At 34.7% G+C, this 288358-nt stretch overlaps 1 long non-coding RNA gene across 2 annotated transcripts; it reads left to right on the forward strand.

Annotated features, from left to right (window-relative positions):
- Nucleotides 1-38169: 38169 nt before the first annotated feature.
- LOC141563002 (uncharacterized) lies at nt 38170-206923 on the forward strand. Of its 2 annotated transcripts, XR_012488297.1 has the most exons (5): nt 38170-38371; nt 38480-38718; nt 143388-143516; nt 184906-185475; nt 203742-206923. It is a non-coding gene; the product is annotated as an uncharacterized LOC141563002 (long non-coding RNA). The 2 variants fall into 2 exon arrangements; XR_012488296.1 differs by lacking the exon at nt 38170-38371 and having other exon boundaries at nt 38396-38718.
- The last annotated feature ends 81435 nt before the right edge of the window (nt 206924-288358 follow it).

The following is a 288358-nucleotide window of genomic DNA, read 5'->3' on the forward strand; positions in this document are numbered from 1 at the left end:
TTCTTCATTTCCTTTTTAACTTCTTTTTGTAATTGTCAAATTGAATTTTAAAATGAGTTGTTTTGTTCTATGGAATTTTTTTCTATTTCACTGAATGAGATGAGGTGAGATCTTTCAAGACAGTTGTGAAAATCGAGTTTGAGTAGGCCTGAAAGACTCTAAACAGTCAAGGGCATAATTGCGTTCCCCTCCCATGATATCATCTCCTCCCTATTTCAGCCAAATATGGGCAACTATGTATTTATTGGTCAAGTTCAATTTCATGGGCAGATCTCGCGTTTAGAATGTAAGACTCTCAGCCAATGAGGATGAGGGTCAGTGGTGGGAGGGGATGTTTTGCGTTAGGGATTAAAGGGGCTGTCCTGCCCACAGAAGGTACTTCCTCTCTTCGATTGTCTGCTCGAAGGGTGGGACACCCTTCTCGAGAGAATGTACAATAAACTTTGCTTTTCTCTAGAGCTCTCTCCAGCTTTTTTATTAAATGGTGACCCCTCACCATTTCCGTACAACACATCACAAATTATGTTTTTTAAAGAGTTATTTTCTTTTTCCATTTCACAAATTCTGTTTTTTAAGGAATTATTTTCGTTTTTTGTTTCACAAATTCTGTTTTTTGGAGAATTGTTTTCTTTTTCCATTTTACCAAATATATCTTTTAATGAGTTTTATACATATATATGTATATATATGTGTGTGTGTGTGCATATGTATATATATATATATATATATATATATATATATATATATATATATATATATATATATATATATATATATGCAAAGCTTTCATTTCCTTTCCCCATTTTTCTTCTAGTTTTCTTTTAAGATCCTTTTTATTTTCTTCTAGGAGAGCCTTGTGTGATGGGGACCAGGTTATATCACCTTTTAGGGCTTTATCTGGAGATCTGCCTTTAATCTCCTCAGGGTTGGTTATCTGTTCTTTTCTTTCACCATAAAAGCTGTCTATCATCAGAGTTCTCTTTACTTTTTTTGCTCAATTTTTTTAAATGTCTGCTTTTAGGACAGGAGAAGTTTTCCAAGCTTCCTCTGCAAGCAGTGCCTTCAAGGAAGCCGCTGTGATTGTGCTGGGGTAGTGCTGACTCACTCTTGGTGCTGGGTGGGCTTGACCATTTTCCTTGAGATTCTGGCGTTTTGGGGTTTACTATTTACCTTTGTGTTTGTGTTGGATGTTTTATAACTTCTCTGCTGATCTACTCTTGCAACCAGGGCAGAGTGGCCAACACGGCTGCTGTAGATTCCTCCCCATAGGTTCTCTGCCCCATGGAGTCTGCACTACCTGTGGAGCCCTGGATTTTGTCACTGTCTGAGATGGCATTTGTGCCCAGCTGCTTGTGCTTGACAGTTTCTCTCCCATTTCCAATTGAAACAGACTTTTTCAGTCTGTTTCCTTCCTGTAGATTCTCTGCCACTCTGAGGCTTCATATCTTCCCCTCTTCCCCCCCCCTCCAACCCTACCCCCACTTTGTGCTATTTGTGCTCAGCTATTTGTGCTGGCTGTCTCCCTTCTGTTTCCAATTGAAACAGGAGATCTTCAAAATTATTTTCTGCTAATAATTTGCTGCACTCCCAATATCAGTGGGTTCTGCAGGTTCAGAGCTAATTTTAGAGGCTGGATTTGCTAATTAAACTGAGGGTTATAGGAGAAGGTCAGAGAGAAATGCATGTCATCTCTGCCATCTTGGCTCCATCCCTGGAAGTGAAGAAGGCTGAATGTTAGCTGAGACTTGAAGGAAGTCAGAGATATCAAGATGCAGACATAGGAGGAAGCACATCCCATTTGTGGGAGACAGCCAGGAAAATACCCAGAGCCAGTAGATGGAATGTTTTGTTTGAGGAGCAGAAAAGAAGCCAGTGTCATTAGATCAAAGTATGTGTGTATGTGTGTATAAAACTGCCTTCAGATTCTTTTCTGAAAGAGTACCTTTAACACATCTTACCTAAGTTCAGAAAAGTTCATTACCCAAAAGTTAAGATCTGCTTATAATTAATTTATGTGATGAACCAAAAATTCTAGACTGTCTGCAACATTGTGTGGCTGATTTTTCTTCTTTGGTGATAGAAGAGAGATGGGAGGGTTTTAAACATCAAAATTCTTAGTCCATCAAAAATCATTACTTTCATAAGTTTCAGTTCCCTCACCTATAATAGGAGGAAGTTGGACAGACAACTTCTAAATACAATGAACAGTTAGTAACAAATGAATTGATACTTTACAAACTTATCTAATTCATAATGAGATTCTCATGAAAAATTAATCCAAAAGACCAAAGGAAGTTGCAACCAAATATGAAGACTAGAAAATTCAGAGGAACAGTTTTTACCTCCTTTTGTTACTCCCTTTAAATCTAGGGCAGTAGTTTCTATTTGGTGCTTCACCAATATTAAGGGATTCATGCTAACAATTCTTCAATGGAAGTGTAAGCAGTAGATAATTATAAAGGTTATTATGAGTAATGTATTAAATTATCTTGGAAATTCACAATAATTTATTGTTGGTGTTGTGTAAAGCAGTTTATAAAAAAAAAAAAGAAAATACTTGGAATTCACTGGGCTTGAATATGAACTCGTAGACTTCAGACTGCAAATGTACCCAAATCTTTCCCTGAAACACAGATTTATGTAAAAATCAGACAAAAGAAGATCATAGATTTAAAGCTGGAAGAGACCTTTAGAAGTCATCTAGCTCAATGTTGTCATTTTATAGATGAAAAAACTGAGTTCTAAAGAGGTTAAATGATTTGATCAGGATCAAACAGATAGAAGATCGAAGTCAGGATTTGAAACCAGGTTCATTGATTCCAAATTAAGTCCCCTTCCCTGAAAGAAAGTTGATAGTACAGTGGATAGAGAACTGAGTTTGAAGTCAAGAATACCTGAGTTCAAATTTAGCCTCTGTTATTTATTAGCTGTGTGACCCTGGGCAAGATGAGGACATCAGCAAAATGCGGATAATCTTAACACCTACCTCTGAGGTTTGTTGTGAAGTTAAATAAGTTAAATAATGATTGTAAAGCACTTATAACAGTGCCTGCAATATAATGTGATGTCTAAATGTTACCTATTAAAATGAATATTTATATAAATCACTTAGTACATAGTGGATGCTATATAAGTACTGATTTCCTTCTATCATCTTCCCAGTATAACTAAATGAAAAGAAAGAAATATTGCCCCTCTACCTCATTATCAATCTTTTTGACCAGTATTCAAGAGGCCTGTGTAATTTACAACATATATATGTTGGGTTTTTTTGTTGTTGTTGTTTTAGTTTTTTCCTGAATTGTTCAAATAACTGTCTTCATGTCCTTATTTGCGTACTCTTAAGATCACATTGAGCAAGAAACCTATGATAAAAGGGTTAAGGGGAGAGACAATTTGTCATTCAAGGTAATAAAATGCATCATAGGGGCTTCTATTTAATTTGTTAAGCACATAATGTTCCATGCTGAAGTAAACACACACACACACACACACACACACACACACACACACACACACACACACACACATACAGAGCAAAATTCACTAAGGGCAAAGCATAATGAAAATCTTCATTTACTGCAACCAAACTAGGTGTTGCCAGTAACTTATGGCATAAAAACAGTGTCTATATACCAAAACTTAGTGGATTCAACCACACACACACACACACACACACACACACACCTTCCTGCCACCTTCCTTATAGTTGCTTGTCTGTCCCAATAGTCTCCCTGCTGCTAGTTTGTACTCCTCCACCTTCTGGGGAATCAGATGCTGGCTGCCAATTATGATTGTCCACATTCCCCCCAAGGAACTCCTGCTGTTCTATTAAAGACTAATTGGTGGGTTGTTGGCAGCAGTTTCAGGGCAACCTGGGGCATGGTTTTAATACCTTGTTTGGCAGGCATTATGCAGAATTGCCTACCTGGTTGCAAATATAGAATCATATCACAGAAATAAATATGGTGTGACCAACGTGAATCAGATAGCTTTCACAGCTCTAGTGCCTTGGCTTCAAGATGATTCAAGCTTTGGCTTCTGTCCAGTATAGCATAGTAAATTCCTAAAGAGCTAAGAGAAACAACAGAAGGAGAGGAAAGGGTGGAGATGATTCAGATTTTACCACTAATTAATGTAGAAATGTCTATTCTGCATCTTGATTAGAAGAATGCATCTTGATTAGAAGAAGAGTGGCAATGTCTTTTGTTGTATTGACCATAAAACAGTTTGTCCTCATTTAATTTTTTTTTCCGCTTAAAATTGTTAAATAAAAAGAAATCTTTTTGCTTTGGCTGGCTTCATGTTTTAATTTATGAATTCTCTATCATTATAGTATAATAAAAATTTTGAATGTATCTTTTGAGATTTGACCCCCTCAATGCACTTCCCCTCTCTTCTACAAATCTGGGACAATTCTGTTTTTTGAATTTTCTTCTTGTCTTGGGAAGGGAAAAAGATCAAATTATGATTTATGAGAGGAAGAAGAAAATGGTTATTTGAAATGAAGATAAATTAGGGAGGCTTAGTACTACCCTGAAAGTATTTAAATAACTGATACTTTAGAACCAGTTAGGCCTCAGTTTCCCACCTTTTTCCTTTCCCTAAACTTCCTTTTTTAATCTGGAAAAATCCTTGTCCTTTAGAAAGTGAAATAGTTGACATTTTTGTGTTTTGCTAGAAATTCGGTATCATAGAGCTTAGGATCAAATACCATCTCTTTTTTTTTTTTATTTTTTAAAAAAAAAGATACATGTGCACAGCAGAACATAAGAGAGGATTCAAAATATAAAGCAATAAATTTCCATTTTAAGAAAGCCTGTGTATATATTACACTTTGTGTTCAGAGCTGTCCAGGTTATTTTTTGTTCTCTGGTATGCACTTTTTACTTTATTCTCCTTTCCTTACTTCCCTCTTCCCCCAAGAAAATTACAATTGAGTCCAGATATGTACACAACACACACACATACATATACACACACACATTTATACATATACACATTGATACAATACTTATACATAGATATCTATAATCATACACATATATGAACATATTCATTCATATACATCTATGTAAGATCATACTATGCTGGTTTCTATGATGGCGAATAACATGTTTCTTCATAAGTCCAAGTTTTTCTAACTTTTTCTAAATGCAATTCATCATTTCTGATACCACAACAATATTCTAATCTTATATTGTCTTTTTTTTTTTTTTAATTTGCTGAGGCAATTGAGGTTAAGTGACTTGTCCAGTCTAAGGTGTGTGTGAGGTTGAGATTTATGTCTGAGGTGAGATTTGAACTTGGTCCTCCTGACTTCAGGGCTGATGCTCCTTATTGTCATTATTTCAAATAGTTATTTTAAATACCTCCTTTCCTGTGTGATCTTGAACACTTTATCTTTCTGGATATCTTTCTAGTCTACAAAGTGAGGGGTTGGACTTGCTGATCTCTAAGATAACTACTAGCCTTGAACCCAGAATCCTATGAATTCCTTACTTAAATTCTTCCCTGAACCAAAATATGATCTCAGTTCTCAGAAAGAGGAAGGGAGGAATTGGAAGAGCATGGAATGACTACTTTGACATGTTCCTCAAAGAGTCTCTTTCACTATCAATAAGATATCATCCCAATTAAATAGTCAAAAAATAATTTTGCTGAATTAGAAAAAAATAACAAAATTCATTTGGAAGAACAAAAAAAGTCATGCATAATTTTAAAAAATGTAAAAGAAGGAAGTTTAGCAGTAATTATCAAAACAAACTGGTGCTGGTTAAGTAATAGAAAGGTAGACTAGTGGAATAAAGTAGAAATACAATTTATAGCAGCAAAAATTATAATAATCTTGTATTTAACAAGTATAAGGGCTTAAGTTTTGGGGCTAAGAATTCATTATTTGATAAAAATTGTTGAGAAAACTGGAAAGCAGTCTGGCAGAAATTCAGCATACACCAATATCTTACATCATTAACCAATATAAGATCAAAATGGATATATGACCTAGATATAAAAGGATATGTTATAAGATAATTGGAAGAACATGGAACCTGTTACTTATCAGACTTATGGATAGGAGGACAATAAACAAGAGATGAAGGACAATAAACACAAAATAAAGAACAGTATGAAATATAAAATGGATAATTTAGAAGACATTAAATTTAAAAGGGTTTGAACAAATATAGCAAAGATCAGAAGGAAAGCAGAAAGTATGGAGAAATCATTTTATAGCCAGTTTCTCAGGTAAAAGGTTTTATATCTCAAATATATAAAGAATTTTGCTAAATCTATAAGAACATGTCATTCTGTAATTGATAAATGGTCAAAAGATGAAAACAGGCAGTTTTCCAGTGAAGAATTTATAACAATTTATAATCATATGAAAAATATTCTAAATCATTATTGATTTGAGAAATTCAAATTAAAGCAATCAAGATATGTTTATCATATTGGCTACAGGAGAAAGTGATAAATGTTAGAGAGGATGTAGAAAATTGGGATGCTAATTCATGGTTTGTGAAACTGAACTGATCAAACCATTTTGGAGAGCAGTCTGGAATTATGCCCAAATAATTATTAAACTGACTATACCTTTTCAAAATTTTCAGAATAGATGCAAAGACAGTTTTCAACATTCACTCCTGTAAAACCTTGTGTTCCAAATTTTTCTCCCTCCCCTCCCCGTCCCCTTCCCCAGACAGCAAATAATCCAATATATTTGTTAAACATGTACAATTCTTCTATACATATTTTCACATTTATCTTTCTGCACAAGAAAAGCAGATCAAAAAAGAAAAAAAGAGAAAAAAACAAAAAACAAGAAAATAACAACAAAAAAAGGTGAAAAACTATATTGTGATTTATATTCACTGACTATACTTTTTGACCCATCAGTACCACTATTAAATCTATTTCCAAAGAGGATTATGGAAAAAGGAAATGTTCCAGAATATTTATAGCAGCTCTCTTTATAGTGGTATAGAACTGAAAATTGCAGTGATGTTCATCAATTGGAAAATGGCTGAAGAAATTTTGGTACATGATTGGCCTAAGATGAAATGACCATCAGATGAATTAGAAGAATTGATAAAGACAGATTAGAGTGCTTCTCTGAGCAGAAGCAATTTGTTGCTAACTTGGATAGAAAGTTGAATCAACACATGTTTAGCAACAATGGAACAGAAAAAGAGTGAACAGCTTTCAGAGATTTGATGTACAGAACTGCATTTGGTCATCTGGATCAGAATGTTTACAAAACATCAAGACTGCATAGACAAAAATATTGGGGAAATTCAGTAGCTGCTAAATGAAAAATGAGAACTCCACAGGATGTGGAGGATAGTTCATCCATCTGTGAGAAGGCAGCATTTAATTCCATAAAAAGCAAAAGAAGCTTAGAGAAAAGAAGGATTCATGTCTCAGTAAAACACAGATGAGGAGGGATGGAGCTAAGATGGCAGAGAGGACACATGTTTCTTTCTGATCTTGTCCTACTACCCTCACACTAATTATAAAATCCAGCCTCTGAATTACCTTTGGACTGACAGAATCCATGAATTCTGGGAGTGCAGCAAATTACCAGCTGAAGATAATTTTGAAGATTGCCAGAAAAGGTCTGTTTCGGTTGAGCACAGAAGAAGATAACTAGGTGCAAGGCACTAGTGCATGCTATGCAGAATAGAGTGGGTGCAAGGTCTCTGTGGGGCAGTGTAGAACTATGTATGGCAGAGCATCTGTGGGGAGGAATCTACACCTGTGTTGGCTACTCTGCCCTGGCTGCAAGCCAGTAGATCCACAGAGAAGTTATAAAACATTCAACACAAACACTAAAGGTAAAGACAAAAAGGAAAAAAAGAGAGAAACCTGAATCAGGGGACTCTCATGGGATGTGGCCATGCCCATCAAGCACTGGGAGTCAGCAGAGTTCAGTGAGACCAAGGCTGTTTTGCTGCCACCTGTTAAGGAGCCTTGGAAAACCTCTCTTGCCCTAAAAGCAGATCCTAACTTAAAAAAAATGAGTAAAAAAGCAAAGAGCACTCTTAACTATAGATAATTTCTATGGTGAAAGGGGAGAACAGATTTCAAACCATGAGGAGAATAAAAGCAGATTGTCTCAAGATGAAGCCCCAAAAGGTAATATAATCTGGTCCCCATCACACAAGGCTCTCCTAGAAGAAATTTAAAAGGATCTTAAAATAGAGCAAGAAGAAAAACAGGGAAAGGAAAGGAAAACTTTGCAAGAGGATTTGGAAAAGGCATATAACTCATTAAAAGATAGATTTGACAAAATTGAAAAAGAAAAGAACTCCCTGAAAAACAGAATTTGTGAAATGAAAAAAGAAAATAACTCCTTAAAAAACAAAATTTGTGTAATGGAAAAAAAAATCCATAGAAGAAAACAACTCATTTAAAAACTCAATTGGAAAAATACAAAAAAGAAGTAAAAAAAAAGGAAATGAAGAAAATAATTCACTAAAAATCAGAACTAAACAAATGAAAATGAAAGACTTCATGACATATCAAGAATCAATCAAGCAAAACCAAAAAAATTGAAAAATATGAAAAATGTAAAATATCTACTTGGGAAAACAACCAACCTGGAAAATAGATTTAGAAGAGACAATCTAAGGATTATTGGACTCTTTGAAAACCATGATGAAAAAAAGAGCCTAAACATGATTTTTCAGGAAATCATCAACGAGAACTGTCCTGATGTCATAGAATCAGAAGGTAAAGTAGCCATTGAAAGAATTCACTGAACACCACCTAAAAGAGACCCTAAAATTAAAACTCCAAGGAATATCATGGCTAAATTTCAGAACTATCACACCAAGGGGAAAATATTACAAGCAGCTAGAAAGAAATAATTCAAATACAAAGGAGCCACAATTACTCAAGACCTAGCAGCTTCCCCCTTAAAGAATCAAAGGGCCTGAGTTCTGATATTCCCAAAAGGCAAAGGAACTTGTAATGCAGCCAAGAATAAATTACCTGAGGATTTTCTTTCAGAGAAGAAGATGGGCATTCAATGAAACAAGTAAATTCCATTTTTTATTTCTGATGAAAAGACCAGAGCTAAACAAAAATTTTGACCTCTAAATATAGGATTCAAGGGAAGCATAAAATGGTAAAAATAATTCTTGAGAACTGTATTTCTGTTATGGGTATACATAGAGAGTGCATGTATAATGTGATTTTACTGTTATAATATAAAATATTAGACATATTTGGTTTACAGAGAACCTTCTCTCACCTTATTGAAAAGTGGGAAGGGAAAGGCAAAAAAGGGAAGGAGTAGGCTAAATAGAAGGGAAATCAGAAATGGTAGGGGAAAGACATAAGAAAGGGCAGGGAGAGACTCTAAAAGGAGGGATTCTAAAGTGGGAGGGCTGCTTGAGCCAAGGGGTGCTCATAAGTTAAGTACTGGGGAGGGGGAAAGGGGAAAAGGAAAGAAAAAAGTATAATTTGGGGATAATAAGATGGCAGGAAATACAGAATTAGAAGTTTTAACCATAAATGTGAATGGGGTGAACTCTCCCTTAAAGGGGAGGGGGTAGCAGACTGTATTAAAAGCCAGAATCCCACAATATGCTATTTACAGGAAACACATTTAAAGCAGGGTGATACATACAAAGTACTGGTAAAAGACTGGACCAGAATCTATTATGCTTCAGGTGAAGTAAAAAAAAAAAAAAAAAAAAAAAAGCCATCCTGATCTCAGATAAAGCAAAAGCAAAAATTGATCTAATTAAAAGAGATAAGGAAGGAAACCACATCTTGCTAAAGAGTACCATAGATAATGAAGCAATATCAATACTAAACATATATGCATCAAGTGATATAGCATGTAAATTCCTAAAAAAGTTAAGAGAGCTGCAAGAAGAAATAGACAGCAAAACTATAATAGTGGGAGATCTCAACTTTGCAGTCTCAGAACAAGATAAATCAAACTACAAAATAAATAAGAAAGAAGTTAAAGAGGTAAATAGAATACTAGAAAAGTTAGATATGATAGATGTTTGGAGAAAACCAAATGGAGACAGAAAGGAGTACATTTTCTTCTCAGCAGTCCATTGAACCTATACAAAAATTGAATATATATTAGGACATAAAGGCCTCAAAATCAAATTCAGAAAGACAGAAATAGTAAATGCATTTTTTTTCAGATCATGATTCAATAAAAATTACATTCATTAAAAAGCCAGGGAGAAATAGACACAAAAGTAATTGGAAACTAAATAAACACATCCTAAAGAATGAATGGGTGAAACAGCAAATCGTAGACATAATTAATAATTTCATCCAAGAGAATGACAATAATGAGACAAAATACCAAAATTTGTGGGATGCAGCCAAAGTGGTAATAAGGAGAAATTTTGTATCTCTATAGTTTTGCTTGCATAAAATAGAGAAAGAGAAGATCAATGAATTGGGCTTGCAACTAAAAAAGCTAGGAAAAGAGAAGATTAAAATCCCCCAACTACCAAACTTTAAATTCTAAAAACAAAAAGAGAGATTAATAAATTTTAAAGTAAAAAACAACTTGAATTAATAAATAAAACTAAGGGTTGGTTTATGAAAAAAACAACAAGATAGATAAACCTTTAGTAAATTTGATTAGAAAAAGGAAAGAATATCAAATTGTTAGTTTTAAAAATGAAAAGGGAGAACTTTCCACTAATGAAGAGGAAATTAGAGCAATAATTAGGAGTTATTTTGCCCAACTTTATGCCAATTGATCTGATAGCCTAAGTGAAATGGAGGAATACCTACAAAAATTATAAGTTGCCCAGATTAACAGAGGAGAAAGTAAATTGCTTAAATTGTCCCATTTTAGGAAAAGAAATAGAACAATCTATTAATCAACTCCCTAAGAAAAAATCCCCAGGACCGGATGGATTTACATATGAATTCTACCAAACATTAAAGAATAATTAACCCCAATATTATATAAATTATGTGAAAAAATAGGGAATGGAGGAGTCCTACCAAATTCCTTTTATGACACAGACATGGTACTGATACCTAAACCAGGTAGGATGAAAACAGAGAAAGAAAATTATAGACCAATCTCCCTAATGAATATTGATGCAAAAATCTTAAATAAAATATTAACAAAGAGATTAAAGAAAATTATCCCCCACATAATATACCATGACCAAATAGGATTTATACCAGGAATGCAGGGCTGGTTCTATATTAGAAAGACTATTAGCATAATTGACTGTATCAGTAAACAAATTAACGACAACCATATGATCATCTCAATAGATGCAGAAAAAAACATTTGATAAAATCCAATACTCATTTCTATTAAAAACACTAGAAAGTATAGAAATAAATGGACTTTTCCTTAAAGCAGTCAGTAGCATCTGTTTAAAACCATTACCAAGCATCATATATAATGGGGATAAACTGGAAGCATTCCCAATAAGATCAGGGATGAAACAAGGTTGCCCACCATCACCATTATTAGTTAACATTGTATTAATAATGCTAGCTTTGGCAAAAAGAAAAAGAAAAAGAGAGTAGGTAATGAGGAAACCAAATTATCACTCTTTGCAGATGATGGTATACTTAGAGAGCTCTAGAGAATCAACTAAAAAACCATCAGAAGTAATCCACAACTTTAGCAAAGTTGCAGGATATAAAATAAATCCACATAAATCATCAGTGTTTTTATATATCACTAATAAAATCAATAGCAAGAGGTGCAAAGAGAAATTCCATTTAAAATAATTGTTGATAGGATAAAATATTTGGGAAGGGAAAGTCAAGAACTATATGAGCAAAACTACAAAACTTTTCCCACACAAATAAAGTCAGATCTAAGCAATTGGAAAAATATCAAGTGGTCTTGGATAGGTCAAGGAAATATAATAAAGATGACAATACTACCTAAACTAATCTATTTATTTAGTGCTATACCAATCAATCTCCCAAGAAACTATTTTACTGACCTAGAACAAATAACAACAAAATTCATCTGGAAGAACAAAAGGTCAAGCATTTCAGGGGAACTAATCAAATGAAAGTGGATAAGTTGTACCAGATCTAAAACATTAAATGGTTTTGATAACCACTACTTTATTTATAGTTTATTTATATATTTATATATATAAATAAACTATAAATAAAGTAGTGGTTATCAAAACCATTTAATACTGACTAAGAAATAGAGTAGTCGATTAGTGGAATAGGTTAGGTTGACAGGACAAAAATAGTCAATAACTATAGCAATCTAATGTTTGACAAACCCAAAGACCCCAGCTTTTGGGATAAGTATAATGTTCTCTTTTTCAGTTTTCTTGGGGTCTTTGAGAGCAGCCTTTGTTTCAGTTCAGTAATTACCACAAGTACAGTGAGGTGTTAAAGTCCAAATTCTTTATTATCTCTTTCAAAGTCTTATCTCTTTTCCTGGAGTCTGGTTAGCTTTCTTAGAGATCTATCTCTCATCTTGGTTCCAAGAGCTTGAGCTCCTGCCACTAGTCCTTTGCCTCTGCCAACTTCTTGACGTCCTCCTGAAGGTGTCTTGGTTTCTGTGGGGGAGGCAGGAGGACTACCACCAAGTTCTCTGTCTTCCAGTTCTGATTCTGTCTGAGTTTGTCTGAGCTTATATGCTCTCTTACCATAGGTGTGAATCTTGTGGAATTATAGTAAGTACTAAGTACATATATTGAACTAGAGAACTGTTAAGCACCATGCTAAACAACCATTGTCTCTATCAATTCCACTGAGTTAGCACCTTGTAAGAATTCTTGTTTGAGTTCTGGCCTATAACAGATAAGAATTCACTATTTGACAAAAATTGCTGGGAAAATTGGAAACTAGTATGGCAGAAACTAGGCACTGACCCAAACTTAACACCATACACCAAGATAAGATCAAAATGACATAAAGATCTAGACATAAAGAATGATATGATAAGCAAATTAGATGAACATAGGATAGTTTACCTCTCAGATTTGTGGAGGAGGAAGGAATTTGTGACTAAAGAAGAACTAGAGATCATTATTGATCACAAAATAGATAATTTTGATTATGTTAAATAGAAAAGTTTTTGTATTAATGCAGATAAGATTAGACGGGAAGCAATAAATTGGGAAAACAGTTTTACATTTAAAGGTTCTGATAAAGGCCTTATCTCCAAAATATATAGACAATTGACTCAAATTTATAATAATTCAAGCCTTTCTCCAATTGCTAAAAGCTAAGGGGGGATTATATTAGAGCTGCAAAGATTACTAAATCTATGTGGCTCACAGAGGAGTAAGCAATGAGAGATTTTAGATATGTTTGTCACAGACAAATAGAACTTGTCATAATTATTCCCCATAATGAAAGGATTAGAAATGAACAGACAATTTTCAGATGAAGAAATTGAAACTATTTCTAATCATATGAAAAGGTGTTCCAAATCACTATTGACTAGACAAATTAAGACAACTCTGAGATACCACTACACACCTGTCAGATTGGCTAAGATGAGAGGAAAAGATAATGATGAATGTTGGAAGGGATGTGGGAAAACTGGGACACTGATACGTTGTTGGTGGAACTGTGAACAGATCTGGAAAGGAATTTGGAACTATGCTCAAAAAGCTATCAAACTGTGCATACCCTTTGACCCAGCAGTGTTACTACTGGGCTTATATCCCAAAGAGATCTTAAAGGAGGGAAAGGGACCCATATGTGCAAAAATCTTTGTGGCAGCCCTTTTTGTAGTAGCTAGAAACTGAAACTGAGTGGATGCCCATCAATTGGAGAATGGCTGAATAAATTATGGTATATGAATGTTATGGAATATTATTGTTCTGTAGGTAATGACCAGTAGGATGATTTCAGAGATGCCTGGAGAAACTTACATGAACTGATGCTAAGTGAAATGAGCAAAACCAGGAGATCATTATACATGGCAACAACAAGACTATATCATGATGAATTCTGATGAGCATGTCTCTCTTTGACAATGAGATGATTCAAACCAATTCCAATTGTTCAGTAATGAAGAGAGTCATTTACACCTGGAGAGGACTATGGGTAATGACTGTGGATCACAACATAGAATTTTCAGTCTTTTTGTTATTGTTTGCTTGCATTTTTTGTTTTCCTTCTTAGGTCTTTTTCTTTCTTTCTACATCTGATTTTTCTTGTGCAGCAAGATAGCTGTATAAATATGTATACATATTTTGGATTTAACATATATTTTAACATATTTAATATGTATTGGAATACCTGCCATCTAGGGGAAGTGGTGGGGGGAAGAAGGGGAAAATTTATAACAGAAGGTTTTGCAAGAGTTAATGTTGAAAAATTACCCATGAATATGTTTTGTAAATAAAAAGGTATAATAATAAAAAAATAAAGAAAAAAATAGATGAAATTCAATTTTATGTTGATAGCAACCATCCAAAGTGCTTTTATAATGCTATGAAGGCTATTTAGGGATCAAAGACCTATGAGCCATTTCAACTACTCATTGCTGATGGAATCACATTGATTTGTGGTAAGGATATGATGCTGGAGAGATGGATTGAACACTTCCATAGTTTTCTCAACATACTGTCATCAATCCAAATTGAAATCACTAATCATATACCTCAGATTGAAGTCAGTTCCTCTCTAGCTGAGCTTCAAAATGAAGAAAAGGTTTTGAATGACATTAAGCTACTTTCCTGTGGCAAAAAGAACCTGGTATTGATTCTATTCCAGTTGATATTTACAACTTGGTGGGGCACTGTTCATACAAAAGCTGATTGAAATTTTCCAGGCTGATATAGCAAGAGGAAGTTATTCTCTAAGAGCTCAATGATGCCTCCACTTTCCATTTCTATAAAGGAAAACAAAATCAGTTGTCCTGTGACAATCATGGGAAAAATGGTGAAAGGACTATTATTCACAGATATGATGGACAAATTAATTTTTTTAATGCTCCACTATTTGCTTATAGTATTACCCTTTATGTTTAAATCATGTACCCATTTTGACTTTATCTTGGTATTGGTGGATACTTTCAATTTCTGTTTTTCCCTCTGGTTTGAAGATATTAGGGAAGTTTTCCTTGATAATTTTCTGAAATGTTATGTCTAGGCTTTTTATTATTATTATTTTTTAAATTGTGGCCTTCAGGTAGTGCAATAATTCTTAAATTATTTCTTATGGATCTAATTTGCAGGTCAATTGTTTTTTCCAATGGGGCATTTCACATTTATTCTATTTTTTCATTATTTTTATTTTATTTGACTATTTCTTGATGTCTCATGAAGTCATAGCTTCCATTTTTCCAATTCTAATTTTTAAGAAATTATTTCCTTCCTTAAATTTTTTTACTTCTTTTTCCATTTGGCCAATTTTACTTTTTTAAGGGGTACTTTTTCATGAATTTTTGTACCTCTTTTTCTAATTGACCAATTCTACTTTTTAAGGAGTTCTCTTTAGCATATTTTTATGCCTCTTTTACTATTTGGACTGTTCTGTTTTCCAAGGCATTATTTTCTTCAATACTTTTTTTTGTGATGCCTTTATCAAATTGTTGACTCTTTCCCTACCAAGATTTTCTTGCCTGACTCATTTCTTTTTCCTTTCCCTTTGTAGATTAATTACATTTTTATTTATTTTGTTAAGTGTTTCCAAATTATATTGTTTTTTATTTATAACATTCACTTTTTTAAATCTCGAGTTTCAAATTCTTTTCTTCCCTCCCATCTATTCCTCACTCCTTTGAGAAGGTAAGAAATATTATATTAATTATACATGTTAAATCATACAAGATGGTTCCATATTAGTCAAGCTATTTAAAAAATATCAAAAAGCAAGAAAAACAAAGAAAGTGAAAAAGACATATTGTGCTTGTTATTTAGAATTCTTCAGTTTTCTCTCTGGATGTGGATAGCATTTTTTATCATGAATCCTTTGGGATTTTTTTTGATCTTTGTCACAATGATAATAACTAAGTTATTATCAATTGATCATTATATATTGTTACTGTGCATAATGTTTTTCTGGTTCTGCTCACTTCACTTTGTATCACTTCATAAAAGATTTCCCATGTTTTCCTGAAATCTGCTCATCAATTTTTAAAGTATTAGCTTGTTTAGGCATTTCTCAATTGTTGAGCATTTCCTCAATTTCCAATTCTTTACCAATTCAAAAAGAACTGCTATGTTTTGTACATATATGTCCCTTTCCTTTTTTTTTTTTTTTAAGTTTTATTTTGATAGAGATGTAGTAGTGGTTTTGCTAAGTCAAAGAATAGGCACAGCCTTTTGGTCATAATTTATTGGTAATTACATTAATTAAGATTTGGGGTATGAGATAGCACAACAGGATCATAAATTTAAAGCTTAAAATCCTAAATGGTTCATCTAGTCCAGTACTTCTAAATCTGAAATCTACCTCATTTCTTTTCTTAATTTTCCATGTACTTTTATTTGATTTTTAAAATCCTTTTGAGCTTTTTCAGGAATTTATTTTAGGGGAGCTTGAGACTACTTCACAACCTTCTTTAAGACTTTTCATGTAGTGCCAAAATGTTTGTGGCAGCTTTTTGTTGTAGCTAGAAACTGGAAGTTGAATGGATGCCCATCAATTGGAGGATGGTTGGGTAAATTATGGTATATGAAGGTTATGGAATACTATTGTTCTGTAAGAAATGACCAGCAGGAGGAATACAGAGAGGCTTGGAGAGACTTACATCAACTGATGCTGAGTGAAATGAATAGAACCAGAAGATCGCTGTACACTTCAATGCTGTATGAAGATATATTCTGATGGAAGTGGATATCTTCAACATAAAGAAGATCCAACTCACTTCCAGTTGATCAATGATGGACAGAAATAACTACACCCAGAGATGGAACACTGGGAAGTGAATGTAAATTGTTAGCACTACTGTCTATCTACCCAGGTTACTTATACCTTTGGAATCTAATACTTAATGTGCAACAAGAAAATGGTATTTACACACATATATTGTATCTAGGTTATATTGTAACACATGTAAAATGTATGGGATTGCCTGTCATCAGGGGGAGAGAATGGAGGGAGGAGGGGATAATTTGGAAAAATGAATACAGGGGATAATATTATTAAAAAAAATTACTCATGCATCTATACTGTGAAAAAAAATTCTAAAAAAAAAAAAAAAAACCACTTTTCATGTATCTGTTTTGATACTGTTTTCTTCTTCTGAGTTTGTGTTTTGATTTTCCCTGTCACCACAGTAATTTTCTTTTCTTTTTGCTCATTTTCTAGCCTACTTTATGACTTTTGACTATATGTTAAAATTGGACTCTGCTCTCTGGCTTATGGGTCAGGTTTTTCATGACGCAATTTTCCAAAGCTAGTTTGGGGAGTCTATAAGTTTTCAGTTATTCCAATGTGGTATAAACTAAAAAGAGGTGTGTTCACTGCTTTCCTGGTCTGTGTCTCTGGTATGTGAAATGCTACAAGTATTATTTTTGGCCTTTGAGCTATGACTCAATAAAGGCTAGGGTTTTTATTCCTGCTAGTATTTCTTGACCTCAGACTGTGACTAGGTTATCAGGTATAGGAAATGCAACAGAATCTTACTCTCAGTGCCAGAAAAAGGTCTATAATTTCCTTCTGACAAGTCATTTGAAACTTTTACTGTCTCTGGAATAAGAGTTCTGGAAGTCACTGCTGCTGATTTAATTTTCCCCAATGCCTGCTGCTGGTCTGCCATGAACTGCACTCCACTCTCACCCCTATGAGATGGACCTTTTCTGGCAACCTTTTAACTTGTCTTATGTTGGAAAATTCTTTCACCCCAACAAAAGTTTGTTGTTCCAGAATTTGTTTGGTGGTATTATTTGAATATTGTTTAGAGGGGAATTTGGGACAGCTCAATCCTTTTTCTGCTTTTTTCTCCACCATTTGGCTCCATCCTCCAAATTTACTTTTAATTGCTCATTTTTCGTTAATAGCAAATATGACACCCCACAAATCCCATGATTTCTCACACATATGCCATTATGTATGTGCATTGAGGTTTACTTTAGGAAAAACTGTCTCTATGGAGAAAGAATTTTAGCTTAATGAAGAGGTATGGAATTGAAGCTAAGATATAAAATAATATATCTTTATACATAAAGAAATCCTGTGCAATTTACTATGTTTTCATACTGTCCTACAAAAATAAATATAAAGTCATATATCTTTTTTTTTTTTTTTTTTTTTTTTTTTTTTTTTTGTGCCCAAAAGGTCAAGTCACAAATCCTAGTGAGCCCTTGAGACTACTTCTTGTAGGATCATAATATTGCCTGAAACCACTTTCAACTCAATGTTTGGATGAAATTTGAGGTCACCTTATATTTTTGACCTAGTCTTTAGATTAAGCTTTGTTTCTGACCTTATGATGTTTTCTATAAGTTACCATTAATTTTGTAATTTTGTACCATTAATTAATTTTCTGGTTTAATAATCCCTGTATATCCTATACTCAAACAAATAAAAATGATGAATGTGCTTACAGCCTTAGCAAATGCATGGAATTAATTTTCCAATATAAAGCAGGCAAGTGATACTTAAGCAAATGTAAATTTGAAGTGTGCAAGCAAAGGAACAAAACTGGCACCCTCATAGACCCATATAGGCTCTGTAGTTTGTCTTTGCCTCATATAAACAGGAGAAGAATTTATTTTTTTGGAGAGTGATTGAAAATTGCTAGATAAAGTTCTTTTGACCAATAAAAACAGTGTTCCATTATACATCAACAAATTGATATATTATGCTTAATTTTGCCAAGGAGATGATTTTTAATTTTAGTCCTGGTTTGTCTGCATTCCAGATTTTTTGTGACTCTGATTCTTTAATGTTGCAGCTGGTAAGTCCTGTGTTATCCTGATTGTGGCTTCTTGGTATTTGAATTTTCTTTTTGGCCACTTGCAGTTCTTTTTCCTTGACCTGACAATTCTGTAATTTGGCTAAGATATTTCTTGGAGATTTTCTTTTGGGATCTCTTTCCTGAGGTGATCCGTGGATTCTTTCACTGCCTATTTTGTTCTCTGCTTCTAGCATACCTTGCTATTACTTGATATTTTCTTGAAAGATGCTGTTTAGGTCCTCTTTCTGATTATAGCTTTCAGGTAGTCCAACAATTCTGACATCATCTCTCTTGCATCTATTTTCCAGGTCGCTTGTTTTTCCCCATCAGATATTTTATGTTTTCTTCTATTTTTTTCCTCTTTTTTTGGGAATTTGATTGATTTTTAAAAAATGTCTTATATACTCATTAGCTTTCATTTGTACAATTTTAACTTTTAGGAAGTTGTTTTCTTCAACTGGCTTTTGTAGTTTCTTTTCCATTTGACCAATTGTACTTCTAAGGAGTTGTTTTATTCAGTGAATTTTTGTATTTCCTTTTTCATTTGGCCAATTCTACTTTAAAAGTAACAAGCAGTTATTTTCTTTTTCCAAACTGTTGACTCTCCCTCTTCCCCCATAATTCTCTTTATCACTCTCATTTCTTTCCCCAATTTTTATTCTACCTCTCTTATATAATTTTTAATTTTCTTTTTGAGGTCTTCCATGAGTTCTTTCTGGGCTTGAAACCACTTCCCATTTTTCTCTGGGGTTTTGCCCATAGATGTTTGAATATTATTGTCTTTCCTGTCAGTATAATAACTTTCTATGATCAGATTATTTTCAGTTTTTTTTTTTCATTTCTTTTGACCTTTTTTCTTTCTTTTAAATTTGAGTTCTGCTCCTGGCATGGAAGGGGCATTGTCTCAGGTTTCTACTTCTTGGACTGCAGGCTCTGGCTGTTTACCTAGTGCTAAACTGATATTGCCCTGAGACCCACTCAAGACGCTCATGTCTGGAACTGTGTAAAGGGGGTATGGTGGGATAATTGGTACTGTTGTAGGCTGTAGGGGTCTAGCAATACCTCATGCTGGTATTTGGTGTTTGTTGAAGCTGGTTGGGTGTCTTTACATTTCCCTGGGGCTACACTGAAGCACATGGTTATACTGAATCATTTGGGGAGTCCTGGTATTGGCTTTTTCCTGTTCCACCATACTGGGACTCAGAATCTCCTACTGGTTTTCTAAGGTAAAGTTTGCTGCTGGCTTACTATGATGCTTCCTATGCTAAACTGCGCTCCCCTTTTACTCAAGTGAGACATTTCTTGGTGATCGTTCCATTTTCTTGGGCTAAAAGATTATTTTACCCTGATTGTATGAGGGGTTTGCTATTCCAGGATATGTTTTAGGATGCTATTTTATGGTTGTTTATAGGTGAATGTGGGTATGTTATGGTGATTTACTGCTTACTCTTCTATCTTGACTCCCAGAAGAGCTTTAATCATTTCATTAATAATGCTAGTGGTTATTTAATTATATATCCTAGAACAAAGACTGGTAGTTACTATTTATCTTACGCATAGGATTCTGAAAAATTGAGGTTTAAAGAAGTTAGGTGATTTACCCACCATCACACAGTGTCAACAATAAAATTTGAATTCAATTCTTCTTAACTCCAATTGTATTACCACATTGCTTCCAATACACTTATCTCTTCCCATCTTATAGATAAGGAAGTTGAAATCAAGAAAAGCTGGTCAAGCAATTTGTATAGGGTCATATTTGATAAGTGATAAGATTTGAACTTATTTTTCAGATTTTGAGTTCAGTGCTGTCTATTACAACACCAGACTGCCTTGAATGAATTCAGTTTTTTGGTCTTGATCCCTGTTATCATTTTGTAAGCCTAATACTAACTTAAAGTAAACTATATTCATTTCCTGTTTGTTTAGGTAATCAATTAGATAAATGAAAACACAAAACAATTGACATTTTTAAACAGTTTATTTATAAAGATTTTACATCCTCTTTTTTCCTTCTTTTTCTCCTTCTCTTCTTCCTCTTGTCCCTCATAGCTAACATTACTCTAGCACTTAAACATGTGCCATAGACTGTGTTAAGTGATTTAAATTATTGCCTTATATGATCTTCACACAAAAAGTGGGTGCTATTATTATTCGCATTTTGAGAGTGAGGAAACTGGGGTCGCACAGCTAGATAAAATTTGAACTCTGACTCAGCCCTAGAGTTCTATCCATTATGCAACAGAATTTCATTTAATCTACACAAAGGCCTTGAGTAGCATATCCTATTATCTCTAGTTGATGGATAAAGAAAGTGCTACATTTGATATTGTTGGCCAACTTTTCCTCTTGGATGCTTTTTCCTCTTTAGGAATTGGTGACAATCTTTTTTCCTCTTCCCCATCTGATTGCCTTTTCTTAGCCTCCCTTCCTGGCTCATTATACATATAATTGGGTTTGTTCCAAACTTCTTTGGTAGATCCTCTTCTCTTTCTGTATTTTTTCTCTTAATAAACAACGCCATCTCTAGGAGGATGATTCACAATTTTATATATGTCTAGCCTGTCTCTTTCCTAAATTTCAGTCATCCACTGCCTATTGGACATTTCAAACAGTATGTACTGGAGACATCTTAAACTCAACAAGGATCCCAAACTGAACTCATTATTTTCCCCCTTTATCTTTCCTTTCCTCTAAACTTCTTTATTTCTATCAGACACACTATTATCCTTCTAGTCTTCCAGTTTGTAAATGTAGTCATTATCTAACCTATACTCCTCATTCTCCCTTATCCCAGGTATCCCTTCAGTTACCAGATCTTATTATCTCTATCTTCAAAATATCTATTATACTCTAACCCTTTATCCCTACTCACATAACTTGGACTGAAAGTCCAAGTCCTTATTTCTTGCCAGATTATTGTGATAGCCTCCTAATTGATCTCCCTGACTCAAATTTCTTTCCTCTTTTGTTCATCTTCCATATTGTTTCCCAAGTAATTGTCCTTTAATGCAAATCTGACCATAGTACTCCTATACTCAACTCTAGTAGCTCTTTCTATTGCCTTTAGGACAAAGGTTCAATTCCTCTATTTAGCTTTTAAAGTCTATATGTCCTACCTCAATATTTCCAGCCCCATTTGACATTAATTCCCTTCCTAAACTTCATGATCCAGCTAAACTTCTTTCTATGCTTCATCTATCACACTCCATATCTTATCTCTGTGCCTTTTCTCTGGCTATCCTACATGTCTGGAATGCACTTTCTCCTTACCTCTACCTTTCACAGTTTCTCTATGTCTTAATACACATATATTAATATTTTATATTTTAAGTCACCATGTTATTCATGAAGCCTTTGTTGATTCAATCTCTTCTGTAATAACTCCCTCCCAAACTATTTTGTGTTTATCCATTTTATAGTAATACTATATCTGCACATATGTACTTATTGTCTCTTGCTAGTAGAGATTATTTCATTCTTTGGACTCGAATCTTCAGTATCCAGCAGTATTTGAACTTATTTTATCTTGAATTCCAGCTCCTCCACTACTCTTTCTACCATATTCTGCTTCCTCTTTTGACAAATCGAAGAGAAAAGTAGAAGCAAATATGAACTGTGAACAATTGATAAATTCACCCAGCAGTAACCTTGTGCAAGACAACAGAGTGGAATATGTGGTTTGTCATTTCACAAAAAAAAAGAAAGAAAAAAAAAGGCAAAGTTTTGAGAAATGAAAGCTGTCCACCCTCCCCCATCATGTGTAGGTGGCATTAGTCAAAAGTTTAACAAACTAGTTTCATGAACACAGGTGGTCACTTTATTTGTAATTTTTCACAGTGGAAAATAATGAGAAAAGCTGTTATTTTTGTTGTTTTCAATAGTTGGGTTACATCTCAGCCATCTGCATACAAAATTTGATTTAACATTTTCTTATCTCTATCTTCCAGAGATTATTATATTCAGGATGGAGAGAGCTATTTCTGAAAGGAATATTGAATGTAATCACATTCTGTTTTAGAAACAAACATTCTAACTCTTTGAAGTAAATTCATATTAATGTTTAAGTATTTTCTTAATATTAGAAAACTTTAAAAAATCTATTTTATTTATGATATGGTAACTTCAGTCACAAATTTAGGAATGTGGTGAATCCTCTTCAAGGAATGAAAATGCTAATAATGATTCTTTCCTACAGAGTAAATTCTTCCTTGAGTTTATATAAAGTGTATACTAATGCTTTCAGGAAACATGAGTAAATTTGATAAAGTTACATTATATTTTATAAACTAGCATTACCTCATATCTCTTTATGTTCAAAAGGTTTTGTCTATTCCAACTCATATTTGAATCGGCATTCTTTCTGCACCCTAAACAAGTTTTGAAGGCTTGGCATGAAGACCTTTGCTTAGGGGAAAACCTACCTCTAACTCAGGTAGCCCATTCTACTTTTAGATTATTTTAGTTTTTATGAAGTTTTCACTTAAGTCAAGACCATATATGTCCATCTGTATCTTCCATTTATTTCTTTGTAATTAATCAGAATGGGCTTAATTGGTTTTCTACATAACAATTTTTCAAATTTTCAAAATTCTCCAAGATAACCATCATGCCCATACCAGGTTAGACATCCCTAATTCCTTCAATATGGTCTTGAGGTTCTTTATTGTCCTGATCAGCCTTCACTGAAGATTCTCCAATTTTCAAATGTTCTTCCTAAACTGTGGTGCCCAGAATGAAATATAATACTTCAGATGTGATCTAACTAGGGCAGAGTGTGGTGAAATGATCATTTCTCATTTTTGAGACTATATTTCTCTAACTGTAATCTATTTCCACAAACTTTTTCTATAACTATATCATACTGTTGATTCATATTAATGATGTAGTCCCATTAACATATTTATATATTTTTTCAGATGAACTGCTACCTAGGCACACTCTTGCTATTTTTCTCCATATTTTTTCTATCTGCCCACTCTGGCCATCTTTTTATCAACTGTCTTGTCCCACAATACCAGAATATACTTAACACCGACCACTTGGGCTATTTTTTTTTTGCTGTTCATACTACTTCTATAATTTATTACCTTTTCTAATCTCTTATTCTGAGAAATATCAAATCAATGCTACATATTACTTCTTGAAAAGGGGGAATAATTTGATTCATCAATGGCTCTACTAACTATTCCTTTGTTTTCTTAGACCAAAACATGCAATTATCTTGTACATATGAAGTAATTTTTTTGATGTCAAATATAAGACTTTAGAATTTTAATTCTTGATTTGACCTAATGTTTAATATGATCAATGGTAACACTTGGAAGAAGAATTAAGAAGCCTCTTGTTGAAAGTAAAAGAGAAAAGTGTAAAAGCTGGCTTGAAGCTTAACATGAAAAAAATCTAGGATCTTGGCAATTAGTCTCACTTCCTGGCAAATAGAGTAGAAATAGAAATAGTGTCAGGTTAGTATATTTTTGGGCTCAAAGATCGTTGTAGAAGGTGACTGAAGCCATGAAATTATAAGACTCTTTTTTGAAGGAAAACTATGACAAATCTGGACAGAATACTAAAAAATGGCAGGGACATCATTTGCTGACAAAGGTTTATAGAATCAGAGTGATTGTCTTTCTGCTATCAATATATGACTTTGAGAGTTATACTAGAAGGAAATCTGAGTATGGCAGAATTTATGCTTTCTAATTGTGGTGCTAGAGAAGGCTTTCAGGAGTCCCTTGAACAACAAGGAGATCAAATCAGTGAACAGTTAATATAATAAATAGTCAAAATTATTTCAGAATATTCATTGGAAGATCAAATACTAAAGCTGAAGCTTACTTTGGCCACATGAGAAGTCAGGACTCACTGGAAAAGACTGATATTTGCAGGCAATAAAGGCAAAAGGAAAAGATGATGGCAGAGGATGCGATGGATAGATAGTGACTTGGAAACAATGAGCTTGGATAGACTTTGGGAGATAGTGGAGGATAGAAGAACCTGGTGTACTCAATAAGTCATGAAAAGTTGATTATGACTGAACAACTGAGCAACAACAGAGTTTAACAGTCTTTGTGAATTATTTTTGACTCCTGATATTCAGTTATCTCTCCTAATTTTCTTTCATACTCAAATCTGCTTAACATTCAACCTTTCTTTTTGTTTAATTGAACCAATCAGCCAACAGACTTTTATTGTGTACTGTGTGGCAGACTCTATCAGACATTAGAAAAACAAAGACAAAAACAAAATGTCTTTGCCTTCAAGGATCCTATATGCTTTTGGGGGAAAATAACACAAATATATGTGAGAAAATGCAAAATTTGAATAAAATAAACACAAGATAAGTTTGGGGGGGTATAGTGTGAAAGTAAATTATTGCTGAGGGACCTGAGATTTAGATTTTGGCAAAGAATAAATATTTAGACTAAAACAGTGTTAATTTTTTTTTTTTTTTTTGCTAAGAATCATCAAAGAATAGAGGAAGCAGAGATACATGATGAAAAATCTGAATATAGGGGCAGCTAGGTGGCACAGTGGATAGAGCACCAGCCTTGAATTCAGGAGGACCTGAGTTCAAATCTGGTCTCAGAGACTTAACACTTCCTGGCTGTGTGACCCTGGGCAAGTCACTTAACCCCAGCCTCAGAAAAAGAGAAAAAGAAAAAAAAAAGAAAGAAAGAAAAATCTGAATATATAGCAGTTTCAGGCAACTGGTTACTCCTTGTCTCTCTGTCTTCTGACCAAAACTTTAAAAAATTTCATTTTTATGTTACAAACATTTATAGATTACTCCCCCTTCATGAGAATTCTTTTGTAACAAAATAATTTAAACAAAGTAACAATAAAAAAACATGTAATGACTTCATCTGAAAGTGCATGCAACCGTCCACATCTATTGCACCTCCTAGTCTGGTCCTAGTTTTCAATGCAACAGTCTTCAGGAATGATAGTTTCTGGCCAGATCAGGTGAATAGCAACTTTCTATCCTTGCAATTGCTTTTGTCTCCCAAATGCTAGTTACTAAGTTAGACTGGGGGGGTCTCTGAAGCAACTCTTTAAAAAACAATTTCAACAGTGTTTTATTTTTCCAAATGCATGTAAAGATAATTTTCAACATTCATTTTTTTGTTTGTTTGGTTTTTTTGTTTGTTTTTGTTTTGTTTAAAGCTTTTTATTTTCAAAACATGCATGGATAATTTTTCATCATTGACCCTTGCATAGCCTTGTGTTTCAGATTTTGTCCCTTCTCTCCCACCTCTCCCCTAGATGGCTAGCAATACAATATATGTTATACATGTTAAAATATATGTTAAATCCAATATGTGCAAACATATTTATATAATTCTCTTGTTACATAAGAAAAAATCAGATAGAAAAAGAAAGAAAATGAATAAGAAAACAAAATGTCAGCAAACATCAAAAGGAGTGAGAATGTTATGTTATGATATATATATATATATATATATATATATATATACCTCTCTATGTGTATACATGGTTCTCTTCATCACAAGATTATAGGAACTGGCATCAATTAATTTGTTGTTGGAAAGAGTCATGTTCTTCAGAATTAATCATTGTATAAAATTGATATTGCCATGTACAATGATCTCCTGATTCTGCTCATTTCACTTAGCATCAGTTCGTGTAAGTCTCTTCAGGCCTCTATGAAATTATTCTCCTGGTCATTTCTTATAGAAAAATAATATTCCATAATATCCATATACCACAACTTATTCAGCCATTCTCCAAATGATGGACAGCCACTCAGTTTCCAGTTTCTTGCCACTACAAAAAGGGCTGCTATAAACATTTTTGTAAACAACATTCATTTTTGTAAGACTTTGTGTTTTAAAATTTTTTTCCTCCTTTTTTTCCCTCCCTTCTCCCCAAGATAGCAAGTAATATTATATAGGTTAAATATGTGTAATTCTTTTAAACATATTTCCATATGTGTTATATTGTGCAAGAAAAATCAGACCAAAAGGGAAAAACCAGGAGAAAGAAAAACAAACAAACAAATAAAAAGTGAAAAATATTAGGCTTCTATCAATATTCACTTTCCATACTTCTCTCTCTGGATGTGAATGGCATTTTCCATTCTGAATCTATTGGAATTGCCTTGAATCACCACATAGTTGAAAAGAGTCAAGTCCATCACAGCTAATTATCATATAATTTTGTTACTGGTACAATGTTCTTTTTTTCTGCTTGCTTTACTCAGCATCAGTTCATGCAAGTCTTTTTATTATTTTCTGAAATTAGCCTGTTCATCATTTCTTATAGAACAATAATACTCCATTACATTAATATGTCATATTTTATTCAGCCATTTCCCAATTCATAGACATCCACTTAATTTCCAGTTCCTTGCTTCCACAAAAGTGGTGCTATATTTTTGCATGTATAGGTCCTTTTCCTTCTTTTATGATTTTAGGATATAGATTCAGTAGTAAGACTGCTGGATCAAAGGGTATGTATAGTTTTATAATCCTTTGGCCATAGTTCCAATTTGCTCTGGTTTTCAGGCAACACTTAAAAAAAGGACTTATGTAACTTGGGGCTAGACTCTGTCTTTTGTCATCCTCTTCTCTATTTACAACTTTATTTTTCTGGACTTCATCTTTGTTTTCCTGCTGCTACTCAGTTAAATTCTTATTAAGCTAACTGCCCTTAGGTATTTCTATACTATTTCTAGTTCTACATATAACAATTCTTTGGTGGGGGCTCTAGTCAAAGCTAAATTTTGTTGGGGAGATGCAAGTTATAAAGTCATGAAAACCAGAGATGAAATATTATCCATCAGGAATAAAGAGTAGGCCACTTTGGCTGGATTGCAGAGTTTATGAAAAAGAGTAATATATAATCTATTTAGAAAGGTAGACTGAAACCAGATGCAATTGGTCTTAAATGTCAAACAGGGACTTCTTATCTACTCCTAGAGGCAATAGGAGGCCAGTAGATTTTTTTGAGCAGAAGAGTGACAATATTTTGGCAAAATATTATTTTGGAGAGAATATCATTTTGAGGCAAGAAGACCAAATAGTAGTAATCTATTACAATAACACAGTTTGAAAGATGATAAAGGGTGTTTTGTAAATGGAGAAAAGAGATAGATGAGAAAGATGTTGTAGAGGTAGAATGGGCAAGATCTGGTAATTGATAAAAATGTTAAATAGTTCAGGCTAAGAGAGATTTCTGAGGCAGCTCATTATAGACCTACCAAACTAACATTAGCCAATTGATTACTTTTTTGGAATTTGTTATTTAGCTTTTTCTGGTTCTATGTATTATTGCCTATAGAAGTAACATGAGAGACTTTGTCAAATGTTTTTTTTTTTCCCCCTGGAATTAAGGTTAAATATATTCATAGTATTATGTTGATATTTTTTGTTTAAAAAAATGAAACTAGTATGATGAAACTAGTATGACATGATTTATTACTGATGGAAAGGAGTTTTTTGTTTTTTCTTTAGGATTTTTATTTTAATTCTGTTATTCTGAAATTGACATACACACAAAAAATTAATAAAAATATCCACAAGGAAGATTAGAATAGATTTTATATGAAAGTACAAATTTTTATTATGTATAACAAATTTTTAAAAAATTTAAATTTTTTTAACAAAATTAAAAAATATATTTAACAAATTCAATATGAGTTATAAGACTAGCACTTTCCTATAGTTTTTTTGCTCTATTTTGTGGATTTATTTAAATGTTTCTATGAATTTTTTTTACCTTTTAAAATTATTATCATTACCATTAATACCTTTCTTTCCTCCCTCAACTGTTTTATGCCCCCACCAAAAAAACATCCACAATCCTCCCTTTTAATAAACAAATATTGGCTAAGTGTGAAAACACATCTCATTCTGTACCTATAGCCCATCATCTAACAAGTTTGGTAGTATGCTTCATCATTGGTATTCTAGAATAGTAGTTGTGTGTTCCCCCCTTATCCCCCTCCTACCAACCACTTTTTGTCTTCTTTGTTAGTGTAAGGTAGAACTTCAGTTGTTTTAATTTGTATTTTTTCTTATTATTAGGCAGTTGGAGCATTTTTATATAGTTATTGATCATTTGCATTTGGTAATGGGTCTTTGTAAAATCTACTTTTTTTTCCCTAGAGATATTTACTAAAAATTCCTTTAATAATAGGTTGTAGAATTCTGCCAGCAATCAACATCAGGTTCACTGAAATAGAAGAGGCAAATTAAAATATTGAAAAACTAAAATTCAACAAATTAATTATCTATTGTCTTCACAGCACTGTTGGACACTTGGCAAAATAAAAAATGATGAGATATGAGCCATGTTCTTATACCATATACATACATACATACATACACATATACACTCAGGTTTATATATGTAAGTATGTATATAATGTATATCCTCATATTTATTTGGCCCTTTTCCTTTAGGAAGGAATGACATGATATTTTTATAATATAAAATAATACCTCATAAAGACATTGGAGAGATGGAAAATAAAATTTTGCTTTGGGGGAAGGTCATTACATAAAGAGGGATCAGGAGGGAATTTAGGGAATAAGAATTTGAATTGGATTTTGAAGGATTGATTCAATAGGTGATGAATATGAGTGATGATGTTCCAGATATAAGGAACTTTATGAATAATGGCATGAAAGTGCCAAAAAAAGCATATTCTTTTGAAAGGAAAGAGTTTGGCAAAAGCACAATGAATATGCATAAGGGTTTATGCAATACAGGCAGAAAGGAAAAGTGGGTGCTGGATTATTGGAGGACTTTGAATGATAAATGAAGATATTTGAAGTTATTGAAAAGGCAGTAGGGAGCCACTAAAGATTTGTGAGTGGAGAAAGTAAATGACTGAGGCTATGAAAATGGAAAAATAAGCTGTCAGCTTAATGAAAAATTGTCTTCCTTAAAGAGAATAAACTAGTTGATTTTGTTTCGTTATTCAGCCGATACCAATAAAAAACAATTTCATTGAAATTATATTGAATAAAAATTTATAAAGTGCCTAATAGGTGCTAGATATCATTCCAGTTACTGGTATTATCTATCTAACAATAGGAACTGCTCCTGTACCCAAAATGCTAAACACTTAGCATTCTCCCTTTTCTACTAATGGGTCCTTGTGCTCTGGATACAGGCATGTGGTCCAGATTGGTTTCAGTGTTGGGGAGCCTGGTTTCTAAGGTGAAAGCTTAGGCTCCCATTCTTCAGGTCATTATATCCACACCCCAGTGAACCAGAAATAATTTACTTAAAGCTCAGGTTTTGGTTCAGTTTAAAGTCTTCCTAGAGGGAGAAGTAGAAAGATATTCAAAGTACAGTATAAGCCAGTTATACAACAGGTATTTATTTCCTACGCCCAAAAGTAGGTACATAATACACTCATAAGCATTCATCTGGCAGAAACAAACACAAATAAATGGAAGTAATAACTTCTGTTATACTCTATCAGGAGGTTAATTTTTAAACTTCAGCTAAGCAATTAAAATTTTTTATTTGTAAGAGACATTTTGTGGGACTATTGAGAAGACATTTTATATTTCATCTAGGCTCTGCACTATTTCCCTTATGGTGTTTCTTAGCTTTCATTTTCAAAGGCAATCAATGATATATGGGGTGATATCTTGACTTACATGTGAATTGGATTTAGATGAGGCACAGTTGCACAAAGCCTTCAGTCTCATTCTCTCTTCCTGAATCATCCAAGTCTAGTGGTAGCACAAAAGTCAATGGCCTGGCATGCAGTGGACAATCTTGGCATCTTCATTGTCTGACCAAGTCTTAAGTACCCCACAGAATCTTCTAACAGCTTTGTGACTGTTGGAACAAATTGTTCTTATCTATCTATTCAGCTGAGGGAAGTTTTCACAATGCTTGTGGTAGACATCCTGCTAACTCACTGATTTTAAGGCATGTTGGTTGCCCTCGATGTAGTTTAGCTTGTTTGCTGAGATGATTTTATCGGGGTGTAGCCACTAGGCAAGATATAGCTTCTTGGACCTACAGATGAGTGTTAGATGAAGATGCTGCCAAAGGTGTGTGAGCAGCCCTGTAAAAGGCTAGATAAACCATCACCAGAGTAGCTAGTTCCTCTGAACACTCCATACACCCCAAACATTCCCTTTATGATAAATGTATTATGGAAAGCCATGCCAGGGCTAGGACTCTTCCTTATATTGATGATCATATTTTCTAAGAGCACTGGTGTAATTATTGGGGATTCTTCCACTTGCTATAGTCAGAGACCATCAACATCACTAAAACTGGACTTGTCCAACATAGGATCTATCCTTGTTCACATATGATCAGGCAAAGACACACAAATAAGAAAAGAACAGCTTAAATCTGAGACATAGACTCTATCAGGTAGGGCATATACTTTAGCAGATATATGTTTACAATTTGGCATTTCTGCTGGGGGAAGAAGGGCTGTCTGTCTCCAAATCCCTTAAGGAAAATATCCTGGCCACATGGAGATTCCAAGAAAGAACACAGTCTGGAGGTGGTGATGTTGTACATTCCTTAGATTCAACTAATGGCTAATAAGAGGAATGGCTTGTCATCTCAAAACACCCAAGCCCCCTAATCCTTGAATCATATGTGATTGGCCAGAAGTTAGAAAGGCAGCTTCTACATAACAGACCATTTTAACCCTAATTGACAGATAGATAGAAAAAAATTGGTCCTTGCCCACAAAGACCTTACATTCTTTTGGGAGAAAGAAAATACAAAACATGTAACTAGACAAATAAACAGTTAATTTCAGGAGGGAGAAAGCACTAATAAATGGGAGAATTAGGGAAGGTTCTATATAGATGATGTAGAGATTAGAAAATTTCACTGTTGAGTATTTGCCCTAAAACATTCCTTATACAAATAGAATAAATTGTCAATTCCTTTCCTCCCAACAAACAACAATATTTCTTTCATTTCTTCCCAGGTTAGTTAATAATCTCAGCAAAGAAACCTGTTTGAATACAAAAAATTCAGCTTTAGGAAAAAATGATTCAGCAATTTACAATATGGTCAATGCTACTCAAAATGTCATCAATGGCTATCACATTTTAAAAGTTTATGATAAAAGACAGGTACTTTCAAATGTAGTTTCATTAATTCAGGGGCTCTTCTAAGACTACACTGACATAATGTGATGCTTTTTAAAAAAATCTAATTCATAAAATCTTCTTTCAAATGCTTAAAACAAACATGAGAGAGAAAAGGTTATGTACTCACTCATGAGAGAATTCAGACAATTTTGAAAAGAACTTTTTTTTTTTTTTTTTTTAAAGCAAGTCTCCTGGCTCTATTATTACTTTCATGACAAGACAAAAAGAAAAAATCCAAACCAAAAAAATCCTCCTCTTCTCCTATGCCCCTAAAGAAAAAGAAAATTGATAAAACGTATTTGGGCTTTTATCTAGCATTTCAATAATAATAAAAAAAAACCACTCAGATAAGGAGAAACATTGAGATAGATAGTGACAGCCATTCAGAAAACTTTTAATAACTGAGTCCCGCCTCAAAAACTGGTACTAAAATGGTATAGTCTGAGAAGATTCTGGTAGAAACTTCTGCTCAAAATATTAGGCACCACTTCTTTTTATTACACTATGATACTATTGAATCTTCATGAAGTTTCTTTTAAAGTAGATAGAGGAATGGCTTCTTGAGTAAGAAAGATCTGGCTTCAAATCTTGCCTTGAATATATGCTAATTATAGGACCTTGGGTAGGCCAGAACAGGCAATCAATTAGAGAAGATAATAACAATAACAACAACTAATATTTATAATAACAATAACAACAACTAATATTTCTATGGTGCTTACTATGTGTCAGGCCTGTTAATTAATTAAATTAATCTCATTTGATCTTCACGACAATCCTGGGAGTAGATACCATTATTATCTCTATTTTACAGTTGAGGAAACTGAGGCAGCCAAGCCCTAAGTCCTGTCCCTAAGTGTCTAGGATCACATAGTTGGTAAGTATCTGAGGCTGGATTTGGAATCAAGTTTTCCTAACTTCAAGTGTGGCACTATAGCTACTGGGCCACCTAGTTGCCTCTGCAGCTGGCATGGAATCTGATTACTTGGACATATAGAGGGGTTTGCCTTGGCAAGATTGGCCACATTATTATGTAAAATAAAGTGAAAGAAAAGAGAGTGATAAAAGGCATCTGGGAGATGTGATTTGTGGAGGAGAGGAGAAGGGCAAATTCTCAGTTAAATGGCCTCACTTTTTTTCAGTGAAATAAATATGAAGAAAAGTTCTTAGCTGGGATGGGGAGATGTGGAGGTTTAGGAGGCATGAGGAAGGATGAAAAGATTTAGAAAATCTAGTGGGAGGGGCAATTAGGGGAATATAAAAATATTGCTTTGCTGGAATGAGAGCCCAGTTGAGATTGTTAGCATAAATCTGTAGTGGACCTAGTTAGCACAGTTGAATGATTTTTTTCCATATTCATTTAGCAGTGTGAGAGAAGAACCAAGGCCAGGAGGTAGTGGGAGTGATCCAGGGCTGAGAAGGTAAGATTGGCAATAGAATATAGAGGCAAGAGAGTCAGGAGAAGAGGATAGTATAGAATAGAATTACTTCATTAAAAGATCAAGACAGGGAACGAAGGAGAGTATAGCCAGTGTAAGTGTGGTAACCTGGGAAAGAACTATGGGGTGAAGAGATTGGAGAGCAAGGTTTGGGATTGCAAGGCATAGAGAGAGGTAGAATAACAGATAAAGGAAGTTCAGAGTTCATAAATAAAGAAGAGGAGCTTTTTTGCTTTATGTGCTAAAATCAAGGGTGTGCCAATATCTGTATAGCTGAGATGTGATACAGGAAGGAATAGGACATGGGAAAGGAGCAAGCTGAGGAAAAAGGAAATTAGGAAATTTAAGAGAACATCAATATATCTCTATGTTTTTTCTCTATATCTACACTGATATCTATCAAGGAATTGGGGAATAAAGCCTGAGATCAACATTGAACTCATTGAGGAAAGAAAGCAAGTGTCTCAAAAGTCAGTAGACAATAGCTGCTAGAATGCTAGAATTGGTAGAAATACCAATGAATCTCAAAGGAGGAGAGGTTCTTGAGTGATAGAAATAAGGGGAAGAGTCTGGTCATGGCAGTGATCAAGGTGAATTCCAACTCTTATTTTAACCAGTGAATTAGTGAATGAGTGAAATTACCACCAAAATGAAGGAAATAGAAAAGGGAAAAAGTTAAGATAAAAGGAACTTGCTACTAGCAAGTTCCTACCAAGGGAGTATTTCACAGAGTACAGTGAAGAATGGATTGCTTTAGAATATGACCTTAGGGGTGGAGTTACATTGAGGAGGATAAGAATAAAGGGGCAGGAAATTGGAGGTTGGAGAACAAGTCTTCCATAATTATAAAGGGGATTTAGGGTGAGTATGAAGGGGAGGTATAACCAGGTAGAATTTGCTTCAGAACTTGCTGAATTCATTGCTAAATGAATTTAGGAAGGTTACTAATTTCTCTAGGAGTTTGGCTCAGGCTTTAGGACTAGTGTGGGAAACTGATAGAATAGTTTTTCTGTCCTATCCTTGCAGGCAGGCTGGGCAGATGGAATGAGTGGCAAGGAATAGTCTCTCTGTACCTTCTAGGCAGGGTTTTCTGCAAACTTATAGAAGGTCATTTCATGGGGCAGAAGGTAATGGAATATCTTTCTGATCCCTTGTAGGCTAGAAGTACCCCAAGTGATCATGAAGAGGCTCCCAAATGATAGGCAAGTTTCCCTGGTCCTTCCGTGACAGAAGTTTGGGTGTAGGATAACTTAAGCAATGGAATTACTCTTTGATCCCCAGCAAATAGAAAGAGGCTACATAAGGGATTGAGAGTAGCATAGAGTTATATAATGACATGACCAGAAGACATCAGCATTTCTGTAGCAGAGATGTATGTTGTCTCTATCATAAATATTTTTCCATGTGTATCCTAGGCACATGTATTCCTTCTCCACATATATGACCCTTCATGTATGCCCTTCTCTAATAGTAGTAATTTGTGGGAGAATATTCATCATGTGTACATTGGAGGATAGATTTATTTCCTAGTTATTGTTTGCCATGCTGTTTTATTTTAATTTTCTTTATTTAGAACTGACACATCCTCTGCCTGCCTGGTACAATAAACATATCCATGGGAGTTTTTAAGCTCCAATTTTAAGTGGGTATCTGGAATTGGGGGTAATTATTCTGCATACTCATTTATTTGTTTGTCAATTCATCATTCATTCAACAAATATTTTTTATGTCTGATTCTTTTGTATCTACTCATAGTACCTAGTATAGGATTCTGCTGTTAGAATATACTCAATAAATGATTTTACTTTATTGAATTTTAAAATCTAATGCTTGGCCTTTTCCCCATCCTCACGATCTACATTTTTTCTAATATAATGTTCTTTCCCTTTAAGTTTAATGCTCTGTAAGAGAGCACAGGACTCATAGGGATTATAGACAATATAACAGAAGCTAATTTAGGTTAGCTAATTCTGAGCTTGCTATTTCATGAGTACATTTCACCCAAATCTCAGGAAGACAATAGGTGTTATAGATTCAGGAAGAAGAGGACAATGATCTCTTGGTCATTTCAACCAAATGTAAAGGAAAAAATACAATGTGTTTTATGGTTATATTTGCATATATTAAATTATTTAGATTTATTTTCTTTTTTCTAGCACACGTTCTTGCTGGTCAAATCTTAAACCAGTCCTCAATTATTTTTTATAATGAGAAATCCAAGAACTTTCTCCATGGATTCATTCCATGGACTAGAGCTCACTTAGATCTTTGTCTAAGAAACACAAAGTTATAATGTCATGGAGTCTATTATTTGAACAAAGGTTTTATTAGCTTGCTTTTGATTTCTAGCTCATGGTTCTCTGAATTCAAACAAAGCATTGACTGATTATACCTTTGGCTTTTTTCCTATGACCCGAGAATAATGCTCTATATCTTACTACTTATCTCTAACAGATGTACCTAGACGGGTGCTTAAAAACCAAAACCAAACCAAACAAACAAAAACAAACAAATGAACAACAACAACAACAAAAAACTCTGCTTTTTCTTGAACTGATCTTTTTTTTTTTTCCTTCCAGATCACATATAGTACCATGATTAAGAATCAAGAGTAATTCCACATAATGTGTTTTTACTTCATTCTTAAGGATGTGTGGGTAGTGAAATAGAACACACAGTGGAAACATTAGGAAGGAAAAAAAAAAGATTTTAAATGTTATTTTGGGAGGACAGAAAATTATATAGGGATTGCCATGATTTCCCAGGGCTATTCTAATGAGACTAATGAGACAAGACATTTTGGTGAGGCTGAGATGAAAGTTACAGAATCCAGAACCCATCGGTACAGTAATGTTATATGCATAATGGCCACAATATAGAACATTATTTCATGCCCCTTTCTGTCAGTGCCTTTTAGGATCAAGTTATTTTTTTTTAAACCTTTGGTTTGGACCTGTAATTTCATAAGGGGGCACTCATTGAGAAAACTCCATTTACCAAGGCAGATCTGTAACTAGTTTGTAATTTATAAGTTTAGAGAGTTGTGGGGGTGGGGAGTGGGAGGGAAAGGAGGTGGTAGTAAGGGAAAGGAGATTGATACTAAGAGTTGAGGATATCCCAGAGTTACAAAGAAAATGTGTTTCAGTGGTAGGAATTGAACTCAGGTTTTCCTCTCTCTTGAGGCCTCTCTAATCATCACTTCATATTGACAGGGTCAAAGATTGCATAGATTGAACCTAGATTTATCTAAGCACTTTGTTGAATCTATTTAGTTTTAGCTAAAAGCTATAGGAAATAAATATTTTTGTGGTGCACATAAAGCTCGTGACTAGTTTACTTATAGATCTTATGGCTATTAAAGGCCAAGCATCTCTTTATCTCAGGTCTCCAAATTTACTGCTCCTGTGTTTATTATCTGGATTCTTGTGGAAATGGTGGAATATCATGACTTATATTCTTTTCTCTTTATGGCCACAAGAAAAAGTCTTCAGTGATTATCCTGTTCCATGAGGCTTAGTCTGTTATTAAGAGATTCTATTTAATATTTTTGAAGGGTGAGGATGGAGTGAGAAGGCCCACAGCCCAATTCTCCTACTCCTTAGTTTTTTTATTATTTTATTGAATAATGGTATCAGTAGCTCATCACAATGACTTTCTCTCCTTACCTATGCCTTTCAGAAGACTACTTCCTAACCAAAATTTTTTTGAATGTATTTTGCATTTGCTTGTATAATGATGCTTGCTTGGATCTGACCCGATTGCTAACATAAAGACTTTTTGAATCCTCTGTCATAGCGTGAGGAAGGCTCCTTTTGGTTGTGTAGCCAGAAAGTCCATGTCCTTAAAACTGGTTTAACTGGGATACTCTCTCTCTCTTTTTTTTGGCTTTGAAAGATAAATTTATTGTTTCAGATTATTTAAATGTTATAGATTTAGTTCTTTTTTCTTTTTTAAAATTAATTTTATAATTATAAAATTATAAATTTTTTTGACAGTACATATACATGAGTAACTTTTTAAAATAACATTATCCCTTGTATTTATTTTTCCAAATTTTCCCCTCCCTCTTTCTACTCCCTCCCCTAGATGACAGGCAATCCCATACATATTAAATGTGTTACAGTATAACCTAGACACAATATATATGTGTAAATCCAATTTTCTTGTTGCATGTTAAGAATTGGATTCCAAAGGTATAAGTAACCTGGGTAGAAAGACAGTAGTGCAAACAGTTTACATTCAATTCCCAGTGTTCCTTCTTTGGGTGTAGTTGTTTCTGTCCATCATTAATCAACTGGAAGTGAGTTGGATCTTCTTTATGTTGAAGATTTCCACTTCCATTAGAATACATCTTCATACAATATTGTTGTTGAAGTGTATAGTGATCTTCTGGTTCTGCTCATTTCACTCAGCATCAATTCATGTAGGTCTCTCCAAACCTCTCTGCATTCATCCTGCTGGTCATTTCTTACAGAGCAATAATATTCCATAACATTCATATACCATAATTTACCTAACCATTCTCCAATTGATGGACATCCATTCATTTTCAAGTTTCTAGCCACTACGAAAAGAGCTGCCACAAACATTTTGGCACACACAGGTCCCTTTCCCCTCTTTAGTATTTCTTTGGGATATAAGCAGTAGTAGCACTTCTGGATCAAAGAGTATGCACAGTTTGATAACTTTTTGGGCATAGTTCCAAATTGCTCTCCAGAATGGCTGGATTCTTTCACAATTCCAACAACAATGCATCAGTGTCCCAGTTTTCCCACATCCCCTCCAACATTCATTATTATTTGTTCCTGTCATCTTAGCCAATCTGACAGGTGTGTAGTGATATTTCAGAGTTGTCTTAATTTGCATTTCTCTGATCTAACTGGGATACTCTCTTTCCTGCATGCTACATACTGTTTTGTTCAGAGGGCAGAGATTGTTGCTCGTTGATGCCAAGGGCACCATGAACTGAATAGGTGAGAGAGGAAGAACTTCCTTACCTTGAACTCCCTTTTTCTTCTTAGCTCTCACATTTTTCTTAGAGAGTGTTTATGTTTCTGTTCTGTTTTGTTTATCCTTTTCAGTTTCTCAGGTGCTGGACAATAATCTCCACAGATCTTGGAGTTTGAGCCATGATGACTTTGGAGTCAGGATTTTAATCAGGAATTTGCAGCCAGCCAAGTAGGGAAGCTCTGAAAAGTCTGGACTCTCAGGACTCCAGAGTATGTGGGGTTTTGCACTTGTAATTGGGACTACTCTTTTGGAACTCAGCTAAACTATAAATATTCCCAGAGAATGATGTGGCACAAAGGAGAGTTGGGAGGTAAGTTTGCATATTTGTGATTATGTTATACCGCTTGAAATAAATATTCTTTCATAAATGCTAATCTGATTTTTTAGTAGCTAAGTGGAATTGGAATGCAGGCTCCCACCCCTACCACAGAGGAAACACCATTAGTGGGGCTCCAGTCATTTGCAGAGAGACTAGATAACCTTACATTCTCTTAAGGGTACTGAGAGAGGAGTGAAAAATGTAATCTATCTGGCTCTCTGACAGTGGGAGCCAGGGTGGTCAATGTCATATTACACTTATTTGTGTCCATGCATGTTCCTCAGAAGATTGTAAGACTCTTGATAGCAGAGACCATTTTAGTTTTTGTCTTTGTTTCATCAGTTTTGGTTTTGAGCAAGAACTTCTACATTCCACAATCTTAATAGCACTCACTGAAATAAATTAATCCTGTAGATGCCCTTCTGGCAATCTTTAATAGAGTTTTCTGTAACTGATAGAAATCCAGAGATTTCCCCCTTACTCCATTAATTGCAAAATTCAAGATTACAATCCCTAACATTAGACCACAGAATGAGTGGTGACACTAACAAATAGTGTCCTATATATAATTGGAATTCTCAATATAAATAGTGACTCTCCTCTCCCTGTCCCTCAATAGTATATGATTATTTTTTCTTCACCATTTCATTAGATATCTTTCATGTGCAAATCTCCATTTGTGTCTTTTGGTACCTCAATTGCAGTACTCAGACTGAAAAAGTAAGTTAATCATTTGGCTATCCTTTCCTCATCATATAATGAATTTAATGCAGTCACAGAAAATACTAAAAAGTGTAAAAAGGACAATTATTGAAAATTGTGTAATGGAAATAAGGGTGGAACTGGAGTCAGGAGGAGGGGTATTCAAATTTCACTTCTAATATTACTGAGTTATTGGCTTTGTGATTATGGGAAATACTCTCTGAACCGGTTTATCTATAAAATGGGCATGATGTTAATATCTGCAGTATTTGTTTCTCAGGGTTATTGTGAGGATCAGAGAAGACATGTGTAAAGTACTATGTAAATGTTAGCTATTATTAAAAGGGAAGGTCAAAAAAGAGGCATAATCAAGAGATTAAAGAATCAATTGTACTTTTGCCTTTGATAGCTGGTAGCAAATCCAATTTTCTTCAAATCTAGTCTTTAAGATCCTCCATCAACTCTCCAATTTTGTCTCATTTATTTTTGGCCTTCTACTTAAATTAAATTAATCTGTTTGTCCTCCTTTGTATAAATGTTACTTATTTCCACTCCTGTCTTTGCATATGCAACACTGGTTTTCTGGGATCCCTGCCCAGATAGTATTGTTGTAGGGATGGAGGACTCAGACAGATGCTATTCCAGAACTCACTAGTTTGGAGGCTTCTGGAAAGGGGGAGTTGAAAGAGAGGCGTTAGATTGACAGCTGTGCCATTAATAGGGTTTAAACATAACTTATTTCTTGATGCCAACATTCCTGTTTCTCTCTTCCCATCCTCTGATTGGATACAGCAATATAGTGATATTTAGCAATGTGAGAAAAAAATAAGGATCATTTTTTTGACATCTTGTTGGACTAATAAAATAGAACTCTCTCAACCACTGGTGCCAATTACTGGAATATGCCTGATCCCTGTGCAGTAATACAGTGAAGCAGATCCTTTTGTCCACTGTTGTAACAATGACTTGTCCTTAGATAATAGACTTGGCAGTTTGGTCTAAAAGGATTTCTTTCGATGGTTGTAAAAGTATTTGGTCTCTTCCCTGTGTCTTCTGCTCTTGAACAGAAAAAAAAATATTTTCTTATTCTTAGAATAAATCTTGCCACTTCCATTCTAAAAACTCTTTTCTTCCTTGACTATTCTCTTTTTCTTTATTCTTCTCTCTCCTGTGCAAAGCTTTATTTTTCTATCCTAAATTGTCATAGAATGATGCTGATTGATTGTTACTTCTAGGTGATCCAGAAAAAGATATAAAAACTAAATCTGTAATGTAGGAATTTGAATTTGTAATCAATGAGAATGGATTCCTTAGTATTTAATAAGTGTCTTTAATTTCACTTTGTCCTATCTAAGACCCATAATCATTGGACTTCAAGAGAGATTTTTTGACAAAACAGATGAGATATTCACTAATGACCCAACTGTTTAGTAAAAGAAAGAAGAGACAGAAATCTCCATCTTCCCCCTCACTCCCACCCCAGCAAAAGTGGCTGATGCTCCTTGATGCTGCTTGCCTTTGAAAGTTCCATCTCAGTTTGCACTGTCATATATTTTTTGTATAAAATTATAAACAAAAAAATGGTAGTTTTTAAAACCTTGTCTAATGTGATGAATGCTGACAAGGAGAGACATTTGGGAAAAGGTTTTGATTCCATTAGAGACAAAAGAGGTATTCCTGCTTCACCAGAGGCTGAGTTAGGGGGTAGTATGGAAAGATAGAGGTGGGAAACAGGGTCAATAAGTAGACACTGATATGATATAGAAGTCTCAAAATTAAGGGAGGTTTTCCACATTCCTAAGCAGCAAGTTCCCCAAAACAGGGGAATTTAAAAGCAGAGGAACATATCTTTATGTATATATTCCTAGACCTAACTGGGCCAAGCCCTTATACCATACTTGAGCTGAACCCAGATAGGATCAACTTCTAATGAAATATGTTTGCTTTCTGTAATTAGGATTGCCTCTCAGAATGTATGCTCCCACTTCTGATCTTGTCCATGCTTTCCTTCTACCCCTTTTATTTCCTTAAAAGTATTGATTATAACTTAAGTTTCACCTAATTGATTGCCAGTAATGTATTAATAAGACCTTATACACCAATCTCTCAATCAATAAATAAGAATCTATTAAGCACATTTAATGCATCAGGCACTGTGCCAAGTGCTGGGAATACAAAAAGATAGTCTTTGCCTTCAAGGAGCTTATAAACTAAAAGAGGAGACAATATACAAATAAATATATGTGAAGCAAGCTATATATAGGATAAATGGGAAATAATTAACTTAGGGAAAGCATTGGAATTAAAAGGGACTGGGGAAGGTTTCCTGTAGAAGATCGGATTTTATTTGGTCATTATATAATATTTCATGTTTTTCACTTACATATAAAACTTTTTTTAAATAGTTGTTTTTAAAACTTTGAGTTCCATATTCTCTGCCTTCTTCCCTTTCCTTACCTGTCTTTCTCATTGAAAAGGCACATATGAATCTATACAAAATATTTCTATAAAAGTCATGCTGCAAAAGAAAAGATATATCCTGTCCCCACTCCCCAAAAATCCTCAAGAGAAAGAAAGCTAAAAAATGTCCTTCAATCTGCATTCATATGCAATCAGTTCTTATTCTGGATATGGATAACATTTTTCATCACAAGTCCTTCAGAGTAGCTGCTGAGAATAGTAAAGTCATTCATAGATGATCATCCCACAACATTGCTCCTGTTCTGCACACAGTATAGTTCTTTCTTTTTTTAATTTTTTTTATTAAGAGTATATTTTTCAAATACATGCAAAGAAGGGGCAGCTGGTTGGTATAGTGGATAAAGCACTAGTCCTGAAGTCAGGAGGATCCGAGTTCAAATTTGGCCTCAGCCTCTTAACACTTCCTGGCTGTGTGACCCTGGGCAAGACACTTAACCCCAATTGCCACAGGAAAAAAACAAATAAACAAAAACCAAATACCTGTAAAGATAGTTTTCAACATTCACCTTTTCAAAACCTTGTATTCCAAATTTTTCTCTGTCTCTCCAGCTACCTTCTTCCCAAGACAATATGTAATATGACATTAGGTTAAACATATGCAACTTTTCTAAATATATTTCCATAGTCATCATTCTATGAAAGAACAATCAGATCAATGTGAAAAAAGAGAAAGAAAAAATAAGCAAACAAACAATAGAACCAAGAAAATATTATGCTTTCATCCACATTCAATTTCCATAGTTCTCCCTCTGGATAAAGATGACACTTTTCATCACAAGTCTATTGGAATTGCCTTAAAGCATCTCATTGTTGAAATGGGTTTTAAAAGTCAGTTCTATGAAGCATTTTCTGCTGTAGCCCACAGATCTATGTCTATACCTTTGTTTACCATTTCAGTATTCAATATCTGCTATACTTTGTTGCCTTTTTTATGATTTTAATCCCTAGAATATGCTCTTCAGTTTATAAGCATTTCTACTCCCTAGATTGAAAACATCTCAGAAGTCCATGTCTTTCATTTATAGAATTATAGAATTTGAGAGATGGAAGGGTTTACAAAGGTTCTCTAAGTTTAAGATCCCATCTACCCAAAGCAAGAACTTTCCCCTATAGGGGAAGAGAAAAAAAAATCTGATTTCTGCTTTTAGTTACAGAAGGTTTCTTACTATGTAAAGCAGTCTATTAGACAATTCTTCCTTACATTAAGCTGCCCTGTGACACATATTTCATTAGTCTTACTTTTGCTTTTAGAACTATAGAAAATAAATCAAGTCCCTTTTAACATGACAGTCTTAAATTATCAGAAGAAAACTAACAGATTCCTCTCAGCCTTCTTTCTCTAGATTAATCACACGCCATTCCTTGAAATTATACTCCTCATGTAAGATATAATTTTGGTCCCCATTATCATGCCTTCCTTTTTCTGGACAAGCCCCTGATAGTCAGTGCCTCTTTCTTTAAAAATGCTGCACAGAATCAAATAGATTATTTCTCCAAATTGTATGTGACTAGCATAGACTAGAGTGAGATGGTGATATTTCTGCATCTGGACATTGTTTCTATAAATGTAGCCCAATTCAATGGGCATTTAATCTTTTTTTGGTTTACTTTGTCTATAGGGTGTAACGAGGTGCTTTATGAAACCTTGGATGAAATTGAATTGTGCTTATAACATTCATCTGCTTTATCATTGTCCTATTAAATACTTGGCCTAGTGTTTATATAAGACAACATGGTGAATAGGAAAAAGTGAAGATTTAATGTAGGAGGACTTGCATTCAAATTCTTACTCTTTGATTTACTGTCTATGCAACATTATATAAGTCACTTAACTATTCTAAGATTAGATCTGGGAAAAGAAGAAGCTAGACTAGATTACCTCTAAGATCCCTTCCTATTTAACCAGAAGTGTTTGAGCAGAAATTGGATGATCATTTGTCAGTGATACTATAGGAAAGGCTCTATTTTCCCTTCTATCTTTCAAGTTCTATGATTTTATACAAGAAAGATATGAACTCTGAAATATTTATAATAATATTATGACCTTTTCCTCTTTCAAATCTAGCTAAATGCTTTGTACCTAAGTTTGTCCAACTGGGTACCATAGGTATTTGAATTTTATCAGTGAGTAAGGAGTTTTAAAGTAAAGGAGAATTTCTACCTACAGAATTTCATATGGGGCAATTGGGGTGGTTTTCTCAGCATTTCTAAAGTTATTGATTACTCTGACAAAGTGTAGGTTGACCATCACCAGAGTAATTATACACTATGTTCAGAAGGGACATCTATGTGGCATAATACTAAGAGTACTAGATCTGGTTCAGAGCTTCCTGAATTTATATCTGGCCTTAGACACTTACTTGCTGTGTCACTTAGGCAAGTTATTTAACTGCTGTTTCCTTTAGTTTCTTCATCTATAAAATGGGAATAAAAATAGCACCTATCTCCTAGAGTTGTGAGAATCAAATGAGATAATAATTGTAAAACACTTAGTACAGTGCCAGGTATATATTAAGTACTATGTAAATAAATATTAGCTACTATTATTATCATTATTGCCATCATTCTTGTTATTATTAGTAGAAAAGCCTAAACCTTCCAGATGAAGTTGTCCATACATTTTACAATATTTAATTTGAAAAGCAATTTAATGCTTAGAAAGCAATTATCTTTTTTTTTTTTTAAATGATTGATTACTTTGTTTATCTGGTAACCTATACCTGAAGGAAAAAAGAATAAGGAAAAAGTAATATCCCAATGAATTTACTCTTTAGTTAGAAGATGAATGGTTGCTGATTGCTACAGACTGAATTCTATCTTATTTACTTAGTAATGTCTTTGTTACTAGGAGACCATATTTCATGTTTTAGACCTTCTTATAAAAATTAAATGTGCCTTTATTTTTCAGGCAGATATCTACTGGTTTTTGAAATCTTTATATACTGTTTCCCAAACCATTTTCTATTAAATTCTGTTACACACATTTAATTTGGTTCAAAGATGGTTTTACTTCAGTCCTTTGAAGCAGATTTATATTGTACACCTAATCAATTGATTTGTGACTTTGAAAATGTTTGCAAACCTGTTCCTTATTCTTGGAGAACTGCTGTGTCAAGTCCGCTAATGTTTTTAAGGTCATTGCTACATTCCTTTCTCCTTCACTACCACTGAGTGGTTTGGACATGAGAACTAAATGCACTCCTTTGATGAGAAGTGGCAGCAACTTGATTCATTCATTTTGTTAGGTTCAAGGCTTGCTACTTGCCTTGAATTTCTGCAGATCCATTATTCTTATAGTATTTTTTTTTATTACTTTTGAAAAGAACTTTCAAAGAGGGTATTAGTTAATAATTCAACTCCACCCTTATCTGAAACTTCCCATTTCTCTCCTTCCTGTCCCATATGTAGATGTAAGGTATTATCTTTTGTTCTGGAGTGAGAGGAATTAAAAGAAAGTGACATTTTCAATTCACAGTAGCATTATAATGTATAGTTAAGCAGGCTACTATAGTAAAAAAGAAAAACTCTGAACCAGATGCTAAAAACCATTAAGCTTGTTTATGGAAGTATGTCACCTGTCCTTCAGGTGGAAAACTACAATCAGGGCTTTTTGTTGTTGTTGTTGTTGTTTTGTTGATTGTTTAGACTTAAGAAGGTGATGAAAAAATATTAATAATGAAGCTTAAACATGAAGATATGTTGTATGTATGTTCACTCCCCCTCCCTAGCAGTTGTTAAATATTTACAAATATACTCATAGAGAGAAGGATGAATTTTGCAGTACCCAGCAGAGAAGGTGGAATGTTTATGTTTCTGGCACAGTACTGTAGGGTAGTCTAGAGAAGGATAAAGAGGGATATAGTAGCACTTCTTCACTTTCCAAATTATTGGGGAAAATGAGGTATCCCTTGAAATAAATAGGACTCCATGACTCAAAGAGAACTGAAGGATGCTTCTCTCTTCTTTTTTCTCTAGCCTCATCCTTTCATTCTCTCTCTTCACTCAGATGTACAGCAGTAATTTCCACCAACAAGGAGAGAGTCCCAAAGCAGTGGCCTTTGGGACTAGGGATACATTCCTTCCCAGGCCAAAACTTTTACAATCCCTTTTGAAGATTATTTGGGGAAAGTATAAAATGTATAAGTATAGTGAACAAATACAAATTTCAGTGTTTAAAACAACAAGCATAATTTTCCTGGCATCTAGGACTATTGAAAATAAAATAAAACAAATGTAAACAGCACACTTCATAGACATGGAATCAAATAAGTCACCTAATGAAAATATATTTATCTACATACAAGACATAAGACATACACTTTTTAAAAGTACTTGCATCTTCACAATATACAGTAATGATTCAAAAGCTATAAGATTGGCTAACTTATAAAATAAAGCTAGTTAATTGCAATAACAGTATCAGTAGGCCTATATTGATGTTTCTTATTTGATCTTTACCACTTATTTGATCTACCTGTTATGTAGATTTTATTATTACCCCTATTTTATAGACAAGAAAGGTGAGGTTAAGAAGGGTTACATTACTTACCCAGAGTCATAAGATGTTGTTTGAAGTAGTATTTGAATCTGACTCCAAATCCAATACTCTATCATTAGTTTCCGCCAGCTTGTATACTTGTAGATAAATAAATACAAAGTATATTTATAATAATAAAAAAAAATTCAGAAAATAGGGATTACTAATGACATGGGTGAGAACAGGATTTAGAAGGAAGGAAGTAAAAAAGCATTTATTAAGTACTAACTGTGAACTGAGGGGAGGAAGGAAGGGAGAAGGGAGGAAGTTAGCTGGTACAGTGCATAGATCACTGTCCCTGGTGTCATGAAGACATCTTTCTGAATTTAAATATGATATCAGACCTTTACTAGTTATGTATCCTTGAGTGATTTTCAACCCTGTGTGCCTCATTTCCTCATTTATGAAATTAACTGGAAGAAAAATGGCAAAATTTCTAGTATCTTTGTTGGAAAACTCCAAATGTGGTCATGAAGAGTGAAATATGACTGAAACAACTAAACATCATCCTGAGTCACATATTGTACTAATTGCTTTACAAATATAATTTCATTTGATGATGATGATATCAACAACAGCTAACATTTATATGGTGCTTCCTATGAGTCAAACAGTCACTGTGCAAAAAGTTTACAATTATCTCAATTAAGCTTCATAACAACCCAAGATGTTCTTATTATTCTTATTTATTACAGAGGAAAGTGAAGGGAATTGTGGTTAAATGAGTTGTCCAAATAAGAGATAGTACTTGAATTGCACTTTGAAGGAAATATCCATTGTATTTTATGAGGAGGGAATTGTGGGAATTATTCTAAACATGACAGACTACCATGGATGAGTGCAGAGTGGGAGATGGGATTATGTATAGAGAACAGGTAAGAGGTCAGTTATCAAACTGAAAAGGGAATCTGTGAAAGGGAACAATATAAAGTAAAATTAGAATGATAGGTGAGAACTAGATTATAGAGGGCTTCAAATGGCACTCTCACTTTTATTGTAGAGACAATAGATATGCCTAAGCCACCATGAGGACTTAGACTTGAAGAGAAAATAGATGAAAAATCTGCAGAAAAGATTACAAGATTGCACAGAGCATAATATAATGTTGAAGGAGAATTTCAATGATCTGGACATCTTCTGAAACTTTCTCCAACCCAGTCACAATAGATAATAATTGCTTTACTTATATTAATGATTATTTTGATTTGCAAAAGCTAGAGGAAAAATCAGGCCAATATATATCTAGACCTGAATTCACCATCTTTGTTTTTCTTCTCCCTCTATCCCCTTCTTCTTTGTTACCTGGAATTTCAAAAGCTCAGCCTATTTTCCTCCTGGCTCTGTTTCTGACCTTCTCTGAACTTAAATATTAAGACTTCCTACTCTTGGCTCATCTTCATTCCATTATAGCCTATTATATTATGGCCCACTTATTACAGGATATCTCTCTTTTTTAAATTAAAACTTTTTTTTATTTTCAGAACATTATGCAAAGATAATTTTTAACATTCACCCTTGCAAAACCTTGTGTTCCAAAAATTTTTCCCCTCCCTTCCCTCCACCTTTTCCTTTAGACAGCAAGTAATCCAATATACGTTAAACATATGAAATTCCTCTATACATATTTCCACAATTACCATGATGCACAAGGAAAATTAGATTAAAAAAAAACAAGGAAGCAAACAGCAACAACAAAAAAGTGAAAATATTATGTCGTGATCCACACTAAGTTCCTTCAGTCCTCTCTCTGGGTACAGATGAATTCTCTTCATCACAAGGACATTGGTACTGGCCTGAATCAGCTCATAGTTGAAAAGAGCCATATCCATCAGAATTGATCACCATACAATTTTGCTGTTGCTGTGTACAATGTTCTCCTGTTTCTACTCACTTCATTTAGTATCAGTTCATATAAGTTTCCCCAAACCTCTCTGAAATTATCCTGTTGATTGTTTCTTATTAACATTCCATAATATAATATACCAAAACTTATTCAATATCCAACTGATGGGCATCCATTCAGTTTCCAGTTTCTTTCCACTACAAAAAGGCTGCTACAAATATTTTTGTACATGTGGGTCCTATCCCAGTACTTAAAAGAAAAACTTGTCAAACTATAGGAAGAATTTTCATTCAAAATAAATATAAATTACATAAAATATTTTATATCACAAAATATAAAATATCTTTACACAAATAAAATATAGATGGAAAGATTTTCAATGTCTATGTGTCATGTCAATGTGACAAAATGATATCATCAAAATTATTCTATATATTTTTGTCATATCACCTTGGTTAATAAAGAATTATTTTATAGAATGAGATAAAAATGGCAAAATTTCAACTAGAGGAATAGAAAGTCAACAATATCAATAGATATGCAAAAAGTGGGAATAACTATGGTGGTAATTCTCAAAATTATTTGGTATTGTATTGAAAATAGAAATCAATTAGGATAGATTTTTGTAAATGAGACCTGGAAGCAATGGAACATACTTGCCAAAGTTTAACAAATCTAGGAACACAAATTATTGGGGTAAGAACTTCTTACTACATAAAGTAGAAAAATTGTAAAGCAGTTTGCCAAGTTAGATCAGTATCTTGCATCATATATCACAATAAGCTTCAAATGTCTATAAGATCTAATTGTAAAAGGATATGGTAAGAAACTGGAGGAGAATGGAAATATATATATATATATATATATATATATATATATATATATATATATATATATATATATATATATATATTTTTTTTTTACTATGACCAGGGGGAGAATTCTTAAAGTAATAAGGGAGAGGATCTTTGTATTAGACAAATTAAATAAATTTCCAATTGTGCTATATAAATAAAAGAGAATATTTTTATGCCCTAAGAATTCAAAATGTAAAGAAATCAAAGGAATTTGTATATTTGTATGAATGGACACAGAATAGAAATAAGTAGAAACTGGAGAATACCTTATACAATGGCCATATTATTGTAAAATACAAGTCAAATCAAGTTAAGAAGCATTTCATTAGTGTATTTTACATGCCAGTTACTATGCTAAATAGTGGAACACAAAGCAAAACAAAAACAGTTATACCCCTGATGGAGCTAACAATCTAATGGGGGACACTACCTACAAACGACTCTGCAAAACAAGCTACAAATAGGTTAAACTGAAAGCAATCACAGAAGTAAGGCACTAGTACTAGGCAACCCTTCTTGAAATTCATCTGGAACCTAAAGAAAGTCAAGGAAAGCAGGAATTGGAGATGAGTAGACATTGGAGATAGATAAATGTAGAGTTGGGAGCTAAAATAATTTGTGTCAAGGATAATAGGAAGTCAGTTACTGAATTGTTGAGTTTAGAAAAGAATATGGTGATAAGAGACTGGAAAGGAAGGAAGAGACCTTGTTCAACAATTTTGAAAGACATCAAAATTCTGGTCATTGTTGCAAACCATTGTTATTTCAGAGAACTGATGATAGAGCATGCCTCCCTTCTCTCAATAGAAAAGTGATAGACTATAAATGTGGAATGAGACATATATTAACAGATTTGGTAAATGTGTTAAGGTTTTACTTGTTTGTCTTTTGATTCAAGGAAGTTATTCTGTTCACTGCATAGACCAGGACATCAAGGGGAAATGTCAATGAGGTTAAAAAAAAAGAACAGCAGTCAAATATTTATTTAAAATCATTAAAGAAATTGCTTAAATAGTCCCATTTTAGAAAAAGAAATAAAACAAGCTATTAATCAACTTCCTAAAAAAATCCCCAGGACCAGATGGTTTTACATGTGAATTCTACCAAACATTTCAAGAACTCCAATGTTATATAAACTATTTGAAAAAAATAGGGAATGAAGGGCTCCTACCAAACTTTCTACACAAATTAAGTCAGATCTAACCAATTGTAAAAAATATTAAGTGCTCTTGGATAAGTTGAGCAAATATAATAAAGATGACAATACTACCTAAAGTAATCTATTTATTTAGTGTTATATCAATCAGGTTCCCAAAAACCTATTTCAATAACCTAGAAAAAATAACAACAAAATTCATCTAGAAGAACAAAAAGTCAAGACTTTCAAGGGAACTAATGAAAAAAAAATCAAATGAAGGTGGCCTAGCTGTATCAGATCTAAAAGTATATTATAAAGCAGCAGTCACCAAAACCATTTGGTATTGGCTAAGAAATAGACTAGTTGATCAGTGGAGTAGGTTAGGTTCAAAGGACAAAATAGCCAATAACTTAAATGATCTAGTGTTTGACAAACCCAAAGACCCCAGCTTTTGGGATAAGAATTCACTGTTTGACAAAAACTTTTGGAAAAATTGGAAATTAGTGTGGCAGAAACTAGGCATTGACCCACACTTAACACCATACACCAAGATAAGGTCAAAATAGGTTCATGATTTAGGCATAAAGAATGAGATTATAAATAAATTAGAAGAAAGTAGGATGGTTTACCTCTCAGACCTGTGGAGGAGGAAGGAATTTGTGACCAAAGAAGAACTAGAGATCATTATTGATCACAAAATAGAAAATTTTGATTAAATCAAATTGAAAAGCTTTTGTACAAATAAAACTAATGTAGACAAGATTAGAAGGGAAACAATAAACTGGGAAAACATTTTTATAGTCAAAGGTTCTGATAAAGGCTTCATTTCCAAAATGTATAGAGAATTGATTTTAATTTATAAGAAATCAAGCCATTCTCCAATTGACAAATGGTCAAAAGATATGAAAGACAATTTTCAGATGAAGAAATTGAAACTATTTCTAGCCATATGAAAAGATGCTCCAAGTCATTATTAATCTGAGAAATGCAAATTAAGACAACTCTGAGATACCATTACACACCTGTCAGATTGTCTAGGATGACAGGAAAAAGATAATGCTGACTGTTGAAGGGGATGTGGGAAAACTGGGACACTGATACATTGTTGGTGGAATTGTGAATACATCCAGCCATTATGGAGAGCAATTTGAAACTATACTCAAAAAACTATCAAACTGTGTATACCCTTTGATCCAGCAGTATTACTACTGGGCTTATATCCCAAAGAGGTCTTAAAGAAGGGAAAGGAACCTGAATGTGCAACAATGTTTGTGGCAGCCAGAAATTGGAAACTGAGTGGATACACATCTATTGGAGAATGGCTGAATAAATTGTGGTATATGAATATTATGGAATATTATTGTTCTGTAAGAAATGACCAACGGGATGATTTCAGAAAGGCCTGGAGAGACTTACATGAACTGATGATGAGTGAAGTGAGCAGGACTAGGAGATCATTATATACTTCAACAATAATACTATATGATGATCAATTCTGATGGACATGGTTCTCTTCAACAATAAGATGAACCAAATCAGTTCCATTTGTTCAATAATGAATAGAACCAGCTATCTCCAGTTAAAGAACTCTGGGAAATGAGTGTGAACCACTACATAGCATTTCCAATCCCTCTGTTTTTGTCAGCTTGCATTTTTGATTTCCTTCACAGGTTAATTGTATATTATTTCAAAGTCTGATTCTTCTTGTGCAGCAAAATAACTGTATGGATATGTATACATATATTGTATTTAACATATATTTTAACATATCTAACATGTATTGGTCTACTTGCCATCTGGGAGAGGGGGTGGGAGGAAGGAGGGGAAAAGTTGGAACAAAAGATTTTGCAACTGTCAGTGCTGAAAAATTACCCATGCATATATCTTGTAAATAAAAAGCTATAATAATTTTTAAAAAATCATTAAAGGAATGTTAGTGATCACAGAGAACACACATGGATTCATCTTACTTAGATTTTAGCAAAGCAATTAACATTTTCTCAAGTTATTCTTGTGAATGAGATGGAGAAGTAAGGAATAAAAAAATAGTATAGTTAGGTAGACTTGGATTTGATTCTATTCCCAGACCTAAGAAGTAGTCATTACTGATTCCATGTAAACTTGGAAGAACGTCTCCCATGGTATGCCCCAGGTATCTAAGCTTGGCCTCTTCTGATTAAATTTTGTCAATAACTTTGAAATAGTCATAAATTGCAGATGATCATATTAGCAGATGACATTAAACTGGAAGAAATAGCCAACATATTGGATGACAGAGATGTCAATTGGATGGAACCATCCTCTAACCTGTGGGTGATGGGAGATGAACTAAGCAAGCAAGAGTCAGAAAAGTCAGGAATCATACAGAAGTTTAATTTCAAAATGAGGAAAATGACTTATAAACAAGGACGCATGTGCCAGAGTCCTGCCCCTAGTTGGAGGGTCCTGAGGCAGTGTGGGGAGAGCTCAATACTTATACCTATGACTACACAGTAAGTTGTAGACTTGATGATGAGGGGTAAAATCAAAGATGAGACAACTTTGATTCAGAGTAGGATTTCAAGACTGTTATATGGGTAATTTTTTGAGCTTGTTCAGTGCTTGTTGAAGCTCAGAGAATATCTGGTGCTGGTCAAAGAAATACAGCAATTATGTGATTCTGCCCAGGATGAGATAATCTAGAATATGAACACAAAGGATTGTTGTTATGGTAAATTCAGGGCACACCCTGCTTGCTGGGTCTTAGCTCTGAAAAATAGGATGTTCCTCATTATCTTGACAGAAATAGTATCTAAAGTGATCTTATTTGGTTTGCTTTGTTAAAGATCCTTTCTTTCTTTCTGTTATGGTATACTAAATGCAAAGCAGAAGGAAAAAATCCAAAAGACTCCTCTTGGTTAGAGAAATATTTTTCTTGCAGTAACTGAAATTAGGTAGATTCCCTGTTAAATATTGTATCAATAAATTTCTCATATGTACTTTGTATACATGTGTCTTTTTATTTTTTTAGTCAGAAAAACTGTATTTGAATGGGAAAATGGATATACATTTCTTTATGCTCCTTGTTTTTATTTTAAAATTTTATAATTGTTTCTTATTAATTAAGCTTGAATTGGTAAAACTGATCCTGTTTTTACTTGTTCCATTGTTAGCAAAATCTCTGACATGTTCATAGATAAAATATCCATCTAAAATGAAATTTTGAGTAGATTTTTATGGGATTTTGAATAAATATAACAAAATAAAATTTAATATTTAAGTGTAAAAATGGTTTAAAAGCAGACTCACAAAAGAAGGGAGATATAACTAGAAGGCAGTTTGTCTGAAAAATATTTAGTGTATCATTATCTTGATATGACTCAGCAAAGTGATTTATGGCAGGAAATGTGATTTTATGTGATCTTAAGTTGCTTTAAGAAAGGAATATTAACCAGAAGTGAAGAGTTCTACTTCATTTTGACCTGGTCAAATACATCTAGAGTATTGGCTTCAGTTCAGTTTTTTTTATTTTTATTTTTATTTTTTTATTTTAGGAAGGAGTCTTCTCCCTATTGTTGTATATCTTTTCAATTAGATATCTAGCTCCTGCACAAGGGCCATGTTAATTGGTGAGAGTTCACTCCACATAGCCAGCCCCAGTTACTTCTTGCTATTACTACCAGTCCCATTTTACTAGGTAATTGCACCAATAGTGTTTCTGGAAAGGGAACATCACATGATTGCCTTATTACTCTATTCATTATTTGTGTAACTTCACCCTTCCATGGCTAACACTGTCTGTGATTCCTCTCCCTTTAGACTGTAAGTTCCTTGAGGACAGGGACTATTTTTTATATTAGTACACCTAGATATAATGCCTATCATATAGAACACACTTAATAAAAACTTTTCATTCATTTATTCAGGAACATCATTTCAAAAAGGCATCTACAAAAGTATAAATAGATTGGAGAAGTGCCTTAAAATTTTGCTGTAAGAGGAAACACTGAAGGAATGTACAATATCTATCCTGAAGAAAGAATTTAGGGTTTCAGTGAGTATGATAGCAGTGTCTTAGTATATGAAGGCTGTCATCAAAAAGTCAATGAAGTGCTGTACTTGGCACCAGAAAGCAGCACTAGGAACAATGGGCAGAAATTTCAGAGAGCCATATTTAGGCTACATATATGGAATAAATTTTATATAAACTTTTGGATAAACAGTGAAATGGATTACTGTGATTCATAAGTGGTTTGTTTCTATTCACTGGAGGTCTTCAAAGATAGATTTTTTTTTTTTTTGAGTAGGTTATAAAGGAGATTCAGCTTCAGGGAGGTGTTGGAATAAATGGTCTCTGACAACTCTTCCAACTCTGCAATTCTGTGATTCAATTATGTCTTGTCAATCAATAAGTGAATTTCTTCCTTTCACTCTCTTTTTCTTACCTGAAATGTCTTATTTACTGGTACTGGAAAAAGTAACTATAGAAACTTAAATTCTTTGCTTATTTTGGATTAAGATGTAGGTTAAGAAAGAGAAAGTAAATATTTAATTCCCCTCCCTTCAAAAAGAAACCTAATACCTTTAAACTAAGTTTGATGACATAATTGCTCCTTTTAGAAATCTTATGCTAAATGTTTGTCACAATTCATGTGAATAATTCATGATTGAACTAAAGAACCATAAGATTACACTTTTTCTTGTCTCAGTTTTGAGAAGTAAATGCTTTATTTTTCTTTAACAGAAATAGAAATGCTTCACATTGGCCTTATTATGAATTTTCCCCTTACTATTTGTGTGATATTTCCCAGGTGTGTCATACTTATCAAGAGCTTTACTCCTTAGTAGGAAGAAACAGACTCCTTTCCATTCAGTAAACTTCAGTGACACTCCATTACCTCCAGGATCAAATATAAAAGCTTTAAAAGTCCTTTATATCCTGTTCCAGTATTTTTTTTTTTTCACTTTACTCCTGTTCAAATACTTTGTGACCCAATGCCACCAACTTTTCCCATATGGGAATGCTGCTTTTCCTTATTCACGCTTTCTGCCTTCTCAGACTTTCTTCAAGTCTCAGCTGAAGTCCAAACTTTTACAAGAAACCTTTTTTGATTCCCGTTATTCTTGATGTATTCCTTCTTCTGATTAAATCTAATTTATCTTCTTTATAATTAATGAATATGTATTTGTTGTTGTCTCTCCTGTTTGTCTATGAGCTCTTTGAGGGAAGATATACATATCTTTGGGGTTTGGATAAATACACCCAAAAATACTTCAAGAGAGACTGGAACCCCAATATAAAGTGCTATTGCTTTTTCTCCACTCATCTGTATATATGTGCATGTGCATATGCACACACATGCACACACACACATATAGAAAACACACAAAAATGCATAGGCATGCTGAGTTCACATCTGGTTACCCACTTACCTTTACAGCAATCTGTTTTTCAGGAAAAGGGACAGAAATTTCCTAATCTGCTAATCAAAATTGGCCTTTAGGATCTGACTATTAACTCCCTCTTTTGGTTGGCTTTGTCCAAAACATAATGACAATGAAAAGCAAATCATAGGAATTAGATGTGATTGATAATTTATGTTGAAATAGAAGTTTTTTTCTCCCTAAAATGGTATTACTCAAAACAATAAATGGAGAATATAGGGCACTCCTCATTTTGCCACAGAATCCTTTGTGTATCCCTAAACTTAACCAGTGATTTCTCAGACACTGTTAGAACTAGAGATATAAAAGAGGGCAAAAAATAATTCCTGCTTTTAAGGAACTCACAAACTAATGGAAGAAGATAGCATATTAAAAAAAAGTTACTAAAGGGAGGAAATGACAATAGAGGGAAAAGGGGAGAAAGGATATAGCCTGGGAGCATGATAAAGTACTACTGCAGCATCCCCTGCCCTGAATGTCTCTCTTAAGTGCAAGAACTAGAAGGAGCTTTCCAATGTCTATCCTAACTGCTCCATGGGCAGAGAGTGCTGAGGAGTTTGGTGTGATCTGTAGGATGAATAATTTTTGGAACCTGTGATGAAGTCCAAGAGAACAGTGGGACATTCTACTCCTCTTCATCGTAGCTACCAATTATATATCACTTTGAATATCATCTTGGATGATCCAAAGATATTCCAGGGAAGCATGGGTTCTATCAAGCTAGAAAGACTTTGATCATAGCTTTGTATAGACTATATATATGTCTGTCATTTGAAGACCAACCCAATCGGAGTTTTCAGAGTCTCATTTTCAGTATAGTTGGTGAATTTTAAGTTGTGGGAATTCATAATGGCTACCTATATACTAAAGTACAAAGTGGTTTCTGCCTGGATTCAGTGGAGCAAGTCACCAAACTGACAAGATCCTTGAAGTATCTTTTGTAATTGTCTTGTTAAATTAAACTATTCACACGAATGTTTTTACTTCAGGTTTTTGTGAGTTAGGTATACCCTGAATAATGAGCCTTATTGAGTCCCTTGGGGGTCGACTGTTGAACATTACTTAGAACATCTTTATGCATAAATACTCAGAAATATAAAGAGGGAAAAGGAGCTTATCCTCCCTACCCCCATGTGACAATCTTGATGCCTCAGAACACAACAATGCTGCACTTCCCAACAGATGAATTTAGCAAGTGCTTAAAAGACCTTCAAGTTTACAGAAATGTTTTGATTATCAAGTAGTATCTAAATTGACTTTCTCTAGTGGAAGCTGTGTTGAAACAAACCAAGATATAAATTGTTTGTTATGATGGTTGAATTCTTCCTCTCCCTTTCTATTCACTAGCTACCCTTTTGCAGGAGACTTGAAGCCTGAATTCTAGTTCCTGAATTGGCTTAGTACTATCAGGACAAAGAATATATTCCAGGTTGTTAATGTTCTTATTTGCCAAAGTCTTTGAGGTGTTTCAAGTTTAACATCAATGTTACATGATTCCTTAATGTCCCAACTTGTCCCCTTCAATGAAATACTCAGCATTGTAATTGTTAAATTTCGTACAATTTTAATTTTTTGTAATAATTGGAAAAGTACCTTATCATATTAGATTTTAAAATTTTTATGGAATGATTATCAGCTCTTCTCAAATTTATTTCCTTTTACTTTCTTATTATTTTATTCAATAAAGTTAATGATTTTTATACTTTATAATTCATCTTTTGTTGGGCAAGCTTATAAATTCTTGCTCTGCTTTAAAAATGAAATAGTGCAGTACTAATATCCTATATGTATATTCTTTAAATAAAAACACAAATGTTTAAAGCTACAAAGTAAATGAAACATTCCTGATTTCATGGATTGCTTAAGCTTAAAAACATTCATTATTAACTCATTTGACAGTAGGCCTCTTTTTTATTTAAACAGTATAACATTTTAAAATGACTTTTCTAAAATATCATAATCATTTTGCTTTGCTTTTTAATATTGCAAATTTTGAAGAAAAATCCCCTAAAGTCTTGGTACTGTGTGATGCCAGAAAATTTTATTTCTGAAACAAACATTCCTTTTCAGTCTGATCTAGGTCATATGTGGATTCTTCACAGTTATTTACATGTGGTATTTTCACTAAATGGAGCATTGTCACATATAAATCAAACATTAAAAGAACTCTCACTGTGCTTAGAAAGATCTACTGGGCACTGGGCTTAGAAAATAGTCAATCAATGATTCTATTTTATTGCAATATGCATTTTGTATAATTATTAAGTTGGAGATAGAGAAGGTAGAAAATTTTATTTCTGTTGTGCTCATTTTCTATCACTTCTTTTTTGGATGAGGCAATCAAGGTTAAATGACTTGTCCATGGTCACACAGCTAGTATAAAGTGTTCCAGGCTTGATTTGAACTCTGATTCTCTTAACTCTATAGCTGGCACTCTTTACACTGTGCCACTTGGCTGCCCTCTATTCTCTTTCTAAATCTACTCATGATGCCAGATATTACTGCTTTGTTAAAAAAAAATTTAAAAAACCTTGTTGCTATTTTTAGAGCTTTTTTATTATCATTGTTATTATATTTTTGGTCAATGATGAACATAACTAATAGGTTTTATTTTATGATTTCTCCTCTTGGGCAAACTAAATCACTTTTGTGACATATTAGGTATGTCTCTCTCCCTATGTACTCAGTTTACTGATGCAGGCAGAAGGCAGAGTAGGCTCATTTTCTGTGAATGAGTCACATCGCACTAAACAGGTTCTACTCTCATGGTTCTCATTTTTGATTCAATATATGTCAGACTTTGCAGAATTTTTTTTTTCTTTTAGAAATTTTTTGGTTTTATTATCAGATCAGCTTTTGCCAAAATAGATACTTCTTCACATAGTCTTCACAATAAAACGTGAGGAAAGTAACACAATAATGATAAATTGGTACATTTTACCTGGTAATAAGGTATTTTAAGGGGAAAGTTGAGAACAGTTTATTTTCTCTTTGTTCTAGCCCCTAAATCATTCCATCACTTCTCCCAAGGTAGCAATTTATTTCAGCTGGAGAACATCTCACCAAAATTTTTCTTTGCTTCCTCAGTTTGGAAAATCAAATCCCAAAGAATAAAGGATAGATGTGACAGAGGAGAAGCCATGACTGATTTCCCCTCCCCAATGTTCTTATTCTAAAGCAAAATGGTTGGGGGGGGGGGGGAATGGGTCTGATAGGGGAGATGAAGCTCTCATGATGCCTTTTTATCCCATCTAGCCTTGATCCTAGGCACCTTGACATTCCTCTGCCATTTCCCTTTACTGTTTCCTCTTACCAATCTACAACAGCATTTTTAGAAAGGACCTCCAGAAACCATTTCCTCCCCTTTCTAGGGGAGATAATCTATTTGGTTTTGGAAATCAATTCTTCCTGTCTTCACTAGTCAATGAGAGAATCATTGCAAAGCTCCCTTACCCACTATATTTTTTGGAGAACAGATCATGCTTCAGGTGGCATCCTGGTATCCATTCTGGGCATCTTGCTCTCTGCCCTACTGTAGAGGGCTGGAACTCTGAAAAGGTGCACTTGAATCTAAGACAGCAAAGCACTTAAGGCTAAGTACCTATTCAATGTGAGAGAATGGTTCTATAAATAGATACTTAGATGATATGGTGATGTGATCATTCTCAGTATTGGCTCTTGCTGAATGTGGTGTGGTGAGGTAATCTTAGGGAAGGATTGGAGGGCTGAGGAAGAGAATTGGAGTCTCTCTACCACACCACACTCAGCAGGGAAGACTTCAGACTCCAGACTCCAGAGTCCAGGCTCATCTTTGATGAGCCATGTGGCAGTTTGTCTACCTGCACTTCCTCTCTTAAAGAGCAAGGACACTGACTGATTCTGACTCTGATTGATCCTGAGGCCCTCCAGAGAGCTAGCCTGGACCTTACACCTATTACTGTGGGGCCTACTTCTAGAACCTAATTTCTACCTCTTCCTCTGGGAACTGTAATCAGATCAATACCACCATAGTGTCTGGAAAAGGTATGACCATTGTGACACCTATGTGGCTAAACTCATGATCCTTATAACTTCCCAGATTAAAGCTTCCTTTTGATGAGCACTGTTCCCTTATGTATACTGTCTGTTACTTTTTATTAGAATTTCCTATTTAATTTTCTATTAGAAGTTCCTATCTTCAAAAGATAGGAACTATCTTACTTTTGCCTTTGTGGCCTTAGCAACCAGGACATCACATGGCATGTATACTTAATTAGATGTGTGATCTCATAGAATCAGGAATTCCTTTCAACAATATAAACCCATTTGTTAACTACTCATTCTGTACAATTCTTTCCCATGTCCTTCCATATATATTACATAGGTGGATCTACCTAATGTGCCAGGATTCTTTCTAGATTTCTCTTGATATTACACAAGCAAATACTCTGGCTTTCAACTAGTAATCCTTTACTTTTACCACACAACAAATTTATTTTATCTCCTTCTCTCATAATTTTTGTATACTTTTTACTACTATCTTTTTTTAGAGTTTCTCATTGGATATATGTTGCCATTTTTCTTTAGAGTCCCTCTTTTGAATATATGCTGTAGGCTGCCTGCTCATGTGCACCAGTACCTCTTTATTGCTCTCAATGCCAAACTCATTTTTAATTCTCAGGAGCTTGTTTTAGGCAGGAGCTTAATGATTTTTTTTCATCCATTCAACCTCCCACACCTCCCTCTATCTATCCATCAATCCATCCATCCATTTATAGTTAGGATATTCTTCTTTTTGTATATGTCCAACTGAGTTTTTAAATGAGTTGTTTTGCTCCATGGAATTTTTTCCATTTCACTAAATTTTTTTTTTTTTTTTTAGTGAGTTATTTTCTTTTTTCAATTCACAAATCCTACTTTCTTGAGAATTCTTTATCTTTTCCAATTCACAAATCCTATTTTCCTGTGATTTCTTTACTTTTTCAAATTCACAAATTCTGTTTCCCTGCACTTCCTGGGATTCTTTACCTTTTCCAATTCACATTTCACAAAGTTGTTACTCTCTTGCATAGCTTCTCTTTCCTTTTCCCATTTTTCTTCTAACTCTCTTTTGGGATTTTTAATAGTCTCTTCTAGGAGAGCATTATTTGGGGTATTTTCTGGAGGTTGTTTACTATTAGTCTCCTCGGGATTAAAAACCTGCTCTCTTTCTGTATAGAAGCTATAAATTATCCTTTTTATTTTTTTTACTCATTTTTAAAAGCCTGTAGGGTCTGCCTTCAGGGCAAGGAGGTTCCCAGTTTCCTCTGCAAAGCAGGGATAGGTGTCAGCTGGTTGACTACAGAGAGTGGCCAGGTACTGGAGTGCTCTGGGAAATAATTCCCCACCCCCACTGGAAGTGCTTTAGACTGATTGCACGGCTGAGGTGCAGAAGTGCCCAGTGAAGAACCTTGCTGTGTGGATTAGTGACTGCCCTGGTGCTAGAGATTGGGCAGTGAAAGTGTTACTGTCCCAAGACAAAGCCTGCTGTGGGAATGTGGGTATTAGCAGCTGACCAGCAAATAGCCCCACACAGACAGAAAGTGGTTCTGCCCCAAGCACAGTCTCGATGCAGAAATTTTAATGCCCCAGGCCAAGCCCCCCCCCCCTCGTGCAGATTAGAGGCTGCCCTGGGCTGTGTCCCCTTGCTGAGCAGATTTGCATCTGCCCAGAGGAAAAGCCCTGTACCATACAACTGTATTGTGGTCCCTGCTGAGTCACTTCTGGTTTTGGGTGGGTATAGCGGGGTCCTGTTAGGATCTGGTGTTTTTTAGAGTACCCTCTGCCTTTGGCTCTAATTTCTCTGCTGGTCTGCTGCTTTACAACCAAGGCAGGGCAATCAGCCTATGCCAGAGTCGTCTCTGTACTTTTTCTAACCTCAGAGGCCATTCCCTCCCCCAGTCTGCTGTTTGCCACCTCCTACCTCCTGATTTGTGCTGATCTGCTCTGGCCTCTCAGGACAAACCTTTTCCGATGAACTTCCAGATTATCTTCAACTGGTGAGTTGTACTTCTAGTCTTAGTGAATTTTGCCAGTCAAGTGCTATTTTTGAGGCTGAATTCAATTATAGATCTTGAGGTATGAGAGGATCTTGTCACATGTGCCTTCTCCACCATCTTCAGTTAGGATATTCTTCACTCAAAAAAATGAGCCTGGGACCAAGAGGCCACCCACAGTATTACCTCACTCTTTCCTCAGTAATCTCTTCTTCTTGGGGCCCCAGTTGTAATTGGATGCATATTCCTGGATACTCTAGAGGCAAGGTCTATGTTCATTTCCTGCCACACCTTTGCCTGTTCTGAACAGAGTCAATAAATATCAAAGTTTGCAGCTGTGAAGGCCAAAAGCTCTAGGGAAACTAGAGTTATGGTGACTTAAGTCACTAAGAATTTATTAACTGTTCACTATATATTGGCACTGTGCTAGGTGCTGGATATACAAGGAAATGTAAACAATAGTTCCTGCTCTTAAGGAGCTCATAGTCTAATGGGAGAGATGCAATCAACTATGTACAAACAAATTATATACAGGGTTAAATGGGAGATAATCTAGAGAACAATATAATGGAGGAGGTCTGATCTGTTTTGTGCTTATGGGTACAGACAAGCAGATTACTAAAAATTAATTTCAGTATTAAGGCCATTTATACTGATGTTAAATATTCTGTTTGTATGCCTTAACTGACCCTATAATGCTCCTATTAAATTTGTATCTGATGAAGTCAGAGTCAGTATATATTTATTAAATGCCTACTTGGTGCCAGAAACTGTGCTAAGCACTGGGGATACAAAAAAGGCATAATAGTCCCTGACTTCAAGAATTTCACAATCTAATGAAGTAAGTGAGGTCCTGGGAAGCTTAAATTAAATTGGCTTTTAATAAATCTTCTTTCTAATTACTTTCAGTTCATCATATCTCTTCTTGTAATCTTTTGGTTATAAAAAAAATTAACTGTTATTTTGATTTACTCACTCACTCACTTAATCGATCAATAAACAAGGTTCACGTTCTCAGACAGCTGGGCACAGCTTGTTCTTGTGTAGACCTCCTGTGAGATTTGGAAGATTGGGTTCCGTGATTCTTTTGGAAGATTTTTTAACATATTGTAAAAGTGAATCAATATACACAACTGTTACCATGTTAATTGCTGACACTTGATAAGGTTGACTAGTTAGGAGCTAACGAAGAGTAGGCAGAATAATTAGTCATAAAACATCATATTCCAGGAATAGCCATTCCCCTTGAGAATTGGCAACATTTAACAGAAATAAGCAGATTGTGAGTCAGTTTCTAAAGGAAAGCTACTAAGGACTATAATTAAGTTGGATTCCCAGAAAGTATGGACATTGAAGCTATTTGCTGGTCATACACTAATGTGCACATTTTCTTTTCTGGAGGCAGTTATAGGTATTGTAAATTTAGATTAGTCATTCTGCTAGAAAAAGAGATGAAAATCCTTGAGAGAGGAGAAGTGGGTATCAAAGAGGTGGTTCATTAAACCTACCAACCATTATTCATTTCTACATGATCTATGATGGTTATGGAAATACATAAAGTGAGAAGCAAAACTGGAACATATTCTTCATGTCGTAGAAACCCTATATAGGAAACTATAGGACTTTGAGGCAGAGGTGATGTTTTCATCATTTGTTCCACTGGGAAAGTCTTGACTTTGGAAGATATAAAAAGGATAAGAAATGTGAATAGTTAGTGATATAGAAAATATCAAATAATATAAATGATACTTTTTATTATAGACAGAAATTCTGATTGCAAATCAGTTTTCTAACAAGAACTATAAGAAAAACACTAGGTATTCAGTGAGTAGGACCTGAATTCAGATATGACTTCAGAGACTTACAAAATGTATAGTTTTCTTAATTGTAAAATGAAGATAATAGCACCTACTTCATAAGGTGTTGTGAAAATCAAATATGATCATATTTATGGAGTGCTTATCACAGTGACTGGCACATAGTAGACATTTAATGAATGTTTATTGATTAACTGATTGAAATCTCTCCTCATCTCTTCTGACTTTTCTAGAATTCATGGCTCCAGTCAAGACTCAGATCAAGTGTTATTTTTTTCCTGATTTTCCCCATTATTTCTATACTCTCCTTTTCCCTTTAAACTATTCATCATTTATTTTATATATACTTTTTATTTACTTCTTTGTGTGTGTATATATTTGATCTCAGGTAGAATATAAGTTCTTTGATAGTAGATATGGTTTTATTTTTGTTTCTGAATTTGTTTGTCTAATGCAGTGCACTTAAGAAATGAATTTTTTTCAGTTCTGTAATGATGAAAGGTTTCAGACCAGGAGCTTCTTTGCTTCTTTTATTACTTTGTATACTCAGCATATCTTACAGTGCTTGGGACATGAGTGTTTATTGTTTTTTTAATTGATTGAATTATAGTACTGATAAAGGAAGAGACTTTGACAATTAAGAAATCTGCTGAAAATTTAAAAAGAGGATATTTGATAAATTCTTGACTTGTTTTGCTAACAATTTCACAACTCTAAAGGAGAAAAAACAACCAGAGCCTATTGTTCTGAACTTAATTCTAATTAAATAAAAAAAATTAGTTAGTGCCAGCTAGGTGGCACGGTGGATAGAGCACCAGCCATGAAGTCAGGAGGATCTAAGTTCAAATCTGGCCTCAGATACTTAATACTTCCTAGTTGTGTGAACCTGGATAAGTCACTTAACCTCAATTACCTCAGTTAAAAAATAAAATGATTGATGGTGTAGAAGCATCAAACACTGTCTGAAGGTGACCAAAGCAGCTTGGTGCTCATAATCATGACAAAAGTCAGACACAAACCTAAGATTTTCAGATATAATTTTTAAAATTAAATATTAAAAAGTACATATGATATGTACTGAAACCCTATAAGTTTAAATTATTATTTTCTTATACAATGGATTCACAGTATGTTCAAGCTATAAAAGGTCTTAGACATTACTTTTTAGTTCAATCAAAGGGATTTTATAAATGAGAAAACTGAAGCCAAGAGAGGTAACATAATTTGCCCAATATCACACAGTAAATAGTAGAATAAGAACTTGATTCCCAAATTATTTTACTCTAGGCCCCTGAGTCTTTCCAGTATAATTTACTTCTCTTCAGAAGTGATACACAGCAAAAAAGGATGTGGCATCTAATGATAACAATATTGATGAAGAGAAATGAGATTTAAAAGGAACAGTATTTGGTATGGAAGGAGGAACAAGCATCTCAAAATTTCAGGGAGCCATGATTTCATCAATATGTCTATTTTTCCCATTAAACTAAATCACAGTCTGCCAATAGCTTAGTAAATAGTTGTTATGAATGCTCATTGCAAAATAGCTACTCCCCTCCCCCCAAAAAGCAAAACACTTCAATCTATCTAAACAAAAATACTTCTTCCCTAACCAAAAGGGAAATTAATTGACCAAAATTAAATTATAATCTGATGTCTTATCTTTTGTAGATGAACACTGAAGCAGGATAATCCTCAAATGATAGCTATCCTGTCCATTTCTGTGTAATGTTCTGTTTCTCTAGATTGTAATCATTCTCTAGGAGCAGGTTTCTCGGGGAGCTTCTGGAGGCAGCCTTAGTTTCAGTTCAGTTCAATAATCCCAAATGCAGCCAGGAGTCCAAATCCTTTACTGTTTCTTTCCAAATCTTATTTCCTTCACTTGGGGCTTGCTTAGTTTTCTGGAAGCCTTCCGGATCTTGGTTTCAGTGTTCTCCACAGGACAGCCTGCCACCACTTCTCTATCTTCCTTCATTCCCGACTTGTGAATCTCCTTGATTGAATCCTAACTCTGAATCTCCTGAAGACCCCTTTGGCCCCTAGAGCTTCTTGCTTATATGCTGCACACTGATTACACATCAATCATTACATCACTAGGAAACCATTATTTGTTGTAGGATTAAATCAATGCTAAATTAGATTTAACCACTGTCTCCTCAATTCCACTCAGTACCTTGTTTCAAGTTCTGGCCCATAACATCTTCTTGTAGGATCAGATCAATCATACTGAACCATGCTAAATTAGATAATTATGGTCTCTATCCATTCCAGTGACTTAGCACCTTGTAAGAATCCTAAAGTTTCTGGGTCCAAACTTCAGGTTTTTTAACTTGAAAGGTCCAGAAGTTTCCCCTGGAAAAAAAGTATTTGATAACCTAAGGTTACCTCCACATCCTGCTGAGGTAGGACTTTTGTTCAGATGACATGGGGTTCACAAAGGTCAAACTAGAAAAGAGAATGATAGTCAAGAACAAATACAAAATAAAGGAATAAGCACTGAAGAATGAAGTTCTGTGAGAAAGCTGAGACCTGTGAAAAATGGGAAAATGTAATGACAAATATTAATTGTTGATTTATGGATTATTTTGATGCTGTGCAATCAACTTAAGGAGTGATCCTTAGGATATAGGTTCTTCAGCAGTTTCTTTACCTCAAGACCCTATAGATTGCTACCAGACTTGGGTCCCCTTTATCCTTCACAATGCAATCAACAGAGGGGATCCCACCTGAAAAACATCATTTATGGGTTCTAATCAAAACCTTTTCCCTGTCTGGAGCCTCTTGCTCTATGGCTTCTTTAATCTTTGTGATTTAGAACAACTTTGCAGGAAGTCTTTCTTCCTTGTTTCCTCTCTTCAAATTCTCATCTTTTTCCAGTTCAGACTTACTCCTTTGCTCTCTTCTTCCACTGTACCTTTTAGAATCTCTTCCATTCCTAAAGAAAACAAATTGTTCTTGTCACAGATCCCTTCCTCTCAAATTCTTTACATTTTCTAGATTCAATGAAATCTAGTTAATCCCTGTCACTCTCTCCATTGTTCTTCTATTACAATCCTGGACACATAGGGTGAAGAGAAGGAATTATCTTTCATTGCTTTGTCCTGACACTTCAAGGCCTCACCTCCTTTGAACATAACTCAGTCACCTCTCCTTCTTTGAAGGTCTCACTATCTACTATATTACCCTATTCAGATTCTTATTTCTTTCTTTTGTCCCTGCATTAAATACCTGATGAATATTGATGTCCATATTCAAAATAATGAAACCTTGAGGGAAGGATTCTGGAAAGATGGCAGAGTAGGTCAGAAAATTCCTATGTCTCTAGATTTCGTCCATAAACAAAGCAAAATTGTGCCTCAGATCAAACATTGGCTAGTGGCAAACAAATACTACTTGGAGTAGAACAGGGTCCTCCTGGACAAACTGAGAAAACCCAAAGAAAGATTCCAAGATTGAGGTTTAATCAAATGTAAACACTTCTAAGCTAACTAATGTTTCTGATAAAGGCCTAATTTCTAAAATATATAGATAACTGAATAAAATTTATAAGACTAAAAGCCATTCCCCAATTGATAGTCAAAGGGTCTTTACAGACAATTTTCAGAAGAAGAAATTAAAGCCATCTATAATCATATGAAAAATTGCTCTAAATCACTATTGATTAGAGAAATGCACCTATCAGATTGGCTATGATTTCAGGAAAATATAATGATAAATTTTGAAGGGGATGTGGGAAAATTGGGACAGGTAATGCATTATTGTTGGAATGGTGAACTGATCTAACTATTCTGGAGAGCAATTTGGAACTATGACCAAAGAGTATACATACACACACACATACACACACCAAGAAAGGTATAGCACCATCCAAAAATCTATAAAGAAATAAATGGGAAAGGAATAGGATAAGGTAGAGTACAGAAGAGTGTTTAGGTTAATGGGAATGGATCAGTTATGTAGTTTAATGGGAATGTGATAAATGGGGAGGGAAAAGGTGAGAGGAGCAGATAAGGGAATGATCCATAGGTGGGGGGAGGCTAAGTAATAGCAAGTCAGGTCAAGGAGTAGAACAAAAGTGGAAGATTTAGCAGGGATAGGAAATGTGAGATATATACAAACACAATAACAAAGATCAAGAGTAGAATTTATTAGGAAAAAAATAGAGCTAGTCATCACTCATCTCAAAGTCAAAGTTAAAAAGTTAGTCAAGAGAGAAATTTGCATTATATCTTAGCCATATTAATATTTTAGATGCACATATCTATATATGTGTAAATGTATTTGTATATGTACATGTGTATATTTATGGATGAAGGTCTATGTATATGTGCGTGTATATATATATATATATATACATATATATATATATATTTGTATGTGTGTGGATATGTATGTAGGTATGTGTGTGTGTGCATATGTGTATCTGTATATATCTCCATGTTTAATTGTAACTTACTTGGGGGAGGTAAGGAGGATAAAAGAAAAAAAGGAATAAAGTAAAAATACACAAAAGAGAACAAAAGAATAACTTACAAGATTTCAAAGAAAAGATACACAGTCATGAATATATCTTCTACAATTATATATGCTTTCTTGAAATGGAAATGTATTGTTGATTTTCCCCTGATGTTTTTCTGGGCACATGACAATTTTTTGTTTTCCTTTTTCTGTATTTCTATTTTTTTTAATTTTGTATTTAGTTTTAAATAATAAACTTTGAAAAAAATATAAAAAAATTGAAACTTTGGCTTCTCATAAACTACTTCATCTCCCAAGATTTCTGTCTGTACTTTCTCAGTGTCCATAGGAGTCAAAGAACAATAGGATCAAGAGCTGGAAGAGAACCACTGAAGTCAATCCATTTAATTTATAGATAAAGAAAATGAGGCACAGAGAGGTTAAATAACATCCTCATCATCACATAGCTGGGAAGTACCTGAGGTAGGAATTGAACTCAGGTCTTTCTGATTCCAAGCTCAGCACTATATTCATTATAATACCTTCATTATTACTTCAAACTTACCCTTCTACTTTTCCATTGTCTTATTTCTTTTAAATCTTTTCTTCCTTCTGCTTCCAGTCTATCAGCTTTCTGTCTGTTCTCGTCTATCAACTAACTTTTTTTTCCCCTGCTCTTTACAACACTGACTCTGAAATTAACCATTTCAAAAAGACAATCATACACCCTTAAATCAATTGTCTCCTTGCCCTTCAGCACTTCATACCCTGCTAATCTTCAATCTGGGTCATGATTTATCTTTTCCCTTTCTGTTCCTATTCATGAGCTGAAGACTGCTGGAGGAAGTTACAAAATTGTGTGGACTAAGTTAACTCTAGATGGATGATAAGCATCAATTTGGTCATAATTTCAACTGGGCTCTCACCATTGTATATCCATCCTTTTATTCTGACAATGTTATTCTCTAAAGAAGTTCTTTTAAACTTTCTCTCCTCAAATCCCCAACTTGATTCACCCTCTTTTCCTTTAGCAAATGACTCCAACTGTTACTGATATTGAGGTCATCCATCATTAGCTTCCTTATGTCTCTAACACACATTAGACACACATGTATATATGTATGCATACTACATATATATGTGTATACACACATAAATATATAATTCCAAACTTTTTTTAAAACATATTTTCCCATTTTCTTCTCTTAATTCAGTTTCACATGATAGGTTATTCTTCATGTCTTGTGTCCTTGATCCCATTCCTTCTCATCTTCTACAGGAATGTGCTCATTAATCATTCCTTTCTCCCTTTCCCCTTCTTTAACTTCTAATTGACTGACCATCCACAAATATGCTCATCTTTATATTTTTAAAAAGTTTCCCTAAAACTGTCCATCTCTTCATACTTTTGTCCTCGATCTTTCCTTCATGTTTCTCCTAGAAATGCTTAGAATTAATTTAGTCTTTAACTCTTTGTAATTGGTCTTTTGACTCCAAAACCCCTTTTCATATATTCTTAAAGGTTCAGTAATTTTGACACAGAGGATGTTCCAAATCTATATATTTAGCTCTATTAATTCACCTTAAATTCAGTACCACATTTCCAACAGTCTGATAGAAATATCTACCTGGATGTTATTACAGTACCTCAAACTCAACAAGTTCAAAACTGAACTCACAACTTCTCCCTTATGTGACCTACCCTTCCAACTTCCCTATTACTGTTGATGTCACTATCTTCTCTGTCACTGAGGTTCATAATCTTAGGAGTCATCCTTGACCCTTCCCTCTCCCTTCTTTCCCACTTCTATTCTGTTAGTTATACTTCCATGGTATTTCTTCTATCCAAGTCCTAACCACTCACCCTTCCTACTTCCCTCTGGACTTATTACTTCTTTTATGGCCTATTATAACTTTTAAAATTGTCTTCCCTTCCTAATACATCCTTTGAAAACTTTCCATTGGCTCTAAGATTAAATGCAATCTCTTTAATTTGACAATTAAGATCTCTATACCTACCTGTATGATCCTTGGAATGTTTTTTAATCTTTATGTTTCAGAATATTTTCATGTTCATGAACTCTGGAATTCTCCTATTTGATCACAGTCTCTCCCTCTATCTAACAATGCCAAATATGTATACATATATATATTTCTATGCACATAGATAACTACAAATATACTTATGTTTACTCATATGTATTCATACACATGTATGTGTGATCATACCATAATTACTTCTACTTGTCTGTTGAACTCAAGTTTTTCTTACTTCAGACCTAACATTCTATCCACTGAGCCATCTAGCTTTTCTAGAGACAGGAGTATCTGTCTAGAGACAGGTGTACTGGCAGCTAGAGATGAAGTCTAAATCAGAAATAGGTGATAGATAGCACAGTATGAGGGACAGGCAAAGAAATATGTCCCTAAAGCCAGATTAAAAATTCATAATATAAAATGAAAGTAAGTCTCAATCTTCTTAATAAGCTTGAGACAATTTGTTACACCTATTGGAGTCTTGCATCCATTAGAAATTAGGTTTTGCTTTTATCTTCCCCTAAATTAGTTTCAATAGAACAGCTTCTTGCTGTAACTAGTATCATTAACTTAGGAGAAAAGGGCCATCTCTGTGTGCTCTTCAACTTATCAATGTTCTCTAAATTATAAGATGTATTTGAGAACTGAGTCCAATGGAATTATATATATATATATTAATGCAGTCTACAAGTGCATTAGTTGTATTAACTTCACAAGCTCTAACATGGCTTTTGGAAACAGATTGTATCCTTTCTGAGTAGCAATCTAGCTAAAGATAGAAAAGTTCATCACTACTAGGCAACCCATAAGACAAAGGAAAGTACAAAAGAACCCTCAGTCCTATGTAGCTTCCTTCCATTTCTACAGATTATGGCAGAATAGTAAACATAGTCGGGGTAAGTTTGTAAAGAATTAAGATAAGTTTTTGGATATCTAGAAAATCACAAAAAAACTATGAGAGAAAATATATGTATATTGCTACATATACCAAATCACATTAATTTTGGCATTATTATTTAAAGTGAAATCAGTTTAGAAAAGGAAATTACAGCTAAATGGAAGGATGGTTCACAGGTTCAATCAGTGAGGCAAATAAAGAGGTTCATTGGATGATTATAGGTATAGAATTGAAAGTTGTTGAATGTAGAGGGCTGGAACTCTGGAAAAGTATACTTGAAACAAGGATACTTACAACAAGGTGTTAACTCAGTGAAATTGATGAGATGATGGTTCTTTAGTATACTTAATACTTAGCATGGTTAGTAATGGTTCCCTAGTTCACACATAATCAGTATGATGTAATTATGTAATTGTAATAGGATATTTAAAGGTTGAGAAAGACTGGAAATGAGACATTCTATCTTTGACCATCCTCCTGGTGGCTCTCCTGCCTCCTGCCCTCTCCACTAAGATCAAGACTTGGTCAGAGAGGCAGACTGTCACAGACTGCAGGAGACTGGGAGAGAAGCAGACTAAGACTGGATCAGACTGTGACAGACACAGACTAGAAAAGAGACAATAAAGACTCTAGACTCTATTCCTGACCATTCTCATGGTGTCTATCCTGCTGAGACCAAGGCCCATACAGAGGTTCTCCAGAAAGCTAGCCCAAACATTACAGTTGAAGCTGCTTTTGGTCATGGTATTGCACTGTTTATCATAAATATTTGCCAAGGAATAGGGCTTGAAAATTAATTGCAACTTTTGTGTCAACAGCTTTTCATGAAGAGGTAGATAAATTCAGTGAAGAATCTGATGAAATCCACTAGATTAAATCAATATATACTTTGATATAAAGATAGTTATGTTTGAGGATAGCAAAAAATATGTAGAAATATATTGTTCAGAAATATATTTATATTATAAATGAGAAAGACCAAAACTTTGTAGATTGCAAAGACATTTCACATTTATATATTATGAATATTTTTATTCAGAGAATAATTAGAATGTGTCAGACATCTCAAATATTGAACAATGTCACAAGAAATAGAATTGATTTATTTAAACAGACAGGAAATATCTTGTTACTGATGTTGGAGTCATTCCTGAATCAGTCTATTAAACAGTTAGTACAAATATAAAAATTAATATACAGTCAGATGAAAGAATAACAGTGGGGAAAGATATGGCATGCAATTAAAACAATTCAACCTGATCAGTTTAAACAGGTTACTAATGCTGAAAAATGGGAAACAGATGGAAGAGAGGACATCAATACTGACTATAACAATTCTCTATAGAAATTTAATGGATGGAAATCAATTGTTGTAATGAGGAGAACAAAGGAATCTAAAAACTACCTTAATCAGCACATTCTTGACATGCTGGCCAAACAGAGAGAGGTTGAAGCCAAAAGCAAAGCTGATTTAGAATATAAACTCATTTCAGAAATCTCATGGAGAAGGATGATTAGTCATTCAGGCAACACAAGCATTTATTAAGAGAGGTTATGAACAGTGTCACTTAATAAAACAAGGAAAAGCAATGGAGCAAGAACCAATTTAAAGAAAATTTGGTAAGAGATTCAATTAATTGAAGGAATACTAAAGACATTGTAGGATGAAACTGGAAGAACAAAAAGCTGACAAAAGAAAGAAAAGATATGAAAAACCTAGAAGATTTTTGGCATTATTCAAGACCTTAGATCTATCACTTATGAACTCTAACATTATAGTCCTAGATATTTTAATGAAAGAAGTACAAATCACACAAAAGAAAATTTTTAAAAATTCTTAAAAGAAAGATGGACTAACTTAAGTAAATACAAAGTATATCCAATCTACAACAAATACAATCTGAAGGGTCCATAGGTTCAATTCTCAAAGTATCTATCTAAAGGAAAGAAAACTACCAAAAGCATAACAAAAATTGGAATCTTATTAACCTAAAAGATAACTAAGAGAATCTCATCAATGGTTATCATCTTATGTTTTCCATGGAGTAAACTGCATTCACCTTTTATGAGTATATTAGAAAGAAACAAATGGATTTTTTTGTCAGTGTTAGTCCAGGAGTATAGTTCATATATTTATTCTCACTTAATTGATTGAGAAATGTGGAGAACATAGATTCTTAGTACGTAAAAATAATGCAAGATTCTTTGAAGGATAAAACAACATAGATGATCTTGATTGATAATCTTTGGTTATTCAAGGAACAAAAGGGGTAGATGTATACTTGTCAAAAGAGGTAACTACTATCATGGAGAAGATCCAGTGCAGACATCTAAGTAAAAGTGTTGTAGATGGCTAGGTACTCAGATGCTCCCACTTGTAAATGACATTGTTCCCATTTCAAACATCACAGAGCCTGCCAAATGATATCTATAATGATTCAGAAGAGTTTGGCATAATTATTTTTAGGAAGAACCAAAGGGATGAAGCATTTCTATAGACCAGATTATGTTTGTCTGGATAGACAACTCATCGAACACATCTGTCAGCATATGTATCTTTGGCAAATGCTACAAATTATACAATGAGCTGGGCTCCAAATTGAAGAGAAATAGGAGAGTTGGATCCAAAATAGAAAGGAACAGGAGAGCAAGTGGACGTTTGCAAAGTTTTTTTAATTACTGAAATAAAGGGCCATCTTTAAAAAAAAATTAAAAATGTTATACTGAGTTTGACAAATGGAAACAAACAGGAACATTTCCATTCATAAAGAAGATCAGAAAAAAAAAAGGATTGTATATGAAATTGTGAATATTGATAGTATAGATTTTTTTCAAAATATAAATTAAATTTAACATATAAGTACCAACTTTTGGTTTGTCTGCTTCCCACTACTTATTTAAAAAAATACTTCATTAACACACTTTTAAAAAATGTAATGTTGGAATTAATTGTTCTTTGAGAGCTTGAAAGAATATACATTTAAATCCATTTGTTACTGATTTTTTCCTTAGATCATTTATGAATTTAAAATTTTATTTTTCTGAGGTTGTTTTTTAAATAATCATTTTCTTAATCTGTTAATTTGGATATTCTACAGTTTTGTATCTCAGAATTTCACTTAAGTTACTAATTTTTGGCAACTAATTAAAACAAAATAAATTTTAATAATTTTCTTTATTTACTTTGCATTTGTTGGAATTTTAAAAAACTTAAATATATGGATCATTTACTTTTTCTCTTTAAAAAATCAGGTTGGCTATCAATTATTTATTTAACTTTATCAGTTCAATCGAGTTTGCTTTTTGTGTTGTTAAACTTATCTTTGAGGTTCTTTTAAGTGATAAAAAATATTTATCATTATTTGTTCTGCTTGGTTTGGATTCCATAAACATTATGCATTTTTCCCCAGGATAAACTCAGTACCTGAAATCTCATCAGTGTAGAGATTGATCCAGCTTTGATACCCAATACCTTCTCATCAGCTTTTACTACCTCCTCCTTCTAATTGGAAAGCTCAAAGGTGAAGCAATAAAACTCTTCCCTAAAATGTTCCTTTATTAAGGGCATACAACTTCCCAGATAAACTCTTCATTTCCCATCAGCTGTTCTGCTTCATGAACATCATGTCCTGGCAATGGGTACTCTCCAGTGAATGTTCTTCCCCTCTCTCCCTTTTCATGTTCCTTTTGTGTATGATGTCTTTCTCCATCAGATTTTAATAGTTTATTATTTTGCTGAAAAAGTTAAATTTATTGAGATAGTATTGTCATTTTCATTTTACAGTTGAAGAAAATCAGGCAGACAGAGGTTAAATGACTTGTCCAGGGTCATTTATTAGTTATATGACTATATAAATATATAATTATATAACTAATAAATGTTTTAATTAAATTAATTAATTGATTAAAAACTGAATTTTTAACTCAAATCTTCCTGTTCAGGCCTATTGTCCTATCTACTATATAAGCTAACTTCCTATATCTGAGAGATTTTACATTAAAGCTCCCAAATCTTATATATTTTTTCTCCCTATAATTCATTAACTTTTCCTTTAAATATTTAGATGATATGCCAATGAGTGTACATGTATCAATTATTGATACCATTAAGCATAAATATTAAGCATAATTTTGTTCATCTCTTAATCATTTGATTTCTCTCAGATCATGATTGTTCCTTCTGTTTTTTTAAAATTAATTTTAAGTATAATACATTTTACTCCAGTTTCTCATTTTAATTCTGTGTTACTTTTTATGTTTCTTGTGAACAACACATTTTTGGATAACACTTTATAGTCTTCCATTTTATGGGTGAGTTCAAACTATTTACATCCATACTCATAAGTGTAAGTATCTATCATATGCTCTTTTAGTTTTTCTCTTTTTCCCTTTACCCCAACCTCCCTGCATAGAAAAAGTTGGAAGAAAAATGAAGGAAGGTGATCACTAATTTAAGCAGTTTGCTTCCTTTTGATTGTCTACCCACTTTTTTCTTTACCCAAACTTCAAACAATGATTCTTACATTTTTTCTTTACTTTTTTTTTTTTTTACTGAGGCAATTGGGGTTAAGTGACTTGCCCAGTGTTAAGTGTCTGAGGCCAGATTTGAACTCAGCTTCTCCTGACTTCAGGTTTGGTGCTCTATCCACTGCACCACCTAGCTGTCCCTTCTGTTACTTTTAATATTCTCTCCTCACTTTAAATCAGCCTCTAAACTAACAGGAATTTGTTTTTTTTTTTTTGTTTTTTTTTTGCTCATGACTATTCCCTTCATGATTCTACCATAATTCTTAAGCCCCGCCCTTTTCTTTTGCTTATTGGCTTCTTTCTCTTTGCTGAGTTTAATATATCATGAATCAGATCCTTTATTTGTACTTATTTGTAAGTTCTACTCCCTTATTCTAGTTCCTGGAAAGATAGGGAGAACATTAGGTTATGAAGAGCTTTGAACGCCAAACAGGATTTTGCATTTGATTTTGGATATGATAGAGAAACACTGGAATTTATTTAATATGGAAATTACAAGGCTGGCCCTAGACGTGACAAATCAACAAGGATTTATGAAACTTTTACTATATGCCATGCTCTGTGTTAAGTGCTGAGAATGCAAATAAAAGCAAAAAATAGTTTCTGAAATCAAGGAGTTTATGTTCCAATAGAAGAAGGCAACATAAAAAAAGAGAGGTTAAGAGGAAGAACTTTAGAGCTGTAGTTGTTATAGTTTTGTCAATAAGCTTTGAAAAATTATGACAAATGGGAAATGTACCATAGCACTGAGGCTCAGACATTAGAGTCACAATATTTAAAAAGGAGGAGGTGAATATCAAATCATAGAACAAAAAGGTGGCATAATTCTAGATGGATTTTAGAGAATAGTTTATGATGGTTAGTAAGAGGAAAGAACAGGTGATTTGTAAGAGCTATGATAATTTTATTAACAATAAATCACACTAGACAAATCTCTTTTCCCCCTTTGATGGATTTATTAGACTATAGATTGGACAATGTGACATAATATGCCTGAAAATCAGCAGAAAGTTGTTATTGGAGCCCTAGACTTGCGGTTGGGAGATCTTGTTCATATCCTTCTTCATACATTCACTGTAGAATCATGGGCAAGTTATTTAATCTCTGAGAGCTTCATGCTCTTCATCTAAAAATTGGGGCTGATAGCACTTGTAACATGTACACATAAAACTCTTATGAAGAAAGTAATTTGCAAACTTAAAAAGTGTTATGGAAATGCTGATTATTTTATTTTATTAAGCTCTACTACTTATTATCTGTGTGACACTGGGTGTGGCACTTACTTCCCTTGGGCTTCAGTTTTCTATCAAATCATAAATTTTCTATCTGTATGATGAACTGGTTGGTCCCTGTCACTTCTAGAACTATGATTCTAAATCATTGATAAAGATGCCGAACTAAACCATACAGAAGAAAGATAAAAATTTAATTAACCCATATTCGGGTTAAAAAAAAATAGACTTCACAAAATTGGGATGGGGAAGATGTGGCTAGAAAGTAATTCCTGTGAAAACAAATAAATTTCTAAACAATGTATTCCTCTAAGATTATAGGCAGAACACTCTCTAATAAGACCAGATTAAAATGTAATTGGGAAAACCAGATTAAAATGTAACGAGAAAACATTTAATAAAAAAAAATAAAAATGCAATTGGACTTAAATAATATTAATATGTTGCTTTCTTAGTCAATATAAAGCCCAAAGGGATACTTACATATGGTTCAGTGGTCCCCCATTTCCATTGAGTTTGATACCACTACTCTAAAGGATGTATGATCTTATCTATACAATGAGAGAATTGGACTAAATAGCTTCTGAAAATTCTTCTAGATCTAGGTCTACAATCCTAAAATGGGAAAATTCTCTGAAATGGTGCATTTCACAGCCTATTTTGATAGCTCATTTTGTGCAATGCTCTTTGATGATATCCTGATCTCTCTTTACTTCATTGTCTGAAAAGGAAGTGTCATCCTCCTTACCATGACAATGACCAAATTTTAATTTGTGCCCTTCATTTTTTTTCTCTATCTCCTCTAATATATTTCATTTTCATTCATTGCCTCTTTTCTCCATCTTCAACCTCTCCTTATCTGCTAGTACTTTACTTGCCATCTATGAACATGTTTAGATTTCCCCATTTTTAAACCAAACAAAAAAAAAGAAACTCCCCCAAATTCCTTTTTTCTTTTTTTCTGAGGCTGGGGTTAAGTGGCTTGCCCAGGGTCACACAGCTAGGAAGTGTTAAGTGTCTGAGACAAGATTTGAACTCCTGAATTCAGGGCTGGTGCTCTATCCACTGCACCACCTAGCTGCCCCCCCCCCAAATTTCTTATCATAATTCTTCCATTTACTGACAAATTTCCAGAATGAGTTATTTACAATTTTGCCTCAATTATCAATCTTTGTAATTTGGCTTCTGATTTCAACACTCCACTGATTCTGCTTTCTGAAAATTTTTCTATGATATATTAATTGCTAATCCTGATTGCCTTTTTTTAGTTCTCATTCTCCATACATCTCTATAACTTCTGACACTGTCATGTTTACATCATTTTGGCACATTTTCTTTAATTCTTCATCATGAAATCATACTTTTATGTGTTTTATTTATACAAATAAAATTCCAGTTCCATACCATAAAATATCTGCTGAATATTACATGTATGTCTGGATTGTTACCCTTATATTTAATAAATCATCTATTCTTTTCAATACATACATACATCACATCATTCAAATTATTCCTTTCTCTATTTACATGGACACCATTGTAATTCAGGGCCTTGTTGTCTCTCACTAGGACTATTGTTTTTTGAAATCTGTTTTTATTGATTTTTTTTAAATCACTAGAATTTTTTCTACTATTTCTCCTTGCTCTCTTAGAGAACTTGGAAGGGTCTTCTTACTAAATAACCAACAGCATTTTTATATTCAAAAAAAAAAGAAAGAAAAAGAAGAAGAGGTATATATCAGTAAAACTGATCAGTACCTTTAAAAAGTGTGAAAATATGTGCAATATATGACACTTAGGCACCTCCTTTCCAAAGGGCTGGTGGAAAGCTAATCTTTTCATGTTTATCTTTTCAAATAATTTTTGTTCTTAGTTATTTTGAAACACTCACTTTTGATTTGTGAGGTTAATTTTTCCCCATTTATATTGTGGTTGTTGTTGTATATTGTGTTTTCTTGGCTCTGCTTACTGCATTCTGCTTTAATTCATATAATTCTTTTTTATATTCTCTATATTTATAATACATATCATTTTTTACAATACAATAATATTCCATCATATTTACATACCAATTTGTTCAGATATTCATCAATTAAAAGGTATTTACTTTGTTTTCAATTCTTACTATTATAAAAAGTGATATTATAGATATTTTGACATATATGTACATTTTTTTCTTATCAATGGTCTTTTTAGGACATAAGCCTAGTAATGGCATCTCTGGACCAAAGTAGATAACAACTGTAATTACCTTATTTGCATAATTCCAAATTATTTTTCATTGTGCTGATTCCTAATTCCACTAACAATGTACCAGTGTGTCTATATTTCTACAATCCCTCCAAATGTTGACTCTTCCTATCTTTGGTAATTGTTGTCAATTTGCAGGGAGTGAGGTAAAATCTAACAGGTATTTTGATTTGCATTTCTTTTATTATTAGTGATTTGGAACATTCTTAAGTTTATTAATAGTTTGCAATTCTTCCATTGAAATCTCTTTGTTTATATTTGACAATGACTGAGAAATAGTTATTTGCCTATATCTATATATCTGTTAATTGTTTGTTCTTTACCTATATATCTGTTCATTGTATCTTAAATAGCAATTTCTTATCAGATAAATTTGATAAAAATATTTTTCTTATTAAATATTTATCTTTTAATCCTAGGTGCATTATTTTTTTTATGTGTGCAGAAGCTCTTTGTTTTCATGTAATCAGATTTATCCATTTTATCTTTTATAATTGCTTCCATCCCTTTTTAGTTAAGAATACATCTGCTACCCATAACTGTGAAATTAAATCTTATTATTTCTAAATTTTTAATGGTACCATTTTTCATGTTATTATGTACCCACTTAGAATGTATAAGGTGTTGATCTAAGCTTAATTTTTTCCATATTGATTTTCAGTTTTCCTAATTCTTTGTTTTAATTACATAAGGTATTTTTCTGAAGTAATTTATTTTATTTGCTTTATCAAACATTAGATTATTGAGTTCCATTATTTCTGATTTTCCTTTGACTAATTTGTTTTATTGATTTATCTCTATTTTTTTTAAATCAGTGTTTGATGAATGCTTCTTTAAAACATTGTTTGAGATCTGGAAGTGCTATTCCCCATTAATCAGAGTTGTGTTTTCTTAGTAAATAAATATTTGGAAAGCACTTACTATGTGTCAGGAAATGTGTTAAGTACTGGAATATAAATATTGGGAAGAAAGATACCTACCTTTCAGGGAGTTTATAATCAAATGGCAAAGACAAAACACAAAAGGAAGCTGAAAAGGCAGGAAGAAAAGTACCTACAGGAGAATGATAGAGAAGAGCAAAAGAGTATAGCTGGAAGAGAAACTTGGAATTGTAGGGTTTTTTAATTTGTTATTTATTTTCTTAATACTGAATGATTTCTTGGATAAATCTTTTTAGTCTGACAGAATCTTGTTTATGAGTTTTAAATTGATAGTTATTAATGATATTGGAGAGCAAAGTGGTGCAGTAGATAAGAGTGCCATACCTAGAGTCAGGAACTCTCATCTTCATGAGTTCAAATCTGGCTTCAGATAGTAGCTGTGCGACTTTCCTTCTCTATTAATTGAGTTAGAGAAGGAAATGGAAAACCACTCCAATATCTTTGCCAAGAAAACCTCAAATAGGGTCACAAAGAATTGGACATAATTAAAATATGAGTGAACAAGAAATGATGTTGATCTATCTCTCTTCTGTGCAATGTTTCTCCTTATCCTTAAATAGTCTGTGTCCCCCTCTGATCTGCTCATGCTGGAGTTGCTTGACAAAGCTTGCTCTTCTTCTCTCATTGGTGAATTCCTTTTGGAATTTCTATTTTGAGGAAAAGCCCAGGTGAAACTGCTTTAATTTTCTTCTCAATCATGTTCCTGACTTTCTGGACCACAACTCTACTATGAATCATCTGGGAACTTCTCTCAACATCTGGATCCTCCTCTCCCACAGAACAAAAAATCTCCCATTTTTGTATCTTCAAATATCCCTTAACGAGGTTTGGCTCTCCTTTACCATTGGTTATTTTCTACTGGAGCATTCATTTTGTGGAGGGGTGCAACATCTATCTTTATTCTATGTCTGTTTTTTTTTTTTCTCTTAATTTTCTGATCTTCAAAACTAATCTGAGGACCTTCACTTATCCTTTCTTTATGCCTCCACCCTCCTACTTTTCAGCTCCCTTTTATGTGTGGTCTTCTTTCATTAGAAAATATGCTCCTTGAAGGTTGGGAATGTCTTTGCTATTTAACAAATGCTTATTTCCTGTCTTCCTTTTCTGATTTAGGTAGTAGGATTATATTTGTCTCATGAAAGGAATCTGAAAGGGTACTCTTTCACAAATTTTGACAATCATTTGTGCAGTATTGTTACTAATTTTAAATTTCATAGAATGCCCCTTTAAATCCATTAGGATCAGATGTTTTTTTTTTTTTCTTTAATAGTTCCTTCATAGTTATTTCTTTTCCTGAGACTAAATTATTTAAGCTCTGTATTTGGACTTCTTTGTTTGGATATTTTGTATTTTTGAAAATATTCCTTTATTTTTCTTGTGTAGTATGGAATTGTGCATAGTAGGTTCTGACAATGCTTTTATTTCTTCTGATTTTCTTGTGAACCACTGTTCATTGTTTTTAAATTTGATTTTGTCTTCTTTTAAATCAGATTGGATCATTATGACAGTTTTCTAATTTTTTCCATCCTTTCCTTTATACATTATATCTTCTAAATAGTATATATACATGCAGACATTTTATATATAAGGGTAAATATACACATATATGTATATATAATTACATACACATATACATATGTATTCATGCACAAGCATGTATACACATAGTATGTATATTTATATATTGACTTGGACTTGTTCACTGGTTAATAATTATTGTTATATATATAAAATCAAATAAACTCCAAACTATGCTATATTAAAAATTACTGGCTATTTGTTTTAACCTTGAAAAGAGAGCATTAAAAAGGGACATGGTTGCTATCTAGCTGTGTGACCCTTGGCAAATCTTTTAGGCTTTAGGATAGAATATAAAATGCAAATTATAGATTATCTTAAAGCCATTCTCCTCTCATTAAAATAAGAAGGTCCCTTACATCCCCAAAATTCTTTGAAATTTAAACAAAGCTGGGGAAGTAAAAGAGGAAGTAGACTTATTTATATGGTTTCAGAAGTCAGAAATCAGATAATGGTCAGGAATTAGCTGGAGGAAGATTTTAGCTCAATATAGGACAAAACTTTCTAAAAATTAGAGATGTCAAAAAAATGGAAAAGGTTCTCAAAGTAGTGAGATCATGATCTCTGGAAGTGTTCTAGTAGAAGCTGGATGGCAGGGATGCTGCAGTAGGAAGCCTATATTTGGAGGAAGTTTGCATTTAAAGACCAATAAATTTCCTTTTTCTAAGAAAATTCATATTATTGGACATTTAGAAATTAAGGCATCTTGCAGCTTCCACATTTTATAAGCAAAGAATCAGAAGCCAGGTGAAGTTATTATTTCTGTAAAGACACATAGGTAAATGACTAAGCCAGGATTTTATCCAAAATCCTCTCATTCCAAATCTAATTCTCTTTCCACAGCACTATATATGTCTAATCTTTTCTTTGTTTACCTGACCAAGTATAGACTGCATAAATCATACGCTTATTACTTGTATATTAATTAATTCATAAAGTTATAGGAATTGTCCTTTCTGAAAGTTGGACAGATTATATCTATTAAATCCATTAATATTTTACCCTTGTAATGAATTTGATCAGATATTCTAACATTTTCCCTATAAAACCTATACTAGCAATTACTTGCCTTCTACTTTGTTTCCAAGTTGTTAATAATTTTATTACTTATGAAACATTAAAAAATAGTCTCCATTTGCACTGAGAGATACAGAGCATGGAACCTACTCATCACTCTAATTAGCATGGAAGTGATGTGGTCCTGACATTTGGGCATGGATTTGAATATATGACAGTCATTTGCATTATTTTTGCTGGAAGCTATCTTCATTTTGAAGAGAAAATGTAGCAGAGTTCTTCCAATGTGAAGCATTTGCCTCCATGCTTCCTGTGATTAATGGTGACAATGACTGTCCCTGGAGTCCATCATTAAGCTTCCTCCTGTTGTCCATGAAGGGCCTCTAAAAAGCTGGCAGCTATGATTTGAATTTAGTTTGTTCCAGATGGGCTGTCAGAAGCCAGAGTTTACATATGTATACACATATACATATGCATGTATATATACATGTATATGTATATAATTTAATTTTTATAATTTAATATTTTTGATTGGCAAAAATATTTTTTCTTCTTCCTATCACCTTCTTTCCTACCTACATTAAAAAAGCAAAAGCAAAACAAAACTTTTGTTACAAATATGTATAGTGAAAGAAAACAAATTCCTGAATTGTCCATATTCAAAAACATATTTTTCATTTTGCATCTTGAGCCCATCACCTCTCCTTCAGGAGGTGAGCAGCATGCTTTCATCATCAGTCCTCTGGAATCATGATTGCTCATTGCATTGATCAGAATTCTTAAGCTATTCAAAAAAAGTTTATCTTTATACTGTCATAAACATTCTCTCTTCTCCTGGATGTCCTAATGTTATTTTGTATTACTTTATACAAATCCAAAACATATTATCCATAATTTTTTTCATACAGTATAACATTGTATTCATATATGATAATTTGTTCAATCACTCCCCAACTGATGAGCACTAAGATTCCAATTCTTTTCAACTACAGAAAGAACTGCTTTATATGTGTGTGTGTGTGTGTGTGTATCCTTTCCCTTCTTATACTTCTAATAGTGGTATTGCGTTAAAGGAAAAGTTAAGAGTAATGGAAGTATGAAAAACAGAGTGTGAATCAGTGCCTTCAAAACTGGGGAAATTAACTCTAGGAATTATGTAACTGAAAGGATTTTCTTTTTAGTCATAAGGGAAGATAAAGGGTAGAATTGTAAAAGTCATTTGAAGCCATCTAATTTAACACCATCCTTTTACTGCTAAGGAAACTGAGCTCTAGAATGATTAGATTACTTGCCAATGGCATTCAGCTAGTAAATGACTATGGTGAAGTTCTAACCCAGATTCTACAAATTCTAATTCAGTGCCTTTAAAAAAACAACTATATCATGTCTAGATAGGAGGGATCTATATGTAGGATAGAATGCATTAATCCCAATTTTCTGTTACCCAAAAGTTATGATGAAAATTAGGTTTTCTGCTTTTGATTTGGTCTTTGTGCATTTATATTTATATTATGTCATACTTTTATATTTCAAGGATCTGTGATTTCATCAAAGTGGACAGTATGGCCATTAGAGTACCCCCTGGGCCTAAGTAGACTGTCTTTGTGAGTTTCGAGGGTTTAAAAACTCACCCTGCCTTTTTGCCAACCTGATGATGAACCTCTCCAAATCCAGTGGGATTCATCATCTGCCAATGCCCATTTGATTTACACCTCTGAGCATGGACTTGAAACCTTTCCAACCTGGAAGGTCTTCCTGGAGCTTGAACTGTATTAACATACTATCCATGCTAATTTCTGTGCCATAATAAGACATTATGTTAGCATTGGTAGAGATGTGTCAAAGTAAAATGGCATGTATTTAAAAATATAAGATGATATATAAGTCCATGATTTGTTTAAGATGACTAGTATGAAAGAGCACAAGCCATATTAGGGGAAAAATGCATTTATTAGGAAGAAAAAACTTATCTATAGTCCAGGGAAAGGGATATAATTATAGCTTCTAAAATATATCATATTTTTGTAGCACTTTATTTTTACACACCCTTTCATATCATGTAGGCTAGAATCCAGGACCCTCTTGAATTCAGGCTACACTCCTGAATGAGATTTCTTGGAAAGGGAAAAAACAACAACAACAACACAAAAACCATAAATAACACTGAGAGATAATGCTGATTATAGGTTATATTTAGATTTTATTTATTTGTAATCTGTAGTCAGTAATATACAGTATTTGATCTTTATAAAAATCTGATAAGATAAGTAGTACAAAAAAAGAGTTAGTATAGTCAAAACAGTATTGTATTTAGAATTGAAAGACTTAAATTCAAATCTTAAATGTGCTACTATTTCAGTTTCTTCCTCTATAAAATGAAATTGGAACAAATGACTTCTAAGATCCCTTCCAGTTTGAAATCTAGGATCTTAAGAATTAACATTTCATTTTATAGATGAGGAAACTGAGGCTCATAGCTATTAAGTAGAAAAATTGCAATTTGATGCCAGATTGTCTGGCTTCAAATCTAGTATCCTTTTGATAGTATTACTTTATCTCTGCTCTAAATTATAACTCCCCCAAAAAGGAGTTGGTGAGCTATTAATTTACTTTGAGGTATTTATAAAAAATTATTTTAAAATTCTATTACTATTAATAGTTATACTCCAATTCCTTTATATGGTTATATATATATTATTTATATGATTAGGATTATTTTCATATATCTTATATTTCTGTAATCAAATCAAATCAACAAATATTTATGAAGCAGTATAGTAATAAACACACAGATAACCTGTTACTTATTGAGCATAAGTGATAATGCTGTATAGTGAAATAAAGACAGGGGTTTGGATCAGATGATATGGTTTGAATATGGGCTTTTCTATTTACCACATGTATGACCCTGGCTGTCCCTTAATATCTTTAGGTCTCAGTTTTGTCACATGTTCTATTAAGTTATTTAGGTGCTATTTCATCCTTAACCCCAACTCAAGTTTACTGATCTTCAATAATTTATATTCAAAGAAGAAAGACTAACTGCTTTTTTCCTCATTTAAAAAAATTAGAAAACACCTGATAAGATGTATTGAAGCTGGGTTAAGTTTAATTAAATTAGGTGATGGTTACTATTGTCATAAACATTTAAAGATAATTTATGAATGAGGGCATTTAGAAAGGAACATAGGCAATGACTTCTAAAAGGCAAAAGCATTGATTTATGAAAAGGCTCAAGCAACCTAAATATTTATGCCCTAAGGAAAAGAGCATCTGGTAGCCTTATGAATAAGTAGAAAAAACTAGAGAAAAAATTGTCTGATAAACAGCAACACTAAGACAATAGAATGAAGTAAAGTTATCAACAAATTATGTTTACTATCAATACTGAGAGTGAAAAATTATTTTCCCCCATTTATAAAAGTGAATGTCTTGCCAAAACATCAATTGTGGGAAAAGGGGTTAAAAGTGTTTCATAATCTGCCTCCAATCCATCTTTCTAAGTTCTTTCACATTATTTCTCTTCACACTTCCCACCTCACAGACAAATGGGTTCTATTTATTGAAATTGTACTCCATACTTTTACATATACCTCATTTTATTGAGTTTTATTGTTTCACAAATATGTTTTTGTTTTTGTTTTTTACAAATTGAAGGTTTGTAGCAACCCTGTATTGAGCTAGTCTATTAGTGCCATTTTTCTAACAGCATGTGTTCATATCATCTCTTTGTCTCACATTTTGATAATTCTCCTAATATTTCAAACTGTTTCATTATTATTATATTTGCTTTGATGATTTGGAAGGGATCTTAGATGCCATTAAGCACACAGCTTTATTTTTGCAGATAAAGAAACTGAATTACAGAAAAGCTAAGTGACTTGTCCAGAGTCACATTGCCATAAGTGTTTGAAGCAGGATTCAAATCAGCTATTCTTGACTCTAAATATGTTACCTTTTTAAATGTATTGCATTACTTCTTATATTGTAGGACTGTACAAACTATTTATCCAGCTACACAACAAAGGGATATATTTGTTTCTTGTTTTTTTTAGAACCCCTATTTCTCAAAGATGCACATTTCATGAAACATTTACTTTCTCTGCACACAGAATTTGCATTTTCTTCGTTGGTGACTAGGAATCATCAGCTAATCACAGCCTACTGTCAATAATTTTCTCTTCAAATCACATCAACTAATCACACAGCCAATAACTCCAAATAAACACTGAATCTCTGTCTCTTGTACCCACTAGTTTCATTCTATTCTTTATCATAAATATCCATGGGGTACATTCCTGTTTAGTCCATTTAGTCCCCTGTCAGCATCAGGAGAATATCTTCAAGTTTTCATGTAACCCTAAGCCTAATACATTTATTTAAATGAACTAAACACATAATAAGTGCCTATTATATGAAGACAAACTAAATGTCAGGGATACAAAGACAAAAAACAAAAGTGCCTGTCCTTAAGGAAATGACATTTTATTGAAAGGATATAATACATAAACAAATAAATATGGTAAACTGAGAGATGAAGAATTAACTAAGGGGAACAGAGAAGACTTCAGAGAAGATATAGCATCTGGAATGAAACTTGAAGAAAGACAAGAATTCTGAAATGTTGAGATTAGTAGGGAGTGGTTCTAGACAATGATTAAGGCTTGTGAACATGCAATTGTAAGAAATATGGTGACAGTTTAGGGAATTCTAGTAATCCAATTTGACTGGAATATAGAGTTTATAGAGAGAAGCAGTAAAAGAGAAAGTTGGAAGCATGGGTAAAAACATATTGTAGAGAGGTATATTTTATTCTAGAGTTTATGGGGATCCCTTAAAATTTCTTTAACAAAGGAGAGAGGAAGTCAGACTTCAGCAATTTGCTTTAGGAATATCAGTTTTGGTAGGTGTGAGGAGGATGAATTGGAGAAGGAAGAGACTGAGTGCAGAGAAATCAATTAGAAAGCTATTGCATCATGATAGAAAACAGCTGATAAGGGCCTAAACTAGGATGATTAAAAAAATCCTGAAGATTTTATTGTATATATATTTTGGTCAGTTCAGTTACTTATTGGGATTTGCTTGACTGGGAATTTTAAAAAGGTTAATTTTAAAAACTTTTAGCATGAAAGCAAGAATTTCCCCATTCTTTTCATTCTTACATTTATTGAACACAGGTAATTGGATATTGAGAGCTTCTGAATTCACAAGCGTTTTTTGCTTGGATATAGATTTGATAATGAGTCAATATCTGTTAGGAATTAATTGGGAAACCTAAAACATAAAGCTGGAATTTTAATTCCCTCCACTTGATTTCAGATAATAAATTTTATCTCCAGAAGACTGAAAAACACTATCCCACCCACTTCATTAGTACAATTTGAGTAGTGAATTCTGAAGTTGGGGATGGAATGTCAACTAGTTTATTTTTCCTTTGTGTATTCTCACTAAATAATTGTAAAGGGACAGCAGATGTGTACAGAGTCAAAAAAGTCTCAGGCTGCCCATAATTGTGAATTTTTATCTACTATCTCTCCTCCTGTTTTCCCACAAGGTACCCAGTTCTGCTTATCCTTTATTTCCATCTTCATTGTCTCCTTATTTACTGGCTCTTTCTCTATTGCTTATACAGGGTTCCAAGTTTAATTCTTAAACTCTTTCATCTACCCCTAGCATGTTGCCAAACTATTGTCTTCTATCCTTTTCCCTTTGGAAGCCAAACTCCTAGAAAAGTCATGTGTATATTTGGGTCTCACTTCTTTATTTTCTGTAGAAGGTTGAAACTCCAAAAAGGTATGCTTGAAGCAGACACGATCAGAACTGAACACTTAAGGCTAATTACCTATTCAACATGAGATAATGACTCTATTACCATATATTTGGATAAATGGCTCGCTCACTGTTGGTGCTTGCTGAATGTTTAGTATTAAAATAATCATAGGTAAGGATTGGAGGGCAGAGGGAGGGAGGCCGGAGGCACTTGGTGGCAGGACAAGGAGGAGAGAGGCTAGTGACTCAGGACTCCTAAATCCAGGGGAGATCTTTGGCAAGCCTTGTGGCAATTTGTCTGCCTTCTTCACTTCTCCCCCTAAAGATCAAAGACTGATTCATCCTGATTCTGGCTGATCCTGAATCCCACCAGGGAGCTAGCCTGTAGTTTACATTTGGCACCCAATGTGTGGACCAAGGACCCTAATTTCACTGAAGAAGTCCTAGGTGACTAGGAAATAGGGTGAGTATTTTAATAGACAAACAGGGAACTTACTTTGTTAAGAGCTAAACTAATAACTTTTGTTTTCCAGCTGACATGGGGCAGATATTAGGAAAAGATTCTCCCCCACCCCAAGGAAGCTCTACAGGAAGCATACTCAGACGAATAAAGAGGCAAGGTTTGCTTGTAACTTGGAAGCAGATTAATGAACTCTCGGATACATTAGAATGCATGTCCCCTTGATTCTTCAAGGAAGAAGAAATAGAGGAAGATAATTGGAAACTAGTAGGAGAACAACTATGTTTATGATAACTATGATAAAGGTCCTTATTCATTTTCTAAGGAAAGATTTTATATATACAACATAATACAATTGGCCTTAAAGAATCCCACAAGTTCTAGAAAAAAGAAAAAATTTAAGAACAGCCAGATGAGGAAGTGTGAGGAAAAAGAGGAAGAGAAGGGAGAGGATAATAGAAATACCACCTGAGGGTATGAGGAGTTAAGTGAATTTAAAGAATGTGATTCTCACTCTCACACCCCAGCTTCAACTCCACCTACACTGGAGAAGGTTCTTAACCCTCCCCTATCAATTTCACATTCTAGGTGGAGGGAAGAAGAGGAGTGGGAGGGGCAGTGATATCACCAGCACCTCCCCACCAGCAACCATCTCCTCCTATGACTCAATTGCAAAAGGCAGTACTTAAAGCCAAAGAGGAAGGACAGAATATAGCTGATTTGAGAATAGAAATGTATTCTGATTGAATAGCTTAACTCTTCAGGTCAAGAAAGGAGAAAATACACTCCTTTTAATCTAGAAATTATCAAAGATCTGAAAAAAGGCTTGCATCGTCTTATGGGGATACATCATCTTATGTTAAGATTCTATTACAGAATTTGGGTTATGAAATTTTAACCCCTAGTGACTGGAAATCTATAGCAAGGACATGCTTAGAACCTGGCCAAAACTTGTTGTGGCTTTCAGAGTATAGTGAACTATGTAGGATACAAACCCAACAAAATAGGAAAACTGAATTTAATATAAAAATCACCTGTGATCAACTAACAGGTGTACGTTCTTATGCAGACACTTCAGCACAGATTAATTACTCCATATCAGCATATGAGCAAATTCCTTCTGCTGCTATCAAAGCATGGGGCTTTATCCTAGGTAAACAGGACAGAGGAGAAGCCTTCACAAAAATAGGACAAAGTCCAAATGAATCCTTTGCTGATTTTATGGGACCTCTGCAGACAGCTGTCATATGAACTATTGGTGAAAATGTAGCAATAGAAATTATGATAAGACAATGTGTTAAAGAAAATGCTAATGAGTTTTGTAGAAGAATTATAAAAGGACTTCGAAAGGATACTCCTTTAGAAGAGATCATAAGACAATATGCCACAGTGAGCACAAATACCTTTTATACCTAGGCTATGATGCAGACTTCCCAAGATATGAACATGGGAAGAGAGGGTCCCTTTTGGCAAGGGATTTCCAGAGAGACTTGTCAATGCTCTCACTGTGGTAAAGTAGGGCATCTGAAAGCTCAATACTGGCATAGAGACAGAATGAGAAAACAGGGTGGGAAAACAAGACCCAATAAGCTTCCATTGGGCATCGGAATGTAGACTGATTCAGGGAAAGGGGATGAGGGGACCAGCCCCAGGGCCCAAAACAAAAAATACTTGGGTCATGATGGCAGCCAATGCTATACCCAGAGAGCATTTAGAAGTTCAGTACTCAGTCATGACCAATAAGCCATGAAGCAATCTGATGGGAGAAAGGGATTACAATTGGGGAGAATAGAATTGTATGCAGCTAGGACTACTGAGATACCCCCTGGAGAGGTGAAATTTGTTCCTCTCCAGCCTATGGATCCCTTGCTTCCAGACATAGTAGGCTTGACCATTTTACCTTCTGAGAATACTTACAAAACAGTGTTCATCCATACACTGATGTGGGAAACTGGGGAATGTGTAGATAATATCCTAGTCACTAATTCATGTAGATAATATGTGACTTATCAAGCAGGAGAAGTAGTAGCATCAGGTAACAGACTCCTAATAAGCAATCTGGTGATAGTCTCCCAGATTCTGACTCCAAGCAACACAATCCAGAAATATTCTATACTGCAGCAGTTACAGCTGATTGACCTATGCTCACTATCTATATAAATGGCATATCATTAGAAGGATTGTTAGACACAGGTGCAGATCTTACAGTCATTAGAGGTATCATCTGGCCCAGTCACTGGCCAAAGACTAAGGCAGACACCTACATGTCTGCTGTAGGAGAATCAATAGCAACTGAAGTTAGTGCTACCCCTTTGAGATGGACATTTGAAGGAGAAACAGGAGTTTTTACTCCTTTTATAGTTGAAAAAATCCCCATCAATTTGTGGAGAAGAGACATCTTACAACAGTTAGTATTACAAATACTTCGGTTTTTTAGGCAGGGCTGCTGCTGAAGGCCTGCCAACACTCTCATCTGTTCCTATTCAATGGAAAACTGATACACTAGTGTGGATAGAACAGTGGCCCTTAGCTAGCAATAAAATTCAGGTCTTATTAGATGTAGTATAGGAGCATCTTGACCAAAGACACTTACAACCTTCTCTAAATCCTTGGAATTTCCCAGTATTTGTTGTAAAAAAGAAATCTGGAAAATGGAGGATGTTGACTGATTTAAGAAAAGTAAATGAACAGATGGAAACTATGGGAACTCTTCAGCTTAGATTTCCATCTCCTACTCAATTGCCCATAGAATGGCCTCTTTGAGTTATAGACATTAAGGATTGTTTCTATTCTGTCCCTTTAGATAAGAAGGATATGAAAAGATTTGCCTTTTCAGTGCCCAGTGTTAACTTAGCTGAACCTTATAAAAGATACGAATGTAAGTTTTTTGCCACAGGGAATGAAAAATAGCTCTACTGTGTGTCAAATGTATGTTACTGCTACCCTTACTCCAGTAAGAAAAGCATTTCCAAAAGTAATGTTATTACATTACATGGATGATATCTTGGGGTGTACACCTGGAGGAACAAATGTTAGAAGCATGTCTACAAAAAACTATAGAAACACTAAGGAACTGCAAATTGCATATAGCTTCAGAAAAAATTCAAAGACATGCTCCTTTTCAATATTTAGGATATGAAGCATACCCTAAAGTGCTTACAGTACAAAAACTTTCCTTAAGAACAGAGAAGCTGAACACCTTAAATGACTTCCAGAAATTGATAGGGGATATCCAATGGATGCATCCATTGTTAGACTTGATTACCCATCAATTGCAGCCATTTTATGACATTTTAAGGGGAGACAATACTTCAAACTCATCATATCAGCTTACAAAAGAAGCTCAAGAGGCTTTGAGAGAAGTTGAATTGGTTTTATCCAGTGGGTTGAAAGAGTCACTCAAAAACCTTGGAAATATCAGTTTTTGCTATACAAGAAGCACCTACAGTAGACCTTCATTAAGGAGACAGCGTGATAGAGTAGGTGAACCTCCCAGCACAACCAGAACAAAGCTTTACTCCTTACTCAGTGCTTGTGGATAGGATTTTATTAAAGGCCATTAAGTGAGTAGTACAATTATCTAGGATAAGACTTGACAAGATATATACCTTTTATACTAATGCACAAATTAATGTATGCTGTGAAACCATTCAAGAGCTCCAAATTTTACACACAGATCTCCATTAAAGATAACCCGACTATTATATAATTGGCAATGGATTCTTGAAGAAAAGGTTTCTAAAGTTCCTCTTAAAAGACCAACTATCTTTACAGATGCATCCAAACATAATATTTGTGCTGTATACTCTCATGACTTAACTATAAAGAGAGTAGTCAGAACTCCTTTTCAGTCCACTCAGCAGAATGAATTGTATGCAATCATTCTAGCTCTTACATATTATCCAGGAGATATAAATATAATATCTGATTCAGCCTATTCAGTAGGTGCGGTACAAAGAATTGCCACAGCCCAAATAAAATTTGTAGCTTCCAATATATATATATATCTCAGCTCTTTAAGAACTTCAAGAGCAAGTGAGAAAGCATCCAGGTAAGATTTATTTCTTGCATATCCACTCGCATAGTGGACTTACAGGTCCTATATTTTATGGAAATTCAAAGGCAGATCAACTTCTAACCATGTTAGCCAATACTATTTCTACCTGTTTCTAGTAAGACTCTTCAGCCCAGAAACCCACTAACAATATCTGGCTTGACTCCCCACTTCCCTTTGGTGCTTTTCACCAAAGAGACACTTCCTGAGAAGTCAGGGAGGGCTTGATCATCTCCTTTTTAGTACTTTCACCTCCCTTCCTGAGAAGTCAGAGAGGGGCCATGATCACCTCCTTTTTGGGGTTTTCACCTCCCTGAGAAGTCAGGCAGGGAGTACCCATCTGTGTTCTAAAACAAAAGAAAGAGGGAGATGTAGAGGACTGAAATTCCAAAAAGGAATGCTTGAATCAGACAATCAAGTACTTAAGGCTAATTACCTATTTGATGTGAGACAATGACTCTATTAACATATATTTACCATATATTAGCATATAAATGGATCTTCTCACTGTTGGTGCTTGCTGCATGTTTGGTGTTAAGATAATCAGAGTCAAGGATTGGAGGGTAGGGAGAGATAGGCCAGAGTCACTTGGGTGCAGGATGAGGAGGAGAGAAGTTGGTGACTCTGGACTCTAGAATCCAGGATTGATCTTTGGCAAGCTTTTGTGGCAGCTTGCCTTCCTCCTTCAGTTCTCCCCCTAAAGATCAGGGACTTTGATTTATCCCTACTTTGGCTGACTCTAAAACCCTCCCGAGAGCTAGCTCATCCTGTTCAATTTCCTACTCATTTCACCCCCTGCAGATGAGCTTCTTATTCCAGCCCTCCACTGGATTTGCTTTCTACAAAGTAACCAGTAACCCTTAAACTGCTAAATTCAATTATCCTTCTCAGTTTTCATTCTGCTTGAGGAAGTGATTCAGTAGATAGGGTGCTAGGCCTCATGGTCAGGAAAACTTAACTTCAAATCCAGCCTCAGACACTTAATAACTGCATGACCCTGGACAAATCATTTGCCTTGTTTCCTCAAATATAAAATGGGAATAGGCTAAGCAAGGTGGCACAGTGAATAGAGTGCTGGGCATGGAATCATGAAGACTCATCTTCCTGAGTTCAGATCTGGCCTTAGATACTTATTACCTGTGTGACCTTAGCCTTGCTTGCTTCAGTTTCCTTAATGTAAATGAAATGGAGAGGGATATGGCAAATCATTCTAAATATCCTTGCCAAGAAAACCCCAAATGGATCATGGATACTTGGAAACAACTAAAAAGACAACTTAACTACAAAATGGGAATAATAATAGGATCTACCTTCCAGGGATATGTTAATCTATGCCTTTGTATATAGGTTTTGAGAGGAGGAGAACTAGAGAAAGTAGATTCTATTCTATTTTTAGGATATTTAGTTCATTTTCCACTCAACTTAAAAAAAAGAAACACTTCTTTTCTTCATAAAAACAAAAAGCATGTGGCCAGCTGTTCTGTCTTAGAAAGAGATCTTAGGTGCCCCTAAATTAGGTCTGATTGACATAGGAGTATGGGCACTCTGGAAAAGTCAGGATTGGAAGTGATGGTAGAGGAAAGTGTTTAAATTGGGGGGGGGGAGTGGAAGAGACAAAGTTATTTATTGTCCATGATATAAGATGTCAGTATCTTTGATTTATTCATTCTAAAAAAATAAACTTTGAAAAAACAAAAGAAAAAAGAGATAATATTTTAAAATATGGACTATCTTCATTATCTTCATCACAACTCCTTTATGATTGGGATAGAAACTCTTGAGGAGTTGCTGTGTCTGAAAAATTTATCATCCTTTGGTCAACCTAATAATGGTGCTTTTCTCATTTAGCTGGACTGATCTTTGGATGACAGTTATATAGTCTATCAATGAGATCAGCATAGGTAAATCTAATGGAATAAAGGATATTGCTTCTTCATTTAAACTCCATATTTTGTTTTGGACCAGTTCAGAATCTGTTATTTTCATAATTCAGTTAAACTCTCTAATTCTCTTTGGTGTGAATGCTCTAGAGAAAAAAGTAGGACATAATTCAAATTGGTCACACCACCATGCTAGATCATCCTAAGTAGAAAAGTATATTTTCAATCTTAAAGGCAGTCTTCTTTATTTTGGTTCTCTTTCTGTTCTGAGTGCATTTCTAAATAAATGTATCCTTTCAAAATTGCTGTTGTTTTTCTCCAGAAACTTTAACAGTTTATGAGTTATCCAGCTATCCAGTTGCTAACAATAAATAGACTGACTACTGGATTGCTCCTGACAAGTTTTATCTAAGAACAACACAGCAAAAACAGAGCCAGGAAGGATTATGAATATTCTATTAAAATGCTTTGAAGGAGTGTGGCAATGAAATTATGGAATTAGAAGTGGAAGGCTGTCCACTTGCAGGTTTTCTGAGATCATTTTATAAATGAAAAAAAAAAAAAAAAACAAACCAAAAAACAGAGACTCAGAAACCTACCTAAAGTCACATAACTAATAAGTGACAATGAGGTTTTAGACCCAGATCCTTTATCTGCAAATTCAGTGCTTTCCTCACTATATCATACTTATGAATGTATCCTTAGCATCTGCCAGGATCTTGCTCTCTTCAGAAAAACTGGAAAAATTGCTGACTTTTTTGAGTCACTTCAGAGATGATGATTGAATGAGAATTCTACCAGATTCTGTAAGCTAAGGGCTTTCAGAAGCTGGGGAAAAGGCCAAAGAAATAAACCTCTTATTCTTAGGATAAGTAGGAAATTGTTAAGATTCCTGCTCTGGGGCTTGGAATACAGCCATCTAGTGTGTCTGGAGGTTGGGCAACTGCTTCTCCTAACCATTGTCTTCTCTCTCCTTTCTCAGTCTCCCCTTTCCCTTCCCATAAGTGTGTGTGTGTGTGTGTGTGTGTGTGTGTTTTAAATTAAGCATTTAGAGTGTTACAATAATCTTTGTTATTGCTGGGATCTTTTCTTTTGTCAGGAATTACCTTAAAGGGAAAGTAACAGCATCTGTAATGGACTGGGTAGAGATTTTTCAAGATAAGGAAAAATAACCTCCCCAAACTTGGAGTTTTTGCATTCTAAGGAACTGCAACAATTTTTCATTTGTTAATTGTAATTCAATAAAATCTGTTTTGTTTTTAATTCTAGTTTTACCAGGATGCCAGAGGGGTCCATGGCACAAAAAAAGTTAAGAGCCCTGCTCTAAATGACCTTTAAAAATCTTTTTCAACTCTTAAGAGTTGTGATTCTATTATACAATGATAAATTTGTTGAGATTGCAGTGGTGATTAACTAAGAAGACAATTACTACCAATGTTGTCAATTTGATTTTGTGAATTAGACCACTGGCATTTGCTGCGATGCACTTAGAGACAATATGCCACTCTAAATATTTTCAAGGGGATAGTCAATAAATATACAGACTCTTTTGGCAAGACTGTAAAATACCCAAAGATCTCCTATCTTACCCATATTATTTTTCAGTAATTTTGGGGCTTTGTCTTACCAGATTGTCATTGTTCTCATGTTTTCCTCAGGCATTTTCATCTCAGAGGCATTGTTTCAAATAGGCAACACCCAATACTTTAAACTTCTCCCTCCTTGGATTTTATTCCCTTTCTCAATCTGATACCACCCTGCCTTTCCAGTATTCTCTTCTTTAATTCCCTTCTACACACTTTTCCCTGAATTCTTGTTGTTGAGTTGTTTTAGTTGTGTCCAACTCTTCATGACTTCATTTTATGGTTTTTTTGTCAAAGATACTGGAAGGTTTTGCCATTTTCTTCTCTGACTCATTGTATAGATAAGGAACTGAGGCAAACAGGGTTAAGTGACTTGTCCAGGGTCATACAGCTTAGAAAGTGCTTGAAGCTGCATTTGAATTCATGAAGATAAGTCTTCCTGATTCCAAATCCAGTGCTCTATCCAATGTGCCACCTAGTTGCTTCTTTTCTCCAACTAGAACTAGACTCTTTTTTTGGTCCCATCTTCCACCCTACTATCCCAATATATGTTAATTGTATTCTTCCATTTCTACTTTTGCTCATACTAGACCCTATGCCTGTGGCAGTTAGGTGGCACTGTGAATAGAGTGCTAGTTCTGGTAAATTTAGATATTTTTGCCAAGAAAATCCTAAAAGGGTTGTAAAAAAGAACTGGATATGATTGAAAAACAACTGAGCAACAACAACAAGTTTAGACTTTTCCAAGAGGCAGAGATAAGAAAAGCATTCCAGGGATGGGACACAATCTGTATAACGTCATGTAGGTGGGAGACATAATGTTGTGCTTGGGTATATCTGTTTTTAGACTTGTTTGATTGGAACATGGAGTATATAAAGGGAAATCAAATGTAATAAGCCTGGGAAAATAGACTGGAATAATATTGTTAAATGCCAAACAGAAGCTTTTTGAACAAGAGAATGTCAAGTTTCAACCTTTGCTTTTGGAATTTCAATATGATACCTATGGAAGGAATCCAACTTGGAAGCTGTTGCAATGATCCAAACAAGAGGTTCTGAACTTGAGCGATTGTGGTATGAGTAGAAGCAGCAACAGATGCAAGACTTGTTTGTGAAGCAGAATCAATAAAAATTTGGAAACTTTGGATATGGTAGAGTGAGTGAGAGTAAAGTTGCAAACCTCCTAATCAATCTAGAAGGATCTTGACAGAAAAAGAGAAATTAGAAGTTAGAAATAGAGAAGTTGCAGAGGAAATTAATGACTTCTGTTCTGGGCATGTTGCATTTGGGATACTTATAGGACATCTAGGTAGGTGGAACCAGAAATATGGAAGTACAAAGCAAGAGAAAGAGCTAAGATACTTTGGGATTAAGCCCCATGGAAGGTGATCAAGTCATTCTGAAACTGAACAATAAGGGAAAATAAAGGGAAAAGTCTGAAATAACCAAAAGATCCCAGGAAGAAGAGAACTCAAATGCCCTGAACAGAGGCAGATAAATCAACAGGAAAAACATTAACTGCAGAAAGAAATATGGCCTTCAAATCTATTAGATGTGTTTAAGTGACTAAGAATAAATATATCAAAGTAAAAGAAAATGATCTAATATTGTTGAGATAGAAAATGTGGAATTTGAAGATAGCATGGACCTAAAACATATTGTTCCTGAATGATTTAAAAGAGAAATGAGAATTAGGAGGGCAGAATTTATGGTTTGCATTGTAAAAATATTGGGCAGAATAGGAAAACAGTAATCTGTGATGGCAAGTCTTCCCAAAGACACAAAAGGAGAATAGTAGACTGGTAATTCAAGTACACAGAAGTGAAGGACAATCTAGAACAAGAGAAGCAAAAATATTAACATTAAAAGAAAAAAGATACTAAGTAAGCAAAACATATTGATTTTGAAGAAAAGATACACACACTCACATTATATATCTATCTATTAATCTATCTGTCTAGATATAGATAGATAAATAACCTAAAGATCACAGATCTTTCAGAAGAACATGACAAAGCAAAACACTTTAACACCACAGTAAAGGGGAATAATAGAATAGAACCACTTAAAACTTCTGAATATAGATAATGAAATGCTAATTGAAAGAATTCATATATTGGTTACAAAGACAGTGGTTAAATTTAACAATTCACTTCAGAAACAATTCTGCAAGCAATGAAGGAAAGGGATATTCAAATTAAAAGAAAAGGAAATTTGAACAATATAAGACCCTTCTGCACTCACCTAAAACCACAGGAGCAAATGAAATGTATTCTGAAGAGCAATGGAGTTGACCATTAGGGTATCCTGCTCTGCAAATTTGAGCTTAACCAAAAATGAATAAAGATTAATAAAGAAGTATTGAAACATTCTTTGAACAAAAGCCAGACTTGAAGAGATTACTTGCTTTTCAAATGCCTCTGACAACAGAAATGCTGACAGCTAATAATTGACTACAATAGTCAAGAACAGCAATAACAATAGTGGATCATCAGAGAGAACAGCAAGAGTGTCTTACTCTTAGTGACTCCTTTTGGAGTTTTCTTGGCAAAGATATTGGAATGGTTTGCCATTTCCTTTGCCAACTCATTTTATAGATCAAGAAACTGAGGCAAAACAGAGTGAAGTGACTTGTCTAGGGTCACATAGTTAGTAAGAGTCTAAGGCCAGATTTGAACTTATGAAGATGAGTCTTCTTAATTCTAAACCTAATGCTCTATCCACTAGAATTGCTGCCAGATTTCTTTCCAAATATATTCAAAGAAGCATTAGTGAAGTTGGAGATAATAATGAAGTGGGAGACCTGGGGCATTATGGTCAAAACCTGGTGAAATCCTGCCTGTCACCTATAAATTATAATAATAGCTCACATTTATATAATGTTCAGAAGATGGCAAAACACTTTGCATACATCATCTCATTTGATTTGTAAGTCAACCCTGTGAGAATTCTGATCAATTCAATGATCAAACATGATTCTGGAAAACCAATGACTAAGCATGCTAACCACTTCTTGAGAGAGAAGTGATGAAATAATTTATCTATCTATCTATCTACATATCTATCTATCTATCTATCTATCTATCTATCTTAGAATAAGACAAAGTTTCAGAGTTCACTTGATTTGAGATTTGGAAGAAACTTTCAAATTATATATAATGTAGATATTTACTTGCTTTTTCAATCTGTATATTCTCTTTGAATATAGTTGAAGTATAGAACCCAACTTAAAGTACAATATGAAAACCAATGCTAAGCATTGAGGTGGTAGTGTAAATTTTCGTGGAGAGAATCACTTGGACTTTTGTAAGAACAGCTTCTAATCCTCATTCAAAGAATCATATTTTTTCCTTAGAGAGGATTTTCTTATACTATTTATGCACAATACCATAATGCTTATCACTTTTATTATAATTCAATCCAGTTCATGTTTACCCTATTTTATGATTAATATGGGAAAACAAGTAGCAATCAAGTTATTAAAATAACATAAATCTATAGAAAAATTTCATCTACAAATAAAGTTATTCCAAAGTGCATTTCTTTATGTTACTGATATAATTGAATCAATTATGGGAGAGTTTCAAAGGTTCTGTCATTTAGTCATCAGGGAAAGCTTTTAGAAATATTTTTCATTTGACAATTGCAAAAGAAATTTGACATGGATTTTAAAAAGTATAATTGCTGTCAGTTTATAATTTTATGGTTATCATCTGGGGGTAAAATAAATTGTATTTTAATATGATGGTTTTTAAAATAAAAATTAATCTTGAATTTGTGTGGGTATTATGTAGGGGAAAAAATCATATTGAACTAAAGAGACTCATAGAATCTTAGAGTTAGAAGAAATCTCTGAGGCCATTTAGTCCAAATCCCACCAGAAGCATTAATCCTCTTTACAAAAGGTTAAACAGGTAATCATCCAGCCTCTATTAAAAGTGCTAAGCAATTTGCTACCTAATAAAACAGCCCATTCAACTTTTGGGTATCTTTAGTAAGTATTAGGAAATGTTTTTATATATTGAGTCAAAATCTGTCTTTCCAAAGCTTCCATTCATTGGTTATGTTTCTAGCCTTTCTGAACAAATATAATCTCTTTTCCATAATGCAACCCTTGAAATATTTGAAAGCTGCAATCACAGCTCTGTCATGCTAACTGTGCCAACTTGATTTAATCAATGCGTGACACTGTTTTGAGTCACCATTCCCTCTTAGACTCATTTCAATTTGTCTTTTTCCTTATTAAAATGTGACATCCAAAACTGGACACAATATTTCAGATGGTCTGTCTGGGAGAGAATATAACTTCCTTTGTTCTATTTTTTGGTATTTTGGTGGAATTTTGGTTTTGTGGATATAAGCATTTCCTTAGTTATCTTATCCTCTCTGTTTTCCTATAAAAGCTCCATAGAGGATTTAAACAATTAGCTAAGACCGTCCTTCTTGTTCTTTATGTATCTCAGGGACACTGATATGTAGAGGGCTGCAGACAGCGGGAAAACTTTGGGTGAGGTATAAGACCCTTCAGCCCAGAGGGAACCTGCTAACAATGTCTGGTTCGGCTCCCCATCTCCCCTAAGGGCTCTTGGCCTTCCTGAGAAGTCAGGGGGCAGTGACAATCTGTGTTGTGATTGAAGCAGAGTGATAGCCGCTGCCAGAGTACATACAATAGCAAGTTGTTTATGTGGTTCCACATGCACAGTACATACAGAGAACATGAGCAGTGTTTTTGTTACTTAAGGGTATGAGGGTATAAAAGGGGAAAAAACCTTGTAATAAGTGGACTCCTTTTTTCCACCATCCAGGACAGTATATTTTAATCACCCTAGTGTGGGGGCTTGAGAAAGCATGGTATGCATGTTTTGTCACCCAAACTTGAGGGCTCTAGAAAGCAGGACACAACACTGATTACCTTTAGGGCTTTCCATTTGTCTCTTATTTTCATTAAATGATTGCTCCTCACCTGTTCTTCCCCTATCCTTCCAATCTTCTTATACCTTATGGCTTCCCCCTCCTTCCTTTCTGCTCCAGTTATACTGGAATATTTGATGTCCCTCTCATAAGATCTTATGTCTTCTGATGCCTGACTTGGCATTTTCCCTGATTTATGCCTGGAATTCTCTCCCTTGTCATTTCCACTTACTGGCTTCCCTGATTTCCTTTAAGACTTAGCTACCCTATCTTCTAAAAAGTCATTCTCCATTTCTCTTAATTCTAATGACTTCTTTCTTGATCATCTCCATTTTATCCTATTTATGTCTTGTATTCCCCCACTAGACTGTGATCTCCTAAGAGTAGGGACTGTCTTTTGTCCTTTGTATCTCCAACATTTAGCATAGTGCCTGGCACAAAGTAGTCACTTATAGAAGTATTTTGATTGGTTTGTGTCCTTTTATAACCATATATGTTTTTGATAATGTTTTTCATGTTACTTAAACATTATCAGCAATATCATCACTCATTTATATAGTGATTCATGGTTACAAAGTACTTTCTTCACAACGAACCTATGAGATTGGTAGGGAATATATTTTTTATCACCATTTTATATTTGGGGAAACACAAATAAGAAGGTTCAGTGACTAGGTCAAGAACACATAGAATAAAGTAGCAGTTGTCCTGTCCTTTATAATGGTAGTTGCCAAATTTATTATGATCCTGATTGTTTCTCTTTAATTTGTTGCTGTGATTTATATTTGTTTTCAGTTATATCTGATTCTTCATGGCGCCATATGGAGATTTCTAGACAAAGATACTGGGATGGTTTGCCATTTCTTTCTCCAGCTCATTTTACAGATGAGAAAACTGAAATAAACAGGGTTAATACTTGCCTAGGGTCCCACAGCTCCTAAGAGGTTGAGGTCAAATTTGAAATCATAAAATTGAGTCTTCCCAATCATAGACCAGGAATTCTATCCACTGGTCCACTTAGCTGCTCCTTTTGTTCTTTGATACTTGAACTCTTCATTTTTGTCTAGTTGCAGTATTTTCTCTTTTATTTGAAAGTCTTGGATTTTGGTGATACTATGCTTGACAGTTTTGATTTTTGAGGTTTCTGTCAGAAAGTGACCAGTGAATTTTTTTATTTTTCCCTTCCTTTTGTCCTCTTTTTTAGTTCTTGAATGTTTTATTTCATAATTTGTTTGAAATATGGTATTCAGGTTTTTTTCTTGTGTTAGGGGGTGGGAATTTATGGTTTCCAGGCTTATTCTCAATTATCTGAATTATTAGATTTTTTTCCTCCTCTGACCTGTTTTCTAGGTCAATTGTTTTAGGTACCTTACATTTTTTTCTTTCTTCCTCACTCTTAGTCTTTTGACTAGTATTCTATTATTTCTTGTCCCATTCTATTTCAGGGATTTGTTACTGAAATGAGCTGTGAGGCTCTGATTCTAGATCTTATAAAGCTATTTTTCCCCCGGGTTTGAATATTGGTTATTCTCATTGCCAATATACATATACATATACATATACATATACATATACATATACATATACATATACATATACATACACATACACATATACATATACATATACATATACATATACATATACATATACATATACATATACATATACATATACACATATACATACATATACATATATATACATATATATACATACATATACATATACATATATATATATATATGGAATGGTAGAGATTTATTTGGCCTTGATCTTTGTCATGTAGGTTTCTGTCACTGTTTCCTCTAAGTGCTATTTTCCTCAAGGACTTGAGGGGTGGCTCTGGCCACTCAGCTGTGTACTTTCTCCGAGAAGTCTGATCTAGGTTATAGTCTAATAACTATCTTCTTGTTCTGAATCGTTCAGGCTTCTAAATCTAGTTCAGGGTCCAGAGGACATTGTTTCAAACTTAGACATGCCTGGAGCTCCAGTTTATAGCTACTGCTTCCAGATAAAAGTTTATAAACATTCTATCAAGTTCCACAAGATCAGAGAATGAAAACTTCAGGCTCTGTACTGCTTTACATTGTTTGTCCCAGTACAGTTTTTCATATGAGTCCTGGTTTGTGTTTTAAAAGGCTTTGCAGGGTCCAAGTGATAGAATTACAAGCTTGTTCCTTCTTTGTATATATAGTTTCAGACCTCAGCCCTGTCCTGCATGTTACAAAGCTCCCAGATACCGTATCTAGGGTCTTAGCAATGTAGCTGTAGACTTACCCTGGTTGAGTGTTTCTTGCTCCTGGCAGTTTGGAGATTCAGACTGGATCCATATTCTGGAAGCCTTCTGTAATGGTGTTCTTGATTGAACCACTCTCTCTTTTTGCCAAGCTATACTGGAAAGGCCTCTGTAGTTGCTCCTTGGATTGCCTGATCACTTCTTTATCTAATGATTTTCTTCAATCTTTTCAGCACATGTTAAAAAGGGTATTAGACTTCCTATTACTCTGGCATTTTTGTAAGTCTCCAAGAAAATGCTTTCTTAATATCAGTAAATATCAAAAATTCAGCCAAATCTTAGATTCTTCATAATTTTCAGTCAGTTGTGTGACTACTCTAAAAATTTCTTTTGAAAATCTTCTTATACTCTTATATGTTTTAGAATATGACCCATTGATATGTTCATATCCTACACACATGCATACTTTCTCTCTTTTATATATATATATATATGCACACACATATATTCATATATACACACACACACACACACACACACACACATATATATATATCATACATACACATATGTTTGATTTTCTTGTCTTTGAAAATACCTCTTTATCTATTATCTTTCTGAAAATCTTAAACCCTTATAAATGTGTTAATTGGAGAATGTTTGGCTTCTTCTGAGCCAAGTCTTAGTCTAGTGGACAAATATAAATATGAGGAATTCTGAGAGTTTGGGATTGGGAGGAGGAAGGGAGAGGACTTAGGAAATGCCATTACTCTGCCTGAATAAGTTAGAACTCCTGGGGAATGGATGGAGAAAAAAAGAGGAATATTCAAATTTCCATTTAGGCAGGAATTTCTTTAGGCTTAAATCAATCTTTATCTGGATTTTAGTACTAGAATAAATGAAGACTGGGCTTCCTCTTCTTCTTCTTCTTCTTCTTCTTCTTTTTTTTTTTTTTTGCTGAGGCAATTGGGATTAAGTGACTTTCCTATGGTTACACAACTAGGAAGTATTAAGTGTCTGAGGCTAGATTTGAACTCAGGTCTCCTCACTTCAGGGCCAGCACTCTATACACTGTGCTACCTCGCTGCCCCCTGGGCTTGTTTCTTAATGCCTACCTGAATGACTAAAAGGGAGTATTGGAAAAAGTATTGATTTTTTCCATTGAACTTAAAAGCCATAGGATCTGAGTTTGAATTTTGACTTTGTTACTTATTACCTGCTTGATCTTGAATAAAGGACTTAACTTCTCTGGGCCTTAGTTTCCTAATCTATAAAATGAAAGGGTTGGACAAAATGGTCTTTGAAATGTTTTCCAGGTCTAAATCTATATGTCAATTACTAGGGTGAGCTTGATGATCCTTTCATTTATGTATGCATGATGGAAAAATCACTAATTGGCAAGTGGTTCTTCAGGGTTTCTCTGCCTGGTGCTTTCCTGGTATATACCAAGTGCATTTATACCAGTAAATTCTTGGCACCTTTTGTAGTGTTGCTTGATTATAAAGAGAATCTAAATGTCTATACTCTTGAATTTTGGTGGCCAAAATTCAACAGGCAATCACTCTTGACAGGTAAAACACTTGTGAATTATGTTGATTGGATTTATTTTTATTTACTGAATGACAGCAAACTAGAAGAGGCACATTGCGTTATATGAAAAGATAATTGTTATTCTTTATGGAAGCCTACCAAAAATGTTTAAATCACTTCTGTGTCTTTAGAACCTATTGTTATTTCCTAAGCAGTTCATTGGTATGTTGGAAAAATGCTCTTAAATATTGTTTCTTACTATAAGCTTACCTGTAATATTCTTCCCTAAAATGTAATTTTTTCTGAGAGCAGGTTTCTTGGGGGGCTTCTGGAGGCAGTCTGTGTAATAACCCCAAATGCACCCAGGAGTTAAAGTCCCTATCCTTTATTGTCTCCTTCAAAGTCTTGTCTCCTTCACTTGGGGCTCAGCTAGTTTTTCTGGAGGCCTTCTGGATTTTGGTTTCAATGTTCTCCACAGGACAGCCTGCCACCACTTCTCTGTCTTCCTTCCTTCTGCCAGACTTGTGAATCTTCTCGTCTGAATTCTGGCTCTGAATCTCCAGGAGTCAAGCCTGATTGAGGCTCCTAGCTTATATATGCTCTCTTAAATATGCTCTCTTATATATGCTCTCTTATATATACTCTCTTAAAGTTGTGAATCTTGTGGAATACTAAGTACATCTAAAGAACTGTTAAGCACTCTGCTAAACAACCATTGTCTCTATCAATTTCACTGATTTAGCACCTTGTAAGAATTCTAACACTTACCCTTTCTAGACTTTTTTTTTGGGGGGGGTAAGCACCAATAAGTGACTCAAAAATGTACCATTTTTTTTTTTTTGTAATAAATAATTCAAGATCTTTTAAGGTTGCAAGAATTTGGTTTTATAACAAAGTTATATTTGTTTCTTCATATACTTTTTTTTTTTTTTTTAAAGGAGTTTACATTGAGTGATAGTCACTTTTGGGTTTAGGCCAGAATAAAAGTGAACTTAAACTTAGATGAAAAAAATCAGGATATTTCACTACTTCTCTAATATCTGTATTCTTATAGGCCTTCAAAAGTTATGTAATCCACAGGAAAGTAACATTAGAGAAAAAAAATTCTTTTTAGGAAATAATGCATTTTCAAGCAGTGAGATTTTGTGTTTTTTTTTTTTTAATCTATTGGGAAAACACTGACTAACAAAGGAAAATATGGCTAGGCTCCTGAATGCAAAGTTTTTTATTCCCTCTGTGTCTTAGGGAAGGGAGAGTGGTCTGTTTTCTAGTAAAAGTTCATCATTTTGGAATGTACTTTTTTATTGTCTAAGGTTAATTGTCTCAATTGGTTGTAGCATCTTGCTAATGATAGTGAGGTGTTCTTGTTGTTCATTTGGGTCCATCTAAATCTTTGTAATCTCATTTGGGGATTTCTTGGTAAAGATACTGGAGTACTTTGAATTTTCTTCTCTAGCTTATTTTACAGATGAGGAACTGAGGTAAACATGGTTAAATGATTTACCCAGGGTCACACAGTTGGCAAATATCTGAGGCTGGATTTAAACCACAGGAAGATGAGTCCTGATTCCAAGCCTGATACTTTATCTATTGTGCCATTTATCTGAGTTACAGACCCTGATTCTTAGAATCATCAAAGAGGCTACTTAGAATCTTTGGATCTTAGACTTCCTGGGTGTAAGTAAGGTGTAGATTGGAAAAGTAGGAAGGGGCCAGATTAGGAAGGGTTTTGAATGTCAAACAATGGATTTTACATTTGATCCTGGAGGATCAATTGAATTTACTGAAGAGGTATGTATATGTATGTGTGGGGGCAGTGGTTTGTGTATGTGATATGTCTGTGATAAAGACCTGTAATTTAAAGATCACTTTGCTAGTTCTGGTGTGGGGTGATAACTGGTTACCCTTAATGCTAGTTCCTTTCCTCTAAGATTGTCTCCAATTTACTGCATATATTATACATACATACCTACAAACATACATATAAAGATATATCTGTGAATATCTATCCATCTATACTGTCTATCAAATATTGTATATATTTGGTGTTTTTATGTTTGTTACAATATAAGCTCCTTGAGAGCTTATTTTGTTTTGTATTGTTTTTCTGTTTTTCTTTTTGCTTATTTTGTTTCTTCAAATAAAATAAATTTGGAAAAAAACAAACAAAAATTATCATTTCCTTCCCCTCAAAGGATCTAACTCATTAAAATGTGAAAGTGAATGAGGATGAGGGGAGATCTTCTAGTAAAATCCCAGAGATTGTGGGTATTTTTTCCAAATGCCATTAATTAAATTGGAATACCCCCACCCCCCTATCCCCCCCCACCCCCGCCATGCTAAACTGTTCTTTGGATTGCAATTAAGTTTAGTGAAGAAAAGAGCTAGGAGAAAGAAGAATCCTCTTTAAATGTGGTGGTGTATTCCAAGTTCCCAAAGGCATACAGTAAGAAAATTTTTATTCGAGGGAAAATTCTAAGTGACACAACTAAGGTGTTCCATGGCAAAAAATAAGGAATGATTTTAAGCAAGTCATCTTTGACAGATACAAGTTTAGATCTCATGCAGGGTGAAAATCTCTTATGCAGCCAACCCTGCCAGCTTGTCCGCCAAAATGTGCTGGAAAACATTTAGCCTCACAGTGCCACATTTTATTTTTAACTCAGAAAGACTGGCCTCTTTTGGAAGAACTTCCTAAAGGGCTAGAGATGTCAGCTGGGTGTAACATTTCATAAATACCGAGGACACTACAAAAGATGTAAGTTTTTTAAAAAGGAGACTCTCGCATCCTTTCCATTCAAATTATGTGTCTTGGCTCATTCTCAAATGTCTGAATAGCAATTTACTATATTGTGTATTGGATCATAGCACAGATGGTCCCTGGAGATACTCCTTTTTAAAAATCTCATCTAATTCTCAACTGTCTGAGTGTCGAGGTCTTAATCCTACAAGAAAGTACATTCATGATAGTCCAACTGGAATAGGGTCACTTCCTATCTTTTGATACAAAAATGAAAGATCTATGAAGGCTAAAAAAGGCAGATTTTGCTTTCTGTTATTCTGTTATGTATTGTTATCAATAGAGCTGGTGACTTTTGCAAGCAGGTTTCATGTAATATTTATGCAAGCTTCACATAACCTTGAATGAAAACAAGGGTGAGAAGAAATGATGTTCTGACTAGTCAACAAAAGTCATTCTCTCTTTTCACCAGATGTTACTCACTCAGGTCAGATTTGTTGCTGTTGTTGTTGTCGAAGTTGTCATCATCATAGTTGTTTTTCTGAATAAGAAGGGACTCTGTATCAAAAGTGGGCTGTGGTGAAAGTATAATGTTTCTATTTAAAAACAATACTGCTTCATAGGTCATAACTTTAGAACTGGAGAGGAACTTGGAGACTAATTTTTTACAACCCTCCTTCTTTTATAAATAAAGAAATTGAAATAGAGTGAGATTGAGTGACTTTCCAAGGTTATATAGATGATAAATTGAAAAGCTTGGATTTGAATTGAGATTCTTTAACTCCAAATGTAGCATCCTTTCTGGCTCTTTTCTTTTTTTTTTTTTTTATAATGCCAATTTTAAGTAGATTTTATTCTTCAGGATGAGGATTATATTTTCACTGGTTTACAGTACTGATAAAGTGTGATGTTGTTCACTTCTTTCCTTCTGCACACATTTTAAGCATTCATAATGCCCAGATTTACATGGTAGCTTAAATGTTACTTTTAAACTGCTACTACCTTGGCTATAAATTTGAGTCCTTAAAGTTTTGGAAAGCTGTGTGAAATGCTTTTTCTCCCAATGCACTTAATTGACCTCTTCAATGGTGGGTTTGGAAGAAGCACTTCAGATGGAATTGTTCCACCCTCTGTGAACCTTCCAGGCCGGTCTCTTGGAATGTCCCCTGTACTCTGGTGCAGCTTAATATTGATGCAGTTGCAAACTTTCTCCCAATTTCTTCTGGTGACACTCAGATTCTTTCTTTTCAGCAGTCTGATTCTTATCCAGTCAGTTGGTTATTTCATTACATTTGTCAAGGACCTTCTGTTTGTATTCATCAGGAATTTTTTCTTGGAATTTCTCATTCTCTACAGTAGCTTTCCTGTTGAAAGGATAAGATGGAAGAGAATTCCTGGTAAACACCTTGTCTCTATACTTCTCATATTCATCCTTGTATTTTTCAACTTCCTGGACTATTAACTCATTGTCTTCTTTGTTTAGACAACCTTTGTCATTGATGATAGTGATATTCTCCTTTCCGGTTCTCTTATCTACCACAGAAACATTGAATATGCATTTGCATCAAGGTCAAATGTTACTTCAATCTGAGGTATAAACCTGGAGGAAGGGGGTGTGGCTCTTGTGAGCTCCAACTTGCCTTTTCTCATTGCTCTCTCATTCTCTTAAACCTTAATAAGCATACCTAGTTGGTTATCTAAGTAGGTGGTAACAATTTTTATCTGCTTGGTGGGGTCGATGTATTTATGACTGATGAAAACTGTTATAATTTCACCAGCAGTTTGAATTCCAAGGGAAAGAGGAATGTTCAACAATAGTAAGATGCCATCTTCAATGGTAAGAAGAGAGATATCCAAAGTACCAGTTATAAAGTAAAAGATCAACATATTTCTCTCAGCTTCAACCTTTTTCTCTATGTATACCATAAGCAATAACATTATATAATATGATAATGATAAGTTATATCATTGATGATTCAAAAGAAAATGAGACCAGCAACAATAGTTCTAGGGTTTGGTGTTCTGATGTTGGAAAACATTGAAGTAGGCTGGTACTGTAATGATACTATTTGTTACAATCTTGCCAAAATAACCTTGAGCAATTTTTTTCATCTTGGTCAAGACCCTAGAAATACTTCTGCATAAAGACTTTTGGTATCCTCTTTATATTCCACTAGGACTTTAGGCCTTCTTATTATATCATTCACTACCATGAAAAGCCAAATTCCTGCTTGTACAACTGCATTATCAAATCTTTCTCCTATCAGACTTGTGTTGGTAGGGTTCATTGCATTTCGATTCTTTACAGCATCACTTATCAAACTTTTTGTGTCAGTGAAAGTGACATAACTTGAGGTGGTCCTATTTTCTTGGTCATTAGTGATTTCCACTTTCCCATGTTAAAAGCCTCCAACACAGAAATGAATGGTGTCAAGATCAAAGCCAAGTGGTTTGACATAGTTTCTGGCAATGTTGGAGAGATTCTAGCTGACCATTGTGGAGTAAGAAAGGTTACTGCTGAACTGAGTAGAACTTTCAAGCTCTTCTCTCTGCATTATGGGTTTAAAGGAAATCTATTGAAACAAACAAGGCTAAATGCTATTTCCAGTGTCTTGGTAAGAAAACATACACACAACATACACACACAAACACACACACACACACACACACACACACACACACACACACACCCCACACAAACACACACACACATACACATATGATTATACCCTTTTTTCATTACCAGAGCTGATTTTTGGTAGATGCATAAGCAGACGACAAGGAGTCAGAAGACTATGTAAAAGTGATGCTTCTGAGATGCTTTGATTTGACTGGTATGTGTGATAAATACATTTACTCTCATTCAATCTTATAGCTCACAATAAATATTATGTAGCAACTGTGGGCTTTGGATTTCCTTGTTGTAGATAAATGGTTCAATGGATAGAGCATTGGACCTTTGGATGAAGAGTTTGATACTTTTGGTCTAATATATTACCTTCATTTTACAAATGGGGGAACTAGCATCTAGAGAAGGTACATTTCTTATTCACATGTAATAAATGGCAGAACTGGATTTTGGACAGGGGTCTGCTAATTTTCACTACTGTAGATATACAGAATGGCAAAAAGCAATGTTGGCTACATGTAGAGGAAAAATAGGAAGGAAAAGCCTCTTTTGAAACTACCCTTCATACATGGCCTTACTAGATATCCTACAAATTAACTTTTCTGTCTCACCCTAGAGACAATAAGGCACTTTTTAGAACAATGCTAGCAATGTGGCAAGTGTTTAATAAATGCTTGTTTGCTTTGCCATGCTTAAATCTTTTATAGCTAAATACCACTCTTTAACTTTAGCCCCAGCTTTCCTCAAATTCTTGATCTGATATTACTTGGAGGACTAGCACCTTTGATGTGAGCTTGTTGAGTTCCTTTCAGGGCTGCTCATTCACTTTAGTCACTCAATTCTCTCCTGTGGTTCCAAGAAGCTGTAGCACATTCAGTGGTCACAATTCAGTAAAATTGTCTTGGAAGACAGGCTAAATCAGGTTGGAGGTAACTAATAGGTCTCAAAGTCACCTGTGAGTTTGTGAGGATATCTACCCTAAACATGTGGAATCTTCCACCAGTGGAATGAGCAGATGAGAACAATTTCTTACAAAGGCCATGAAGGCAGCTGAAACAGGCATTGTCAAGCTCTTAGAGCTTGACTAGGCTTTTAAGAAGCCAAGGATATCCATTGCATCTTGGGCCATAGCCAGACAGCTTGATTCTTTTCTTGTCACTTGATTTTGATGAGTCAGGAAGAGAAAATGGGGCTGATGACTTTGTGTCTCACTTAAATCTAATTTATGCAGGAATCAAGATATTGCCTCATGATGTCATTGATCCTCTACAAAAATGAAGAATAAACAATAAACAGCAATAACTGAAGACTCAATATCATCCCATCTCAATATAGATAATCATGTTTAATCCTCATTTATAGCTTTGGATTACACAGACTATTCTTTGAGTCTAGCTACTAATCTTTGTAGTGTGAGAAGCCCTGGTTGTGACATCTAGGTTCCTGAGTTCAAATCTTGGTTTTACTACTTATTAACTGAAAATCTTAGACAACTCATTTTATCCCTTAAATGTCATTTTTTTGTCTATACAACACAAGCCCCTTAAAAGTAGGTGTTTTGTTTTTATTTTTCATTTGTAGCACCCAAGCTCCCCTTCACACTTTGGGCTCTCAAAATAGCTAGGGTAGAATTGAGATATTTTGGAGGTCTATATTCATTCAATATTATACCCCTTAGCCTCTCAATAAGGACATAGGTTTTTTGTTTGTTTGTTTGTTTGTTTTTGCTTTTAAGATGAAATAGTTTAGTGATAAAAGTAGCAATAGAATATTTCACATTGAGCCTCCTGTCTCCTTCACTTTCTTTAGTTGTAGAATGAAGATAATCTCACCTCCTTCACTATTGTGAGGATCAAATGTGATATTTGTAAAGTTCTTAACATAGTGTTTGGCATATAGTAAATGTTTAATAATTGCTTATTCTTTTCCCCTTCCTCCCAGGTGCCCTAATCTCATTAGTGAGAAGACTGGACATACAGAAATAGCATACATTAGAAGCTCATATTAGTGGCTTATGAAACCAGGGGACATGTGTGGCGATCCATCTAATGTTACTACTAATAATGGGCTGCCTATGTCTCCTGGTAATTTTATCTTACAATTCTCTCTGGGTTTGCTTCCTGCTATAAAATGATTTCTCTTGGGCTTGCACCTGGATTTATTGTCTCTGTTGTTCCCTCCCCTCAGATTGTCTCCTGGGATTCTTTGTTCTCTATTGGGCATCTTATTCAGATGGAGTCATAGTCTCTGTTGGACTTGACAGTTGTCAACTCTAGACTTCATTTTTGGGAGTAGATTTAAAAATTTATTTTAAACAAATATAAAATGACAAAAGAAAAAAGAACATTGCCAGGTACAGAACAAAACATGAGAAGATTCAATGTAAAATAATGAATTTCTATTTCAAGAAAACCTAGATAATAAATTCTACACATTTTTTAAGCTATCTAGCTTTTCTTTGCTTTCTTGTAGGTTTTCTTTTGTTCTCTGCTGTGCACTTTACTATCCTGTTCCCCCTTTTCCTTCTTCCCTAAAGAAGGCTACAATTAAACGTGTGTAAATGTAAATATATATCTAGAAATCTATATTAGATATATATACTCATACACATATTTGTAACACTGTACTGTGATTATTTCTGCTTGTCATCTGTTTCTCTGAAGGTGGATAGCATCTTCCTTTATAAGGACAAGTCTTTCCATGTTTTTCTAAATCAACCAGTTCACCATTTGCTATACCTCATCGGTACATTTTATCTGAGAGATTATCTATGAAAGTTCTGTCCCCTACTTCAATTCTATTGTCTACATGTTTTATTTATAGAAAAAATTTTTATGTATATATTTATATATTCACACCCACAGATCTACTCACTCATATATAGAGCAACATGCACACATATCTACATGTATTCATACATATGAGGTGAAACAATTTTCTGGTCCATGATAACTTAGCCAAGTTTCAAAGCTACAGATAATGGAAAACTCTTAAGTTTTCCTCCTGGAATCTCTTTCAGATAGTAATTGGTAGATTTTTTTTCTATTTCTACTTTGCTTTCTTGTTTAGAGATTCAGGGCAATTTTCCTTAATACTTTCTCATAATATTTTATCAAGATATTTTTCATCATAATTTTCAAGTAGTCTGATTATTCTTATATTATTTCTGCTTAATCTGTTCTTAAGATCAATGTTTTTCTGATGAGATTCTCTTTTTTTTTTTCAGTTTTTGATTTTGTTTTCTTATTTCTTAGAATCTTATAATATCATTTGTTTTCCCTTAGCCAGTTCTAGTTTTCAAGGAATTTTTTTTCAAATTTTTGATTTTCTATTTCAAATTGGTTGAATTTCATTTCCTTTCTTCCTATTTTTGCCTTGATTTCTCTTATTTGATTTTAAAAGTCTTTAAAAAAGTTGTTCCAAATAATTTTTTTGTGCTTTTGTGAAAAAAGGAGTAGATTTTAAAGCTATTTTATCTTCTTTTGAATATGAGCTGAGATCTTCTCTATTATATAATAGCTATCTTATGGTTGTTCTTTGTTTTTTTACTTACTTATTTTTATTTTTAATTTATTTTTGAATCTATTAATATAATCAAGTTCTAGTCTTGATGTATGAGGAAAGATGCACCAAGTCTCAGGTACTTCTTACAATTATTTTCTGAGGTTTGCCCAGGACTAGGGCTTTCCTCTCCATTAGGGCCTATGGTCATGATGTCCTGCAAATGATCTTGCTCACTTCTGTTGTTCAAGTGGCTGCAAACATCAGCTGTCCTCTTTGCCCTGTAACTGAAACTAGGGACTCTGCTCTCTTGCAAGTACCCACAGACTCTTTTTTTATACAAATACCAAATATGTCCTAGCTCCTTCTATTTAGAAGGATCCCTCGGGTTAGCACAGTTGTGCTTGGTATCCCTTAATAGTAAAAGATACTTCAGTCTTTTCCTGCTCAGTCAGTATACCAGTTATACTATCTATGAAATGAAAATTTCTAAGTTGAGGCTTCCCACCAGACCCCAGGGATTTTATTGTATATGTTATTTACCTCACTTCACTCTCAATTCATGCAAGTCATTCTAAGTTCTTCTGGATTAATTTCTTATCATTTCTGATTGCATAATAATATTTATTTTTTCAAAATAAGTTTTTATCTCTTTTGTTTCTTATATCATCATAGTCACCCCAATCATCTCTCCTTTTCCCCCCTCCCTGAGAATTCTTGAATATAACAAATATTTTTTAAAAGAAGAAAAAAATCAACACAACTAGTTGATAGAGTGAAAAAGTTCAAAAACATATGTAATATATAACTCTTATATATCTACCATCGTCACAAAAATTGGGATTGTCTTTTCATATCTCTTCATTCAGGTCCTGCTTAATATCTTTTGAATTTTGTTATATTTATGTTTTAAATTTTTTTGTGGGGTGTAGTTGTTTAGTCAGTCACCAATTGATGGACATCTACTTTTCCTCCAATTTTTTTTTACTATCATAAAAACGTACAATAATATTTCATTGTATCTACATTGTTGTTTAAATTGCCCAATTGATGGGTACCCCATTATTTATATTTTTTTTAATCAAGATAAAAAGACTGCTATAATTTTTTTTTTGTATGTATGAGTCCTTTCCCTCTTTCTTGATCTGTTTGGGGGCATAGATTTAATGGTGGTATTCTTACTTCAAAGGATGTGACTTTTTGGGAATAATTCAAATTGATGTCCAGAATGACTAAATTAATTTAGAGCTTTTCCAATTATTTTAGGTATGCCTATTTTTCTCTGGTCTCTCCAAAACTTGTAATTTTCCATTTTTGTAATGGTTATGAAGTGGAGCCTCAGAGTTATTTTATTTTATATTCTAATTATTAATGATTTGGGATAACTTTTCATTTGTTGAAATTCTTCCTTTGAGAATATTCAATTAATATTTATTAGCCAAATATCTACAGGGGAATAGTTTTTGTTCTTATAAATTTGAATCAGCTCTTTACATAGGGAAGCAGAGCAAGGATGGCAGAGAAAATTCAGGGACTCACCTGAACTTTCCTAAATTCCTTTACCTTTAATATACCTTTAAATACTTTTAAAATGCTACCTCAAAACAAATTCTGGAGTGGTAGAACCCACAAAAAGATGGGGTGAAACAATCTGGTCCATATTAACTTAGCAGGTTTGCAGGAAAGGTTTGCCACACCAGGATGAGATTGGAACACACAATACAGACCAGGTTCAAGCAAATTAGGAACAGGTGAATCAGCAGTAGAAGCATTTGCTTACCAGAGTGCTCAGTCCACAGACCATAAGAAGAAACAGACAACTGATGAGAATATTGCAGGGTATCTTTTGCTGGCAGTGGGGGTAGAATTTTGTTCCATTGTTCATACTCTCATCTGCTTTGCAGTCTATGAAGAGCATTAGCACATCAGAGTTTGTGGAGCAGGAATTCTCTTCTCAGTTCCAGGGTAAAAAAGAGTACTTCTGGTAGATCAGAGCACAGGCCTCGAGAGTAGTAAAGGCACTTCTCTTTAGATCATGCACTTTAGAAGAATTGAAAGCTTACAGACCCTCAGAATGAGTTCTGAAAACAGTTGCATAAAAATCCCAAGGCTTGAGAAAATGTACTCTGTACTCCCAAGAAGCAGAGCCCTGCTTTGACATAGTGTTAAAAGTAAAGAAATAGGCTGGAAAAATAAGCAAATAGAAAAAAAAAAATCCTAATTATAGAATGTTATTATGGTGACAAGGAAGATTAAAAAACACACTCAGAAGAAAACAAAGTAAAAACTATTATATTCAAGGTCTCAAGGAAAAATGTGAATTGGTTTCAGATCATGGAAGAACTCAAAAAAGATTTTTAAAAATCTTAAAAATTTTAAAAAATCTTTAAAAATCTTAAAAATCAAGAGGAAAAATTGGGAGGAGAAATGAAAGTGGTACAAAAAATTAAAAGAGAATCAAAAGTTTGGTAAAGGAGTTCTTTACATGTTTTGGAGATTTATTTATCCAGAAAAATACTGTAAATATTTTTCTCCAACTAATTGTTTCCCTTTTAATTTTAACTACATTGTTTTTGTTGATGCAAAACCTTTTTTAAAATTTTTGTGCTTTTCCCCTAATTATATGTCAAAATAATTTTTAGCATTGTTTTACAAGATTTTAAATTCAAAATTTTCCTCCCTTTGTTCCCTCCCCTCTTACTAAAATAATAGTCAATTTAATATAGGTTATATTTATGCAATTATGTAAAACATATTTCCATATTAGTCACAGTTGTAAAAGAAAAAAATAATCTAATGGAAAACAACTGCAAAAAAATAAAGTGAAAAAAGTATAATTTATTTTACAGTCAGAGTCTATCACTTTTTTTTTTTAAACACCATAGAAATGTGAGCTTTTATTAATAATCTCCATCTCACAGATTGTGGCTTAACAATACCCTAGTAGATCAATAGATATATGACCTCATCAAAATAGGTATTCCCCCCAATGATTCATATTACAATATATACACAATTGTCTATCCATTGAAACTCACATTCATGTCTTTCCATAAAATCACTGCAGAGGAGTCGCCTAATATTCTGAAGAACATATTTGTATTCTCTTAATAGTTTATGTATCCTAGTAAAGCACACATGCTGTTCATTTTCTCTGCTTTTTTCCCCTTCTTCCTCTCTCAGTCTCATTAAATAAACAACTGGATAGTTTTCTATTCACATATTTTTTTATTATAGTTTTTATTTTATAAGATATATGCATGGGTAATTTTTCAGCACTGACCCTTGCAAAACCTTCTGTTCCAACTTTTCCTTTCCTTCCCCCCATCCCTTCTCCTAGATGGCAGGTAGACCCATACATGTTAAATATGTTAAAGTATATGTTAACTATAATATATATATATACATATATATATATATATATATATATATACATATATATATATATATATACATACATATACATACAGTTATTTTGCTGCACAAGAAAAATCAGACTTAGAAATAATGTAAAAATAACCTGAGAAGGAAATCAAAAATGCAAGCAGACAAAAACAGAGTGTAAATGTTATATAGTGGTACGTACGCTTTTCCCATAGTTCTTTAACTGGGTATAGCTGGTTCTCTTCTTTATTGAACAAATAGAACTGATTTGATTCATCTCATTGTTGAAGAGGGCCATGTCCATCAGAATTGATCATCATATAGTGTTGTTATTGAAGTATATAATGATCTCCTGGTCCTGCTCATTTCACTTAGCATCAGTTCATGTAAGTCTCTCCAGGTCTTTCTAAAATCATCCTGCTGGTCATTTCTTACAGAACAATAATATTCCATAACATTCATATACCATAACTTATTCAGCCATTCTCCAATTGATGGGGATCCATTTAATTCCCAGATTCTAGTCACTACAAAAAGGGCTGCCATTAACATTTTTGCACATACAGGTCTCTTTCCCTTCTTTAAGATCTCTTTGGGATGCAAGCCCAGTAGTAAGGGTATGTACAGTTTGATGACTTTTTGAGCATAATTCCAAATTACTCTCCAGAATGGTTGGATTCATTCACAATTCCACCAACAATGCATCAGTGTCTCAGTTTTCCCACATCCTCTCCAACATTCAGCATTATCTTTTCCTGTCATCCTAGCCAATCTGACAGGTGTGTAGTGGTATCTCAGAGTTTTCATCTATCACTTCTTAATCTGGATATATATATATATGAATTTTCCTTTATGAGTCCTTTATACTTGTGGTGTATATTTTATTCACAAGAAACTTGTACAATGTTTTCTTGGTTTTTCTCACTTCACTTTGTATCAGTTCATGTAAGTCCAGTTTTTCTGAAATCTGCCTACTCATCATTTCTTATTGCATAATAGTATTCCATTACATTCATATGCCACAGCTTATTTTTCTTCCTGTTTGTCCTCTCTCTCCTTTCACCTTTTCCTGTCTGACTAGTGTTTTGCTCATGTTTTGTTCCAATCTGGCACTCCTTTTTGTCAGTCCTCTATGTTTACTTAATTTCTTCCCCTCCTACTTCTGTGTTGGGTAAGATGGACTTCCATATTAAACTTATTGTATATATTATTCCCTCTTTGAGCCAATATTGATGAGGCAAGGGTTTAAGTGATGTCCGCCACCCACTCTCCCATCTTCCCCTCCACTATAATAAGTTTTTTCCTCTTCTTCTTGTAAATTAATTTACCCTGGTCTATCTCTTCTATCCTTCTAGACCCAACATACTCCTCTTTCTTATTTCATTATTTTTTTTGTCATGCCCTATTTACCTTATAACTTATACCTGTATTCCTTCTTTTAGAGACAATTTTTTTTAGTGATACAATTTTTAAGAATTACAAGTACCATCTTTCCATGTAGAGATGCAAACACTTTAGTTCTATTGAATCCCTCATATTTTCTTTTCCCTCTTAACTTATTCATATTTCTCTTGGATCTTAATATTGGAAATTAAATTTTTGGTCTTATGAAAGCTTAAAAATATTTCTTTTTTTTTAAAGGGCAATCCTCCCACTCCCACATGTATTATGCTTAATTTTACCAGGTAAGTGATTTTTGGTTGTAGTCCTAGCTATTTTGACTTCTGGAATATCATGTTCCATGATCTCTGGTCCTTCAGTGTTACAGCTGCTAAATCCTGTGTAGTCCTGTTTGTGAGTCCCTAATATTTGAATGGTTTCTTCCTGGCCACTTACAGTATATTTTCCTTGACCTGACAGTTCTGAAATTTAGATATAATGTTCTTTGGAGTTTTTATTGTGTGATCTCTTTCCTGAGATAATTGGTGAATTTTTTCAATGCCTATTTTGCCTTCTAGTTCTAGGATATCAGAGCAGTTTTCCTTAATAATTTCTTGAAAGATGCTGACCAGGTCCTCCTTTTGATTAAGATTTTTAGGTAGTCCAGTGACTCTGATGTCTCTCCTGGATTTATTTTCCAGGTCAGTTGTTTTCCCATGAACTATTTTACATTTTCTTTTTTTCTTTTGAATTTGTTTGATTCTAATAGAGTAATTAGCTTCTACTTGTCCAACTTTAACTTTTAGGAAGTTTTTTTCTTGAGTTAGCTTTTGCACATTGTCAATTGTACTTTTTAAGGAGTCATTTTCTTCAATAGGTTAAATTTTTTTTTTTTTCTTTTCCATTTGGTTAGTTATCCTTTTTAAGTATTTGTTTTATTTTTCCAAATTGCTGATACTCCCTTCCCCCAATTCTCTTGCAATACTCATGCATTTTCCCAATTGTGGTTCTACCTCTTTTATGATTTTAAAGCTCCTTTTTGGGCTCTTCCACGAATTCTTTCTGAACTTGATATCACTTCCTGTTTTTCTGTGGGATTTTGTCCATTGTGTCTTCTTCTGAATTTGTGTCTTGATCTCCCCTATCACCACAATAATTTTCTATGGTCAGATTTTTTTTTTTTTTTTGCTCATCTTCCCCCTCCCCCCCACTTTCTTTTACATTTGAGCCCTTCTCCTGGAGTTAAAGAGGCAGTGTCTCAAGCATCTTGAGTCAGGGGCTGCAGGGGCTGGCTGTCTACCTGGGATTGCACTGTTGTTACTGATGAGGAGTAAATGATGAGGAGTAAACTGTGGTCTAAACAAAGACGGGTCAGTTCCTTTCTCTCTCTCCTTCCTTCCCCAAAGTAACCAATGGCGGGTTCGGCAGCAAAGGAATTTGCTACTTAATGCTGTATGGAAACGTAGTCTTTATTGATTAGAATGGAAACACCAGAGAGCCGGTGGGCAAAATGGCTGCATGGTACAAGGCCACTTTTGCAAGAGTAGATTTTTTGAGTTCCCTCTTTTATGCAGTGATGTAAGGAGGTTCCTGAGAGTGATGTAAATAAGATAAGGACTCTCTTGTTATCTTTTGGGACAGACAGAAGTCTCTTCCCAAAAAAGGAATTTCCTGATGCCATTTGGTCTATCTGAGCAGATTAGAATGGGGGGCTGTAAAACCCTGGGCAGCTCAGATAGCCCAAACTAGTTTGACCACATCAAAGTCCAAGTCCCAAATGCAGTTGGAGATCAAACAAAGAATATCAAGGGGCTACCGCCCTCAACAGTTACCCTGAAGTTTACAGGGGCCCCTTTGTATCTGGTGCTGTGCTGAATGGATGGGATAGGAGGTGGCTCTTCTTACTGAAGGCTGCAGAATCCTGGAAGCTTTCCTAGTGCTGATCCAGAGCTCCAGTGTTGGTGTTTCATTTTTATTAAGTCCAGAGTGGTCTTTCTGCCATGGTTTCTGTCTTTTCCCTGAACAACACTGAAGTATGTGACAATCCAGCATTAGCAGCTACCTGTTTTTCTTGGACTACACTGAAGCAAATGGTGAGATCTGAAGCTGCAGTTGCTTATTTGTCTAGCTCTGACTTGCTGCTGGCTTTCTGGAATACTTCCTGTTCTGAATTGTGCTTACCTTAATGGGACAGACCTTTCCTGTCAACCTTACCAATTTTGGGGGCTAGAACTTGTTTCACCCTATCTTTTTGCTCATTCTGCAGTTTCTAGGGATTTATTTCAGGAGCTATTTTATGGATGTTTGGAGGTGAATATGGGAGAGTTAACAGCAGTTTCCTGCTTACTCCCCAATCTTGGCTACCAGAAGTTCCAAACTTTTAAAATTATATGTTGTGCTGCTTTTCAGTCATTTCAGCGATGTCTGACGTTTTGTGATCTCATTTTGGGTTCTTTTGACAAAATTAGTAGAGAGGTTTGCCATTTCCTTCTCTAGCTCATATTACAGATGAGGAACTGAGGCCAACAGGGTTAAGTGATTTGCCCTGGGTCATACAACTAGTCAATATCCGAGTAAAGATTTCACTTAAACATGAGTCTTCCTGATTCCAAACCCAGTGCTTTATCTACGGCAACACTTTGCTGCCCTTTTAATTTTATGTAATAATTGTCAATTTTATCTTCTGTTATCCTCCATCCTTTACTTTGTCATAATCATAGTAATCTTTTCCTAAACTTTTCTCCTAATCATAGTATTAAAACAATTTCCTTTTTTGTTGCTCTCGTTTGTTTATAACTTGAAATTTTTTTATTTGTCAAGCATGGATTTAGAGCACAACTTCATATATTATTTAAGATATTTACATTTATATGATTTCTTTCAGATTGATTTCTGGCTTCCCTGAAGTTTTGTTTAATAAGAAATGCCCAACATAGGCATCTTTAGGTTAATTGAAAATTTTACTCCTATATTTGTATGCTCATGTAGTCTAATCCATTGATTAACATTTCTGTTTTTTATCCAATACCAAATAATTTTGGCAATTATTATTGTATAGTGTCATTGAAGATTTGGTATTACTAGAATCCCTTTCTTCTTACTTTTTCATTTTTTCTCTTGAGATTTTTCCCTCTTTGTATCTCCACATTCAACTTTTGGATAGGTCCATTTATTAGTATTTTTAGAAATTATGGCAAACTGCATTCTTCCTCTATTGCTCCTAGTTTTGCTGCTTTGAACCCAAAAGAACAAATTGAATTCCATTTCTATGTGATGTCCCTTTAGATACATGAAGACTATTTCTATGTTAACTTCTATTCCCCAAGTTAAACACACGCAGGTCCTTGAACTATTTGTGTGACATGTACTTCATGGTTCTTGTCATTCCTCTTTGGACAGTTGCATTTCATAGTATCCTTCTTAAAATGTGGCAACTGGAAATGACCACAATAATCTCATTTTCCTTAGTTGTTATAATGAGAATAAAAAGAGATAGATTACAGAAGGTATTTTGTAATCTTTAAAGCACTGTATAAATACAGATTTTGTTATTATCATTAAAATTATTACTCTAGATGTGGTTTGACTAAGGCAAGATTATATAAAATGATTAACAGTCTGAGTGTGAGGAAATGAGTTCTTTATTAGTATGGTGACAGTGTTAGAAGAAAGAGGGGAATATATATGAATAATGTTATTGATGTAAATTATGTCCCCTTTAACCTTAGGAGGGGCCCTGAAACTTTGTTCCCCTTTTGGGGGAGAATTCCTGAGTCTCAAACTCTCCCAGCCTCTAGGGAGAGGCCACACCTTTCTGTCCATAAGGGAAACTTTCTAGATTAGTAATCTCTTTCAACTGGAAATTTAGGCCTGGGGCATTGTCAACATTGAGTGGCTCAAACTCCCAGTTAAGTAATCTCATTCAATTTTGAATTCAATTGAAGCCAGAAGCCTCAAGCCTCAGATAGCTAATAAAAGACAACTCTGAACCTGGAATCTTCACAGATGTCCCAACAAGACTATGCCCACTATTGAAGATATTATCTTCTCAGTGTAATCCACTTTTGCTATATTCCTTGCCCACTAAGAAGTCTGTTTTTCCAGCAGGCTGCCTTCTTTATCCTTTGCCACAAACCTCATGTACTCATTGAGGCTTGCAAACTTTTTCATAAAGCCTGCCACTGGTCAAGGGAATCTCATTGCTATTAGAGGGTCTCTTTCTCTCAATTCTCACACCTCATCATTTGCACCTTGTCATTTGGAGGGCCCCTTATGGGGATCTCCAAGAATCTGGCCAAGATAAAACCTTTTCTTGTTGTCTATTCTATAGCCAGGAAAGATTTGGGTCATCATTGGAGCTCCAAACTCGAGCAGAATTCTGAGACCCCTGAAAATGGGAATTCCGGTGGTCTGACAAAAGCTCCTCTTAATCTGGGAATCTCTCTATCTCTGAGGACGCCTAGCGACTGATAAGGCACTATAGAATTGGGAAATCTGGGGCTTGTGGTAAGATGGGACAATCAGCCTCCATCTCCAAGAATTCTCCCTTAGGAAGTCTCTAAAAAACAGAGACAAATTCGGCTTAAAAGATCTCAAAACTTAAAAAAAAAAAAATCTTAAAACTTAAAACAGCGTTGCAGAATGCTGGAAGGAAATCAAACTCCCTCTTTCTTGCTCCTCTAGGGACACCTGAGCCCTCCTCTGAATCTCTAGGCAGTCCCTATCAGGAGGCTTATGTGTTATGCCAAAATTCTCTTTTATTGTCCTAACTCAATTTCCCTAATTATCCTGACCCAGTCCTTTCTAGGTTTCCCTGTTTCTCAGTTCTGCAAAACCTCCCCTACCTCTTCATCAGAATACTTGATAGAACATCAGAATGCCTCTCTCCATCCCAACCTATTAGAATATTGGATACTGTCTCTCCCCATAGACAAGATGTCTCTCCCCATATCCGTGGTGCCTCCCCTTGATTATGTCATCTCCTCTCCAGAGGCTCACTCCACCCATTCAAAATCCCGTTCCAGTTCCCTGTACCCTGACTCCACCCCGCCTCAGTCTACCCTCTTCCTCTGAGCCACGTGTATATATGTTATTGAGAATTATGATTGTTTGCTGGATTCTTGGAGACGGTAGATAGTCTCATTCAGCCCTAGGACCAAACATGGATCCATTGGTTTATCTCTCTATTTAATAAATTATTAAATACTCTCTAATCTCTATCTTGCTCATTTTCTTTGGCATTATATTGAATCCCTTCCAGAATAGGACCTTATGTCCAGCAATATCTCTTTAACTCTATCTCGCTTACCTGAACCAGATCCTGAGACTCCCAGACTTTTTTCTACTCCTCAGGATACTGATTTTAACCTCTGCCCCTGAAAGAAGCAGCAGACTCTCAGGGAGAGACACTCAGAGCAGAGGTGCTTCTTTCAATGTCAGATCTCTCCCAGACTAAGGAAAAACCTGGCCATTACTCTGAGGACCCAACTCAATTTTTTGAGAGGTCCAAGGCCAATGCTCTCCTTCATCTGTCCTGGGGAGATGTCAGTATTAAATAATCTTCATCAGAAATACGGAGGAAGCTGAAGAAGCCAAGTTTGGTCCCTCAAATTTCTCCCCCTCAGCGGCTAGAAACAGCTATTGGAGTCTTTAATGATAGGGATCAAACTGCGGCTGAGGAGAGAGGCCACAGAATTAAAGTGAGATTTGGAGAAAAGTCCCTGGAAATTGTCATGGAAATTGTCTGAGGAAATTCCCCAGTCCTTTATTTGAGCAGGAGGAACACTGGAGGAGGGACTGCCTACAGGGGACAAACTGCTTCCCCATTACCCTGATCTCTGATAGGAATTTGGAGCTTGATCAAGCTCACCCTCACTCCACCATGACATTGGAACCCTGGCTATCCCTGGATGTGGCCAGTAAAACAATTGAATTTCTCTTTGCTATGGGGACTTCATTCTCCCTCTGGCACTCTGGTTTCTCTTACCCCTCACCCCACAGAGTAGGGATTGCAGGGGAATTTAAGAACTGTCTTGAGGCCTCTTCTCTGCCTCACCAGCTTGGTGACGTGTCATTTAAATGCTCATTTCTTATTATTTCCTCTTATCCTGCTCTCTTATTAGGGAGTGATTTAATAGTGAAATTGGCGATCCAATTTTCTCTTCTCATACCTCCAGATGACTTTTTTGTGCTGCTCACAAAGCTTTCCCCATATTTCCTCTGAAATCTGGGAGAAAATAGATTTTTTTTTTCTGCTCCAGCCTTAGCTAGGATTGAGATATTTCTTAAGCACAAACCTTTGGAGCCACTTAACTGAATTCTTATCTTGATTTATAAACCCAAAATGCAGGACCATGCTTTGGGTGACTCCAGACCAATTGTCTAATTCTCAAAGGAATTGGACTCAGTTTCCCTAGAATGTCTCTTGTGCCTTAGAGAAGAGCCCTCAAAACTAACCTTGGGACAGCCATTAGAAGTTCTAACCCCCCACCAGGTTCAGAGCATTTTAGAAGCCAAAGGGCATCCATCAGTGGTTTGCAGGTGAGAGGCTGGCCAGATATGAGGCTCTCCTATCTGACTTGACTCTCTGGGTATGTCACATTCTTAATCCTGCCATCGGGATGCTTCATAATTGTGAGGAAGCTTTAGATTCTGCCTACTTTAGTTGACCTGACTTAAGGGATATTCCTCATAGCTTCCCAGATGGTGAATGGTTTACAGATGGGTAGAGCTTTCTTGAAAATGCGGAAAGAAAGGTGGGATATTCTGTGGTGACTCTCCATGGCATCCTGGAAGCTAAGCCACTGCCTCCTGGGACTTCTGTCCAGAAGGCTGAATCCATTTCCCTAACCAGAGCTTTGGAACTGGGGAAGGGAATGAGAGTGAACATCTATACTGACTCTAAATGTGGTTTTCTCTGTAAAGTAAGATTTCCATTCTATTTCAATGTTTCTAAGGGACCTGTTAAGAGGAATATCTCTGACTGAAACTCTCTCCAGCCCATAATTCTCTATACCTGATGCTTAATCCCTTTTAAGCACTATGGGTTTTACACTCCAGGCCACTTAAGTGTTCCTTTAAGTGTATATAATGACAATGCCTCAAACACCTGCCCCCACCCTTTCAAGGAGACAAAGATGGGGATTTTGGGAAAATGGTCTGGTACTTAAAGAAAGGCGCAGCAAGTCTAGTCTCCTGTGTGGGATACTTGGAACATGAAAACATCCTTTCCAACCTGACTGCCATAATCAACCAGCTGGCCAACAAAACTACACACTCTCTCTGGGAGATCCAAGAATCTTTGGCCTCTCTTGCTAACCAATGGCCTTGGATTATCTCTTTGCCTCAAGTGGAAGTATCTGTGCCCTAGTCAATAGCTCTTACTATATGTACATTAACAACTCAGGGAAGACTGAACTTCCTACTGAAACTTAGAGAAAGCTGGCTGTATGCAAGACATTCATGGAAAACTCCTCGCCCCCTCTTCCCAGTTTTCCTTTTGGTGAGGTTCCTGGCTATGATCTCTACTAACCCCTATATTAATGCCACTTTGAATTATTATTATTATTATTATTTAACTAATATTTGGCTCCTGCCAGCAGTTAACTTCTTCTTAGCTTTTCAGCTAGGGAGCTCTGTGGGCAGTGGGGGCATTCAGGATTGTTGGGTGTGCCATCAACATCCCCAAAGTGGAGCCCAGATGGGACCTGATGCATTTTTTGCAAAAGCCCCAGTCCCAAATGTCACCATCTCCACCCTGGATGACACCCCATTTGGATGATATCTGTCCCTGACTGGCTTATAGATCCCTTGCTTCCGCACACAGTAGGCTTGACCATTTCACCTCTTGAGAGTGCTTATAAAATAGTATCCATACATATACTGATATGGAAAACTGGGGAATGTGTACCTAATATCCCAATCACTGGTCAAAGATTATGGCAAACACCCATATGTCTGGCATAAGAGGATCAATAGCAGCTGAATTTAGTGCTACCCCTTTGAGATGGAAATTTGAAGATAACACAGGTGTTTTTACTCCTTTTGTAAAAAAAAAAAATCCCCATCAATCTATGGGGAAGAAACATCTTACAACAGTTAGGATTACAAATAAGTACTTTGGTTTTTTAGGCAGGACTGCTGGCCAAGGCCTGCCAGCATTCTCACCTGTTCCCATTCAATGGAAAACTGATGTACCAGTGTGGTTGGAACAGTGGCCCTTAACCAGTGAAAAAATTCAGGTCTTATTAGATATAGTGCAGGAGCAACTTGACCAAGGACACTTACAACCTTCTCTAAGTCCTTGGAAGTCCCCTGTATTGCTGTAAAAAAGAAATCTGGAAAATCCATGTTGTAGTGGACACCTTTTCAGGATTTACTTTTGCAAAAACAGCAGCAAAAGAGATAGTCCAGGTGGTCACTGAATTCCTTATACAAGCTTTTGTAATTATGGGTGTGCCACAAGCAATAAAAACAGAAAATGGACCTGCATATTTTACACACCACTGGCATACCTTTTAATCCTCAAGGACAGGCAATTGTAGAGAGGAGAAACAGACATCAAGATGCTCTTCCAAAAACAAAAGAGAGGGGGAGCCACAGGTAATCCTAGAGAACTTCTAAACTTAACGCTATATTAAATTTTTTTGATTTTTGATGGAGATACACTGGCTCCAGCAGAGAGGTTTCATAACCCTCTGGAAAGTCAATGTCCAGTGAGAGCAGCTCTAATATCTTTAGATAATCTTCAAGTGATGTGGAGAGATCTGGAAAGTGGTGAATGGAAGGGACCAGGCAGACTAACTGCTTTGCCAGAGGGTTTTCTTTTTTCTCAACAGATGGAAAAGGAACCCAGTGGGTGACAATGTGTTTTATCCACCTTGTCCAAGAGAGAGAGACAGAAAAAGGAAGACCCTTGAAACAAAGGAGAAAATTCAAGAAACATCGGATGGTTCCATCACTGATTATGCCCACCACTGAAATAGCCTGGCAGTTAACTCTATGTGTATGGCAATTAACTCATGAATACCAAAAATAGTTGTTAATGAGACTGATGCAGGACTTCAAAACCTGCAGGATCACTGGATTCCCTGACACATGATAAGACTGATGCAGGAATCATTTGATTCCCTGAGTCATGAAGTGATGGGTAATAGATTAGTTTTGCACTATCTCTTGGATGCTGAAGGAAGTGTATGTTGGGTTGTGAATTGATAGTTATTTTCTACACTTTCCTTCTGGGACTCATGGAAATCTTTTATAGTATTTTGTTTATTCATATTATTTGTTGTATTACTACTTGCTTGGGTAATATTACAACTTGCCTGTGTGATTCCTTCCATGGTAATAGATTTAACCACTGATATATGCTTGCTTCAATTAAAACAAAAGAAAGGGAGAGATATAGAGGGCCATAGATAGTGGGGGAACTCTGAGTGAGATATAAGACCTTTCAGCCCAGATGGAACCTGCTGACAATGTCTGGTTTGGCTCCCCATCTCCCCTAAGGACTCTCAGCTTTCCTGAGAAGTCAGGAGGCAGTGATAACCTGTGTTATGATTGAAGCAGAGTGAAACCAGGTGGCAAAGAGTAATACCAGGTGACAATCTACATACAATAGCAAGTTGTTTATGTGGCCCCACATGTGCAGTATATACTTAGCACATGCACAGTGTTGCTTTGGTTATATAAGGGTGAGGGTACATAAGAGGGAAATAACTTGGAATAAATGGACTCCACATTTCCACCATCCTCAGGAGTCTTGCCTCATCACTCCTCCACTGATGGTATGTTTTAAACACCTTGCGGGGGGTGGGGTGGGGTTCTAGAAAGCACAGTATGTTTTGTCACCCCAACTTGGGGGCTTTAGAAAGCAGGACACAATAAGAGGGGATCTCCCATCCCAATTTCATCATTATGAAAGGTAGAAGCTACAGGATTTGGTAACTGATAGCCATTAATGGAAGAAAATATCTTGTAGGGGGCCTAGGGATCTGTGGTTAGCCCTGTGCTGCTTCACATTTTTATCAGTAATTTAAATGGAGGCAAAGATTTGATGCTTATCAAACTGTCAGATGACATAAAACTGGGAAAAATGCTGAACATTTTAGGTGAGAAAATAAAAACCCTAACAGACTAGAAGGCTGTGTCAAATATAATAAGATAAATGTACTAAAAATAAATGTAAAGCCTTAAATTTGGGTTAAAAAGATCAACTTAGCTAGTGCATTATGGAGGAAGACTCCCTAGTGAAAAAGAGCTTGTGGATATAAGTAGTTTGCAGGTCAGACCATGAAATAGTGAAAAAACCCTGGTACAGCATTTTGCTTAATTTTAAGAACATAGGGCTTAGAACTCAGGAAGGAATAATTTCCCTGTACTCTGAATTGGTCAGATCATACCAATAGTTTTATATTCATTCCTAAACACTATATTTGGAAAATGAGTTCACAGAATCTTAGCACAATGCCTATAACATAAAGGCAACTTAACAAATGGTTATTGATTGATTGAAGCATAATCACAAAATTACAGAGATGGAATGAAGGCACCTCAGAAGTTGTCTAGTTAAACTTTTGAACAAGAATCTTCTCTTACAATATACACAATAATTGGGCATCTGGCCTTTGATTACATAATTCTACTAGAGGAAGAGTGACTGGGTGATAAAATCTCCCTATGAAGCATATTTTATTGAATACCTCTGTTAGGAAAAGTTTCATTATTTAGCACCACTGCCAGTAAAATACCATAAATACTGTGGCTCATGCCACAGAGGCTTGTGATCCTTGCCCCCCTGGAGTCAAACAGAACAAGCCTAATCTCTCTTCCCCGTGGCAGCCTTTCAAGTATGACTGCCATATTCTTTCCCATCTACAAGACTTCTCTTCACCAAGCTCTATAGTGTCAATTTTTAAAATTGATCCTTACATGGCATCATCTTAAGGCCCTCTATAATCCCAGTTTTCTTCTAGAAGCTCAAAAAAAGTATTTTCTCTGCTAACTTGTACAGATGCAAAGGTTTTCTTTGGATATTTTACTTTATCTCCTAAACATGTTCATATGTAATCTTAATTTGGCAATGGTAGAAATAAAATGTTGTTTGTTCTCTGCAATTTATTGCAATATACTGCTGCCCTTCATATTTGCTGGGAGTAAGAAACTCAGGCTCTTAACATTCTTGTTCATAGCATTTGTATATGACTCCTCTGATGTACTTTGACAAATTGCTTCCATCTAGGGACTCCTTAATGATGCTTTATTTATTTCTAGCAGCCTTCCTTTTCTTATGATAATGAAAAGTATGCTTTCTGACCCACCTCACTGTTAATTACCTGACCATTCTGTGCCAGAACTCCCTATGCTCCAGTAAGAGCTCTAGCATACTGGAGGAGATATTTATGAATAGTTGGACCCTTAAAGTTCATATTCTAGTTCTCCATTTCACATGATATGAGACCTTTGTAAATCACTCCCTCCACCCTCCTTAGTTTCTTTAATGAAGTTGGTAGTATTAAAATGTGTAGCTAACATTTATAATAATAGATTGCACTTATCTGTCACTATGTACCAGGAACTGTGCTCAATACTTTACAAATATTACCTTATTGGATCTGTGTCATGCATCTGCTTAGGCATAATGTACTTTGAAGATAAAAAGCTAATAAGATAAATACTAAATATTTTCTTTTGATTCCTGAAGTGGAAAAAATGAGATTTGTTGTTGTAAGTCATGAATTGGATAGTGGTATTAGCTGTCATGGCAGCAGTAGATCACAAGAGAGACTAGGAAGAAGATTGTGTCTGTGTGTGCATCTCTCCTCCCTCTCTCCCTCTCTTCCTCTCTTTCTTCCTTTCTCCCTCTCTCACTGTCTCTCCCCCCGCCCCCATGTGTGTGTGTCCCTGTGAACACAGGTCTTCCAGTGTGGATGTTGCTATTTATGGCTTATTATTTTTAAACAACCATTGTGTAATTTACTGCATTGCCTTTATGCATTTTCCCTGTGTAGCACTTCATCAAAAAGTTAAGCAACCAGACCATTGATCCTGTTAGAATGTTACTAACAAAAATGACTGGGAATTCAAATCTCAGCCCTGCTCTGTGGGGCTGGTCATGTATCAAAGCTGATCTGTGCTTTGTGAATGAAACTGATGAAATCTATTACCCAGCCACATCTAAAACAATAATCCCATCTAAGAAGAGCTAGTCCTCTCCTTATAGAAGATAAAGAAACACTGAAGCTCTCCTAGTTCATTTGTATTCACTCTTCATATTCTATCATGTCTCTGAATGAGAAATGAGATATATTTCCCCTACCCTCCAATCTATCTAAAATACAACTCCCAGGATTCCTTCTCCTTCATTCTCAACTCTACAAAATATACCCTTCCAAGTGCTTGTACTTAAGAGAATAGTTTTTCTTTCTTCAGGAATTTGATCAGGTTGAGTGGTTTGTGTAATAAGGAATGTCCATTTTTGTCACACTAGTTTTGTTTTAAATGGTTAGCTTTTTGAAGGCAGGGATGTTCTGTGTTGTGCTCTAAGTAGCACAATTTTCCTGTGGACATTAGTTCAATTTCAGTATGATAAATTATATTCATTGGAAAGATGTGAGGAAGAAGAAATTTTAGAAGCAAGTGGGTTTTATTGAAAGAAAATATATGTCTGATAATCTGTAAAGGGCTAGAACTGAGCAGATGCACTTAAGGCTAATTACCAATTGGACAATTCTCTATTAAATATGCTTGGAGAATGACCCTCCTCAACTATTCTGTGCTGGCTCTATCAGTGAGTGTGGACAAAGAAGGAAAAGGCAGGGATGAGAGGGTAAAGTAGGACAGGCAGCATCATTCTTTTGGTGGTGGAGAGAGAGGAAGGAGGTGTGGAGATTGCTAGATCTAATTCCCTGACGGCCACCCCAAAAGACCAAGAATAAAGACTTTTGCGTATCCTGACTCTGGCTGATTCTAAGATATCCAGGGTCACAACAATAATCCATATGGTGGAGAAAAGGCAGTGACTTGCTTGAGCTCTCTCTGAAATCCCTCTGAACACATTTAAATAATGCCATAAAAAATCCCAGGAGTAGCAAAATCTACAAGTGGATGGGATGAAATAATTTTCTACTTAAAGACAGTTTAGAAAGTTAGCAGGAAAAATCTGTCACATTTGGGGGAGAGCAGAGCACAATCCATTACAAGCCTCACCAGCACAAACCTAGCCCTATTGAACTAGAAGCAGACCTTAAGAGCCACTAAATTAGCAATGACAGCAGGTGTTTTCATATCTCTCAGCCTGAAAACATTAGGGGAATGAAGGGGTCAGAAGTAAATTACAGATGTCTCTTTGCTAACACTGAGATAGGACTTTGTTGCTTTGCCCACATTTGAATAAAGATCACAATCCTAGGTGTCAGTCTCAGGGCAAGGAGAAACACTAGCATACCAGAGCTTATGACCACAATGAAGAAGGGGAACCTTATTACAATTCCAAAGCAGAAAAGACTGCTTGTAGTTGCTTACAAATCATAGCACAAGCCGGAAGAATAGTAATAAAGATGCCTCTCCTTGGATTATACTACCTTAGAAGAACTAAAAATTAACAGGTCCCTAGGAGTATTTCTGAAAATCATGTATGAAATGCCTGAAACTTGGGACTATATGCCCTTTATGTTAGAAGCAGAGCCTTACTTAACAAAAAGTCAAGAAGTAGGCTGGGAAAATGAGCAAAGAACAGAAAAAATATTCTGATCATAGAAAATTAATATGGTGAAAAGGAAGATCAAAACACACACTAAGAAGAAAATAATAAAGTCAAAGTTTCTGCATCTGAAGCCTCCAAGAAGAATATGAAATGGTCTTAAGGCATGGAAGAGCTCAAAAGAAATTCTGAAAATTAAGAAGGTGAATAGGAAGAGAAATAAGAGTAAAGCAAGAAAATCATGAATGAGTGAACTTTTTGGTAAAGTCGACACACACAAAAATACTACATGAAATTATGTCTTAAAGAACAGACTAAGCCAAATAATAAAAGAGGTACCAAAAGCCAATGAGTAGAAGAATGCCTTAAAAAGCAGAATTGGCCAATTGGAAGAAAAAACATAAAAATTCACTGAAAATAGTCATTAAAAAGTATAATTGGCAAATGGAAAAGGAGATACAAAAACTCACTGAAGAAAATAATTTCTTAAATATTAGAATTGAGCAAATGTAAGCTAATAACTTCATGAGAAATTAAGAAATAGCACAAGAAAGCCAAAAGGATGAAAAAATAGAAGACCAATGTGTCTCATTAAAAAAGCTGATCTGGAAACTAGATCCAGGAGAAATAATTTAAAAATTATTGGATTAGCTGAAAGCTATGATCAAAAAAGAGTTTAGACATCATGTTTAAAGAAATTATTTTAGAGAGGAAATCAAATTAGCATTCTTTACAGATGATATGATGGTATACTTAAAGAATCCTAGAGAATCAACTAAAAAACTACTAGCAAAAATTCAAAACTTTAGTTAATGAAAAATACAAAATAAATCCACATAAATGATCAGCATTTTTATATGTTACCAACAAAATCCAGCATCAGGTGACACAAAGAGAAATTCCATTTAAAATATAATATATTTAGGTAATATAAAGTATGTGGGAGACTACCTTCCAAGGCAAAGTCATGAACTATATGAACACAATTACAAAACACTTTCCACACAAATAAAGTCAGATCTAATCAACTGGAAAAATATCAAGTGTGGTTCTGATAAAGGTCTTATTTCTAAACTATAAAAAGTATTGACTCAAATTTATAAGACTAAGAATTCAAGCCATTCTCCAATTGATAAATGGTCAAAGGATATGAACAGATAATTTCCAGATGAAGAAATTAAGCTATTAATTATCATTTAAAAATGCTCTAAATCACTATTGATCAGAGAAATGCAAATTAAAACAACTCTGAGGTACCACTACTCACCTTTCAGATTGGCTAAGATGACAGGAAAAGATAATGACAAATGTTGGAGGGGGTGTGGGAAAACTGAGCATTGTTTGTGGAGTTGTGAACTGATCCAAACATTCTGGAGAGCAGTTTGGAACTGTGCCCAAAAGGTTATCAAACTGTGCATACCCTTTGATCCAGCAATGTCACTACTAGGCCTATATGTAGAGGACCAGAACTACTTGAAACAAGGATACTTACAATGAGGTGTAAACTCAGTGGAATTGATGAGATGATGTATACATGTACTTAGTACTTAGCATGGTGATGTAATGGTTCTCTAGTTCACACATAATTGGTATGCTGTAATGATGAAATTGTAATAAGGTATTTGAGGGCTGAGAAGCACTGGAAATGAAACATTCCATTTTTAACTATCTTCCTGGTGGCTCTCCTGCCTTTCACACTCCTTCAAAAAGCTAGCCTGAACATTACACCTATATCCCAAAGAGATCATAAAAAAAGGGAAAAAACCTAGGTATGCAAAAATGTTTGTGGCATCCCTTTTTGTAGTGGCAATAAGCTGGAAACTGAGTGGATGTCTATCAGTTGGAGAATGGTTGAATAAGTTATGGTATATGAATGTTATAGAATATTATTGTTCCATAAGTGATGATTCAGGCCAGTTCCAATGGTTTTGTGATGAAAACAATCATCTGTACCAAAAGAGAAGTGTGGGAATTGAATGTGGTTCACGACATAGTATTTTCACTTTTTGTTGTTGTTTGTTTGCATATTGTTTTTTTTTCTCATTTTTTTCTCTTTTTCATCTGATTTTTCTTGTGCATCATGATAATTATGGAAAGTTGTATAGAAGAATTGTACATGTTTAACATATTGGATTACTTACCATCTAGGGGAGGGGGTGAGGGGAAAGAAAGGAAAAAAAATTATAACAATGTTTTGCAAAGGTGAATGTTGGAAATTATCTATACATATGTTTTGAAAATAAAAACTTAAAAAACAAACAAACAAACAAATTATTCTGCAAAGGGCAAAATAGGAAAAAATTCACTGATAACCTCTTGAAGGAGATCCTAAAATGAAATCTCTCAGGAATATTAAAATCTAATTCCAGAGCAACCTGGTCAAGGAGATAATATTGCAAGCAGTCAGGAAGAAACAATTCAAGTATTGTAGAGCCTTAATCAAGATTTAACAGTTTCTACATTAGAGGATCAGAGAGTTTGGAATATGATATTCTGAAGGACAAAAGATCTAGGTTTACCATGAAGAATCACCTCCCAGCAAAAGTGAGTATTACTTATCAGGAGAAAAATTGATATTCAATGAAATGGAAGACTTTCAAATATTCTTGATGAAAAGATCAATTTTTTTTTTGCCATCACAAGTTTCTTGGAATTGCTTTGAATTACTGCATTATTGAGAAGAGTAAAGTCATCACAGTTGAGCATCATATAATGTTATGGTGGAGTACTATTGTGCTATATAAGAATTGATAAGCAGGATACTATCAGAAAAATTTGGAACGACGTCCATGAGCTGATGCAAAATGAAATGTACTATATATATGGAATAACAGTAATATTTTAACATGATCAGCTATGAATAAAATAACCATTCTCAACAATACTATGATCCAAGACAATTCTGAAGGACTTAAGATGAAAAATGCTATCCATACCCAGAGAGTTAATAGTATTTAAATATAGATTGAAGCATACATTTTTAAACTTTATTTTTCTTGTTTTTTTCAGTGTTTTTGTTTACAACATGACTAATATGGAAATATTTTGTATGACTACACATGTATAACCTATATTGAATTGTTTGTCTTCCCAATGAGGACTGGGGAGAAAGGAGGAGAGAGAATTGGAAACTCAAGTTTTAAAAACAGATGCTAAAATGTTTTTTTATGTAACTGGGGAAAAATAAAATACTAAATGCATTTTAAAAAGAAACATGCTCAAACTAACTGTTGTCTTTATGAAGCAGAGCCTATAAATTTGAAACAATACCTTTGCTATAGATATTTATTCATTCAAAAATAATTTCTTAATTATGTACAATTTATAAGGAACTGTGTTCAAATTGAGAATTGTGGGATTGTCAAAGGATGAGTACTGTGGCAAAAAAATATTGCTGTGGTTTAAAAAAAAAAAAAAGATCAAGGAGAAAAGGAATTATCCAGAGATATACAGCACCCTCCCGACTGTAACCCTATAAATAAGAAAGACAGCTCCAAGAAGGGTAAGACATTGCCTTTCTTGAGAGGCAGAAATTAATGAGGCTCCGTGGGTCATTAGTATTATTGAGATCAAGATAGAAAAGCAGCCTTTGTGCTCTTAGAGATGTTTTCTTTAAAAATTGGCATAGTGCCAATTTAACAATAAATACCTAACACTAATATTTATGTCTCTAATAAGATACATGCTGTCTTCCTAAGAGGTAGACACAGAAGACAGTTCATTGCCCATGCCATTGAAGTTCACACTTTTCAGTTTGTTCCCAGGCTTTAGTGAGAAGAGCTTTTTAACAGTTGTGAATTTTAAAAGGATTCTGGGACTGGCATGCAAATGAGCAGTCCAATATTCCATTCCCTTTAGGATCATTCCAGCAAAGTGGACTGACTAATGTATTTACTTATTTGCAGGTCAATCTTGTGTTGTCTTCCAGCACATATATATTTTCAATAACGTCAGAGCAAAATGGAATTCTTGGGGGATGTGTATACCTCTTCCTAGAATAACCAGACAGTTGTAGTTGGCTTCTTCCCCAATACTCTTAATAAGGAATTCTTTTAAATATGTAGATACGCTTTCTTCAAATTATCTTAAGATCATTTATTCATTTAGAAATATGATTTCATTCCTAAAACCTTCCTTTTCTTCTTCTTTTGTTTGTTCCTTCCTTTCATTTTTCATCATGTTCTATTAGAAATAGTGTATAGATATATAATAAGATTTATCAAATGGATATAAGGTATTCTCACTTTGATTCATGTCTAATAAATGAATAAATAATTTCACGTACAGTTTTCTAAGAACTTTACTACTTATACAGTAAAGTAATAGAAGACAGAATTTTCTGAGAGCCACAGATCATAAAAAATGTATGATACAATTTCTGGAATTCTTTTACATGTTTTCTTATAATAAGTAAAAAGAGTAATCTATACTTTCTTTGTCCTTCACAGTCTCAATGCTAAAAATTTTATTTCTTGCTTTGCTATAAAATAGTGGGCATTATAAAACAGCTTTAATATGGAGCATTTGTTTTTGGTTTTGGCTGAGGCAATTGGGATTAAGTGACTTGCCCAGGGTCACATAGCTAGGAAGTATTAATTGTCTGAGGTCACATTTGAACTCAGGTCCTCCTGACTTTAGGGCTGGCCCTCTATCCAACTAACTGCCCCATGGAATATTTGTTGCATGTCTGTAATGCAACTCTGCCCCAGCCTTTTTGGTTGACTCTATAAATCTGGGTACATGTGAGTGTATTGTTTATGTAATTACCTGCTACTATTATTCCAACTCAAAATTTCAGGACCAAATCAGAGAAGTAGAACTCTATGTGCATGAAATGAATACATTCCTGTGTAAAGCATAATTTTGGCAGACCACTTAGCATAAAAATGTTGACAATGAATAAATGGGTATGAATTATAATGGGCAAATTAATCATTTCAATATATTTATTGAGTCTCTTTCTGTACAATACTTTAGGCTAGTTATGGGGGAAATGGCAGAGCTGAGACCTGGTCTAGTCCTCAAAAAGCTTAAAATTTATTAAGGACAAAAAATGTGTACACATTTAAGTATAATAAAGTTTGAAGAATCCAGAGTTCATAATACCACTTGAAGGAAAAAGCCTTTCCTTCTGGAAGTTAATTATGTTTTCAAGGAAAAAATAGACTTTAATCTGGAGCTAGAATAATGATTAGTATTGAACAGTCCAGATGAGGTGGGGGCAGAAGACATTGTAAAAAAAGGGAAAACCACGAGAACAAAATGACTAGTTTTGGATACCTTTTATGATGCATTTAGGGAATAGCAAGTTATCCACTCAGGCCAGAGCGTGAATTGTGTGAAAGGCAGTAGAAGGAAATAAAGATGAATAGATGGCACAGGTTGGTGCCAGATTGTAAGAACTTTGAATGCTTTCTAAATCATTGTCATTATTATCATCATCATCTACAACTATTATGTATTGAATTTTCAAATTAAAGAAATTGTACTTTTGGAAAAGACAGAGTTCTTGACCTCTGATAATTAAAAATCTAATCTGTATTCATAGATTTTCTGGAAGAATGTTGGTAATTTATTCCATATTCTGATCTGTACTTTATTTTGATATCATAAAATAGAGGTTCCTCTGTAAGAGGCTACATAAATATTTATTAATATGTTAAATGGTTTAGTGGGTTCTGTGGAAGACGAACAATTGTGATAGATATGAGAATGATTTAGCTAAATGGTAGTTCTATTGTGGCAAGGTGTTGATGTATGTAAAGATATTTTGAGGCTAGGAGAAGGAAGCTGCTATCCTGGAGGAATCTGATTGAAATTTTAAGGGAAGCAGGAAATATTACAAAGTCCTCAGAGTTGGAAGGGAAACTATTTCAGTGCCACAACTGAGTCCAAATTTTCTCCATATCATGTCCAATAAGTGATTTCCAGGTTTTTAGCTAATTATTAGGAGGTTTACATGAAACCTAAAATAGTCATTATGGTCTACAGGAGATCATTGTATACCTCAACAACCATACTGTATGATGATCAATTCTGATGGACGTGGCCCTTTCCAACAATGAGATGAACCAAATCAGTTCCAACAGAGCAGTAATGAACTGAACCAGCTACACCCAGAGAAAAGAACTCTGGGAGATGACTATGAACCACTACATAGAATTTCCAATCCCTCTAATTTTGTCCACTTGCATTTTGGATTTGCTTCACAGGCTAAATATACACTATTTCAAAGTCCGATTCTTTTTGTTCAGCAAAACAACTGTTTGGTCATGTATACATATATTTTATTTAATTTGTACTCTAACATATTTAACATGTATTGGTCGACCTGCCATCTGGGCGGGAGGAAAAGGAGAAAAATTGGAAAAAAAAGTTTTGGCAATTGTCAACGTTGTAAAATTACCCATGCAAATATCTGGTAAATAAAAACTATTATTATTTTTAAAAAATAGTCATTATGATTTAGTGGATAGAATATTGGTCATGGAATCATGAACACTTAAGTTCATATTCAGTTTTACACATATTTGTTTCTGAGTCAGTCATTTAAGTTGTTTGAACCCCAGGTGTTTTAATGCCTCCTCTTTGTCTCTGTCTGTCCGTCTTTCTAACTTCTTGAGAAAAGTCATGATTTGTTGTCTTTTTTTTTTTAAATATTGCTAGCACTTAACAAGTGTTGAATACTTAGTAGAGGATTAATAAATGACTATTGAAGAAGGAAATGGTAAACTATTCCATTTTGCCAAGAAAACCCCATATGGAGTCATGAAAAGTTGTGCCCAACTAAAATGACTGAATAACAAAAGCAAAAGCAAATGCTTATTAACTATTTGACTAATTTGTAAAATTGAGAAAATAATAGCACCTGTCTTATCGAATGGTTCTGATACTTCAAATGAAACAAAGTATGTTAAAGATATTTGAGGATTTTAAAGATATTTAAATGTCAGATATTATTAGCATTATTAAATTCTCTTCTTGTCAACTTTCAATGTCAGCTCTAGTTCTACTACTTGGGACTAAACAGAAAAAGTTTAACATGTCAGTGCTTCAAATATTTAGAGATGGCTAGCCTGTTCTTCCTTAAATTCTTTTTTCTCCAGAGAAAATAATGGATAGGATTCAGTTTTGAGTTCCTCAGAGTCCTAGACGCCAAGGATAGGCAAGCCAATGAATGATCTTGGCCAACATTGTTAGAATTAGTGGAATATTTTTAGACCAGAAAGATTTTTGAGGTCCAATGCTTTTCATAAAGCCATTTATAAAGACAAATTAAGCCATTTATCAATGTAAGGATATCTAAAAGGCTAGATCCTGAAGTTCAATTCAATTTAAAAAGTACTTACTCCATACCTATTACATGTTAGTCACTTTGTCAGTCACTGAAGATATAATCACAAAAATTAAACAAACAGATTCTGTTCCCATGGAGTTTATCGTCTACTGAAGCACTCAAAACATATGGCAGTCTTTGGAGGATAATACTAGAATTTTCAGAAGTTTAATTCCAATGCTTCCTAGGAACATGAAAGTAACCTTAATTTTCAAAAAATGTTGCCAGTGATGTGGACACTGCTGAAAGACTCTATCAAGCTGGAAATGTTTTAAATAAGAGTTCCAGTGATAGACTAGCTATACATGCTGTTTAAGAACCAGACTATCTAAGTAAAGTATCATTGCTAGAAGTTCATTTATTAAGTAATGAATTTTTTGGACATGACAAATCATAAAATAAATGAAATGTGAAGGAATCATCTCTTCTCTGTGGGTCCTCTCCTCTTCCAAAGTTATAGCAATTGATTAGTAGAAAAGAAGGTAGAGGATGCTAAGAATTATTGTCTTTTAGACTAACTGAACAGTATTTTAACTTTGTTAAACGGAGGACAATATATTTGTCCAATGAGAAATAAGTTGATATACTACTAGAGGATCTTAATCATGTTAGTGTTTATTTTCTTGCTATAAGTCAGAGCAGAAGACACAATAAAGTTTCAGGGCCATTTTGGATGTTCTCTTTGGAGAAGCAAGCAGAAGAATGTTATTAAGCATTTGAAGTAAAGCTTAAACCAAGTCAACCTATGCCTTGATAATTGGTGACCTCATGAAAGAAGAAAAAGTGAGCAATGGTGCAAAATACGGTTCTAGATTAAGAAAAGAGTGCAGCCAAAAGAAGCTTATAGTTCATTTAGATGTTTGGCCTGCATATAGTGAATACTTGTGGTTCTTGACAAGGTGAACAATTGGACTCTTAATTTCACAATATCTGTAAAAGGAAATAGAAGGGCACTCCAGAAAATGAAATCTTCCCTTTATGACTACAACTCTAACCTGATCATACACATGAAACCAGAGAAGTGGAAGAACTGTTTAGATTACATCAACAAATTGATTGACTTTTTTGTGTGTGTGTGTGTGTGTGCAAATTCCAATATCTTTTTGGAGAGAATATCCCAGAAAACAGTGAAAAACCTATCAAATTTTAAGGAGCCACTTCATGTTTGTGATTATATACTAACTCATCGAAAGGATGAATGAAGAGTTTACCACAATTTTGCAAAACACAGTTCCTTATTCCTAACAGTATTTGGTTCATATCTGTGCCATTATTGAGCATGTTCAGTGCTACTTGTGGGAAAAAAGGAATGGTTGAGGAGTTCTGCCCATTCTATCTTTGTCATATACTTCATATCTGCTACAAATTTAACTATAGCTTGCCTCCCTTGAAGAGTCCTCAAAATCAGAGCATAATCAGGCTGAAAATGAGGGGGAATATTTAGCCATACTGATGTAGATGTTATAGAAGTACATATATGAAGATTGGACAGACCAAATTTGGGCATGTACAATCCTGTGTCCATCTATCATCATACCTTTCTCTCTTGTTAGCACCAAGCTACCTAACAAAATTCAGCCTTCATACTCTCCTATGCAGACCTTTTATAACCATATCATTGAGTAATTGGAAATCTGTGATCATATCATCTCGATCACACCAAAATTTCAATCTTAAAAAATTCAAAATTGAACTCTTATTCTTTCCCCCAAAACGAACCTTTTCTATTTTTACTGATGGTACTTAGGCCTAGATGATCTTTGTTCTTATGTCTGATTAGTTTTCAAGTACTATAAAATTTACCCTTGAAATGTGTTTTGTTTTTTTTAACCTTCTCCTTTTTCCACTCCTACTGCTATCCACTAGCTTAAACCATTATTATTTCTTGTTAGTATAACAGTTCCCATCTGGTTTACCTGCTTCTAGTATTTCTCCTCTCTACTTCATCCTTTATATGGCTGCAAGAGAAATCTATATAAACCATTGTTCTGGCTCCATCATTTCCTAAAATAAACAAAACCAAAATTTTACTACATATCTTCAATGGTTTCCTATTGCTTGCCAAATAAAGGTTCCAATTTCCCTTTTCATCCTTATCATGTATACCCTATATTCCAGTCAAGCTAGATTAATCATTCCTAAATCTATCACTGTCCTTTCTTGCTTTGTTAATGTTGTTCATACTGTTTTCCATGCTTGGAATATTTTTCATCAATATCTCTGTTGGTTAAAAAACCTTCTCTTCCTTCAAGGGTCAGCTCTGCTGTACCTTCTTCATGAAGCTCTCCCCCATATTCTCAACTATTAGGTCCTTTCTTGAATTTGTCATATTACTTTATTTGGGCATTTATATTTTCACTTGTATTATGTTTGTGTATTTGTCTCATCTACTAGATTTTAAATTCCTTAAGAATCATATCATATGTTTTACCTTTGTTGCTGCAGTGCTTAGTAAATGCCTAATAAATTAATAAATGTTTGCTGATGGATTGCTTGCTTTGCACAGTTCAGTGCATATTTATTTTGTCCAGTTCTATGGTTTTTATTAGTGTCTGAGCCCTGCAATACTATGGCAATTTAAAAGTTCCATGAAATTTTATTTTGTATTATCTTTGAGTTCATAATACAACCAAACTTACCAATTCATTTATTTGCCTCTCCAAACAGAATTTGTAATCTAGCCTTCCATTTAATTACAATTTCTATCTTCTTAAAACCTTTCCCCCCTTTCCCAAAAGTATGTTAAATGACATTACAGAGGCTGAAGGCTGTTGAGTGTTGTATTTTTCCTTGTTTCAAAGGTCACCAAGCACAAAAAATTCATCAAGTGATCAAACTATTAGGGAAGGTCCTTTCCTTACTTGACTACACTTTGGTACTCAGAAAATTGACTTTATCTCTTGCTGGAATTGTATTAAAACCTTTCTAGCATGGTAGGTCTTGCCAGAATTACTCTGCTGGCATACTCTTTTAGAACCCAGGATAATTTCTGTATTAGGATAAGGTAGCAGAGTAAGATCTAGTACAAAGCGAGAAGAAAGAATAAAAATAAGTAAAAGCTAGGACATACAATTAAAACAACTTCAACCAATTTGATGAAATGTTGAAAAATGGTATAAGGATGGAAAAAAGAATGTAGACATAGATTATGATTCATATAAAATTTAACCAATATAAATGCATTACCATCACGAAAACAAAAGATTTTAATAAGTGTCTTCATTAATAAATTGCAGATATAACACATCTGAGAGCAACTCAGCTTTAAAATATAAATTCATTTTAAGACTTTTTTTTTAAAGGATAGTGGAATAGTATGAGCAATATCATGTCATAAAACAAAGAAAAGCAGCGAAGGGTAAAAACTAGTTTACTGAAAGCTTGGCCAGCAGTCCACTAAACAAAACCATTTCAATGGCATTTAAGGATAAAACTGTAAGGAAGAGAACAAAAGGATCAGGGTGGAAGTAAATTGCAAAAATTTTTAGTAAATAAGACTTCTGGAAATCAAGGATAGTGAAGTTCTCAAACTTGGAATCTAATACATGGTTCTAGATGCTACTTATAAGTAAACAAATAATTCTGAAGGGAACAAAAAAGGAAAAACAGCTGCATTAGATGAAGTATACATTGATGACATTGTTACTATAGGTAACGTGTGAATACATTAGGACATAGGGAGTAATTCACAAGATATGTGAAGGAAAGAAGATATCAAAGGTAGGGAAAATTCTAAAACTTTGTATACTAAAAAGATGACTGTGAGAACGTTATTGACTACTTTCTCATCTCTAAATTTTTTTTTTTTGAGAAGGACAATCAAGTAGACAACCAGATTACTCCATTGCTGTCTTTATAAACTTAGGAGAAATCAAAGTACACCTCCAGCCAGTTGAGTGGACACATTGTTGGTGACTTGCTGCAAAAGCAATGTTAACTAAAGGTTAGTCTGAATATGCCATTTCCTTACCCTATCCAAGAATCTCTAATGTCATCATAATTCCTAAAGGATGAAATAAAACATCCTCTGTTCAGCACTTAAAACTTTACAACATGGTCCTTTCCTATCAATTCAGTCTTTTTATACTTTATTCTCCTCCATGCACAGTCCAGTCCAGGTACATTGATCCACTTACTGTTTCTCACAAAAAACATTCCAGTTCATTTCTCTGAGTTTTTTTCCCCAATGGCTTTCTCCTATCCCTGGAATTTATTCACCTCTCTTCTATTTCTTAGTTTCCCTGGCTTCCGTAAAAACTTTAAAAATTTTGTCTTTTGCAGGAGACTGTTCCTTATATTCTGTTCCCCATTCCACCTAGCTGCTAGTGATTTCTTCTCTGAGATTACCTTTCATCTACACTGTATAGATCATATATGTATCTCATTTTTTACAAGATGTCTCCCTGATTAAAATATAAGCTCCTTGAAACCCGAGATAATATTTTGCCTTTACTTATATTCCTGCCACTTAGCACAGTGCCTGACACATAGCAAGCAAGTCAACCAGCATTTATTAACTGAAAAAGATTGAAAATGATGAAAATGATAATCATTAAACCTCCTCTAAGTTGCCTTAAGGTTTTCAAAACACTTTCATCACAATGACCTGACATATTCATTGTAGACTGTTGAATATTATAGGCAATAGGGGTCATGTAAGCTAATTATACCATTCCCTTTAACATTTAATAAGGAATATAGTTACCATGGAGATGGTGACTGCACATGGCACTTCACTTCTGCTATAAAACCCCTTTTGAAAGGAATGTGTTGAGTATTTCATGGTTGTTCTTTTTTTTTTTTTTTTTTTTTTTAACTATTTGATAGGGACAGTAGCTTATAAAGAAAGGGGGCATCATGTTTTAGATTTTTGTTACTATTAATATTTAAGATTTTTGTGTTTCACAGTAGACAAACCCTTTTGGAAACATATTTGAAGGACTTATAGTTCTTATTTTGCCTGAATGTTAAAGATTTGCCTTTTGAACTACATCTGTTACATTAACAATGACCCCCCCCCCCTTTTTTTTCCTGTTTGCTTAGGTTTTTCTTAGAATGTCAGGTTTTTGAGGAGAACAATAATATGCTGTTTTTAGTCTCTAAACATGATATGCACCTAGAAATTGTCCAATACAGTTTTAGAGAAGAGGTAGTTCCAGATTTAGAGGACTCCTGAAGTTGAGCACACAATGGAATTATCTCTAGTTCAGTTGGGAGGGGCTTTCTGCTAGTGAGGGACCAAATCTCTTCATGAAACAATTTGTGTGTGTTTTTTCTCAGACTTTGCTTTATACATGACCCTATTTATTTCCCCAGTCTGTACTTTTGCATCTGGTTGTCTTAGATTATATTTTTTCTGCCTAATTCCTTGGATCTATTAATGTCTTGAAAATGTTTGTTTTTTTATGTGACATGTCACCTTTATTTTGAGATATATCCTTTTCACTTTCTCCTACTCATAATCATGTCTTGAAAAAATGACAAAAGGGAGGAAAAAAAAGCAGTTCAGAAAAAAAAAACCCTATATATTGATTGTTTAACAGTTCATCCAGTGTTACCCTATTCCCTTACTTGTGAAAAGAAGCCGAGGAAGTTCATTTTCTAATCTCTTCATTAGGGACATGCTTGGTCATTATAATTACATAGCATTTAATTTCTTTGCTTATTTCACTTGGCATCAGTTCTTCGGCCTTCTTGAAGGAAAGAATATTTTGCTCTATTCTTCTACCACAATTTGTTTAGCCTTTCTCTAATAGATAAATATCAATTTTTTTCTTCTTCTCCAGTCTTTGTTCCTTCAAAAAAATAAATGTTGTAAATGTTGCTAGAAACATTTTGGTTTATATGGGAGTTTTCTTTCTCTCCTTAGAGTTTACATGTAGCAGTGGTATCAACAAAAGTCATTAGCTCACATTTATTCATTTTGGTGTAGATCCTGATTGATCAGTAAACAAGATTTACAAGGACTGCAATTAAAATTATGGGAGTGGGCCAAAGGGTATGACCATTATATTTATTTTGAAAAATTACAATTAAATGACTTGTCAGAATATTTGACCAATTTACAACTCCACCAATAGTGCAAGTCTTTTGAACTAATTGTGCCTCTGTAGTGCCTACCATTGCATGACCACATTCGACCATAAGAATAATATTTCCATAGCACTAGTTTACAATAGGCACTATATACTTTTGATTAGGATTAGAACACTAATTTTAATTCCTTTCCATTCACATCATTTTAATTGTGCTACTTATAAACCTTGCTTACTGATGGATCAGGATCAACACTGAAGTGAATAAATGTGAGCTGCTGACTTTTGTTGATAAAAACAAAGTTGCTGCTTTCCTTAAAAAAAAAAAAAAAGAAAAAGCAGAACTAAAAATGTATCATGTTGACAATGATGCATTACACATCTCACCTTCCTATCTACATAAAAAAGGGAAATTTCTAGTATAAGTAGAATTTAATAATTCTTCTCCAGCTATTTGTTTATGATCTCTGTTGAGTCTCTGGATCTCTCAGTTGTGATATTCTTTTCCTTTTCCTACCCTGCTTCTTTCTCCCCTCTTGTAGAGACAGCAAACAATGGAACTGCCCTTCTGAGCCTCATTCTCTTCAGTATTCAGGAATTTATTTTTTGTTCCTTAAAATGATCAATTTTTATAAAGGTTTGTTTTTTTTCCTACTCCATTCTGTTGCCTATCATCCCACAATCCTGAGAATATATTTATTTGCTTTCTCGGAAATAGTTTAGGAAAGTTTTGGCAGTGGAGAATTTTATAGATTTAGCGTTATGTTTTTCATTTCTGATTGTTTTCTCTCTTTCTTCTCTCTCTCTTTTTTCTCTCTGTCTCTCTCTGTATGGAGGTTGGGGAATGTTAATGCTGGATGTTGTCTTAAGAATGACCACCATTTCCTCCTTATAATGAAAATTTATTTTTCATGATTATACATATCAAAGTGCTTGCTGTCTTAGAGACAGGGAAAGAGAGGGAGGGAGAGAGAACAATTTGGAATTCAAAGTTTTATTAAAATAATGTATTAAATTGTTTTTGCAAATAATTGGAAAAAGTTAAATACTATTAAAAAAAGAATGACCACTTCTAATGATTTAGCATGTAAACAGGTATAAAATCAAGTCATATCGAACTCTTCTTTATGGGATATATAAAATTAATATTTAATCTCTGTCACATAATCTGTGACATAAATTGTTACTTTTAACAGTGATTAAGTAAGCCATTTCCCAGATAAATTTAAAATAATTTTTAAAAAAGAATTAAAGATGATATAAGTATTATTAGTCTTCTTTCAGAGATCCTTAAAGTGATATTTCATATCTTGACTCAATATTTTTAATAATTAAAGGAATTTAAAAATCATACCTGATATTAAAATATCATTTTACCTTTTTCCTTTACTTTGAGTTTAGCTAGAAGCAAAGGGCTTCTGTCATTGATTTCTGTTTAAAATGCTATGCCTCTACTCCATGTTTGGTTCCATTTATACACAGATACCATTTATAATTTGAAAGATAGCATTTTTGGTTCAATTTTCCCATGGAAATAGGAGTGAAAATGTTAATTATTAAGGCTTTAGTTCAGCTTCTGGGTCTTTCAGAGATGTCAGTGATGGGCATGATATATGTCTTTTGTTGTGGATGAGTCAGCAGTAGTTTAAATAGAAGCAACCAACGTAAATGACAGAATATGAGTGTGGATAATTGGTTGAATTGGAAAGTGGGGTAAAGTGCAAATTGGCTGTATGATATGCAGAAGGTATCATGGAAGAATGTATTATTTTGGAACATTAATAATATAAAATAATCTTAAAATGAGTAAATTCTAATTCTTTAACCTGCATTTTCAATAGCACATCTTGCCCTATAAAATGTCATGCTAATGATATGTCTGATGACAGGAAGTATATACTGACAAACTCAAGAGGATTCTTACCAGTACAGTTTTTAATTTATTCTAAAATCTTTCCTTGCTCATAGTCTTATTTCTTGTGATATTTGGCCCAACTTCTCCCATGCATTAGGCATTTATTTATTTGCTCATCTGGTCTACAGATATTTCTATCTCAAACTGAGTTTGCTAAAATCATAGCTGGAAAAGGAATACCACCATACATTCCAGAAAAAGGAGAGGGTTTATTTTTTGAGTCTTTTCATATTATTAGCTTGTGAAAAATATGTGAGTTGTAATGCAAAAGAAGGTTAGCATGAAAATATCTTTAAACTAGGCTTACAAATAAGGATACCCTCCCCCTCTTTTATTTCTATGCCCCACTTATGATTAATTTTCATGCAGAAAATAGAAAGTAATTTCATGAAGTACTGATTTTAATCAACTTGCATGTATACAAGGACCTCTATCTCCCCACTTTCATCTCCTACTAGGTAATTTCCCTCTTCTATGCACTACCCTCTCCCAAGGTTGCATGTATCTGTCATAGCCCTCCTACCACACTATTAAATGCAATGATCTGTTTTCTCTGGTTTAAGCAACTGCCTCTGAATCTGAATGTTGACAAAGTGATCTGAATGACATATATATGGACATTCAATGAATATATTTAATTGTAATGAAGTGCAAGGAAGGTATAGTTTTCACTAATTTTATATGTCAGGGAAGATATATTTAGCCTCTCATATGTCAAAATAAAAACATGCTGCCTCCTAAAAAAATGATTAGAACTTGAGAATTCAGGACGGTTGTGAAAAGACAAAATGCCTTGTTTTTATCCTATGTGTTCTTGTAAGTCCTGTATTCTTTTTTTTTTTTTTAATAATTTTTTATTATATATATTTTTATAATATTATCCCTTGTATTCATTTTTCCAAATTATCCCCTCCCTCCCTCTACTCCCTCCCCCCGATGACAGGCAATCCCATACATTTTACATGTGTTACAATATAACCTAGATACAATACATGTGTGTAAATACCATTTTCTTGTTGCACAATAAGCATTAGATTCCGAAGGTACATGTATCCTGGGCAGACAGATATTAGTGCTAACAATTTACATTCATTTCCCAGTGTTTCTTCTCTAGGTGTAGCTACCTCTGTCCATCATTGATCAACTGGAAGTGAGTTGGATCTTCTTTATGTTGAAGATTTCCACTTCCATCAGAATACATCCTCTGATCTTCTGGTTCTGCTCATTTCACTCAGCATCAGTTGATGTAAGTCTCTCCAAGCCTCTCTGTATTCCTCCTGCTGGTCATTTCTTATAGAGCAATAATATTCCATAACCTTCATATACCATAATTTACCCAACCATTCTCCAACTGATGGACATCCATTCATCTTCCAGTTTCTAGCTACAACAAAAAGAGCTGCCACAAACATTTTGGCACATATATGTCTCTTTCCGCTCTTTAGTATTTCTTTGGGATATAATCCCAATAACAGCAATGCTGGGTCAAAGGGTATGCACAGTTTGATAACTTTTTGGGCATAGTTCCAAATTGCTCTCCAGAATGGCTGGATTCTTTCACAACTCCACCAGCAATGTATTAGTGTCCCAGTTTTCCCACATCCTCTCCAACATTCATCATTATTTGTTCCTGTCATCTTAGCCAATCTGACAGGTGTGTAGTGGTATCTCAGAGTTGTCTTAATTTGCATTTCTCTAATCAGTAGTGATTTGGAACACTCTTTCATGTGAGTGGATATAGTTTCAATTTCTTCATCTGAGAGTTGTCTGTTCATATCCTTTGACCATTTATCAATTGGAGAATGGTTCGGTTTCTTATAAATTAGGGTCAGTTCTCTATATATTTTGGAAATGAGACCTTTGTCAGAACCTTTGCTTTTAAAAATATTTTCCCAATTTGTTACTTCCCTTCTAATCTTGTTTGCATTAGTATTGTTTGTACAGAAACTTTTTAGTTTGATGTAATCGAAATCTTCTATTTTGTGATCAATAATGATCTCTAGTTCTCCTCTGGTCATAAATTCCTTCCTCCTCCACAGGTCTGAGAGGTAGACTATCCTCTGTTCCTCTAATCTATTTATTATCTCCCTCTTTATGCCTAAATCATGGACCCATTTTGATCTTATCTTGGTATCTGCCATATTAATTTCCAGTTTTCCCAACAGTTTCTTCCGAATAATGAATTTTTATCCCTAATGTTGGTATCTTTGGGTTTGTCAAAGATTAGATTGCTATAGATGTACCCTTTTTTGTCCTTTGTGTCTAATCTGTTCCACTGATCTACTGGTTTATTTCTTAGCCAATACCAAATGGTTTTGGTGACTGCTGCTATATAATATAGCTTTAGATCAGGTACACTTAGACCACCTTCCTCTGAGTTTTTTTTCATTAGTTCCCTTGCAATTCTCGACCTTTTATTCTTCCATATGAATTTTGTTGTTATTTTTTCTAGGTCATTGAAATAGTTTCTTGGGAGTCTGATTGGTATAGCACTAAATAAATAGATTAGTTTGGGGAGTATTGTCATCTTTATTATATTTGCTCGGCCTATCCAAGAGCACTGAATGTCTTTCCAATTATTTAAATCTGACTTTATTTTTGTGGCAAGTGTTTTGTAATTTTTCTCATATAATTCCTGACTTTTCTTTGGTAGATGGATTCCCAAATACTTTATACTCTCAACATTTGTTTGGAATGGAATTTCTCTTTGTATCTCTTGGTGTTGCATTTTGTTAGTGATATATAAAAATGCTGAAGATTTATGTGGATTTATTTTGTATCCTGCCACTTTGCTGAAATTTTGAATTACTTCTAGTAGCTTTTTAGCAGAGTCTTTGGGGTTCTCTAAGTATACCATCATGTCATCTGCAAAAAGTGATAGTTTGATTTCTTCATTTCCTACTCTAATTCCTTGAATCTCTTTCTCGGCTCTTATTGCCGAGGCTAGCGTTTCTAGTACTACATTGAATAGTAATGGTGATAGTGGGCAACCTTGTTTCACTCCTGATCTTACTGGGAAAGGTTGCAGTTTATTTCTATTGCATATTATGCTTACTGACGGTCTTAAATATATGCTCCTGATTATTCTAAGGAATAGTCCATTTATTCCTATACTCTCAAGAGTTTTTAGTAGGAATGGATGTTGGATTTTGTCAAATGCTTTTTCTGCATCTATTGAGATGATCATATGGTTCTTATTAATTTGATTATTAATATGGTCAATTATATTAATAGTTTTCCTAATATTAAACCAGCCCTGCATTCCTGGAATAAATCCTACTTGATCATAGTGTATTATCCTGGAGATGATTTTCTGAAGTCTTTTTGGTAATATCTTATTTAAGATTTTAGCATCAATATTCATTAAGGAAATTGGTCTATAATTTTCTTTCTCAGTTTTCGCTCTACCTGGTTTAGGTATCAGTACCATGTCTGTGTCATAAAAGGAGTTTGGTAGGACTCCTTCATCCCCTATTTTTTCAAATAATTTATATAACATTGGGGCTAATTGTTCTTTAAATGTTTGGCAGAATTCACATGTGAATCCATCTGGCCCTGGGGATTTTTTCCTGGGGAGTTGATTAATAGCTTGTTCTATTTCTTTTTCTGAAATGGGACTATTTAAGCAATTTATTTCCTCCTCTGTTAATCTAGGGAGCCTATATTTTTGGAGGAAGTCATCCATTTCACTTAAGTTATCAAATTTATTGGCATAAAGTTGGGCAAAGTAACTCCTTATTATTTCTCTAATTTCCTCTTCATTGGTGGAAAGATCCCCCTTTTCATTTGTAAGACTAACAATTTGATTTTCCTCTTTCTTTTTTCTGATCAGATTTACCAAAGGTTTATCTATTTTATTGGCTTTTTCATAAAACCAACTCTTGGTTTTATTTATTAATTCAATAGTTTTTTTACTTTCAATATTATTGATTTCTCCTTTTAAGTTTTGTATTTCAAGTTTAACATTTGGTTGGGGGAAGTCCTGTATTCTAAGAAAGAAAGTACTGGCATAAATTTTTACTCCTTCCAAAAGAATATTATCCCAGGTTGACATGATTGATGAATGTTGTGCTTGATAGATTCTAAAGACCTTAGCTGAATCAAAAGTCCTTTGAAAGAGTTAGAAAGCAGAATGGTCTATTCTGTAAATCCAACTTAATATGCTTTCCTTAGTTTCCTTATTGTTTTGATGCCAGGTAAATTTTGAACAGAAATAACTAGAAACAATATCTGAAAGAGGAAGCCTTGTTTTCACTTGGAGGCACTCTTGGAGATTTCTTTCAAGCTGCTTCAGTTACAATGCCTGCTCCCTGAGTTGTAGATGATACTTCCTTATATGCCCTAAGTTATTTGTGTGTCCAGAAATCTTTGGACACTCCCTGCATGTACCCATCATTTTGGTTATAGTGTTTTTGATGAAAATGTGCCTACTTCCTGGGAGTCAGGACAGTGGGTGAAAAAGTAAGGGTATGAGCTCACTCCTGGCCATAAATATTCTAGGAACTCTCCTAAACACCTGCTTATTAAATTTTTTTCAGCCTCAATAATTTATTGCTTTTCAATGTACTAAATAGGTGGATACTAGCAATCAATGAATGAAAATTTATTAAGCACTATATGCCAGGCCAACATGCAATAATTGTAATAGCCATAATGAGTCTTTAGTTAAAGTAATGGAATAAAGCATAATGAATTCTTGTTGGTACTGGACTAGGTAATATAGTATAATTAGTAAATTCCATCTATGAAGAGCTTTGCTCAAAAATAAGATGTGGAACTTATTTTTATGCTTTAAGGTAGGCTGCTTAAACTTTTTTTGTGCCACAATCTGGAAAAGAAACACATTTTTAAGTGAATAAAAGAAAAAATATACATAAAACCACAAATGAAATCAATATAGTGAATGTGATATAAAAATATTTTCTTCAAAAACAGTATAAGTTCATAGGCCCACCCCACTCTAGAGCTTCTGATGAGATGACCAGGATTTTTAAAAATGCATTTGTGATTATATTTCATTGTTAGCTTGAGCAGGCTTTCATTGTTTATATTCTCCAGCTGTGTAACTCACCAGAGTGGAAATCAAATTAATCTCAGAAATAATGGTATTTAGAAAATGCTTTGAAGTTTTGACCTTCCTTCTGCTTAAACCATAGAACATAAGTTAGTCTCCCATAGGATTTAGGCAGGAAATAGCCTGGCTACCTGAGCATTCAAGGGGATTCCAAGGCTCTGATCTTTGGCACAGTGTCCTATCTCTCCATCCAACTGCTATGTTGGAAGCCTTTCAGATCACCACTCCCAGTGGTAGGGTTACTCCGAAATCAGATAGACTTGATTAGGTAAGCCAAATTGAAGTAAAAAAAAAAAATCAGATGAAGGCCAGGCTTCATGGAAATCCTTTTCTCTCTCTTGATTAAGAAGCATGTATTCTTTGACAAATGTTAGAACTGAGCCTATGGCTCATTTTTTTCTTTTCCTGAGAGTTTTGAAGTCTTTCTCAGAGCTGTTTTACCCTCTCTGTTATAGAAATAGGTCTTGAAGTGAAATATTACCTCACCTTCAAATCAATAATAACCAATATAGCCCTAGCCTTTAACATTTCTAAAATAATTACTTTACATGCCATAATTTGTTCATAAGTTGATCAGATAATTGTTAGGTTTACTAGCATGTGTATTCAAAGATATTTGCATGTGATTCATTGGCATGAATATTGATAAGGAATAGGACTCAAGTTTTTCATTGTTATAGGGAAATCCTGGGTTAGGAAACTCCTACTAAAGCAGGTTAGTACTTTGAAACTTGCCGTCTTTGAAAGTTGTCTAGAGCTCTGAGAAATTAAATGACTTACCTAGCTAATATATATCAGAAGTAGTCTTGAACTCAAATTGTTTAGTCAGTTCTCCATTCATTCATGTATACACTGTCCACTTCATTTCACTGTCCATACATATATAATGATAGGGATATAAATCACATAGGAAAAGCCCCCAAGGAGAAGGTACCAGACAGGTAATTTCTTTCCCCTGTAGAATCAATATAACAATTAAAAATCATTCAATCAATTGTCTGTGATGTGGTGGATTCCGGAGATTCAAAGACAAAGATGAAACAATTGTACGGTAAATGCTTACAAATACAACGTGAAGTGGAGGACTGAGTAATTATTTGATAAACTTTATCAATTCCAGTTTAAACTAGGGTTAAAATCAATAGTCATGAAGATTTGATTTAATGATCCCATTTCTCCTATAAAATCTGAATATCTATCTGTTCTAAATTTAATACAGGTTCTTTTCAATGCAGAGGTAGATGTAGATTTCATTTTTAGAAGTTGCTTATATGTATATAAGCAGTGATTTATCTTGCTATTTTCAGGTTAATTTTGCAGCTTTATTGAAAAATTGAATAATGATTTGGCTATTATTTACCAAAGTTAATTGAAGCATATATTTGTAAATCAGTGGGAGGCAGGCCATTGGAATATAATGGGCTAATCAGATATTGGGTTATCCTTTTGCTAAACTGTATTAGCAGCACAAAAATTATTACCAAAAAAATCAGACATTTACATTTTGTATCTAAAATTGTAAATTTATATTCTGGATTCTTTTCTTAAATGACAAATGTATATTTCTGTGTGTATATGAACATGTATAGATGCTAATCATATGGATACTCATTATCTCCTCCCCCTAAAACCTAAATTGCTCAACCATTCTCCCACACTTCCCATTTTTGCATAGCACAATACTCTTTCCAGGATCTCAGGCTTGCATCCTAGGAGTCATCTTGGATTTCTCCCTGTCTCTCACTCCCCATTTTAAAATTGTTCTCAAGGCCTAATAGTTTCACCTTTGTGATATATCTTAAATATAACCTCTTCTCTCCTATGACACTGCCACCCTTCTAGTGCAGACCTCATGCCTTCATTGACATACTGCCATACTACATACTGATAGGTCTCTCTTCCTTAAGCCTTTTTTCCACTCTATTCCACTTTCCATTTAGCCATTAAAGTAATTTTCCTAAAATGCAGGCCTGATCATGTCATTTCCTTATTCAAATTCCTGTAGCTTCCTATTGTCTTGAGAAGCAAATACAAAATACTCCATTTGGCATTCAAAGCCCTTTATAATCTATGCCTCCCTTCTACTTTTCCAGTCTTTTTACATTTTATTCTCTAGTGCATATTTTTCAGTCTAGTGACAATGGCCTCCTGTCTCTTCCATAAACAAGACATTCCATTTCTCTAGCTATCTCTCATGCTTAGAACATTTTGCCTTCCCTAGCCCCTCAATTCCAGGACTTTCTCTTTTAATTATTCCTATTTATTTTGTATATAGATTGCTCTGTATATATTATTTTGCACATTGCCTCTCTCCTTAATTGTAAGCTCCTGGAAGACAGGGACTGCCTTTTGCTTCTTTTTGTGTCTTCAATGCTTAATACAGTGTTTGGTACATATTAGGCACTTAAAAATTTGTAATGAATGATGGATTTTTCTATTTCTGTTAGGACTCTGTAATCTTTAGTCACCCTGGGTCCTCATTACCCATCACTTCATTTCCAATTAGCTGCTCTGCTTGGTTTCAATGCCACAACATTCCTATTGAGTACTATCTTTCCCCATTTGAATATAAGTTTCTTGAGGATAGACACTGTCTTTTTTTTCTTATTTGAATCTCAGTGCTTAGCACAGTGCCTGGTAGGCATTTAATGAATGTGTATTAATTATTGACCCCCATTTATGCTCAGTTGTTACTCTTATTCATCCTCCAGGTTCAATCAGTTGCCCAATTGTGCCATTTGCTCCTCCATAATATCTCTTGCACCTGTACTCTTTTCTGTTCCACTGAAGCTCTAGTTCTTAACTAGAACTTACTATCTCTTACATTTACCTTTTTCTAGCCTCTCTCTCCAATCTGTCTTCCATAAGGCTTCCAAAGTGCATTTTCTAAAGTGCAGGTGTCACTCTCTGATTCGAGAAAATCCAGTGATCCAAGATCAAATATACACTGTGTTTTTCATTTAAAACTCTTCATGACCTGGCCCTAATTTTCCAGACTTAATACACATTGCTTCCCTTGACAATAGAATTTATATATCACTTTAAGGTTTTCAAAGTGATTTAAATTTGTTATCTCATTCCATATGGTAGGTGCTAGTAATATTTCCCCTGCTGTTTTTTTGTTTTTGGTTTTGTTTTTTTTTTTGTTTTTTTTTTTTTTTGTTAACAGATGAGGAAACTGAAAGTGAGAAAGATCCAGGACTTGCCCAGTCATATAACTAGTCAGGATTTGAACTTTGGTCCAAATCCAGAATTCTATCTACTGTACCACTTAGCTGCCTCTATTTTCCAGTCAAACTGGACTTATTGTTGCTAATATTTCTTATTTCTGTGCCTTTGTATTGGCTGTTCACTATGCTTGAAATGCCTTCTCTTTTCATGGCCACCTTGCAGTGTTTTTGTATCCCCACTTTGATGTTCAACATGTTAGTCTTTCCCCAGTTTTGTGCTAATCTGTATACTCATTAAATATGCCTAATTCATTCACATTATTGATAAAAATGTACAGTATGTGGACTTCTGGAACACTCTATTAAAGACATTCCTTCATGTTGATGTCAAATTGATTAACATCTAATCTTTGGATCTGGTCATGCAATCAGTATTGAGTCTACCTAACAGTACAAACATTTAGCTAGCTAATATTTCTTCATTTTGTTTATAGATAACATGAGCGTTTCGTTCTTTGGTCTGGACCTGTGATTTAATTGAAGCAGAAATTTCCTGATTTGGAATTTCCTTTCTCTTGTCTATGAACCCCTCTTAGTTTTAGAATATCTGTTAGTTCCTTGGAATATACTGTTCTGTAATTGGGCTATATAGTTGTATTGTCTTCTCTCAATGTACCTGAGAATGCTTGTATGACTAGATTCTCTCTGACCTCTCAATTCAAGTTTTAATAATACTGAGATCCTATTCTTTTATTTAAAGAACAAATCCTAGGCTATATATATTTATGAACTGGCAATGAATCTACATCAATATTAAAATGGTATCAACAGGGTAGCAGTGTCCAGAGGAAGATTCATACCTTATCAAAGAGTTACCCTCAGTAAGAGAATTTAACATCTTATGAAGGAGACTATTATAAACATCAGAACAAAATCTCCATCAATGGATGAAAAGAGTATAGGATGGGGAGAGGGTATTCTCTTTATACTAATGTTAAAAAATAATTGATATCTATTCTGATCAATACTAATTTTCCTTATGGGGTTGGTGAAGGGGTAGGGGAGGAAGGATTGTTGCCCTCTCCAGACAATTGCTCCAATTCTTTGCCTTATCTCACTGGAATAGATATAGCCTAGCTGATGTGGAATTTCATTTCCCAACTTCCTGCAAACCTAAACCATATTTCTCAACATGGAATGACACTGAATGGAGACTTTGTGATCTGTATGACTATTAGTTAGCAACAGTGTTCTGTTCTTAGAATCTTGAAGCCTTGAACCACAGGGTAATTGAAATCATTTTTGTTTTGTCTTCCTTGCCAGAAAAGGATTCGAATAATTTTCCATTAAAAACTCTGAATGACTAGATGGCCCAATTCACCCCATTTTTAATGAAATGACTTATTGTTCTACTGATGGGCTTTGTCAGGTTCAACCTGTAAGTGGTTCTCATAATGGAAAAGTGCTGCAACTTAACAGTTATCTATTGATTTCATCCAGGGTCTAAAGGTGACTGCCAGGGTTTATCTTTTGTGTATTGTTTCCTTTGCTGAATACTCATTTAAAAGAAAGGCAGCATTGTTATTGTGTTAAACCAAATGGGTTGACAGTTAATGGAGTCATTGGCTACAGCATAGGTGTGTTCCATTCTTAAAAAATCTGCTATACAAAAAAATCCCAATTTACACAATACATTGGTGAGTAGTTATGCATTTTGTAAAATAATTCAGCCAAAAGGGGTTCCTTTAAAATTTTATTTCAAACCTATTTTAAGTTCTTTCTACTCTGGCACTGTCTAAATCTGCCAAATTTACTCAAGGTTCTTTTTTTTTCTTTTTTTTTTTTTCTGAGGCCCAGGGTCACACAGCTAGGAAGTGTTAAGTGTCTGAGACCAGATTTGAACTCTGGTCCTCCTGAATTTAAGGCTGGTGCTCTATTCACTGTGCCACCTAGCTGCCCCTACTCAGGGTTCTTAACCTAGGATCAATGAACATACTTTAAAAATGTATCAAATATTTAATTTCAATATTTTAACATTTTTATAACTATTTAAATCATGGCTTGCTTTTTTATCTTCTATACTTTCCTTTGTACATTTAAGAGCATAATCATGAGATGGGGTCCATAGGCTTCACCAGTCTGCCAAAGTGGTCCACAATACAAAAAAGATTTAAAAAGCCTTGCTTTAAATAGAGACTAAGATATTGGAAGCTAAAATATTAAAATTATGATTTAAGTTATTTGATTGTGATTTTTTAGAAACATTTTATTAAATTTAGATATATATGTAAAAGATGATATAAGTTGGAAATACTAACAATATGAAATATATATGTGGTTGTTTAAATTGTCAAATCAAAGCTTATTCACAAACGAAGAATTTCATTTATTAATAGTCTAAACCTTGGGATTGAGGAACTGCCTTGCTATTCTTTTGTTCCACTTGTAGTAGCTTCCTGCTTCATTTCCTATGTGTAGAGAAGATACATGGGGTGAATAGGCCATTAAGAGATGTCATTTGCAGCATGGTAGGGGACTGGAATCAATTCCTAAAGAACTACCCTTTTGTAACATTAAATACAGTTCCTCTTATCTTTTGGTGTCTCTATGGTTTTTCAAGTAATAAAGCATTGATTTTTTTATCCTGTGAAGTTTTTTGGCCTGTGAGGCAGGAATAGAATGAAGAATCAAACCCTGGGTCTTTTTGACCTAAGTAGCAACTGGTGGGATTCAAAAAGTGCCATACAGGCATTCCCATCTCCTGGGAACCAAAATTACTTTCTTTTGTGACATCCTAGAGGTTAAACACAGACTATCATTGGAACAGGGCCAAAGGTAAGCCAATGGGAGCTGGTGATGTAACACTGATGATGGGTCACAGTCATCAGAAATAACTGAGCTATTACTATTCAGGTCTGCCTCAGAGAGAAAATCCAGAGGAGTACTTCCTATTTACAGTTAGTTTAACTACTGCAAAACCAGGTAGCTCTAAAGTTTGCAAAATTACAGCATCATTTGGCTGGATTCAAGACTAGATATAGATAAGAAAAATCTAAATACAACACAGTGAGCATTCAATATATGTTGTTAGCTGTCCCAATTAAGATGATTTCATACAAATAGCAAATTAAATGAAAGCAGCTAGTTATAGTAGAAACAGAGTTGGATTTGGAATCAGAAGAAATGAGTTCAAGTTCTGACTGTCACTCAGGTAAAAGAGCAGGTCTAATCTTGAGTAATTTGGGGTTATTTTGATAAATTCTCTGGGCATGAGGTTCTTCTAGGTAAAATAAAGATAATGATTTTGAAAGTTTCTTCTAGCTTTAGATCTTAATGAAAGTTTATTATAATTCTTAAATATGCATTTCATATGCATATAGGTCTGGCTGCTTCATTCTCTTGTTCAATAAGCTACAGTGGTTCCTACTATACACAGGATAAAATATAAAGTCCTTTGTGTGGCATTTAATAGTCTTACTAACTTGAACCCATCTTTCTTTACTACTTTTCTTATATTTTACTCCATTTAAAAATATTTTTTCCTCCAACTTTCTGGAGAAAAATTTGGAACTATGCCCAAAGGGCCATAAAACTATTCACATCCTCTGACCTAACAGTGTTTCTACTAAGTCTGTATCCCAAAGAAATCATAAAAGAGGGAAAAGGACCCCCATGTGCAAAAACATTTGTAGTAGCTTTTTTATGGTGGCAAGGAATTGGAAATTGAGTTCAGGCCCATCAATTGAAGAATGGTTAAATAAGTTATGGTATATGAAAGTAATGGGGCATTATTGTTATATAAAAAAATGAACAAGTTGATTTTAAAAAGGCCTGAAAAAATTTACATGAACTGATGCTGAGTGAAATAAGCAAAATCAGGAATTACAGTGTACACAGTAACAGCAAGAATGTGTGATGATCAGCTATGAAAGACTTGGTTCTTCTCAGTGGTTCAGTGATCCAAGGCAATCCCAATAAACTTTGGATAGAAGATGCCGTCTGCATCTAAAGAGAAAAGTATGGAGACTGGATGTAAGTCAACATATGCTATGTTCATTTTTTTTCTTCTGTTTTCTCTTTCGTGTTTTTTTCTCTTTTATTCTGATTTCCCTCTCCCAATATGTTTTAGAAGGAAATATGTAAAAAAAATGAATGTAAATGTATAATCCAAAATTGTTGTTTTTACATGTAACTGGGAAAATAAAAATAAATAATTAGGAAAAGAATGCTATGATTCATTGATACTTATTTACTTTCTATTCTTTGTATCAGAGATCTGTGTGATTTTTTATAGGTTGTCTTCCCCTTTTAGAATTTTTTTCATCCTTAACTCTCTTAATTTCCTTCAAGACTCAGCTCAGATATCAGATTATTTTTACTGTCTTAGAGAGGGAAAAGGTAAGGGAAAGATAGAGAAAAATTTTGGAACTCAATATCTTACAAAAATTAACATCTAAAATTATCTTTACAGGCAGTTGGAAAAATAGCCTACTATTGAAAAAAAAGAAGAAAAATAGCAGGTAGCAAAAAGAATTTTAGAAGGGGACTGAGACAATTTGGGAAGTATTGGACCTACTATATCAAATTTGAATTATGGTTTTTTTTAAGTTTGTATTTAATAAAGATCCATGGTTTTACATAGTCTTCATTTTCTGTTTTTCTTTACATAAAGAAATGTGCATAGTTATTGATTTTTGGCAAGTTTGCAATAATAAAAAGGAATTTTAATAAAGCTCAGATACTATCTTCTATAGGAGACTTTTCCTAAATATCCAAAATATTAGAGTCTTTCCATGTAAGGCTACTATCTCTCTACTCAAATCACTTGCATCTTTTTATTTACTTGTCTCCCTTATTAAAATGTAAGTTGCTTGAGGTCAAGGACTGCTTTTCCTTTTAATTATATCTTTCATTCTTTGAATAATGATTGATACATAGTCAGTACTTGATAAATGTTTGTTGATAACTGCTTGAGCTAGAGTAAATTTAGACACCTATACAAGAAACTTAGCTCTTTGAAGCTGGTATATAAATGAACAAAGTTTTTACTCTTGTTTAGTCATGTCCAATACTTTGTGACCCCATTTGGAGTTTTCTTGACAAAAATAATAAAGTAATTTGCCATTTCTTTCTCCAGATTAAGGCAAATAGAGTTTAAGTAATTAGCCAAGGGTCACACAAGTACTGTTTGAAGCCAAATTTGAACTCAGATCTTTCAGACTCCTGTCCCTGCACTCCATTCACTGAACCAACTTGTTACCAAAAATGAACTTCATAATAAAATGACAGCAACTAAATGAGAGAAGCTTTATCTTTATTACAGACTATCTACATAGATTGTTCCATAGATGTCACTCTTCCAACTAATTCTATACTTTTCTATATTCTATAGGTACTTGACCTTTGACTTGTTATAGGAAACTTCCAGTTGAGGAAATTACCTTTACCAATGGAAATTAAAAGGTCAAATGAATTGTCCAGGGCCATACAACTACATGGATCAGAGTTGGGATCACTATGGTTACTAGATCAGCACCATTTTAGAGGAGAATGATTAGTATTTTATGGATGAACTGTGCTGGAGACCATTATGGGTAAATAAGAACAGGACATAGTAGGAGGATATAAATAAGAAAAGTGAAGATCATTTAATATAACCTTCCAGTTTATATATGAGAAAACTGAGACCCAAGCAAAGTGGGTTAACTTACTCTTTTGCTTAAGTCCCTTGTCCCAAATAATAAAAGTAATAAGTAGCAAATCAGGATTTGAATCTTGATTCTCTAATTCCAAATCCAACACTCTCCTTTGATCTGTGCTTCAATTCTACTATAATTATATGCTAATCATAATAATTTTTGTCAATGTTAGGATTCTCTGGAATAGGTATATGTAAAATAAAATCATACATGTATATGCACATATATGTAAAATAAATATTCTACAATTTGAGTTGCTTACAATGAAAGCATGCCTGTTTTAATGGGTGAATTTATGAAAATAAATAAGTTCCTGGAGTCAGTTTGTGTCTGCTATCAATAACTATTTTTGCAATCTTCAGTTTTTTCTAATTGCCAGTCTTTTTTTCTTCATTTTTCTTGGTTGTTCTTGTTATTGTTATTGGTCCTTTATTTTCAAAAAACATCAGGGACATCATGATGTGGTTGCTAAAGACTTGTGTGTGAATAGCATTTAAGTGAGGCAGAGTAGCACATATTTTTAAAAAGTAGAACAAAAATTGTTATTCATCACTTATCTATTTCAGAAGATATTGTGAATATTTTGTGATTATTACTGTTATTGTTTAAATCTTCATTTTCAAAGACAACTAAAGACGTAATGAAGTGATGTCTCGACTTGCACATAGATTAAATTAGATTTGCACAAAGTCAGCCTCATTCTCTTTTCCAGAACCATCAAACTCCAATGGCAGGACAAAAGTAAGGGTGAGTGGTAATGCTCTAGTGTGTAGTGAATGATGCTGGTATATTAGATATATGACCAAATTCTAAGCACTTCAAAGTGCCTGCTTTAGCAGCCTTCATGGCCATTGGAACAAATTGTTCCCATCTGCCCATTCCACTGGGGAAAGTCTTCACATGCGTGGGGTAGACATCCTTCTAACTCACCAACAGGTCTGAGGCTTTCAGTCACTCTCAGTCTGGCTTAGTCCATGTCTCAAGATGCTTTTAAAAGGGTGCAAGTGATGGGGGTTGAGATCCCTTTAAGATTCCTTTCTGATTCCCCAACCCTCATGGCTGACCTTTGATTCACAAATCCTGGTCAAAAATATCCGGGCCTAGCCCCCACCGGATCTGAGCTGGTTTGGGTTTTCTCTCCACTATCTGCTCAGATTTTCCCAATCCCCCACAAACAGTTTCTTCCTTATCTGAAAAGTCTGCCAGGAACTTGGGGCACCGCCCACAATCTCCTTTTAGGTATAAAAGAGCCAAGCTAGAGCTTTCTCTTTGTAGGAACCCTTCCCCCCAAACATGGTATCCTTCCGGCCATGTAAGGGTTCCTGCCCGCCCAGCGACCACCTTTGGCCCTGGCGTCTTTCTACCTTCAACTTTACTTCCAAATTTCTATAATAAACCTTTTATCAATCTAAATTTTCGGGCCTGTAAATTCATGTACAGGGGACACTGCACCGTCATGGGACTATCTTACTATCTTTGAGCTGACCAAACGGGGTTCCCCCTTTCCTATCTCTCATCACAAGCACTGTACATACTACAACTTCTGGAGCCATAGGTGACAATTGAGATATAGGTGGATACCAAAGGTTGGTGAGTAGTCCTGAAAAGGGCTCAGGAAGTCTTTACACCAGAAGTACTAGTCCTTTTTCTCTTGATAAAGAAATTCTGAAAGCATGAACTCAAAGGTATAACTTTATAGAGTCAACATTGTAATCACCCCTTTACATTTATTGGGATTCCTATTTTTTTGTCTGGTCTAGTCCACATTAGGAAACATGGTTACTTTAGTCTTTATTCATTTGACTGCCCTTATTTTTTTTCCTACAGCTTTGAGATGATATATTATATTCTTGACTGAATCATTTCCTTACCTTTCTATTTTCATTACTGTCACAGTGAACTTCACTTTTCAAGACTTACAGAACCATAGCACTGCAGAATCTTAGAGTTAAAAGAGACCTTAGAGACCATCTAATTCAACCATCCTTGAACAAGAATTCTTTCCTGATATACTCAACAAAATCAATCCAAAATGATTTGAATTGAAGTGGGATTACTGGGGAAAATCAGGAAATTCCTTTCAAAAGAGGTGGCTCTTAACCTGAGCCTTGAAGGATACTAGAAATTTCAGAGATAAAGGAAAAGAGGAAAAAGATCATTTTCATATATATATATATATATATATATATATATATATATATATATATATATATATATATATATATATACAGAGAGAGAGAGAGAGAGAGAGAGAGAGAAAGAGAGAGAGAGAGAGAGAGAGAGAGAGAGAGAGAGAGAGAGAGAGAGAGAGAGAGAGAAAAGAGATGAATATTAAAACTGCAATTTCACTGATAGAAGAAATTCCTAAATGAGGAAATGTTTTCTAACATGAAGGCCAGAATATTCTTTCCAAGATATAATTTTAAAGAGTTGCCTAGACCATGGAGAGGTTGTCACAATACTTGGTAGAAAATCTAGATTCTCTTCACTTCAAGGCTAGCTCCCTAACCATCATATCACACTGCCTCTTATGCATGCATGAAACAGTCAAAAGTTATCAGTCTGGGAAGACAGGCAGAAACTAGATTATAAGTTTTAAATGTCAAATAGAGGAGTTTATATTTATTCTAGAGGCATTTGGGAGTCTCTAAAACTTTATGAAAAAGAATGAGGATTGGGAAGAACTGACCATGTGTATTGACAATAGGGAAGAAATAACTAGAAAGGGAGAGATTCACTGGGACAAGAAAACTCCTGGAAGAACTGAAGAGGATGAATTTAAGGGTACAGGAGAGTTAGTTTTAAAAAGGAGTGGGGTCATTTCCTCAGAGACAGAAGCAAAAGAAGAAAGAATATGCTAAGATGTATAGCAGTTTTGAAGAGTAGAATAATAGAGATAAGGGAGCTCATGAAAGATTCTTCGATTTTCTCCATAAAGTAGGAGGGAAGGTCATTTGTTGAGAGATGTAAGTAGGGGAGGCCTTCAGGCCTTGAAGAGAGATGGGAAATGGTTCATAATAACTGCTTTGTGGAGTGTGACAAAGAACCAATTGGGAAAGAAAAAAAGAATTGTGTAGCAGCTGAAGGCCCAGTTGAGATTTACATGAACTTATGGTAGACCCATTTGGCATGGTTTCCTGAGTTTTTGAAAGTACATGAAGTCATTCCTTAATTTTTTGTCAAAATCTTAATCTTCTTGCTTATTTTAGAATCTGGCTTATATCACAATTTACTTAAGCACTTGGCTTTAGTTATGTCTTTATTGACCTTTGAGATCAACTAGTTATCTTGCCCCATTCCCTTATTTTACAGGAGAGGAAAATTGAAATCTATTGAGATGAAAGGACTTAATATTTAGGGGTATATTTACAGAAATATCCAAAGGATCTATCATTGATCCTAAACTAGTCAACATTTTTATTAATGACTTAAAGGAAGTTATATGTGGGACCCCCATCAAGTTTGCAAAGTTTTGAGAGATAGCTATCACATTGACTAACAAAGTCCAGATCCAAAGCATCTTAACTAGCTAGACTAATGGGATGAATTGAAAAAGATTAGATGTAATAGGGAAAAATAAAAAGTTCTCTATAGTTGAGGTAGAAAAAGATCAGCATTGCAAATACAGGATAGAAAAGGCATGACTAAATAATAGTTCCTATGAAAAAGAGCTAGAGATTTTGGAACATTACAAGCTTAATGTGAGTCAATAATATCAAATGACAAGTAATAAATTATTGTTATGAGAATGAGTTGTTGTGTCCACTGTACTATGCACTAGTTAGGCCTCATCTGAAACATTATGATCAGGGCTGAGCATCATATTTTAGGAAGGACAAAGACAAGCTCAATCATGTCCAGAAGGGGATAGTCAGGGTGGTGAGAAAATTAGGAAACATGCTTTTATCAGATGAAAGAATTAGGGTATTTAATCTGAAGAAGAGAAGACTTACAGGGAGCATAGAATCATGGATCATTAGGATCATCAGAACCATCAGGCTGGTATAGATCTCAGAAGCTTTCTAGTCCTCATCTGTAAAATGAAGGCTAAAGAGTTTAAGTGAATTGCCCAATGTCACACAAATAAGGTGATAAGAGAAGACAACTTTATTAGAAAGGCTGCCATGTGAAAATTGACCATAGAGAACAGTCAATTAGTCAATTAATTAACATTTATTAAATGCCCCTTACATGGTGAATGCAAGATAATCCTTGTCCTCAAAGAGTTTATAATCTAATTGCAATCTGTGTGTGTGTGTGTGTGTAAGAGAGAGAGAGAGAGAGAGAGAGAGAGAGAGAGAGAGAGAGAGAGAGAGAGAGAGAGAGAGAGAGAGAGAATCTGTAATTTAAAGAATAGTGATTATAAAGCAATTTGGATTTTTCAATTCCTTGACCTAGTAAAATATCATCACAAAATCTTCCTTTAAAAATATAAGATGAAGGTTATATCTAGAAATGCTGGCTAGTCTTTCTTTATATATTGACATATATTTGAGACCTACTAAAGTCTATAAAATGGGACTGTATTTATCAATACTATGAGAATTGAAATCTGCTTTTTGGGGCATCCTTCTTCTGACCAGGCTTAAAATATGAGATTTCAGTGACAGCTATTCTTTGCAATGTTTTGACATTTCCTATCTCAATTAGGTGCCATCATATAAAAGACCACCAGCGTAGGTCTGCATGAAAGTAAAATATCTGTGTCCTCTAACAATTACTGTCTTGGTAGTGAAGCCTCTTGAAAGTTTCTTTTTCAGTACAGTTTGGCCTGTAGAATCTGAGTATCTCTTAGGGTTTATTTTATACAAATTCTTTTGCCCAGTAGTAATTGTTTGTAATACTGCTGGCAGGTCTTATGGACCACAGATCTTTAGCAATGAGCAAACAATTTCTCAGCAGGTGTGCCACTTATAACTAGAGTCACTTCAAAAACTCCATCAATAGGCAAGTGGAGTTAGATGAGCCGATGTTTTCAAGAACAGAACAAAAAGGTATGAGGAATTTTTTTAAAATTCCACTAAAATGGATGTAGAAAAGTGGGACCAATTACAGAGCAAGTAAGTTTATTCAGTTACATTTTTAAAAGCATAATAATGCATCAAAACACCCTGAGGGTTTTGTCTTTAAAGAATAAATAAGATCCCTTATTAAATATATTAATTGGATCCTTAAATATAAAAAAAATAATAGGATATACTAAAGATCCAAGGGATAATTGGAATATAATCATGTAAGTATGTACCAAGAAGGGGGATAATTTCTTTAAATTTTTGTATACCAGAGTAGACTAAAAAAAATCTAAATTACATTGAAATTCCTCTTCTTATTAAAAAAGAAAAATGAAAAATAATCATAAGAAAATATTACTGGTGACCTCAAAAAGAAAAGAGGAATTTCAGAAGAAAACAGTCTCTTTACTTGAATCTCCTTTAGATTGTTAGAACAACCTTAGAGAACATCTATTCCAGCTGGATTGTTTTATAGATGAGGAGGTTGAGAAGTAAAGTGACTTTTTCAAGGTACACAGCTTGTTAGTAGAAAATCTGGGGCCTGGCTTTTTGACTTCCTGATTTTAGATTCTTTCCACTGAATAACGTGGTCTAGGAGAGTGTAAACTCTCCCACATATGAAGATGGGAAAGGGCTTCTTCCAATACTTCTCTATCATCCAGGACTACAAACTCACATAAACCAGAAACAATTTCCAGAAACCATCTAACTGCATGATGGCTAAGGATAGGAGGAGGAGGATGGTTTCACTTTGTCATTTTAAAGTTGTCACAATAAATCTCCTTTGGGGATACATATCAGGAATAACTCTTTAAGAGGAATCCTTTTATATCTCTGGTTCCCAGTCTTACTACTTCTAGTCAATTAACCACAAGCACTTATTAAACACCTACTATGTGTCAGTAAGTACTAAGTATCAGTGATACAAAGATTAGAATTACACTCTTTGACCTCAAGGAGCTTTCAGCCTATCAGTTTATGATAACATATTAGAAAAGTCTACAGGGCAATAGATTAGGCTCATTTCATTTTCTACCTGTGGGAAACATACAATAATTTTTTTGTCTTGTGTCTTTTCAATTTTCCTCAGATTTGTCTAGGTTTCCAAAAATAAGAATCTGCAAAATCATCAACTCCTCCACTTTGCTGCTTTTTCTTTTATGTACAATCTCACCAAATCCTTGCATTTCTTAAAACTTCTTCAATCCATGATCATGAGTTGTCGGCCAGTCTTCTTACTAGCCAGTATTAAGTTTCTCAAACTATCCTCAAAGCTAAATTATGCAGAAGAGCCACTTGACTTATTTTTATTTCATTCTGCATCAAAAAGCCTCTTCATTATAAAAAATATAATGTTACTAATGCAATATGGTTTGGTTCTGAACTTTGGATATAGAGAAAGCAAGGACTTTACAATCTATGGTTTGTAATCTCAGGCACCTTCGGTTGACTCTTAATGGTCAGGACATATGTAAGGTTTGCCAACACATTTATAAAAAGGCTTTCCTATATCAGACTGATTGATGCCTTGAGGAGGGGGAGATAAGGAAGGGAAAGAGGGAAAAAACCTGAAATTCAAAATATTACAAAAATGAATGTTGAAAATTTTCTTTACATGTAAATTGGAAAAATGAAATGCTATTAGGATAAAAAAAAAAAAAAAAAAAGGCTTCCAGAAATTCTCATTCCACATAGCTCTGGATTGCAAAACCAAAGCTTTTGCTATGACAAAATTAATGAACCAAGTTTCAATAGTTCATTGAGTTAAAAGGAATCTAAATAAATATGTAGAGATTATGTGAAATTGTTTTCAGAAATTTTTTATTATTATTATATATTTATATCCTGGAGAGTTGGGAAGAAATATTGCTTGTATGCAGTATAAGCCTTTTATTATTTTCTTTTATTTTGTGATATTAAATAATACTGAGGTGATGAATGATAATGATTATGATGAATAATGTTAATTTTTCATTTTTAACATGGTAATCCTTTGTAGGACACACTACTTATCAACCTGAACAGAATTTCATTGACTATTTGCTATTTCATGCATGAAGTGTGATGCACTGGATAAATTATAAATGATCAACTTTTTAGGAGGAAGAAGGAATACATAAATTAAACAGCTTTGTAGATAGGTTTATTGGCTAATTAATTCACCCTCTTTCCTCCAGCTCAGGACATTTTACCACATCTTCCTCTGCATTCAGTTCAAGTATATAATTAGGTAATTAAGTAATTATGAATCCCTACTGGGTGCACATAACTGGTTGAAAGGAAAAAAAATTAAAACACAGTCCTTGCCTTTTAGGAATTTACAATTTGCTTGGAAAGACAAGAAATATACAGACATATAAGCTTTTTACCATGTTCTTTTATTTTGTGATATTAAATTATACTAAGGTGGTGAATGATAAAGATTATGATGAACAATATTAATTTTTCATCTTTAACATGGTAATCCTTTGTAGGACACACTACTTATCAACTTGTACAGAGTATATGAAATAGTGAAGTATTAATGCAAAGCATTATATAATCATATGTTATTTTAAAAGTGGAATGAAGTGATAAAGGAAGTTAGGAAGAGGAGAGATCATTAGAAGCAGTTAAGCATGGAGTTGTATCATTTTGCTTAAACACATTCAATGGTCCCCATTAATAAATGAAGCTTAAACTCCTGGAATCAAGGCCTTCTGGGAATTTAATGCCACTTTACATTTTTTTTGCAATGGTTTGGGTATAACCAAACTGGGATGTTCCCTGTTCTTAGGACATATATGACCCTGACAGTAATGTCCCCTGACAGCAAGCTTCTTTCCTAAGACCTCATACAGCATTTTGTTTTTGTCATATTCTAATTTGGTTATCATATATCATTGTGGATATAAAACAAAAAACAATCCAACTATACACAACCATTAAGTATATGTGTAAGAATTCATGATTATAAGTGTGTTGTCCCTATTAAACTACAAGCTTCATCAGGGCAAGAATCATATCATTTCTAAACTTTGTTTAGTTCCCTTCACTCTTCACTCAGATGTAGCGTATCTTCTACTAAATTGATGTCAAACTCAAATAGAAATACATAAGGATCCCTATCAGGTATTGACTTAGAAAATCAATATTAAAATCATCTATGTTCTATTGTATTTTTATTTATTTTCTAAATATTTCCCAAAAAGATAAAAGAAAGAGGAAACAGATCTATACATACAAAAATATTTATAGTATCTCTTTTTGTAGTAGCAAAGAGCTGGAAATCAATCCCATCAATTAGTGAAGAGGTAAACAAATTATGGTATATGCAAATAATGGAATGATAAAGGGAATGATTTTTAGAAATACCTACCTGGGAAAACTTTTATGAACTAATATAAAGTGAACACAAAAAGAAGAAAATTTTGTACAATTATAGCAACATTGAAAATACAAACAATTTTAAAGACTTAAGAACTTTGATCAATGGAATGATCAACCACTATTCCAATTGAAACATATTCCCACAAAAAGACAGAGAGGTGATGGATTTAGGTGCAGATTGAGACAGATGTAGCTAATTTTGTGATATTAAATAATACTGAGGTGGTGAATTATAATGCCCAATGTTGGGATTTAGTTTTGCTTGACTATGCATATTTGTAAAATGATATACTATTTGTAAAGGGCTGAGTTCAGTGCCCGGCACAGAATAGGTATATATAAATGCTTATTCCTTTTCCCTCATTAGTATGGCATTCCCTTGCTCTGGTAACTGATAAAGAAACACAACAGATAAGGATGAACTTGAGCATTTATTTCAGTATTCTAAACATCACTTATTACTTCAAGATGTTTTAAACTACCTACCTACTGGGTATATGGCCTGGCAATCTTTCCCTTCCCTCTGTGGAAAAGGCATTTGTAGATAAATAGGATGGAAGCCAACCAACTGAAAAGAAAGCAGAAAGGATGAGGAAGTAGATGCCATAGTAAGTATATTGTGGGAATATGGGGCCTTGAAAAGTGGGATGATGGAAATTTTAAGAAACCATCAATGGTATTGAGTCCAGATAATAAGAATGTTTTCAGCATGAACTGTTTCCTGTATGAATCCTGTGCCACAGATCTAGCTTAGTCTAGGTATAAATCCTTTCCTCCTCTTTTTAGAGAAGCATTATATTGTGAACAATTATCATTTATGTAGGATATGCTTCCTTCTCTGGGCTCTCTGCTTCCTTCTGGGCTTGGGAAGGATTAAGCTTTTGTTTTTAAAAGGATCTTTTGTTTTAATTTAAAGTTTACTTAAGGTGATAAATGTCATAAATAGTCCTTCAATAGAAATGAAAAGCAAGTGTATTGCATTTTGGTTAATGCTTAGAAAGCTGAAGGAATAGGGCAATCCTTTATTACTTAACCTCTGTCTCAGTTTTTTCAATTGTAAACCAAAGATAATAATAACACCTATTTCCTCGGGGTTATTGTGAGAATTACATGAGAAAATATTTGTAAAATACTTACTACAGTAATACCTGACACATCATTGGACACTTAATAAATGCTTATTTACTTCTTGCCCTACTTATTCCTCAATAAATATGTGATGATTTACTGTTGTATATAGATATGAACAAAAATGCCTTTGGAGATTTTTTTTTTCATTTCTAGAGCCCAGAAACCTATATTATGACATTACTTTTCCTTTATGTATTTGGAGGATGTTAGGCCCTTGGAGAAAGATGTATTTGAATGTTAAATCATACCTGGACTATAAATCCTCCAAGAAAGGGTCATTATGTACACAGTGAATATATTTTATTTATGACTCTCTATACATAAGAATGATTTCTGTGTTCCATGTAAAGATTAATAATACTTTTCTCCTCATTGTCAAAAGATGAATTATTTTTAATAAATGGCTCAAGTTTCTCTTTTTGACAGCTTGATACCTTATAATACCCACTATTAAAAGTTTAAAAAGTGCCATTTAATTTTTAGTTTATAAGAAACTTTGATATAATTGTTATATAGTTAATACTGAGTTATAGTTAAAAGGCTTTCTGTTCATGACTACCTGTTAATTTTGGTGACTCACTATCACTATCTAACTAAATCAGACCCTACTAATTCCAAACCTATAATAAAATTTAGTTAGAATTAGTTTGACTCCCTCATTTTACAGGTGAGGAAATTTTCCAGAAAGTGGAAGTGGCATAGATAGTAAGTGACAGAGCTGGGATTTGAATTCAGATTCTTGATTCCAACACAAGAATTTTTCCATTGTACTAACTAACATTGATAGCTATAGCATTATCTTTTTCATATCTGTATTTATACCCATATTTCAATCAGTCTGTCTCTCTACTCATTTCCATCTCCAGATACATATGTGTGTATCTTCCTCCCTCCCTTCCTCTCTCCTTTCCTTCCTTCCTTCCTTCCTTCCTTCCTTCCTTCCTTCCTTCCTTCCTTCCTTCCTTCCTTCCTTCCTTCCTTCCTTCCTTCCTTCCTTCCTTCCTTCCTTCCTTCCTTCCTTCCTTCCTCCCTCCCTCCCTCCCTCCTTCTCTCCCTCTCTCTCTCTTTCTTTCTTTCTTTCTTTCTTTCTCTCTCGCTCTTTTTTTCTTTCTATCATCTAGTCTGTCTATAGAAAATTTCCATTTGTGAGTATTCTTAAAAACTGTCAATTCATCTTTATTATGAAACAGAAGGTTCTGAATCCATTTATTTTAAATCTCCTGAGTGATTGATTAATCACATACAAAAGGAGACACAATCTCCCTAGTTCCTAAGATACTCCCTAGTGAGACACTTAAGGAAGAGAATTAATTTTTTTTGGTTTATGTATGGACCCCTTAAAGTATTAGTACCCAATTTTTCTTTTGTTCCATAAAAGAAATAAATTTCTTTGTCTTTATGATTTGTAGAGAATAGTCAACGAGTAATGAACATAGGTAAAATGGCTGAGCATAAGCATTGAACTGTAAATTCAAAGACAAAGACTAGATATCTCTTTTTACCAATAAATTGAAGCCAAATGTCGAGATACTTAGCTATTAACTAAGAGTTACGGGGATAGATACCTTCCAGTTTAGAGGTGAAGGCCAACCCCCTTATTAGCCCCCATGCCTCCCCACCTTTGTGTGTGTGTGTGTGTGTGTGTGTGTGTGTGTGTGTGCACGCGCGCAATACATTCACATTTTCTGAATATGAATAATGAAAGAGTTTGCTTTCAGAAGCCTATTACCATTAAGGCACATTTCTTTGCTTTCCAATGAAAAGCATTCTAAGCAAACCCAATCCCAATATCATAATTTTGCAAGTCCCATCATGCTACATACAGCAATTTCAAAGTAATTTCATAGCTACTGCATAGATTCCCATAAGATCCAATACAAAAATGTTACCATCTCTCAAGACTTCCCTAGATTTTTATAATTTGTCTCAGAACTATATTTTGAGACATTATATACAGTATCAATGTAAGATATCACACATCCATTTAGTGTTTGGGCTTCATTTAAGCCATAATCTCATTCTAGTGCTCTCTAAAGGCTCATGTTCCTTTTTCTTTATACCAATTGCTGTCTCAAACTTTGAAAAGATAAAATAAGAAAAAAATTTAACATTCTTTCTCATGTAGGAAAATATTACTAGAAAATACATCCTAATATTCTGTCAACTGTAGAGTATACTCTGTTCAAGCTCCATGCCCTTTATCTAGCTACAGAATCTTCCTTGAAATTGAGAAACTGGAATGTGCATTTTATAATAGAAATTCCATTTCATAACTTCTTAGCCACCATTTTGTTTCAAAATTGATTTAAAGGTATCTTTTAAGGTATGCTAATTTTAAGAAAACCAATCAACACCTTTAAATGGTATCCAAAGACAGAGACGAACTTAAAATATTAAAGTCACATTGAAATATTGTAGAAATCTCATCATGATGTAAAAGAGTCAACACATAAACTTTCATGAAATTGTCAAAAGTCTGTTGCTCTTACATTAGTATACTTTGGTAAATATGGAAATGGCTATGATAAATAATTTGATTTACAGACAGAACTACATTCTACTATATCTTGCTACCCCCATTAATATATTTTACCTATAGGAAAATAGACAATATCTAATAGACAATATTTCTATCTCTCAGATCTGTGGAGAAGGAAGGAATTTATAGCCAAAGAAGAACTATACTACATTAAGAAAAACAAAACGGATAATTTTGATTATATTAAATTAAAAAGTTTTTGAACAAACAAAATAGTACAGACAAGATTAGAAGGGAAACAGAAAATTGGGAAAAATTGTATTCTGATAAAGGCCTCATTTTAAAAAATATATAGAGAATTAACTCAAATTGATAAGAATACAAGCCATTTTTCAATTGACAAATGTTTAAAAGATATGAATAGGCAATTTTCAGATGAAGAAATTAAAACGATTTCTTGTCATATGACAAAATGCTCTTAATTACTATTGATAAGAGAAATGCAAATTCAGCCAACTCTGAGGTACCACTGTATACCTCTCAGATTGGCTAAGATGACGGGAAAAAATGATGATAAATGCAGGAGGGGATGTGGGAAAATTGGGACACTAATACATTACTGGTGGAGTTATGAAAATATTCTGGAGAGCAATTTAGAACTATGCCCAAAGGGCTATAAAACTGTGCTAATTCTTTGATCTAGCAGTGGCACTACTGGATTCGTATCCCAAAGATATAAAAAACAGAAAAGGACCCACATGTGCAAAAATGTTTGTATCAACCCTTTTTTGTAGTGACAAGGAACTGGAAAATGGGTGGGTGCGTTATGATATATACATGTTATGGAATTTTTCTATAAGAAACAATCAGCAGGATGATTTCGGAGCAGTCTGGAGAGATTTACATGAACTGAGGCTAAGTGAAATGAATAGAACCAAGAGACCATTGTACCAGCAACAACAAGGTCATATAATGATCAATTCTGATAGATGTGGCTCTTTTCAACAATGAGGTGATTCAAGCCGATTCTAATAGACATGTCATAGAGCCATCTGCTTCCAGAAAAAGGACCATCAGGACTGAATGGGGATCACAACATAGTTTTTTCACCTTTTTTGTTGTTGTTTACTTGCTTTTTTTTTTTTTTTCAATTTTTTCCCTTTTTTGATCTGATTTTTCTTGTGCAGCATGATAAATGTGGAAATATGTATAGAAGAATTGTACATGTTTAACATGTATTGGATCACTTGCTGTCTAGGGAAGGAGGTGAGGGAAATGAAAGAGAAAAATTTGGAACAGGTTTTGCAAGTGTGAATGTTGAAAACTATCTTTGTGCATATTTTGAAAATAAAAAGCTATCATTCTAAAATAGGAATATAGACAATATCAAAAGCTAGGAAAGGTATCATTACCCATATATGTGGAGTTTATATCTTAGAGAAAATAGCTAGTTTGTTTTAGAGGAGGAAACAAAAATCCCTATCCATCTGTGCTTAATGTCTGACAGTATAATATATTTTCTATATCTGCATAAATAACAAAGTATTAGTCACTCTAAATATGTGTTTTAATAACTTACCAAAGTAATCCCTTTGCCATAGTTTAAAATATTCTTGATTCTTTAAGGAAAAAGGAGAAACACCAGGTTTGATATTTTGGCTTGTAAATTACTATTGTCATCAGAAGCGGCTTCTGTTTTCCTCTATCTTGACTGTTTATGCTTTGTGATTCTGTTAGCATTGCCATGACAAAATTGAATCTATAGATAACATTTACATAGATGACAGATTTTATTATGAGAGGCAGCTGGCCTTAGATTCTTGGAGAAATGGATTTATGAACTGACTGACACTTATATGACTTGGTCAAGCCATTGAACCTCTGAACTCTCAGGTGACTTTGACTATGGATTGAATTACACTTGCTACTTTGCATTGGTAGATAGTGTTTCTTAACTGGGAGTTGTTCAAACAAATGAAACACAGGTCAAGACTAAAAAAAATAATCCTAAATCCCAAAAGAAAACAAAAAACCACCCCAAAATCCAAACAAGCCATTTAACACTTTAAAGTGTGACTCTTCCTGATCCCATTTGGTATTTACTTAGCAGTTTGCCCTACACTTTATTTATACTAACTTATCTGATTCTCACAACATCTCTATCACAGAGCACAAGTATGTGTGTGTGTGACAGTTATTATCATCTCTATTTTATAGATGAACAAATCTAGGCTCAGAGAGAATTTGTGACTTGCTCAGCTAATAAGTGTCCATAGCCACATTTGTACTCAGGAAGATGAGAATTCCTATTTCTAGGCCTGGCACTCCATCCACTGTAAGATGAAGTTGCCCTCTGGTCTTTGGTGTTGCCCTGCTTTTCAAACCTTATTTCCCATTAATTTTCTCCCCCACCATAGAACAAAAGCTCCTTGAGGGAAGGGACTACTTTTACTTCTTTGTTTCTCAGTTCTGTCTGGTAGTGATTCCCACAAAGTAGGCATTTTAAAAATGTGAGTTGGATTGGAGTGGATTCATTAAAGTTGTATTTCAAAGGATTATTGCTTTCTCTGTTCTTTCTTCCTTTCTAGCTTCTATGCTTAGAACATCCCCTCCCACCATCTCTATTGAGTCTTATTCTTTCTTTTTGTCTTACTAAAGACTTCTTGAAGCCTTCCTTTAATGTTTTAGTCCATAATGATTTTAACTCCCTCAGCTCCCCCTCCCTGCCCCCCATAAGGCTTTACTCCTCTCTGATGAACTTATGTATTATTATATGCTATAGTTACATATGTAAACATCACATCCTTCTATTGAATTGTTAAACTCTGCAAAGAAATAGATGCTGTCTCATCTAAGCTTTGTACCTCCGTCAGTAATGAATCAATAAACAATCATTAAGTACCTACTTTGTACCAAGTATTATGTTAGGGGCTAAAGACACAAGGCATAAAATAGTCCTTTTCCTCCAGCATCTGGCATTCTACCAAGAGAAAAATGCTTATAGGCATACAGGCAGAGAGTAAATACAAAGGAAGTTTGGGGGCAGGAGAGGTCCTAACAAGGCAGATGGTGCAGTAGATAGACTGATGCATGGAGTCGGCAAGACCTGAATTCAAATTTGGCCTTAGACACTTACTATTCTGTATGACCCTGAGCAAGTCTGTTTTCTCATCTGTAAAATGAGCTAGAGAAGGAAATGACAAGCTATTCCAGCATGTTTGCCCAAAAAACCCCAAATGTAGTAATGAAGAGTTGGATAGAACTTATAACAACTCAAAACCAATAATGATACACTTACAAATGGGAAGCAATGACCAGGAAAGGTCTCATGTAGAAAGTCATGTTTGAACTGAGCTCTGAAAATAGTTGGGGATTTAAATATATGCAAATGATGAGTGAGCACATGTGGAGGAGAGGGGAATAGCCTGCACAAGGAGATAGAGAAGGAGGGACAGCAGGGAGGTTAATTTGGCTACACCAAGAGTTCATGAAGGGGAGTAATGCATAATAAGTCAGGAAGGAGTCAGAGTCACATTTTGATAGGTTCTAAATATCAAAGAGGGAGTCTATATTTGATCCTACAGGTAATAAGAAGCCATTGGAGTTTTTTAGTAGGAGTGTGACATGGTCAGATTTACACTTTAGTAATTAATATCATTTTGGCAGTTTTGTAGAGTATGGATTGGAGAAGGGAGATAACAGAAACAGTGCCATTCAGGATGTTCATATAATATTGCAGAGAAGAGGTAGTGAGAACTTGAAGCAGAAAGGACATTATACAAGTGGAAAGAAGGGAAGTGGATGGAAAATACACAACTAAACTGTATAATCAGAGACGAAGATACCATTTAGAAGGCTATTGAAAAATTCTGAACAAGAAGTGATGAAGGTGATTAAGGTCATGCCCTTTTAAGTGGAGAAAAGGGAATAGATATGAGGGGTAGAACTGGTTAGTGGATAGTCATAAAGAGTTGAAGATAACTCTAGAATGGAGAACTTGAATGACTAGAAGGAAGGTGGTAATTTTAGGAGTTGGGAATTTAAGAAAAGACAGGAATTTTGGAAAAAAGGCAATACCTGCTTTGGACATGCTGAGTTTGAGATGTTTATGGAACATCCGATTAGAGATATACAATAGGGACTTGTTGATGGAAAGGGTAAATATCATTGCACAGAGTTTGTAATTGATCCCATGGACCATGATGAGACAAAAGGACCCAAAACAGAGCCCTGGGTTATATCCACAGAGAGAGGCTACCTAGTATACCCAGTATACTTGTTTCTGGCACATATTTGTCACACAATAGTTGATTACTAAATATTTTTTTGAATTGTAAGATTGAATTGAATCAATAAACTAAAGCCTGAGAGGATAATATGAGATGCTTTTTGTTATTTGGTAGTTGAGAGAGTTATTAAGTGTGACTGACTATTCAGTCTTTCAAACTTCTCACATTATCATTTCATAATATACCAAGCCTGCATCCAAATATTCTGTTGTAATGATACAGTAAATTTCTATTTGATAAAGTTTTGAAAATGAAGTTGGCCCTAAGACCAAATCTTTCCCCCACAAAGCATTCATTGCTGATGTGGCCAAGCCCATGGGATTCTTTGATTCTGTGACCTTCTGTGCCGTTTTCCAACTCACCTGCTCTTTAAGTCACAAGGGATAAATTGGTCTCAGCCTGTAGGAGTAGAAGGTTCTGGATGAATGCATTCCATATACTGGCTCCTTTTCCACTACTCAAATTTTTTTTATTGTTTATTACTTATGGGTTTATTGTGGAAAAATACAATTACTAAGATTGTTTCTGAATGGAAATATGAAACAGAAGCCAAATATCCTTTTTGCTAAAATCGTTGTGCTTTGGAAAAGCTATATTCCAGCATTGACTGGCATTTCATCATCCTACATGCCACATCTTTGTTAAGAGATACAGAAGTAATTTTAAGTTCTCAACTTTTATCCCTCTATCATCAGAGTATTTGTTATTTCATGTACTGATGTTTCAGCTAAGCAATCTTTACACTTTTATATCTTATAATTCAGTTTAAACACTCAACTAACTGAGAGACAATATAGTTAGTGACAGTGATAATAGTGGAAGTAGGAAGCTTTGGGTTTTAATCTGCTGCTGACTAGCTGAATAATCTTGGGTAAATGATTCCTCAGAGCTTCATTTCTCTTTATTGTAAAATAATTATAATTATCTCTGTAGTTTCTCCCACACAGGGTTGTTGTGAGGCTCAAATGAGATGTTTGTAAAGTACCGTGAAGGCTTTACAATCTTACTGAAATGTCAAGTGTAAGTGTAAGTAACCAACAACTTTATAACAGTTAACAACTCTGCCTCTTACTATCTGAAGTGTATTGTATTTCTGCCCTCACTCAGGATTCTCCAAAACTTTAAGAAGTTGGGGAAGTGATATTGTCAATACCATGCCATTGGCTCAAGCTACTATCATTTGTGCTCCTCCATATTTAGGAATCCCAGTAGTACAGAGGAAAAAGGCCAAACAACAACAACAATCCACATCCATTTAATCATTTAATAGTCAGATTAGCTTTTATATAGTAATTATTACTTCAAAGAAATAGTAGAACAAACCTGCAAACATTCTGTCCTATCATCCATAGCTTCTGGTATATATGGGGGAATAATCCCCTCTGTACCAACTCAGTCTTTGTGGAAGAGAAAGTTTAGCTTCCCTGTTTTACTCATTTCCTATATAGCCTAGTCACACCTGGGACTATGATCTGGCACTTGGCTTCTCAGCACTTTGCTGCTTGGCAGGCAGCAAAATGCAGTTTTGAAATCTCCCTAGCTGCTAGGTACTCCTGTGTCTAAATTTGAAAAAGCACAATTGAATACAGGCCTAAACCCCAAGCTTTTTTCTTGGAGTCACAGGGTCTAAGGGGAAGGCACCTCTCTCCCTGCTGCCTCCCAGCTTAGTGCATATTGCCCATGCTGTGTGTGCCACCTGAAAGAAAGTTGTTCAGTCTTTGTTAGTTGTTAGTGTTTGATTCTTTGGGCTTCCTTTGGGGTTTTCTTGGCAAAGATATTTGAGTGGTTTACCATTTTGTTCTCCAGCTCATTTTACTGATGAGGAAACTGAGGCAAACAGGGTTAAATGACTTGCCCAGTGTCGTGACTCCAGGACCAGCATTCCACTGTACCATTTAGCTGTCCTTAAAATGACAGAGCCTGAATAAATCCAAGACTTTAATAGATTTTATCACATGGTTCCTAGAAGTGTGTATCTATCTGGGAAGCATAAGCAGCACTTTCAATGTCTGACTGCTCTCAGCCATGGCAAAAGGAAAACTGAGGAAGTCTGGGAGACAAAAGTGAAAAATGGAGCAGAAAATTCTGTGCCTGATGCAGGATTAGAGGAAGTGAACAACTAGATCTCTAGTCTTTCTTATCTAGCAGCTATCCTCTCTAAAATTCCCAGTGAAGAGATATTTAAAACTCAGGTTGGAAGTAAGATTTTTACTATCAATTCATTTCCCTTATTTGACCCCACCTCTTCTCACTTTAATTACTTTTTAAAAAATTTCCCCTCATGTCAAGTGATTCTTAGAACAGCCCCTTACAAGGCTTTTAGGCTGTGCCCTGCTCCCTTCCTTTCTTGCTGTATTGCAGGCAATTATGCTACTGTTGTTGCCTGTCTGTAGCCATAGAGACAGAGTCTAGCTCCAATAAGGAAGAAGCCCTCATCATATTAGAACAGTGATGGGTGGTAGAGAGAGAGCCCTCACTAGACCCTCAAGGGGGATTTCCTCCTTGTGACTTGAGTGGGGAAAGGAGGATACATTAATCCTCTTTGAAAGAGCAGAAATGTGTTCATTTATGATATTCAATCAGGAACTTCCTCCATATGACTCAGCAGCTACAGCTTTATAAAAACCCAGAGAGCAGAGATAGAGCTCCATCTGTTTTCCCTCCCTTCAGCCTCCAGAGACCTAAGAAAATTGCCAGAAGATCCCAAAGGGGAAAAGGATGGAGGAATAGAAAGTAAGATTGAGAATGAGTTAAGGGATTCTCTCTTACATTTATCTCAGCAAAATCTGTTTTATAGCATCCTCCTAGTGGTATATGGAAAAAGGCTGGAAACTATGATTCTGGGTGTATAGGAACCTGAGAAATACATAATAAGCATGGACAGCACTCTATTAGCTTCTCAGTCATTCAGTGTATCAAAGATATTTAAACTCATAAAAGAGCTATAGCATTTATCTTGAATTAGTTGTCTATCAAGATATATGATAAAAGTATCATTTAAAAATACTTAAATAAATATTCCAGCTCTAATCCAAAGCCATTTTCCTAACTCCTGGGTATTGAGATCTCTTTGCTATTGGAGGTGGCAGAAGTGAGAGCTGGATTCTGTGTGGAATCTAACAAACCTGTGCAGAATGGAGGGAGCTATTACCTTCCTGGTGTGACAGTGATGTCTCTGTGCACAGGGAAAATCAGAATTCGATTTGCAGTCACTGTATCACATCATAGTTCATTTCCAATTTGCAGTACTGATAGAAACTCTTAGAATTGCTGATATAAAGTCCTGCATTTTCCCCATTTGAAAGTCTCTAGTTTCCAACTCAGTAAGAGAAAAGAATGACTAGATCATTAGTTCGTTAGTAACAATAGTCAATTAGATTAGTAACAATACTTAGCATTTATAAAGTGCCTGAAGATTTAATAACCCTGAGAAGGTTTACCATTTTCATGTCCATATTATCAATGGGAAAAATGAGGCACATAGCTAATAATTTGATTTCTGGTGTTCTTGATTCTAGGTCCAGCACTTTATTCATTGTGCTATCTAATTTCCTCTTGCACATTAATAATACTTTTATAACACACCTTGTCTCCATAAGATATGCTGGAGTTTTAGATGAAAACTCCTAGAGAATAATGGCCATTTTTTTTGAGTTTTCTTTGTACAGGACCCAATACAATGTTATATGAAATTAAATATATAATCAATTGTTATTTACATTTTAGGTCCTTAAAGGAAAGAATAGCATTTCCCTTTTCATTGTGATCTCCTCTAGTGCCTAGGACTTTATATCCCATATATTAGGCCCTTAAGAAACTTTTGTTGATATCAAATGTTAAAACATTTCCAGAGGGTGATACTTTTAATGTTTGCTTATCCTCTACATGCTAATGGTACTGGGATCCTGGGTGGGGGGCACTACAGGGATGCCTGCTACTTAGTAACTGACTCATAATTCAATTTAATTCAGAAAGTGGTTGTTAAATACAGTTTCTTTTGTGGGCCAATAGCATGACACTTCTTTTAAATTCTCTTCCTTTCTCAAAACCAATCCTTTTTTACTCTAAAATGAAACTTAGGGGACAGGTAGATGGTTCAGTGAATAGAGCACTAACCCTGGAGTCAGGAGGACCTAAGTTTAAATATGGCTTCAGAAACTTATTAGCTGTATGACATAAACAAGTCATTATTTTATTTATTTTTAATTTATTTTCTTATTTGTAAAATGAGAATTGTACTGGATCCTCAAAAAAATCCAAAATATCAAAATTTATAATAATACTTTTCTCTTTTTCTGGTCTGTTGTGTAAGAATATTCTTCATGTCAAGCTTCCCTCTCCAAAGAGTTTGGTAAGATTGTATTGCAAGGATGTCCATAGGCTATGAATGAAAAGTATATGATAAGGTTTGAGTGGGTGAGGAAGGTCTCTTCAATCCAGTTAGTAGATTATATTTCTCAGAGTCTTCAATGCATAAATCTTGAGGTGATATAAGAAGGTAACATCTAGACTTCTCATCAATCAAACCCTAAGATGCATACGTGTGTGTATAGACACACACACATACATATACACACACATACATACACACACACACATATATGCAGCTACATACATATACACACATTTGTCTAATGAGCAGGTGGGCATGGTAAAGCTCCTTGTTCCCCAACAATCATCTGAGGGACTATCAAGGCCAGGAACAGGATCCAATATGTCTATTGGTCAATTAATCCATCATCTAACTTTCTTTTGAAATGTGATCACAATTTTAGAATATAGAGTAATATAAATTTTTGGCTAATTTGTAATTATAATGGCTTCATTATCAAACATATTTTTTATGATCTTGTACTTTCTAGTTTTGGTGTGATTAATAATGTCCTTTTGGTCATTGATTCAGGTTGGGCTTCTTTCTCTGACTTATATGGTGTATGCCAAAGAAAATAACACTATGCCATTTTACTCCTAAAAGAAGATAATTCAATAATAACGATTAGCTAACTATAGTATTTTTAATCTAGTCATTAGAAAGCAACCTAATATTTAGATTTTAGCAGCTGGTAACTATTGGTCCCACTATAATTGTTCTCATTAATGTATACTTAATGCCTCTGAGATGGCTAGAATAAAAACTAAAAATCTATTTTTAGCCATTTGGAGTATTCTAGAAGCCATATTATTCCAACCAATGTTGTATAGCTATTGCAAATAGGAATATGTGATTTGTATAGCATTATAAATATCAGCACAAAAATAATACTAATAATTTGATATAATGGATTGGCCTGTGATGTATGACTACATCTTGGGGGATGGCAAGAATACTAGGGGCTAGGGAAGGTAGCTTCAGTGACTCTGAATGACAGCTAAAGTCTTCCTTTTGATTTCTCCTGTTGCCTGGGCCTGGGTGCATATTATGTGCCAACAATTCATATTCATATTCAAATCATAGACCTATTTAACTTATAAATTCAAACATATAAGTCTGGCCAAAAAGAGAGAGAATGAGAAATATATGTTTATTATCATATAGGTTTGCATATGCAAAACCATCCATCAGCACCAGAAAATAGGCCCATGTACAAAGTTGATATTACCCTCAGTCCATGCGATTCCCCAGTCTACAAGCTTCTTGTGAATCTTGCTGTCTCTATCTCCCTTCCTCTCTTGGGGTAGGGATGGGAAAGGGAATCTAGGAAAGACAGACAATGTGGGATGGATGTGTGCAAAGCAGAGTTTCATTAGTTCATAGAAGGAAATCTATTCCATGAAGAAGTATCTACCACAAGCTATGAGATAAATTTTTAGGTTTATTTAACTGTTCTTCATGGAGTAATTTTGACAGTACTTAATTTTGCCTTAACTGATGACTTTGGAATCTAATATCCTTGTAGTCTAATAATCTTGTGAACTCATTGATTGGAATGGAATCATTCACATTCTTTGAATTAATCCATTTCTATCTCCATTATTGTTGTTGTTATTTTTATAATTGTTTTTTTTTCTGAGCACCTTTAGTTGAATTTAAGTTCAATGTGTTTATGTAACTCAATATTTGTATAAAAGTTATATAAATATTGTTTATATACCAACTTTCTTATATATCAACAAATTGTTTTCTTAACAAGGACCCAATAGTAGACAGTCTCATTATTAATCCTGTTTTACAGATGGAGGAACTGAGGTTTGGACTTGAATCTAGGCTTTCAGCTTTCTCTTCCAGTGGTTTCCTTTCTTCCCTTCCTTCCATTATGCCAAAAGCCTGTCCTTTGTGTGGGAATGAATTATTTTGTTAAAGCAGTGAGTTTTTTTTTTTCCCCAGACTTGATGTGTTGGTGCTTAGTTATCTCTGTTTTCCTTTCCTTAGTCTCCCTTTTGACCAAGTGAAGGAATTTGTAAGATGATTGGCTGGGGTCTGATCAGTAGTCTAGAGCTATAGGACAGAGCAAAGGTGACTGGTCCCAGTCAAACTAAGACTTTGACCTCAATTAACACTGTGCTCTAGCAAGTAACGACTATTGCATGTATCAACCTGCAGTCAGTCAAGTCCTTTAAAATGGTTGGGTTCATTTGATTAAAAGGAACACAGCTAGAAACTCAACTTGTTTTTAGAGTAATAGATCTCGTCAGAAGCTTCTCCCCTCCCCTTTCCCTAGTACAGATCCAAAACCACCTGACAGTAATTAAATTATTTGAACATTGCACTCCCACCTCCTACACATATTTTCTTTTTGTTTTGTTTTGTTATTTGGTAGTCTGCTCAATTATTTTCCTTTTAGGAACAATAACTACCACACACAACTCTATTCGGTGTTAAGTTTCAATCTGAACCCCCTGTCTCCTGTGAAGAAGAGCTATCCCTTTCCTTTTTCCTGGGAGATTGCCTACTTGCTCTTTGCATTTCCTTTCATGAGGGTAGCAGGCATTGCTTCCTGGCATCCTAACAAGAGGAAGCAGATGGCAAAGGCTGCCATGTGATGTACAAGGCTGGCCAATTTCTTCAGTTATTTCTACCTTCCTCGTGCAGTCATCAGATTGACATCTTTTAGAATATGTTGCTACAAGACATTTTCTCCCAAAACTTGAAAATGATTTGTTCATATTGTCATTTTAAAGTGATTAATTTAGGAATGCCTGTATTCTTTCTCTCTCTCAGAATCTTCAGAGCAAAAGAGACCTTTGTTGCAAAGCTAGCTGTCCTGGGACATGGCTTCCTACTGAAGAATCCAGATGTTCCCTCTCACCATGAAAGAATAAGACAATCCAATGGAACAAATATTTACTAATCATCTAATGTGCTTATTATTATTAAGCACTGTTAGAGAAGATAAAACACATATAGTTCTTATGGAGTTCAGAATTTGCAAGAAGGAAAGAAATGTACCCAATTGTGTACCAATTATGTTAAAAAGCAGTATATGCCAAGTGCAAAGGAGGAAACTCAAACAGTGAAAGTATGTGAGATATTTTTGAGGAAACAGAGATAATTCTCAGCCAAAAGTGGGAGTGTATGGAGGGGTAGAATCAGGGAAATTTTACCAGAGGACCTGGCACTTTGACTTAGACCTTGAAAGAAGACACTCTCAATTTATGCCTGGAAAATGGTATGAAGGGCATAGATGCAGGAAAAAGCAGAACAAATTATGGGGATAAGTAGTCTGCTCCTGAGAATACATCCTCTGATTCACTGGTTCTTCCCAAGACTGCCATTTAATGAAAACACCAGGTGGGCCATGTTTTAATTTCCTCTCTGGACTCTTCTCCTCACTCTCTGGACTTTCTTTATTATGTCCTCATATGGGGAATCTTTTCCTCTTTCTGATTGTACTTGTATTCTCAGCTTTTAGCATAGAACTGGGTAAAAAAAATAAAGAGTTTAATACATTCTTGTTGATTTATTGACTAATTGAACTTAGAGGGAATACACAATATGTCAAGGGAGCTAAACTAAGATAAAGCTGAGAAGGTATGAGAAGCCTAAGGTAAGTTGAATTTAGACTGTGAAAGATCTTGAATGGTTCAATCTCCTTTAATTTGAATATTAATCTTAATTGTTTACCACTAAATTTTTTTTGGTAGAGAAATAATGTAAGCAGAGTGGCACATTAGGAAAATGGTTTGGGCATGTCAGCATGAAGATTAGATTAGAGAGGAGAGACTTTTAAGCAAAATGAAAATCAACTCAATTATACAAAAATAGCAAAGTGCTTTATAATTGCTCTTTCTTTTGGTCCTTACAACCATGCTTTCAGATAGGTATCATTATCCCCATCATCCCAGTCAGATGAGGAAACTGAAGCAAAGAGAAGTTATGTTATATATAAAGTAGTATAGTAAGTGTCTAAAGTCAGATTTGAACTCAGGTTTTCCTGATTCCAGGCCTAACACCTCGATTTATTTGGCCATCTACTGGTTAATTGATTTGGCCAAAATTTGTTTTCAATTATGCTTGACTCTTCATGACCCCATTTGGCTTTTTCTTGGGGAAAGATACTGATGTATTGGTTATTTACTTCTTCAGCTCTTATAGAAGTGAGGAAATGCAGGCAAACAGGGTTAATTGACTTACCCAGGATCACACATTTGTGGCCAGATTTGAATTTAGGAAGTTGAGTTTTCCTTCTTACTTTTAGGCCTTGACTCTATACTCCATTATGCCAACTAATTGCCTTGGCCAAAGTAACAAAGACAATAAACATCAGAGATTTGATTTGAATCTATTTCCTGATTTTAGAGCTCTTTTCATTGCCTGAAATAATTTGTCTTGAATGAAATCTTATTGCTTCCCAATCCTACCTGGAGAATCCTCTTGCCACCAAACCATCTTAAGGTCACACTTTCCACATGTCAAACAGTCTGATTCAATGGTTTTTACTCTCTCCTTGCTATTTTTAGGGAAGGCTATTTTATTTTCTCAGGTTGGGGTACATGTAATTTTCTTAAGTAGAGAGAGAAATCCTTTTTGTGGAGTGGAGCCTTAGATGCTGTTCATTGGAGTAGGCCATAGTGTGCCATAGAAGCAGCTGTAACAGCAATGCAGATGAGAATCCCTCTTCCCCAAAGTTCTCTCTCAGGGAATAGAGAAAGGTGTTGACTTACTTTATAGCTATTTGGAACTCTCCTTTAGAATGGATAATTGTGAGTAGATTGTTTGACTCTTGTCACCACTTTCTCTAAGATCAAGGATTAGCATAACCAGATTCACCAAGTAGTTCTCTTGCAGAGTCTAAAAGTGCATCTCATCTTCAATTTGCATTCTCATTTAAACCATTCTCAATGCATAAAGCACTTTTACAACTGTCTCTCCTCCCTCAATTCACAACCCTCATTTCATTTTTATTATATATTTGGACAGGGAGTTAGTTACAAGGTACTTGAAGGGTGCTAAAGGTTCAAATATTAAAAAAAATAATCTTATGAAGACTTGTCCTTGGAATTAGCCTGAATATCCCAATAGGGTTTTACATGACCCCTGCTCAAATTCTTTCCTAATTGTTTTATTTGTATAGACATTTCATCTTTCCAGTCCAATGGTTTCATGGATAGATTTTTACATTTGTAATGTTTGGATCAATTTCCTTTAACTTTGAGAAAGTGGTAATAATTCATCCATTAACACATCGATAGGAAAAAGACAGGGTCTGATGCCTAGTGCAAGAAGAGGTCTTTTGAAGGGGTAATAAGCTAAAGTCTTTTGCTGAGGATAGTGATCAATAACCTTATGGGAATACAAATTCAGGGAAGAATTAAAAGTCATACAAAAGCATTCTATAGTTTGTCTCTCCCATCTCCCATCTTATTAAATGTGGCTTATTTGTATGTAGGAATAATGTATTAATTTGTGAGTTAAAAGGTTTTCAATTTAAAAAGTCCAAGTCACTTTGAGTCAGGGATGAGTATCCAGGCCTAGTCTTATCAATTGGATTAAGCAATTAATAGTCTACTGGCTGGAAAAGGAGTAGGTGCTTTAGGCAATCTATAGTTCTGCTCTCCTAGCTCTATTCCTTTGTGTTTTAAAACCTTTTTAGCTTGATGGAAATTCCTATTAAAATGCAGATTACTTTTGAAGTCTTTTGAAGGAGAATCCCTAGGTTGTCATTGGATGGTAGTAGTAGTGGTGGTGGTGGTGGCTGAGGCAGGAGCCCTAGATGAATCATTTTGGGGAGAGCAACACCAGAATTCTTATTATTTTTTTTATTTTTTATTTTTTTATTTTTTATTTATTTTTTTTTATTATATATATATATATTTTATAATATTATCCCTTGTATTCATTTTTCCAAATTACCCCCCCTCCCTCTATTCCCTCCCCCCGACGACAGGCAATACCATACATTTTACATGTGTTACAATATAGTCTAGATACAATACATGTGTGTGAATATCATTTTCTTGTTGCACAATAAACATTAGAATCCGAAGGTACATGCAACCTGGGCAGACAGATATTAGTGCTAACAATTTTCATTCCCCTCCCAGTATTTCTTCTCTGGGTGTAGCTACCTCTGTCCATCATTGATCAACTGGAAGTGAGTTGGATCTTCTTTATGTTGAAGATTTCCACTTCCATCAGAATACATCCTCATACAGTATTGTTGTTGAAGTGTACAGTGATCTTCTGGTTCTGCTCATTTCACTCAGCATCAGTTGATTTAAGTCTCTCCAGGCCTCTCTATATTCCTCCTGTTGGTCATTTCTTACGGAGCAATAATATTCCATAACCTTCATATACCACAATTTACCCAACCATTCTCCAACTGATGGACATCCATTCATCTTCCAGTTTCTAGCTACAACAAAAAGAGCTGCCACAAACATTTTGGCACATATATGTCTCTTTCCGCTCTTTAGTATTTCTTTGGGATATAATCCCAGTAGTAGCGCTGCTGGGTCAAAGGGTATGCACAGTTTGATAACTTTTTGGGCATAATTCCAGATTGCTCTCCAGAATGGCTGGATTCTTTCACAGCTCCACCAGCAATGTATTAGTGTCCCAATTTCCCCACATCCCCTCCAACATTTGTCATTATTTGTTCCTGTCATCTTAGCCAATCTGACAGGTGTGTAGTGGTATCTCAGAGTGGTCTTAATTTGCATTTCTCTGATCAGTAGTGATTTGGAACACTCTTTCATGTGAGTGGATATAGTTTCAATTTCTTCCTCTGAGAATTGTCTGTTCATATCCTTTGACCATTTATCAATTGGAGAATGGTTCGGTTTCCTATAATTCAGGGTCAGTTCTCTATATATTTTGGAAATGAGACCTTTGTCAGAACCTTTGTTTTTAAAAATATTTTCCCAATTTGTTACTTCCCTTCTAATCTTGTTTGCATTAGTATTATTTGTACAGAAACTTTTTAGTTTGATGTAATCAAAATCTTCTATTTTGTGATCAATAATGATCTCTAGTTCTCCTCTGGTCATAAATTCCTTCCTCCTCCACAAGTCTGAGAGGTAGATTATCCTCTGTTCCTCTAATCTATTTATTATCTCCCTCTTTATGCCTAAATCATGGACCCATTTTGATCTTATCTTGGTATATGGTGTTAAGTGTGGATCCATATCTAATTTCTGCCATACTAATTTCCAGTTTTCCCAACAGTTTTTTCTGAATAATGAATTTTTATCCCTAATGTTGGAATCTTTGGGTTTGTCAAAGATTAGATTGCTATAGATGTACCCTTTTTTGTCCTTTGTATCTAATCTGTTCCACTGATCTACCGGTCTATTTCGTAGCCAATACCAAATGGTTTTGGTGACTGCTGCTATATAATATAGCTTTAGATCAGGTACACTTAGACCACCTTCCTCTGAGTTTTTTTTCATTAGTTCCCTTGCAATTCTTGACCTTTTATTCTTCCATATGAATTTTGTTGTTATTTTTTCTAGGTCATTAAAATAGTTTCTTGGGAGTCTGATTGGTATAGCACTAAATAAATAGATTAGTTTGGGGAGTATTGTCATCTTTATTATATTCGCTCGGCCTATCCAAGAGCACTGAATGTCTTTCCAATTATTTAAATCTGATTTTATTTTTGTGGCAAGTGTTTTGTAATTTTTCTCATATAATTCCTGACTTTTCTTTGGTAGATGGATTCCCAAATATTTTATACTCTCAACATTTGTTTGGAATGGAATTTCTCTTTGTATCTCTTGCTGTTGCATTTTGTTAGTGATATATAAAAATGCCGAGGATTTATGTGGATTTATTTTGTATCCTGCCACTTTGCTGAAATTTTGAATTATTTCTAGTAGCTTTTTAGCAGAGTCTTTGGGGTTCTCTAAGTATACCATCATGTCATCTGCAAAAAGTGATAGTTTAATTTCCTCATTTCCTACTCTAATTCCTTGAATCTCTTTCTCGGCTCTTATTGCCAAGGCTAGCGTTTCTAGTACTATATTGAATAGTAATGGTGATAGTGGGCAACCTTGTTTCACTCCTGATCTTACTGGGAAAGGTTGCAGTTTATTTCTATTGCATATTATGCTTACTGACGGTCTTAAATATATACTCCTGATTATTCTAAGGAATAATCCATTTATTCCTATACTCTCAAGAGTTTTTAGTAGGAATGGATGTTGGATTTTGTCAAATGCTTTTTCTGCATCTATTGAGATGATCATATGGTTCTTATTAATTTGATTATTAATATGGTCAATTATATTAATAGTTTTCCTAATATTAAACCAGCCCTGCATTCCTGGAATAAATCCTACTTGATCATAGTGTATTATCTTGGAGATGATTTTCTGAAGTCTTTTTGCTAATATCTTATTTAAGATTTTAGCATCAATATTCATTAAGGAGATTGGTCTATAATTTTCTTTCTCAGTTTTCGATCTACCAGGTTTAGGTATCAGTACCATGTCTGTGTCATAAAAGGAGTTTGGTAGGACTCCTTCATCCCCTATTTTTTCAAATAATTTATATAACATTGGGGCTAATTGTTCTTTAAATGTTTGGTAGAATTCACATGTGAATCCATCTGGCCCTGGGGATTTTTTCCTGGGGAGTTGATTAATAGCTTGTTCTATTTCTTTTTCTGAAATGGGACTATTTAAGCAATTTATCTCCTCCTCTGTTAATCTAGGGAGCCTATATTTTTGGAGAAAGTCATCCATTTCACTTAAGTTATCAAATTTATTGGCATAAAGTTGGGCAAAGTAACTCCTTATTATTTCTCTAATTTCCTCTTCATTGGTGGAAAGATCTCCCTTTTCATTTGTAAGACTATCAATTTGATTTTCCTCTTTCTTTTTTTTGATCAAATTTACCAAAGGTTTATCTATTTTATTGGCTTTTTCATAAAACCAACTCTTGGTTTTATTTATTAATTCAATAGTTTTTTTACTTTCAATTTTATTGATTTCTCCTTTTAATTTTTGTATTTCGAGTTTAATTTTTGGTTGGGGATAGTTTAATTTTTGGTTGGGGGTGCAACACCAGAATTCTGACAGAGTGAAGAGAAAGCTGCAGATATTCAAACATGGAAGTATCATGGTCACATTGATCTAGGGATAAAGCTATGAATCTCAAAATTAGTTTTGAAACTAGGAGTTGAAGTCAAGGGACAAGGTAGCATGTTGATTGCTCACAATCAACAATAAAGGCACACACAGAGGTGTAGATCCAGTGGTCTTGCTAAGAAAGATGGGTTATGGTCTTGGAGGTGGAGCCAAAATGTCAGAATAAAGTTAGGGATTTATCAAATCCCTACAAATCCCTTTAAATCCCTTGATTCTAAACAAATTCTAGAGTGTCAGAACTCTCACACCTAAAAAAAAAATCTCAAAATATGGGCAAACACACACACACACACACACACACACACACACACACACACACACACACAGTGTGAAACAATTTGGAAGGTCAGCAGGAAAAGTCTGTTGCACCAGGGTGAGAATAGAGCACAGTCTGGGGCAGGATACATAGCATATCCCTGTTCGCAGCAAACCAGGAGAAGTCCTTAGGAACCTCTGAATTAGTGGCAGCAGTGGAGGTTTCCAGACCTCTCAGCTCATAGCCACTCAAGCAGACTCAGAAGTTGGCAGGAAAGGTTTGCCATATTAAATTGAGAGGAGCCCACAATAGAGTGCATGTTGTGCCAGAATGAAAAAAAAAAAAAAAAAAAAAAAAAAAAAGGTGGTCAGGTCCCCAAAGGCAAGGAGTAGGTTTTAGGGAAATCTGTCAGCACTTATTGGACCTTATTACTTAGAGCCTCAGATTTGATGGCAGAAAATCCAGACAAAGAAATCAATCAATAAGGATTAGAATATCAAGTTTGTAGTATTGTTGGCTGCCAACTCAATTTAGAGAATCATGGTATGGACAGGAAGGACTAGGTATTTTACAAGAATGATTTATTCACAACTAGTTGAGGACAGCACTCTTTTGGAATGAGAAATAGGGCAAGCTGTATATAGGGGATAGTAGATCATGCAGGTCTTTTTGCCTCTAGGTCCAACAATCTACACATTGTACCATCAGGGTTGCAAAGCTAATAAGCGCTATAGGTCAAATGTGAACTCAGGTCTTGACTACAGGTCTAGTGCTCTGTGTAATGACCTACCTTGCTGCATAATACTGTTGCTCATAAAGTTCCACTTTTGGATTTCCCATTAAAAACCACCCAGCCAGTTTAATTAGATTGAAGAAAAAACATTTGCTAAGGTGATATAATAAACATTCTCCCTAAAAGCCTGGGATACACTTTTCTCACAAGTTCATGGAAAGAATGGGCTTTAACCCTAGAATAGAGTGATAATGGGACACATTCATTGAATGCATTTGTGGCAAAGAGATAATTTCTAACTTCTGATAATTTATGGCTTGTAAGTTCTTTTTAAACTTCAAACAAGGATTCTTATTTGTTAAAAGGAGTCATGCTCTATGACTTTGTTTCCCACCTTGAGTGACTATGTTTTTGTATTTGTATTTAGTGAATTATTCTACTCCTATACGAATATGTTGCCTCCAACTGGTCCAATTTCTCTGATCCCAGCTGGATTTATTGCTGGTATTTGTCCAAACTCTCTAGTGACATAGTCAATGGAGGAAAGGAGAGCAGAGAAAACAAGAGAAACTTTGCTATACCTAAGATCAAATCTGTTTTAGGGACTTAGCTCCAACTCTGTAATCCTCCATTCTCCAATTTGGATTCCTCTACTATCAGATTGATTCATCACTTAACTAGATGTTGTTTTTATAAATAAGTTTAGTGGTATGTCTGATTCTTTTAGCTAGTTATAAGATAGAGTTTATTTATTTATTTGTTTTTGGTGGTGTCATCTGCCTTTATCCAAACCTTTTAAATTATCTAATGACTAATTTATATATTGTGGTGAGAAAATCCCTTAATAATCAGTTTAAATTGCTGATTGATTAAAGTGAGGTTTTTAGGCCTTCTGTGATTGCATTATATCAGGTAGGATAGAGATTCTAACTCTTTCACTTTTAGAGATAGATTTTAGAGATGTGTCAAATGGAAAATCAACCAATAATAAATCATTATTAAGGTTAAGCCAACCAAGTCAGTAACCTAGCATAGCTAGGTTATGTAGTTGTTCACTGTAAAGAACAGAAAACTAAAGTAATATTTCAGTTATCTGAGTTCTATTTATTTCTACTAGTAGTTTAAACAAACTATTTTGCTAGGCTTCAGGGCCCATTCTTATATAAGTAGATGGAATAGTGGCCTCCTATATAATGATATTTGAGGACTGGGATATTGGATAAGGACTGGATTTATGATTCTTCAACAAAGAAGAGATTTGAGAACTACCAAAAATATTCACCTTGTGCACTTGCTTCTCAGTCTTGAAATTCCAATATTAAAAAATCATTTTTTTTTTTGGTTAAGCATGTTCTACTCTCCACATGCAAATTTCCCTAGAAGATTAAAATCTGAGCTTTAAACTCATGTCTCAAACTGTCTACAATCCATCTTTGCTTGGATGTTCAACAGACACCGTGTAATCTTGTTCAAAGCAGAATTTAATCTGGTCCTGAAAACCTACTTTTCCTTCTGACTTCCCTATTTGTCAGTGGCAATATCATATTTGAAATATTGGTGTCATCTTTAAGTTTTCTTTCTTTTAACTAGTTGTGAATTAATGAGATCCTTTTCAGTTTTTCTTTTACCTAGTCATGAATTAATCAACTCCTTTTTACCTGATACCAAGCTGAGAGCAATATGGTCCCAGAATCTGTGTTCTTGCTCAGGGAAGATCAAACTTGTAAGGAATCCTGGACAGCCTAAGGGGAAGTGATTAGTTTTCTGTAGGAGTGAGAAGCATAAGGGAAAAATAAGGTTCAGAAAGGGAAGGCCAGTTACTCAGTAAACATTATGTTTTTACTCTGTGCCAGGCACTATGTTGATTTCTGGATATTCAAAGAAAGGCAAGAGGTGATCTTTGTGCTCAAGAAGCTCATAATGTAATGAGGGAGACAACATGAAAGCAACTGTATACAAACAAGCTATAGACAGAATGAATAGATAGTTAACAAAGAAACCAATATTAAGGGAGACCCGGAAAAGCTTCTTGCAGACTTATTTTTACCAGAAATTTGGAAGAAACCAGGAAATCCAAGAGGCAGAGATAAGGAGGAAGAAAATTCTGGGCAGAAGGCAGTCAATAAAAATGTCTGAAGCTACAATGAGGAACAGTAAGGAGGCCAACATTACTGTAAAATAAAGTACAAAGAGGTGAGAAAAGAATAAGACTGAAAGGTGAGAGGGAAGTTATGATGGGCTTTGACTAACAGAGAATTTTGTATTTGATCCTGAATTTAATAGGAAAGCATTAGAGTTTTATTGTTTTGTTTTGTTTGTTTTTTGAGAAGATAATGAGATAGTCATCCTGAACAGATTTTGGAAAGGTAAAATTGACAGGACCAGTGTGTGTGTGTGTGTGTGTGTGTGTGTGTGTGTGTGTGTGTGTAAGAGAGAGAGAGAAAGAAACAGACAGATAGACAGACAGACAGAGAGGACTTTAGTTATGTATCTGAGTGATTGGGAGGATGGTTAGTACCCTTAACTTTAGGAGGAATGTTAGAAAGAGGGAATGGTTTTTACAGGAAGATGAGGTCCATTTGTACATGTTAAGTTTAAGATCTCTGTGGAAAATACTAGATACTAAAATAGATATGGGACATATGAAGATGTCTATGGGGATGCTCTAGATGCTTAATAAGCAGATGGAAGTCAACATATAGGTTAGGACAGGATAAGTAGATTTGAGGATCATTAGTCTAGAAATGAAAATTTGATCTGTGGGAGCTGATGAGATCATCATGCAAAGTAAAATAAAGAGAACAGAAAGAGGACTCATGTAAAGCCTTGAAAACACCAACAATTAGTGAACTTGACCTGGATAAAAATTTAGCAGAGAAGACTAAAAAGGAGTAATCTATAGGTACGGGGAGAACCAAGACAGAATAGTATCAGAAAAAACTGAGATGGAGAGAATATCAAGAAGAAGGTTATCAACAATGTCAGAGGCTACAGAAGTCAAAATAGGAAATAGATTCTATACTGAGAGGGAAGGAGTATATGGAACTATGGAAAGTTTGAAGAAGGATGAAAATGTTTGAAAAATCTACTGTGATGAGTGGGATGGTGAGACAATTAGAGGATTTGGAAAGCATTGGCTTATTGCTCTGAAGACCGAGTTGAAACTATGTAACATCATGGTTTTGTGATATTTCTCTGGCTTAGTTTGGTACCTTGTGGATAGAAGTAGAAGCCTCAGATTGAATAATTCAAGGTTGAGGCTTGTCAGGACATATAATACAGGAACAATGAATGCAAGAGAAGCCAGTACAAGTTGTACTAATTCACAAAAGTATCAGAATGGGAATGGGAGGAGAATGAGCCAGTGTAAGGATAATAGCCCAGGAAAAAACTAAGGCTTGGTGTTCATAGGATGGAATAGAGATAGTGACTTTATTTCATCTAAGCCATATAGGTGTTTAAACAGCTGGAAATCAAGGAGGAAGAACATGATTTGGAGCTATAAAGAGACAAGTAATGTCAACATCTTGTAATCAGATAAAGAAATTTCAGAGTTTGTGAATGTGGAAATGGTGATTTTGTGGGTGACAGTAAGATTTAGGTATAATTATTTTTATATCTAACTGAAATAGAGTGGAAGAGTAGGTCATGGAAAATGAATAAATTGAGGAGTTGGTATATTAAGGTGTTTGAGGGAGTATCAATAAGTATGTTGCTGTTTCCAGGTTGAAGGCAAGTGTAAGGAGGAGAGAAGCCTGTGAGCTAGATGCTGAATTCAGGAGGAAGCCAGGGCTCTATGAGAGTCAGAAGATGAAAGGAATGGGAAAGGAAAAGATTTAAGATGAAAATATGCTTATTATCTATGGAGAAGGCACTCTAGACAGCACAGTGGAAGGGTGAGTAGCTTTAGATTGTGATATTGGGAGTGGGTGTTGGGTTAAGAAGGCTGAGAATAAAGAAGTAGACCAGGGGTATGGAGAATGGATTTTAGGGTTCATCTGGGGTTGAAAATTACTGGAATTAAATGGATATGACCAGATGGGAGTTTGTTAATTGTAGATGAATGAATTAATGCAAGTTATCAACATCACCATAAGTCATCAGTTTCATGGTGGGATCATTTCAGAATATTAGTGGTTCCAGTGAAGGGACCGATGAAGGGACTTGATGGAATAATATTTCTATTCTATTCTTGCAGGCAGGCCTGGTTAGGATACAGAGGAATATTTTTTCTCTATTATTAAATCTACCTGAGGCTAACAATCTTCTTACCTGAAACTCTTGCTTCTGCTAATTGCTTACACCATCCCTGCTTTAAATGACATTTGAGCTTGAACTTGTTTTGAATCTTTGCTAATGATATTTGTCCTTAGACTCTCTTTTCTTCTGTGGACTCATCTCACAATTAATTATTTCTTCTCCATTTATTTCTCTGTATGTCCACACTTGCTATCTTTGTGAATCTGGTAAAATGACAACCTCATTGAGTCACAATTTCATCAACTGTCCAAAGAATGGTTTGGACAAATGGCCTCTGAGGCATATCTACCTCTGGCTCTTTGATCCTATGAATTAATAAGCCTTATTTCCTTATTTCCTTTTTTCCAGATAGTGAGGAACTCTAGGAAAAGTATACTTGAAGCAAGGATACTTACAGCAGGGTGTTTACTCAGTGTGACTGATGAGATAATGGTTCTCTAGTTCACATATACTTAGTGTGATATGGTGATGTAATGGTTCTACATTTGGCACATGCTCAGTGTGCTATAGTGATATAATTGTACTAAGGTATTCAAGAGCTGAGAGGACTGAAGATGAGCGTGTACTTGAGCTTGATCTCAGATTCAGAGACCCAAATCCAGACACAGAGGAGACTCTGGACTCCATCTTTGACCAGGCCTTATGGTGGCTCTCCTGCCCTCATCACTTCTCCACCAAAGACCATGGCTTGTCCAAAAATCCTCTAGAAAGCTACTCTGGACATTACATTTTGGCATCCAAACATGGAGCACTAAATATGGGGCCCTAGATGTGAGGCTCTGGATGTAAGGACTTACACTCAGCAGTTCAATTGACATGATTGTAAGCTCAGTGGAGAACCCAGTGACCTGAAAATAGGGTGAGTACAAAAACAGATAAGCAGAGCTCCGACAATAAGAGTTGAGAAAGAGATTAAAAGAATTAGAGTAGGTAATGAAGAAATCAAATTATCACTCTTTGCAGATGATATGATAGTATACTTAGAGAACCCCAGAGATTCTACTAAAAAGCTATTAGAAATAATTCACAACTTTAGCAAAGTTGCAGGATACAAAATAAATCCACATAAATCCTCAGCATTTTCTATATATCACCAACAAAATACAACAGTTAGAGATACAAAGAGAAATTCCATTCAAAATAACTGTCGATAGAATAAGATATTTGGGAATCTCTCTATTAAAGGAAAGTCAGGGATTATATGAACAAAATTACAGAACACTTTCCACACAAATAAAGTCAGATTTAAATTGGAAAATATTAAGTGCTCTTGGATAGGCCAAGTGAATATTATAAAGATGATGATACTCCCTAAATTAATCTATTTATTGAAGTACTATATCAGACTCCCAAGAAACTATTTTAATGACCTAGAAAAAATAATAACAAAATTCATATGGAAGAAGAAAAGGTCAAGAATTTCAAGGAACTAATGAAAAAAAAATCAAATGAAGGCGGCCTAGCTGTATTTGATCTAAAACTATATTATAAAGCAGTGGTCATCAAAACCATTTGGTATTGGCTAAAAAATAGATGAGTTGATCAGTGGAATAGGTTAGGTTCACAGGACAAAACTATTGCAATCTAGTGTTTGACAAACTCAGAGATCCTAACTTTTGGGATAAGATTTCACTATTTGACAAAAACTGCTGGGAAAACTGGAAATTAGTATGACAGAAAAGAGGTATGGACCCACACTTAACACTGTATACTAAGAGAAGATCAAAAGGGGTCCATGATTTAGGCATAAAGAACGAGATTATAAATAAATTAGAGGAACATAGCATACTTTACCTCTCAGAGCTGTAAAGGAGGAAGAAATTTGTGACCAAAGAAGAGCTAGAGATCATTATTGATCACAAAATAGAAAATCTTGATTATATCAAATTAAAAACCCTTTGTATAAACAAAACTAATGCAGACAAGATTAGAAGGGAAATAATAAACTGGGAAAACATTTTTACAGTTAAAGGTTCTGATAAAGGCCTTATTTCCAAAATATATAGAAAACTGACACTAATTTATAAGGAATCAAGCCATTCTCCAATTGACAAATAGTCAAAGGATATGAACAGATAATTTTCAGATGATGAAATTGAAACTATTTCTACTCATATGAAAGGATGTTCCAAATTACTATTGATCAGAGAAATGCAAATTAAGACAATTCTGCAATACCTGTCAAATTGGCTAAGATGACAGGAAAAGATAATGATGAATGTTGGAGGGGCTGTGGGAAAACTGGGACACTGATGCATTGTTGGTGGAGTGGTGAAAGAATTCAACCATTCTGGAGAGCAATTTGGAATTATGCCCCCAAAGTTATCAAATTGTGCATACCCTTTGATCCAGCAGTTTTACTACTGGGCTTATATTCCAAAGAGATGTTAAAGAAGGGAAAGGGACCTGTATGTGCCAAAATGTTTGTGGCAGCTCTTTTTGTAGTGGCTAGAAACTGGAAACTGAGTGGATGTCCATCAATTGGAGAATGGTTGGGTAAATTATGGTATGAATGTTATGGAATATTATTGTTCTGTGAGAAATGACCAGCAGGATGAATACAGAGAGACTTGGAGATACTTATGTGAACTGATGCTGAGTGAAATGAGCAGAGAACCAGGAGATCATTATACACTTCAATAACAATACTGTATGAGGATATATTCTGATGGAAGTGGATATCTTCGACAAAGAGAAGATCTAATTCAGTTCCAATTGATCAATGATGGACAGAATCAACTATACCCAGAGAAGGAGCACTGAGAAATGAATGTAGACTACTTGCATTTTTGTTTTTCTTCCCAGGTTATTTTTGCCTTCTGAATTCAATTCTTCTTTTGCAGTAAGAGAACAGATCTGCATACATATCTTGTATCTAGGATATACTTTAACATATTTAACATGTATAAGACTGCCTGCCATCTAGGGGAGGGGGTGGAGAGAGGGAAGGGAAAAGTTGGAACAGAAGTGAATGCAAGGGATAATGTTGTAAAAAATTACCCATGCATATGTTCTGTCAATAAAAAAATTATAATTAAAAAAAAAGACAAGCAGGAAACTTTAGTAAGGGCTACACTAGTTCTTTTTTTAGCTGAAATGGGGCAAATATTAAGAAAAGATCCCACCCCACCCTGAGGGGAGTATGTAGCATACATAGTTAGGTTAATAAAGAAGCAATATTGGTAACTTGGAAGCAGATCACTAGACTCTTAAATGTATTAGAGTGAGCATTTCCTTGGCTCTCTAAGGAAGAAAAATTAGTCAGAAATGAGGGAAATAGTGGGAGAGCAACTAATTGAATATTACAAAGTTATGGATCCTGATTCAATTCCAGAGGAAACATTCCTTAGGTACAATATAATACAATTGGCTTTAAAGAAGCCCACAAGATCTAAAAAAAAAAATGAAAACATTTTAAGGTGGACAGCCTGACAAGGAAGTATGAGGAGAAAGAGCAGGAGGGGGTTGGCATTGACAAAGCAAGTAAAAGGCATGGAGAGCTGGACAAGAAAGGAGTTAAGTACAGTGTTGATGAGCTTAAAGAGTGTAGTGCTTCTCACTTTCACAGCTCAGTTTCACTTCCATCTACAGCAGAGCAGGTGCCCTTAGGGCATTCCCCATCTCCTGACACTCCTCCCTCAATTTCTCCTTCATGGGCAGAGAGAGGAGGAGGAGGGGGAGGAGCAGTGACACCATCAGCATCACCCATGCAGGAGCTTTGTCCACCCCCTATGACACAATTACAAAAGGCATTAGTTAAAGCTAAACAGAAAGGATAGGATACATATGGCTTGAGAATAGAAGCATACCCTGTGATTGCAGAGTTTGACTCATCAAGTCAAGCCAGGAGAAGATACATTCCTTTTAATCTAGAAATTATCAAAGATCTGAAAAAGGGTTGCACTCTTTAGGAGTCTACATTGTCTTATGTTAAGATGGAATTAGAGAATTTGGTTTATGAAATTTCCCTAGTGATTGGAAATCTATAGCAAAGGCATGTTTACAACCTAGATAAAACTTGTTGTGGCTTTCTGAGTATAGTGATTTCTGTAGAATACAAGCCCAATAAAATAGGCAACCTGGAGTTACCTTTGATCAACTAGTAGATGTAGGTTCTTATGTAGACACTTTAGTGCAGATTAATTACCCTATAGCAGCATATGAGCAAATTGCTTCTGTTGCTATCAAAGCATGAGGCACCCTCCCAGGAAGACAAGATAGAGGGGAAGCCTTCACGAAAATAAGGTAAGGTCCAAATGAACCCTTTGCTGATTTTGTGGGACATCTGAAGACAGCTGTCATAAGAAGTATTGGTTAAATTATAAGAAGACAACTTGCTAAAGAAAATACTAATGAGGATTTTAGAAGAATTCTAATAGGATTATACAAGGATGCTCTTATAGATGAGATCATAAGATGCTGTGCCAGAGTAGGAACAGATACCTTTTATAACCAGGCTATGATGCAGACTTTTCAAAGATATGAACATGGGAAGACAGAATCCCTTTTGGCAAGAGACTTCCAAAGATACTTTGGCATCTGAAAGCTCAATGTTGGCATAAAGATAGAGTGAAAAAACATAGTGGGAGAACAAGACTCCAAACCCCATGTCCAAAATGCAACAGAGGCTTCTATTGGGCATCAGAATGTAGAGTGACTCAGGGAAATGGGAAGTGGGGTTCAACTCCAGGGTCCCAGGCAAAAAACACATGGGGCAGGTTGGCAGCCAATGTTACACCCAGAGAATCTTTAAAAGTTCAATACTCCAACATGATCAATCATCCAAGAAGTAACCTGAGGGGCCAAAGAGATTACAATTGGGGAGAATAGAGTTGTATGCAGCTGGGACTACTGAGATATCCCCTGGAGAGCTGAAATCTGTCCCTGTCTGGCCTATAGATCCCTTGCCTCCACACGCAGTAGGCTTGAGCATTTTGCCTCCTAAGAGTGCTTACAAAAGTGTTTATCCATATACTGATTTGGGAAACTGGGGAAAATGTAGCTAAAATCCCAATCACAAATACAGGTAAGACAATGTATGATCTATTACCCAGGAGAAGTAGTAGCATTAGGTTTACTGATACAGACTCCTGATAGGCAATCTGGTGATATTTGCCCAGATTTTTACTCCCAGCAACAGAATCCAGGAATATTCTAGACTGCAGCTGTCACAGCTTACCAACCTATGCTGACTATCTATGTAAATGGCATACCTTTGAAAGGGTTGGTAGACATGGGTGCAGATTGTACAATTATTAGAGATGCCAGTTGGCCCAGTCATTGACCAAATATTATGACAGACACTCATATGTCTGGCATAGGAGGATCAATAGCAGCTGAAATTAGTGCTACCCCTTTGAGATGGAAATTTGAAGGTAAAAAAGGAGTTTTTTCTCTTTTTGTAGTTAAATAAATCCCCATCAAACTATGTGGAGGAGAAATCTTACAATAGTTAGGATTACAATTGAGTACTTTGGCTTTTTAGGCAGAACTGCTGTTGAAGACCTGTTTACACTTTCATCTGTTCTCTTTAAACGGGAAACTGATACACCAGTGTGGGTAGTACAATGGCCCTTAGTAAGTGAAAAAATTCAGGCCTTATTAGATATAATACAAGAGCAACTTGACCAAGGACACTCACAACCTTATCTAAGTCCTTGGAATTCCCCTATATTTGATGTAAAAAAAATCTCAAAAATAGATGATGCTGACTGATTTAAGAAAATAAATGAACAGATGAAAACTATAGGAACTCTTCAGCCTGGATTTCCATCTCCTACTCAATTGCCTAGAGAATGGCCTCTTTGGGTTATAGACATTAAGGATTGTTCCTATTCTATCCCTCTGGATAAAGATATGAAAAGATTTGGCTTTTCAGTTCCCACTGTTAATTTAATGGAGCCTTATAAAAAATATGAATGCTCAGTTTTGACACAGGGAATGAAAAATAGTCCTATTATATGTTAAATGTATGTTGTTGCTGCTTTTACTCCATAAGAAAACCATTTCCAAAAGTAATGTTATTACATTACATGGATGATCTTGGAGTGTGTGCCTGAGAAGCAAATGTTAGAAGACTATAAAAACACTGAGGAACTACAACTTGCATATAGCTCCAGAAAAAATTCAAAGGTATGCTCTTTTTCAATATTTAGGATATAAAGTATATCATAAGGTACTTACAGTACAAAAACTTTAAGAATAGAGAAATTGAACATCTTAAATGACTTCCAGAAATTGATAGGAGATATCCAATGAGTGCATCCAGTGTTAGACTTGACTACCTATCATTTGCAGCCATTATATGACATTTTAAGGGGAGACAGTCCTTTAAATTTACCATGCCAGCTTACAAAAGAAGCTCAAGAGGCTTTGAGAGAAGTTGAACTGGCTTTATCAAATTGGTTGAAAGAGTCACTCAGAAACCCTTGGAAATATCAGTTTTTGCTACACAAGAGGCACCCACAGCAGTCCTACATCAATGAGACAGTGTGATAGAATAGGTAAATCTCCCAGCACAACCAGAACAAAGCCTTACTCCTTACCCAGTGCTTGCGGCTAGAATTTTTTAAAAGGCCATTATACAAGCAATACAATTATCTGGGATAAGACCTGACAAAATATACGCATTTTATACCAATGCATAAATTAATGTATGCTGTGAAACCATCCCAGAGTAGCAAATTTTATTGGCCATGGCTCCAAATTTTACACATGTGTCTCCATTAAAAATAACCAGACTATTACATAATTGGCGAATTCTTGAAGAAAAGGTTTCTAAAGTTCCTCTTAAAGGACCAACTATCTTTACAGATGCATCCAAATATAACATTTTGCTGAATACTCTCATGACTTAATTATGAAGAGGATACTCAGAATTCCTTTTCAGTCTACTCAGCAGAATGAATTGTATGCAATCATTCTAGCTCTTATGTATTATCCAGGAGATATAAATCTAATATCTGATTCAGCCTATGCAGTACATGTGGTGTAAAGAATTGCCACAGTCCAAATAAAATTTGTAGCTTCCAATATATATATATATATATATCAGCTCTTTAAGAACTTCAAGAGCAAGTGAGAAAGCATCCAGGTAAGATTTATATCTTGCATGTCCACTCTCATAGTGGACTTACAGGTCCTATATTTTATGAAAATTAAAAGGCAGATCACCTTCTAACCATGTTAGCCAATGCTATTTCTTTTTCTATTTCAGGTAGCCCAAGAATCTCCTTCTAAATATCATCATGCTGCTTGAGCTTTACATTTGCAATTTGGGATAACAGAAGAAAAAGCTAGAAGCATAGTAAAAGCCTGTACAGCTTGCCATCCTTTCCATGCTCCTATGCTCCCTCTAGGGAAGAACCCTTGTGGTTTGAGACCCAATGAAATTTGGCAAATGGATGTGACCCATTATAAATCTTTTGGTCGTCTGTCTTTTATCCACATTGTGGTAGACGCCTTTTCAGGATTTACTTTTGCAATATCAGCAGCAAAAGAGACAGCCCGAGTGGTCATTGAATTCCTTATATAAGCATTTGCAATTATGGGTGTGCCACAAGCAATAAAAACAGATAATGGACCTGCATATACTTCTAAACATTTTGCACACTTTTGTGCATAGTATAAGATTTTACACATCACTGGCATACCTTTTAATCATCAAGGTCAGACAATAGTAGAGAGGAGAAACAGACATCAAGATACTCCCCCAAAAACAAAACAAAAGGGGAGCCACAGGTAACTCTAGAGAACTTTTAATTTTAGTACTTTACACTATTAATTTTTTGATTTTTGACAAAAATGCACTGGCTCTGGCAGACAGGTTTTATAACCCACTGGAAGGGTAGTGTCCAGTGCGAGCAGCTCCACTGTCTTTAGATAATTGCCAGGTGATGTGGAGGGACCCAGAAAGTGGTGAACGGAAGGGACCAGATATGTTAACTACTTGAGGGAGAGGGTTTGCTTGTATCTCTACAGATGGAGAAGGAATCAAATGGGGGCCAACGAGCCATATTTGCCTTGTCCATCAAAAAGAGACAGAAAAAGAGATGACCCTCGAGACAAAGGAAAAAACCCCCCAAAATATCTTGTGGTTCCATCTCTGACCACTGAAAGAGCATGACTATTACTCATGAACTTGTGTATAGCAATGGACTCATGAACATCAAAAAATTGTTGATGAGACTGTTGTAAGACTTTCAAAATTAGCAGGAATCATTGGATTCCCTGACACATGAATTAATAGACAATAGATTGGTTTTGGACTATCTCTTGGCTGCTGAAGGAGGTGTATATGTGATTGTTATTTATACTTGTAAGACTTGGACATGAATAATTCCTCGTATTGATTCATATTGTTTATATGTAGCCTGTGTTATATTACTATGTACTTGTTTAATACCTACCATGTTACTGAATTTATGTATACCTAAGATTCTTCAGCCCAGAGGAAACTTGTTAACAATATCTGGTTTGACTCCCCATTTCCCTTTGGTGTGCCCACCTCCCTTCCTGAGAAGTCAGGGAAAGTGAGGAACTCTAGGAAAAGTATACTTGAAGCAAGGATACTTACAGCAAGGTGTTTTACTCACTGTAACTGATGAGATAATGGTTCTCTATTTCACATATACTATAGTGTGATGTAATGATGTAATCACTCTAGTTGGCATATATTTAGTGTGATATGGTGATGTAATGGTTCTACAGTTGGCACATGCTCAGTGTGCTGTAGTGATGTAATTATACTAAGGTATTTAAGGGCTGAGAAGACTGGAGATGAGAGTATATGCTTGAGCTTGATCTCAGACTCAGAAACTTAGACACAGACAGAGAGGAGACTCTGGATTTCATCCTAGACCATACTCATGTTGGCTCTTCTGCCCTCATCACTTCTCCACCTAAGAGATCCTCCAGAAAGCTAGTCTGGACAATACACCACATCAGACTTTCTGGTCTTCATTTGACCTTATGGATCTACCTAAAACTTTCTCATTGAAATAACCACTTCTGGGTCAGATGGCTAAATTCAGAACAAACATTAATATTCAGCTTAAATTTAATAAACATTTGAAAACTTCTTCAATCTGGCTAATCTTTCTGGAGTTTGTGCGGTGGCTATAAAAACTTGTATTCCTATAAGTGTAATTTCTGCTAATTTTCTGCATTTATTATCACCTGTCCATCAGAAATTGGACAAAACTTAAGATGATATAACTTTAATGTTCTGATAACTATCATAGTTGCAAAGACTTGGGTTCTTTCCCTAAGAACTAAGTGTTCAGTTAGTGGGCATAGCCACATTTTAAAGAGGTTAACCATATTTCTTTACTCATCATTCTCAAATAATTTTTTTCTGAAGTAACTAAGGAAATGTTATTTTCATCTTGCAATTGGAAAAAATAATATAAAAGCTTCAGTTTTAGCTTTACATAGATTTATAACCTCACAGAAATGTAAGCGACCTCAGAAATCATAAACTTCAAACTTTACCTGAAAAGGAATTTTTTCTATAGTATCTGATAAGTGATCACATGATGTCTGCTTGAAGATTTCTAGTGATGAGGAACTTATGTTGTGCTTTTGCATAGTCCTAAAAGTTATAATATTTTTCTTAAATAGGAAATTTAACAAACACATACTTTTTTATCTCTTGCTCTAACTTTGAAGTCAGCTGATGGTATAGTGAATAGAGCAGTACACCTGGAAACAGGAATATCTGAGTTCAAGTCTGGCTTCAGACACTTACTGGTTGTGAAACCCTAAGCAAGTCAAATAATCCTTGATTGCCTCAGTTTCCTTAGTTATAAAATGGGGATGGGATAACACAAATTCTGATGTTGTAAACTCAAAGTTTAATTCCCTCTATTGTCAGAACTACCTGAGGCTAATAGTCCTCTTACCTGGGACTCTTGTTTTTGCTAATTGCTTAGACTATCCCTTGGATCTTAGACTTGTTTTGAATCTTTGCAAATATCTTGCAAAAATGATTAGCAAAATGCTTGGTCCATAGTAGAGACTATGTAAATTCCCCCTCTCTCCTTCTCCCCCTTCTCCCACCATTGCTAAGAAAAATAAATATAATTCTTCTTTTACATGATAGATATTCAAACACTATAGCTGTCATTTTCTAATCTAATTCTTCCTTTCTTTAGCTTATATATCCTGATCTGTATCTTGCAACTGGACACAAATTGTTCCAGAGGAGAAAATGATGTTGGTGATTTTCCAAATTCCTCCCTCACTTAAATCACAGCATCACATCTCTAATGTCATGGTCATCTTCAAAAATGAAGGATAAATAGCAGTAACAGCAGTAACATTTAATGGGTTTATATGTGAGAGTGAGAATCAAAGACATTGTCCTGATATTTTAGGTCTATATAATAATTCATCTAAAATATATTGTAAAAAAGCTATTTTGTATTCAAATGTACAAACTTTTATTCACATGATATCTTGATTCCTTTATTGCCCCATGTGTGTCAAGCCATGATTTAATTTTATGAATGAAGAAAAATAAATGCTTTAAACTGCTAAGAAGACAAAATAACAGATGCCTTCCCATTTAGTTTTGGAATTCCAGAAATGTCTAGTGGGTACGTTGTTTACACTAAGGAGAATTCCATGTACAAAAGGGCAGAAATGATTATGAATAAAACTGCAATGTGCTATGTCCAGTTTTTTTTTTTTTTTTTTGCTAAGACAATTGGGATTAAGTGATTTGCCCAGGATCACATAGCTAGGTCAGACACAGTGCCTGAGATCACATTTGAACTCAAGTTCTCCTGACTTCAGGACTGGTGCTCTATCCACTTTTCCACCTAGCTGCCCCAGATTAGCTAATTTATAAGGTCCTTCCTACATTTCTTTTTTTAGGGCTTCCTTCAAGAAGTCTTTAAATGAGATGGTTCACATACAAAGAATTTGTTAATTAAAATTATTATTCTGATTTATAGTAGGAGCAAGGGAATAGGGGAAAGTGATAAGAATTAATGATTTTAAGAAGAATTTCAGATCTTTAGATTTAAATTCTGGAAAGTTGCCATGTTTAGGAAATTTGATTGTATTCATATTATTGAATTCAATTCAATAGGCATTTAATGTAACAATATTTATTTAATAATGACTTTGTGGGAAAAGAACTTTAAGTGCTAGAGATAAAAAGGGAAACACTCTCTTTTTTTAAGAATCATATTCTGTACAAGCCATTTTCCATTTGATAAATGGTCAAAGGATATGAACAAACAATTTTCAGATGAACAAATTAAAGCCATTTCTAGTCATATAAAAATGCTTTAAATCATTATTGATTAGAAAAATGCAAACTAAGACAATTCTGAAGTACCACTTCATACTTCTCAGATTGGCTAAAATGACAGGAAGAGATAAAGATAAATGTTGGAGGGGACATTGAAAAACTAGGATACTAATACATTGTTGGTAGAATTGTGAACTAAACCAATCATTCTGGAAAGCAATTGGGAACTATGCCCAAAAGTCTATCAAAATTTGCATATCATTTGATCCAGCAGTATCTCTACTGGATTTGTATCCCAAAGAAATCATAAAAAAGGGAAAAGGACCTACATGTGCAAAAAAGGTTTATAGCAGACCTTTTTGTAGTGGCAAGGAATTTAAAACTGAGTGGATGCCCATCAGTTGGGAATGGCTGAATAAGTTATGGTATATGAATGTAATGGAATTTTATTGTTCTAAAAGAAATGATCAGCAGGATGATTTCAAAAAGGCCTGGAGAGACTTACACGAACTGATGCTTAGTGAATTGAATAGAACCAAAATAGCATTGTACATAGCAACAAGATTATGTGATGATCAACTGTGATGTGCTTGGCTCTTTTTAGCAATGAGATGATTCAGGCCAATTCCAATAGACTTGTGGTGAAGAGAGCCATTTGCATCCAGAGAGAGAATTGCAAGGACTGAATGTGGATCACACATTGCATTTTCACCTTTTTTGTTGTTGTTTGCTTTGTTGTTTTTTTCTTTCTCATTTTCCCCTTGTTGATCTAATTTTTATACTTAGAAGAATTGCATGTTTAACTATTTGCTGTCTAGGTGAGGGGGAGGAGGAAGGAAAGAGACTTGGCACACATGGTTTTGCAGGGGTGACTGTTAAAGGTTATCTTGGTATTTATTTTGAAAAATAAAAAGCTATTATAAAAAAATCAAAAGAACAAAAAAGAAAAAAAATCATATTCTCTTTGGGAACTGTGCCAGTACAAAAGAAGAGTTAAGTTGACCTGAGGTCTTATGTTGTCTTTACAATTATTTGAGGCAAGCACTGGGTCAGGTCAAGCCATGGACTGTGGACATGAACTTTCCATAAGATAAGCTGATGGTACTGGCATGCTTATCTAGTCTAAGTGGAATGTTCTTCTTTAATAAGTTAATATCGGGATCAAAAGCAAAAGGTTGGTCATTTGAATCTATGAGTTAAAAGAGGCAGAAGGAATGATCAAAAGGACAGATTGATAATGTAGCAGTGTTGGAATCTCACAGATAAAATGAATAAATTTGAACTCATATTCAGATATATTTTCATTTGGTCTTATTCACTGTGAAATGTGAAAGAATAAAAGAATCATAGATTTGAAGTCAAGATATTAGTTCAATATTACTTTTGTAAACATAATTCTTCCTCTAGGTCTTACTTTCCTCATATATTATATGAGGGGGTTACATTAGGTGATTTGTAAGAACTTCTCAAACTCCAATTAAATGATTATATATTTTCTTATATTTAGAAACCATTTAAGCTCCAGGTTTTGGGTGGGACTCTTTCCTTCCTAGCCCCTTACTTCTGAATGACCTTCAGCACTGGACAAAACTCCCTGCTGCTTAGGAAATCACTCTAACAGTTTGAAAATAAAATAAAACCAGAAGATATTCAAAAAGTACAAGCTGCATTTTCAGGTTTCCTTCTAATTCTGTTATTAGAATATCCTTACCTCTTTTGATTTCCTCAAAGCATCATGAATACATCTTATTCTCACAGGGATTTGTTCTTACCTAGCTGACCAAAAAACAAATTAAAAACAAAACCAAATAAAAAAATCCAACAAAAAACAAAAACAAAAAAAAACAACCAAACTTCTGTGAAAATTAAAGTGTTAATACTCATTCCCATTCTAATGTAATTCTTTTTAATACATAAAGTCAACATTTAAAAATTTTGTTCATCTTTCCTTGCTTCCATTCCCATTTAAGTAAATACTACCTCCCACTTATGTAAAACAAAGTTCTCAGTATAAAACTCAATAGTATAGCAAAATGGATTCCCACACTGGCCAAATTTTTAAAAATGTATGTTCTATTTTGTATTTTAAGTTAATTACTTATTAACTATAAACAATTTGATGGGAGAGATTATGTGTAATATATTTTCTATATTCTATTTTTAATAGTGTCTGTTATATACAATGTATCATTGTCACTAAAAAAAATGAATTAATTTTTGAGTGATTTATGAGACTTTATGAACCTTATTAGATTGTAAAGATTGAATATTTAATAATGTAATTTAAAGAACTATGAAACATGATTACAAAAGATTTGGGGGAGGGCAAGAAATTGTTTCCAATATCCTTAAATTACACTGCCTATTTTGTCTAGTCTATATTGGTGAATTGTATATCTAACTAAACACACCCACACATATATAAATTTAGAGCATTTATGTATGGTGAATGTGGGAAATGTAATAATGCATACATTTATTAAGATTTTAAGGGTTAAATTATTCTTTTTATATATTTACATATGTACATATAAACTGATATAGGCATATATTTTAGAAGCTTATCTGAGTTGAAAATCTGATTATATTTATATAAAGATAAAAATAGACAGCTTTTAGTGTTATTTTTATGAGACATGCTAGAAGATGGTCCTGCATTGACTGGAATAATTGTTGATTTCAGAATCTAGAGAGATCATTCCATTCTAGTCTATTCTTTGGGCTCTTACAAATATAATAAATATTTATTGAGACCATATTATATACATGACATTGTGTGAAGTATTGGAAATACATAGATTCAAAAAGAAGCAAACTTCATCATTAAGGATTAGTTTAGTAAGGGATAATAAGGTGTAAACAAATACCTTTGAAAGGGTAGCTGATAAGCACAAAGGAGAAAGTAAAAGTATATGAGAAATTTTTAAGTAACAGTAATACAGAAGTAACTTTCAACTAGGGAAATAATGGACAAATTTAAGAGAGGTAATGCTGGACTAAAGCCTTTAAATAAAGAAGGTATTTCAACAGTTTAATTAAGAGAATAGTTTATTCCAAAAATGTAGGTCAGTGTAAGCAAAGAGAAGGGGCAAGGCAGGAAGTCCTAGGTTATTTTTAAATATCCTTGATGAAAAAAATTTTATAACTTTCTTTTCAAATCTATGATACTTTATGAACAGGTTGGAACTCAAGTAATAAAAATTGGCTAAAAGAAAAAAAAAGGTAATTTATAAATTGGAAAAGACTTAGGGGACATAATGTCATTGCTGTCATTATTTAGACATTTTCAGTTGTGTCTAACTTTGTGATCTCATTTAGGCTTTTCTTGTCAAAGATACTGAAACAGTTTACTATTTCCTTCTCCAGTTCATTTTACAGATGAGAAAACTGAAACAGAGTTAAGTGACTTGCCCAAGGTCACATAGCTAGTAAGTGTCTGAGGCTTGATTTGAACTCAAGTATTTCTGACTTGAGGTCCAGCACTTAGATTTCCCTAGGAAACATAATAGTCTCATCTTTATTCATAGAAACTCATAAGCCTAAGGATTGGTGAAATATCTAAATTTTCTACTTTAGATTTTGAATTCATAAATGCATGAATGCTTAAATATAAGTATTGAATTTTCTTTGATGTCATTATTAGCATTCATGCAGATTATAATCTATCCATGCCTCTTCATTCTATGTGATTTTTGGCATATATATATATGTGCATGTGTGTATTTATACATGTATATGTATAAATATGTGTATATATATATACACTCCAATATAAATATATCTAACTATATACACATACACATATATGAATTAGAACATTTATGTATATATGATTTTATTGATTAGAAAATTTAAGGTAAGAATTTTTTTTTCTTACCATTGCTTACCAGCTTGGCACCTATTCTGCAACTTATAGTTTTGAAGAAAAATATAAAATGTATGTTTTTGAGTAATTGAGATTTGTAGCTATTATTAATAATAAAAATTCTAAGGCAAACTTTCTCCTTATATTATTAATATGCTTCAGCATAAAATACCAGATATTAATGCTTAAATGCCATCTTTTCTCAGAATTATAAACATTTGTGAACTCCATACATTTTCATAATAATATTTGTATTATGACTGCTTCATTTTGAATACTGATATCTTTTTTCCATAATATTTTATTACTTAGATTTAAATATTCTGTGAGTTAAATAATGGTCCCTGAAACAAATCAATATAGTAAAATGTTGATAAAAGCCTGTAAAGTGGATTATAATTCTGGTCTTCAAAAGTAGCCTTATGAAAAAATTAATGTAACCTAATTATAGAACAGGTGTGGTTTGTTTTGTTCTATTTTTGTCCTCATTTACTTATTTTTTTAAAAATGTTAATATACTTTTAAAAATACTCTAGTCAAGGGGGCAGCTAGATGGTGCAGTGGGTAGAGCACCAGCCCTGAATTCAGGAGGACTCGAGTTCAAATCTGGTCTCAGACACTTAACACTTCATAGCTGTGTGATCCTGGGCAAGTCACTTAACCTCAGCCTCAGGGAAAAAAAAAAAAGAAAAAAAAATACTCTAGTCATTTCCTTAAAGAACACTCTCCCTAAAGGGCCCAGTTGAGTAACATCAATTGATGCAGTGACCTTGTCTGACTGTATACACATTAATTTGTGCCCATAGTCCTTCAAATCTCTATTTAGAGGTGGAAAACAGGTCTGTTCATCTTATGTATCTAGATTAATCACTGAATTTAATTTGAATTCTTGATATTAAACTCTCATGGTTATATCACACACACACACACACACACACACACACACACACACACACACACACACTTATTAACTCATCTGTGGCAACTTCCTTAATTTTTACTTCAATATCATGACCATGGTATATGTCTACATATGGCAAGGGATTCCTGTGTTTTCAGATATGTGATCAGCTATCCAATAAATAAATTAAGAAACTTTGACCCATCTTAAAAAGTATTAACTTTGGGTATTAATCAATTGGTTCAAATGTCAGTTTTTTGGTTTATTGCTTGTAGTAGTAGTAATAAGATTAAAAAAAGTTGATCAAAAAATGGTTGTGGATCAATATTGTCTCACTGGTAATAGAAAAAACAATGTGCTAGGACAAGACTTAGGGCTTGTCATCTTATTAATGGTTAGAGAGCTCAGCCTGTAGTTAGGAAGACATAAGTTTAAATCCAACCTTGGACATTTAGTAAACTGTGTGACTCTGAGCAAGATATGAAAACCTTTTTTGCTTTTGTTTCCTTGACTATAAGATGGGGGATAATAATAGCATCTCTCTCCCAAGGCTGTTGTAAGGATAAAAGGGAATAATATTTTATAATATGTTTAGTTCATAGTGCCTGGTACTTTGTATTGTTCATTTTTTTTACATTTTTGAAGAGTCCAGTGGACATCACACCATGATGTCTTGGCTTATGCAAGAATTGGATTTAAATGAGGCAAAGTTGTGCAAAGGGTGTAGCTAGGTAATGGATAGAGCAGCATTGAGCTTGGAATCAGGAAGACTCATCTTCCTGAATTCAAATCTGGCCTCAGACACTAGCAATATGTTCCTGGGCAAATTGCTTAACCCTGTTTGTCTCAATCCCTTATCTATAAAAATGAATTGTAGAAGGGAATAACAAACCCCTTCGGTATCTTTGCAACAAACACCAACAGGAATCAAGAAGATTCTGTCTGATACAACTATACAATTGACAAACAATTAGATAACAGCAAACAATAAATTGTGCAACATCATCAGCCTCACTTTCTCTTCAAGAGTCAACCTGGATGAGCTTGGTGTCTTTGATGTCTGACAAGAAGTATAGAAAGCCTGGTTCAGGTGCATTGTAGATGCTATTAAATACTAATCATAATGATGATGATATGTACTCTGATGATATACACTGTCATTGTTGGAGTTTTGTTTCCTTTGTAGCCATTTCCTCCAAGGGTCAAAAGCAGAATGTTTACTCTTTTTGTTTCAAATTTTTTTGGATATTCCATAAGTTCCTATTTCTGCTCTTTCATCAGTTCAGTTTTCCAGCCTTACTCACTTCCCCAATAATGAAGAATCCCTCTTCTCCATTCAGAATCATTTCATTGCAATTTCACCATGGGAAAAATTAATATGCAACAATATTATAATATTCACTGACAATAAGACTAGGGATTAGAACTATGATTTCCTTATTATTAGAAACTCCTAAAAACTCCCTCTACACTTGTAGTTTGGTATCTTCTCTGCAACTTAGAATCTCAGAACTTTAAGGACTTGCTCATATTCCCACAGAATGCTAGAAGTAAAACTTGAATCCAGGTGTTCTTTACTTTGAGGCTGGCACTCTACTTACAATATTAGTTCTCAATATAAAAAAAGATCATTTTGCAACCCTAACCCAAACATTTTAGCATTACAGATGAAGACAATATGATTGTATACTTGAATACAGTTATTAGTAACCTTTCAGTCTTTCAGAAAGAATATGAAACTATGTTCAAGAAAATCCTCAATTATTTTTTAACCTTCTGATTATTTTCATTCATTGTTTCTGAACCTTTCTAAGCTCTTTGCTTCTCTCAGGGTATTGAACTGAGACTAGATAGAATAATATTTTGACCATTGCTCCTTGCAATGAGAATATTACCTTGTGGATTATTCAAATTATATAACTAACCTATAATTACTTATGCTAATAGAGACAAACAATGCCGTAAAGGATCCCAAAGGTACTTCTATTTAACTATGGAAGACATTATTTTTTTGGGGGGGGAGTTTACCTTTTTAATCACATTTAACCTAGGCCACATTAAAATTATTTTTCATTTTTTGAGAACAAAAGTAGGAGTGAGGATTAGAGTTGTGGTGCAAAAAGATCAAAGGGAGTTGGGTAGCACATATAGAGGTTCACTGGATGGCAATGTCAGTCAGATCAGAATTGTGCATCTTCTAAAGATTATGTACAAAATGGCTAATTGAAAGTTGATGTCAAAGCAAAATGTCAAAACAAATAAAAGTATTGCATTGCTTTTGATGCACTATGAACCCTAAAGTTTTCCCTGCCTTCCTTGTTAACTAATTAGTCATTCTTTTTATTTTTAATTCCACAAAGATAGACTCTGATGGTTCATCATAGTCCAAAAGTGATCTTGAATCCTAGTAGACAATGCTAACAGATTTCAAAGTCTTCTAGGTCTAACCAAACTAGAAAGACTTCAAGAACAGACCTGGCCAAAGATCTGATCTTTGAGGATCAGTCTAACCAAATTGAGAGGGGGCCTAGTACCAGAGAGTTTGTCTTAAAATCACTAACTTTTTGGCAGAACTCACTAATCTCTCTCCAAAGGCAGGGAGTGGTCATAATCTACATTTGTGAAAGATGTAACGCTTATGATATCATGTATCCTTGTATTGCAGAAAATTTGCTTTCTATCTTGCCATTTTGTATATTTTACCACTTGTTATAGTAAACCTCCCTTCAATCAGAATGACTGAATTTTCAGTGAAGCAATTGACTAGTTAATTATTCTTCTGGGAATAGAGCCTTACATTGCCTCATTATAAATAAGCTCGTTCTTATATCTGAGCATGCATCTCAAATAAGGAAGAGGAAATTTTTTTATATTTTATAATTTTATATACTTTAGCCTGCCTCACTTTCTAGACACTGCAGCTGTGTCCTTATTGTGTTTTACTGCCAAAAAACCCCCTCCTACCCCTCAGCAGTTCCTATAATTTCAAATTTATAACTATGTCCAGAGTAATTCACCCCCAAGCCAACTAGAAATAAAAATAGAGGAGATAGGCCCATCTGTTGGAGTGATTTCTTAACTGCAGAAAACATTTTCTTTTCTTTAAAAGCCAAGCTGTATAATCTGTATAAATTCCAATTCGTAAACCATGAAACTCCAATTTTTCCACTTCTGTAGTCACTTTGAGTAAATGATTTTGCATATGCAGGAAATCAAAATCAACAGAATGATCCAAGGGAGTATGAGATTGATTTTTACAATATAGAAGTCTTCTAAGCAATAGTCAAATTACAATAAAAATGATTCCCATGTTTCTCAACAATGAAATATTCCCATTTTCCTAGTTTGTCTTTTTCTAGGGTGATACCAAATCTCAATCTTGAATTTCTTTGTTCTTCAATTTACCAATTCCTTGTATAATCTTTTAAATGAATCTCCAGATCACTTATCTCCCTAGCAAAAGCACCATTTCATGTAGAAAAAACTCAGAACTTAGTTAATAGTAAACAGTTCCTATTAATCAAATTCTGGGGGAAAAATCACGTCCTTGAAGAATTCAGATAGAAACAAACATTTTGCCTTAACTCACTGGATAGAGTTGTATCAATCCCTCTTTTTGCTTCAATCCCATCTAGATCTATCTCTTGTCAGTAGTGGCCATTTCATATCATACTGCAAGTGCAACATCTGATTCCCCTTGTAGTAAAACTGAGCCAGAGGCTACTAAAATATAAATGATGTTTGGTAGTTACCCCTTGTATAGCTGCAACTGCTCTGATGGAGAGCTACACATGAATTACTTTGAGAAATGAGGGATTTTGCTGTGGAGAACTGTATGGACATGATTTCTAGCCGACATGCTGGTTAAAGGAAAGAGAATGGATTACAAATACTTTTCAGACAAAATCTAACACAACCAAATAACTTTTCCTTTGTACTGAATACCTGCAGTAAAATGAGTGGTGGGTGGAAGAACAGGAAGCCCTTTTTATGCTGAGTGCACTTACACCATTTGCAGTGATAACTGAGAAGAGCTGCTTTTTAGCACAATTGTCTACATGCATCAACCTTCTCACACATTCCAGGTGTCATTTTTTTTTAATTGAATGGATTTGATGTAAAGTTAGAATTTTAAACTAAGAACAGATATGTCAATCCATAGAGATGACTACCAAAAAGACAAGTAATCCATCCGGCAGAGTGGGAATTTAAAGACTGAAAGCTTCTTGCTTTCTTAGTTTTAAGCAATTAACCAGTGAATATTTAAGTGACTACTATGAGCCAGGGCTTGTGCCAAATGCTGGCGATATAAATATAAATGAAACTATATTTGACCTCATGGAATTTATATTCTATCAGAGGAGACAATGTGTACCTCCCAAAATATATAAAATACTAAATAAAAATATATACAAAGTAATTTTTTGGAGGCAGGGGAAACATTGTCAGTTATGAGGAGTGGTTAGGAATTATCCCTTGTGGGATAATTTGAACTCAGTTTTCAAGGTAACCATGGAGTCTAAGAAGCAGAGGCAAAAGGGGAAGACATTCTAGTCATGTATAAACTTGAAAATTGATTTTAATTCTATTTCAGAGATATAAGCTGGCATAGGTTGTCATTTAGAAGATGTTAGACTGGGATATGACTTAGCTCTCTTTCTGTCTCTGTGTCTGTCTCTATGTGTATGTGTTAGGATGCACAATCAATAGTTATGAGAGGACAAAATCACAATCAATGTTTGACATCAAAAATAATTTTGATACAGTAAAAAGAAAAAATTTCTAAAAATTAGACTCATTTAAAAATGGAATGGATTGAGAGGTAGTGAGCTCCCCATTGCTGGAAGTCTTAATAGAGGAGGAATATTATACAGAGGATTTATGCTCCAGGTGTAGAATCAAATTAGATGGCTTCTGAGATCTCTTTCAATTTTGAGCTTCTCTGATTAGATTCTTATACCTTCTTAAGACATGCATGTGAAAAATCTATTCAATAGCAAACATTTCTGAATTAGTTCCGAACCCAAGACCAAGATTTGTCATACCTCTAAAAATAGTCACAAGGATGCATTTGCAGAATGGCTTCAAAGAGACAATGATTGATTATAATTAGAAAACAAATCACATACCAAGTGTTCAATCACCAGAAGACTCATAGAAAACTTTTATTAGAGTTATGTAGTACATATACCTGTTATGCCATTTAAAAATCCTTTGTAAAAATAAAAGTGACAAATATGATGTAGGAGTAAGCTCCTACTTTACATAGATCAGGCACTGTACTAAGTTCTGGGGCTACAAAAAGAGGCAAAAGACAGTCCTTGCCCTCAAGATACTTCCAGTCTGGTGGAGGAGAAAACATTTAAACATTAAACATATATATACACACTTTTCTATTTGTCCTGTAAATATATATCATAATTAATAGATTAATAGATGGAAGGCACTAGAATTAATAGAGATTGTCAAAGGATACCAATAAAAGATGGAATTTTATTTGGGACTTAAAGGAAGCCAGTGAAGTGAATAAGCAAAGTTGAAGAGGAAAAGCATTTCAGGTATGTAGGATGGCCAAAGAAAGTATCTGCAGCTGAGAGATGGAGTGTTATAAAATAATGTAGAATTGTAATTAATGACTCCTAGTTTCCCATCATCCAAAATGAACATTTACTAATTAGTTACAATATAAAAGCAACTGTGTTAAGTGCTTGAGGGCACAAAAAAGATAAAAAATTCTGTCCTTGTCCTCAAAGAGTACACAGTCTAATAGGGGACACAAAATGCAAACAACTCATTATCTATACATCCTCCCCCTACATCTACACATACCCAAGCACACCCATGTATATATATATGACAGAGTTAGCATCAACTCTTGTGGAAATCAGTCTACTACTATAGTAATTCTAACTTGTCCAGCCCTCACAGATTCCTGCTTTTTTTCTTACTTTAGTTTATATGAATTAATATGTTTTCTTGTATTTTTAATATTCTTTATATTCATTGTTTTTTTGTGATATAATTTTTCCATTACATTCATGTAAACTTTGTTTAGCTGTGTCCCAATCAATGATCTTCCTAGTTTTTGCTACCACAAAAAGAATAATTATAAAACTTTTTTTTTTGTCTTTAATTTTCTTTTCAAATATATGCCTAACAATGATATCTCTGGGTCAAAGTGACATGTTAGTTGCTTTCTTAATACAATTCAAATTTGATAGGTTCTCTTTTTATCCTAGTTGTATTTTTACATACAAAAGCTTCTCGATTTCATGTTATCAAAATGACCTTTTTTTGTTGTGTGTGTGACTACCTCTATTCTTGTTTGGTTAGTGATTCTCGTGATAATTATAATTGTCACAGGTATCTGACAGGCTTTTTTTTTTTTTAGTTTTTTATAGTTCTTTACCTTTAATATTTAAGTTATGTATCTATTTTGAGCTTAAAACTAAGATACTGATATAAACCTAATTTCTGATGAACAACTTTCCAGTTTTTGGAGTTATTCTTGTCAATGGAGAATTACTTCTTCCTCCAAGTAATTAATGCTCTAGGGTTTTGTTGATCAGAATTATTTAATTAAGTTGATTCTAATTCTTCCTTATCCATTTTATTTTATTGCTATACTTTCTTTTTATTTATAATTGGTACCAAGTAGTTTTGATGATAACAACTTTTTAGAATAATTTGAAAATTTCAAATGCATTATTAAAATAGCAGTGACTCAATCTACTAAAATGAAAATAAGTACAATTACAAATTACTCTTGTAGTTAAGAAAGAATGATAATAGCTATTAGTATTATCATTATTATTCCTCATTGAAGACTTAATATATGAAGAGAAAAACTTTTGTAGATTATTTTAAATTTATTTATTTATTAAATTTATAAAGAATATAAAATCCTGTTGTGTTTAATGTTTGTTCACTTCAAACAACAATAACAAACATTTCATTTGCAAGAACAAAATACAGCCTTGATGACTATCCTTTAACATTTTCTATGCTTATGCTAAAATCATTCAAATTTGAAAAATAGTTCCATGGACATGGTTTTATTCAATTATCCATTGAATATTATTGAGGAAAGCATAAAATGAGAAGACATATGTTCACCTAAAATATTTGTCTGTGGCATAGAGGATGTCCTACATAGTCCAAAAAAGAATAATTTTCTACCGACAGTGAGTTTTTCAAATGTTCCTATTTGTTAGAGATATTGATAATACAACTGGAAATGCAGATCATCAGCATTGTATTGACTCATAATCAACACTAATTATAATAATTTTATGCACAAGTTTAACCAAGAACATCACTATATATATGTATGTGTATAATATATATATACATATATATGCACATATATAGTTATTATAGGAGAAAGAAGAGAATAGAAATTCAGAAACACAACTTATTTGCCAAACAGATGTGGCAGCCAAATGCAATACCAGTTTAAAATATTAATTCATTTGTAAAATATTTGGAGGATGGTGGTAAAGATTATGAGCAGCATTGCCTCATTAAAAGAACAAGAAGGAATAGAAGAAAATCATTGTAATTGGTGACTCCATTCTTTATTTGAATATATCTTATATTTTGGAATAAATAACCCAAATAGATAAAATTGGAATTGTTTTAATTGTATGTCATATCATTTTCTCATTTCCGTTCTCTCTTTTTGTACTAATGTTGATGTTTGTTTTCATAATCAGTGATCTATCTATAGATATGTAATTCAGAAATGACTCCTATCCCAGTAACTAGCCATTTTCTGTCTGTTGAAATATAAATAACTTTATTTTCATAATATTATTTGGTAATCCAGGAATATATATCTGATTCATTTCGCTGTGAGAGTTTAATGATATGTAAGGCTTCTGTGATGTCTGTGTCTTTGGCCCTTAATTCATATGCTTAAGCACATATTTTTTCCCAGCCTATTCCTATCTTTGCATTAAAATGACTAAGTATAAGTTGATTAACTTGAAAGGTCTTTGTAAACTTTATCTTCTGCAGCAGGAATAATCATCAAATGGAATTATTTTTATGATGGTCTTTCTACAAATACTTATACTATAATACAAGAAAACAAATGTCCTATGAAATGATATTGCTTGTTGGTTTTATTGCTGTTCAGTTGTGTCTGATCCTTTATGACTGAGATCATATTTTGCCATCTATCTATCCTCTATCAACTCTCTTCTCTTAAACCAATCACTTGTTTCATGCTCATTCTAACTATTGCTTCTTTGTCAGCAGATTCCTCAAGACACAAGTAAAATAATCTGGCACTCCCATCTCTTTTGAGGATGTCACATTTTATTGTAATCCACACAATCAAAGGCTTTAGTGTAATCAATGGATCAGAAGTAGATGGTTGTTTTCAAAGTCTTTTGTTTTCTCCATAATCCATTGAATATTGGCAATTTGGTCTCTAGTTTTTCTGCCTCTTTGAAAATCAGCCTGCTTTTTTTGTTGATTCTCAGTTCACATGCTGCTGAAGCTGGCTTGTAGAAATACCTGGGTGATGTATGAAATGACTGCATTTGTTCAATAATTTGAACATAATTTGGCATTGCTCTTCCTTATGAATGGGACATAAACCAATTTTTTTTTCAGTCCATTGACCAAATGGCCAAAAAATTTTCCAACATTTGCTGACATATTGAATGCAACACTTTAACAGCATCATTTTTAAGGCTTTTAAATAATTTAGCTGGAATTTCATCACCTCCATTTACTTTATTGTTAGCAATGATACATTGCTATAGCTCACCTGACTTCATTCTCTAGGATTTCTGGCTCTAGACTGGTAATCACAATATCATGGTTATCAGGGATCTTTCATGTATCATTCTTCTATATATTCTTTCCACCATTCTTCAATTTCGTCTACTTCTGTTAAATCCTCTGTCATTTTTCTCTTTTATTATGCCCGTTTTTTCATAAAATATTCTTCTATTTATTTGTTTTCTTCTATTTCTTTGCATTGCTCATTTGTGAAAGCCATCTCTCTCTTTGCCAATCTTTGGAATTCTGTATTCAGTTGGATATATCTTCATTCTTTTCTTTTGCACTTTCCTAATTTCCTCAGCTATTTGTAAAGCCTTACTAGACAGCCATTTTTTTTCTGTTCTTTTTCTTTGTAGTGTTTTTTGAAGCTGCTTCCTATACAATATAGTGAAGTCCTGTCCATTGTTTTTGAGGAACTCTACCCACCATTTCTAATCCCCTATCGATTTATTGCTTTCACTTTATATTCATGAGGAATGTTATTTAAATCATACTTATAGAATCTGATAGCTTTCCCTATTTGTAAAGTATGAGCTAGCTCCTGGAAGGCCTCAGGATCAGTCAGAGTCAGGATAAATCAAAGTCCTAGGTCTTTAGGGGGAAAAGTGAAGGAGGCAGGCAAGCTGCCATGTGGCTTGCCAAAGATGAATCTTGGACTCTGGAGTCCTGAGTCTCTAGCCTCTCTCCTCCTCATCCTGCTGCCAAGTGACTCTCACTTCTCTCCCTCCACTCTCCAATCCTTGCTTACCATTATCTTACTACCAAACCAATGGTGAGGAGAGCCATCATCCAAATATATGCTAATAGAGCCATTGTTTCACATCCAATAGGTAGCCTTAAGTGCTCTCTTGCTTGATTCAGAGTTTCAGCCCCCTTCACCTATTTTCTTTAAGCCTGAATTTTTCAATAAGAAGCTCTTGATTAAGTGCTCCATGTCTTATTTTTAACTGACTATATAAAACATTTCCTCCTTTGACTGTAAATTTTATAATCAATCTGATTTTGATACTAACCATCTACGAACATTCATGTGGAGAGTTACCTTTTAGGTTGTTAAAAAAAAAAAAAAGAAAAAAAAGGTGTTTGCTATGTCTAGTGAGTTATTTTGACATAACTCTTTATCTTCTGCTCAGCTTAATTTTGCTCTCCAAGGCCAAATTCATCTGTTTTTCTGATTAATTTCTGTTTCCCTATGTTAGCATTCCAATTCTTTATGATGAATGTGACATTTTTAAAAATGTTATTTTTAGAAGATGTTGTAAGTCTTCATAAAACTAATCAACTTTAGCCTTTTTGGCATCAGTGATTAGAGCACAGATGTGTATTACTGTGAAATTGAATAGTTTGTCTTAGATTTGAACAGATATCATTTTGTCTTTTTGAGTTTTATATCTTAGTACTGCTTTTCTCACTCTTTTATTGATTATGAATACAACTCCATTTCTTCCAAAGGATTCTTGTCTACAGTAGTGTATGTATTAATCACCTGAATTGCATTCACCCATTCATTTAAATTCACTAATGCCCAAGATGTTGGTGTTTAATCTTTCGATCTCCTATTTAACCACATGCAGCTTATTTTTGTTCATAGATCTTAAATTCTAGATTCCTCTGAAATATTAATTTTTATAGCATTATTCTTTCTTTTCATCACCAGATTCCATAACTGAGATTTTTTTTGGTTTTGTCTGCCACCCCATCACTCCGGGAGCTAGTTTTAATTGTCTTTTGCTCTTATGACCTGAGAGGTTCTGTGTTTAAATATTTTTTTTTAGCATTTTAATATTGTCTACAGATTTTTCTTGGCAAAAATACAGAGTGGTTTGCCATTTTCTTCTCTAGTACCTTCTTGTTGGCTTTCTAAAAATCCTGAAATCTTTCTTTGTTTTTGCCTTTATTTACCTTCCCAAGGAGAATCTCTTAACTATCTTTCCATTTAGCTGCAACTTCCTTCCACTCTCTGATTTTCTTTATAGAAATAATTGCAATTGGTATGTTTCATTCAAAGGCTCAATTCAGAGGTCAGTCATCACTGAGATGAGTGCCTTTTGTGGTAAAGGGGCCTTCTAGATATCATCAATATCAACTAACCAACTATTAGCTATAGGAATGCAGACTAAAATTATCTGAGAACAGTTGTGCTCCCCAATTTTGCTTTCATATATGGTCCCTATAGCCATTATTCAGGAGTAGCCATCATTCAGGAAAGGAACTCCTGTGGAGAAGGGGGTCCATTAGCTACCTACCACCTGCTACCAATGGGGCAGGTAACCTGGCTGAAACAGCAAGGCAATCTGAAGAAACAATAGGAGGTAGATTGACTAAACCACTACTATCTCTTCAATTACAAATTTTCTCTAACACCCCAGTAAAGACAGTTAAGTACTATGGTTCCCCAAATCCTTAGAAAAACAGTACTCCTTAGTACTGTTCCATGTTTGCCCCCCAATACTGTCATTATCCAGGAGAGTCCCTGTGGAGAAGGGAAAAGTGGCAACCAATAATTGCTGAATAACTTTATAAATAAAGAAATGGAAGGATTAAAATAGGCATCATACAGAAAGTAATATTAAACTGGAGTTTGAAGGAAACTAGGGATTCTGTAATGGCAAGAAGGAAGAAGTGTGCATGGGGGACAGACCATGTAAAGAAATAGAGATGTGGGATAGATTGTCACAGGAAAACAGCAAATGGGACATTTGACAGGAATATATTTTATTTTATCTAAAGGGCAGTATCACATAATAAGCCTAGGGAGGTAAACTAGAGCCAGATTGCAAAGGATTTTATATGCCATCAGAAGAAGAAAATGGCATGGTTAGGCCTATGATTTTTTGTTGTTAAATTTTTTCAGTCATATCTGATTCTATGTGACCACCTTTGGGATTTTCTTGGTAGAGATACTGGAGTAGTTTGCCACTTCCTTTTCCAGCTAGTTTTGCAATTGAAGAACTGAGGCAAACAGGGTGAAGTGACTTACCCAAGGTTACATAGCTCATAAATGTCTGCAGTCAGATTTGAACTCATGAAGATGAGTCTTTCTGATTTTAAGCCTGGTGCTCTATCCATGTATCACCTATATGCCCAGACCTATGATTTCACAATAGCAGTTTGATTACTAAGGACAGATTGAAGGGGGAGAGACTAAAGGCAGGGAGACTAGTTGAAGGTATCAGGGAAGCTGTTACAAAAGCTTAGGCAAAAGTAATGAAAGATTCCTTCCCATAGGATCAAAGATGTCTTGTGGAAATGATGACACTTGAATTGAGACTTAAAGGTTGCATTGACTGTCAAAAGTGGAACTGAAGGCAGACATTCTAGGTTTAAATTAAGCCTTACCACCTGTTTAAGAGGTTTATAGTCTACTTTGCTTAAAGCCTAAAGTGCAAGAGAAGTATAGGATCTTCAGTTAAAAAATTTAGAGACAAAAGGGATTATGGAGGTCATTTTCTGGATGACAAATCCAAGGCCCATTATTGTTCTTGTTCTCTGTCTCTGTCTCTGTCTATATCTCTGTGTCTGTGTCTGTCTCTGTCCCTCTCTGTCTCTCTCTCTCTCTCCCTCCCTCTATGTCAGCTCCATCTCTGTCTCTCACATCTTCAACTAGGCTGGTCAGTTTATTAAGACTATGCTTGGTTTTATTTATTTATTTATTTATTTATTTATTCATTTTTCCAAATTATCCCCTCCCTCCATCCATTCCCTCCCCCCGATGGCAGGTAATCCCATACATTTTACATGTGTTACAATATAACCTAGATACAATATATGTGTGTAAATACCATTTTCTTGTTGCACATTAATTATTAGCTTCCGAAGGTATAAGTAACCTGGGTAGATAGACAGTAGTGCTAACAATTTACATTCGCTTCCCAGTGTTCCTTCTCTGGGTATAGTTATTTCTGTCCATCACTGATCAACTGGAAGTGAGTTGGATCTTCTTTATGTTGAAGATTTCCACTTCCATCAGAATACATCCTCATACAGTATTGTTGTTGAAATGTATAGTGATCTTCTGGTTCTGCTCATTTCACTCAGCAACAGTTGATTTAAGTCTCTCCAAGCCTCTCTGTATTCCTCCTGCTGGTCATTTCTTACAGAGCAATAATATTCCATAACCTTCATGTACCATAATTTACCCAACCATTCTCCAATTGATGGACATCCATTCCACTTCCAGTTTCTAGCTACAACAAAAAGAGCTGCCACAAACATTTTAGCACATACAGGTCCCTTTCCACTCTTTAGTATTTCTTTGGGATATAATCCCAATAACAGCAATGCTGGGTCAAAGGGTATGCACAGTTTGACAACTTTTTGGGCATAGTTCCAAATTGCTCTCCAGAATGGCTGGATTCTTTCACAACTCCACCAACAATGCATCAGTGTCCCAGTTTTCCCACATCCCCTCCAACATTCATCATTATTTGTTCCTGTCATCTTAGCCAATCTGACAGGTGTGTAGTGGTATCTCAGAGTTGTCTTAATTTGCATTTCTCTGATCAGTAGTGATTTGGAACACTCTTTCATGTGAGTGGATATAGTTTCAATTTCATCATCTGAGAATTGTCTGTTCATATCCCTTGACCATTTATCAATTGGAGAATGGTTTGGTTTCCTATAAATCAGGGTCAGTTCTCTATATATTTTGGAAATGAGACCTTTGTCAGAACCTTTACTTTTAAAAATATTTTCCCAATTTGTTACTTCCCTTCTAATCTTGTTTGCATTAGTATTGTTTGTACAGAAACTTTTTAGTTTGATGTAATCAAACTCTTCTATTTTGTGATCAATAATGATCTCTAATTCTCCTCTGGTCATAAATTCCTTCCTCCTCCACAGGTCTGAGAGGTAGACTATTCTCTGTTCCTCTAATCTATTTATGATCTCATTCTTTATGCCTAAATCATGGACCCATTTTGATCTTATCTTGGTATATGGTGTTAAGTGTGGGTCCATATCTAATTTCTGCCATACTAATTTCCAGGTTTCCCAACAGTTTCTTCCGAATAATGAATTTTTGTCCCTAATGTTGGTATCTTTGGGTTTGTCAAAGATTAGATTGCTATAGATGTACCCTTTTTTGTCCTTTGTATCTAATCTGTTCCACTGATCTACCCTTCTATTTCTTAGCCAGTACCAAATGGTTTTGGTGACTGCTGCTATATAATATAGCTTTAGATCAGGTACACTTAGACCACCTTCCTCTGACTTTTTTTTCATTAGTTTCCTTGCAATTCTCGACCTTTTATTCTTCCATATGAATTTTGTTGTTATTTTTTCTAGGTCATTAAAATAGTTTCTTGGGAGTCTGATTGGTATAGCACTAAATAAATAGATCAGTCTGGGGAGTATTGTCATCTTTATTATATTCTCTCGGCCTATCCAGGAGCACTGAATGTCTTTCCAATTATTTAAATCTGACTTTATTTTTGTGGCAAGTGTTTTGTAATTTTTCTCATATAATTCCTGACTATTCTTTGGTAGATGGATTCCCAAATACTTTATACTCTCAACATTTGTTTGGAATGGAATTTCTCTTTGTATCTCTTGCTGTTGCATTTTGTTGGTGATATATAAGAATGCTGAGGATTTATGTGGATTTATTTTGTATCCTGCCACTTTGCTAAAATTCTGAATTATTTCTAATAGCTTTTTAGCAGAGTCTTTGGGGTTCTCTAAGTATACCATCATGTCATCTGCAAAGAGTGATAGTTTGATTTCCTCATTTCCTACTCTAATTCCTTGAATCTCTTTCTCGGCTCTTATTGCCAAGGCTAGCGTTTCTAGTACTATATTGAATAGTAATGGTGATAGTGGGCAACCTTGTTTCACTCCTGATCTTACTGGGAAAGGTTGCAGTTTATTTCTATTGCATATTATGCTTACTGAAGGTCTTAAATATATGCTCCTGATTATTCTAAGGAATAATCCATTTATTCCTATACTCTCAAGAGTTTTTAGTAGGAATGGATGTTGGATTTTATCAAATGCTTTTTCTGCATCTATTGAGATGATCATATGGTTTTTATTAATTTGATTATTAATATGGTCAATTATACTAATAGTTTTCCTAATATTAAACCAGCCCTGCATTCCTGATATGAATCCTACTTGATCATAGTGTATTATCCTGGGGATGATTTTCTGAAGTCTTTTTGCTAATATCTTATTTAAGATTTTAGCATCAATATTCATTAAGGAAATTGGTCTATAATTTTCTTTCTCAGTTTTCAATCGACCTGGTTTAGGTATCAGTACCATGTCTGTGTCATAAAAGGAGTTTGGTAGGACTCCTTCATTCCCTATTTTTTTCAAATAGTTTATATAGCATTGGGGCTAATTGTTCTTTAAATGTTTGGTAGAATTCATATGTAAATCCATCTGGTCCAGGGGATTTTTTCCTGGGGAGTTGATTAATAGCTTGTTCTATTTCTTTTTCTGAAATGGGACTATTTAAGCAATTTATTTCCTCCTCTGTTAATCTAGGAAGCCTATATTTTTGGAGGAAGTCATCCATTTCACTTAAGTTATCAAATTTATTGGCATAAAGTTGGGCAAAGTAACTCCTTATTATTTCTCTAATTTCCTCTTCATTGGTGGAAAGATCCCCCTTTTCATTTGTAAGACTAACAATTTGATTTTCCTCTTTCTTTTTTCTGATCAGATTTACCAAAGGTTTATCTATTTTATTGGCTTTTTCATAAAACCAACTATGCTTGGTTTTATAACTTTCCTTAAGATCTTCCTATTATAACCTTCCTTTACTCTTGTTATGTAAATCCTACCAATTACTTAAAATCCATTTCAGATTATGCTACAACCATCCAGCTTACCCAGATAACTTTGGTCCATACCAATCTCTCCTCTTCCACAACAAGAGCTACCCATACTTTGCATTTTGACACTTCATAGATTAATTGAATATATAACATACTACTTATGTAATACTCTTTGTTTAATATCAGTCAAGAAGCATTTACTAAATGCTTACTATGCACCTGGTCCCATAACAACTGTTGGAGAAAGAGCATTTTTTTTTTTTTAATACTATGTATTGCTGTGGATAGAGTGCAAGGCTGAGTTTAAATACTGCCTCTGACATTTATTAGTTCTATGTTTTGGGCAAGTCATTTAGCTTATTTATGCCTCTGTTTTCTTATCTATAAAATGGGGGGGGAATAATGGCACCTAACCTAATAGGATTATTGTTTGAGGATCAAATGGACAACATATATAAAAGTGTTTTGCAAATCTTAAAATATTATATAAATACAATGATGATGAGAATAATGATGATGCATGTGTTTTAGATTTTCCCCAAATTTTCAAGTTCTTTGAGGCTAAGAACTATGTTATATAATTCTTTTCTATGCCCTAATTCTTAATAAAACGCTCAGGCACACAATAGGCATCCCATGCATTATTTGCTTAATTGATCTAAATAAGCAAAGTGTGTTTTAAGAGAGCAATCGTACTACATTAACGTTAAGTGATTGTGGAAACTTTATTGGTCCCTTGGTAAGCTCAGAATTGTTGATAGTTGTGGTAAGTGTTTATAGATCATTGGTCTTCATATTACAAGATGAAGTAGCTTTTGGCAGTGATAGAGTACCCCAGAGGGCATTCTCACATTTACTTAGCGGTCTGAGGAAGAGCCAGAATTTTCTCTGGCCAGAAGGAGGGGGCAGCCTTAGCCAAGTGCCAAGCTCCTCTTGCTAACATGCCTGCCCCAACAATATCACTGGAAAAGTTGCTGTATTGAGTGGCATGGAGACATAGACCCTTGCTTTGCCAGCTCAGCCACAGGAGCCTTGCCCGCCTGATGATGTACAGTTGTGTTTCTGTACCTCCCAGCCTACTTGAATTGAAGCACTCCATCTTCCTGGCCTGCAAGGACTTTCTGGCTGTCATTTCCCCGGCAATTGATGACCCTGCCACATGGCAAGCCACAGTGTCTTTGTATTTTTTCTTCCTATCAATCTCATTTACTTGCATTCCATCATGTCTGCCCTTCTGAAGTTGAATGCTTTGAAATGGCACTGCCAACCTTTCTTCCACATGGCAAAGGGAAGTGTTGTTGTTATTTTAAATGAGAAGTCCTTTCTTATAAGAAACCATAGAGTGTGTGGAATATTGATAACAGTTTGGACGATAATTCTGAAAGCAATGATAGGTCCCAGACATAATGATTTTACATTTGCTCAGCAAAGCTGGGGGGAAAAACTATAGGCCTGGTAAAGCAAACTGCAGTCAATGAAGAGTCATTAATGTGGGGCCATACTTTTGGTGCATTTTCATTAACTCTGCAGTTTTAATTGATAAATGCAATTTGAAAGTTCAAGTGTTTCACCTTAAATTATTTTGTGCTCTAAGTGTTTAACAAAGCCAGATGCTAGCTTGGGTGAAATCCTTTTTGGAGACACATTTTAATTGTGATAGCCATTACCAGGGCAACCTAGTTATTTATGAATAGACTTTAGATATATCCTAAACAGAGCAATCTGAAATCCAAGTTACACTGCCCCAAATTATTTTTTCAGACTTAATTTTGACCACTAAGAACTGGTTTCCAATGTAATGATGGAAATAAACAGCCAGCCTGGAGTTTGTCCTTGATAAGGAGGTGATAAGGACCCAATACTGGGCATTGTCTGATAACATATTCCATAATATTTAATTTCAGAAGGTTGCAGAAGAGACAGGCAGGAACATATGTTCTAAGACTAAGAGGGAAGTCTAATCAGTAGGGAGAGGAGTTCTTAGAAAAGAAATGCTGATAATCCAGATATAAATGATTTTAATGAATAAGAAAAAGGCTCCTAAAGAGATCTATTTGACTTAAAAAGTTTCTTGATGGCGTGTTAATATTTTAAAAGAATAGGTAGATGGAAGAGAAGGCAGGTAATTCAACACAAAAAATGAATATAAGATAGTAGTAATAATAGACGTAGTAGTAGTAGTAGTAGTAGTAGTAGTAGTAGTAGTAGTAGTAGTAATAGTAATAGTAGTGGTAGTAGTAGTAGAAGCAAATGTAATGGTGTATTCTCTATGTCTCTCTGTCTCTGCTTCTCTCTCTCTCTCTCTCTCTCTCTCTCTCTCTCTCTCTCATAGTAGAAGTAATTAATAGAATTAGTAGGAGTAGAAAAATCATTTTTTAATAATAGGCAAATTAAAGACATAAACAGAGGTTTGCAATAAGTGTTCAAAAAAATCACCACACTATGAAAAACAAACTAAGAAGGAAATAATTTTATTATTTGGGAGATTTCATTCAATGATAAGATATGAAGCGAAAGCAAATTTCCTTAAATAATAGTTTGTTTCTGTTTTCTCTGTGGAGGGGAATGATCTTCAGATTAGGAAAAGCAGAACAAATGTGATTAATGGAGAATTGAAATCTAAGATAATTAAGGAAAGGATAAGTGAAAACCTAGTAGTCTTCATTGAATTCAAGTCATGTTGCTGGAAAATATCACAGGATACTTAGAGCTTTGGAGATAGGATTTTTGAAGTGCTAAAAGTGGTCTTTGAGGAATCATGAAGAATGAGAGAATTGCTAAGAACTTAAGTGAGCTAAGCATTGCACCAATTTTCACATAGATGATTATGTTATATTCTTCAGATTAGAAGACATGAGACCCAATCAGATAATATTTTGTTTTGCAAGGCACTCTTCTCATAATGATCCTTGGAGGTAGAGTACAAATACCATTATCTCCATTTTATAGGTGAGGAACCTGTCTCTTTGAAAGGATAAATGATTTATCACAACTATTAAATATCTGAGGCAAGATTCAAATCCCGGTCTTTTGACTTCAGTTTCTCATTCTTTCTGCTGTGCCTTGCTACCTTCCATGAGTAATTAAAAGGAGAAGGATAAATTTCTATTGTAAGTTAATAATAATGTGGCCTCATATTTTTTTTTCTTTACAAGTAAGATTCTCATTAGACTTGTCAGGAGAGTGCCATTCATATAGCATATATGGATTTTTAAAAATAAGATTTATCAGTAGCATTTTTAATTATACCAATGTCACTTCAACTTCATCTCCTTTGTCATGTTAAGTCCTCCTTGTGACAAAGAAAAGCAAGCAAAAAATTTAATACTGTGATTCTTCTTATAATACATATGACATTTAGTCTTAGTTAACCTCCTGCCTTTTTTCCCATTAGGAGGAAGGTATGTTTCATATCTGTTCTCTTGGGCCTTTCTTGTTTTTTTGGTACCTTAGTCCTTGGAGTCATTGCATACATTAGTAATTATGCTTATTTAACTTTGTATCATTTCACATAAATCTTCCCATATAGCTCATTTTTGTCACTTCTTACTATGAAATAATTTTCTACTACATTAATTTATCTAGATTTTAGCAGTGTACTTGGTATAATCTCTTATAATGCTTGTGGATGCAGAGATGATAATCAGGTGGATTTAGGACTAGTGGACTGAAAAGAATCCAAAGAAAATCAGATAGATTTCTTTTCTTGACTTTGCTCAACAACTTTTTAAATCAATAATTTGATAAAGACATAGATGGTATACTTATGAAATTTATGGCTCATGTAGAACTGGCAACAAAGCTAATGCTTAAATTGGTCTTAGAATCATAGTTCCAGAGCTATATGGATCTCAAAGAACATATACTTTAACACCTTCATTTTATATATGAAAAAACTAAAACCTATGGAGGTTAAATCTGTACTAGAATTAGGAACAGTGAGTTAAAACTTGCAATGAGACAAATTCAAGCTTAGTAATAAGGAATAGATTTCCCAAGAATCAAAGTTATCCCAAAGTGAGAGGGGTTATCTTGCAATATAGTAGGTTTCCTGCCTTCTTTGTGAAATTTCAAACAAAGACAATAGGGGAGATTTTGTGTGTGTGTGTGTGTGTGTGTGTGTGTGTGTGTGTGTGTGTGTAAGATTTTTGTACAGGTATAGTACTTACTATCAATGAGGTTCCTTTCAAATCAGAAATTCTAAGATTCTGTTTCTACTTATGAGTAGTGGATAGAGAGATGGTTACCCATCATAATACTGGCTATGTGGTCTTTGGAAAGTCACCTTAACAGTTATATAATTTAGATTCTAGCTCTATCTAGTTCTCCAAACTGCAGTTTGTGCTGTGATGTTACATTGAAGAACTGAAACATATTAGTTCTATCCAATTCAGCTATGTGTATATAGAAACTCTGTTTCTCCTTAATTAATTCATCCATTTCACCCCTTCAGCACACATTTATTAAAAGCATACTATGAGGGGCAGCTAGATGATGCAGTGGATAGAGCACCAACTCTTTAGTCAGGAGGACCTGCGTTCAGTTTTGGTCTCAGACACTTAACATTTGTGCCTGTGTGCCTCAGGGAAAAAAAAAGCATACTATATGTTATTGCCTATAATTTCAGTCTTCTGGGATCAGATATATCTAGGGTTCTTGTAAAACAACAACAAGAGAAGTGGAAGAACAAGGAATCATAATTGGGCAGCCTCATTGATGGAAGATTGATTAACACCCTACTTTCATTCATTCTTTATTTTTTTGTTGGGTTTGTTGTTGTTCAGTATTTCCAGTCATATCCAACTCTTCATGAGTCCATTCAGGATTTTCTTGGCAAAGATACTAGAGTGATTTGCTATTTCCTTCTCCAGTTCATTTTACAGATGAGGAAATTATGGCAAACAAGGTTAAATGACTTGCCCAGAGCCATTTTTCTAGAGCCAGATTTGAACTCAGGCCTGGCATTCTATTTTCTACACTTTCTAGCTGCCTATTTCAATGAATTAAGGGACCACATTTGTTCAAGCTAATAAGTTTTTTTGACCAACACTTTTGATGAAGAATTTTCTTTTTTTTAATTATTAAAACTGTTTATTTTCATTTTCATTTTTATTTCATTTTTATTTTCAAAACATGTGTAATGTCCAAGCAAGCTCTCTGAAGGACCTTGGGATAAGCCAGAGTCCTTGGTCTTTAGGTTGGAAAGTGAAGGAGGCAGGAAAGCCACCACATGGTTGGTCAAAGATGGAGTCTGGACTGTGGAGTCTGGAGCCTGAAGTCTTCCTCTCTGAGAGTGGACCAAGAGAGCTCTGTGTCTCTCCCTCAGCTCTTAAATCCTTCAGTACAATTACCTCACTACACCACATTAAGCATGTGCAGCTATGCTATGATTCAAGTGTACCATGCTATGATTCAAGTGTACCTTTTCAGAGTTCTGGACCTGCTTTCTTTTGTTTTAGAACACAGATGGACATGCCCTCCCTGACTTTTCAGGGAGGTGAAAACACCAAAAAAGAGGTGATCACGCCTTCCCTGACTTCTCAGGAAGTGAGTTGAAAACACCAAAAGGAAATGAGTCAAACCATATATTGTTAGCAGGTTTCCTGAAATTGAAACAGGTATACATAAATCCATCAGCATGGTATTTACACAAGCACATAGTAATATAACTCAGACTAATAGTGATGTAACAGACAACATGGATCAACATGAGAAATTATACATGCAAGTAGTGATGTAACAAACAGTATGAATCAGCACGAGAGGAATCACATAGGCAAGTAGTAACTTAGGTAACATTGTGGATGATGAATGTAGTTCAATAAAGATTAATTAAGCACTATGAGCAAAGCAGTGTGCTAGGCACTAGGTTTACAAGGATAGAGAATAAGAAATACTTTACTTCAAGGGGGGGGGGTCATAGTTATATCATGTATTGCCTCAGTATTTCAGAGACCCAAGATTTCATAAGGATGTATGTCCTCTAAGTATATTATAAACAAAGCATTCTTCATGCCATTACCAACTTGATGATGAGCTTCTCTAAAATGGACCAGGCTGGACTTTGGAATAGAGACATTATGACTAAATCTGTCCAGCTTGGTCAGTTTTACAATAATTTGTTTTTGTATTTGTACAAACTTCAAGAACTCAAGTTTATCACCACACTATGAAAAAACGTCTGAATAGAATTATAATGGACATGTACACAACTAAACATGACATGAGTTAAAACACAATTAAGACCTTTAGCGAGGTCAAACAGAGTGAGCTGAGAGATTCAAGGAGAGAAAGATTTCTATAAAATAGGAAAGATCAACGATAACTTTATGAGGTAAAGGAGAAACATATCAAAAAGAGGAGATGGAAGGAGGAGTCAATTTCAAGGCTGGGAGGAAGTGCTTATAAAGACATAGAGGATGGAGAGGAAAGAAAAGGTTTGGGAAAAAATGAGTAGTTCAGTTTTGAATGACAGAATTATTTAAAATGCCTATTCCTTTTTGAATACTTTAGAAAACTGATTATGATTGAAGCAGTATATGTAATATCCTCCTCATCTAATATCAGAATTAGATGAGAGTAACATAATTCACTGATTTTTTTTCTTTTTCAAGTAAACTGGTTGATTCCATTATTATGCATGGACATTAATTGATGTCATTATTTAGGAAACTGCTGAACAATTATTTCCATAACTCTTTGAGATGATTCTTGTATGATTTTGTCTTGAGGAGAACATTTAAAGCTCTATTTTGTTCTACCAACTCAAATGCTTTCTAGTTGATCATCACCTTTCTCTTGTTTTCATTTAGACTACCCTCATTGCATGAACAGAACTTTTTCATAAAGATTTTATTAAGATAGAAAGAAGGCACAGAGGATGGCATTTGATTGTTTTAAAATTATCCCCCCCAACTTTTTTGTTAAGCATTATTTTGTAATCTTTTTCATTCTTAGGAATGTCCCCCTATTTGTAATTTCTTGATAATAGATCTCTTTGAGTGTCTACTGCTTCCAGCATAGATTCTACCTGATTGTACTAGATCAGGTAGAGTTGTTCTTTCCAATTCTATCTTCTTACATATGGTAATTTACCTCCTCTGCCTATAGCACTATGGGTACCCTAATGGTTTTACTATTGTCACTGATGAAGATAGCTCATTTCTCAGGGTTATTCTGGTAGAACCTTTTCCTTTGAAATCTGTTTGCTGCTCCTCTCTTAGAATTCTTACCTGCAGGACTTCTGGCCAAGATGGCGGCGTGGAGGCAGACAGCTGTTTGAGCTCCGTGTTTTCTCTCAGGACTTACTTCATGACAAGCCTCGGAGTTAATGCTTGACCGGAAAAGAAACCCACAAATAATCACCAACAGAAGACATCCTTGAAATTCACCAGAGAAGGTCTGTTTGCTCGGGGGAGGGTCGAAAAGACTGGACACAGACTGAGGGCAGACAAGCCAGAGTGAGAAAGACAGCTCATACAGCTCAGACCAGAGGGGGGAGGGGTACAATCTCTTCTGTTTCTGCTAAAAGACTTCTACCCCAGTGTGGATATTTTATCTTGGCAGCAAGCCAGGGGTAGTGGAGAGGGTGTAAACACCAGAGTAGAAGAATAAAACCCCGGAAAGCCAGAGTCTCTCAGGACCCAGCCACCCCTACCCCCACCTGGAGTGACTCAGCGTGTTCCCAGAGCCTCAGAGTGCAGATGCAGCACAGCCATCACTGTCCTGTTAGTACCTCACTGCTGTCTCCCTCAATTGGTAGAGGAAGCCTGGTAACACTATCCAGCCCCATCCTTCCCACCCAGAAACAGACCAATTGTTTCTCTTGTCAATTTGTTTTCTTCCATTCCAGCTCTGACAAAATGAACAAAAAAATTTAAAAGGGCTCTAACAATTGACAGCTTTTGTATGGAGAGAGAGCAGACTTCAAATACTGAGGACACTAAAAGCAGATTGTCCCCAAAGGAATCCCCTAAGGGGGATATGAGCTGCTCCTCAATACATAAGACTCTCATAGAGGAAATCAAAAAGGCTCTCACAAGAGAGCTAGAAGAGAAATGGGAAAAGGAAAGGGAAGCTTGGCAAGAGAGCCTGGAGAAGTTATCCAGAGTGGATAAAGAGATCAAATCATTGAGAAATAAAATTAGTGAATTAGAAAAAGTAAACAACTCCAAGCAAAACAGGATTAGTGAGCTGGAAAAAGAAAACAGCTCTCTAAAAAATAAAATGGGTAAAATGGAAAAAAATTCCACAGAAGATAAAAACTCAATTGGACAATTACAAAAAGATATAAAAAAAGTGAGTGAAGAAAATACATCATTGAAAATTAGACTCGAACAAGTAGAAATGAATGACTCAAGGAGAAACCAAGAAGTAGTCAAGCAAAACCAGAAAAATGAAACAATTGAAAAGAATGTCAAGTACCTTATTAGAAAGACAAAAGACATAGAAAACAGATCCAGGAGAGACAATTTGAGAATAATTGGACTCCCTGAAAAATGTGAGGAAAAAAAGAGCCTGGACACTATTTTCCAGGAAATTATCAAAGAGAACTGCCCAGACATTTTGGAAACAGAGGGTAAAATAGACATTGAAAAAATTCATCGATCACCTACTGAAAGGGACCCTAAAATCAAAATGCCAAGAAATATAGTGGCCAAGTTCAAGAGCCATCAGACAAAAAAAAAAAATACTGGAAGCTGCTAGAAAAAAGCAATTCAGATATGGAGGAGCCACAATAAGGATAACCCAGGATCTAGCAGCGTCCACATTAAAAGAATGAAGGGCCTAGAACATGATATTCCGAAAGGCTAAGGAACTTGGTATATAGCCAAGAATAACTTACCCAGCAAAAATGAGCATCGTTTTCCAGGGAAGAAGATGGACATTTAACAAAATAAATGAATTCCATCTATTCTTGATGAAAAAACCAGACCTACATAAAATGTTTGATCTTCAAATACAGAACTCAAGAGATTTTTAAAAAGGTAAAAAGAAATCTTGAGAACTATATTTCTGCCATAAAGATATGTAAAGAACACATGTATAATTTGTCCTAGAAACTAGAGGTGGAAAGGAAATTATATCATAAAAAAGGGTAAAGTGGTGGTACTACATCTCATGAAGAGGCAAAGGTAACCTATTATATCTGAGAGAAAGAAAGGAGGGAGATGAACATAGTGTGTATCAATAGACATATTCAATTTATAGTGAAACTTCTTCCACTTCATTGAAAAGTGAGAGGGAAGGAGTAAGCTAAGGGGAAGGGAAAACAGAAATTGTGAGGAAAAGGGATAAAATAAGGGGAGGAACTTTAAGGTGGGGGAGGGATACCAAAAAGGGAGGGCTGTGAAAAGCAAGTGGTGTTCACAAGTTTAATACTAGGTAGGGGGGTAAGAGGGAAGGAAAGGAGAAAAGCATAAGCAGGGATTAACAGGATGGCAAGCAATATAGAATTAGTCATTCTAACCATAAATGTGAATGGGGTAAACTCTCTCATAAAGAGGAAGCAGTTAGCAGACTGGATTAAAAGTCAGAATCCTACTATATGTTGTTTACAGGAAACACACCTGAAACAGGGTGATACATTCAAAATAAAAGTAAAAGGGTGGAGCAGAATCTACTATGCTTCAGGTAAATCCAAAAAAGCAGGGGTAGCCATCCTCATTTCAGATCAAGCAAAAACAAAAATTGATCTAATTAAAAGAGATAAGGAAGGGCATTATATCCTGCTAAAGAGTAGCATCAATAATGAAGCAGTATCAATATTAAACATATATGCATCAAGTGGTGCAGCATCTAAATTCTTAAAAGAGAAATTAAGAGAGCTTCAAGAAGAAATAGACAGCAAAACTATAATAGTGGGAGATCTCAACCTTGCACTCTCAGAATTAGATAAATCAAACCACAAAATAAATAAGAAAGAAGTCAAAGAGGTAAATAGAATACTAGAAAAGTTTGATATAATAGATCTTTGGCGAAAGCTAAATGGAGACAGAAAGGAGTATACTTTCTTCTTAGCAGTTCATGGAACCTATACAAAAATTGACTAGGGCATAAAAACCTCAAAATCAAATGCAGTAAGGCTTAAATAGTAAATGCATCCTTTTCAGACCACAATGCAATTAAAATTACATTTAATAAAAAGCCAGGGGAAAAGAGACCAAAAAATAACTGGAAACTAAAAAAGCTTATACTAAAGAATGATTGGGTAAAACAGCAAATCATAGACACAATTAATAACTTCACCCAAGAAAATGACAATAATGAGACATCATACCAAAATGTGTGGGATACAGCCAAAGCAGTAATAAGGGGAAGTTTTATATCTCTAGAGGCCTACTTGCATAAAATAGATAAAGAAAGGGTCAACGAATTGAGCTTACAACTAAAATTGCTAGAAAAGGAACAAATTAAAAACCCCCAGACAAACACGAAACTTGAAATTCTAAAAATAAAAGGTGAGATTAATAAAATTGAAAGTAAAAAAAAACACTATTGAATTAATTAATAAAACTGAGAGTTGGTTCTATGTAAAAACCAACACTTATAAGTAGTTTAATTTAGGTAGTAGTGTTATTTTTATTATATTCACTCAGCCTACTCATGAGCATGTGATATGTTTGCAATTGATTAGATCTAACTTTATTTGTGTGGAAAATGTTTTGTAGTTGTGTTCATATAGTTCCTGACTTTGCCTTGGCAGGTAGACTCTCAAATATTTTATATTATCAACAGGTAGTTTAAATTGAATTTCCCTTTGTATCTCTTGGTGTTGGACTTTGTTGGTAATATGTAAAAATGCTATCATATATATGAATTTATTTTGTATCCTGCAACTTTGCTAAAGTTGTGAATTGTTTCTTGTAGTTTTTTAGTTGATTCTCTAGGGTTTTCTAAGTATACCATTTTATCACCTGCAAAGAGTGCTCATTTGTTTTCCTCATTACCTTCTGTAATTCCTTTAATTTCTTTTTCTTCTCTTATTGCCAAAGCTAACATTTCTAATACAATATTGAATAGTAATAGTGAAAGTGGGCAACCTTGTTTCACCCTGTTCTTACTGGCATTGGTTAAAGTTTGTCCCCATTAAATATGATGTTTGTTGATGGTTGTTGTTGATTTTTCCCCCCTGAGGCAACTGAGGTTAGATTCCAGGGTCACATAGCTAAAAAATGTTAAGTGTCTGAGGACAGACTTGAATTCAGGTCCTCCTGACTTCAGAGCTGGTGCTCTATCCACTGTGCCAACTAGCTGCCCCCATTGCTGATGGTTTTAAATAGATGCTACTGGTCATTTTAAGGAAAGTTCTATGTATTCCTATATTCTTTAGTGTTTTTAATAGGAATGGATGTTGGATTTTATCAAATGCTTTTTCTTTATCTATTGAGATAATCATATGATTTTTGTTAGTTTGATTATTGATATAATCAATTATGCTAATAATTTTCCCAATATTGAACCAGACCTGCATTCCTGTTATAAATCTTACTTGATCATGGTGTATTATCCTGGGGATAACTTGCTGTAATCTCTTTGCTAATATTCTATTTAAGATTTTGCATCAATCTTCATTAGAGAAATTGGTCTATAATTTTCTTTCTCTCTTTTTACTGTACCTGGTTCAGATCTCAGCACCATATCTGTGCTATAAAAGGAAGTTGGTAGCACTCCTATTTTTCCAAATAGTTTGTCTAGTATTGGGATTAATTTTTCTTTAAATGTTTGCTAGAATTCACATGTAAATCCATCTGGCCCTGGAGATTTTTTCTTAGGGAGTTAATTTGTAGCTTGTTCTATTTCATCTTCTTTGTTTCTTCTTCCTTCCTTCCTTCCTTCCTTCCTTCCTTCCTTCCTTCCTTCCTTCCTTTATTTCTTCCTTCCTTTCTTTCTCTTTCTCTCTTCTTTTCTTTCTTTCTTTCTTTCTTTCTTTCTTTCTTTCTTTCTTTCTTTCTTTCTTTCTTTCTTTCTTTCTTTCTTTCTTTCTTTCTTTCTTTCTTTCTTTCTTTCTTTTTTTCTTTCTTTCTTTCTTTCTTTCTTTCTTTCTTTCTTTCTTTCTTTCTTTCTTTCTTTCTTTCTTTCTTTCTTTCTTTCTTCCTTCCTTCCTTCCTTCCTCTTCCTTCCTTTCTTTCTTTCTTTCTTTCTTTCTTTCTTTCTTTCTTTCTTTCTTTCTTTCTTTCTTTCTTTCTTTCTTTCTTTCTTTCTTTCTTTCTTTCTTTCTTTCTTTCTTTCTTTCTTTCTTTCTTTCTTTCTTTCTTTCTTTCTTTCTTTCTTTCTTTCCTTCCCTTCCTTTCCTTCCTTCCTTCCTTCCTTCCTTCCTTCCTTCCTTCCTTCCTTCCTTCCTTCCTTCCTTCCTTCTTTCCTTCCTTCCTTCCTTCCTTCCTTCCTTCCTTCCTTCTTTCTTTCCTCTCTCTCTCTCTCTCTCTCTCTCTCTCTCTCTCTCTCTCTCTCTCTCTCTCTCTTTCTCTCTCTCTCTTTCTGTTGAGGCAATTGGGGTTAAATGACTTGCCTAGGGTCACACAGCCAGGAAATGTTAAGTCTTTGCCCTCTCTATTTCATTTTCTAAAATGGGAATATTAAAGTAATTTTTTTTCCTCTTCTGCTATGTAATGGGCCAGAACTTTGGAGAAATGTACTTGGAACAAGGATTCTTACAACAAGGTTTTAATTCAGTGGAATTGATAAGGTCATCTAGTTTTATATGTGAATCCTTTAGTTCAGTATGATTGATTTAATCCTACAACAAGGTGTTAACTCAGTGGAATTGATAAGGCAATGGTCATCTAGTTTACTTAGACTTAGTAGTTAGCATGGTGATATAATAGCTCTACAATTGATATAACTGTAATAGAGTATTTAAACTGAGGACAAAGTCAGCCACTGTGATCTTCTTCATAGTCTGTCTCCTTCACCTGGGGCCCAGCTATTTTAGTTGGTAGAGCATGAGACTCTTAATCTCAGGGTTGTGGGTTCATTCCCCACATTGGGCACCAAAATGTAATATTCTGGTTAGCTTTCTGGAGGTCTCCAGACCAGCCTTGGTCTCAGCAGAATAATCACAAAAATAGTCAGGCATAGAGTCCAAAGTCTTTATTATTTCCTTCACAGTCTGTCTCCTTCTCCTGAGACCTGGCTAGCTTTCTGGAGGTCCTCCAGAATGGGTCTTAGTTTCAGTGGAGGGAGGCAGAGAGCCACCACAAGACTGATCAATATTGGGATCTCTGTTGGTTGACTTTATTCTCAGTTTAAATACACTTAAATACAATTGATGTAATTATAGAACTATTACATCACCATGCTAAGTACTAAGTATGTGTAAGCTAGATAACTATTGTCTTATCAATTCCACGGAGTTAACACCTTGTTGTAAGAATCCTAGTTTCAAGTACATTTCTCCAGAGTTCTGCCCCATTACACTGTTAATCTGAATAATCTCTATTTTTCTTAGATTATCATTTCACTTAGATTATCAAATTTATTGACATATAGTTGGACAAAATAACTCCTAGCTACTGCTCTAATTGCTTATTCATTGGTGGAAAGTTCTTTCTTTTCATTTTTGAGAATAACAATTTGATTTTCTTATTTCCTTTTTCTAATAAAATAAACTAAAGGTTTATCTATTTTTTGTTTTCCCCAAAAAACCCCAACTTTTAATTTTACTTATCAATCTCCTCTTCTATTTTCAGAATTTCAAATTTGGTATTTAATTGGTTGTTTTTAGTTAGTTTTTTTTTTTTTTCTAGCTTAGTTGCAAGATCAATTCATTAATATTCTATTTCTCTATTTTATGCAAGTAAGCATCTAGAGATATAAAATTTCCCCTAATAACTGCTTTAGCTGCATCCTACAAATTTTATATTATCTCATTATTGTCATTCTGTTGGATGAAATAATTGATTATGTCTATGATTTGTTGTTTTACCCACTCATTCTTTAGGATTAGATTGTTTAGTTTCCAATTAATTTTTGGTCTTTTTTCTCCTGGCCTTTTATTGCATATAACTTTTTCATTGCATAATGATATGAAAAAATGCATTTACTATTTCTGTCTTTCTACCTTTAATTTTGAGGGGTTTATGCCCTAATACATGGTCAGTTTTTGTATAGGTTCCATGTACTGTCGAGAAAAAAGTATATTCCTTTCTATCTCCATTCAATTTTCTCCAAAGATCTATCATACTCAACTTTTCTAAATTTTATTTACCTCCTTAAATTATTTTTATTTTATTTTGTAGTTCAATTTATCTAGTTCTGAGAGAGCAAGGTTGAGATTTCCCACTGGTATAGTTTTACTGTCTAATTCTTCTTGCAGCTCTCTTAACTTCTCTTCTAGGAATTTGGATGCTATACCACTTATTACATATATGTTTAGTATTGATATTACTTCTATCTCTATCATGATTTCCTGAAAGATGATATCTAGGCTCTTTTTTCATCATGGTTTTCAAAAAGTCTATTGATTCTTAGTTTGTGTCTCTTAGATCTATTTTCCAGGTCAGCTATTTTTCCAATGAGGTATTTTACATCTTCTATTTTTTTGGCTTTGTTTGACTGATTCTTGAAGTCTCACTGAGTCATTCACTTTCATTTGTTCAATTTTAATTTTTAGTGAATTATTTTCTTCAGTTATCTTTTTATCTTCTTTTGCATTTGGCTAATTGAACTTTTAAATAGGGTTTTTTGTTCATTGCATTTTTTTTTTCCATTTCACAAATTCTGCTTTTCAATGAATTGGATTTTTTTCATATCTATTTTGTAGGGAGTTATGTGCTTATCTCATTTTATCAAATCTATTTTTTAAAAAGTTTTCTTCAATTAATTTCTGTTTCCATACTCTCTTGACAAGATCCCATTTCTTCTCTCCATTTTTCTTTTAACTTTCTTTTAAGATCTTTTTGGAATTCTTCCAAGAGAGCCTTGTGAAATGGGATTCAATTCATATCAACCTTTGGGGCTTCATCTGGAGCTGTTTTGCCTTTAGGATCCAAAGGGTTTGATGTCTGTACTTTTCTTTTTCCATAAAAGCTGTCTATGATAAGAGTTCTTTTTGCTTTTTTACTTATTTTTTTTTTAAAGAGTTGAGATCTGCTCTTAAGGCAAAGGGGCAACAGCTACTTTAGTGTGCCCTGGGGCCATTATTTCTGACTGACTTCTGATATTGGACTAGTGTGGTCAGGTCTCATTTTTCTGGGTTTTGGGGTTCAGAGGGTCACAATTTGCCTTTTGTATTTGCTTTGGATGTCTCAGAGAAAATTTGCTGGACCACTGACTTGTAACCGAGGCAGAATAGCCTTTGAACCTCACAGTAGATTCCCTGGTGCATGGATACCACGATGTTGTGAGACCCCTCCCCAGCTCCTTGTCCTGGGTTCCCTGTACTGTGGTCTAGGCTCCACAGCCTCTTCCCTGATAGATTAAAATTGAGCTTTTCTGAAGTTCTTCTAAAGTATCTTCTTTTGGGAATTTGCTGTACTCCAAATATTTGTGAATTCTGTCACTCCAAATCCAATTTAGAGACTTACTCTGCTGTTGATTTGAGGGAAGCTCAGAGGAGCTCAGAGATGTGTCTACTCTCTGTGATCTTGGCTCTAAGTCCTCACTAAGACTTACCTTTCCATTATAGTCAATAACATACAATGTGATTCAATTTTATTTGTCTTATGTGCTGGTTTTTATTATCATAATTAATTTCCATGTCTTCTCAATTAGATTGTAATTTGCATAAGTGAAAGAATGATGTTTTATGTTTCTGAATCTCCATGAAATTTAGATATTTTATACTTTGTAGAATATTTACAGTATCTATTAATTACTATCTCCTTCAAAATCTATACAATCTTCAAGACTTAGTCATATGTTAGTTGATGTCTTATCACAAAGGATGAAGTTGATTAATTCCCTAGTAACTCTCATTTGACTCCTGTATTCTGGTGTTTTTCATACTCAGGGATGTGCTCTAAGTCTGAAATGATCACATAAGCTCTCAAAGGAGAGAGGATTCAACAAGAAGAAATGTTTTCTTGACTGTCTGTGGATTCAGATAATAATCCCATGTATTTTTCCCCAGATCAATAAAGTTTGCACTATGTTCAATATGTTGTTAGTTTGATTTCAAAGAGGCTGAAAGCACTTTTCCTTTTATGGGTGGTTCTAGATATGAGTCAAATTCTGATTTTTTCATGAAAAACTATGAGAGGAGACATGAAACAAAGAGTATATTATGATTGGTAAGTCACAAATTTTACACATGGTCAGTGTAAAAACACATCTTTGAATCCAGATAATCTTATCAAAGAGCCATTGTCAATACCAAACTAAATGCCATGCTGTTGGGGCATCAAGCACTTTAAAATATCTATATATAACAGTAAGATATGATAATCTCTGCTCTTCAAGATGATAGTCTAGTAGATGAGATTAAATAATACATAAGTAACTATACCATGTGTTAGTATATGATAAGAAATTCAGAGAAAGGAATGACTTAAATATTCATCTATCATCTCTTTTAATTTATTCATTCATCTACTTATTTGTTTGCTTGATCTTATTTTGATGGTATCTTTATTTCATATAAATATGTATTTTTCTCAATCATGCAGAGCTTAACTCTTTTCAACTTGTAGACTTCTTGTCCATGTTTTTCCATAAATCTCCCATAGAAAATCTATATTGTACATCTGAGCTAGGCAACCAGAAAACAAGTATTTATTCATATCTTGGGAGAATCAATGTGTTATATGGGTACTGCTGCTTCTAGTTCTGACTTCATGACTAATCCACTCTATATAGTCTCTCTGAAGTTCTGAGTTCTGATAGGTGAGCTTTTATTTTATTTTGTTCAGAACCAGCATTTTCTAGGCAAACACAAATACAGAAGAATTTCTTAGTACTGATGAAGTTTTCCTCCAAATGCTTTTATTCATAAATGACATTGTGATAGTATATTAATTGCAGTGAGTCTCCCAAAACTCCAATGTCTTTTTAGTGAAATATACAGTGATACAGAAAATATTAGCTTAAATATCCACAGTAGAAAAACAAATAAATGAAAAAGAACTTTTACCCCAGAGTATACAATGCCATTCTTCCTCCATTTCCCCCTCCCTTCAACTTTCCCTCTATCTCTGTCTTTCTTTGTCTCTGTCTCTGTTTCTTCCCCTCCATCTTTCTCCCCATTGTCTTCAAACACACACATACACATACACACACACACACACACACACACACACACACACACACACACACATCTTGGATGGGACCTGAAAATTATGAGTGACCTTGGCCAATAATTGGACTGTATAAGATCCAGCTGGATTTCTGAGACCCTGTGGAGTTCATTTATTGCTTCCATACTACTTGTTGCCCAAACTGATTATTTTAATTCTTATTCTTTCACTGATGCTATATTATAAATCTTGAATCATCATGATGCCAGAGGAATTAAGATGATAAATTACCCAAAGAAGACTAGAAGGACATGTGATAAGCATAATTAATGAATCAATAAATTTGTTAAGCACTTACTGTATGCTAAGCATTGTACTAGGCTCTGATGATGTCAAAGAATTAAACAGGTATAGACTTTGTTCTCATTTTACCACAAACAACATTGCATGCCACAAAAAATATTGCATAGTTATATAAGTAGTTGGAGGCTAAGTATGAACTAGAAACTAGGTCTTCTCACTGACAATCCGTGTACTCACCAGAGGGTTCAGATGTGCTGCTTTCTGGCTGCATGTGGCCCACCACATTCTTGAGTAGTTCAAAGAAAATTAAAATGTAATTGGGAAATACTCAATCAAATCAATAAAATTACAATAATGTACAAATAGCATATTTTAAAACTAAGTCAATATGCGACTGATAGAAATTCTGAAATATGGATAAGTGGACTCTGTTTCCTTTTGAGTTTGATATCACTGCACTATACTACCTTCCTAATTGACAAGATCTTTCATTCACATCCTTTACAAAGTCTTCCTCTGAAACCTTGTATTGCAGAGATAATCCTGTGTTCTAGTCTGCCCTGGAAGGTGAATGAAAGCTCGTAGAAACATTTTATCACACTGAAATGTCTTCAGTGGTTTCTTGTATCAGCTTTTATCCACTTTCTGAGGACTAACCTACTTAGGCTCACCATTTACTAGAAACTAAGAATTGGACCTGTAATATCATTGGCACAGGGAATTTTCAGATTGGAAATTGCCTTTGCCAATACAAGTGCTTATGCTTTTTGTGTATGGTGCTCCAAAGATTTTTAGGATCAGTTCTAAATATATTTTGGAAATGAGGCCTTTATCAGAACCTTTAACTGTAAAAATATTTTCCCAATTTGTTATTTCCCTTCTAATCTTGTTTGCATTAGTTTTGTTTGTACAAAAGCTTTTTAATTTGATGTAATCAAAATCTTCTATTTTGTGATCAATAATGATCTCTAATTCTCCTTTGGTAATACATTCCTTCCTCCTCCACAGGTCTGAGAGGTAGACTATCCTCTGTTCCTCTAATCTGTTTATGATCTCATTCTTTATGCCTAAACCATGGACCCATTTTGAACTTCTCTTGGTATATGGTGTTAAGTGTGGGTCCATATCTAATTTCTGCCATACTAATTTCCAGTTTTCTCAACAGTTTTTTTTCAAATAATGATTTTTTATCCCAAATGTTGGTATCTTTGGGTTGTCAAACACTAGATTGCTATAGTTGTACCCTATTTTGTCCTGTGTACCTAATCTGTTCCACTGATCAAGTAGTCAATTTCTTAGCCAATACCAAATGGTTTTGGTGACTGCTGCTTTATAATATAGCTTTAGATCAGCTACAGCTAGACCACCTTCATCTGATTTTTTTTTCATTAATCCCCTTGAAATTCTTGACCTTTTATTCTTCCATATGAATTTTGTTGTTATTTTTTCTAGGTCATTAAAATAGTTTCTTGGGAGTCTTTTTGGTATAGCACTAAATAAATAGATTAGTCTGGGGAGTATTGTCATCTTTATTATATTCGCTCGGCCTATCCAAGAGCACTGAATGTCATTCCAATTATTTAAATCTGACTTTATTTTTGTGGCAAGTGTTTTGTAATTTTTCTCATATAATTCCTAACTTTTCTTTGGTAGATGGATTCCCAAATATTTTATACTCTCTATATTTGTTTTGAATGGAATTTCTCTTTGTATCTCTTGCTGCTGCATTTTGTTGGTGATGTATAAAAATGCTAAGGATTTATGTGGATTTATTTTGTATCCAGCAACTTTGCTAAAGTTGTGAATTATTTATAATAATATTTTATTAGAATCTCTGGGGTTCTCTAAGTAAACCATCATATAATCTGCAAAGAGTGACAGTTTGATTTCCTCATTTCCTACTCTTATTCCTTTAATCTCTTTCTCAACTCTTATTGCCGAGGCTAGCATTTCTAATACAATATTGAATAGTAATGGTGATAGTGGGCAACCTTGTTTCATTCCTGATCTTACTGGGAAAGGTTCCTGTATATCTCCATTACATATTATGCTTACTGACGGTCTTAAATATATTCTCCTGACTATTTTAAGGAATAGTCCACTTATTCCTATACTCTCAAGCATTTTTAGTAGGAATGGATGTTGGATTTTATCAAATGCTTTTTCTGTACCTATTGAGATGATCATATGGTTTTTATTAATTTGATTATTAATATGGTCAATTATTGTTGGGATTACTAGGTGAGAACTCGGGTTGTCTGGATAGTGACAAGGTGAGAATTCAGGTTGGACAATTACAAGGTGAGAACTCAGGTTGACTTGATGGAAGGAGCAGGCTCATTGTCTGTTTTTATTGCTTGTGGCACACCCATAATTGCAAAAGCTTGTATAAGGAATTCAGTGACCACTCGGGCTGTCTCTTTTGCTGCTGCCATTGCAAATGTGAATCCTGAAAAGGTGTCTACCACGACATGAATAAAAGATAGATGACCAAAAGATTTATAATGGGTCACATCCATTTGCCAGATTTCATTGGGTCTCAAACCACGAGGATTCTTCTCTGGAGGGAGTGTAGGAGCATGGAAAGGAAGACAAGCTGTACAGCTTTTTACTATGCTCCTAGCTTCCTCTCTTGTGATTCCAAATTGTAAACGTAAAGCTCGAGCAGCCTGATGATATTTAGAATGAGATTCTTGTGCTTCCTGAAATAAAGGACTACTGGCTAACATGGCTAGAAGGCTATCTGCCTTTGAATTTCCATCAAAAATGGGACCTGGAAGTCCACTATGTGAGTGGACATGCAAGATATAAATCTTGCCTGGATGTTTTCTCATTTGCTCTTGAAGTTCCTTAAAGAGCTGATAAATATTGGAGGCTGCAAATTTTATTTGGGCTGTGGCAATTATTTGTACTACACCTACTGAATAGGCTGAATCAGTAATTATGTTTATGTCTCCTGGGTAATAAGTAAGAGCTAGCATGATAGCAAATAATTCATTCTGTTGAGTGGATTGAAAAGGAGTCCTGATTACTCTCTTTATGGTTAAATCATGAGAGTATATGGCACAAATATTTTCTTTGGAGGCATCTGTAAAGATTGTTGGTCCTTTAAGAGGAACCTTAGAAACCTTTTCTTCAAAAATCCATCGCCAATTATGTAGTAGCCAGGTAATCTTTAATGGAGATCCATGTGCAAAATTTGGAGAGGTGGCCAATAAAATTTGCCATTCTGGGATGGTCTCACAGCATACATTAATTTGTGCGTTAGTATAGAATGTGTATATTTTTTCAGGACTTATTCCAGATAATTGTGTTACTCTCTTAATAGCCTTTAATAAAATCCTAGCCACAAGCACTGGGTAAGGTGTAAGGCTTTGTTCTGATTGTGCTGGGAGGTTCACCCACTCAATCACTCTGTTTCCTTGATGAAGGACTGCTGTGGGTGCCTCTTTTGTAGCAAAAACTGATATTTCCAAGGGTTTTTGAGTGACTCTTTCAACCACATTGGATAAAGCCAGTTCAATTTCTCTCAAAGCCTTTTGTGCTTCTTTTGTAAGCTGGTGTGGTGAATTTAAAGCACTGTCTCCCCTTAAAATGTCACATAGAGGTTGTAGTTGATTGGTAGTTAAGCCTAACACTGGACGCATCCATTGGATATCTCCTATTAATTTTTGAAAGTCATTTAAGGTGTTCAACTTCTCTGTTCTTAAAGAAAGCTTTTGTACTGTGCGTGTCTTAGGATATACTTCATATCCTAAATATTGAAAAGGAGCATGTCTTTGAATTTTTTCTGTAGCTATATGCAGTTTGTAGTACTTTAATGTTTCCATGGTCTTTTGTAGACATGCTTCTAACATTTGTTCCTCAGGTGCACATCCCAAAATATCATCCATATAATGTAACAATATTACTTTTGGAAAGGCCCCACGTTGAGCGCCAATTGTAACGAGCTGTCGTCTCTAGAAGCTGCCGGATCACTCTCTGGGAAGAGATCTGCTGTGTCTTCTACTCAAATCTCTCCGACAGATTCTTCTTCCTGTAACGAACCGTTGTCTCCAGGCAGTTGCTGTTAACTCTTGTCCAGAGAAGTGACTTCCCTTCCTGCAGAGAGCCCCGTCAAGCCTGATGCAATGCAGAGTCTTCTTCTATCTCTGGGAGTCCTCTCTTTTATTCTCCCAGAGAATGGGCGTGGGATAATGCAAGGGCTTCTGGGAAGAACCACCTCAGCCAATGAGCCTGCTCCTTCCATCAAGTCAACCTGAGTTCTCACCTTGTAATTGTCCAACCTGAATTCTCACCTTGTCACTATCCAGACAACCCGAGTTCTCACCTAGTAATCCCAACAAATTATACTAATAATTTTCCTAATATTAAACCAGCCCTGCATTCCTGGTATGAATCCTACTTGATCATAGTGTATTATCTTGGGGATGATTTTCTGAAGTCTTTTTGCTAATATCTTATTTAAGATTTTAGCATCAATATTCATTAAGGAGATTGGTCTATAGTTTTCTTTCTCAGTTTTCAACCTACCTGGTTTAGGTATCAGTACCATGTCTGTGTCATAAAAGTGGTTTGGTAGGACTCCTTCATCCCCTATTTTTTCAAATAGCTTACATAACATTGTTCTTTAAATGTTTGGTAGAATTCACATGTAAATCCATCTGGACCTGGGGAATTTTTCCTGGGGAGTTGATTAATAGCTTGTTCTTTTTCTTTTTCTGAAATGGGACTATTTAAGCAGTTTATGTCCTCCTCTGTTAATCTAGGAAGCCTATATTTTTGGAGGAAGTCATCCATTTCACTTAAATTATCAAATTTATTGGCATAAAGTTGGGCAAAGTAACTTCTTATTATTTCTCTAATTTCCTCTTCATTGGTGGAAAGATCCCCCTTTTCATTTTTAAGACTAACAGTTTGATTTTCCTCTTTTCTTTTTCTGATCAGATTTACCAAAGGTTTATCTATTTTACTGGCTTTTTTCATAAAACCAACTCTTGGTTTTATTTATTAATTCAATAGTTTTTTTTTTTTTTACTTTCAATATTATTGATTTCTTCTTTTAATTTTAGAATTTCATGTTTAGTTTTTGGTTGGGGTTTTAAAATCTTTTTCTAGCTTTTTAAGTTGCAAGCCCAATTCATTAATCTTCTCTTTCTCTATTTTATTCAAATAAGCCTCTAAAGATATAAAATTTCCCCTTATTACCACTTTAGCTGCATCCCACAAATTTTGGTATGATGTCTCATCATTGTCATTATCTTGGGTGAAATTATTAATTGTTTCTATAATTTGCTGTTTTACCCATTCATTCTTTAAGATGAGATTATTTAGTTTTCAATTACTTTTTGGTCTATTTACCCTTAACTTTTTATTGAATGCAGTTTTTATTGCATTGTGATCTGAGAAGAAGGCATTTACTATTTCTGCCTTCCTGCATTTAATTTTGAGATCTTTATGCCCCAATATATGGTCAATTTTTGTATAGGTTCCATGAACAGCTGAGAAGAAAGTATACTCCTTTCAGTTTTCTCCAAAGGTCTATCATACCTAGTTTTTCTAATGTTCTATTTACTTTTAAAATTTCTTTCTCGACTTCCGGCTAAGATGGCGGCGTGGAGGCAGACAGCTGCTTGAGCTCCTCGCTTTCTCTCAGAACTTACTTCATGACAAGCCTCTGACTTAATGCTTGACCCAGAAAGAAATCCACAAATTATCACCAAGAGAAGACATCCTTGAAAGTCGCCAGAAAAGGTCTGTGTTTGTTCGGGGGAGGGTCAATCAGACTGGGCGCAGACTGAGGGCAGACAGCCAGAGCAAGACAGGCAGCTCACACAGCTCAGACCGGAGGGGGAGGGGTGTGATCTCTGCAGTTTCTGCGAAAGGGCTTTTGCCCCAGTGTGGATGCTCCGTCTTGGCAGCTAGCCAGGAGCCACGGAGAGGGTGTAAACACCGGAGGTGAAGATTAAAACCCCAGAAAGCCAGCTTCTCTCAGAGCCCGGCCACCCCCAACCCCCACCTGGACTGACTCGGTGCGTTCTCGGAGCCTCAGAGTGCAGACTCAGTACAGTCATTGCTGTTCTGTTAGTGGCTCTCTGCTGCCCTATCCCCAGTCTGTAGAGGAAGCCCATTAATAACATCCAGCCCTATCCCCCGCAAAACAGACCAATTGCTTCTCTTGTCAGTTTGTTTTCTTTGATTCTGACAAAATGAATAAAAAATTCAAAAGGGCTCTAACCATTGACAGCTTTTGTGTGGAGAGGGAGCAGACTTCAAATGCTGAGGAGACTAGGAACAGAATGTCCCCAGATGTATCCCCTGGGAGGGATATAAGCTGCTCCTCAATACAAAAGAACCTCATAGAGGAAATCAAAAAGGCTCTCACAAGAGAGCTGGAAGAGAAATGGGAAAAGGAAAGGGAAGCTTGGCAAGAGAGCCTGGAGAAGTCATCCCATGCATTCAAAGACAGAATGGATAAAGAAATCAAATCATTGAGAAACAAGATTAGTGAGCTGGAAAAGGTAAACAACTCCAAGGAAAACAGGATTAGTGAGCTGGAAAAAGAAATCAGCTCTCTAAAAAATAAAATGGATAAAATGGAAAAAAATTCCATAGAAGATAAAAACTCAATTGGACAATTACAAAGAGATATAAAAAAAGTGAGTGAAGAAAATACATCATTGAAAATTAGACTGGAACAAGTAGAAATGAATGACTCAAGGAGAAACCAAGAGGGAGTCAAGCAAAACCAGAGAAATGAAACAATTGAAAAGACTGTCAAGTACCTTACCAGAAAGACAACAGACCTGGAAAACAGATCCAGGAGAGACAATTTGAGAATAATCGGACTCCCTGAAAAATGGGAGGAAAAAAAGAGCTTGGACACCATTTTCGAGGAAATTATCAAAGAGAACTGCCCAGACGTTTTGGAAACAGAGGGTAAAATAGACATTGAGAAAATTCATCGATCACCTACTGAAAGGGACCCTAAAATCAAAACGCCAAGAAATATAGTGGCCAAGTTCAAGAACCATCAGACAAAGGAAAAGATATTGGAAGCTGCTAGAAAAAAACAATTCAGATATGGAGGATCCACAATAAGGATAACACAGGATCTAGCAGCGTCCACATTAAAAGAACGCAGGGCCTGGAACATGATATTCCGAAAGGCTAAGGAACTTGGTATGCAGCCAAGAATAACTTACCCAGCAAGAATGAGCATCGTTTTCCAGGGAAGAAGATGGATATTTAACGAAATAAATGAATTCCATCTATTTTTGATGAAAAAACCAGACCTACATAAGAGGTTTGATCTTCAAATACAGAACTCAAGAGACTTCTAAAAAAGGTAAAAAGAAATCTTGAGAACTATACTTCTGTCAAAAAAATATGTAAAGAACATATGTACAATTTGTCTTAGAAAATAGAGGTGGAAAGGAGATTATATCATAAAAAAGTACAAAGTGGTGGTACTACATCTCATGAAGAGGCAAAGGTAACCTATTATATCTGAGAGAAAGAAAGGAGGGAGATGAACATAGCGTGTATCAATAGACATATTCGATTTATGGTGAAACTTCTTCCACTTCATTGAAAAGTGAAAGGGAAGGAGTAAGCTAAGGGGAAGGGAATACAGTAATTTCGAGGAAAAGGGGTAAAATAAGGGGAGGATCTTTAAGGTGGGGGAGGGATCCTAAAAAGGGAGGGCTGTGAAAAGCAAGTGGTGTTTACCAGTTTAATACTGGATAGGAGGGTAAAAGGGAAGGAAAGGGGAAAAGCATAAGCAGGGGTTAATAGGATGGCAAGCAATATAGAATTAGTCCTTCTAACCATAAATGTGAATGGGGCAAACTGCCTCATAAAGAGGAAGCAGTTAGCAGACTGGATTAAAAGTCAGAATCCTACTATATGTTGTTTACAGGAAACACACCTGAAACAGGATGAGACATTCAAACTAAAAGTAAAAGGGTGGAGCAGAATCTATTATGCTTCAGGCAAAACCAAAAAAGCAGGAGTAGCCATCCTCATCTCAGATCAAGCAAAAACAAAAATTGATCTAATTAAAAGAGATAAGGAAGGGCATTATATCCTGCTAAAGGGAAGCATCAATAGTGAAGCAGTATCAATATTAAACATGTATGCACCAAGTGGTACAGCATCTAAATTCTTAAAAGAGAAATTAAGAGAGCTGCAAGAGGAAATAGATAGCAAAACTATAATAGCGGGAGATCTCAACCTTGCACTCTCAGAATTAGATAAATCAAACCACAAAATAAATAAGAAAGAAGTCAAAGAGGTAAATAGAATACTAGAAAAGTTTGATATGATAGATCTTTGGCGAAAGCTAAATGGAGACAGAAAGGAATATACTTTCTTCTCAGCAGTTCATGGAACCTATACAAAAATTGATCATATACTAGGGCATAAAAACCTCAAAATCAAATGCAGTAAGGCAGAAATAGTAAATGCATCCTTTTCAGACCATAATGCAATCAAAATAACATTTAATAAAAAGCCAGGGGAAAATAGACCAAAAAATAATTGGAAACTAAATAATCTTATACTAAAGAATGATTGGGTAAAACAGCAAATCATAGACATAATTAATAACTTCACCCAAGAAAATGACAATAATGAGACATCATACCAAAATGTGTGGGATACAGCCAAAGCAGTAATTAGGGGAAGTTTTATATCTCTACAGGCCTACCTGCATAAAATAGAGAAAGAGAGGGCCAACGAATTGGGTTTACAACTAAAATTGCTAGAAAAGGAACAAATTAAAAACCCCCAGACAAACACAAAACTTGAAATTCAAAAAATAAAAGGTGAGATTAATAAAATTGAAAGTAAAAAAACTATTGAATTAATTAATAAAACTAAGAGTTGGTTTTATGAAAAAACCAACAAAATAGACAAACCCTTAGTAAACCTGATTAAAAAAAGGAAAGAGAAAAAGCAAATTGATAGTCTTGAAAATGAAAAGGGTGAACTCACCACTAATGAAGAGGAAATTAGAACAATAGTTAGGAGCTACTTTGCTCAACTTTATGCCGATAAATTCGATAACTTAAATGAAATGGAAGAATACCTTCAAAAATATAGCTTGCCCAGATTAACAGAGGAAGAAGTAAGTAGTTTAAATAGTCCCATCTCAGAAAAAGAAATAGACCAAGCTATTAACCAACTTCCTAAGAAAAAGTCCCCAGGACCAGATGGATTTACAGGTGAATTCTACCAAACATTTAAAGAACAACTAACTCCAATGCTATGTAAACTATTTGAAAAAATAGGGATTGAAGGAGTCCTACCAAATTCCTTCTATGACACAGACATGGTACTGATACCTAAACCAGGTAGATCGAAAACTGAGAAAGAAAACTATAGACCAATTTCCTTAATGAATATTGATGCTAAAATCTTAAATAAGATATTAGCAAATAGACTTCAGAAAATCATCCCCAGGATAATACACTATGACCAAGTGGGATTTATACCAGGAATGCAGGGATGGTTTAATATTAGGAAAACTATTAGTATAATTGACCATATTAATAATCAAATTAATAAAAACCATATGATCATCTCAATAGATGCAGAAAAGGCATTTGATAAAATCCAACATCCATTCCTACTAAAAACGCTTGAGAGTATAGGAATAAATGGACTATTCCTTAAAATAATAAGGAGCATATATTTAAAACCTTCAGTAAACATCATATGTAATGGTGATAAACTAGAACCTTTCCCTGTAAGATCAGGAGTGAAACAAGGTTGCCCACTATCACCATTACTATTCAATATAGTACTAGAAACTCTAGCCTTGGCAATAAGAGCCGAGAAAGAGATCCAAGGAATTAGAGTAGGAAATGAAGAAATCAAATTGTCACTTTTCGCAGATGACATGATGGTATACTTAGAGAACCCCAAAGACTCTGCTAAAAAGCTATTAGAAATAATTCAGAATTTTAGCAAAGTCGCAGGATACAAAATAAATCCACATAAATCCTCAGGATTTTTATACATTACCAACACAATCCAACAGCAAGAGATACAAAGAGAAATTCCATTCAAAATAACAGTCGATAGTATCAAATATTTGGGAATATATCTACCAAAGGAGAGTCAGGAATTATATGAGCAAAATTACAAAACACTTGCCACAAAAATAAAGTTAGATTTAAATAATTGGAAAGACATTCAATGTTCTTGGATAGGCCGAGCGAATATAATAAAGATGACAATACTCCCCAAACTAATCTATTTATTTAGTGCTATACCAATCAGACTCCCAAGAAACTATTTTAATGACCTAGAAAAAATAACAACAAAATTCATATGGAAGAATAAAAGGTCGAGAATTGCAAGGGAACTAATGAAAAAAAAGTCAGAGGAAGGTGGTCTAAGTGTACCTGATTTAAAGCTATATTATAAAGCAACAGTCACCAAAACCATTTGGTATTGGCTAAGAAATAGACTAGTTGATCAGTGGCATAGGTTAGGTTCACAGGACAAGATAGTGAATAAAAATAGCAATCTAATCTTTGACAAACCCAAAGATCCCCAATTTTGGGATAAGAATTCATTATTTGACAAAAACTGCTGGGAAAACTGGAAATTAGTATGGCAGAAACTAGGCATGGACCCACATTTAACACCACATACTAAGATTAGATCAAAATGGGTCCAAGATTTAGGCATAAAGAACGAAATCATAAATAAATTGGAGGAACATGGGATGGTTTACCTCTCAGACTTGTGGAGGAGGAAGGAGTTTGTGTCCAAGGGAGAACTAGAGACCATTATTGATCACAAAATAGAACATTTTGATTACACCAAATTAAAAAGTTTCTGCACAAACAAAACTAATGCAAACAAGATTAGAAGGGAAGTAACAAATTGGGAAAAAATTTTTACAGTTAAAGGTTCTGATAAAGGCCTCATCTCCAAAATATACAGAGAATTGACTTTAATTTATAAGAAATCAAGCCATTCTCCAATTGATAAATGGTCAAAGGATATGAACAGACAATTTTCAGATGATGAAATTAAAACTATTTCCACTCATATGAAAGAGTGTTCCAAATCACTATTGATCAGAGAAATGCAAATTAAGACAACTCTGAGGTATCATTACACACCTGTCAGATTGGCTAAAATGACAGGAACAAATAACGATGAATGTTGGAGGGGCTGTGGGAAAACTGGGACACTGATGCATTGTTGGTGGAGTTGTGAAAGAATCCAACCATTCTGGAGAGCAATCTGGAATTATGCCCAAAAAGTTATCAAAATGTGCATACCCTTTGACCCAGCCATACTACTACTGGGCTTATACCCCAAGGAACTACTAGAGAAGGGAAAGGGTCCTGTATGTGCCAAAATGTTTGTGGCAGCCCTTTTCATAGTGGCTAGAAGCTGGAAGATGAATGGATGTCCATCAATTGGAGAATGGTTGGGTAAACTATGGTATATGAATGTTATGGAATATTACTGTTCTATAAGAAATGACCAACAGGAGAAATACAGAGAGGCTTGGAGAGACTTACATCAACTGATGCTGAGTGAAACGAGCAGAACCAGAAGATCATTATACACTTCAACAATGATACTGTACGAGGATGTATGCTGATGGAAGTGGATTTCTTCAACATAGAGAAGAGCTAATCCAATTCCAATTGATTAATGATGGACAGAACCAGCTACATCCAGAAAAGGACTGGGAAATGAATGTAAACTGTTATTTTTACCTTCTGAATCCAATTCTTCCTGTGCAACAAAAAATTCGGTTCTACACACATATATTGTATCTAAATTATACTGTAATATATTTAACATATATAAGACTGCTTGCCATCAGGGGGAGGGGGTTGGGGGAGGAAGGGAAAAAATCTGAATAGAAGTAAGTGCAAGGGATAATGTTGTAAAAAATTACCCATGCATATGTACTGTCAAAAAATGTTATAATTATAAAATAAAATAAAAAATTAAAAAAAAAATTTCTTTCTCATTTGTTTTGTGTTTTGATTTATCTAATTCTGAGAGTGCAAGGTTGAGATCTCTCACTATTATAGTTTTGCTGTCTATTTCTTCTTGCAACTCTCTTAACTTTTCCTTTAGGATGTTAGATGCTATACCACTTGGTGCATATATATTTAATATTGATATGGCTTCATTGTCTATGCTACCTTTTAACAGGATATAGTTTCCTTCCTCATCTCTTTTAATTAGATCAACTTCTGCTTTTGCTTGATCTGAGACAGGGATGGCTACCCCTGCTTTTTTGGCTTTACCTGAAGCATAATAGATTCTGCTCCAACCTTTTACCTTTACTCTGTATGTATCTCCCTGCTTTAAGTGTGTTTCCTGTAAACAACATATTGTAGGGTTCTGACTTTTGATTCAGTCTGTTATCCACCTCCATTTAATGAGAGAGTTCATCCCATTCACATTTACAGTTAAAATTACTAATTCTGTATTTCCTGCCATCATATTATTCCCTGATTATGCTTTTTTTTCTTTGTCCCCCCTGAACCCCTTCCCCAGTATTTAATTTATGAACCCTACTTGTGATGCGCAACCTTCCCTTTTTAGTATCCCTCCCCCCTCCTTTTAAGTCCCTTCCCCTTTCTTATACCCTTCCCTTATTCCCCTTTTCCTTTTCCCTTTTCCTCTCTCCCCTTATAATGAGGTGAGAGAGAATTCTCTGAAAAACAAATATGTCAATTATTTTCTCTTTGAGCCTACTCTGATGAGAGTCAGATTCACACAATGTTTCTCCCCTTCTCTAAATTCCCTCAGATGTGGTACATTTTCTATGCCTCTTCCTGGGATGTAGTTTCCCTCTTTTTATCTCTCCTTTCCCTTTTTCTGATACTATTCCCTTCCCTTTACTACTTCCATTTTTAAAAATGTTATATCAGTGAAAACAAATTATCCATGTGGACTTTCTGTATATCCACAACAGAGATACAGTTCTCAAGAGTTCTTTTTACTTTTTCTGCTTCTCTTCAGTCTTGTGGATGTAGATCAAATCTTTTGTTTAAGTCTGGTTTTTTTCTTAGAAACAAATGGAATTCCTCTGTTTCATTAAATGTCCATCTTCTTCCATGGAAGAAAATGCTAAACTTGGCTGGGTATTTTGCCTTTTGGAATATCAGGTTCCAGGCCCTTTGATCCTTTAGTGTGGAGGCAGCCAGATCTTGAGTGACCCTTATTGTAGCACCTTGATATTTGAATTGTTTTTCCTAGCTGCTTGCAATATTTTTCCCTTTGTTTGATAGTTCTGCAACTTAGCCACAATGTTCCATGGAGTTCTTTTTTTAGGGTCTTTTTCAGAAGGTGTTCAATGAATTCTTTCAACGCTTATTTTCCCTTCTGTTTCTATTATCTCTGGACAGATGATAATATCATAATATCATCTCTTTGATGATTTCCTGTAAAATAGAATCTAGGCTCTTTTTTTCATCATAATTTTTGGGAAGTCCAATGATCCTCAGATTATCTCTCCTAGATCTATTTTCCAGGTCTATAGATTTTCCCAGCAAGTATTTGACATTATTCTCCAGCTTTTCATATTTTTTGTTTTGTTTGATTGATTCTTGGTTTCTCAATGAATCATTTCATTTCTATTTGTTCAGTCCTGACTTTTAATGAGTGATTTTCTTCATTCACATTTTTTAGTTCTTTTTGTATATGTCCAATTGAGTTTTTAAATGAATTATTTTGCTCTGTTAAATTTTTTCCATTTCACTAATTTTTTTTTGAGCTAATTTCTTTTTTCAAATCACAAATCTACTTTCTTGGGAATTTTTTATCTTTTCCAATTCAGAAATCCTACTTTCCTGTGATTTTTTTAACCTTTTCTAATTCAAAAATTTTGTTTCCCTGCACCTCCTGTGAATTCTTTATTTTTTCCAACTCAAATTTCAGGACATTGTTATTCTCTATCATAGTCTCTCTTTCCTTTCCCCATTTTTTTCTTCACACTCTTAACTTTTTAATAGTCTCTTCTAGGAGAGAGTTATGTGATGGGGTTCAGGTATCATTCCCCTTTAGGGTGTAATCTGGAGACTCTCTGTTGTTAGCCTCCTTGGGGTTGGATACCTGCTCTTTCTCTCAATAGAAGTTGTCAATCATTCTCTTCAGCTTCTTACTCATTGTTAACACTCATGGAGGGTCTGTCCTTTGGGTAGGAAATTTATTTATCAGCTTCCTCCCAGATGGGGATAGGTTGCCGCTATCCTGTGTCTGGACTAAGAGAGAGCTCTGGGAGAGAGTTCTCCTCCCCCCAGGAAGTGACTTAGAGATGGTAAGCATGGCTGCTTTGCAAGGAGTGCCCAGTGAAGGACCCTCGTTGTGTGGCCTAGCGACTGCCCTGAGACTAGAGGCTGAACAGTAAAAGCATCACAAACCCCAGCCAAAGCTTTCTGTGGGGCCATGGATATTAGCAGCTGACGTGAAAAGCCCCTGCACTCCAACTGGAAGTTTCTGCCTGGAAAGCACAGTCCCTGCTATGATGGTTCCACTGTTATGGGAATTCTGCTGCTGCTGGAATTTCACTACAGGGAGAATTCCACTGCCTCAGGCTGAGCCCCACACTATGTGGATTAGAGGCTGCCCCAAAGTGTGTCCCCTGCTGTTCAGCTGTTCAGGTTGTTAACTGCCCCAAGTAAAAGCCCCTGACAGCAGCAGGTGGCTGCACAGCCATGCTAAGATCTGTTAGGTCGCTTCTGGTTTGGGTGATTATTTTTTCTGTCTATTGCTTTAGCGTGGCTTTGATTTCTCTTCTGATCTGCTATTTTATAAGCAGAGTAGAGCTATCAGCCTATGCCAGATTCTTCTATCTCAGTGGCTTCTCTGATCCCAGAGTTTGGCACAATGTGCTAGCCCCAATCCAACACTGTCTGTGCTGATCTTTATTTTCCTCCCCTTGGAACCGACCTTTTCTGTTGAAATTCCAGAATTTCTTTGGCTGGTAAGTTGTGCTTCTAATCCTTGTGGTTTTTATCAGTCCAGAGTTATTTTTGAGTCTGATTTAACTAGTTGGTATTGAGGGAAGAATGGAGCTTAGAAATTCTCATGTATCTTCTCCACCATCTTGGCTCTACCCCGGTCCAAAGATTTTTCCAAAGGCTTATGACCTAAAATTAATCCAGTTGTTTAGAAGTCATAGTACCTCTACATTTTGTTGCTTGTTTGCTTGATGAGATTGAACAGACTCCCTTGCTCAATTTTCTTTACATACAGGATTACTTGAACGTTGGAACAACAGGTTTAACTTTGTTTAATGGTCTCTGATTATCATTAAGAGCACTACTATATAGTGCTTTAAGGTTTGAGAAGAACTTTAGACATATATTATCTCGATTTGATCTTCACAGTAACTTAATGCTAGTGCTGTTATCATCCCATTTTACAGATGAAGAAATTGAACCAAGAAATTAAGTGAGTTGACTAGAGTGACATAGCTAATAAGTATTTGGGACAGTATTCAAATGAAGACTTTCCTAATTCCAAATCCAGCATTATATTCAGAACTGCCATATCTGTATCAAGTGAGGCCTAAAACAAAGTACACATATTTTTTTTCCCATGATCATTGAGTATATAAAATAAAGAGTTCAAAAATATGAAGATTCCCTAGAGATAGTAAGGTCTTTCAAATATTCCTATTTATAGATGACATTTGTGATTACATTAATACACAAAACATTTCACATACTCCTAAATAAAATAAATAATTACTCAAAAGAGTTTAATCTAATTATCCACAGGCCAAGTGGATGAAAAATAACATATAGCTAGATAGACAAACCATAGAACTGGTCCTTTAGCACATATATCTTAAATAGATACTGCTAATAGATAGGAAGTTGGGCCCAGAATTGAATGAGAGTAGACTACATTTGGAAAATGTGAAGTTCATTTACTAACAACAAGTTTCTCCCTAACATAAAGGCATTTCAATGATGGCTTGAAATGTCAGTTTCTAAGATTTTTTTCAAAAATTATAGGAACAACCAAAGGGCAATCCTAAATATATATGATTAGGTTGCTACATATACCAATGAAGAACTGCATAGTATAAAAAGATTAATGGAGAGGTTTCCCCTATTAGATTGTAAACTCTTTGAAGACGGAGATTATCTTTTGCTTTTCCTTGTATTCTTGGTAAGACATCACAGGGAGTCACCAGTCACCCTATCTTTTGTCTTGTCACTGGACTTCTATGACTATTCAAAGAAAGTGAGGCTGACAGGAATTTGTACAACTCTTTCACTTAAATCCAATTCATGTGTAAGTCAAGACATCACTTATTCATAATGTCATTGGTTTTTAAAAATGAACGATGAATAAAAATTATGTCACAAGCAGAAATCAACCAATAGACAAATCAGCACTATTCTTCTCAACTTTTTTGGAATTATATGCATACATGTAAAGTACTGGAAATACTTGTGAAAATTTGGTTTTGTTCAACATGAAACTATCAGGGAAAATTCAATTCCTTTTTCAAACATGCAAATGTTTTTTTTTAATCCAAACCAAAAAAAAAAAGGTGATGGTGGGGAAGAAGTTCATCTAATTGATCATTTTATATCATGTTTCTAATTCATGCATTTTTTTACATCTTTTTAGGGAAGAAATAGCTTTTCCTGTCCAATAATGAATTGATTTCCTGAGGCTTTGAAATGAGGTTATGCTGGGCCTTGCATTCTGTTGCTAGGCAGTCCAAACAACACTTTTGATGGATAATTTACTTTAAATTTGGCTGAAATGTTAAAAATAGTTTGAATTTGCTTCAGAGAGGTTTGGGTATTGCTATTTTAATAAACTGGAGTTTTGAGTTTGGGATTAAATTTAGTGAAATTAAAATAATTTGGGGCTTTGTGTGTGTATGGAGGAACTAAGCAAAAGCTTTACTCAGGTGAATAAAATGGTGAGACATTTCATATTTATTACAACTCTTCTGGCTTCCTAACCTTGGGCCACTGGTACCTTCTTGTTTAAGTCCTACTTTTTCTTTTCCATTCTTTCATTTCAGTATAAACTCAACTTTCAGGAAAAAAAATTCTGAACATTATCTTTTTAAAAAATCCATTCTGCCAACACCATCTAGATAGATCATTTTGAAACTAGTTTTATCCATTCCATAATACTTTTCTTCTAGAACAAGACATCTTTTTGTCCCTTCAGATTGATGTACCTTTAGTGACAAATGTAAGACTATCAGTCAGTGGTAGTCTTAATTACTTGGAACATTAGACCTATAGCTCTTACCAAGAAGTCTCCCTTTCTTTATCTTTTTACAAAAATACTATCATCTTTCTCAATAGCAGTCTGAGGTTTCTAAAAATATTTTCAGATTTCTGGGGTCTCCTATAAAAATATCTTCTGCTTAAATGCTTTTTTTTTGAGCTGACTGTCTCATCCTAGTCTCTAGTATGCCTTTTAAATTATCTTTGTGTCACCAAAGGAACACAACCATCCCCAAATCTTTTATCCATCATAAAATAATTATAAAATATGCTTCAGGAAATATAATTATTTAGAAAACCATGATTCTGAAGTATTGAGATTCAAAATCTAAAATAGTAATAATAATTTTTATTAGTGTGAATGATGGAAGGTTAATAAAGTGATTTGCAAGCATATCATTTGATATGCCCAACAGTCTTGTGAGGTAAGTAGCACAAGTATTATTATCTTCTTGTAGTGGTAAGGAAGCCAAGATTTGGAAAACTTCAATATTTTGCCTAAGACTACATAGCTAATAAGTGACAGAGTTAGGATCTGAAGACAGGTCTTTGACTTCTTAAAGACTTGTTCTTTCCCTTAAGACTTGTTCCTTGTTGTGAGTGCCACAGTCCATTGATAAGACCTTAATTAAAGACCACATTTAGTGATGAAGTGAGAGGAGAGACTAGAGCTGGAATATTTCTTTCATGAATAGATGTATGGCCTTGTTTGTAGCTGACTGTGAAACCAAGAGAGGAAGTTAGCCACTTTGTTCATGGTTAACTTGATTTACCATTTAGAATAGCATGATGCTTTTGAAATAGGAACAGAGATGGGAATAGGAGGGGCAACGGGCTTTCCCAAAGTTCCATCAAATTTGGATACATTATACTCTTCCTTATACCTTGAAGGCACCAAGATAGTAGTGGAGGAAGACTGCTCCAGGCTCACAAAAATGAAGATATTAGTGACAGGAGTAGGAGCCTCAACACCAAGGCTGTAAATTCTCTCTCACCTTCTATGCTAACCCTTCCGGTATGGAGCTGTCAAACTCTAGTTGCTATGACTTCAGGAGACAGAGCCAGGTAGTATTGATCAACAATATCCTACAACTTTTTTAGAGAGATGCATGGGCCACTGAGAGGTCAAGTGTCAAGCTCTTGTCAGGGATTCCACAGTCAATATTTGTCAAAGTAGTATTCAAACCTAGATCTTGTTTGTGAGGTCAGTTCTCTTTCCGTTCCTTTAAGTGACATCTTTAGATAAGAATATCATTGAGACAAACTAACCCTTTACTCCTGCTTCTGCCAGGGGTTCAAATACTGATATTACAGAATTCTGGAAAGCCATCAAGGCACACAAATAGGCGGGCATAACCTTATTTTTACTGTCTTCCATTTCTCATCTTCCTGTTCCCAGGTTAGATTGTATATCCCACTGAGGTTCAATTTGATGAATATTATTGCCTCTAGACTGTTGCTATAATGGGTCAAGTGTCAGTCATAGTTCATACCACTCCTAGGTGGTGATGCTATTTAGAGTTCTTGGGTTTTGGCAGGGATATAACTCCCAGCTTGTCTTCTTGACAAATAATACTAGAATTCTGCAAGGAGAGAAGGATGTCTAAACAAATTAATCCTTTCTACCAGTTTTTTTTCCCAGGATATTCATGGGAGCTACAATATTTAGCTAGAATAATAATTTATTATGACTGGCTAGAATTGGTATTCCAATGTTAGGTTAATCACACAATTATACAGTCTATGTGGAAGTAATTTATTTACCTTGCTTATATTAAAATTACTCCGGAAGTCCTGATTCTGGGGAGGAGATTCTGGTTTAGGCTCTGAGAAGGCAGCCATAGCTGAGCACAATTTATCTTTCATCCAAAAAATGTTTTTAAGAGAACTTGGAATAGAAAGTGACTGTCTCCAAATCCCGTACAATGGTAGTGGATGGAATAGAAGCACAGCTAGGTATAATGGGCATTGGGTGATATTCAGGCTGAGTTAATTTCATTCCTCTCCACACAGACCTTGAGGGACCTTGGCCTCCTGGGTCACAGGTTTAGAAAAAATTGTATAACCAACTCTTGTATGAAACACTACCAGAAAGGTATAGAATTAAAGAGATCTTCACTCAGTGAACAAGGCTTGAATTCACAATGTTTTTAGAAATTCTTAGATTAACAAAGTTTGAACCTGCAAGAATTAGCAGCGCGCATTTGATTTTTGAGGCCAAAGTTTGATTTTTGAGGCCAAAAATAAGTAAGTCTGTGGAGATATGAAAAGTGCATAATATAGTCATTTTCTTAATGATAGTAGCAGGTAAGTCTAGTTCTGGACATATCTCTGAACTGGAATTGTATCTTCAACCTTGGTTGTAAAGGTGAGTCAGACTTAGTATCCCCATACTGCATAATTCTCTCTCATCTAAATTTCAATTCCTGAAAAGTGGGCTGGGAAGTCTCTGGAAGGACTGTTAGTGCTTTGGCTCAAAGGGGTTGTTCAATGTGGACTCACTTCTGAATGATTACAGGCAGAACAGTGGTCATCTCCTGGGTTAATTTATTGTGAAGTGGCATCTAGGCCTTTCTGGCTTTGATTATTGGGTTAAAGGAAAGAGAAATTGCCTAAGTGCCAGAGATCAAGTAGGTCAAGGGGAATTCCTGAGAGACTCTTAGGAAAAAGCAAGAAGTGCTGAGGCAGTAAGGTGGTAAAGCAAGTACATCTATTCATCAGCACATAGCCACAAATACCTGGGGTGCAGGTATTTCTCAGTGGGAAGACCAGCCATAGCTTTTCAGATCATGGAAGTACTTTTCACTTCTTGCTCATGCACAGTATTTTTCATTTTTTAAAAAAAATGTCTATTTGGGACTTGGCTGGGTATCTTCCATTTGTCCTAAAATAATGACTTCTCTCTGTGTCAAAACCAGTCAACCTCCACCTCCTGCTGCCAGGCTAATTTCCCAAGTAGGATGGGAAAAACATTATAGAAAGAAGAGCAAGCCTCTTTGTGGCTTCAGTACTTACATCTCTTATTAGGCCTGTTCTTCAAGAGAACAAGATAGCTGGTGAGGTTCAGGACTTCTTTCTTCTGCTCTGAAAGTTTTATTGCCATAACCAGTTGTACACTTCTCTTGCCTAATTCCAGCCTTTGGAGGGAAGAGGAGTTGTGAAACTTTCAGTTTTTTTTTTTGTCTAATGCCTTACTCCTTACTATCTACAAGCATACCTATATCACTTTCATCCAGAAAAAAACAAAACAAAACAAAAACAAAACCTTCACTTAAATCTTCCAGCTCTTTTAATTCACCATTCTAATTTCACCTGAATATCTGGCCATATATTTCCCATCTTGTACTTGCATCCAAGCTGATCTCCAACCTCCATTGGGAAGAGAAGTGGCACTGTCTTATCAATAATGAACATTCTCATACTTTTTCATATTCATAACATCCCAGTGAATCTATACTCTTGTAGATTATTAAAAAGTTCCATTCCTTACCTTCATTACCTGATTCCTCATGTCTAGTCTCCTCAGCCCTTATACCCGAAAGTTTTAATCAAACTTTGTCCTTTTACTTTGCCTTCTAGAATTCTTGTTCAAAGGGAACAAACTTCACTTTATCTTAAATCTTTATGTCTTCCACTCCTTTCATCTATTACTGAAACAAGGCTCTCCCCAATGACCATTCTTCCTGGCCATTCTTTACAGTAATAGTGGCATCTTCACTTATTTTCCTTAGTTTACTGGTTGAGGCAGAGAAATTGGAATTCTCCTTGCTCCATCTTCTCCTCTCTATCTTATCTTCTGTTGTTTAGATGTCTTTTGTCACTATCTCCTCATTCATCCCTATCTTACCTGATGTAGTGACCTTATAGTCACATGTTTGGCTAATCCCATTTGATCTTATTTTTTTTAATCCTCCCCTTTCTTTCACTTTCAGTTTCCTCTTGTGTAATGGCTTATTCCTTACTATCTACAAACATACCCATCTCTCATCCAGAAAAAAAAACAAAACCTTCACTTAAATCTTCCAGCTCTTCTAATTAACCATACCATATATATATATATTTTTTTTTTTTCTGCTCTTTTTTTCTCAACTCCTCAAAAATGCTTAGTATTATAGGTGCCTCTATGATCTCTCCTATTCTCATCTTAACCCATTACAATCTGACTTGTAACCCGCCCCCCCCCCTCAATACCTACTTTTTCTATTAATGCAGAGGCAACATCAGGTTTTCAGTTCTTAGGACTTGTAGACTTCTAGATTAGTTTAGATTCTTGACTCCTCACTATCTCTTTATCCTCTATATCTAATATATTGTTAGAATTATTGATTTCACCTTTGCAACATTTCTTGAATATATCCCTTTCTCTTCTCTGACATTGCCACTACTCTAGTGGGGCTCTCAATTCCTCAAGCCTACATTATTATAAAGGCTTACTGGTGAGTGTGCTTGCCTCAGGTCTCTACCTACTGAAATAGAAGTATTCAGTCACTAAAATGACTTTTCTAAAATGCAGGTCCCTTTCTTAGTCAATAAATTCAAGTGACTACTTATTGCCTCTAGGATCAGAGGCAAAATTCTCTGCACAAAAAGCGAATCATAACCTAACCTTCTTCCAACTTTCTAGTCTTCTTAAACTTTGCTTTTTGATCCAATGACACTGGCTTCCTGGCTTTCCATGATACTAACCCTTCTCAATCTGCCTACTAAGCTCTATGGCTTTCTTCATATCCCAATTAAAATCAAATATGTATTTATTTTTGGCTAGGCAATTGGAATTACACAAGGTCACACAGAAAATAAGTGTAAATTATCTGAAGCCAGATTGAATTCAGGTCCTCCTTGTGCAGGGTCATTGCTCTGTCCACTGCCTCATATCTTTAAATAAAATCTTTCATTGACTCCTCTTAATTCCAATACCTTCCATGTGTTAATTATTTTCCATTTATACTATGTATAGTTTACTTTGTATAGATTTATTTTCATGTGGTCTCCCCCATTTGATTGTAAGCTCCTGTCTTTTGTCTCTCTTTGTATTTCCAGTGCTTAGCATATAGTAGGTACTTAATAATGTTTATTGATTAATTGAAAGGTAAATACAAGGATAGATCCTCTTCAGGTTAAGAGTTCTGCCTGATGGAGTTATGAACTGATCCAGCCATTGTTGAAAGTAGTTTTATAAATGTGCTTACCTGTTGAATCAGAAGTTCCACTACTGGGTCTGCATCCCCCAAAAAATCATAAAAGAGGGAAAATAATCCACAAGTGCAAAAATGTAACATCTCTTTTAGTGATGGCAAAGAATTGGAAAATGAATGGATGCCCATCAATTAAATAAGTTATGGTATATGAAAGAAATGGAATATTATTCAATTAAAATAATGAATAAGCTGATTTTAGAAAAGTTTGGAAAGATTTACATGGACTGATGCTGAATGAAGCAAGCAGAACCAGGAAAACACTGTATACAGCAACATGGTTTTGTGATGGCCAATTATAACATATTTGATTTTCTCAGCAATTCAGTGATCCAAGGCAATTCCAATAAACTTTGGATGGAAAATATCATCTGAATCTAGAGAAAGCTATGGAGACTGAATGCAGATCATAGCATACTATTTTCACTTATTTTTTCCTTTTTTTTTTTTTCTCACAGTTTTTTTCCTTTTCTTCTTATTTTTCTTTCCCAACATGACTCATATGGAAATACATAAAAAAAGAATGTACATGTATAACCTAATATAAATAAATAAATACAAGAATTCTAACAGAGATCCTGTCACACAGGAAATTTTTGTAAGGGGTATCATATAGTGACTGTCAGAGCAGTATCTTCTTTTCCCAAGGGGAATAGGTATGGTCAAGGCAGATCAAATAAGTATCATGCAGTTAGGTATGGAGAGACCACCATGATTGATAATGAGAGATATCAGGTTTATTTCTTGAGATGCTAATTAGGCAACTCTAACGTGGCAAAGAAGAATCCCAGTAGTAAAGGTACTAGACTTATTATTATTTATTATTATTATAGCTTTTTATTTACAGGATATATACTTGGGTAGTTTTTCAGCATTTACCCTTGCAAAACCTTGCTGCACAAGAAGAATTGGACTTTGAAATAATGTAAAATTAACCTGAGAAGGAAATCAAAAATTTAAGCAGACAAAAACAAAGGTATGGGAAATGCTATGTAGTGGTTCACACTTATTTCCCAGAGTTCTTTTGCTGGGTGTAGTTGATTCTATTCATTATTGAACAAATGGAACTGATTTTCTTCATCTCATTGTTGAAGGGAGCCACATCCATCAGAATTGATCATCATATAGTATTGTTGTTGAAATATATAATAATCCCCTGGTCCTGCTCATTTCACTCAGCATCAGTTTATGTAAGTTTCTCCAGGCCTTTATGAAATCCTCCTGCTGGTCATTTTTTACAGAACAATAATATTCCATAACATTCATATACCACAATTTATTCAGCCATTCTCAAATTGATGGGCATCTACTCAGTTTCCAGTTTTTGGCCACTACAAAAAGGGCTGCCACAAACATTTTTGTACATATGGGTCCCTTTCCCTTCTTTAAGATCTCTTTGGGATATAAGCCCAGTAGTAACACTGCTGGATCAAAAGGTATACACAGTTTGATAATTTTTTGAGCATAGTTCCAAATTTTTCTCCAGAATGGCTGTATATATTCACAACTCCACCAACAATGCATCAGTGTCCCAGTTTTCCCACATCCCCTCCAACATTCCTCATTTATCTTTTCCTGTCATCCTAGTCAATCTGAGAGGTGTGTAGTAGTATCTCAGAGTTGTCTTAATTTGCATTTCTCTGATTAATAATGACTTGGAGCATCTTTTATATGGCTAGAAATAGTTTCAATTTCTTCATCTGAAAATTGTATGTTCATATCCTTTGACCGTTTATCAATTGGAGAATGGCTTGATTTTTTTATAAATTGAATCAATACTCTATATATTTTGAAAATGAATCCTTTATTAGAACCTTTGACTGTAAAAAAGTTTTCCCAGTTTATTGTTTCCTTTCTAATCTTGTCTGCATTAGTTTTGTTTGTACAAAAGCTTTTCAGATTGATGTAATCAAAATTTTCTATTTTGTGATCAATAATGATCTCTAGTTCTTTGGTCACAAATTCCTTTCTCCTCCACAGGTCTGAGAGGTAAGCTATCCTATGTTCTTCTAATTTATTTATAATAAAAAAAATAATTTATTTATAATCTCACTCTTTATGCCTGATACTAGGCTTTAATGACCTCTGTACAAAGTAGGTAGATCTAAGGTCTTTTCAGCAGGTTTGATTAGATTGTTTCCAAACTAATTCACTAGAGCAGGAGTATTTATGAAAAATCTTCTCTTAAGCTCCAGGAAAAGTTTGCTCAACTTACTAAGGTCCCCTGCCTTTTCTGAAGTCTTCGGTGGGTGTTTGACTGGTTGTAATTAAATGAGAATTGATTGAAGTCTATTTGAGGTCCTCTAAAAAGACCTTCATATTGTCCAATAGGAGATGTTTCCTGGGCTATAAAGTATGGATCTAGTAAGAAGTCTATTCAGTTAGGCAGAAACGACAAGGGGCACTTTGGTCTGAGTTATGGGGTGCCCCAGGAAAGAGAAACATAAATATCAGTGTTAAGGTAGAAACCTTAGGAGTTACTAGTGAAGCAAAATGGAGGATTCATTGTGCACATAGTTATAAGGCTAATTTTCCCCACTTCGAGAGAGAATTATTTGCTTTGAGCAAGACTTAAAATGATCCCCAGAGTGAAGCTCATTCTCTAGAGAAGTGTGTTCTAATTGCAGTACACATAGATCTTTTGCTCCAAAATTTGCAGCTAGAGGGCCTGCAAGGCAGCAAAGGGGCTCAGAATTCAACGTGTGAGCTTGGGGAAGGGTAAGGAAGGGAGGGAAATGAGGAAAGGAAAAGGAAAAGAAGGGAATTTATTTTCCATTAGAACAAGGTAAAATGCCTGAGTTTTACTTTTAGAATAGAGGCAGGCTAATAGAAGCTTGAGAATTACAGGCAATTAATAGTGCCTGAGGAAGAGAACCATCCTGGGAAAGAGGGGTGTGATGTAAGTTCTGATCTGAGTGAGTAAATAGAAGCTGTGCTGGGTCAAGCTGGAGTTCATGAGTAACAGTGCAAGGTCTAGGCATAACTGGAAGGAGTTTGTAGTAATATTCCAAAGCAACAGAAGTCAACCTGGTTAAGCCAGGTAAACATTGTAAGTAGAATAATAATTGCCAGCCAAATGATGGCTTGCATCATATATCATTTTTGAAACTTGTGTGAGTGAGTGTGTGTGTGTGTGTGTGTGTGTGTGTGTGTGTGTGTGTGTGTGTGTATTATGGCAGTAGCATAATCTGTACCCTCAGTAGCTCTCATATTCACACAGCTCCCTTATTGGCTCGTTCTACTTTTCTTTTTTTGTACTTTTATACTTTATATCTGACATCTTTCCGTTTCCCCCATCCATACAAAGGATTGAAACTTCTTTAGGGACTAGGCATCAGAGATGCGCATAGCCTATCTAGGATTTTAAGGAGATAATTTTACATTGCCTTACTGTGTTCCACATAGCTTTGGATATAAGTACATAACATTCTAAAGAATTTTCTTTCCTTGAAAATGCCCTCAGTGGCAGTGGAGCAGACTGGTTTCCATGGCACCCTTGATGGAAACATCTTGCCAGAATGAATCAGCCTCATCATTAAGATACTGGCATAGTGGTTCCTCAAGAAAACAGCTCTCTAATGTCATATAAATACATCCAGAGTTTGATTGTGCAGGCTATCAAAATGTGATGGGTTGCCTTCTTCCCTGGAAAGGTGAATGAATCATTGGTTCCTCAGAAATTGTAATGACCATTAGTTTTTAAGAATCTCAATGGGCAGCCTGGAGAAGTCCATCAGACAAAGAAAAGGGAAGAGACATAAAGAAAATGGAAAGGAAAGTAAGTAATAAAAAATTGTGCTGTTTACACAAAAATATGTGAGCATTCATGTGACACATGTATACAAACTATATGTCATGTAAGCCTTGAACATAAGCTTCTGAAGATAGGAACCATGTCACTTATGTTAAGTAGAGTGTGAGTTAACTGGATAGCAGAGTTGACTTAATATCAAGGGTGCTCAGACTGTATGATTTTGAGAATCATAGAATCACTTAATCATAGGCTCAATCTTAGAACTGGAGGAAATCCTAGAGACAATCTAATCCAACCTATAAGAGAACAAGAATCTTTCGCTGACATACTAGGAGATAGTGATACAATGGAGAGGAATAGGAAGCCCATTCTACTTTTGGAAGGCTTTAATTGCTCTTTTTTTTTTTTCCTTAAATAAAACTTAAATCAGCTCTTTGCAATTTCCATCCACTGTGCTCCAGTTCTATCTTCTTGGACCAAGTAGCACAATCTTCCAAAATATAAAAATAACTCTCATGTCACTTCTAATTCTCCTCTTCTCCAATCCAATCATTCCTACTGAATGATATAGTCTTTAGAATGCAGAATCTTGAGCTTACATGGCAGCAGCCCCTTGACTCTATATTCAATAGAATGTAGTGAGATTTTGTACTTACAATATCAACTTGTGAATAGGCTTCTATGCCTACTACTCCACCTATTCCTCTTCTATATAACTACTCTTCATTTGGAGGTAACATAGTCTAAGGTACATTTGAATCCCAATTTATTAGCTGTGAGATCTTGGGTAAATTCTGACTCTGCCATTTAATATCCATATGACTCTCAATAATCTTACCTAGCTAGATTTCAAGTTTTTCATCTGTAAAATGAGGGTTCAGTCTATGGATGCAAATAAATAATGTAATATAATAAAACTACAGGGATAGAGAAGGATCTGAACTTTCCATTTGTGGCACTGTATGACTGTTCTAAGTGTTTCTGAAAGCATCCTGCTTCTTGCTTCCAAATGGGATGTAAGCAGTGAGATTGATGGTGTCATTTCTGATGTCATATTCCTCAAATATCTACATATTCCTTGATTGATTGATATAGATCTTATTATAGGTCTATATGAGCAAAGGTTCGTGGTAGAGAAGTTGCCCTCTTTCCCTCCCACCTTCTCTTGTTCTAGGGCTTTGCTGTCATTTCTTCTGGAGTCATTAGAGACCTCCATCAGAGACAACACTGCAAAGAAAGCCTGCCATCACTTCACCTCACCTTAAAAATTTAAGAAACAGTTCACAGATAGTTATTTTGGAAAATTCTTTTTTCTGTTCTGATGCTTAGCAATGGCACTATCTATAGATAGTAAGTTAAACATGGGGCAGTACTTGTTACTCTTCAGACTGCAGATGATGCATATTTTGAAGAAGAAATGCAGAGGCAATTATGTTGGTGATTTCGACAAAGTACTCTATATACAGAGCCATAACTGAGATAGTATAGCTGGTGTTTTGCAATGAATTTTGAAGACACCACATTTAGAGGATATTAATAACATTTATAGTATTTTAACAGGGTCTAGCATTAATTGAGAATTAATAGCTTATTTGTTTTTCAAGGGGGAGCAGGGACCTGGGCCTACATTAGCCTGTGAGTGAAGTGTGATGGTGGATAGATTGGAAGCCAATGTCTTCTTTATCTTGGCATTGATGAGTTAATACGGCTAGGGTTATGTCTTTCCCTCTCTAGAGAAGGCTATTGTGAGGGTCTATACCTTCTATAGCTGTATTTCCTCTCTTTTGTCTTGGAGAATCACTGATATAGAGTTATAATGACAGTAATAACTCACTCCTGGTGACTCCTCTCACCATCCTGTCGACAATTGTTCCTTCACCATTAGTTTCTTCTTGTCCTTTTTTAAAAGAGCTATATAAAGTATTTTTGACTGTCTTGAAATTTCCCACTTCAGAAAATCATCTAGCCCCCTTTTTTACACTGCTCTAGTTCTGACATTGACCTAAGGGCAAGAGGAGTTCAAAGAAAGGAGCCCACAGGCTAAGTTTAAGGCTAATACAGGAACCCAAGAATTCAAGCAGTAAAGAAGGAGTGCAGCTTGCAGGTCTGACCAGAGTTGAGTCTGAAATAGAGTCTAAATTTGATTGTACTTAAGAACAAAACTCATGTTCTATATTAAACAAATTCAGCAACTTGATTAAACAGATATTCATGGAGCACCTGCTATATTCAGGGACAATGGTGCTAGGATTGTTATGCCACAGTTCCCTTTTATTGTCCTGATTCAGTTTTTCTAATTGTTCTGCCTCAGTTTCCCTGAATTGTTCTGCCTTAATTCCCCTGGTTGCAACACCTCTCCTGATCATTAGGACTGATATAACATAGGGCTAGTTACTCCAAGGTTATAAATTGAAAATGTTTAAACTTAAAATAAGGGGGAGTTCAGACTTTCTGACTCCTAATTCCTCCTAAATCATCAGAATGTCTGGTGCCTTCCCCCACCCTGTCAGAATTGGATTGATAATAGGCCCATTCTTGGTGCTCTGACTTCGTCCCTGCCTCGCTCTAACCTGGTAGCTTGGAGCCACATGTGTATATATATTTCATGGAAACCTCATATTCACAGCTGGATTCTGGAAGACAATAGTTTCATTCAGCCCTGGGACCAAATCGTGGAACCATTTGGTCCCAATTCAATCTCTCCCTCTCAAATAAAATATTAGAAACTCTCTAATCTCCATCTTGCCTCAGTTTCTCTAGCATTACAGAATTTTTCAGGAAGTTATGAAAAAGTCACTAGATATGGGGTCCCAAGATTTGGTTTATGAGAATCAGGCATGTGATATATATAATAAGCATGTGATAAATAATGTTGATTAATTAAAAAATATTCACAAAAATTGTTATGAGGATAAAACAGTATGTGCAAACCACTTGAAAATGTAATTTTTATGATTAATTAGGATTTATATATATATTTTAGGGATATTTTTCTAAGAAAATAGTTAGAATTAGTTGCTTTTGATACTTTCTAACTATCCTATCAAAGAAGAGCAAAGAATGTTTCATATTTAAACAGACCTATATACAACACAGATATATATTTATACATATTTATATAATATAGAAACACAAGAACTCTATTGTTGTTTGTTCAGTCATTTTTCATTTGTATCTGATTCTTTTTTTTTTTTATTATATATATATATTTTTTTATAATGTTATCCCTTGTATTCATTTTTCCAACTTATCCTCCCCTCCCTCTATTCCCTCCCCCCGATGACAGGCAATCCCATACATTTTACATGTGTTACAATATAGTCTAGAATTTGTATCTGATTCTTTATGATCCCATTTAGGGTTTTCTTGGCAAAGATTCAGGAATGGCTTGTCATTTTCTTTTCGAGTTCATTTTCTAGATGAGGAAACTGAGGCAAACCAGGTGAAATGACTTGGTCATTTCACTGTTATACTGTAAGTAAGTATCTAAGGCCACATAAACCTCAGGAAGATGAGTTTTCCTGACCCCAAGCTTGGCACTCTATCTATTTTACCATTCAGCTGCTCATATATGCTATAAAGAATTAAAGCTTAAAGCAGCAGTCAACTTTTTGTTCTCATTCTGTCTCTCTGTCTCTATCTTCTCTGTCTCTGTCACTATATCTCTGTCTCTTTGTGTTTCTAGCTCTGATTCTGTCTCTCTGTATGTTTATGAAATCCAATTTTCATTTGGTTAACTTTAGGCAACGACTCAGCAAGAACAATGTTCTCAATAATTTAGATAGCTGACTTCATGTAAATTATTTGTAATGAAGGATTTTGAGTTAGGGGAATAAAAATAATAAAGATGTCAATTTATGTCTGAAAGATATTTATGAAGTTTATGATGACTTAGACAATCAATTAGCAAGCATCATTAAGGATATTATAAATCCTGAGGATAGAAGAAAAAAAATCCCTGTCCTCAAGGGGCTTATACATTCTATTAGAGGGAGGATAAGGTACAGTGGAAAGTATTCTTATGGACAAGGGTTCAAATTCCACTTGGTACATACTACCTGAGTGACCTTGGGCAAGACACTTAACTTACTTGACCTTCAGCTACCTATCTTATTAAATGATAGAATGGAAGAAGTTGACCTTTGAAAACACTTTCAGTTCTAGGGAACTCTTAGGGAAAAAAAAAACAAAACAACAAAACATTTTACATTCATTGCTTTCTGTTTCTTGTAATCCCAACTTCTCGAAATCTTATTTACAATCCACTATGTGACTGAAATTGTTCTCTCATGCTTACTGACAAGTTATATCTAAATCCACTGGCCTTTTTTCAGTCCTCATTCTTCTTGATTTCTCTGTAGTGTTTCACATTGTTAAGTCTCCTCCAGATATACTCTTCTTACCTGGACAATGTGATACTTGTTTCTACTTGTTCTCCTTCTGTCTGTCCCACAATTATTTCCTGACTCTTTTTGTGTATCCCGGCTTCATTTTCTTTCTCTATGCTCTCTTGATAATCCCACTAGATCTCATATTTAAATTTGTTACATCTATGCAGGTGGCCCAAACATTTATGTATCTAACTATCCTCTCTCTCAGGAGCAATAATTGAGCATAATCAACAATCTGCTCAAAATCTCCATCTTCATATCCCACAAGCTCTAAGTTTTAACATGTCTAAAATGGAATTTGTATTTCTCCCCAAACTCATCAATCTTCTTGAATCTATGATTTCTGTTTAGGGTACCATCATTCACTCATGTTCACAAATTCAGAATCATCTTTGCTTGAGGATATCACTCTGCTCAAGAAGTTTCAGTTGCTTTCTTTTGCCTTTAGGATCAAATAGAAATTGATCGGTTTGACTTTTAGTGCCCTTCACAATCTCACTATATCCTATCTTTCTACACTGTTTCACACTCTGTCAAACTGGCCTACTTATGATATTTCATTTTCCTCCTCATATTTGCACAGGTACATTCTCCTACACCTAGAATGTTCTCCCTCCTTGCTTACACTTTTTGGAATTCCTAACATTTCAAAGCTCAACTAGGGTTATCTACTATCCAAGGCCTTTCCTGATATTCCAATAGCTCTTCCCTCTATTAATTTGTATTTATTTATCTACATAGCACAAATGACTGAGATGTGTGAAGAATATAATTTCCCCACTATTTGCTGATTGCAAGGAAATCTCTTGACTCAGTTAAGCAAAGTGTAGCCTTGAAGTTTCTCTTCCTACAAAGTACCTCCCACATGTGTTAGTTCATACACAGTTACCTGAAAGAGGCAATTGCAGGGATAATTGTTTATATCAGTCCTCTATCAATATCAAAGGAGGAATAAAGTAGGAAGACATCTGCTTGTCTCACTGTCATAGAGAATGTCTTATACAAAATCGAAATAGATGAAATTTTTTCAAAGGAAAATTTACAAAACTTTCTATATACATTTTACTTATAGATAGCATTGTGCCTTCTTAGAGAACTCCATGAGCATTACAAAGAACTTAGCAAACAAAAACTGGTATTTATATAGTATTTTAAACATGGATTAGTGGTTGGAAGGTCACTTTTGGGGTCAGATCTATTTTCATGCTCTATCTCTAATGCATACTAGCTATGTGACCATAAACAAGTTCTATGAGCTTTAAGTAACCCCAAGCAACTTTCTAAAATTATATGTAACAGATTATTTGCCAATCTATATTCATAGAGAGAAGTTTCACTCTGGGAGTTTATCATATCTGTGAAATAATTTCCTCTATGACTTTTTGCCCCCAAAGATTTTTGTATAATTATATTCTCTGATTATCACAATTCTTTAAAGGAAGCACCATAGGCATTATTCTTTCCATGTGACAGATTAAGTTACTGTAATCAAGGTTGCACAGCGATAATCTCACACCCAGGTCTTTTCTCACTCAAAGCCCAATATATTTTCTATTATTCCATGCTACCTAGTAAGCCATACAGGAAAAGAAAATAAGTAGATAAAGAAAGTAGATTGCTCAATTTATGACATGTAGTCCAGACAACATTTTTTTTTTCATTCAGCATTCTGAGTCTCTTTCCTTTTTTCTCAAGAGAGGAGTAATATCTTTCTTCATTGGTCTTCTGGAATCATGGTTGAGTATTATATTCATTAGAGTTCTTATAGTCCACAAAGTTATTTGTTTTTAGAGTACTATTGTCATAGTGCAAAATGTTCTGTTAGCTATGCTCATTTTGCTTTGAATTGATTCATAAAATTTTCCTAAGTTTATCTAAAATTATCCTCTTTTATTTCTTATGACTCAATAATATTACATTATAATTATATGTTATAATTTGGTTCAATCATTCTTCAAATCATGGGCATCCCCTCAATTTTTAATTCTTTGTTACTACAAAAAGATCTGCTATAAATATTTTTGTATGTATCAGTTTCTTTCCTTTTCGTCTGATTTTTTGGGGGGATTAGTGCTAATAGTGATATCATTGGATAAAAGACTGCAAAATTTAGTAATATTTTTGGTCAGAGCTCCAAATTGTTTTCCAGAATGGTTATACCAATTCATAGTCCCTTCAATATTTGTCATTTTTGAATTTGCCAATCTGATAACTATGAGATGAAACCTCAGTGTCCTACTGTTTTCAATGTCCCAATTTGCTAATACTAAAAAAATTTACAAATACATCTTTGTAATGCTAATGTTTTCCTGGAGATGTTATATTGATGAAATTCATAGAACATCATGATCTTTGAAGATTTAAAATTGCAATTAATCCAAAGATCAAATCTCATGGTTACCATAATGTGTAGCATATTACTTATGATAACATGTACATGCTATCTTTGGTGATTTGGGCATGAGAAATGGTATGAAAGATAATATCCATGAAATATGTGACTAGTAAAAGGAAGCTATTGCTTATGTAGTAAGAACAAGTTATAAAGTGTAAGTATGTATAGAGTTGTATAGGTTGTATTACTATCCAGAAAAATCCCAGAAAAAGATCTCAATACATTAATTAGATCTTCTATGGAAAACTATGGAAATGGATAAGAACTAGATGAATGGGTAGTAATCTGTCACAATGGGACATAGTACAGTATAGGGGGAAAATACTGAAGATGGAGTCAGTAATCTCTGACATTTATTACCTTTGTGATAGTAACAAGTCACTAAAATTTCCTAAGACCTGTTTCCCTTATTTGGCCAATGAAGAGGTTGCACTAGATAGTCTGTAAGGTCTGGCTCCATATTTATTATCCTATGAAGACTTGAATTCAGTTACACTAATGGTAGCCACACTTTTTCAAAATCAATATTAAGTACTTATTGTATTAAATACAAGATTAAATATTAAAAGTCTTTTCCCTCGATATGGTCTAAGAACATAAGGCTACTCAAAATTTCAGAAGCTATTTCATGGCGTTTTTGACCATTCATTAAACTATGTAGTTTTACTTCAATCTGACTTAAAATGGTCCAAACTTTTTCTATACTAGTATGCCTTGTCACCAGTCCCCCTTTCCAGCATCACTCCTTGAAAAGTCTCAAATCTTTTTCTTTCAACTAGAAATTTCTTTTTTCACAAACCTGCCTGACATTTTAACTCCTTCCCTTCAGGGAAATCCTATGAAATGACACAACTCAAACTGAGGTCCAAAATTCTTCTTATATACTGAGACGTTAAGGCAAGGACAGCTATTTTTAAAAATTGTGATTAAAAGTTCACTTACATACCTACACATATGCAAATAACACAGAAATTATTGCATATTAGCTCAGTTTCAGATTCTAATTTTTGATGGACAGAGCATTTTCTTACATTTTGCACTGCACATGATTCTTTTTTTAGGAATAGCCTAACTTGAGATATTTTTAAAACAAGTTCAATTATTTTTGCTTTCCATACTAAATGCCTCACCTGTGACATATAAGTTTGATGCTTTGTTTCCAAGCTTAAAATTGATTATGTTTTTATTTTATTACACTCTGCATGTTTATAAATATCAGATTGTGTGCATTAGTTTATAAATGTCTAGAGAAAAAGCTAAGACTTTTTAAGTCTCTTTGTCTAGCATATAGGACAACACCATGGCCACTGCTCCATTAATTCATGAAATACCTGCTACATAAAACAAAACACTAAGTATTTGGGGAAAATACAAAAAAAATTAAGATATCATCCTTATCTTAATGTAATATATGAATGATGACTAATGGAGAAAATAATGATGATGGTAATGATGATGATGAAGATGGTGATAAAAAAGATAAAAGAAAGCATGGGTATAAATTCATTTTATTTGTTACTCTTGTGTAATTCTGATTTTCTGTCAGTCATTAATGGAAGCCAGAGAGGATGATGGTAAACAACTATAATCCATATTGCCCAGGGGTGGAAGTGGATTTTTATAATGTGGTGTTCTGAGGCTGTAGTAAATTAGGCTGATTAGATGTCTTGAGATGTATATCAGATGTATATCAGATGTATATCAATGTCCATATATAGCTCACTAATCAACCCCCAAATGCATTTAACATTTTTAATTTAACCATCTCAAAGCATTTATATAATCTTTAATGGCCTGCTTTTTGATTAAAAAAATCCAAGTTTAATAAAAAGATTTATTTTGAAGAATATTCTATATTTTTCAAAAAGTTTAACATTTATGATTTTCTGTCATGAGTTTCATGACAACCCTTTGATATTTATAGATGGAGCATAGGACTTGGAGACAGGAAGATGAGTTTAAATCCTGTTTTTGATGCTTACTAGCAATGTGACCCTGGGCAAGTCACTTAATCTCTCTCAGATTCAGGTTCCTCTACTCTAATGTAAAAATAATAATATTAGTTGTTCATGAGTTTATGAGGCTCAAATGAGATACAATGGATAAGCAACTTTGCAAATCTGAAATGTTGTAATTAGGGCAATCATCACTCGTTCTCTATTCACTTTATAAGGAGGACACCAGAACACAAAATTATTTATTCAAATTCATGTAGAAAATGCTTCAGAGGCAGGACTAGAATGTAGGTCTTCTTACAGTCCTAAAACTATAACTCATTTTCAGCCTCAAGTGAATTTATAAGTACTCAAGATTCATGATACACCAATTCTTCATTTCCCAGGACTCTGAAACCCTTGGCTGCTTTCCATGGTGGCATTTATTTCTGTAAAAAGTGCCAGGCATTTGAATACCACCTGCTGCTCAGCACAAAATCCAGTTGGTGCTATGGTAACCATCTCTTACAGAATATCTTTCAGTTCTCTATATACAGGGTAAGCTATCCACATGGTGAAGCAGAAAAATGTCACTGAAGAGACAGGTGAAATATGGACAGCTGATCCACTCAACCACATAGATGCCTGCTTGTGAATATTTGAATATTCTTGTTGCTGAAATTTTTGCTTCTAGTGACTCTTTTTCCAGATCCTTTGCTATTACTATTGAAGCAATCTCTTACAGTTGCAATCACTATTCAACCCACAGTGATAACTTTACTATATAAGAAACACTGTCACTTCTTTTTAGTGTTTCAATGGGTGTTAGGGTTCTGAGGTTGTTGATTTCTTCTCTCCCTTTGTCCTTCTTTCACTCCCTTGCTCAGAAACCTTTAGTGACCCCCAATTAGCTCAAAGATAAAATACAAACTCTATAGCCTGGTACTTAAGGCCCTTCACAATTGGTCTTTCAGGTTCACATTATTTCTATTTCCACACTCATTATTTCAAACCACATTACAACCTATTCCCTGAACAACTTTTTGTTTGTTTGTTTGTTTCTTTCTTTCTTTCTTTCTTTCTCTCTCTCTTTTGCTCTCTTTGCTTGTTTCTTTCTCTCTCTTTCTTTCTCTATCTTTGTTTGCTTGTTTCTTTCTCTCATTCTCCCTTTTCTCTCTTCTTCCACATCATCTTCCACTTCTTTGTATATACATTCCAAATAAGTTGTTCTCTCTTTCTTTCCTTTGGTGAGACTTTGATTGCCAACATAAGATTTTTTTATTCTGCCAATTACGTTTCTGTGTAGACCATAAATTCTGCTCTCATGTTTTTGCTCATCTTTCATTTCTCTTTCAAACCACTCAGGTATAGCGATACACAGGATCCTCTCTCTCATCAAGTATTGAAGTATTTTCTTCTGCTTTTCAATATTTATTCATAAACATCTTAGTTGTTTACTATTTTTGGAGGTTTTTCCTTTTGGTTTGTCTGCTTATGTTCAAAGTCTTTCAATTTACTTTTTCCTGAGATCTTTGATTATTTCAGTCTTTTCTCCATTATTTTCCCTTATTGCTCAGTTTTTTACTGCCTACTTTTAAATAGTGGTGTCCATTGAGTCTGGATCTCAAAGCATTTCAGCCTCCTTTCCCTCTGGAGAATTCACATCCCTCCAGTTAGCATTCTGTCCCATTCCCTCTGTTGATGTCATATTGATGCTATTAAAACACTGGTTGAATTTTGGAGTTTATATTTCCAAGGTTCTGAGAGAGTAAGGGTGAAGGTGTTGGACTGAGCTCTATTTCAATCTCAGACATGCATATTGACACTTTTCTTTTATCCTTTACTCTTCTGTGGGGATCTTTTGAAGCAAAAAAATGCTTCTATGCCACTGTATATGAAAGTCTCAACAAATTTCCTCATTTTAGAGCTCCTTAGAATAGAAAGAAATCAGGTTTAATTTTGTTGCAAGACCATGGGCTGGGTCAGCTTGAAGCTGGAAGCATAATGGGCAATGAAGGTGATACTGATAAAGGTTGAGTTTAGGCATTAATTCATGAAAGTATTTAAAAAAATTTTTTTAAAAATCTTCTTTTGTGTTTTTTGTGGTGCTAAACCATGAAGATAGAGGATGAAGCTATATCTTTGGTGCATAATTTTTGATTTGGTGAGGTTTAAGAAGTGAAACTAAAATGTCTAATACTGAGGGGCAGAGCCAAGATGGTGGAGAGGACACACACATCTTTCTGAGCTCTCCTTTACCCTCAAACTATTTTTTATGAAAATTAGCCTCGGAATTAGTGCTTGACTGTCAAAACCCATGAATATTGGGAGTACAACACATTACCAACAGAAAATAATCTTGAAATTCACTAGAAGAGGTTTGTTTTTGCTAGCATGTGGGAATGGGATGGGGCTAGGTCAGGCACAGAATCAGGCAGGTAGGTAGTGAAAACACAGGAAACATCTCACGCTGAACAGACCTGAGGGGGGTGGGGGATGGTCTTCTCAGGCTGAAAATTTGTGGGGAGAACTTTACCACAGTTCTTACTGCTCTGGCAGTAAGCCAGTAGATCAGCAGAGAAGCTATAAACACAAGGGGTAAAGACTATAACCCCAAAATGCTAGAGTCTCTCTGGACCGGGCCATACCCACCCAGCATAGAGAGGGATTCAGAAGGATCTCAATGCAATGCTGATCCCAGCACAGACCACATTGAACCAAAAGCAGATTGCAACTTTTTTATTGTTGTTAAAATGAGTAAAAAGGCAAAGTGGACTCTAACTATAGATAGCTTTTATACTGATAGAGAGCAGACTTCAAACCCTGAGGAGACTAAAAGCAGATTGTCTCCAGATGAAGCCTCAAATGGTCATATGACCTCATCCCCATCACACAAAGCTCTCATAGAAGAAATTAAAAAGGCTCTTTAAAAAGAGCTAGGAAAAAAATGGGGAAAGGAAAGAGAGTCTGGATAAGACATGTAACTCATTAAAAGACAGAGTTGATAAAGAATTAGTGAATTGGAAAAAGAAAATAACTCCTTAAAAAATGAAATTGGCAAAATGGAAAAAAATTCCATCGAACAAAACAACTCATTTAAAAACTCAATTGGATAATTACAAAAATAAATAGAAAAAGTAAATGAAGAAAATAATTCATTAAAAATCAGAATTGAACAAATGGAAATGAATGACTCAAGGAGACAACAAGAATCAGTCAAGCAAAATCAAAAAAATGAAAAAATAGAAAAAAATGTTAAATACCTACTTGGAAAAACAACAGACCTGGAAAATAGATCTAGGGGAGACAATCTAAGGATTATTGGACGCCCTAAAAATCATGATAAAAAAAGAGCCTCGGCACTATTTTTCAGGAAATCATCAAAGAGAACTGCTGAGATGTTATAGAAACAGAATAAACATTGAATAAATTTATCAATCACCTACTGATAGAGATCCCAAAATCAAAACTCCAAGAAATATTGGACCAAGATAAAAATACTACAAGCAGCCAGAAAAAAACAAAAAACAAAAAACAAAAAACAAACAAACAAACAAACAAAAAAAAACCAATTCAAATACAAAGGAGCCACAGTAAGGATCACTCAGTGTAAAGGGCTGAAATTCCAAAGGTATTCTTGAATCAGACAACCTAGCATTTAAGGCTAATTACCTATTCAATGTGAGATAATGACTCTATTAGCATATATTTGGATAAATGGCTCTTCTCTGTTGGTACTTGCTGAATGTTTGTGTTAAAATAATCATAGGCAAGGAATGGAGGGCTGAGAGAGAGAGAAGTCAGAGTCACTTGGCAGAAGGACAAGGAGGAGAGAGACTGGTGACTCTGGACTCTAGAATCTAGGATACATCTTTGGCAAGGCTCATGGCAATTTGCCAGCCTCCTTCACTTCTCCCCTTAAAGACCAAGGACTTTAATTTATCCTGACTATGGCTGACCTTGAGGCCCTCCAGGGAGCTAGTCTGTACTCTACAACTCAGGATCTAGCAGCATCCACATTAAAGGATCGAAGGGCCTGGAATCTGGTATTCCAAAAGGCAAAAGAACTTGGTATGAATCCAAGAATAACTTGTCCAGCCAAAGCGAGCATTTTCTTCCATGGAAGAAGATGGACATTCAATGAAATAGGTGAATTCCATTTATTTCTGATGAAAAAACCAGAACTAAATGAAAGGTTTAACCTCCAAATATAGGACTTAAGAGAAGCATAAAAAGGTAAAAAGAACTCTTGAGAACTATATTTCTGTTATGAGTATACATAAAGAATACTTGTATAATTTGGTTTTACTGTTATAATATAAAAAAGAAGCTAAAGATAGAAAGGAAATTGGACTAGAAAAGGGGGAAAGTGGAGGTACAATAATTCATGAAGAAGGACAGGATACCTATTATATATGAGGGAAAGAAGGATGGGGGATGAACAGAGTATGAATCTTACTCTCATCAGAACTGGCTCAAAGAGAAAATATTAGACATATTTGGTTTATAGAGAAACTACTTCCATCTCATTGAAAAATGGGAGGGGAAAAGTGAAAAGGGAAGGAGTAGGTTAAATAGAAGGGAATACATAAATTGTAAAGGAAAAGTTTAAGAAAAAGGGAGAGGCTCTAAGTGGGAGGGATACTAAAGAGGCTGTGTGAGGTAAGTGGTGCTTATAAGTTTAATACTGGGGAAGGGGGTAAGGGAGAAAGGAAAGAGAAAAGCATAATCTGGCGTTAACAAGATGGCAGGAAATACGGAATTAGTAATTTTAACCATAAAGGTGACTGGGGTAAACTCCCCCATAAAGCAGAGATGGATAGCAGACTGGATTAAAAGCCAGAATCCTACAATATGTTGTTTACAGGAAACACACTTGAAGCAGGGTGATACATACAGAGTAAAGGTAGAAGGTTGGAGCAGAATTTATTATGCTTCAGGTGAAGCAAAAAAAGCAGGGGTAGCCATCATGATTTCAGATCAAGCAAAAGCAAAATTTGATCTAATTAAAAGAGAAAAGGAAGGACATTATATCTTGCTAAAGGGTACCATAGATAATGAAGCAATATCAATAGTAAACATATATGCACCAAGTGGTATAGCTTCTAAATTCCTAAAGAAGAAGTTAAGAGAGCTGCAAGAAGATATAGACAGCAAAACTATAATAGTGGGAGATCTCAACATTGCATCTCAGAACTAGATAACTAGATAGAACTAGCTACTTTGCTCAAGGATTATGCCAATAAATTTGATAATTTAAATGAAATGCATGAATATCTTCAAAAATATAGTTTGCCTGGTTTAACAAAGGAAGAAGTAAATTGGCTAAATAGTTCCATTTTAGAAAAAGAAATAGAACAAGTTATTCATCAGCTCCCTAAAAAAAATCCCCAGGACCAGATGGATTTACATGTGAATTCTACCAGACATTTAAAGAACAATTAACTCCAATGCTATATAAACATTTTGAAAAAATAGGTATTGAAGGATTCCTACCAAACTCCTTTTATGACATAGACATGGTACTGATACCTGAACCGGGTAGGATGAAAACAGAGAAAGAAAATTATAGACCAATATCCCTAATGAATAATGATGCTAAAATCTTAAATAAAATATTAGCAAAAAGATTACAGAAAATCATTCCCAGGATAATATACTATGACCAAGTACGATTTATACCAGGAATGCAGGGCTGTTCTGCATAATATCCCAATTTTTTCTATATCTATTCTGGCATTTGTTATTTTTCTTTTCTCTTATGTTAGACAAATCTGATAAATGTGAAATACCTCAAAGTTGTTTTAATTTTCATTTTTCTAGTCAATAAAAATTTAGAGCATAAATAGTTTTGATTTCTTCTTCTAAAAACTGCTCATATCCTTTGTGTAAAGGGCAGAACTTTGGAGAAATATACTTGAAATAAGGTATTAACTCAGTGGAATTAAGATAATGATTCTCTAGTTTACATGTACTTAGTACTTAATATAGTTCTTTTTAAAACATTTTTTTATTATAGCTTTTTATTTACAAGATATATGCATAGGTAATTTTTCAGCATTGACAGTTGCAAAACCTTTTGTTCCAATTTTTCCCCTCCTTCCCTCCACTCTCTCCCCCAGATGGCAGATAGATCAATACATGTTAAATATGTTAAAGTATATGTTAAATACAATATATGTATACATATCCATACAGTTATTTTGCTGCACAAGAAGAATCAGACTTTGAAATAGTGTACAGTTAACCTGTGAAGGAAATAAAAAATGCAGGCGGACAAAAATAGAGGGATTGGGAATTCTATGCACTCTTATTTCCCAGAGTTCTTTCACTGGGTGTTGCTGGTTCAATTCACTACTGTTCTATTGGAGCTGATTTGTTTCATCTCATTGTTGAAGAGGGCCACGTCTATCAGAATTGATTATCATATAGTATTTTTGTTGAAGTATATAATGATCTCCTGGTCCTGCTTATTTCACTCAACATCAGTTCATGTAGTACTTAATACAGTTCTTAAGTACTTAATATAGTTCTACAAGATTGACATCTATGATGATGTACTTATAATAGAGTATATAAGAGCCAATGAGTACTGGGAGAGAGACATTCCATCTCCCACCATCTTGCTAGCTGGCCTGTCCTTCTTCATTTCTCCACTGAGACTAAGTCCCGTCTGAAGTCTCTCTGAAAAGCTAGTTAGGAGCCAGGTGAAGGAGACAGATTGTGAAGGAGATAATAAAGAATTTGGACTTTATTCCTGGCTATTCTCATTGGTGGTTACTCTGCTGAAACGAAGGCTGGTTCCAAAACCTCCAGAAAGGAAACCAGAAAATTACACCTTTGACCACTTATTAAAGGAATGGCTTTATTTTATAAGTTTGATTCATTTGAGAAATAAGGCATTTATCAGAAAAAACTTGCTATAACAATATTGCCAAAATTTCCTGTTTTTCTTCTATTTTTAGCTGCATTAGTTTTGTTTGTGCAGAAGCTTTTTAATTTCATGTAATAAAAATTACCTGTTTTATTTCTTTTACCCTTAATATCTTATTTGGTCATATATTCTTCCCATAACTATAAATCTGAGAAGTACATTTTCCATGATTCCCTAATTTACTTATGACATCACCTTTTATGTATAAGTCACTTACCATTTTGACATATTTTGGTATATAGTATAAGATCTTGTGCTATGCTCACTTTTTGCCAAACTGCTTTCCAGTTTCCCCAGCAATTTTTGTCAAATGGTGAGTTTTTATCTCTAACTCAGATTTTTTTGGCTTGTTAAATGCTAGATTACTATGGTTTATCATCATGTATTGTGTACCTAATCTATTCTACTGATCCATACTATTTCTTAAGCAATACCAGATTGTTTTGATAATTACAAATTTGCAATACAGTTTGAAATCTGAAACTGCTAGGTCATGTCCCTTTACATTAAAAAAATATTCCCTTGATATTCTTGATCTTTTATTCTTCCAGAAGAATTTTGTTGCTATTTTTTCTGATTCTATAAAATACTCCTTGGTAGTTTGGTTTAATACTCAATAAGTAAATTAATTTAGGAAGGATTGTTATTTTTATTATATTGACTTGGCCTACCCATGAAAAAATAATATTTTCTCAGTTGTTTAAATGTGTTTTTATTTGTGTGAAAAATGTTTTGTAATGATGTTCATATAATCTGTGGGCTTGTCTGTAATGATGTTAAAAGGACTTTTTCTTTCTATTTCTTGTTGCTGGGTTTTGTTGGTAGTATATAAAAATGTTAATGATTTGTATGGATTTAGTTTATAACCTGCAATACATTGTTAACTGTTTT

Source organism: Sminthopsis crassicaudata, chromosome 3 (assembly GCF_048593235.1).
Source record: "Sminthopsis crassicaudata isolate SCR6 chromosome 3, ASM4859323v1, whole genome shotgun sequence".
Taxonomy (NCBI): Eukaryota; Metazoa; Chordata; class Mammalia; order Dasyuromorphia; family Dasyuridae; genus Sminthopsis; species Sminthopsis crassicaudata.